The sequence below is a fragment of the Equus przewalskii genome, chromosome 4 (genome assembly GCF_037783145.1).
Source record: "Equus przewalskii isolate Varuska chromosome 4, EquPr2, whole genome shotgun sequence".
NCBI classification, from domain to species: Eukaryota; Metazoa; Chordata; class Mammalia; order Perissodactyla; family Equidae; genus Equus; species Equus przewalskii.
In genome coordinates this window covers 95,937,011-96,223,741 of record NC_091834.1, presented here as the reverse complement: position 1 = coordinate 96,223,741, position 286,731 = coordinate 95,937,011, and the positions used below count along the sequence as shown (strand labels likewise).

The 286,731-nt window shown below is 43.9% G+C and overlaps 13 protein-coding genes and 2 long non-coding RNA genes across 26 annotated transcripts in view; 3 read left to right on the top strand and 12 right to left on the bottom strand.

The window, feature by feature from the left end:
• LOC103566227 (taste receptor type 2 member 41) overlaps window positions 1-32 on the bottom strand; it is a 927-nt gene extending 895 nt beyond the window's left edge. Inside the window, exon 1 of the mRNA XM_008542557.2 lies at window positions 1-32. This exon is cut by the window's left edge and continues 895 nt beyond it. Coding sequence (XP_008540779.2) covers window positions 1-32 — 32 coding nt within the window.
• LOC139083129 (uncharacterized) overlaps window positions 1-13,552 on the bottom strand; it is a 17,199-nt gene extending 3,647 nt beyond the window's left edge. The window contains exons 1-2 of the long non-coding RNA XR_011539700.1: window positions 13,185-13,552; window positions 12,993-13,065 (exon numbers count right to left, since the gene is read on the bottom strand). This is a non-coding gene — a long non-coding RNA (uncharacterized lncRNA). The remainder of the gene's footprint in view (window positions 1-12,992; window positions 13,066-13,184) is intronic.
• Window positions 13,553-23,992: 10,440 nt separating this feature from the next.
• Window positions 23,993-24,950, bottom strand: TAS2R60 (taste 2 receptor member 60). The gene is given in 4 exon segments (XM_008542562.1): window positions 23,993-24,304; window positions 24,306-24,783; window positions 24,785-24,920; window positions 24,923-24,950. Coding segments are annotated over 4 exon segments (954 nt in total).
• Window positions 24,951-29,507: 4,557 nt separating this feature from the next.
• On the bottom strand, window positions 29,508-30,739 carry LOC103566235 (taste receptor type 2 member 143-like). The gene has a single exon (XM_008542563.2). The coding sequence runs from the start codon at window positions 30,647-30,649 to the stop codon at window positions 29,744-29,746; it is 906 nt and encodes a 301-aa protein (XP_008540785.2). The 5' UTR covers window positions 30,650-30,739; the 3' UTR covers window positions 29,508-29,743.
• Window positions 30,740-38,580: 7,841 nt separating this feature from the next.
• Window positions 38,581-39,537, bottom strand: LOC103566236 (taste receptor type 2 member 134-like). The gene has a single exon (XM_008542564.1). It carries the CDS (start codon window positions 39,535-39,537, stop codon window positions 38,581-38,583), a length of 957 nt encoding a protein of 318 aa, XP_008540786.1.
• Window positions 39,538-41,145: 1,608 nt separating this feature from the next.
• LOC103562814 (taste receptor type 2 member 143-like) lies at window positions 41,146-98,564 on the bottom strand. Of its 2 annotated transcripts, XR_011539295.1 has the most exons (4): window positions 98,244-98,553; window positions 91,660-91,795; window positions 64,153-65,240; window positions 41,146-42,291 (listed from the first exon to the last, which is right to left on the bottom strand). XR_011539295.1 is itself a non-coding variant. In XM_070616650.1 (2 exons), exon 2 carries the CDS (start codon window positions 89,303-89,305, stop codon window positions 88,373-88,375), a length of 933 nt encoding a protein of 310 aa, XP_070472751.1. In that variant the 5' UTR covers window positions 89,306-91,795; window positions 98,239-98,564; the 3' UTR covers window positions 87,520-88,372. The 2 variants fall into 2 exon arrangements, 1 of the variants encoding a protein (XP_070472751.1); XM_070616650.1 differs by lacking the exons at window positions 41,146-42,291; window positions 64,153-65,240 and having other exon boundaries at window positions 87,520-91,795; window positions 98,239-98,564.
• Window positions 98,565-113,292: 14,728 nt separating this feature from the next.
• EPHA1 (EPH receptor A1) lies at window positions 113,293-128,194 on the top strand. 5 transcript variants are annotated; one of them, XM_070616668.1, is made up of 18 exons: window positions 113,293-113,468; window positions 114,468-114,535; window positions 118,583-118,864; window positions 119,831-120,233; window positions 120,467-120,622; window positions 120,943-121,287; window positions 121,443-121,570; window positions 121,820-121,970; window positions 122,429-122,525; window positions 122,755-122,813; window positions 123,648-123,773; window positions 124,649-124,834; window positions 124,974-125,035; window positions 125,157-125,363; window positions 125,553-125,702; window positions 125,979-126,172; window positions 127,608-127,763; window positions 127,844-128,194. In XM_070616668.1, the coding sequence occupies exons 1-18, from the start codon at window positions 113,387-113,389 to the stop codon at window positions 127,920-127,922; spliced, it is 2,931 nt and encodes a 976-aa protein (XP_070472769.1). In that variant the 5' UTR covers window positions 113,293-113,386; the 3' UTR covers window positions 127,923-128,194. The 5 variants fall into 5 exon arrangements, with proteins under 5 accessions (XP_070472769.1, XP_070472770.1, XP_070472768.1 ...); XM_070616669.1 differs by lacking the exon at window positions 114,468-114,535 and having other exon boundaries at window positions 113,316-113,468; XM_070616665.1 differs by having other exon boundaries at window positions 113,319-113,468; window positions 125,553-126,172.
• Window positions 128,195-128,265: 71 nt separating this feature from the next.
• Window positions 128,266-137,712, bottom strand: ZYX (zyxin). Its single transcript, XM_070616675.1, has 10 exons — window positions 137,393-137,712; window positions 137,048-137,267; window positions 136,386-136,585; window positions 136,143-136,235; window positions 135,506-136,024; window positions 131,050-131,170; window positions 130,730-130,899; window positions 130,429-130,607; window positions 129,403-129,523; window positions 128,266-128,818 (listed from the first exon to the last, which is right to left on the bottom strand). The coding sequence occupies exons 2-10, from the start codon at window positions 137,253-137,255 to the stop codon at window positions 128,714-128,716; spliced, it is 1,716 nt and encodes a 571-aa protein (XP_070472776.1). The 5' UTR covers window positions 137,256-137,267; window positions 137,393-137,712; the 3' UTR covers window positions 128,266-128,713.
• On the top strand, window positions 136,474-154,913 carry LOC139082926 (uncharacterized). The gene is made up of 3 exons (XR_011539298.1): window positions 136,474-136,911; window positions 141,772-141,923; window positions 150,504-154,913. It is a non-coding gene; the product is annotated as an uncharacterized lncRNA (long non-coding RNA).
• Window positions 154,914-156,307: 1,394 nt separating this feature from the next.
• FAM131B (family with sequence similarity 131 member B) lies at window positions 156,308-165,943 on the top strand. The gene is made up of 7 exons (XM_070616676.1): window positions 156,308-156,526; window positions 159,107-159,216; window positions 159,558-159,593; window positions 159,905-159,998; window positions 160,288-160,485; window positions 161,981-162,124; window positions 162,310-165,943. Exons 1-7 carry the CDS (start codon window positions 156,499-156,501, stop codon window positions 162,780-162,782), a joined length of 1,083 nt encoding a protein of 360 aa, XP_070472777.1. The 5' UTR covers window positions 156,308-156,498; the 3' UTR covers window positions 162,783-165,943.
• CLCN1 (chloride voltage-gated channel 1) lies at window positions 165,486-196,038 on the bottom strand. Of its 4 annotated transcripts, none has more exons than XM_070616673.1 (23): window positions 195,764-196,038; window positions 192,878-193,040; window positions 192,391-192,522; window positions 191,684-191,812; window positions 191,311-191,444; window positions 189,822-189,899; window positions 188,658-188,736; window positions 183,789-183,914; window positions 183,385-183,469; window positions 183,062-183,163; window positions 182,679-182,763; window positions 182,283-182,432; window positions 177,444-177,513; window positions 177,150-177,260; window positions 175,281-175,494; window positions 174,901-175,034; window positions 172,764-173,008; window positions 172,368-172,479; window positions 171,955-172,034; window positions 171,663-171,701; window positions 168,356-168,460; window positions 168,180-168,266; window positions 165,486-167,681 (listed from the first exon to the last, which is right to left on the bottom strand). In XM_070616673.1, exons 3-23 carry the CDS (start codon window positions 192,440-192,442, stop codon window positions 167,310-167,312), a joined length of 2,589 nt encoding a protein of 862 aa, XP_070472774.1. In that variant the 5' UTR covers window positions 192,443-192,522; window positions 192,878-193,040; window positions 195,764-196,038; the 3' UTR covers window positions 165,486-167,309. The 4 variants fall into 4 exon arrangements, with proteins under 4 accessions (XP_070472774.1, XP_070472775.1, XP_070472773.1 ...); XM_070616674.1 differs by having other exon boundaries at window positions 191,912-192,522; window positions 192,920-193,040; XM_070616672.1 differs by lacking the exon at window positions 188,658-188,736 and adding an exon at window positions 189,306-189,384 and having other exon boundaries at window positions 192,920-193,040.
• Window positions 196,039-201,613: 5,575 nt separating this feature from the next.
• On the bottom strand, window positions 201,614-219,157 carry CASP2 (caspase 2). 3 transcript variants are annotated; one of them, XR_011539294.1, is made up of 12 exons: window positions 218,897-219,157; window positions 215,269-215,419; window positions 214,808-214,975; window positions 214,581-214,662; window positions 213,927-214,021; window positions 213,487-213,663; window positions 208,456-208,584; window positions 208,210-208,300; window positions 208,064-208,124; window positions 204,568-204,717; window positions 204,292-204,401; window positions 201,614-204,126 (listed from the first exon to the last, which is right to left on the bottom strand). XR_011539294.1 is itself a non-coding variant. In XM_008537948.2 (11 exons), the coding sequence occupies exons 1-11, from the start codon at window positions 218,968-218,970 to the stop codon at window positions 203,995-203,997; spliced, it is 1,389 nt and encodes a 462-aa protein (XP_008536170.2). In that variant the 5' UTR covers window positions 218,971-219,157; the 3' UTR covers window positions 201,614-203,994. The 3 variants fall into 3 exon arrangements, 2 of the variants coding, with proteins under 2 accessions (XP_008536170.2, XP_008536171.2); XM_008537948.2 differs by lacking the exon at window positions 208,064-208,124 and having other exon boundaries at window positions 214,778-214,975; XM_008537949.2 differs by lacking the exon at window positions 208,064-208,124.
• Window positions 219,158-219,383: 226 nt separating this feature from the next.
• TMEM139 (transmembrane protein 139) lies at window positions 219,384-222,486 on the bottom strand. The gene is made up of 4 exons (XM_070616648.1): window positions 222,467-222,486; window positions 222,009-222,104; window positions 221,218-221,467; window positions 219,384-220,995 (listed from the first exon to the last, which is right to left on the bottom strand). The coding sequence occupies exons 3-4, from the start codon at window positions 221,448-221,450 to the stop codon at window positions 220,596-220,598; spliced, it is 633 nt and encodes a 210-aa protein (XP_070472749.1). The 5' UTR covers window positions 221,451-221,467; window positions 222,009-222,104; window positions 222,467-222,486; the 3' UTR covers window positions 219,384-220,595.
• Window positions 222,487-235,389: 12,903 nt separating this feature from the next.
• GSTK1 (glutathione S-transferase kappa 1) lies at window positions 235,390-240,095 on the bottom strand. Of its 2 annotated transcripts, XM_008537945.2 has the most exons (8): window positions 239,776-240,095; window positions 239,132-239,213; window positions 238,835-238,963; window positions 238,423-238,523; window positions 238,211-238,246; window positions 236,423-236,539; window positions 235,970-236,063; window positions 235,390-235,686 (listed from the first exon to the last, which is right to left on the bottom strand). In XM_008537945.2, the coding sequence occupies exons 1-8, from the start codon at window positions 239,845-239,847 to the stop codon at window positions 235,637-235,639; spliced, it is 681 nt and encodes a 226-aa protein (XP_008536167.1). In that variant the 5' UTR covers window positions 239,848-240,095; the 3' UTR covers window positions 235,390-235,636. The 2 variants fall into 2 exon arrangements, with proteins under 2 accessions (XP_008536167.1, XP_008536168.1); XM_008537946.2 differs by lacking the exon at window positions 238,835-238,963 and having other exon boundaries at window positions 239,776-239,940.
• A 24,236-nt stretch (window positions 240,096-264,331) lies between these two features.
• On the bottom strand, window positions 264,332-265,270 carry TAS2R40 (taste 2 receptor member 40). The gene has a single exon (XM_008537947.2). The coding sequence runs from the start codon at window positions 265,268-265,270 to the stop codon at window positions 264,332-264,334; it is 939 nt and encodes a 312-aa protein (XP_008536169.2).
• Window positions 265,271-286,731: the final 21,461 nt, after the last annotated feature.

The following is a 286,731-nucleotide window of genomic DNA, read 5'->3' as shown; positions in this document are numbered from 1 at the left end:
AGTATAAAGAAGGCTGTGAGCCCTGGCTTCATGTTGACTTCTCCTCTGGTCACCACCCCGTGCCTTAGTCCCTGGCCTCCTCCTTACTCCCACTCACAGTCCCTCTTTTGATCTTTCCTGAGGGTGTGAGATGAATGCTCAGGCACTGCATCTGAGCCAGAGCTCACTTGGAGGGTGGTCAGGCTGTGGCGGAAAGGTGAGCTCAGCTCAGTGAGCATGCAAATTTCCCTGGGTTCAGTTCCCCCTAGGCCTACCAACTGCCCCTGATTTGCCTTCTCTGATTTTCCCTGCATGCTGCCATGGTTGGCATCAATGGAGAGGGTTTTTCAGGGTCTTTGTGACTGAGTTCCATTCTTCTTATTGCATCCTTGGGCCCTGTAAACACACCTCTCCCTATCAGATCACCCTCAAGACATTAAATGTATAGGCAATGAGTATAGGGAGACACTCATATGGCCAAGACCAAGTCAACATTGTGACACTAGAGAAGTCTGTCTCCAGCCGAGCTTCTCTTTTATACATCCACCCTCTCCTATGAGCAGCCTCCCCCTTCAAGGTCAGATACCTTGGTCCACCTTTCTACCAAACCTCTTCTTAGACCCTTCATGGCCCCTGAGGCGCAAATCATTGATAATGGCGTAGACTGGTTTCATGTTTCCAGTGAGAGAATTTATTTCCTTGTGGATGTGGGGCTGATCTGCTTCTTGGTGGGTGTCAGTTGGAGGCTTCCCTCAGGTTCTGGTGGCTGCCTGAAGTCTTTGCCCAGTGAGTTGTTTCAACATGGAGGCTCAAGCCAGCAAAGAGAGTCTCCAGAGAAGGTCTACAGAAAGATGCTATCTTAAATATCATCGTGTAATCAGGAGAGTGACAACCTATCACCTTTGCCATATTCTATTGGTTAGAAGCAAGTCACAGTCCCCACAGACGCTCAAAAGAAGAGGATTACACAAAGGTGCAGATATGAGGGGTGGGGGTTATGGCGGGGCCAATTTAGAGTCTATTCACCACACTGAGATATCATAGCTTACAAGATACATGTGAGTCCTGTCCTCCAAGATCAGCATTAAATAGAGATCCCTATGGGACCATGTTGAAAAGCAAAAATATTTTCTTGAAAAAATATGTTCAAGTTGATCCACAGTCAAGTGCTTTCTGTTTAGTACTTCAAATCTGTCCTTCCTCCGTATTTCTTTTAAAAAGTTTTTATGTTCCTGCATCCTTTTAGATTGTGACTTTGTCATGAAAGAGTTTACTGAGAAAATTAATCATACAAATAATGTGAAGCTTGTTACCACCACAGCATGAATGTATATTTGTATTAAAATTCTTAATCCACATTGAAAAGAGAGATCCCACTGCAGTTGGGTGAATGAGCATTTTTCTCACTCTCAGATCCATGTTCCTTATACAGTTTTTATTCATTTCTTCATTCATTCAACAAATATTTATTGAGCACTTATGTGCACAGGGTACCTATTCTAGTCATTGGGAATACAGCAGTGAACCAAAGAGGTGAGACTCCTGCTTTACGGAACCTGCAGTCCAATGGAAGGTAACTGACAGTAAGCAAACACATGAACAGGACTCCGGCACGTAGTAACCAGTGCTTGAAGAAAGCAGAAGAGTAAGATTGCTGGAGGATGGCTGGAGAGGGAAGAGTTGCTCCTTTAGACCTGTAGGTTGGGTAAGGCTTTCTCAGGAGGTGACGTGGGCTCAGGGGCCAGAGCAAGTAGAGCCTTTGCCACTTATAACTGGCTGTACTCATAACATTATCAAGTCATAATTGTATTCACTCTCTTCCACCATTCTTTGTAACTTTATTCAGCAAGAGAAACTTCTCCTGCCAGAGAATAAGAACTCCAGTAGGCCAGATGAATTTTCTTTTCACTCGTCAAATAGATTTTCTCAAGGTCTCTCCAAGCCACAAAACAGCCTCAAACTAGATATTGGACATTTCAGTTCAATATGTGAATACTAGATAACTAGATAAGCACAGCTTCAACCCCTCTGAGACTGGCTAATGTGGAGGGAGAATGGAAAAAGGGCAGGAAGGGCTTTACTTGGACTAGAACCAAAGTAATCTGACCTTGTGCTTCCCAGGACTGGCAGATGTTTAATGTTGACTCTCTCCGTCACGGGGAACTTTTAGGGCTCTGGAGGTTCCTTACTGGGCCCTCTCTCCTGCAGTCCCCTTCAAGGGGGAGAAAGTATCTCTATTTTGGGTGATCCCTTTGGATATCTTTTTCAGCCACTAGATATTTGCCTCCAAATTGTTGCTGCTGGAGTTTCCACACTCCACTAGGCAGCCTTATTAGTCAGATCTCAAGACACCTTTACACAAGTATACACAAATATATATTAAAAATATTTGTGGCACACAGCTGGTCCCCTAACCCTCCTGACACAGTTCTAATGTAGCCACAGTCTCCTGACTCTACCCTAAAGTTAGCCAGTTTGTCTTTCATTCTGTTATACTCCCAGGCAGACGCAAGACCCCAGTCCACTATGCTTCCCAACTGAAGATATAACACAGTAAGCTTCATGAGTAGCCCCATGGAAGCTCTCAACCACCACCAGGTTTAAGGTGAGGAAAGACATTGCTAGTCCTCCTTGGTAGAATATGGAACAGGACTAACAACATAGCTTTATCTAAATATTTATTTCTCACAAAATCCTCTCTTTTCTACTGTCTCAACCATTTTATTTTATTAAAGGATTTCTAGAGTTATGAAATTAGTTTATGTCCATTTCCTTTGAAAACCTGCATATCAGGAACTGGCAACTCACTCTGAAATCTCATATCATTAAATTTTTGCACCCGGTAGAAATGTCAAATTTTAGCATCCTGTTATTTAAAGAGCAAGATCAAGAAAGCCATATTGGTCATGGTAAGAAATGTGGATATTACCGTAATGTAATTGAAAGCCATTAGGATTTTTTTTAACAGAAGAGTAGCATGATCTAATTTATGTTTTTAAACAGATCCTCTGGGATATTATGTACAGAATGAAATTGGGGAGAGACAAGGTTGGAAGAGAGCAGTCAGAGGCTACTTCATTAGATCATGTGCAAGCAGATGGTGCTTGTCCTCAAGTGGAAGCAGTGGGGTAATGAGCAGTGATAAAATGCTGGCATATTTTGAAGGCAGAGCCAATAGAATTTTCATGATATGGAAGCAAAAGAGAGGAACCAAGGATATATCCTAAATATTTTACCTCAGTAACTGGAAAAATTTTATGGAGCCATTTACCGAGATGAGGAAGACTGAGAGAAGAATATGTTTGTGGGGGAAACTCTGCTTTGGTCATGTTAAGTTTGAGATGCCTATTAGATATCTAAAATGAGACATGAAGTGGACAATTGAAATATAAGTCTAGATCTCTGTGAAGAGTTAAGACTAGAGTAACAGGCTTGGGAGTCATTAATATTAACATGGTATTGAAAACCCATTAAACTAGATGAGATTTTGTGGGAAAAGAATGTAGACGGAGACTATTAGAGGGCTGAGAGTAAGCCTTTCACCTTCAATTTTTAGAGGTTTAAAGCAAAGGGATCCAGCTAAGAATACTTGTCTGAGACTGATAATAGAGAGGGATTCCATTCCCTGAGCTCGAGCTCAAGGACAAGGGGAGGAGAAAACAAACAGATGAGGAAGGAGACGTGGGAATGAAAAATATGCTGAAAAGATTCTAGTTCTCCAGGTGGTCTTCACCCAGGGGTTGTTATGCTATGCTTTCTGGAAAGATGCCCTAAGGCAGACACTGGTAACATGTTCTAACTTTGAGAGGTTCTTTGGTTGGGACTCAAATCTAGGACAGCAGAGTGCCAGTGTTGAAACTGGCATCTGTCCTGTGCTTTACCCACTGATTGCCTCAGCAGAGAAGCCCTATTTATCACTCACCCATTCAACAAAATCTATTCGGCATGTACTGTCTGTCAGGCACTAGACCAGGCAAGTAGGTACAAAGATTGTGATAGTCTTTTGAGGGAGAAAGATAAGTAGATATATAATGACAATTCAGTATAAATGATAAAATAATAATTAATATTTATTTAGTGCTGCTATGCATCGCCAAGTACTATTGTAAGTGTTTTACATATATTAATTTTTTGATACTCATAAAAACTCAATGAGTTTCAAAAATGGTGCTGGGACAATTAGATATCCACATACATAAGAATGAAATTGGATCCCTTCCTCATACCAAACACAAAAATTCACTCAAAGTGGACCATAGATCCAAATATAAGAGATAAAACTGTAAAATTCTCAGCGGAAAGCATGAGAGTAAATCTTCACGATCTTGGGTTAGACAAAGCTTTCCTAGATATGACATCAAATATAAAAGTGACTTGGGGCCGACCCTGTGGCCAAATGGTTAAGTTCACATGCTCCACTTTGGTGGCCCAGGGTTTCACCAATTCTGATCCTGGGCGTGGACATGGCACAACTCATCAAACCATACTGAGGCGGCATCCCAGATAGCACAACCAGAAAGACCTGCAACTGGAATATACAACTATGTACTGGGGGGCTTTGGGGAGAAGAAGAAGAAGAAGAAAAAAAAAACCAAGAAGATTGGCAACAGATGTTAGCTTAGGTGCCAATCTTTTAAAAAAAGAATATTAAAAAAAAGGCACAAATAGGGGCTTGCCTGATGGCACAGTAGTTAAGTTCTTATGTTCTGCTTCAGCGGCCCAGGGTTTGCCTGTTTGGATGCCAGGTGCAGGCATTTGCACCACTTGATAAGCCACACTGTGGTAGGCATCCCACGTGTAAAGTAGAGGAAGATAGGCACAGATGTTAGCTCAGGGCCAGTCATCCTCAAAAAAGAGAGGAGGACTGGTAGCAGATGTTAGCTCAGGTCTAATCTTCCTCAAAAAATAAAAATAAAAATAAAAAGCACAAGTGACTAAATAAAAAATAGATTAATTGGGCTTCATCAAAATTTAAAAACTTTTGTGAAAAGACACCATCAACAAAATAAAAAGACAACCACATAATTGGAGGAAACATTTTCAAATAATTCATCTGATAAAGAATTTGCATTCAGGATATATAAAGAACATTTATAATTCAATAATAAAGACAAGTAACCCAATTTAAAAATGAGCAGAGTATTTGATTAGATATTTCTCCAAAGATGATATATAAATGGCCAATAAGCACACCAAAAATACTTTCTACATTATTAGTCATTACAGAAATGAAAATCAAACCCACAAAATGCCACTTCCCATCAATTAGGCTTGCTAAAACCAGAAAGATAGACGATAACAAGTGTTGACGAGGATAAGGAAAAATTGAATCCCTCACACATTGTTGGTGGGATTGCAGAAAATGGTGCTGCTCCTTTGGAAACCTGCTTGGGTACAGCAGGTACCCAATGTTAAACATAGTTGCCATATGACCCAGAAATTCCATTCCTAGGTATATACTTCCTAAAAATGAAAATACATATCCTCACAGAAACTTCCACAAAATATTCATAGTACCAATATTCATAATCTCTCCAAAGTGGAAAAAAACAAATTTCCATCAAATGATGAATGGATAAACAAAATATAATACATCCATTCAATAGACTATTATACGGCAATAAAAATAAATTAATTACTGTTGGGTGAATTGTATTGTATGTGAATTAGACCTCAACAAAATTTTTTTTTGTAAAAGTTGATGGACATATCCAAAAACACAAGAAGCTTGCCTCAAGGGGATCTTATTGGTCAAATTTGGGAAAATTTGAGCATTGAAATTACAAATAATACAAATAAAAGAAATCCAGTGTTATAGGTACTATTGTTATCCTCATTTTACAGATAAGTAAATGCAGGTACATGAGAAGTAACTCCTCATAGTTACAGCTATAGTAAGATGGAGCTAGGATTTCAGTTCAGGCAGTCTAGATATGAAGCTTGTATTCTTCACCATTACAGTATCCTGTCTCTTTGATGAGCATAGATGCATAAATCCATTGATACAAAATATTAGCAAACCAAATTCTACAATACATTAAAAGGATCTTACACGATGATCAAGTGGGATTTATTCCTGGAATGCAAGGATGGTTCAACATATGCAGGTCAGTAAATGTGATACACCACATTAACAAAATGAAAGATAAAAACCATATGATCATCTCAATAGTTGCAGAAAAAGCATTTGACAAAATTCAATATCCTTCCATGATAAAACCTCTCAACAAATCAGGTATAGATGGAATGTTTGCTGTTAGTGCTGTTGAATTTTTTCTGACTGCTAGTGACCCTATGCTCAGCAGAGCAGAATCCTGTCCAGTATTTTTGCACCATCTTCTCACCTTCCAGCACTATATAAGACAATTCTCTGCTGCTATACATAGAGTTTTCTTGGCAGTTCTTTTGGAAGTGGGTGACTAGCTCCTGCTTCCTAGTCTGTGTTATTCTGGACGCTCTGCTAAAATCTGTCCACCAGGGGTGACTCTGCTGGTATTTGAAATACTGGTGTCATAGCTTTCTGCATCACAGAAAAATGCAGCCAACACTATATGACAAACTGATAGATGGGTGGTGGGTTCCCTGACCAAGAAAATGGACCCAGACCACGGCAGTGAGAGTACCAAATCTTAATGACTAGATTACTAGGGCTGACAAATAGAATGCACCACAACATAATAAAGGCCATATATGAAAAGCCCACAGCTAACATCATACCCAACAGTGAAACACTGAAACATTTCATTTAAGATCAGGAATAAGACAAGTATGCCCATTCTTACCAATTTTACTCAATATAGTACTGGAAGGCCTATCCATACCAATCAGGTAAGAAAAAGCAATAAAGGCCATCCAATTGGAAAGGAAGAACTAACATTGTCTCTGTTTGCAGATGACATAATATATATGGAAAACCTTAAAGATTCCACCAAAATGGTTAGAAGTAAAAACAAATTCAGTAAAGTTACAGGGTACAAAATCAATATATAAAAATCAGTTGTATTTCTGTACACTAATAAGAAAATATCTGAAAGAGAAACTAAGAAAATAATCCCATTTACAATAGCATCAAAAAGAATAAAATACTTAGGAATAAACTTAACCAAGGAAGTGAAAGATCTGTACACTGGAAACTATAAGACATTGACGGAAGAAATTGAAGACACAAATAAATGAAAAGATATTTTGTGTTTATGGATTGGAAGAATTAATACTGTTAAAATGTCCATACACAAAGTTATCTACAGACTCAATGCAATCCCTACCAAAATTCCAAGGGCATTTTTCACAGAGATAGGAAAAATGTCCTAAAATGTGTATGGATCCACAAAAGACCTCGAATAGCCAAAGCAATCTTGAGAAAGAACAAAGCTGGAGACATCACTTTTCCTGATTTCAAAGTATATTACAAAGCTATAATAATCAAAACAGTATGGAATTGACATTAAAACAGGCACATAGGTCAACAGAACAGAATAGAGAGCCCAGAAATAAACCCGTGCATATACGGCCAATTAATTTTTGACAAACATGCTGAAAATACACAATGGAGGAAGGATAGTCTCTTCAATAAATGGTGTTGTGAAAACTGGATATCCACACGTAAAAGTTTTAAACTGGATCCCTATCTTACGTCATACTCAAGGATCAACTCAAAACAGATTAACGACTTGGATGTAAGATCGGAAACTGTAAAATTTCTAGAAGAAAACTTAAGGGGGCTGGCTCAGTGGCATAGTAGCTAAGTTCATGTATTCTGCCTCATCTGACCCTGTTTGAGGGTTCAGATCCCGGGTGCAGACCTACACACCACTTGTCAAGCCATGCTGTGGCAGCATCCCACGTGCAGAAAACAGAGGAAGATTGGCCCAGATGTCAGCTCAGGGACAATCTTCCTTGCCAAAAAAAAAAAAAAAAAAAACCGAAAAAGTAATCTTAGGGAGTAAACTCCTTGACATTGGTCTTGGCAATAATTCTTTGGATTTAGATTTGACAGGAAAAGCAAAGGCAATAAAATTAAAAATAAAGAAGTGGGACTACATCAAACTCAAAAGTTTCTGCATAGCAAAGAAACCATGAACAAAATGAAAAGGCAGCCTATGGAATGGGCAAAAATATTTCCAAACCACATATGCCATAAGGAATTAATACCCACAATATGTAAGGAACTCATACAACTCAGTAGTAAAAATTTAAAAAAAAAGAAAAAAATCCAATTTAAAAATGGGTAAAGGACCTGAACAGACATTTTTCCAAAAAAGACATGTAAATGGCCAACAGGTGTATGCAAAGGTGCTCAATTTCTCTAATCCTCAGGAAAATGCAAATCAAAATCACAAAGAGATATCACTTCACACCTATTAGAATGGCTATTATCAAAAAGATAAGATGTAACACATGTTGGCGAGGATGTGGAAAAAAGGGAACCCTTAGACACAGTTGGTGGGAAGTGCCACAGCCACTATGGAAAACAGTATGAAGTTTCCTCAAGAATTTAAGAATAGGACTATTGTATGATCCAGCAATTCCACTTTTGGGCATATATCCAAAGGAAATCAAATTTTCTCAAAGAGATATCTGTACTCCCATGTTCATTGCACGCTATTAACAATAACTAAGGTATAGAAACAATCTGAGTGTCTGTTGATGGATGAATTGGTAAAGAAAATGTGGTGTATATATACACATATATATGTGTGTGTGTGTATATATATATACAATGCAATATACATACAGTGGAATATATATACAATGGAACATGATGATTCTGTATATGTATACATTGTGAAAGGATTCTTGCAATCAAGTTAATTAACACATTCATCACCTCACATATTTACCCTTTTTTGGTGAGACTACAACTTCTACTCTCTTAGCAAATTTCAATTATAAAACACAGTATTATCAGCCTTTAAATCAACTCAAAATAGATAAAATTATTGAGACTTTAAAAAAAAAGAAATCTTGCCATTTGTGACAACATAGACAGCAGTGGAGGGCACTATGCTGAGTGAAATAGGCCAAACAGAGAAAGACAAATACCAAATGCTACCGCTTATATATGGAATCTAAAAAAAAAAATAGTTGAATTCATAGAAACAGAGTAGAATGGTGGTTGCCAGAAACGGGAGGATGGGTTAATGGGGAGAGGTTGGTTACAGAGCACAAACTTTCAGTTATATGATTAACTAGGTCTGAAGATCTAACGTATAACATGGTGACTATAGTTGATAATACTGTATTGCATAATTGAAATTTGCTAAGAGAGTAGAACTTAAGTTATTCTCACCAAAAAATAAGGTAAATATGAGGTGACGGGTTTGTCTATTAACTTAATTGTGGGAATCCTTTCACAATGTATATGTACATCAAATCATCACATTGTACATTTGATATATGTTACAATTTTGCCAATTATTCCTCAATAAAGCTGAGAAAAGACTGAAGTCAATCAAACAATAACAATGAATGTTAAAAAATGTAGAACACAATATGACGTGTGTTAACTTTTATATTAGTATTCAAATGTATATGTTCATGACAGGATGGATGAAAACAAGGATAAATAAACACAAGATTTGTGATTATTAAAAAAAGAAAGAGAACTACAATACTTTTGATGCAAAATGGACTGGTCATAATAAATATCCCCCAAGTGGCAGAGAGTCAGCAAATATGGCCTCTGGAACAGTCTTAGATAATACAACATTTGTCTGTAGTGGTTAAAATAGTAAATGTAAAGTCAGCGAAGATGAAAGCATGCTCCTTGGGCCATAGTTATAAAGCAGAATAACATTGGCTGAGCATCCAGGGTAGGACTGGTCCATGATTCCCTCTTTGAAGAGAGGAAATGGAAGGTTTAAAATGAGAGTCATCACAATGTCAATTGCAAAACAAGGAGCAAAGATGTAAAAATACTGCCTGCAAGAAAATGTTCACAATCTGCCCCTTTCCAGACTCTCCTGCTGGGTTCTAGGAGGCGAAAGCACCACCGGGGCGGAATAATTCCAAAACGACATCACCAAGTTTATTGTGTCCTGGTTACACTTAAAATTACTGTAAAAGACTTACAGTAAAATCCTTTTTCAGCCAAGTTATTGAATCAAATATTTTTATTCCTAAGCTTTATGTCTTCTTCATTTTTTTTAAGATTGGCACCTGAGCTAACTGTTGCCAATCTTTTTTTTCTTTTTTTTGTCTCCCCAAAGCCCCCCAGTATATAGTTGTATATTCTAGTTGTGAGTGCCTCTGGTTATGCTATGTGGGATGCCACCTCAGGGTGGCCTGACGAGCGGTGCCACGTCCTCGCCCAGGGTCTGAACCGGCAAAACCCCGGGCTACTGAAGTGGAGCATGTGAACTTAACCACTCAGCCAAGGGGCCGGCCCCTTCTTCATGTTTTATGCCGTACTTTCCACAAAATATTTGTGTGTCCTAGAAAACTGCCATCTGTGAAAACAAACGATGATTCTTTATGAGAAATTAAGAATTTTAAATTTTTCTTGTTTTTACACTTACATATTTCAAAGTTTCTTTCAGTACTTATTGAAAGGCTTTCTTATGTCTGTCATTGCAGAAAAGGGAAATATTCATAATACATGAAAAAACAAATTTATTACTGTAATCTTGTAAAAAATTGTTTAAATGTCTGAGATATTAGCATTATTTATTTTTGCGTATGCATATATATAAATACAATTCTATGTGAGAAAAGATGTCTGGAAGGAACACTGAGTGGTAATGATGATTATCTTTGGATAAGGGAAGTTTGAGTGATTATTAAATTTCTTTATAAAATTATATATTTTTTACATTTCCTGCACTAATTATGTATAATCAAGGAAGAATATTAAAGTTTTAAAATTAACAAATCATTTGTGATATATTTAAGAGAGACTGAATAACTCTACTTTATCTCCAACACCAATCTTAGGCTGTAAGATGCCATGATTTGAGACTAGTAAGAACTGATCGATGTGGCATAGGACAGGGTGGAGCAGAGCAGGATAGAATTGGTAGCAGCAGTCAAGGTCTCACTCTACGCAGAGTTGTATATTAATCTTCCAAAGACTGACTTACCACTGCTTTCTTGTAACTTTTCTACATAAAAAGAAAACATAGGCAGTACCCTCTATGACATTGGTCTGAGCAGCATATTTTCAAGTCCCATGTCTGACCGGGCAAGGGAAACAAAAGAAAAAATGAACAAATGGGACTACATCAAACTAAAAAACTTCTGCACAGCAAAGGAAACCATCAACAAAATGAAAAGACAACCTAACAATTGGGAGAAGATATTTGCAAACCACATATCAGATAAGGGGTTAATATCCAAAATATACAAAGAACTCATACAGCTCAACAACAAAAAAACCAACAATCCAATCAGAAAATGGGCAAAAGATCTGAACAGAGATTTCTCCAAAGAAGATATACAGATGGCCAACAGGCATATGAAAAGATGCTCAACATAGTTAGCTATCAGGGAAATGCAAATCAAAACTACAATGAGGTATCACCTCACTCCAGTCAGAATGGCTATAATTAACAAGACAGGAAACAACAAATGTTGGAGAGGATGTGGAGAGAAGGGAACCCTTGTTCACTGCTGGTGGGTGTGCAAACTGGTGCAGCCACTATGGAAAGCAGTATGGAGTATCTTCAGAAAATTAAGGATAGATCTACCATATGATCCAGCTACTCCATTGCTAGGCATTTATCCAAAGAACTTGAAAACACAAAGGCATAAAGATACTTGCACCCCTATATTCATTGTGGCATTATACACAATAGCCAAGACTTGGAAGCAACCTAGGTGCCCATCAAGGGACGAACGGATAAAGAAGATGTGGTATTTATACACAATGGACTACTACTCAGCCATAAGAAATGACGAAATCCAGCCATTTGTGAGAACATGGATGGACCTTGAGGGTATTATGCTGAGTGAAATAAGTCAGAGGGAGAAAGTCAAATACCATATGATCTCACTCATAAGTAGAAGATAAAAACGACCAAACAAAGAAAAAAACACATAGCATTGGAGATTGGACTGGTGGTTACCATTGGGGAAGGGGGGATGGGGAGGGCAAAAGGGGTGATTAGGGTCACATGTGAGGGGATGCACTATAATTAGTGTTCGGGTGATGAGCATGATGTAATGTATCCAGAATTTGAAATATGATGTACATCCGAAAAAAATTAAAATTAAAAATAAATAAATAAATAAATAAATTGAGTATTTGACTGATCGGTTCAACTAAACCTCTCAGCACATCTGCCCCACCCCTTCCTGTGAACACACCAGCACCATATACACCCACACTACCATCTTACCACCGCCATCACAGCCTGAGGATTTCACCCTCCACTCCCACCCTACAGATAAGAAAACTGAGAACCCATGAGGATAATTGATTTTCCCAAGGCAGTAACATAGATATGAGGCAGAAAAGAATTAACTCTTAAGTTGACTCTGGGACACTGTGCCATGCTCTCCAAGAATCCTATGTCATTTGGTTTAGTTCTTGTCATTATCATCACCAGTTTCATGCCTTGGAGGCCCTTTGATTTACAAGATAGAGACAAAAATTGGAACCCTAATATCTTCCACTTCCCAAGTCTCTGCTAGGCTAAGAAACTGTCTATAGTAGAAAACAGTGTGGTGCAAGGACAAGGAATTAGTGTTTGATCTTCACTTGTATCTTGGGAATTAGTCATTAGGTGGACAACTGGTTGGGATTAGGACTCTTGACTAGCATATTCCAAATTCACAGGTTCTAATGAAAATGATTCACAAATTTCAAGTCAAAGCAAAAGAAAAGAACTTTCTTTGAGGCTTTGGCAATTTCCCTTCTCAGGGCTAAGTTTCTGGTTGCCATAGGACCAGGCTGACCAGGAGGAACTAAGATGGAAACCATGCTAGTCCACAAAGTATTATGCTGTCAACAACAAGCACAAGGCCAATGTAGACCAGTACTGCGAGTCAAAGAGAGAGTCAAAGGCAGCACTCACAGGGCCAGACCAAGCTGGAAGGAATAGGCCAGCAGAGCGCTCCTTGGGAAACCAACTCATCTTCCAGATGTCTCTGCAAGAGAGAAGAACCTAAGTAGAAGACAGAATCCAAAGTTTAAACTAATCAAAGAAATGTGAATAGAGAGCATAGTTAAACAGAGGAAAACATCTCAAGGTTTAATTTAGTTTTACCTGAGAGAGTGTGGTGTTGATTTTAGGACAGAGAATGACGGCTCCGATCTCTGTGGTCTTAAGGTCCTTCTTGATGTGAGAGAACTAGACTTTCTGGCATGCACCGCTCCTGAGGGGAGCAGGGCTGTGTGGGTGCCTGGCCTGCCGCTGCAGCAAGGCATATGGTGCTGCCTCTGGGGAGACTCCAGCTTTCTAAAATGTTCCACAAAGCAACTGCTAAGCTGCCCCCGTATCTGAAGGACTTCATGTTCTTTATAGACAAGATCTGCAGTCTGTCTCTCTTTCACTGCTCTGGTAAAAAAAAAAAAAAAAAAAAAAAGATATTATAAAGTTTTTGGTTCTTCCACCCATCAGTATCTGTAAATACTTTAATTCATTGGGCCTCGGTGATTCTTCCTCACAAAGTGTTCACCACCACTCATGTTCTGATTCTAAAATGGATTTTGTCAGTCTTGGACAGACACGTGCACATGTGTGTTCATAGCAGCATTACCCACAATAGGCAAAGGTGGAAACAACTCGAGTATCCATCAACAAATGAATGGATAAACAAAATGTTGCACAGACAGATAATGGAATCTTATCTCGCCTTAATAAGGAAGAAAATTCTGACACATGCTACAACTGATGGATGTACAAATGGATGACGCTGGAAGACATTATGCTAAATGAAGTAAGCCACACAAAAGGACAAACATTTTATGATTTTACCTATGTGAGGTATGTAAAGTAGTTAGATTCATAGAGAGAGAAAGTGGAATGGCAGTTGCCAGGGGGTAAGAGGGGAGGGGGGAAATGAGGAGTTGTTTAATGGGAACAAAGTTTCAGTTAGAGGATGGAAAAGTTCTGGAAGTGGATGGCGGTGATGGCTGCTTAACAATGTGATGCACTTAATGCCACAGAACTGAACACTTAAAAAAGGTTAAAATGGTAAATTTTATGTTATATGTATTTTACCAAACAAAAAAGTAATTTCTCCAAGAATATTTTCTGAACAAAATATAAGGTCTTAATCTTTTAAATATATGCTTCAATTTCAGACATTGCTCTTGGTCTAATAGAAAAATATGTTGTTCTTTTAGAGAACAAGGACTGTGTCTCCTTCAACCCCCGTGTCTCCCACATAGTGGGCACTCGGGGAATATTTGTTTACTGAGTGAGCTTAGTTGCTTTTCCTTTTTAAAATAATCTTTATGAGTCACCCTTCTACAAATTGTATTACTGACATATTTTGTTACAGATGCCTTCAATATTTGATTATTTGAGGAGACTGAGTTAGCAAGACTTTATACAAATGCTATGATAACAGAAGCAGAATGCTTGTGGTCTAGTCAGAAATGCTGAGAAGAAGAGTGCATGTTTTACGTACAAAGATGTTTTCAGTCTTACTTGTTGAAGCCCTGAAAGTCTGGTCTTGCTAATAAAAGTTGGTGATGATTTTCCCAAAAACCAACAGATCAGTACAAACTCAACTATGATAATATATGTAAGAAAAAATTTCAAACACAGATGAAGTAAAATGTAATGTTATTGACTCATGTAAATACAATCATTGGCTTTAACATGAGAAATTCACCTTTCCCCCAGCTTCCTTATAGATTTCTCTATTACAGACAGAGGGGTTAGAATCTACATGCTTTTCAATTCTAAATCTTTGGACCAGCTATTTTTCTTCTCCATTTGAAACTTTCCAGCAATAAGAACAATAGTCTTCTCGTAACTAATACCTACAGGATTGAATGGGTCCTACTTTTGGTGCTGACTCAAATCACAGTGCTCTCAAGGAGTTTGTCAGCAGGATAGGAGGCCATCAACCTTAAAAAGTAGTCCTTTATTTTATGAAAACTATACTGTCCCCTTAAGACAGAAATCCATGTCGCTCTCAAAAACTATTGCCCTTTAGTTCTGAAGTAAGAGGTATGATAATCTGATGATGCTGGATTAGTTTCACATTAAAAAAGAATCACTTTGAGCAAAATAGAGAAGGAATACTATTTTGTAAATATTGTATCAAATAATTTATTCAAATTCTTTGAAAAAAATGGTTTAATTTCACTGAAAGAAAAGTAAAAGTCCTCAAAAAAAATTGCCACCACCTGTAGTTCTCTACCACCCCAGCCTTGGGTTTCCATCAGTATAGTCCTGGACAGAGTATTATTTATAGTTAAAAGACATGCCAGTCAGCTTACTGAAGTTCAAAATGCATTCAGCAGCCCGCTGCTAAAGCCCATTTCAAAAGCTTTTATCTGTTACCAAGGCCAACCATCCAAACCATTGGAATTTAATTCATTTCAAGCCTAGGATGGAGGCCAGCCCCATGATCAGCCACCAGAAGCCACATCCCGGCTCACTCCCAGCTTCACAATTCTGATCTGATTTCAAAGGTTCAGTTCCCCTCACAACTCTTTTCCCACGCAAGCCCTTGTTCCTGTGACTTTTTTAAAGTCTCAAGATTACCCCGTCACCTGAGTGAATCACACAAGACTGTCCAAAGATAGAGGCCATAAGTCTATAGGAATTCAGAAAAGGAAGCCATTGGTGGCATTAAGAAATGTCAAAACCAATGCAAACTCCCCAGTATCATGTGTTTGAAATATATGCAATTTGCAGCAAAACATTATAAATAGATAGTGCTAGATAATTGTGTCTGATTAATTTCCTTTTCAGAATTCTCTCAGTACTAGGATCAAATATGAACTCTTAGTACTTGATAATGGTCACTTTAGCTCTTCACTGTCTTGTATTCCTCTAACTGGTTTGTGTATGTTACATGGTAGATTTCTTGAATGTTTAGATCCTACATTTATATCCCCATTAGACTTAGCAGAGAGATATATACCTAGACTCCTATGTCTAGATAGTCAATAAATTCTTGTTACAATGTAAAAGAAGCATGACAACAGTTACCTCTCTTTAATAACAACTATAGAAAATGTGAAGGGTGAGTGTTATATCAGAGAACCAGCAAAAGTCACCCAAGTGTCTGAATTTATAAGAGAATGTCAATTGTTGATCCAGTTTCGAGCAGCCATATTTTCCTCTACAAGCAAAAAAATAATGAATTTCTGCATTAATAAAGTAATCTAGCTAATTATAATAAAATAATGCATTCATATGTTCAACGAATATTTATCAAGGGTCTGCCATTTGCCACTAGGGAACAAAACAGACATAAAGCCTTGTCCTCACAGAGTTTACACTAGAGCAAGGGAAACAAACAATAAAAAATATGAGCAAGTAAAATAGATAATGCTGAGGAGAAAAAGCAGGGCAGGGAATAGTAGTATGGAGGATGGCAATTTAGAGTGGCCGTGACAATGCCTGCAAGAAGAGAGGCAGCGAGCTGTGCCTGTATCTGGGAACAGCGTTCTGAGCAGAGAGATGCCCACATGCGAAGGCTCCAAGGAGGAATGTGCCGGTGTAGTCAAGGAAAGTCGAGGAAGCCAAAGTGGCCAGAGCGGTATGAGAGGAGGGTAGAATAGCAGAAGATGACTTCACAGATTTGGGGTGGAGGACAAAATCTTAAAGGGCATTTTAGTTCGTTATGAAAACTTAATCTTTTACTCTAGGTTGGAAAGCAAATGGAGAATTATGAAAGAGATGTGACATGATATGACTTACATTTTTAAAAGATTTGCTAACTGCTGTGTTGGAAATAGACCAATGGCAAGTGGGTATAGAAGCTGCAAAACCAGTAAAGAGGCCGTTGCAATAATCCAAGCAAGAGAGAATATGGCTTCCACCAGAGTAGTAGCAATGGAGGTGGTGATAGGTGGTAGAATTACAACTTCATTTTGAAAATGGATTTAACAACTCTAACCCTAATTTTTCAAACCCTTGTGTCATGGGTTGACTTTCAATAGATTGCAGTCAAGGAGCTCTTTGCTACATGTGAAACCCCAACCCAGAAGCAAGTTATCTAAAAATGGCTTAGTACCAGTTAAATGATTTAGTATCAGAGTTACTGAGTGATTGGACGTGGAATGCAAAATGTTTTGTCCAGAGCAACTGGACGAATAGAGTTGTCACATAGTGAAACATAAAAACAGTGAGAGAAGCATGTTGGAGTGGGAAAATATCAGGAGCTCGGTTTTGGATATGGTAAGTTTGAAATGCCTGTCGGACATCCATGTGGACATTTCAAGAAGGGACATACAATGTAGATCAGAAAGATACAGTCTAAGATCAGACTACTTCGATCAAGCTCTCTAGAAACAGAGCTTGGTAAGAATGGCTCTAGATTCATTAAAAATGCTGTAGGTTTGGGGCTGAGATAGATATACTTCTTATGTTATTGAATTTTTATATATTGAGCAGCTTATTAAAAATTAGTATTAAATTTTTTCACTCACCTTTTAGCATTTTTGGAGATGATTATATGAATTTTCCTGTAGATTTACTAATTTGACAGGATATATTGACAGATTTTTTAATTTTAAATCATCCTTAAATTCCTAGATTAAACTCTACTTGGTAATGATATAACATTTAATGTGCTGCTGGACTTTGCTTTCTAATTTTTTTATGATTTTTATGCATAAGTGAGATTGACGTGTTTTATGCAATTTTTGTTAGCTCAGTTTTCATGACTATTCCATTGGTACTTGCAAAGAGGTTGTGTTTTTGGATGTGTACAGAGTTTAATATCTATCAGTGAAAGCTAACTTATTTGGTTACACTTATTTTTTCTCTGAATGAAAAATATAAAGTCTACTTTCCGGATTCTGTCTATATTTTCTTGTATTTTCCATAATTTCTACTTTATAAATATGGCTGCTATCCTATTTGTCATACAGATATTCATACCAATTCTATCTTAATTTTACATTTTACTTCTTAACACTAAAAATTTATCTTTTTATCTCATTTGATCATTTTAGGTATGAATTCCTTTTGTTTACATTTACCTGACATACTATATTTCATTCTTTTATATTCAAATATTCATTTTTTTATGGATCTTAGAAATATCGTAGAATTGTGTTTTGCTTTTTGAGACAATCTGAAGACCATTCCATTTTAGGTGTAAAGCCTATTTTTATTTAATTGTACATTCAATATGTTTCTTCTTAGTTCTGGCTCATTATTTTATGTTTTGTGTTTTGTTTTTAAAGGATTTTTTTAAAGGATTTTTATTGTATTTATATTTGTTGTATGTTTCTTCATTTTTTTGTGGTTCTATTAATTATAAGGGAAGTTTTTTTTTGTTCTAGTGCTCACCTTTATAATTATAATTTTACATAATTCTCTTAGTCCTCTGTTTCTTTCTACCTCATCTATGGGTTACCACTATGAGCAATAATGGAAAAATCATTGACTAGGTTACAAAAGCCTGTGACTTCTTCTTGCTGGCTCCCTGTCTTTTTCTGACTCCCTGTTGCCCTCTGATGTTGCCCATCTCTCTCTGATGAAGTCAGATGCTCTGAGGAGAGGGCCATGTGGCAAGGAACTGAAGGAGGCCTCCAGCCAATAGCTCACAAGGAACTGATGCCTCAGTCCACCAACCCATGAGGAACTGAATCTTGCCAACGCCAACACGGGTGAACTGGGAAGTGGATCCTTCCCAGTTGAGCTTGGAGATGACTGCAGCCTGTGAGAGACCCACAGCCAGAGAATACCGTTGAGACATGCCTGGATTTGTGGTCCACAGAAGCTGTGAGTTTACATAGTAAAGGTTGTTTTAAGCCGTTAAATGTCAGGGTAAGTTGTTGCACAGCAATAGATAATACATGCACACTAAAGGGACTTTTGCATTCCAAGGTGGGTCTCTTTTATGCAGAAGCGTATTTATGCTGGAATATTATCTCTGCCCCATTGAGCCCTCTAATTTCTCTCCATACTTCTTCTTTTTTACTTTCTTTCTTGACTCTACCTGATCTCATCTGTGATTGGTAGTGATGTCACATAATTTGAAATTTGTGGATTAGCTATCTCTTAGCTTCACTGAAAAAGGAAATTTTCAGAATCTTTTTCAACTTTCTGGTTGCTTTTATATGCTTTCCCAGGAAAATAGGGGGAAACGACTGACTATGCAGCTGTGTTTATAGCAGATTGTTTTAATTTGTTATAGCTGTTGTTTTAATTTGCATTTCCTTGACCAACAGTGATGATAACCTTCTTTCCACATGTTTATTTGGCAATCTGTATGATCTATTTTTATCATTTAACCAGCATTCTATTAGTTTGCTTGTATGTTTCTTATTGGTTTGTAGAAGCTCTTTGTATATTAGAGGTAGTAGCTTTTATCTTTATAAATATTTGTAAGTATTTTCTGGCAATCTGTTACTTGTCCTTTAAAATTAAAAAGAACTTCAATGATCTCTACATTTATAGGATCTTTTCATTAAAAAAAGTTTTAAATTTTTCTCTAGTCAAATTTACCAATTATTTCCATTATGACTTGATATTTCAAATTTTGTTTAACAAGGCCTAAGAAAACAGGGATTCTCTGGTTTGTGGGAGCTGAAGGGTATGTACATTCTCTACAATGACATCCAAAAAGCTGAGGAGAGAACAGTCAACATTTCTGTGAAATTTAAAGGCAATATTTTATGGAATAAAATATAGGAAAAATTCAATTACCAAAGAAGGAGGAGCTTTTAAAAAATTAAATAAAGATCATCTATTTGGAATTTAGAATAAAACGTTGGTTCTAATTTTAATTTTGTTCTTCCAATTGTAGTACCAATATGTTGCAACACCACTAAATGACCACCTTTTCCCCCATTGATTTTAAGTATTTTCCTTATCATGTATAATTTTCCATGTAACTCTTACCTAGACTGTCTGTTGTTGTATTTATCTATTCCTACATCAATGCCACACTGTTTCAAATACTACAGCTCTAAAGTTTCCCAGTTCTATCACTCACTGGCCTTGAGACCTCAGTAAACTTCTCTAAGCCTCAGTTTCCACTTTGCAGTGTTGTTTTAAGAATTAAGTATAGAAAAAATTTAAATAAAGAAATTTTGTAGCCCCATGCCTTACAAAAAATAGGCATTCATAAATGATTGTGTTTAACATCATCATAGTTCATGAAAAAATTACACTATAGGCAGAAATCAGTGATAATAATGTTACTGAGTATTTTAAAAATACAACAAACCCTACTTCTCTTTTATTTCTCCCTGTGTGTTCAAGCTCCAAGGAAACTTGTTCCCATGGGGAGTTCATTCAGATTCTGGTAGATATTCTCTTCTAGGCTAAGGATGTGAAATATAGAAGCAACAAAGAGTAGCTTATAGAGGGCGCTTTCAAAAGGGAGACTGGGTCAGGAACAAAGAAGAGGCACTTCACTTAGTTTCCAGTAGGAAGGAGCTAAGCTCCTTGTTCATAGTTGCTTAGCAATACGTATATGGACAGGAAAGAAAGATGGTGAAGGCTTCACAAGTCAGGCAAATTTTACTTTCTCAACTTACCTGTTTATTTTTTCTACATGTGCATAAGTCAAAGAGAAATGGAATGTGTTTGACCTGCAAAAATAAGCTGGGCAGACAGTGAAGAAAATACAGCTCAAACATAAGCAGACAAATGTAGTAGGTAGCCCAGAGAGAAATACACAGACAAACGTATATGTGCTTACAGCTGGGTTCCAGGTGCAAAAGAATCCTTCTGTTCAATGTAGCAAGTGTGTATAAGAGCTTCAGGGGACACAGGGAAGAGTATGAGGCAGCCCAAGCCTTATGAACTTTAAAATATGCTAGGGAGAATAAAATGTGCATGCAGATCATACCGCCACAAGGCAGAATTCATGTCACAACTGAGGAACATTCCATTTATATGTCCTCAGAAGTGAGAGAGATCAAAGCCAGGCATGTCAGGGTTGGAGATGGACAAGGGGCATCCAGAAAAGCTTCCCTGAAGAGGAGACATTTGAATTAACCTTTGAAAGTTAAATAGGAAAAACAATTAAATAAGAGTTTGACAGGTAGATGTGAGGTTAAGAGAACACATTTCAGCGTGTCAGGGAGAAAGCTCCAGATATGTCCAGAACAATGATAAGCCAATTTTGCTGCAAAATAGAATTCTACTAGAATGGAAGCAGTGAAAGATAAAAGTGTTGCCATGCTATGGAGGTCCTTAATTGCCAAATTTAGCAACCTGTGCTTCATTTGATAGGCACTGAGAGGCGACGAGAGTGTGGGTGAAACGATCAGGGTTATACCTTAAGGAGGTTGATCTGGTAATGGTAGTTTTGATGGGGGGGGGGAGGTGTAATGGAGCAAGTGGCGAAGAATAAATTTAGCAATCCAGGTGAGCGAGAAGGACGGTCTGATCTAAAATAGGATCCACAGGAACAGGAAGAAGGGGACAGATCATAGAGACATTCCAGAGGTAGCAATTGAAGACAAGCTGCCGATTAGACAGAAGGGCTCAGTGGAGAGCAGGGAGTGAAAATTAACTCAGAGATAGGAAACTTGATTTCCTGGATATGAATAATAGAAAAAATAGATTCAGCTGAGCAGTGGAGGAGGCTGGTGGAGGGAAAGGAAGAGGAAGAGGAGGAAAAGAAAAACAGCTATTTTGAACTTGCCAAGTTTGAAGTGCTCCTGTACTATCAGGTGGAAATGCCCAGCAAGCAGAAGAAAATGTAGGTTTAGAGTTTGGAGGTAGGCCAAGGCTTTAGTGATGATTTGCATGAAGGTCATAGCTGAAGCTATGTGAGTAGATGTAAACACGAAGGACAAAGGAGTAGATTAATCTCATTTTTGAATTGAAGTATAGTTGACACACAGTTATGCTAGTTTCAGGTGTACAACAGTGATTCGACATTTATGTACATTACAAAATGATCACCACGATAAGTCTAGTAACCGTCTGTCACTGTATAAAGTTATTACAATATTATCGAGTATATTCCCTTTGTTGTACCTTATATCCCTGACTTATTTATTTTATAACTGGAAGTTTGTACCTCTTAATTTATCCCCTTTACCTGTTTCACCCAGTGCTCTACCCACCAGGAGTAGATTAATCTCAAAGAAAGAAGAGGGCTGGCTAAGGGAAGAACCAGGGGCCAGAGGCTGAGCAGAGGCTGACCTAAAAGGAGTGGCAGAGCAGGGGAGGAAACCTTGTGCAGCATCATTGGAGGCAAGATAAAAAGGACTTTGAAGACATGTGATGGACAAGTAAGAGTGATGTTTATTTGCCTTTTTAAAAAATCTTCCACCAAGATCAGGTATTACTTTTGCAAAAATATTTTTATTCAGTCTTGTTTTGTTTTGTTTTTGCTGAAGAATATTTGCCCTCAGCTAATATCTAATTGCCAATCCTCCTCTTTTTTACGTGTGAGCTGCCGTGACAGCATGGGTACTGATAGATGAGTGGTGTAGGTCCATGTCCAGGAACCCAACCTGGGCCGCCGAAGTGAAGCATGCTAATTTTAATGTTATTTTTAAAGACACAATTTATTAGCAAAAGAGGTAAATACTAAAGAGACATAGGAGAATGAGGGCTGAAGATAATATCAATTTTAGGGATTAGGAACTCATGTGTGTCCCTTAGAAACACATTTCAACAGAATAGGGGAGCAGAAGAGGATTGTAAGGGGCCACAGAGGGACTCTCGGCAAGTGACTAATTAGCATGATGGTCACTTGAAGAGGTAAGACAGTTGAGGTGATTTGTTTAAGGAAAGAAGTTAAGTGCATTTGTTGAAGAAGATAAGGACAATAAAGAGGGAAAGCCTGAAGATCTGTGTAGAGGTGAGAATCCTTGACTAAACAAGGGATAGAAAAGAGGCAGGGGAGTGTGGGGTTAGGAGAGCACAAATGTTAGCCAAAAGCTAAAAGCCAAAAGCAGGGACTTGTCTTCTAATGCAGAGAGGAGAGGGTGAAAAATAGGAAATGAGGCTGAGAGATGGTAAAGCAAGCCGAAGGATGTTTAGGGATCTCGGTGTGAATGGTTCAAGAGGTAACCGAGCCTGAGGAAGGTTTGAGAAGACCTGTGAAAGGCACAGAAGCAGTCTACATTCTTCACCAAACCAAGCCAAGAGTCTTTTTCTTCTTCAAGCCTAAGTGTCAGATAGATATAGATGAACCTCTCCATGTCAACAGCTTCACTAGGTCCCAATAGCAACATAAAAGAAGTCACATCTGGTTTCATGGACCTTAACATTTACAAAACAGATTAACAGACTGGGCTATGGAGAGAACATCAACAATATATAAATCATAAACTCCTAGAATTTAGAAGAATCTCAAAAAGCTATCTGTGAATATACAAACCTCAGATAACACACACTGCCACACACACACATGAACTAAGCCATGCTTTGTGAAGAGAATTCAGATGCCAAGATCTCTTGCATGGAAGGAAAGAGAGCTTCACTGCAGGGAAACTTCATGACTGGGAAACAGTGAAGTGATGAAATGGGAAAGGTGGTTTACAGCACGGAGCCAGAAGAAAAGGGGAGGTCCCAAAATTCTCCTACAGTCTGATTCAACAGATAAAAATTGAATGATGTGTCATGATCCTTGCATCCAGTTTCCAGAAGGAAAATTGTAAACACCAAGAGACTGATCACAGGGAAAGTCAAAGTTTCCTGATTCTTTGGCCACATCAAGTCCCACCGGGAGCATAACTGTATCAGTTATATGCTTGCTGAGTATAAATCAGTGATGCTATCCCATATTTTAGCGCCTTCAATCTCATCTTGAAATCCTATTTCATTGAAGTTATTCTCTCCATCATTAAATGTGACAAAGAGGGGAAGATCATTAAATATGGCATAGAGATTTAAAGAAGCAATGTCCCATTGTTCCCATGCCTTCTGCATTAGAGTCTCTGAGGTTTTCCATCAATTGCAACTCAAGATGCCCCATGCCTTGAGGAGCAGCTCCTCTCCGGCACCACTCTCAGCCTGGTGTTGCTCAAGAGTAGACTGATGGGGTGGACTACTGTGCACCGATAAATCACTGTCTGCCACACCCAGTACCTAAATTCCTAAGATGGAAAAATAACTGCAGCACTGAGCACCAGTGACAGAAAATAGGAATTGAAGAAGATAGCAAAGGAGATGAGAGCCAGGAAAGTCCTGATGTGTGCCTGGGCACTAGGATGGCAAAAGCCCGAGACAGACAGAAAGGGCTTATTGGTGTGTCTTCCGAGAGACATGATGAGCTAAAATCCTACCAGTGAGGGAGACAACAGCAGGAACTGCCTAAGTAACGAATTTTAAACAAAAGAAGTAGAATTTCTCATGTGATCTCCTTATAGGATTCCTGATGATATTCCAATATTGCAGACCTCTCCTTAAAAAGTTCTGATATTGGCTCTGGTTGCCTGTGAAAAATAGGATGGTGCTCAAGCTAGAGAACCCCATGGAGCTGAGCAGCATCAAGGGAACCAACCCAGACACCTTCTGTTTTAGCCAGAGGAAGACAGGGTGAGTGAAGGTTGAAATTTTCCTGCAATAGAGGACACTGAGCCAGGTAGAGAACCAAAAGGTGGTAGTGTTCAAGAAGTCCCACTATAAGGCTAGAAACTATAGTACAGGGTTGTATGGAAGGGCCAGTGGACACACAATTCTAGCGTAAATGTTCTTACTCATCACCACCCACTGCACATAGAAGCAAGAGACTCCCAGGCTGACCAATAACATCACAAGGTGACAATGTTCTCCATAGTAACCACTCCATGCCCAGTGCCACAGTGATGAAGCCATTGCCCATCTCTGCCACCAGGCACAAAAGGAATAAAATGATAGCCAAGGTGATGGCTCTCCTATCAATCACCAACATCCTGAAACCATGTCATGTCCATTCATCCTCCTGTGGACAAGATGAGTCCCAAGACTTCAAGGGCTATTCCGGTAGATTTTCTCTGGAAGGTCTTGTATGCTGTTTGTCCCTCCAGCCGTCCCAAGTGTAGAGGATAGAGTAGAGGACTCAGGCTATCTGAGGATGGGGAAGAGGTTTCTTCTTCTCAGAATAGATGCAAATACTGTCGAGTTTCAATTTCAAAAGTCCACCTTCCTGCCCGAGAATTTGCCTGCCCTTTCTCTGCCTACCCTCTGCCCATGTCAATATCCATGTGGATAATATATCAGGCCCTTACATTAGCATCCCTTACACAGGAAGTTATACTTCTCTAAGCTGACACCCTAGGCATGACCACATACTTGGTAGCTCAGCAAGGAAATCCACAGGGTGCACTCCCTACAGACAGTCAGGGCTCACATCCATTGGTTGGTTTTTACATTCTGGGCATTGTTCTAAGTGTTCTCCATTGTCTTTAGTTCCCACAATGGCCAACCAAAGTATGTGCTTTTTAGAATACCCCCTTCACAGACAAAAATAAAACCAAGCAAAATCTCTGCTGAGAAACGTTAGTTCAAATCCTATAACTTGTGGAAACTATCACCATCAAATAAAATGTAGGAGGCCATTATGAATAATTATGCAGGTGAATTTTTTACAATATTTTATAATTAATGACTTTTAAATTGGCATTTCACAGAGGAACCCCCAAGCAGGATAGCTTTAGAATGGATGGGATATGGCAGAAAGAATCCTGGACTAGGAGTCAAGACAGGCCTTAGTCCAAGTTCAACCTCTCACTTTGAGTTAGTGGGTATGTCAGTTAGCCCCTTGTGCCTCAGTTTCTCCATCTGTAAGATGTGAAAAGTATCATCTGTTCTAATTTACAGGATTAGACTAGAATCTAAGACTACTACCTCAGTTTTTAGAGTGAAAGAAGACACTAAAATAATTTTATAGACGAAAGAAATGAAGCCTCAAATTATAGATTAAGACTCAGACCTAAAGTCACAGTGGAGGAAAGACCAAAACCCAAACTGATTTCAGGACCAGAGATCTTTGCCATAGTTAGCAACACATCTTTTACTCTTTTCTTCTTCATCTGTAGCTGAAGGCAGAAGACCAGGTTTTGAGTCTTGTCACAATCACTATCTATGGATCTTCAGGCCAGTCATTTAACCTGTCTGAACCCCTCTTTCTTCATCTATAAAATATTTGGATCACAAATAAATGTGATCATATATATATGAAAGTAATTTGGAAACTATAAATCTGCACATGCATAAGAAATAATTATGATGATTATGATGACTGTTATTTTAATGACCACCTTCCATTCTACCCATCCTGTGGAGTGGCAAACAGTCCAGGGAGAATTCAAGAGAATGCCAGGGATGCATCAGAGGTCCAGGGCACCAAATATTGGACCATCTACTTTAACCAGAGGAAGGTGGAGTAAGCAAAGGCCACATTTTCCATAGAAATTATGTTCGAAGAGTCAAAAAAAAAACCCAGCAATCAGGTGAGTGCTTATTTGCCCAGATGAGTGTAAGCAGGTTAATGTGTCACAGGGAAATAGGCAAGCAGAAATTTTTCTGGGTCATATATGGCAATATTGAAGGCTCATGATCAAGTAACATGAAAGTGAGGGAAGATTTTATATTATACTGACCTCCTGGCCAGCACCATAGCCTACCAGTTCCATGCATAGAACCCCACAAAGAGAGAATAGAATGCAGAACACTCAGCATCTCTTTCCAGTCCCCAGTCCACCTGGAATAAAGGTTCAGGCAGAACTGTTCTCCCAACACAGAGGTCCAGCTGTAGTGAATACTGCATTCATGAGGAGAAGAAAGGAAGTGAACTAAGATAACACTTTCACTCTGCCTTTCTGGGAAGATGCAGATTTCCAGGGAATAGAGTTCCCAGCTGCTTTCTTCCCTGCCCTTGCTCCTCTGGCTGACATTTTCCTGTTTCCTACTGGAACCTGGAGCAATAGGGCAAACTTTGGGCTCATAGCTCTGGAGTCTGGCCAGTCACAAACCTCCTAACATGGAAAACTCATGTCTTTTCCCACCTACCTTCTGCATCTTTGATGACTCATACAGTGGGGAAGATGTGCTTTTAACACTCAATTCACTGAACAACCACTTATTAAGCATCTCCTATATGTCATAACGACCCTGTGAACGGCACTGGGCCTACAACAATGAACTATTTGCCTTCAAAGTGCTTTCACACACTAATCATAAATTACAAACATTTACTGGGAATGTTCTATGTGCAGATTAAGTTAATCCAAAAGGGTGAATAATCATAGTACTTAAATATGCAATATGTTTTATGGTGACTCTTTGATTGTTTGTGCTTTTCATTTGTTGCATTTTTGTTTCCCATATTTGGATTTATCTTCTTAGATGGAAGCCAAGTCTGGGAATTTAAAGTTTTCACAGCTAGCCTTTATATGTGTTATCAAGAGGGTGGTAGAGGTAGGAATCCTGAGTAGGTTCTCCATATGGGAAACACTCAATTCAGTATCTCTCTCAGAGGTATAAAAATGCAGGAATCTCAGGCTGTGGTTTTAAATGTTATATGTCATCCTATTCCCAGTCCAAGGATTCTCAGAAGAGTTCAGTAGCAGCAGCAGCATCCCCTCCATTGTGGGACAGCAAAGATGCTGTCTTGCATGTTAGAAGAAAGGAGACATGAAATCAGTAAAGGAGGTGGAACTGTGATTATGTTTAGGGAATGATTAGATAAGTTTGGCTACAACAGAAGATTCACAAATGGAAATGGTGGCACGTCAAGCTGAAAAGGTAGGATGGGGAGAGATCACAGAAAGTCTTGAAAGGCAGGATCCGATACTGGGTTGTATCTTTGGTCAAGATGCAGCCACCCAACATTTCTGGGCTCTTTTATGAGCTAAAGTCTAGGAAAGGGAGGTTGAGAACATCAACCAATTGAGGAATTTTGAGATAAGCCCATTAGATCTGGCATAACTCAAACAGCTATGGAAATATTGCAGAACATGAGAGTCCCACCACCACCCTCCCCACTCAAGACATTCAGTAAAGTTCTGGAACTCTGTACAAGGGAAAGGCAAGTCTTCCAGATGACACCCCTGATGCTCCTGCCTTTGCTGAATCTACCCAACCTTCTTGGGACTTAAGCCTCAAGACTCACTCTCCACAATTTCTTATTGCCCTCCCTTTAAGAAGTCATCAGCTCACTCATGTGGCAGCAAAATAAAGAAAAGAAAAGAACAAAGAAAGACTCTTCTTGATAGTAGCACAGTTTCCTCTATCCAGTCTCACCTTCTCTCTACTCTCTGAGAAATCCCTTATGCTCCTCTTCAGCAATTTGGGGATCTCCTCCTTTAAAGCTTTAATCATCTTCTTCCAAGGAAACACTCTTGACCTTCTTCATTTCTCTCTGCTCCTCTCTCTCTCTCTCTCCTCTTGCTATAGCTCAGCCTCCAGCCAACACTGTAATGCAATTTTGGGGGGACTCACCTCCCCAAGATTGTTGGATAACTTACCATAAATGTAGTCATTTATTTGAAAATTTTGTAACCTCATTCTGTCCTGTTATTTATTAGTGCAATTTTGACTAGCTCAAACATATGAATCTCTATACCATGTCTGGTGCTATTCCCAATCTCTTTTACTCTTTTTGTCTCCGTACTTTTTTATGGTGAATTCCAAGAGGTAAAAAAAATTATGAACATGCATTCCACCATATGTATATTTATTTATTTTAATTATGTGCATATACTACTTTACTACATTATGTATATTATAAACACACATCAAAAAATAGGAATTAAAAGAATGAGATAAAAATAAATGGAAATTTAAGTTGCAACATTTTTCTTCCCAGATCCAAAGAATTACTTCACACACACTCTGGTACACAAACACCTCAGTTTGGAGAATATCATTCTAGGCACTGGCATCCAGGGTCCATTGCTGGCTGAGAAAACAGGAAGAGTAGCATTATCAAAATTAAGAACTGTAGAGAATTTCCTTTGTTTTCCTTCTTTATCTTCTGTTGGCCAAACCCAGAAGCATTTAAACATCAGACAATTCCTTTTAATTAAACATGGAGTAAACACACGAAATCATGGACAGGACATATAGTGGCAAAAATTCAAATCCGCCCTCAGCCTTCCATGGGATCAAACTGAAAAAGCTCCCCAGGTGGAATCAGTCTTAAGCAAGGTGGAAAGATTGGAATGGCAAAGATTGGCGATGAAAGGAAAGAAGGAAACTGCAGGTGGGCAAAACACCATGGGCTGGAGGGAGGAACATGAGGGGAAATGGAAAAACCTTTACCAGGCTGAAGTAGAGAGACTGAGCTGAGAGCAAGGATGAGGAGACTGGTTGATGTCACAAAGAGGATGGTGTGGGGCAATCTATGCTACCATTAAAAAAAAAAACACTTCGGATTCACTACAGAGAAAACTGACAACCATTACACGTTTCTGTAAAGGGAGTACAGACAACAATGATGCTTGGAGAATATTACTAAGGTTGCTCATGTACAGAGGGAGAGAGCCCTGTGAGGAAATGAGGCCACCATATGAAACTGAAGTGGTTTTGAACTCGACTACATACTAGGAGCAGTGGTGGGGATGGTAGGAGCACAGAGGGATGGAAAAATAATTGATGGGGAAGGGAAGGAGTGGGAAAGAGGGAAAGAAATAAAAAGAAAGAAGGACAGCACCCAAACCTGGTGTATTCTTGCCACTCATAGGCTGGTCCATTGATACTGGTTATTGATACTGATAAGTTGAAATGAATCACCTTTTGTCCAGGGCTTTCCAAAGCTTTGTCTTCAGGGTATTTCTCAGCTTAGGGCTGCTTAGCACCAGGATGCTGGAGTGCAGACAGATGCCTGCATAGGTCACCACTTCCCAGGCCCAGTGCCACTGACGCCGCAGGGCTGTGATTTTCATAAACGCAATAATCAGGGAGAGGAAATACGATGCGTAGGACACAAGAAAGAAGGTAAGTGACTTCAAGGCCATGATGTGAGCCTGGGTGCTGGGATCACATGAGCCGGGTCTGCGGGCCCTCATCTGTCCCAAGTGCTGGTGCAGTGAGAATATGAGCAAAAGAGTGGATACCAGGAACAGCAGGAAGGGAATCAACAATACAAGCACTAAATTAGACAGAGAAAAGTACCTATGGAAGGTCTGTGCTCTATCAGCCAGAGTGTGGTTTCCATGGGAACTCTGCGAGGCAATCATCTGTATAAGAATTACATTGCTAGCTGCTGCTGGAATGACTGTCACAACAGAGATGATCAGGGAGCCCAGCAGCAGCCTGGGCACTGACCGAGAAATCCTCCACTTCAGCCAGAAGAAGATGGGATGAGAGAAGGATGAGATCTTCACACAGTAGAAGACAGCAAGCCAGGCAGTAAGCCAGTAAGTGAGAATGTTGATAAAGTTCCAGAGGATGTTGAAATAGTAAACTTTGGAACAAAAGTTAAAGGAGTCAATGAGGTTGTTTAGGAGGGCCATCCCATGCAGGCAGAACCTAGAGGCAGCTAGACAGGCCACAATCATGTCACATGCAGGCAGTGTGCGGCATCTCACCCACTCCCTGCCCAGCACAGCAACCATGAAGCCATTCTGCAACATCGCAGCCAAGGTCTCCAGGAAAAAGATGACCACGAAGATCAACATGGGTGAGAAGGGCATCTTCTCCAGGGACGTTCTGCTCAGACTTGGCTCCTACTCTGAAGTACGAGGACACATCCACAGGGAAAAACAGCCTCTGTGGCCAAGCCACTCTGTTGAGACCAGAAAGGCAGGAAATATGGTACATGCAAAAGCCTAGCTACCATCATACAACTGTAATCTCCTAGGATTTGAAAACAGGATTCCTGTGATCTCACTTGCCATGCAAATCACTCCCGGCTCAGTGACACCCTGTCTCTATTTGCATTACCTGTATTTGCCTGTTCTTTATCAGAGCCAGATTCAGTGAAATTTTAACAAAATAGAGGCTCCAGGAGTGATTGAAATACCCATATTTTGCACTTTATTTCTTACTGTACTATTTCTTTACTACTTTCCCTCTAAAATGCCCTTATCCTTGTTTTCCAACTCTTGCCACAAACCTTCCCTGACCCTTCATGACCCGGGTTAATATTTTATTCAATATCCTGTACACCTTATATTGAGACCCACCTCCTGAATGGGCGGAGTAAAATGTCATTCATCTGCACGAGTCTTGGAAGAACTAGGGACAGGCTTCATTAACTCCTCCAGTGGCCTCTCATGCTCCTCAAAATTTCCCAGGCAGTCTCCATATCGGAGTTCAAGGAGTCTCCAGTTAAAATGTGAATTTCGCTGACATGTTAACATCAAAACTGTTAGTGATTAACACCTTAGCTTCAATGTGCGTGGCAAACCAAAATTAGTCCTTTCCTAAGAAGGCTTTGAAGAAATGCGAAAGAGTAGAGAGGCAGTAATGAGAAGAAGGGAAAAAGAGAGAAAGGAAACTGGGAGATCAGATCCAGAACAGACCTCACAGTAGGAGCCGAGGAAGCAAGAGTCAGTGGGATGAAAAGAGGAGCTCAGAACAAAGCTCAGCACAAGCCCACAGGGAGGAACTGCTGTGTACAGGATAAACTACATCCTATATCAATGCTTAATAGAGTAACAACCAACCCATTAGAACACCACTCCATTTATAAAGTGATTTCACACGTTGCATTTTGCCTCCACCCACAACCACACAATGTGATACTAGTTCAGATCAGCCACTCAGGCTCTGGGAGCCGTCAAGATTCAGTTAAGGCAAGTTTAAAAGGTAGGAATGACCATGAAAAAGAAAAAAAGAAAAGCAAAGGGAGAAAAAGAGAAGAGAGAGAAGGAAGATAAAGCGAAGCAGAGATATATGTGGAGAAGCAGAGGAGGGAGTTTCCTCTTCAGATAGCTAGGATCCTGGAGTCAGGGTCCTCCCTCATGGACTCTTACAAATCATGGCTTCACCACCCACATTACATGGTCATAATCAAGATTCCACAAGTGACAGGTCTATTTGTGAAACATCAAAGAGAAATAAAGACAGATGAAGATTTATAGCGGAAACCTCAGGAAAACAAGGTTCAACTCCTCTCAGATATGGCATTTGGTTGAAGAGCTGATCATTTCTCTAACAAGATTATCAAAGAGGAAAGAATTCAATCTGATCAATTGTTTGCAACTCAGCTCCAGTGACTTGGTTTAGTTCTTTGCATGTTCTCCTCTGTCTCCTTCTTGAAGACAGCAGCAATGAGTGTTATACAACATTTTGGCTCTTCTCTAAATCCTTTGGCATGAGGCCAGCTTCACCATGTCTTCAAGAAGCTGGTTGAGGCCACAGCACACACGCTCTGTTGCAGTCACATGTAACTGAGTATCCCTGTGTGCTCACAGGCAACCTTCATGTGACACCCACGGTCATCACAGCATACACTTCTCCAGAAACGGTCTTTCTCAGGACTTTTCCTTCTCTACAGTTGACAGCTCTAAAAAGTCAATATTTTCTCCTCTTTCAGTACTCTTCTATAAGACGTTGAAAGAGTACCCCTCCTCAGGCACCTGTTCATCCATCTCTCAATTCCCCAATAGATATGTCTTACAGAGGTCTCATGTCCCATTCATAACTGCCTCCAAAGAGGCCACAGTTGGACAGTGATGTCAGCTGTTTTCAGTCCTTCTATAAGCAACAGCAATCAAAATATTAGCTGTTTCACACAAGAGTTCTGCCATGTTTCTTTTCTCTAAATGTGTCCCTTTCCTGGCAAGTCCTTTTCTATAGCACAGTTGTCAATATATTTTTTAGAGTGATACCTAATTCTTCTAAGTGATGCTAGTGTCAAACAAGTAATAGCAGAAGGTCAGACTCCAAGTGGACGATTCTGAAGAAACCCACTTGTACTTCCTTCATTTTGGTTCTCTACAGTAGCAAAGGAATTTTTTGGTTTCACTTCATTAGTTTCTTTTTATTTTATGTTTTCTTATTACCTTCAAAAATGCATTGGGTCATCTTAGAGATGTGATAGCATACATTTAATTTGGCAGAATCTCTAAACCTTGGTGTCCATTTCCCCCTGGATTTTTGAGTGACCTACAGTGTGTGAATGACTTCACATTCTTCCATGGTTTCATCAGGTCACTGATGGTCTGTGCCACAGAAAGGTGGAGGAGGAAGGAAATAACAATGTTTTTAATCTGCACAGATATATTAGGTTAAATCATGCAAAAATTTAATAATGATTTCACACACAAATAAGTGCTAAATATTTTTCTCATGCTACAAACCTCTTCTTACTCATATAATCAGGTAAATAATTTTGGATAAAACAATGGATCTACTAGCAACAGAGTATAAAATAGAATTTTAACCATCTGAAAATAAATTTGGAGTCTCCAGCATTCTCAATTATCAAAATGTGTAAGCACAGTTAAATAATGTTTAATATTCAGGTAAATTTACACATTTTCATATCAAATTTAAAAATATCATTTTAAAGTTACGTTTAAGATTATAAGCTTAGCCGGGCATGAAGTGCATAGTCCAATTGTATCCCAATGCAAAAATCTTTAGAACCATTCTTTTCTCTGTCTTGCACTGTTTGCACAATTGGAAGCAATAAAATTAATCTCTTAAGGAATAAATCAAGGCTCCTTCCATAATGCTGTAAACTTCACTTGAATGTCTAACATCTACTGGAGAGATAAATCATATTCAGCTTCTAAATCAGTGGTTGACAAACCATGCCTTCCAGGAGGTTCTCATAGTAGGGAAGGAGCAAAAGGAGCACTGAGAACGTAGAACCACAGGCCTTCACCCTTTCTTGAAAAGAGCAGATCTGTTTACCTACTTTATAGACTGAGCATCTGGATAATATAGGACTAAACCACACAAAAAAATTTGAAACTGATGTCCTGGACCAAAAGTCATCAAGACAGAAAAGGATTGAATCAATGCATCTTCTTTGCTCCCTTCCCAAAAGTCTTCTAAGTTGACTGTAAAGGAATTTTTAGAAATAATTTTCAAGGCTCCAATCCACAATAACAAGGAGAAGGAGAAAACAAAAAAACATTTTGGAAACTGGAAAGTAGATGAAAGAGTGGTCAAAACATAGCAGATCTGAGAAAACTGAATCCTATACAAACAGAAGGCAAGTCAAGAACTAACCTGACTTTTACTCAGAATTTGCAATACCAGGTACTCCTGGAAAAAAATAGGTAAAAATTAGTTATAAGTCAGTTTAAGATTCAGATTTTGAGAGCACTTCTCCCCTTTGCATAAATGGGCAAACACTCCTGCTCACTCTAGGAAAAACTGGAGGTGTATTCTCTGGAGAGGATAAAACAGGATTCCTAAGCTGAGTTGTGTGTCAACTACATTTGAGGCAGGAAAAGTATACTGAAAATAGGAAAATTGAGTGAACAAATGATTTTCCCTCACTTTGCTTCCAGAACACTGGCACCCAGGCCTTCACCCTCTAGGCAGGGGAGGAGTATAGTTTTTTCCAAGAATCGGAACATTCCAAGAAGAAGATCTAAATATGCCGATATTTGAGATGCCTCAAATAATTGACACAGCCAATCCCTCTACAGTGAAGCCTGTGTTCAACAAGCTCTATTCACGAGTTCAGAGTTTTCAGTAAGCCTCTCTGTCCCTTACTCAACAAGAGCAGACAACAGGGAGTTTGGGACATCTGAGGAAAGATGAAGATAAGACCAAAACACAGAAAAAAATAGCTACTTGGAGGAAAAAACATTGCAAGGAGAGGAAACTTTTCATTAAAAAAAAGCATCAATATTCTCAGACAGTTAAGAGAATATAACAAAGCCATACAAAATAACAGGATTTTGTTAAAGAATACTTAAATTTTTAAAAGAGAAGTTCTTGGGAATTAAAAACATGGCATCTGAAATTAAACACTCAGCAGAAGAGTTGGAGGGTGAAATTTATGAAATGTCTCAGAAAGTAGAGAAAAAAACAGTGGGTGAAAAACAAGAGAATGCCAATCCCAGGTATGCAATATCCTAGTAATAGAGATTCTAAAAATAAAAATAATAATAATAAATGGAGGGCAGATAATTATTAACAAAATATGGAGAAAAATTCCCAGAACTAAAGGAAAAGGGTTTTCATATTAAAAGGGCCCTCCAAATACCTGACCCACTATCATAAAATTTTAGATTACTGAGCATAAAGAGATGATCCTACAAGCCTCTAGAGAGGGAAGCGGGAGGCGAGGATACCAAATTCAAAATATTAAAAATTAAAGTGGTCTCAGACTTTTTAAAGATAATTTTGGAAGCCAGAAGGCAATGAAAGCACTATCTCTAACATAGAATTCTCTATCTGGATATTCAAGGGCAAGGACAAAATTAAGACTTTCCAGAAAAGGCAAGCACAAAAAAGTTTACTTTCTATGTACTCTTTCTCTAGGAACTATACCTCCAGAGCTATAGACTGTATCATGATAAAGGAAGACACAGGGTACAGACAATGCAGATCCACAATGAAAGAAAGGCAAAGGATCGCCAGGACCATTGTAAAAGCCGATCTCAGGGTGAATGGTGGGACACTGAGCATGGGGACAAGTCCAGATTGTAGCAGGACAAGAGGCTCCAGGAAGGACTTTCTCACGCAGATAAAATCTTAGAATACCTGATGACTCCAAAATTGCTGAGAAAGACTTAGACCATTGATGAAGAGTTTGAGAACAATACCAAACAAAACAAGACACTTATTAATGCAACAGAAAACAACAATTTGTGCAGGAAAGAAAATGTTATGGTTTAATACATGGTTCCATCATGAATAGCATTTACATTTTCATTATGAGAAAACTTGTTTCTCTACTCACAACACTTCTGACACCAAATGTATGTGGAGTTTTCTCACACTGCGCAGTTCTCCAACTCTCTAGTCAACAACTGGGGGTCCTACAATTCAATTCTGACCCTCACTACTCGAAGTCAGTCCAGATTCATAGGTTAAGGGCTCAGTCCCACAAGACTGCCCCCACTTCAGATGGCAGTGGCAAGTCTCAGGTTGCCACCTGTACTCCTGACTCACTAGCTATATATTGACTGTTCCCACACTCCCTCCTTAGATTTAATAATTGGCTAAAGGGTTCACAGAACTCAGGAAAACAATTTACTTACATTTGCTAGTATATTATGAAGGATTCAGATGAACAACCAGATCAGGAGTTTCATAGGGTGAGCTCTGGAAGAGTTCTGATCACAGGAGCTTCTGTCTCTGTGGAATTGGGGTGTCCCACCCTCCCACCATGTGGATGTGTCACCAACTCAAAAGCTCTCTGAACCCCTTGTTTAGCATTTATATGGAGGCTCCATTATGTAGATATTATTGATGAAATCACAGGCCACTCATGACTAACTCAGTCTCCAGTCCCTGACCTCTCTTCAGAGGTTGGTGGTTGGGCTGAAATACGCACCTTCTCTTCATGCCTACTCTTTCTGGTAAACCACTCACTATCCTGAAGCTAGAACCCCCAACCACCAGTCATCTCATTAGCATACAAAAAATCATTCCCATCACCAGACATTCCAAGAGTCTTATAAGTTCTTGTGTCAGGAACTGGGGTCAAAGACCATATATTAGAGCAAAAGATTCTCCCAGCACACTTATCACACAAGAAATTACAAGGGCTTTCGGAGTCATCTCATTTAGAGCTTTAATCATCTTCTTCAGAGTGAAAAACTTCTCACCCTGTTAGCTCATCTCTGCTCCTCTCTCTCTCTTTCCTTTTGCCATTGCCCAAGCTCCTGCTAGCATTGTAACGTAATGCTTTGGGGCTTCAGCTTCCCATGACTGTTGCACTACTTACAATAAATGCAGGTGTTTATATGAAAATTCTATACAACCTCTATTCTCTCCTGTTATTTTTACACTGATTTTGACATGGTCAAACATATGAAACTGTAGGGGAACAGAATTTGCTACCCCAAAATCTGTCTCTTTGGCTTGATTATATTTAAGAACAAAAGACTCAGGAAGAAACGTTGAGCCTGCCCCAACTGCCTAAGAATTTAAGGGAGAAGGCATGTTTCAGGAAAGAGCTAATACCATAGATAACTATAGCATAATATGAACTAGCTGTGGTAGACAGGGAGGAATCTGGCAAGGCCCATTTGATCAAAGCCCTGTCCAGGTCTCATTGTCTCTGCAAGACATAGGAAATATTTGTTTACCAAACATCTATTTTTCCATCTCCATGTGAATAGCCTTCCCCCTCTTGGAAATCCCAAACCACTACCCCCAACCTGCTCCTTTGTCTTTAGCTGACAAGGGTATGTAAGGTGGTGGCCTCAGCCATTTTGGTCAGTTACTCAGTTTTCCTGGGATTTTCCCGCATATATATGTTGCTAAATTTGTTTAATTTTCTCCTCTTATTATGTCTTAATTGAATTCTCAGACCAGCTGGAAGAGTAGAGGAAATTTCTTTCTCGCCTACAAATCTCCTTTAACCATGTCTGCTGCTTTCCCCAATCTCTTCTAGTCTCTTGGTCTCCATACTCTTTTATGGTGAACCCCATCATAAAAAAAAAAATTATAAATATGCACCCCAATGTATGCATGTTATTTTCTTTAATTAACAGCATGTACTACCTTACTAATACATTATGTGCATCATAAAACATACACCAATAAATAGGAACTAAAAAGATATGATAAAAATAAATGGAAATTGAAGTTGCCACACTTTCTTCATATATCAAATGGATCATTTTGCCCACACTCTGGAATGGAAACAGTCCAATTTGGAGATTACCATCCTAAGCATTGGCCTTCAGGGTGCAATCCAGGCTCAGTGGACAGGAGGAGAAGACTTATCAAATTTAAGAACTATAGAAAGTTTTCTCTGTTCTCCTTCTCTTTCTTCTGTTGGCCCAAACCTTAGAAGCATTTCAACATTAGACAATTCCTTTTAATTCAAGATGTAACAAATGCACAATATCATGGACAAGACCTATAGGGACACAAAACTCATACCAACTCTCAGCCTTACATGAGATCAAACTGAAAAAGTCCCATGAGTGGATTTGACCTTAAGCAGGGCAGAAAAGCAGGGAATGACAAAGATTGGCAAAGAAAGGAAAAAACCAAGTTCCAGGTAGGCCTATTAACCACAGGCTGGAGGGAGGAACATGCAGGGAGATGGAAATAAGCTCTATTGGGCTGAAGTAGAGAGACTGAGCTGAAAGCAGAGTGAGAATGAGGAGCCAGTTGATGTCACAAAGTGGATGGTGTGGGGCAATCTATGCTACCATTAAAAACTAACACTTGAGGTTGACCACAGAAGAAACTGACAACCATTACCAGTCTCTGTAAAGGGAGTACAGACCACAGTGGTGCTTAGAGAATATAATTAGAGTCACTCATATAGAGGGTGATAGGGGCCTGTGAGGAAATGAGGCCGCCATCTTAGTCAAGGTAGTTTAGAGCCCAGATTAGGCACTAGGAGCAGTGCAATGAAGGGTAGGTGCAGAGATGGATAGAAAAAGAATAATGGGGCATGGAAGGAGTGGGAAAGGAAGGACATTAAAAGAGATAAGGTCAGCACCCAAACCTGGTGCATTCTTGCCACTCATGGGCTTGTCCATTGATACTGGTTATTGATACTGATAACTTGAGATGAAGCATCTTTTGTCAAGGGCTTTCCAAAGATTGTCTTCAGGGCCTTTCTCAGCTTGGGGCTGCTTAGCACCAGGATGCTGGAATGCAGACAAATGCCTGCATAGGTCACCACTTCCCAGGCCCAGTGCCACTGATGCTGCAGGGCTGTGATTTGCATAGAAACAATAATCAGGGACAGGAAATATGATGTGTAGAACACAAAGAAGAAGGAAAGTGACTTCAGGGCCGTGATGTGAACCTGGGTGCTGGGATCATGTGGGCTGGGTCTGTGGGCCCTCATCTGCTGCAGGTGCTGGTGCAGTGAGAACATGAGCAAGAGGGTGGACACCAGGAACAGGAGAAAAGGAAGCAACAACACAAGTAGCTCTTGACTCAGAAAAAAGTGCCGAAAGAAGGGGCTTATTCTATCAGCCAAAGTGTGGTTTCCAGGGGAACTCTGGGAGGTACTCCTCAGCACAGCGATGCTATTCCCAGTAGCTGATGAGATGACTGTCACACCAGATATGATCAGGGAGCCCAGCAGAAGCCTGGGCACTGACCGAGAAATCCTCCACTTCAGCCAGAGGAAGGTGGGATGAGAGAAGGTTGAGATCTTCACACAGTAGAAGACAGCAAGCCAGGCAGTCAGCCAGAAATTGAGAGTGTTGATAAAGTCCCAGGGGATGCTGAAATAGTAAATTTTGGAAGAAAACTTAAAGAAGCCCAGGAAGCTGTTCAGGAGGGCCAGCCCATGCAGGCAGAACCGGGACGCAGCCAGGCAGGCCACAATCACATCCCCCGAGGGGGGTGTGCAGCCTTGTACCCACTCCCTGCCCAGTACAGCAACAATGAAGCCATTCTGCAACATTGCAATCAACGTCTCCAGGGAAAAAGTGGCCATGAAGATCAACATGAGTGAAGAGGGCATCTTCTCCAGGGAAGTTCTGCTGAGAATCAGTTCCTACTTTGAAGTTCTGAGACACATCCACAAGGAAAAACAGCCTCTGTGGCCAAGCCACCCTTTTGAGATCAGAGATGCAGGAAATATGGATTCATGCAAAAGCCTAGCTACCAGCATAGAACCCTAATCTCCTAGGATTTGAAAACAGGATTCCTGTGATCTCCGTTGCCATGCAAATCACTCCCAGCTCAATGACACTTTGTCTCTATTTGCATTACCTTTATTTGCCTGTTCTTTTCAGAGCCAGATTCAGTGAAATTTTAACAAAATAGAGGCTCCAGGAGTGATTGAAATGCCCGTATTTTGCACTTTATTTCTTACTGTACTATTTCTTTACTACTTTCCCTTTAAAATGACCATATCCAGGGGCCAGCCCACAGCTGAGTGGTTAAGTTCACACGGCCCAGTGTTTCACAGGTTTGGATCCTGGGCATGGACCTAGCACCACTCATCAAGCCATGCTGAGGTGGTGTCCCACATAGCAGAAGTAGAAGAACCTACAACTAGACTATACAACTATCTACTGGAGGCTTTAGGGAGAAGATGAAAAAAAGATAAGATTGGCAATAGATGTTAGCTCAGGGTCAATCATTAAAAAAAATAAAATAAAATAAAATCCCCTTCTCCTTGCTTTCCACCTTTAACAACAAACTTTCCCTGACCTTTCATGACCTGGGTTAATATTCTATTCAAATAATATAATGCATACTATTTTGAGACCCACCTCCTGAATGGGTGGAGTAAAACGTCATTCATATGCACAAGTCTTGGAAGAACTAAGAACAGGCTTCATTAACTCCTCCACTGACCTCTCATGCTCCTCAGAATTTCCCTGGCAGTCTCCATATTGGAGTTCAAGGAGTCTCCAGTTAAAATATGAATTTTGCTGACATATTAACATCAAAACTGTTAGTGATTAACACCTTAGCTTCAATGTGCATGGCAAACCAAAATTAATCCTTTCCTAAGAAGGCTCTGAAGAGATGAAAAAGAGTAGAGAAGTCACAATAAGGAGAAGGGAAAGACAGAGAAAGGAAACTGGGAGATCAGATCCAGAACAGACCTCACAGTAGGAGCCAAGGAAGCAAGAGTCAGTGGGATGAAAAGAGGAGCTCAGAACAAAGCTCACAACAAACACACAGGGAGGGACTGCCGTATGCAGGGTGAGCCAGATCCTATAACAATGTTTTATAGGGTAACAACCAACTTTTTAGAACATCTCTCCATTTATAAAATGATTTCACACGTTGCATTTTGCCTCCACCAACAACCACACAATGTGATACTAGTTCAGATCAGCCAATACAGGCTCAGGGAGCCATGAAGATTCAGCTAAGGCAGGTTTAAAAGGTAGGATGACCATGAACATGAAAAAAAAGAAAAGCAAAAGGAGAAAGAGGGAAGAGAAAGAAGGAGGGTAACACAAAGCAGAGATGCAGGTGGAGAAGCAGGAGAGAGAGTCCGCTCTTCAGATGACGAGGATCCTGGAATCACAGTCCTCCCTTATGACCTTTGCCCCCCACATTACATGGTGGCACGTAAGATTCCACAAATGAAAAGTCTGCATGTGAAACATTAGAGAAATCAAAACATATAAACATTTATTGTGGAAACCTCAAGAAAATGAGGTTTGGTGCCTTCATAATATGCCATTTGGTTGAAGAGCTGCTTCATTTCTCTAAAAAGATTATCAAATAGCAGATAATGCAATCTGATCAAGGGTTTGAAACTCAGCTTCAGTGACTTGGTTTAGTTCTCTGAGTGTTTTCCTGTCTCCTTCTTGAAGATGGCAGCAATGAATGGCCTCTGCCTATTTCACATTCTGGCTAGTCTTGAAATCTTTTGGCAACACGCCAGCTTCATGATGTCTTCAAGAAGCTGGTTGAGGCTGTAGCACACATGCTCTGTTGCAGTCACACATAACTGAATATTCTTTTGTACCATAGATGACCTTGATGTGACTTACACAGTCATCACAGCATCACAAGACTGTTCCCCAGCAACACTCTTTCTCAGGAATTTTCTTCTCTATGGTTGACAGGTCTATAAAGTCAATGTTTTCTGCTCTTTCAGTACTCTTCTGTAGGAGGTTGAAAGAGTACCCCTCCTCAGGCACATGCTCATCCGTCTCTCAGTGCTCCAATAGATATGTCGTACAGAGGTCTCATGTCCCATTCATAGTCTGCATCCAAAAGAGGCCATAGGTGGACAGTGATGTCAGCTGTTTTCGGAGTCCTTCCACATGCAACAGCAATCAAAATACTAGCTGTTTCTCACAAGAGTTCCACCATGTTTCTTTTTTCTAAAGGTGTCCCATGCCTGCGAATGAAGCTGATAAATCTTTCTCTAGCACAATTGGCAATATATTTTTTAGGGTGGTGTCTGATTCCTCCATGAAATGATGCTAGTGTCAAACAAGTAACAGCAGAAGGTCAGACTCCAAGTGGATGATTCTGAAGAGACCTACGAGAACTTCCTTCATTTTGGTTCTCTACAGTAGCAAAGGAATTTTTTGGTTTCTGTTCATTAGTTTCTTTTTATTTTATTTTTTCTCATTACCTTCAAAAGTGCATTGAGTCATGTTAGAGATGTGATGACATACATTTTATTTGGCAGAATCTCTAAATCTTAGTGTCCGTTTCCCCCCCGGACCTTTGAGTGACCTAAAGTGTACGAATACTTCCACATTCTTCCATGGTTTCATCAGGTCACTGATGGTCTCTGCCACGGAAAAGTAGAGGAGGAATAAAATAAATTTTTAATAGCTAGACTGCACATATATATTAGGTTAAACCATGCAAAAATTTACTAATGATTTCACACAGAATAAGCTCTAGATACTTTTGTAACTCTACAAATAGCATCTTACTCATATAATCAGGTAAATAATTTTGGATAAAGCAATGCATCTAATAGTAAGAGTGTATAAAATAGAATTATAACTATCTAAAAATAAATTTGGAGTCTCCAGCATCCTCAATTATCAAAATGTGTAAGCATAGTTAAATATTGTTTAATATTCAGGTAAATTTACACACTTTCATATCAAATTTTAAAAATAGCATTTTAAAGTTGTTTTTAAGATTATAACATTAGCCTGCCATGAGGTGCATAGTCCAATTGTATCCCAATGCAAAAATCTTTAGAACCGTTCTTTTCTCTGTCTTGCACTATTTGTGCAGTGGAAACAATAAAGTTAATCTCTTAAGGAATAAATCAATGCTCCTTGCATAAAGCCATAAACTTTCTTGAATGTCTAAAAACATCTACTGGAGAGATAAATCACGTTCGGCTTCTAAATCAGTGGATGACAAACCATGCCATCCAGGAGGTTCTCATAGTAGGGAAGGAACAGAAGGAGAACTGAGAAAGTAGAACCACAGTCCTTCATCCCCTCTTCAAAAGAGCAGATCTATCTATCTACTTTATAGACTGAGCTTCTGCACAAGATTCCAGTTAAAGACAGGACGCCACCATAAAAAACAAAATTGAAACTGCTTTCCCACATCAAAAGTCATCAAGAGGGAAAAGGATTAAATCAATGCATCTTCCTTTATTCCTTTCTCAAAGGTCTTCTAAATTTACTGTAAAGGAAGTCTTAGAAATTATTTTCAAGGCTCCAATCCACGATAACAAAGAGAAAGAGAAAACAAAAGCATTTCGGAAGCTGAAAAGTAGATGAAACAGTGGTCAAAACATAGCAGATCTGAGAAAATTAAATCCTACGCAAACAGAAAGAAAATCAAGAACTAACCTGACTTTTACTCAGGATTTGCAATACCTGGTACCTCTGGAGAAAAATAGGTAAAAATTGGTTATAAGTCAGTTTAAGATTCAGATTTTGAGATCACTTCTTCCCTTTTGAGTAACTGGGCAGACACTCCTGCCCACCCCAGGAAAAACTGGAGGTGTATTCTCTGGAGAGAACAAAACAGGATCCCTAAGCTGTGTGTATCTCAACCACATTTGTGGCAGAAAGAGTATACTGAAAACAGGAAAATTAGGTGAACAAATCTTTTTCCCTCACTTCAGTTCCGGGACACCAGCATGCAAGCCTTCAGCCTCCAAGCAGGAAATGAGTATAGTCTTTGCTAAGAATATAAACTTTCCAAGAGGAAGATCTAAAGACACCAATATCAGAGATGCCTCAAATAATTGGCCAGGCCAATCCCTCTACAGTGAAGCTTGTGATCAACAAGACCCATTCATGAGGTCAGAGTTTCCAATCAGCCTTTGCATCCCTTACTCAACATCAGCAAACAGGGAGTTTGGGACATCTGAGAAAAGATGAAGATAAGACCAAAAGACAGACAAATTAGCTACTTGGAGCAAACAACAATGCAAGGAGAAGAAACCTTTCATTAACAAAAGCATTGATAATTTCAGACAGTTACGAGAGTATAAGAAAGCCATATAGTGTAACACAATGTTGTTAAGGAATACTCAAATTTTTAAAAGAGGAGTTCTTGGGAATTGAAAACATGATATCTGAAATTAAACACTCAGAAGCATTGGAAGATGAAATTTTCATGATCGTTGGACTACTTACCATAATTGGAGGGGTTTATTTGGAAATTCTATGGACCTCTATTCTCTCTTGTTTTCTTTTTTCACTCCTATTTGACAAACACATGAAACTGTAGGGGAACAGAATTTGCTACCCCAAAATCTGTCTCTTTGGCTTGATTATATTTAAGAACAAAAGACTCAGGAAGAAACGTTGAGCCTCCCCCAACTGCCTAAGAATTTAAGGGAGAAGGCATGTTTCAAGAAAGAGCTAATACCATAGATAACTATAGTATAATATGAACTAGCTGTGGTAGACAGGGAGGAATCTGGCAAGGCCCATTTGATCAAAGCCCTGTCCAGGTCTCATTGCCTTTGCAAGACATAGCAAAGATCTGTTTGCCAAACATCTATTTTTCCATCTCCATGTGAATAGTCTTCTTCCTCTTGGAAATCCCAAACCACTACCCTCAACGTGCTCCTTTGTCTTTAGCTGACAAGGGTATGTAAGGTGGTGGCCTCAGCCATTTTGGTCAGTTACTCAGTTTTCCTGGGATGTTCCCACATATATATGTTATTAAATTTGTTTAATTTTCCCCTCTTATTATGTCTCATGTGAATTTAATTCTTAGACCTGCCAGAAAAGCCTAGAAAAGTAGAGGAAATTTCTTTCTCACCTATGAATCTCCTTTAACCATGTCTGCTGATTTCCCCAATCTCTTCTAGTCTCTTGGTCTCCATACTCTTTTATGGTGAACTCCATTGGGAAAAAATATATATAAATATGCATCCCAATGTATGCATATTATTTTCTTTAATTAACAGCATGTACTACCTTACTAATACATTATGTGCATCATAAAACATACACCAACAAATAGGAACTAAAAACATGTGATAAAAATAAATAGAAATTGAAGTTGCCACACTTTCTTCATACATCAAATGGATGATTTTGCCCATACTCTGAGATGGAAACAGTCCAATTTGGAGACTACCATCCTAGGCATTGGCCTTCAGGGTGCATTCCAGGCTCAGTGGACAGGAGGAGAAGACTTATCAAATTTAAGAACTATAGAAAATTTTCTCTGTTCTCCTTCTCTTTCTTCTGTTGGCCAAAACCTAGAAGCATTTCAACATTAGACAATTCCTTTTAATTCAAGATGTAACAAATGCACAAAATCATGGACAAGACCTATAGGGACACAAAACTCATACTGACCCTCAGCCTTCCATGAGATCAAACTGAAAAAGTCCCATGGGTGGAATCTTCCTTAAGCAGGGCAAAAAAGGAGGGAATGGCAATGATTGATCGAGAAAGGACAAAAGGAAGTCCCAGGTAGGCCTATTGACCACAGGCTGGAGGGAGGAACATGCAGGGAGGTGGAAATAAGCTTTATTGGGCTGAAATAGAGAGGCTGAGCTGAGAGCAGAGCAAGAATAAGGAGACCAGTTGATGTCACAAAGTGAATGGTATGGGGCAATCCATGCTACTCTTAAAAAAAAAATTACTTGAGATTGACTACAGAGAAATCTGACAACTGTTACTAGTCTCTGTAAAGGGATTAAAGACCACAATGATGCCTAGAGGATATAATTAGAGTTGCTTACACAAAGGCTGAGAGAGCCTGTGAGGAAATGAGGACAACATCCTAGTCAAGGTAGTTTGGGACACAGATTAGGGACTGGGAGCAATGGAAGGATGCAGGAACAGAGACAAATGGAAAAAGAATTAATGGGTCAGGGAAGGGGTGGGAAAGAAGAGGAAATGAAGAAAGAACAGGGCCCAAACCTTGCAGATTTTTGCCACTCAGGGCTTATCTATTGATACTGATTATTGATATTGATACTTGTGATGAACCATCTTTTGTCCAGGGACTTGCAAAGGATTCTCTTCAGGGCCTTTCTCAGCTTTGGGCTGCTTAGCACCAGGATGCTAGAATGCAGACAGATGCCTGCATAGGTCACCACTTCCCAGGCCCCATGGCTCTGATTCTTCAGTGTTGTGATTTTCATAAAAGCAATAATCAGGGAGAGGAAATATGATGTGTAGAAGACAAGGAAGACAGTAAATGACTTCGGGGCCATGGTGTGAGACTGGGTGCTGGGATCACATGGGCCGGATCTGTGGTCCCTCATTTTCCCCAAGTGCCTGTACAGTGAGAATATGAGCAAGAGGGTGGACACAAGGAACAGGAGAAAGGGAATCAACAACATAAGCACTGTAGGCAAAAAAGAGTAGAGAGAGATGGTCTGTATTCTTTCACATAGGGTGCCGTTTCCATGGGAACTCTGGGAGGCACTCAGCTGCACAAGAATGCTATTCCAAGTGGCTAATGGAATGACTGGCACGATAGATATAATCATGGAGCCCAGCAGCAGCCTGGGCACTGACCGAGAAATCCTCCACTTTAGCCAGAGGAAGACAGGATGAAAGAAGGATGAGATCTTCACACAGTAGAAGGCAGCAAGCTAGGCAGTAAGCCAGAAAGTAAGAGCGTTGATAAAGCCCCAGGAAGTGTTGAAATAGTAAACTTTGGAACAAAAGTTAAAGGAGTCAATGAGATTGTTTAGGAGGGCCATCCCATGCAGGCAGAATAAGGAGGCAGCCAGGCAGGATACCATCATGTCACCTGAAGGCAGTGTGCAGCATCTCACCCACTCCCTGCCCAGTACAGCAACAATGAAGCCATTCTGCAACATTGTAGCCAAGGTCTCCATGAAAAAGATGACCATGAAGATCAACATGGATGAGGAGGGCATCTCCTCCGGGGAAGTTCTGCTCAGACTCAGTTCTTACTCTGAAGTGCTAGGACACATCCACAGGGAAAAACAGCCTCTGTGACCAAGCCACCCTGCTGAGACCAGAGATGCAGGAATATGGATTCATACAAAATCGTAGCTACCAGCATACAACCCTAGTCTCCCAGGATTTGAAAACAGGATTCCTGTGATCTCCTTTGCCATGCAAATCACTCCCAGCTCAATGACACACTGTCTTTATTTGCATAAACGTATTTGCCTGGTCTTTATCAGAGCCAGATGCAGTGAAATTTTAACAAAATAGAGGCTCCAGGGTTGACTGAAAATAACTAAACTTTATACTTTATTTCTAACTGTACTATTTCTTTCCTACTTTAACTTTAAAAATGACCTTATCCTTAATACCAGCACAGTTCTAAAAGAACAGCCTAATTCTAAAGGAGTCAGACTGAAGTCTAAACAGCACAGTTCCAATGGAACAGCCTAATGTTGAAGGAGTTAGGCAAAAGGCTGAAACCACAGTTCCACTAGAACAGCACCATTCCAAAGGAGTTAGGCCAAAGGTTAAACAGCGCAGTTCCAATAGAATAGCCTGATCCAAAGGACTTGGGCCAAAGGCTGAATAGCACAGTTCCAATGAAACTGTCTGATTTGGCATCAGATCTAAGACGGAGCAACAAGTTCCAATGAATGCCTGATTCAGAAGAGTGAGGCTGAAGAGCCAACTGATAATTGCAGAAAAAACAAGGCCTTAACCAGAAAAGGATGAAGCCTTAAAATAGATCCTGAATAAAGGCAAGAGAGCCTTAAAGGCACAAAGGGTGAAAAGTCCAGTAGAAAGACTTACCCTCAAACCCCAGAGTTAGAGAGAAACGGAGTAAGGTCAATGGATTCTTTTGTGGGTACCACATTTGTTTGCTCCCTAGCTTTGGAATCATCAAGAGTCTTCTCTGAATCCCTGGTAGAGCCACCAAAATGTTGACCTTAAACGAATAGACAGCCACCTATTTCTCCAGCAAAAAAAAAAAAAATGGATTTGTTCAGGATCAGCAAAGAACTGCAAATTTGGGGTCTACAACCATGGTGACCACATTCAAGTCTAGCACAACAAGGGGAGGAGAAACTCTTATAAAGAGGAACAGAAGTTGGGAGAACTATTGTAAACAGAGTCCATTGGAGGAGACTGGGAGTTCAAAGTGTAGTAGATTGTCATTGGCTGGATTGGGAGTGTCTCTCATCAACTGAGCTGTTGCTAGGCAGGAAGAGGAAGTCTTTCTCTTTCCTATTGGGCTCTTCTATAGACATTGGGCATGAGAGTCCCCCATTCTGGCCTCCTGACTCCAATTTAAGGAGGTTTCTGTTGATTAGTTTTCACAAGTTTGAAGGTAAGTTTTCTCCTGGATCTCGAGCCCCACTCTTCTTGAGTTTCAACCTCTTCAGCCTTTATTCACAACCTGTCCTTTCTGTTAAAGGGTTTTGTCCTTTTTGCAATTACTCACTTTGTCTTTAGCCTGATTCCTTTTGGAACAGGACTGTTCCTGCTGGACTGTGCTTTTCAACCTTTGGCCTGACTTTTTTAGAACCAGACTGTTCCTATGGGAATGGTGCTATCAGACCTGTGCTGGCCTGTGGTTTAATTCCTCTTAGAACCAGGCTCCTCTTTTGGAGCTGTGCTGGTATTTGGCCTGCACATCTTTAGACATTTTTCTTTTGCTCTAGATTAAGATCTCTGAGAAACAGGATCCCAGTCATCTAAATGTTTAAGGATGCACTTCCCAATTCAGAGACTTTGGCTGATTTTATGTTTAAAAATCATGGTCCCTAATCATGCACCTTCCTGACTAAATGAACCAACTAACCAAAAGTAATTTAGAACACCAATGGCCACAATGGGGAACTTTTGAACTCCTGAAACTTAATTTTATTAAAACCAAATTGGACTGCCATAGCTCTGAAATTGCCAAAACTGAATGGAACGCCTATTTGGGTTGGCATTTTGGGGCTTCCAAACTAGGAAGGAGTCTAAAATTCCTCTCTGTAAAATAAAATTTTAAGATGAACTGAGGCATACAAACAATTAAAGAAAGACAAAATGGTTTCCCAAGCCTCTCTTTCCCCTCCCCCATCTCCTTTGTCTCTGGACCTGCATCAGTTACCTTGAGCTTAGGTCCTGACTCTAGCGCCACCTTCTTCCTTCCCTTCTATACTGCCTACACCTCCTCCATACCCTCAGCTTCCCCATTCTAATTCTCTCACCAAACTTCCCATTTTCCCCTAAGCTTCTCCCTGCTCCCTCCTCCACCAAATCAATCAGAACCTATTAAGTCTTCTGAGGATCCAAACAAACTTCAAATCTCTTATATTCCCTAGCTGCATTACCAGCTATAGTTAGAGAGTTTTTTAAAGTAACTGAACATCCCCGTAGGTTTACTAAAGAATTTAATATAGTTGTACAAACATACTAATCTGGGTTTTCAGACCTATATCAGTTAGTCCACCCCACAGTGAGGGTCAAGCCACACATTGGATGAAACTTGCCCAATGGGAAAATCCTGAAAGGGATTTAGAAAAACAAACCCCTAACTTTAGGCAAGAGGCTAAACCACCTGTGGGAAAATGCCACCAAACAATTACAGTAGTTTTTCCTAAGCCTATTGATTGGGACAAAATTCAAGCTTATGCACAAAAGTCTGAGGAACCTGTTCATGACTATTATAATTGCCTTCAGATTGTTTTCAAAAAATTCTGGTCTTGCTTCAGATGTTACATCCACCTGGGTAGGTTTTAACTCTGTGTTTATTAACCAGCTGAACCAGGACCTTTCTCTTTTAGTTAAAAGCACCAGGGAGGAATGGGAAACTCTATCCACTCCAGATTTAGTTAATTTGGCAAATCAACTCACTCTCACCCTAGATGAGTTACCTAAAAAAAAAAAAAAAAAAAAAAAAAAAACACCAAAATTCTTAACCTTCAATACTAAATACAAAAGCAAAAACCTCCTAGTTTCTGCTATTATTGCAAAGAATCAGGACTTTGGAAAATAGACTATTACAAACTTAAGTTCTTCAGGTGCCATCGTGCCATCTATCCTCTAACTAGCCTTTCCAATGTCCTCCTAATTCCCAATGATGTGGCTTCAAGGAACTACAGGGGCTCTTCCCATTCCTTCCTCTGAATCGGCTCAGAGAATCAACTCTCCAGATTGTGAATGAATCTTTCTCTATCCTTATTGCCACTGGAGGCAACACTTGGTGTTCAACCCCAATCTTATAAAGCAGCCCCTGCCTCGGAGTACTACAACAGTTCTAATAGTGAAGGTTTATAATAAACCTCAAAAGGTGTCTGTTTCTGAACCTATTCCCTTTTGTTTAAGCCCTTTGCGAGATACCCACCCTTTTTTCCTTAGCTCCTCTGACCCTATTCGTTTATTAGGTTGAGACTTCTTAGAAAGATATCATGCTGGTATCTTTCCCAAATGCAGGAAATAATTCTAGAATTTGACAGTAACAATCAAAATAGCCAACCAAGTAAATTAAATGACCCTTCAGCATCCTGTATTTTGCTCCATTTCTGAAGGAAATAGAGCTGATTCTGAAGACATTGATCATTTCCCCCTAGTGAATCAACTACCACCCTACTTACGGGCAAAATTCCAACTGATATTGGCAAAATACACAGTGTACCTCCCATCAAGATTCAAATAGGTCCCTCAAAACATCTCCCCAGAATTAATCAATATCCCCAAGTAAGGAAGCCCATGCAAAGCCATCTGATAACCTGAAGGAAATGATTTCTCAGAACTGAAGCAGATTACCTCCAATGACACAGCTTTTCCAAGAAGTCCAGACCAGGTCTTTTAGAAATACAGAGATTTAATTGGGAAATACCTGAGAGCTCTCCCTCCTACCCATCCTTGTCACTCAAATGTGACTTCAACACATTTCCAATCTGTTCACTTTCCCTCTGATGGGGGACATGACACACAGGAAAGTTCTCTCCCGGCTGAGGGACAAAAGACCACTGAATCTGGAAAAAAACTGACTCTTGATCAGTGATGCTTTCAGAGAAAGATCTTGATCAAAAGGGGAAAATATGAAAATTCATAAATGGAAATCACATTTAAAATTGAATTGGGGGGGCAGCCTGGTGGCATAGTGGTTAAGTTTGTGCACTCTGCTTCAGCAGCCCATGGTTCACAGGTCTGGATCCTAGGCATGGATCCATACACCACTCATCAAGCCATACTGTGGTGGCATCTCACATAAAAAATAGAGGAAGATTGGCACAGATGTTAGCACAGGGACAATCTTCCTCAAGCAAAAAGAGGAAGATTGGCAATGGATATTATCTCAGGGCCAATCTTCCTCACCAAATAAATAAATAAGATGGAGTTGGGAGGCCAGCAAGGGCTCAGCCAATGAGATATTGCTGTAACTTAGCCAAAGAAAAGTCACTACACTTTGAACTCCCAGTGTCCCCCAATGGACCCTATGTTTACAGCAGCCTCTCCTAACTTCATAAACAAAAAAAAACGTTTCTCGAGATCTCATCAAGATGGCAGTGTGAGCAGAGTTTGAACTCATCTCCTCCCACAAACACAACCAGGTGACAACTATTTTTGGAAAAATTACCCAGGATTGAAAACTGAAAACTGGATAAAAAGAACCCCCACAACAAGGGACAGTCCTGACGAAGGCCTAAGAGGCAGAAATTCCTGCTGTAGAGGAAAAAAGCCACCTTTGGTAGCAACGGAGCTTCTCAGCTGGCCAGGCGGGAGACACCCTAAGGTACACAGCCCTCCCTAGAGGAGTGAGTTCCAGAGGAGGGGCAATACTGCTATAAGCATACTTCAGACTCAGCCCAACTGAGACGGTGGTCTTACTATCCGGCTTTGCTGGCTATTAACTGCAGCAAGGATACCCCCAGAAAAGCTATTGGCCAAAAGCCGAAAAGACCTTGGTCTTAAAGGGCCCATGCATAAACTCACTCATTGCAGCAACCTAAAATCATGAGAGAGAAGGCTGACAGTCCTTTGGTGAAACAAGACTCATCTGGTGGGCTCTGGGGGCATCTTGGTGAGAGGAGGGACCTCTGTGGAGACTGAGACATTGGTGGGGGCCATTGTTCTAAGCTGGTCCAGGCATGCTGACACGGACCCCGGTGGGCGCCATTGAGGTTCATCCTTTGGCCTGTTAGTCCAGGGGTCTGCAACGCCCACTAGAGAACAGATTTAATCCAGTTCAGCCAGCACAGGCAACCTGCCATAGGGACTGGCCCCACCTAACAGCAAGCCCTCAGGCTACTTTTCAGCCTACATTGACTGGGTGCCTTGATCCTCTACAGGCAGGCAAGGGTGTCTGCCTCTGTGGGGCAAGACCTGTGTGAGGATCAGATGAACTGTGGGGGTCATTGGTGGAGAGATGGGGGCCTATGCAGTGGGGCATTGGGGTATGCTCCAGGGGGTTGAGAAGTGTGCACAGACCAGGACTGTGTTGATGGTGTATGTGGTCCTGTGGGGGATGAGGCTTATCAGCGGCAGAAGACCTGTGCTTCACAAATAGCCATAAAAAGGATCAGCCCCACCTCCCAAAGCCTGAAACAATTGAGTTCCCCCATGCCAAGGGACAGCCCCACTCAGCTGCACTCTTAAGAGAACTGACAACAGCCTTGTAAGCCTGAGGCCTATCATACTGTAAGCCCCTGAGCCTAGCAACCAGCTACACTAGATACCAACCCAATTAAGAGGAAAACTGCAATAGGAATGTGCTGACAGACTTTGTAGCCACCAGTGCTGAGGCTCCCCAAACAAGATTTACAAACAGCTGGCCAGGGAAGGAAAGACTAGACTCCCTGGGTACCTGCAGTGGGAACAACCCTGCCACAGCACAAGGACACAAGTAGCTCACAAAAGGGTCACTCCTGGTTCTTATGGACTGGTGATGAGAGGGAAGCACACTGCTGGGTCTCATAAGGCATCTCATACATAAGACCACTTCTCCAAGATCAGGAGACATAGCTGACTCATCTAATACATAGAAATAAGCACAGAGAAAGAGGCATAATGAGGAGACAAAAGAATACTTTCCAAGCAAGGGAACAGGACAAAACCCCAGAAAAAGAACTAAATGAAACAGAAACAAGCAACCTACTCGACAAAGAGTTCAAACATATCATGAGGATGCTCACAGATATGGGGAGAAGAATGGATGAACACAGTGAACACATCCACAAAGAATTGGAAGATATAAAAAAAAAATCAGAAATGAAGAATACAATACTCAAAATGAGAAATTCACTAGAGGGACTCAATAGCAGAGTAGAGGATGCAGAAGAATGGATCAGCGAGTTAGATGAAAGACTGGAGGAAATCACCCAAGTAGAATAGAAAAGAGAAAAAAGAATTAGACAGAATGAGAACAGTGTAGGGGAACTCTGGGACAATATCAAGCATGCTAATGTTCAGATTATAGGTGTCCCAGAAGGAGAAGAGAAAGACAAAGGGACATAAAATTTATTTGTAGAAATAATAGATGAAAATTTTCCTAACCTGAAAAAGGAAACAGACACCCAAGTTCAGGAAGCACAGAGAGCTCCAAGCAAGATAAGCCCAAAGAGGCCCACACCAAGACATATTATAATTAAAATGTCCAAAATTAAAGACAAAGAGAGAATCCTAAAAGCAGCAAGAGAAAGGCCACAAGTGACATATAAAGGGAAGCCCATTGGGCTATCAGCGGACTTCTCAGCTGAGACTCTACGGCAAGAAGAGAATGGCATGATGTATTTAAAGTGCTAAATGGAAAAATCCTACAGCCAAGAATACTCTATCCATCAAGGTTGTCATTCAGAATGGAAGGAGACATAAAGAGCTTCCTAGACAAGCAAAAATTAAAGGAGTTTATCACCAAGAAACCAGTTCTGCAAGAAATGCTGAAGGGAGTTATTTAAGTGGGAAAGCAATGACCACAAACACAGATAAAAAAATATATATCAAAAAAACAAAACAACAATGAAAAATCAGGCAATAAAATCACTTGTAAAGATAAAAATATAGTAAAGGTAGCAGATCAACTACCTGTGAAGATAATATGAAGGTTAAAAGACAAATGTACTAAAATCACCTATTTCAATGATAAGAGGGTAATGGATGGACGCACTAAACAAGAGACTATGTATGATTTGAAAAACATAATGTTGGAGAAGGGGAGTGAAAAAGTAGAGTTTTTAGAAAGTGGTCAAGCTAAAGAGTCTTTCAACTCAATATAGACTGTTGTATGCATAGAATATTAAATAGGATCCTCATGGTAATCACAAATCAGAAACCTATAACAAGCGAAAGAAAAGTAGGACAAAAGAAATCAAACATATTACTAAAGAAAGCCATCAAACCACAAGGGAAGAGAGCAAGAGACAAAGAAAGGAACAGAGAAAAACCATTAAAACACCCAGAAAAAAAAGTAACAAAATGGCAATATATACACATTTATCAATAGCTACTTTAAATGTCAGTGGACTAAATGCTCCAATCAAATGCCATAGGGTGACAATTGGATAAAAAAAAAACAAGACCCATGTACATGCTGCATACAAGAAACACACTTCAGACCTAAAGACACTCACAAACTGAAAGTGAAAGGATAGAAAAAGATATTCCATGCAAACGACAAAGAAAAGAAAGCAGGGGTAGCAATACTTATATCAGACAAAATATAGTTTAAAACAAAAACTGTAACAAGAGACAAAGACGGGCACTACATAACAATAAAGGGAACAATCCAACAAGAAAATATAACACTTGTTAATATCTATGCACCCAACGTAGGAGCACCTAAATATATAAAGCAATTGTTAACAGACATAAGAGGAGTAATAGACAGTAACACAATAATAGTAGGGGACTTTAACACTCCACTTACACGAATGGATAGATCATCCAAACAGAAGATCAATAGGGAAACACTGGCCTTAAAGGACACTTTAGACCAGATGGACTTAGTAGATATATACAGAACATTCCATCCAAAAACCACAGAATACACATTCTTTTCAAATGCCCATGGAACATTCTCCAGGATTGATCACATATTAGACCACAAAACAAGTCTCAATAAATTTAAGAAGATAGAAATAATACCATGCATCTTCTCTGACCACAAAGGTATGAAACTAGAAATCAACTACAGGAAGAAAACCAGAAAAGCCACAAAAATGTGGAGATTAAACAAAATTCTACTGAGCAACGAATGGGTCAATGAAGAAATCAAAGAAGAAATCAAAAAATTCCTGGAGACAAATGAAAATGAAAACACGACATGCCAAATCTGTGGGATACAGCAAAAGCACTTCTAAGAGGGAAGTTTATAGCAATTCAGGCCTACCTCAACAAAGAAGAAAAATCCCAAATAGACAATCTAAAAGCACATCTAAAGGTACTGGAAAAAGAACAACAAACAAAGCCCAAAATCAGCAGAAGGAAGGAAATAACAAAAATCAAGCAGAAATAAACAAAATAGAGACTAAAAAAACAGCAGAAAAAATTAATGAAACCAAGAGATGGTTCCTTTGCAAAGATAAACAGAATTGACAAACCCTTAGCTAGACTCACCAAGAAAAAAAGAGAGAAGGTTCAAATAAATAAAATCAGAAATGAAAGAGGAGAGATTAAAACGGACACCTCAGAAATACAAAAGATAACAAGAATACTATGAAAAGCTATACATCAACAAATTGGATAATCTAGAAGAAATGGATAAATTCTTAGAAACATAAAACCTTCCAAAACTGGACCAAGAAGAGGTAGAAAATTTGAGTAGACCGATTATCAGTAAGGAGATTGAAACAGTAATCAAAAACCTCCCAAAAAATATAAGTCCAGGACCAAATGGCTTCCCTGGTGAATTCTACCAAACATTCAAAGAAGAATTAATACCCATCCTTCTCAAACTCTTCCAAAAAGTTGAAGAAGAAGGGAGGCTTCCTAACTCATTCTACGAAGTCAACATTATCCTGACACCAAAACCAGACAAGGACAACACAAAAAAGGAAAATTATAGGCCAATATCACTGATGAACATCGATGCAAAAGTCCTCAAGAAAATACTAGCAAATCGATTACAACAATACGTTAAAAAGATCATACGTCATGATCAAGTGGGTTTCATTCCAGGGATGCAGGAATGGTTCAACATCTGCAGATCTATCTACGTGATACACCACATTAACAAAATGAAGAATAAAAATCACATGATCATCTCAATTGATGCAGAGAAAGCATTTGACAAGTTACAGCATCAATTTATGATAAAGACTCTAAATAAAATGGGTATAGAAGGAAAATACCTCGACATAATAAAGGCCATACATGACAAACCCACAGCTAATATTCTAAATGGAGAAAAACTGAAAGCTATCCGTCTAAGAACAGGGACCAGACAAGGATGCCCATTGTCACCACTCTTATTTAACATAGTATTGGAAGTCCTAGCCAGAGCAATCAGGCAAGAAAAAGAAATAAAAGGGATCCACATTGGAAAAGAAGAAGTGAAACTGTCACTCTTTGAAGATGACATGATTTTATATCTAGAAAACCCTAAAGATTCCATTAAAAAACTTTTAGAAACAATAAAGGAATACAGTCAAGTCACGGGATACAAAATCAATGTACAAAAATCGGTTGTGTTTCTATACACTAACAACAAAGTAGCAGAAAGAGAAATTAAGAATGCAATCCCATTTACAATTGCAACAAAAGAATAAAATACCTAGGAATAAACTTAACCAAAGAGGTGAAAAATCTGTACACCGAAAACTATAAAACATTGTTGAAAGAAATCAAAGAAGACACAAAGAAATGGAAAGATATTCCGTGCTCTTGGATTGGAAGAATTAACATCATTAAACTGTCCGTACTTCCTAAAGCAATCTATAGATTCAACACAATCCCCGTCAAAGTTCCAGCAACATTTTTCACAGAAATAGAACAAAGAATCCTAAAATTTATATCAAACAACAAAAGACCCCAAATAGCCAAATGATTCCTGAGAAAAAAAAGAACAAAGCTGAGGGGTCACACTCCGATGTCAAAATATACTACAAAGCCATAGTAACCGAAACAGCACGGTACTGGCACAAAAACAGACACACAGATCAATGGAACAGAATCCAGAGCCCAGAAGTAAACCCACACATTTATGGACAGCTAATATTCAACAAGGGAGCCAAGAGCATATGATGGAGAAAGGAGAGTCTCTTCAATAAATGCTGTCGGGAAGACTGGACAGCCACATGCAAAAGAATGAAAGTAGACCATTCCCTTACACCATGCACAAAAATCAACTCAAAATGGATTAAAGACTTGAATGTAAGACCCAAAACCATGAAACTTCTAGAAGAAAACATAGGCAGTACACTATTTGAGATCCACCTGAGCAGCATATTTTCAAGTGCCATGTCTGACCGGGCAAGGGAAACAAAAGAAAAAAATGAACAAATGGGACTACATCAAACTAAAAAGCTTCTGCACAGCAAAGGAAACCATCAACAAAGTGAAAAGACAACCTAACAATTTGGAGAAGATATTTTCAAACCATATATCAGATAAGGGGTTAACATCCAAACTATACAAAGAACTAATACAGCTCAACAACAAAAAAACCAACAATCCAATTAAAAAATGGGCAAGGGATCTGAACAGACATTTCTCCAAAGAAGATATACGGATGGCCAACAGGCATATGAAAAGATGCTCAACATCATTAGCTCTCAGGGAAATGCAAATCAAAACTACAACGAGGTATCATCTCACTCCAGTCAGAATGGCTATAATTAACAAGACAGGAAACAACAAATGTTGGAGAGGATGTGGAGAGAAGGGAACCCTCGTTCACTGCTGGTGGGTGTGCAAACTGGTGCAGCCACTGTGGAAAGCAGTATGGAGTATCTTCAGAAAATTAAGGATAGATCTACCATATGATCCAGCTATCCCACTGCTGGGTGTTTATCCAAAGAACTTGAAAACACAAAGGCATAAAGATACTTGCACCCCTATGTTCATTGCAGCATTATACACAATAGCCAAGACTTGGAAGCAACCTAGGTGCCCATGAAGGGACGAACGGATAAAGAAGATGTGATATTTATACATGATGTACTGCTACTCGGCCATAAGAAATGATGAAATCTGGCCATTTGTGACAACACGGATGGACCTTGAGGGCATTATGCCGAGTGAAATAAGTCAGAGGGAGAAAGTCAAATACCATATGATCTCACTCATAAGTAGAAGATAAAAACAACGACAAACAAACACATAGCATTGTAGATTGGATTGGTGGTTACCATAGAGGGAGGGGGGTCGGGGGAGGGCAAAAGGAGTGATTAGGCTCACATGTGAGGGGATGGACTATAATTAGTTTTTGGGTGGTGAACATGATGCAATCTACACAGAATTCAAATATATTATGATGTACATCCAAAAATAACTAAATAAATAATTTTTTTAAAAAAATTCTCTCCTTCATTTTCTCTGAATTGTATGTGATTTGCCATAGACTGTATGCTCCAAACCGCAATTCTTTGCCATTCCTGAATAAACTCATTCTGTGGTAAAATAACTGGTTGCTTATTTGTTTTAGGTCAACACTATGAACTCCTTTTCTGGGAGCTAGTGGAGAATATATTCCTCCAGAGCTAGGGAGAATAATATTATGAAAGAAAACATGAGGACAGACAATAGCAGATCCAAAATTAAAGAGAGGCAAAGGATCACAAGGACCAGTGTAAAGGCAGATCTCAGGTTGAAAAGAGGGGCACTAAGCATGGCAACAAGTCAAGATTGGAGCAGGACAAGATGATCCAGGAGAGATTTTGTCAGGCAAACAAAATCTTAGAATATCAGAAGTGTCCAAAATTATCAAGAATGTTTTAGACCATTGATGAAGAGTTTGAGAGGAAAAGCAAACAAAAGAAGGAAATTATTTCTTTTTGACTACATTTTTTTTTCTTTTTTTGGTGAAGAACATTGGCCCTGAGCTTACGTCTGTGCCAACCTCCCTCTATTTTGTCTGTGGGATGCCACCACAGCATGGCTTGATGAGCAGTGTGTAGGTCCGCACACAGGATCTGAGCCCTTGGACCCCAGGCAGCCAAAGCAGAATGCTTAAACTTAAGCACTACACCGCCAGGCCAGCCCCTAAACAAGGTAATTATTAAGGCAACAGAAAACAAAAATTTGTGCGAGAAAGAAAATATAAGTGTTTAATACATGAATCCATCATGAATAGTATTTACATTGTCATTATAAAAAAGAACTCGTTTCGCTACTCACAACACTTCTGACACCAAACGTGTGTGGAGTTTTCTCACACTACCCAATTCTCCAACTCTCCAGACAACAACTGGGTGTGCTACACTTCAATTCTGACCCTCACTACTCGAAGTTAGTGCAGATCCACAGGTTAAGGGCTCAGTCCCACAAGACTGCCCCCATTTCAGATGACAGTGGCAAGTTCCAGGTTGTCACCTGTTCTTCTGACCAGCCAGCTATATATTGGAGGTTCCCACACTCCCTCCTCAGGCTCACTAACTTGCTATAACAGCTCAGAGAACTCAGGGAAACAATTTACTTAGGCTGACTGGTTTATTATGAAGGATTCAGTTGGACAGCCAGATGAAGAGGTTCATAGGGAAAGATCCAGAAGCGTTCCAATTGCCAGAGCTTCTGTCCCTGTGGAATTGGGTTCCACTTCTGCCATGTGGATGTGTCACTAACCCAGAAGCTCTCTGAACTTGTTTAGGTTTTTATGGAGACTTCATTACGTAGGTATGATTGATAAAATCATTGACCACTGGTCTTTAACTCGGTCCCCAGCCCCTCTCCCCTCTTCAGAGGTTGGTGGTTGCGCTGAAAGTTGCAGCCTTCAAATCACGCCTGGCCTTTCTAGTGGAGTAGCCCTCATACTGAAGCTAGGGACCCCAGCCACCAGTCATCTCATTAGCATACAAAAAGACATGCTTGTCCCCAGAGATTCTAAGTACTTCAGAAACTCTTCTGTCAGGAACTGGGGTCAAACACCATATAGTAGAACAAAAAATGCTCCTTGCACCCCAATCACTCAGGAAATTACAAGCACTTTAGGAGTTCTCTTCATTTAATGCTTTAGTCATGTTCTTGCAAGTGAAAAACTCCTCACCCTGTTAGCTCATCTGTGCTCTTCTCTTCCTCACTCCTCTTACCATAGCTCAGCCTCCAGCCAGCATTGTAACACAGCTTTTTAGGCCTCAGCTTCCCAGATTGTTGGATAACTTACCATAAATGCAGTTATTTATTCAATTCTATGTAATCTCTGTTTGTTCTGTTATTTATTACTCCAATTTTGACTAGCTCAAGTGTATAAATCTCTCTTAACCATTCTGATGCTTTTCCCAATCTCTCCCAGTCTCTTGGTCTCCATACATTTTTATGGAAAAAGTCATCAGTAAAAAAGATTATGAACATGCACCCAACCATATGCATATTTATTTATTTTAATTATATGTACATACTACTTTGTTAATACATTATGTACATCATAAATATACACCAAAAAATAGGAGATAAAATGATGAAATAAAAATAAATGGAAGCTGAAGTTGCCAATTTTTCTGACTACTTCCGATAGATCATTTTGCACACATTCTAGAATGTAAACATCTCAATTTGGAGACTATCATCCAAAGCATCAGCATCCAGGGTCCACTGACTGAGTAGACAAGAAGAGTAGAATTGTTAAATTTAAGAACTGTAACAAATTTCATTTGTTTTTTTCTCTGCCTTCTGTTGGCCAAAACTTAGAAGCATTTCAATATCAGACGATTCCTGTAAACTCATGAAATCATGGATAGGATCTATAAATGCATGAAACTCATATCTGCCTTCAGCTTTCTATGGGATCAAACTGAAAAAGCTCCATGCATGGTATCAGTCTTAAGCAAGGTAGAGAAGAAGGGAATGGCAAAGATGGGCAGAGAAAAGAAAGAAGGAAGTTCCAAGTGAGCCAAATAACAACAGCCTGGAGGGAGGAACATGAGGGGAGATGGAAGGAAGCCTTACTAGGCCAAAGCAGAAAGAGTGAGCAGAGAGCAGAGCAGTGAGAGGAGTTGATGTCACAAAGTGGATGGTGTGGGACAATCTATGCTACTGTTACAAAAAAACAGTTGAGATTGACCACAGAGAAAACAGACAACCATTACATATCTCTGGAAAAGGAGTACAGAGCACAATTATGCTTGAAGAATATTATTAGTGTTGCTCATATAGAGAGTAAGAGAAGCCTGTGAGGAAACACAGCCACTATCCCAGCCCAAGGTGGTTTGGATCCAGACTAGGGACTAGGAGCAGTGGAGGGAATGCTAGTGTGGAGGATCAGAATTAGCCACACCAAAATGTGTTTCTTCGGCATGAGGATTATTTTGGGCCAGTTACTTTTAAGAAACTGCAGACAGGGAAGAAGCACTGAAAAGTAGAAGTTACCCTTTGTAAGAGACATTTACATTTGTAGGGGAAGTCTCCACTTGTAAAGGGGCCTCCCTCTCTGTGCCAGGAAGAATGAGGGATGACCTTATCTCTAGAAATTCTTATCAAAGTGGACGACAAGGACTTAAATTGTCATAATAACCTTACTCTTGTTTACTGTCCTTTTCTGGGAATCTCTCATAACTGACTCCCAGCCCCAACATGAAGATGGTATTTAAGATGATAACCTCAGCCATTCTGGGAGTTACCCAGGTTTCCTGGGTTTCTCCCATGTATACATGTTATTAAACTTGTTTGATTTTGCTCCTGTTATTCTGTCTCATGTCAATTTAATTCATAGTCAAGCCAGAAGGAACTAGAGAGGAAGGAACTCCCCTACATTTGGAAAAGAGGGGGCTGGAAAAAGAATTAATGGGGAAGGGATGGAGTGAGAAAGGAGAGCAAAACAAAAGAGAGAAGAACAGCACCCAAATCTTGTGCATTCTTCACACTTAAGGGCTTGTCTGTTGATACTGATTATTGATATTGATACTTGCGATGAACCACCTTTTCTCCGGGGCTTTCCAAAGTCTCATCTTCAGGGCCTTTCTCAGCTTGGGGCTGCTTAGCACAAGAATGCTGGAGTGCAAACAGATGCCTGCATAGGTCACCACTTCCCAGGCCCAGTGCCACTGATCCTGCAGAGTTGTGATTTCCATAACAGTAATAATCAGGGACAGGAAATATGATGTGTAGAACACGAGGAAGAAGGTAAGTGACTTAAGGGCCATGGTGTGAGCCTGGGTGCTGGGATCATGTGGGCCGGGTCTATGGGCCCTCATCTGCCGCAAGTGCCGGCGCAGTGAGAACATGAGCAAGAGAGTGGATACCAGGAACAGGAGGAAGGGAATTGACATTGCAAGCACATCTTGAGGTAGAAAAAAGTGCCAAGAGAAGGTCCTTATTCTATCAGCCAGAGTGCAGTTTCCATGGGACCTCAGGGAGGCAATCATCTGCATAAGAATTATATTCCCACTGACTGATGAGATGCCTGTCACAACAGATATGATCAGGGAGCCCAGCAGCAGCCTGGGCACTGACCGAGAAAGTCTCCACTTCAGCCAGAAGAAGATGGGATGAGAGAAGGATGAGATCTTCACACAGTAGAAGGCAGCAAGCCAGGCAGTAAGCCAGAAAGTGAGACTGTTGATAAACTCCCAAAGAGCGCCCAAATAGGAAACTTGGGAACAAAAATTAAATAACGACATAAAGTTGCTTAGGAGAGCCATCCCAAGCAGGCAGAACTGGGAGGCAGCCAGGCAGGACACAATCATGTCACCTGAGGGCAGTGTGCGGCATCGCACCCACTCCCTGCCTAGCACAACAACAATGAAGCCATTCTGCGACATTGCAGCCAAGGACTCTAGAAGAAAGATGACCATGAAAATCAATGTGAGTGAGGAAGGCATCTTCTCCCAGGAGGTTCTGCTCAGACTCAGCTCCTGTTCACACATGCTGGGAGAAATCCACAGATGAGACTATAAATGTAGTAAACTCTCACTCTAGATTCATGCAAAAACCTAGCTACCTAGCAAACACCTCCAGTACCCAAAATTTGAAAACAGGATTCCTGTGATCTCCCTTGCCATTCAAATCACTCCAAGCTCAACGAGACCCTGTCTCTATTTGCATAACCTGCATTTGCCTGCATTTTTATCACAGCCAGATGCAGTGAAGTTTTAACAAAACAGAGGCCCCAGGAGTGATTGAAATACCCATATTTTGCACTTTATTTCTTACTATACTACGTCTTTCACCCACCTCTAACCACGAACTTCCCTGACCCTTCATGACCTGGGTTAATACTTTATTTAATAGCATGTATACATTATTAAGACCCCCTCCCGAAAGTGTGGAGTAAGAAGTCATTCATATGGACAAGTTGTGGAAGAACTAAGCTCCCTTTTATCCTCCACTGATCTCTCACCATCCTAAAATTTCACTGTCAGGCTTCATATTGATGTTCCAGGAGTCTCCAGTTAAGTATAAGTTTCCCTGATAAGGTAACATCAAAGCTCTAAGCCATCAACACCTTAGCTTCAATGTGCTTAGCAAACCAAAATTAATCCTTTCCTAAGAAAGCTCTGAAGAAATGAGAAAAGAGTTGAGAAGTCATAATGAGAAGAAGGGAAAGACAGAGAAGGTGAAACTGGTAGATCAGATACAGAACAGACTTCACAATAGGAGCCAAGAAAGCAAGAGTTAGTGGGATGAAAGGAGGAACTCAGAACAAAGCTCACAATGAGCACACAGGTAAGGACTGCTTTATGCAGGAGGAGCCACATCCTACAACAATGCTTAAGAGAATAACAACCAACCTGTTAGAGCACCTCTCCATTTATAAAGGATTTAACACATTACATTTTGCGTCCACCAACAACCATACAACGTGACACTCCTTCAGATCAGCCACCCAGGCTCAGGGAGTCATGATGAAAGATCCAGCTAAGGTGAGTTTAAAAGCCTGGAATGCCTATGAACATGAAAAACAGAAAAGAAAAGAGAGAAAGAGGGAAGAGAGAGAAGGAGGGTAGAAAAAAGAGAGGTAAAGAAGCAGTGGATAGAGTCCACTTTTCAGATGGTGAAGATGCTAGAGTCACGGTCCTCCCCCATGACCTCTTAGGGATCAGGGCCCTGCCTCTCAACTTACCTGGTCTCACTCAAGATTCCAGGTGAGAGGACTATGTGTGAAACATTAAAGAGAAATAAAAACTAGGATTAACATTTATAGAGGAGACCACAGGAAAAAGAAAATCAGCTACCTTTCAAATATGGCATTTGCTTAAGAACTGTTTCATTTTTCTCAGAAGCTTATCAAAGAGGATATAATGAAAGCTGATCAACAGTCTTCCAACACAGCTTCAGTGACTTGGTTTAGTTCTCTGCATGTTTTCCTCTGGCTAGTTCCTGAAGACAGCAGCAATGAGTGGCTTCTGTCTGTTTCACAACATTTTGGCTCTTCTCAGAATCCTTTGGCCAAAGGCCAGCTTCATGATGCCACCAAGAAGCTCATTGAGGCAATGGTACACACACCCTGGTGCTGTCATACGTAACCGAGTATCCCTGTGTGCTCACAGGCAATTTTCATGTGACTTACACATTCATCACAGCATACACTTCCCCAGAAACAGTCTTTCCTGAGACTTTTCCTTTTCTACAATTAACAGCTCGACAAAGTCAATATTTTCTCCTCTTTCAGTACTCTTCCATAAGAAGGAAGAAAGAATATTCCTCCTGAGGCACAAGTTCATCCATCTCTCAGGGTTCCGCTAGATATGTCTTATAGAAGTCTCACGTCCCATTCATAGTCTGTCTCCAAAAGAGGATGCAAGCAGGACAATGCTGTTAGGTGTTTTTCAGAGTCTTCCAATATGCACCAGCAATCAAAATACTACATGTTTCTCACAAAAGCTACATCATGTTTCTCTTTTCTAAAGGTGTCCCATGCTTGCAAATGAAGTTGATGAATCCTTTTCTGTAGCACCATTGGCAATATATGTTTTAGATGATGCCTGGGCCCTCTGTGAAATGGTGCTAGTGTCAAACAAGTAAGAGCAGAAGGTCAGATTCCAAGTGAATGATTCTGAAGAGACCACTTCAGAGCACTTCCTTCATTTTGCTCCTCTACAGTAGCAAAGGAGTTTTTGGGTTCTGTCCACTACTTTGTTTTTTATGTTATTTTTTCCTATTACATTCAAAAATGCCTTGAGTCATCTTAAGGATGTGAAAATACACAATTTATTTGGTAGAATTTGTAAATCTTGGTTCCATTCTTCACTGAGCCTTTGAAGGATAAGCACTGTGGGGTTATCTCCACGTTCTTCCATGGTTTCATCAGGTAACTGATGGTCTGTGACAGAAAGGTGGAGGAGGAAGGAAATAACAATGTTTTTAATGGCTAGACTGCTCATAAATATTAAATTAAATCATGCAGAAATTAAATCACAATTTCACACAAAATAAGCTCTAAGTATTTTCCTGACACTACAGACCTCCTCTTATTCATATATTCAGGTAAATAATTTTGGATAAAACATTGGATCTAACAGCAATCCAACATAAAATAGAATTGAGCTTTCTGAAAGTAAATTTGGAAGTTTTAAACATCGTTAATTATCAAAATGTGCAAACACAGTTAAGTATTCTTTAATATTCAGGTAAATTTACACACTTTCCTTTCAAATGAAAAATAGCATTTTAAAGTTATTTTTACAATAATGAAGTTAGCCTGCAGGGAGGTCCAGATTGCAATTTCATACCAACTCAAAATCCTTTTGAATAGTTCTCTTCTCTGTCTTGCACCATTCCAGCAGTTGGAAGCAATAAAATTAATCTCTTAAGGAATAAATCAATGCTGCTTGCATAAGGCCATAAACTTCATTTGAATACGTAACATCTACTGGAGAGATAAATCATGTCTAGCTTCTAACTCAGTGGATGACAAGCCATACCTTCCGGGAGGTTCTCATAGTAGGGAAGGAGCAAAAGGAGAACTGAGAAAGTAGAACCACAGGCCCACATCCTCTCTTCAAACTGAACCTCTATGTTTATATCTACTTTATAGACTGAGTTTCTAGATAAGATTTCAGTTAAACACCGGACTCCACCACAAAAAACAAAATTGAAACTGATGTCCTAGACCAAAAGTCATCAGAGAGGAAAAGATTTAATCAACGCATCTTCTTTCACTCCCTCCACAAAATTTATCTAAATTGTCTCTCAAGGAATTTTTAGAAATTATTTTCAAGGCTCCAATCCACAATGACAGAGAGAAAGGGAAAATAGAAAACATTTTGGAAGCTGGAAAGTAGATGAAAGAGTGATCAAAACATAGAATTAAGAAAATTGAATCCTATGCAAGCAGAAAGAAAAGTTGAGAACTAATCTGACTTTTACTCAGGATTTGCAGTGCCGGGTACTTCTGAAGAAAAACAGGTAAAACTTGGTTATAAATCAGTTTAAGATTCAGATTTTGAGATCATTTCTCCCCTTTGCATAACTGGGAAAACACTCCTGCCCTCCCTGGGAAAAGACTGTAATTGTATTCTCTGGAGAGAATAAAACAGGATCTCCCAGCTGGGTGTATCTCAACCACGTTTGAGGCAAGGGCATCCTGAAAAGAGGAAAATTGGCTGAACAAATGCTTTTCCCTCACCTGGCTTCCCATGCCAATGGTGAACATTGGCCCCCAGGCCTTCACCCTCTAGGCAGGAGATGAGTGTATTTTTTTCTAAGAATCTAAATTTTCCAAGAGTAAGATCTAAAGACTGAATGCCTCAAATAATTTGCTCAGTCTATCACTCCACAGTGAAGCTTGTGGTCAACAAGTCCGAATCATGAGTTCAGAATTTCCAATCAGCCTTTCCATTCCTTACTCAAGATGAGCAAACAACAGGGAGTTTGGGACAGCAGAGAAAAGGTGGAAGATAAGACCAAAACAAAGAAATCAAATAGCTACTTGGAAGAAAAAAAATGCAAGAAGAAACCTTTCCCCCAAAAAACCAATATTCTCAGGGGGTCAAGAGAATATAACAAAGCCATATAAAATAAGAGAGTGTAGTTTAAAAATACACAAAATTTTTAAAAGGGGAGTGCTTGGGATTAAAAACATGAGATCTGAAACTAATCACCCAGTAGAAGAGGTCGAAGATAAAATATATGAAATATCTTAGAAAGTAGAGAAAAAAAATTAGGTGAGAAACAAGAGAATGACAATCCAGGATATCAAATATCCAAGTAATAGGGATTCTAAAAAGAGAGAAATAATAAATGGAGGGCAGAAAACCATCAACAAAATAGTTGAAGAAAAATTCTCAGAACTAAAAGACATGGGTTATCATATTAAAAGGGCTCTCCAATATCTGGTCCATGGTCATAAAATTTCAGAGTAATGAGCATAAAGAGAAGATCCTACAATCTTTTAGAGAGAGAAAGGAGAGGGGAGGATAGGAGTTCAAAATATTTTAAAAATTAAATTGGTCTCACACTTTTTAAAAGTAACTTTGGAAGCTAGAAAGCCATGAAACCATTATCTCTAACCTAGAATTCTCTATCTGAATACTCAAGTGCAAGGGAAAAATCAAGACTTGACTTGGGAACAAGCCAAGTCCAAAAAAGGTTTACTTTCTATGCACTCTTTCTCTTGGAACTACTCTTCTAAAGCTATGGAGTATGCCATGATAAAGGAAGACATGGGGTATAGACAATACAGATCCACGATGAGAGAGAGGCAAAGGATCGCCAGGACCATCATAAAGGCAGATCTCAGGATGAATGGAAGGACTCTAAGCATGGGGACAAGTCCAGACTGGAGCAGGACAAGAGGCTCCAGGAGAGACTTTCTCAGGCAAATAAAATGTTAGAATACATCATGACTCTAAAATGTTGAGAAATATTTAGACTTTTGATGAAGAGTTTGAGAGGAAAAGCAAACACAGCAAAATAATTGTTAATACAACAGAAAACAAAAGTTTACACAAGAAAGAACATGTAATTGTTTAATACGTAGTTCCATTATGAATAGCATTTCCACTTTCAATATAGGAAAACTTTTTTCTCTACTTGCAACACTTCTGACTTCTGACAAGATATGTGTGTGGGATTTTCTCACTCTAACCAATTCTCCAACTCTCCAGACAATAACTGGGTGTCCTATAATTCAGTTCTGACTCACACTACTTGAAGTTAGTGCAGACCCACAGGTTAAAGGCTCAGTCCAGCAAGATTGCCTCCCACTTCAGATGACAGTTGTCACCTGTATTTCTGACCAACCAGCTATATATTAAGGGTTCCTGCACTCCCTTCTCAGGTTCAACATTTTGCTAAAACAACTCAGAGATCTCAGGGAAACAATTTACTTACATTTACTGGCTTATTATGAAAGATTCATATGAATAGCCAGATAAGGTGAGATCTGGAAGAGTTCTGAGTGCAGGAACTTCTGTCTCCATGGAATTGGGGTTCCTCAACCTCTCATCAGGTGAATGTATCACCAACCCAGAAGCTCTCTGAACACCCATCTTTAGGGTTTTTATGGAGGCTCCATTATGTAGGTATGATTGATTAAATCATTGGCCTCTGGTAATTAACTCAATCTCCAGCCACTCTTTCCTCTTCAGAGATTGGTGGTTGGGCTGAGAGTTGCAGCCTCCTACTCATGCCTTGGTCTTTCTGGTGGACCAGCCCTCATCCTGAAGCTAGAATGCTCAACCACCAGTCATCTGATTAGCATACAAAATGTCACTCCCATCAGCAGAGATTCCAAGGGTCTTAGAAGCTATCGTGTCAAGAACTGAGGTCAAAGACCATATATTAGAACAAAAGATGCTCCCAACACGCCTATCACTCAGGAAATTACAAGAATTTTAGGAATTCTCCTCTTCTAAAGCCTTAACCATATTCTTCCAAGTGAAAACTCATGACTCTGTTAGCTCATCTGTGCTCTTCTGTTCCTCTCTCCTCTTACCATAGCTCAATCTCCAGCTAGCCTTGCAACATAACGTTTTGGGGCCTCAGCTTCGCAGATTTTTTGACAACTTACCATAAATTCAGTTATTTATTTGAAAATTCTATGTAACCTCTATTCTGTCTTGTTATTTTTATCCTATTTTGACTGGCTCAAACATATGAATCTGTATGGGAGCAGAATTTGCTACCCCAAAATATGTCTCTTTGACTTGATTGTATTTAAAAACAAAAGACTCAGGAGGAAACTTTGACCTTCCCCCAACTGCCTAAGAATTTAAGAGAGAAGGCATGTTTCAGGTAGGAGCCAATATCATAGGTAACTATATATGATGTGAACTAGGTGTAATAGACAGGGAGGAATCTAGGGAGGCCCTTTTGCTTAAAGTTCTCTCCATGTCTCATCATCTTTGCAAGGCATGGCAAACATTTGTTTACCAAATTTGCTCCTCCATCTCCGTGTGAATTGCCATCTTCCCCTTTGATGTTTCAAACCACTAGCCTCAACATTCTTTTATGTCTTTAGCTGAAGATGATATTTAAGGTGGTAGCTTAAGTCATGTTGGTTAGTTACTCAGTTTTCCTGGATTTCTCCCATGTATTCATACTATTAAACTTGTTTGATTTTCTCCTGTTATTCTGCCATGTCAATTTAATTCTTAGACCAGCCAAAAGAAGCTAAATGTGTAGAGAAATATTTCTTACTTCCCTACAGGTAGTGATTAGCATGAGATAAAACTTAACTGGCTGGACATTCCTTGCTCTGCCACCACTGAAGCTGAGAAATCCTGGACCTCTGACAAGAGCTGGGAGAAAGTAAGAGTTCTTGCTACATCAGTATCCTACATCAGTCCCTGAAGGAGAGTGGAACCTACACTGGTAAGTTTTTTCCTTTTCTAAATTTGGATTAGCTAGAGAAAATATTTGTGAAGCTAGTTTTTTGGATCCAGTGACTCTGGGAAATTTACTAGCATACTCTTTGGTTTATTGATCCTTCTCTTCCCAGAGATGGTCATTGTCTTTCCTTGTCTCTGTCTTTTCAATTGTTTGCCACAAAAAGAAGAAAAACTTAGGGCAGGATGTAAGCATAGGCTGACTCAGCTGATTATTTAAAAGTTGGATGAATAAAATGGGCTTTAATGGAGGTAAATAAAGGTTTTAATATTGTACTACCTAAGGATGATAGGCCAAAGAGATCCCCTACCAGCAGCACTAACATTAAAGAGCCCTAAATGAATCCACTCTATTTATCCCAGTTTGGAGAAATTTAAAAAGCCAGAAGGAGAGATCACAATGAGAAATCTGACCAACAATCCCATGGGGCAACATTTAGGACAGTTAGTCAAGGTAAAGATAAGAAAAGGGCTAGGAACCCTTGATTCAACCTCTCACTGAGGACTCAAAGCCTTTTGCACAGAAAAATTTTAAATGACCAGAAGACAGAGAGGAGAAATTTCTAACACTTCATGATCCAGGAACCTGAGCTGTGGTAACAAAACCCGTTGGTGGGACCCTGATTCAGCCTACAATTAAATTGATAAAACGAAAAAGAATGTCTTAATAGGATTATAAAAGTTAGAATGCTTGAACTAATATTATATGAAGAGGTTATGTTAACTTTGCCTGAGTGTTTTTGGGGAATGGGTGTTATGTCTGGGTGGGAATGCTTCCACTACTCAGAATTATAAGACTGAGATTTGTTGATGGGGTCCTAATGGAAGCTACAGTTAGAGGTAAAAGATTTGAAGGATTTAAGGTGAAAGATGATAGGAAAATTGGTGAATTTGAACAGGTTTTATACAGAGTTATTTCATCTCTTTTGCCTGAAAGTGTTATGGGTTGTATTATGGAGATGGACATTGTGTCTCACTGGGGACTCTTTCCCCTCCCTGATATTGTAAGACAGAGGGCATAAAAGTCTGCCCTTCAGACAATGTTAATTAAACATGCTCAAGGGAGTTGATAGGACTAATAAGAAAGACAATGGAAGCCCCTCGAGGTGCATTGGTCTAGCTTTGAATTGTGCACTGGAAAAGAGAACCTTTGTTGAATGCTTTGTGCAGACTTTTTAAAGGTATGGCACATGGTCCTGAAGTTTTAGAACATAAAAATCTTTTGATTTACCTCTTAGTTAAAAATCTCCCTGATATAAAGGAGCAAATTAAAGAAAATATAGTTGGATGAGTGGATCAGCCTTTTGAGACTATTCAGGCTACAACTCCAGTATTTAAGAAATTAAAAACAACAATCTTTATCTTGCAAAAGAGGAAAGGAAATATTTTAAAATTTGGCAAAAAAAAATCACCTTAAATGTCCTCTCCACAAATATTAGTAAAAAGATTTAATAGATGAACTTAACTCTGTCCAACTGCTAAAACAAAATTTGGATCCAGCTCTTCTTTTATAAACTAGTGAGTTTTATATTGCACCTGGTTCATAGCAAAACTCTAATGAAAGATATAGGGTATCTGTGTCTGTCTGTGTTTTCATGTACGTCTATATGAATATGTTGTAAATGTGAGATATTTTTCTGCCTACAGATGGTATAGCCAAAATTAAGAGCTCCATTTAATTAGCTTAAAGTAAGCACTTATATAAGTCATTTCTAAATGTAATAGAAACTAATTCAAATGGTTTTGAAATTAACTTAATACATAACAATCTTTGGTAAATAAAAGCTCATTTAAGTTTGTTGGTTTCATTGAAATAGGCACATCCTTAGAGTTATCAGCATAGGAGATGATGCAGACATGCAGCCTGGGTTTACTAGTCAAATAAACTCATGTTATCTCTGTTGCAAATTTGTCAGAAAAAAATAACTTAGAATGATAGCTAATTTTGTCTAATGTCTCATAAACTTTTCATGGGTAATCTAAACATAACTGTTGGGAGCATATGATTTAGATAGATGCAAGTGAGATGAGTTTATAGATAAGCAATAATTATATTCTATAGCATGTGTATTTAAAATAACTTCCAAAATCTCTTTGGTGACTTGAAACTTTAAAGTTTTGCTAGGTTTGATTAAATGATGGAAAATTTATTGAATATCTAGATCATTTTCAAATAGGATAAAATAGTGAAACATTAATTGCTAAACAAGTCTAAGTTTACCTACTTTTGGCTTTTATTATAGAGAAACTAAAATATATTGGAGTCTATTAGTAAACATATGTCATGCTTTACTGAAAATTGTACTATGAAGTAGCATATGTTTCTAGAAATTATGAAAATTATTTATAAATTTGCCAAGCTGACAAATGTTAATGTAAAAGATAGTTCATAATTGCTTACTTCTTGGTTTTCACTAAAAATTAAGGTTTCTATACATTAAGAATTCTAATTAACATATGTGATTAAAGCAATTAAAATAAGGAAAACATTTCTGGATACAAAAAGTAAGATGCATGTTTTCAGAAAAGAAAGTATAAGGAATGGAGATATTTTTGTTTCTTTTGTTAAGAAAATGAATTTGCCCTAAACTAAATGTGGTTATGAGAAAGAGGAAAGTAAATTTTGTCCTAAGGATATGCTAAGAAGGAGGAAAGGCAAGGGACAGACAAATTCTGAATATAAAAAGAAAGTTATAGATGGTGTGTGAAAGAGGAACCCTCAGAAAAGAGTTCTCTGCATTGTCAATTTGGCTATGACTGGACTGAATTTAATTAGGTAAATGACTTTTAATATCAAAAGTAAGCAGGTGCAAAATTAGAATTTGGTTTTCTCTCTCTCTCTTAAAAGAATAGTTTTCTTGGACTTCTCACCTGCTCCTGATAGAGAAGTTATGAAAGATTTTTCTTTATTTTTGAGTAAGTCTATATGGATGGCAAAAATTCCTATGTTGTGTCAAAATAATTTCCTATGTTCAAAAACGTAAAGACTCTCTATTAAAGGAGCTACTTTTTCTCCACCTGTTTAGCTCTCTATGTTTCCCTTTAACATCTTCTGTTGTCACTTTGGTTAAATGGATAGCTAAAAATTGTTTCACAGTGACCTGTGATCATATTTAACCAAGCATTTTAAAGCTTTTTGGTATTTTTGACAAATTTTCCCAAAATTCAAATCCTAAATAATATCTTTCCTTTGACCTGAATGTAACTTTGAGAATTTCCAGCAGAACTCTGGGACTTCTCAAAGAATTTGTTCTTTTTTCCTATAAAGAAGGCGATATTAAACTAATTAGAGTCATTTGGTATGTTAAATGGCTTGGAAAGCATTGTCAATAAGTGATGCTAAACTTCCCTTATTGATATCCTTGAATGCATATATTATTTATATAAATATTCTAGAAGTTGTATGAATTTTTTCTGGTAAGTCCTGTAATAATGTTATCAGTCTAATTACTATGTTAAAATGTGTCTTACAGGAAAAAATAAGTTTCTTTGGCAATTACATTGTAATCACATCTTTAACCATGACATTATAAGTCTTTCGTGATTTACTGACAGTTACGGTCTTACTCTGATGTTTATGCAAATATGTGTCATCTTCAGAGAGATTCATGGAACGGACTCTGACACATACTCTAGAATGCAGGTTTTTGATAAATTCTCAGATCATAAAACTGAACTGGGTAAGAAATTACAGAACTCCAATGGAGAAACTGATTGCTTCATAAAACTGAGAACAAAAGATCAAGATCAAGAATTGATTACATGGGAGTGAGTGGACTGATGAGGATGATTATAATTTATGACTTTTTGTTTAAAATATTGTTTATTTTTTTAATGTTTTGTTTTTCCAGATTTAAAGAAAGCTTTTTCTCTTTTCTCTTAAGCCAATTATGACTTATGCAATTTGGTAAATTATATCTTTTAAGCAGAAGAGAAACATTTATCTAGTCCTCCTCTGTACCTGATCCCTCCAGAATTTGTAAACTCTTCATGAGTGAGCATTCTTATTTTCATGGCAATAGAGTGATTTGCATAAGCTCAATGAAAACCTGTACTCCTTATAACAGGACACAGTTGGAAATACTGGTTAAATTACCAAGGTTTTGACTGGAATGTAATATTTGAGAGAGACATGCATAGCCTCAGATATGACCAGATAGCTTTCACGAACAAAGTTTGACTTTATGGAACAAATAAAGCCCCTTAGAATTATTAGCCTGCTACATTACTCACAGGGTTCCCAGCAACCTTACCAGGTGAGTAAAGAAGGTCACTTCCTGGTAGGTGCTAGAAACTCAAGATATTTGGGGGACCATTAGAAGACAGGAATTCACCCAAATCTATTGCTATTGAGGGCAGAGTCTGATGACAAGTCCTTGGATTGGCTGTCCTGGTCTTGAGGCACCTTTAAAAGTTCCATCTTAGATACCTTACAAAAAGTTCCAGCAAAGCAGATTTAAGAGACCTAATGATCAATCACTATTCTTGCTGTACTTTTATAAATAGTGGGCCAAGTTTATTGAAATTAAACATATTTTACAAATCAATGAGTCTTAATTTGGCTACCTTTGGTAAAAATGGGGGTTATTTTAGAGAGAAAAATTATGTTTCATTAGAACTATAATCCACATTAGTGGGTATTAGATTCTAGTTCTGTTAATTGTCTCTGAAGCTTTGTTTTCTACCTGTAAACTGGACTGGATCCTAAATTCTAGTTTCCTTAATTACCTGGTTACAAGTATCCAAATTAACATTTTCCATTTTCTTCATCTTTTTGATTTGGAATAATTGAGAACTGAAACTCCCTTTTTCCTGAAGCCCTGCAAACTAAAGCTGGACAATTTAATATAAAATTAACATTGATCACCATGACAGCTCATATTTAGATCATCTTCATGCCTGTTGCTGTGTAAGCCATTCAGAAAGATAAATGAACACCCAATGACATCATCAGAGATGTTTCAAACTGCAAAAGATGCTTCAACCCTGACATCTACAAATCTTCTTGACAGGGTATACCCTGGGCTCAGAAACTGGTTTAAAATTTGCTTAAAGCATTAATCTTGTTTTTCTTTTTGTTTCCATAGAAATGTCTCTTATTAAATACCTGATTGTTTGCTTACACAAGATAGGCCTAACTTTGGAAATCCACCTGCATCACCACCTCCTGAAGTGAATTTAACTGGACTGACATATTGCCAGGACTAAGAGACTTGATCAATGACATGGAACAACCTGCCAACTCAGCCTCTAGAATGGGAAACTTCTTAAAGTTTCGACAGTGGAAATGTAGGGGAACATAATTAGTTACCCAAAAATGTGTCTCTTTTGCTTGATTATTTTTAAGAACAACAGCCTCAGTAAGAAACTTTGACCTTCTCCCTAAATGTCTAAAAGAATATAAGATATAAGGCCTGCTTCAGGAAGGAGCTAATACCGTAGACAAGTACAGTATAATATGAAATAGCTGTAGTAGACAAGGAGGACATAGCAAGGCCCATTTGATCAAAGTCCTCTCCATGTCTCATGGTATTTTCAAGGCATGGCAAACATTTGTTTACCAAATATGCTTTTCCACCTCCATGTGAATTGCCATCCTCCCCTTTGAAGTCCCAAACCACTATACCCAATATCCTCCTTTGCCTTTAGCTGGAGATGGTATGTAAGTTGGTACCTTCAGCCATTTTGGCGAGTTACTCAGTTTTCCTGGGTTTCTTCCATGTATACATGCTATTAAATTTATTTGATTTTCTCCTGTTATTCTGTACCACATTAATTTAATTCTTAGACCAGCCAGAAGAACCTAGAAGGATAGAGAAATATTTCTTCTTCCCCAACAAATCTCTCTTAACTGTGTCTCATGCTTTTGCAAATTGCTTCTAGCCTCTTGATATCAATATATTTTTATAGTGGACACCATTGGGAAAAATATATATATAAATATGAATCCGAACATATGCATACTTATTTACTTTAATTATAGGCATGTACTACTTTAGTAATACATTATGCACATCATAAAGCATACAACAAAAATAGGAATTTAAAGGATGAGATAAAAATAAATGGAAATTGGGGCCAGCCCCATGGCCGAGGGGTTAAGTTCGCATGCTCCGCTGCAGGCTGACCAGTGTTTGATCAGCTCGAATCCTGGGCACGGACATGGCACTGCTCATCCAGCCACACCGAGGTGGTGTCCCACATGCCACAACTAGAAGGACCCACAACTAAGAATATACAACTATGTACTGGGGGGCTTTGGGGAGAAAAAGGAAAAAATAAAATCTTTACAAAAATAAATAAATGGAAATTGAAGTTGCCACACTGTCTTTACACCTCAAATGGATCATTTTGCACACACTCTGAGGTGTAAACATCTCAATTTGGAGACTACAACCCTAGGTATCAGCATCCAGGGTCCACTCCTGGCTGAGGGCCAAGAAGAATAGGATTATCAATTTTAAGAATTGTAGTAAATTTCCATTGTATTGCTTCTCTGTCTTTGTTGGCCAAAACCTAAGAGCACTTCAACATTAGACTATTCTTTTCAATTCAACCTGGAGCAATTGCTGTAACACCTGAACAGGACATACAGTGGTACAAAACTCATATCTTCCCTCAGACTTTCACTGGATCAAGCTGATAAAGCTCCATGTGTGAATTTGGTCTTAAGCAGGGCAGAAAAGAAGGGAATGGCAAAGATTGGCAGATAAAGGAAAGCAAGAAGTTGCAGGTGGGCCAAACACCACTGACTGGAGGGAGGAACACAAGAGGAGATCGAAATAAGCTTTACTGGGCTGGAGTAGAGAAACTGAATGAGAACAGAGCAGTGAGAGTGGGGAAGTTGATGTCACAAAGTGGGTGAGGTGGGACAATCTATGATAACATTAAAAATAAAAACACTTTAGATTGACCACAGAAAAAACTGACAACCATTACATGTCTCTATAAAGGGAGCACAAACCACAAAGACATTTAGAGAATCTAATTAGTGTTACTCGAATAGAGAATGAGAGAGACCTGTAAGGAAATGAGGTCAGAATGCTAGACAAGGTAGTTTTGTACCCAAACTAGGGACTAGGAGCAGTGGGGAGGGTGATAGAAACAGAGAGGGATGGAAAGAGAATTAATGGAGCATGGAAGAAGTGGGTAAAAAGAAGGAAATTAAAAGAGAGGACAGGGCCCAAATCTTGTGCATTCTTCCCACTCATGGCTTTGTCTTCGGATACTGGTTATTGACACTGATAACTTGAGATGAATCACCTTTTGTCCAGGGATTTCCACAACATCATCTTCAGGGCCTTTCTCAGCTTGAGGCTGCTTTGTACCAGGATGCTGGAGCATAGACAGATGCCTGCATAGATCACCACATCCTAGACCCAGTTCCAGTGATTATGAAGTGTTGTGATATGCATAGAAACAATAATGAGGGACAAGAAATATTATGTGTAGAAGACGAGAGAGACAGCAAGTGACTTCGGGGCCATAGTGTGAGCCTGGGTGCTGGGATCGTGTGGGCCAGGTCTATGATCCCTCATCTGCCTCAAGGACCGGTGAAGTGAGAACATGAGCAAGAGAGTGAACACCAGGAACAGGAGGAAGGAAATCAATAACACAAGCAGTATCTTAGCCAGAAAAATGTACAAAGAGATGTGCTCTGTTATATCAGCCACAGTGCTGTTTCCATAGGAAATATGGCAGGCAACCATCTACACAAGAATGCTATGCCCAGTGGCTAATGAGATGACTGTCACACCAGATATTATCAGGGAACCCAGCAGCAGCCTTGGCAGTGACTGAGAAATCCTCCACTTCAGCAAGAAGAAGACTGGATGAGAGAAGGACGAGATCTTCACACAGTAGAAGACAGCACGCCAGGCAGGGAGGCAGAAAGTGTGTTGATGAAGCTCCAAGGGATGTTGAAATAGTGAATTTTGGAGCAAAAATCAAAGGAGGCTAGGAGTTTATTCAGGGGAATCATCCAATGCAGGAAGAACCTGGAGGCAGCTAAGCAGGCCACAGTCATGTCATCTGTGAGCAATGTGTGGCACTGCATCCAATCCCTGCCCAGTACAGCAACCATGAAGCCATTCTGCAAATTTGCAGCCAAGGACTCCAAGAAAAAGATGACCATGAAGATCAACATGGGTGAGGAGGACATCTTCTCCAGGGAGGTTCTGCTTAGACTCAGATCCTACTCTGAAGTGCTAGGACACATCCACAGGGAAAAACAGCTTCTCTGGCCAAGCTACCCTGTTGAGACCAGAGATGTAGAAAACTCTCTCCTTGGATTCACACAAAAGCCTAGTTACCAGACTACACCCTTAGCATCCCAGGATTTGCAAACAGGATTTCTGTGATCTTCCTTGCCATCCAAATCACCCTCAGCTCAATTATGCCCGATCTTTATTTGCATAACCTGTATTGGCCTGTTCTTCACAAAAGCCAGATGCAGTAAAATTTTAACAAAATAGAGGCTCTGGGGGTGACTTAAAATACCTATACTTTAACTTTATTTCTTACTGCATTATCTCTTTACTACTTTTCTTTTAAAAATGACCTTATTGTTGGGGCTGGCCCCGTGGCCCAGTGGTTAAGTTTGCGTGCTCTGCTTTAGCAGCCCAGGGTTTCACCGGTTCGGATCCTGGGCACAGACATGGCACCGCTCATCAGGCCACACTGAGGTGGCATCCCACATGGCACAACTAGGAGGACCTACAAATAAAATATACAACTATGTACCAGGGGACTTTGGGGAGAAAAAGGAAAAACAAAATCTTTAAGAGAAAAAAAAAAACAAAGTAAAAAGCTAAAGATAAATTTTATTTAAAAAAATGACCTTGTTAATGCCATCACAGTTCTAAAAGAACAGCCTAATTCTAAAGGAGTCAGGCCAAAACCTAAACACCACAGTTAAATGGAATAGCCTAATCCTAAAGGAGTTAGGCTGAAGACTGAAAGTACAGTTCCACTAGAATAGATTAATTCCAAATGAGTTGGGTTGAAAGTTAAACAGCACAGTTCCAATAGAACAGCCAAATTCCTTCGGAGTCAGGCTGGAGGCTGAATGCCACAGTTCCAATTAAACAGTCTAATTCCAGAGGAATTGGGCTAATGGCTGAACAGCCCATTCAAATAGAACAGCCTGATTCAGAAAAGTCAGGCCAAAGAGTCAACTGAGTTTTCACAGACAAAACAAGGCCTTAACCAGAAAAGGATGAAACCTTAAAATAGATCTTGAATAAAGCTTGTAGAATCTCAAATGCAATGACAGTGGAGGCTTGAATCGAAGAGAGAGACTGACCCTCAAACTCCAGGGTCGATGAGAAAAGCAGCAAGTTCGATGGGCTCTAATGAGTACTGCACTTGTTTGCTCACCAGCCGTGGAGTCGTTGGGGGTCTTCTCTGGATCCTCATATAAGCCACCAAAATGCTCACCTTAAACAAATAGATAGCCACTTATTTCTCCAGCAAAATAGATGTATTTAGGATCAGTAAAGAATTTCAAATTTGGGGTCTACAACTGTGATGACCATGTGCAAGTCTGGAGTAACAAGAGGGGAGAAATTCTTTTATAGAAGGAAGAAGAAGTTTTAAGTTTAGTACTGTAAACAGAGTCCATTGGAGGAGACTAGGAGTTTGAAATGTACTGGCTTATCATTCGCTAGGTTGTGACAGTCTCTCATTGGCTGAGCTGTTGCCGGGAAGCAAGAGTAAGACCTTCTCTTTCCTGTTGGGCTCTCGTATAGACATAGGGCATGAGAGCTCCCCATTCTGGCCTCTTGACTCCAATTTAAGGAGGTTTCTGTTGATTAGTTGTCACAAGTTTGAGGGTAGCCTTTCTCCTGGATCTTGAGGTCCGCTCTCCTTGTGTTTGAAGCTCTTCAGGCTTTATTCAGAACTTGTCCTTTTGTTAATAAAGGCTTTTGCCCTTTCTTCCACTACTCCTTTGGACTTTGGTCTGATTCCTTTTGGAACAGGAGAGTTCCTACTGGAATTATGCCATTCAACCTGTGGTCTGACTTCTTTGGAATCAGAATGTTCCTGTGGGAATGGTGCTAGACTTTAGTTTGATTCCTTTGGAATTGGACTGTTCTTACCAGAACTGTGTTGGCCTTTGGTTCAATTCCTCTTGGAACTAGGCTCTTCTATTGGAGTTGTGAAGGCATTTGTCCTGAAGGCTGTTTAGAAATTTTTCTTTTGTTTTAGAGAAAGACCTCTGAGAAGTTGGATCCCAGTCATCTAAATGTTTTTAGGGCACACCCCCCTTCAGAGATTCTGGCTGGTTTTATGTTTAAAAATCACGATCTCTGCTGATGCGCCTTTCTGAATAAAATGAGCTGACTTAACCAAAAGCAATTTAGAACACCAGTGGTCATTATGGGGAACTTTTGAACTCCCCAAACTTACTGTTCTTAAAACCAAATTGGATAACCATAGCTCTGAAATTGCCAAAATTGAATGGAATGGATATTTCAATTGGAATTTTGAGGTTTCCATATGTTACCAGGAGTCTTCAAATTGCTTCTCTGAAAAATAAAATGTTAAGATTAACTGAGGCAAATAAACAATTAAAGAAATGAAAAGTGGCTTCAAACCCTCTCTTTCTCCTCTCTCACCTCCTTTGTCTCCGGACCTGCATCAGCTTAGGCCCCAACTCCAGTGCCATATTCCTCCTTCCCTTCTATACTGCCTACACCTCTTCTACATCCTTAGTTTCCCCATTCTAATTCTCTCACCAAACTTCCTCTTTTCTCTAAGCATCTCCCTGCTCCCTCCTTCTCTGAACCTATGAGAACCTGTTAAATCTTTTGAGGATCCAAAGAAAAGTCAAATCTTGTATGTTCCCTGGATATTCAATTATGAGCCACAGTTGAAGAGTTTTCTAAAGTACCTGAGTATCCCTGTAGGTTGCTGAAGTATCTAACATAGTTATTCACTTATCAACCTGGTTTTTCAGACCTATATCAGTTAGTCCACATGCTTGTTGGTGAGGGTCAAGTCAAACATTGGATAAAATGTGCCCAATGGGAAAATCCTGAAAGGGATTTAGAAAAAATTTAGACCTAACTTTTGACTAAAGGCTATATCACTTGCTGGGAAAATCCACCAAGCAATTACAGTAGTTTTTCCTAAGCCTATTGATTGGGACAAAATTCAGGCTTATGCACAAAAATCTGGTAAACCTCTTCATGACTATTATAATTGCCTTCAGATTGTCTCCAGACAAAAGTCTGATCTTCCTTCAGATGTGGCATCCACGTGGGTAGCTTTTAACTTTATGTGTATTAACGGACTGAACTGGGGCCTTTCCCTTTTAGTAAAAAGGACCAGGGTGGAATGGGAAACTGTGCGCTCTATAAATTTAGTTGATTTGGCAAATCAGCTCACTCACACCCTACATGAGTTGCCTAAAAGAAAGACTGCCAAAATTCTTAATCTTCAAATCTGACAAGTGAATATCCCTACACAAAACCAAAAACCTCCTAGTTTCTGCTATTATTGCAAAGAGCCAGGACGTTGGAAAAGAGATTCTTACAAACCTAGATGCTTCAGGAACTTTCAGCCCTCTAACTAACCTTTCCAGTGTCCTTCTAAATCCCAAAGATGGAGCTCTGAGGAACTCCAGGGGCCTTATCCATTCCTCCCATTTAATTGGCTCAGAGAAACAGTTTTCCAGGTTGAGAATGAATCTCTGTCTGTCCTTATTGGCACCAGAGCCACACTCACAATGCTCAACCCCACTACTATAAGGTGGCCCCTGCTTCACTACAACAGTTCAGATAATGGGGGTTTCTAATAAACCTGAAGATGTTTCTGTCTCTGAACCTGCTCTCTTTTGTTTAGGCCCTTTCGGAAATATCCAACCTTTTTTTCCTTAGCTCCTCTGCCCCTATTCACTTATTAGATTGAAGCTTCTTAGAAAAGTATCATGCTTGTATCTCTTTCTCCCAAAAAGAAGAAATAATTCTACAATTTTGTATTAACAATCAAAATAGCCAACCAAGTAAACTAAGTGACCCTTCAACATCTTTTGTTTGTGCCATTTCTGATGGAACTAGAGCTGACTCTGTAGACACTGATCATTTTCCCCTAGTGAATCAACTACCACCCTCTTTATGGGCAAAATCTCCCACTGATATTGGCAAAATCCATAGTGCACCTCCCATCAAGATTCAAATATAATCCTAAAACCTCTCCCCAGAATTAATCAATACTCTATAAGTAAAAGAGCCCTTTAAGGTGAAAAGCCCATAATAGAAGATTACAAGAGTCGGGATCTCATTATCCCTTGTACCAGTCCCTGTAAAACTCTTATTTTACTTATGAGAAAACTCAAAGGCCCGTGGTGGCCATTTGTCCAGGAGCTCCAAGAAATATGCAACATTGTTATCTCTCGACACATTCTTCTTACTAATCCTCATACGCTATTAACATCCATTCCCAACTGAAAGCAAATTCCTTACTGTAAATGATTTATGCAGTGCATTTTTTAGTATTTCAGTTGACGAAGCTAGCCAATAACTTTTTGCCTTCACTTGGGAAGGAAAACAATTCACCTGGACATTAATGCCTCAGGGTTTTGCTGAGAATCCTGCTTATTTCTCACAAATCCTGAAAGCTGATCTGGATGATATAAAGTTTCCTAGGAGATTTACGTTGTTAAAATATGTAGATGATTTACTTCTTTGCTCTCCCTCCCAAGCCTCCTCACAAGAAGACAGCATCCACTTGCTAAAGCTTTTAGCTTTAAAGGGTCACAAAGTCACCACGGAAAAATTGCATTTTTTCCAAACCCAGATCTGATATTTAGGACATGTCATACGAAAACAAGGGCTACACATATATCCAGATAGGCTTCATGGTGTCCTAAGTTTCTCCAAACCAAAAACTAAGCATCAACTGTGAGATTTTCTCAGGCTAGCTGGTTATTGCTAAAATTGGATTCCAAATTTCTCTCTTATGGACAAACCTCCATATATTTTACTAAAGACAAAACCCTGACCCAGTCCTATGAAAAGAACAGGACAACATAAGCTTTAAAGCCTTAAAGGAGAGTAGGGGAACCACCTGCTCTTGAGTATCCCAATTCTCAGCTTCCCTATTTCTTTTTTGTATATGAAAAGGAAGCGAATAACCAAAAACATGGGGACCACCATTGACTCAGAAGGTATTATAACCCAAAAGTGGACCCTGTGATATGGGAATACCCTCTTGCGTTAGAGCCATTACTGCTACTGCCGTTTTGGTTAAGGTCATCAGAAAATAGTTGTGGGATCTCCTTTAACCATTTTAGTATCTCACGCAGTAGAAGTTCTCCTGAATTCTCATCACACTCAACGTTTTTCTGCCAGCTGCCTCACCTCCTCTGAAATCCTTTTGCTAACTCCTCTTCACGTAATTCTTTCACATTATAACAACCTTAACCCTGTTACTCTTCTCAATTCAATTACTGATGAAGTCCTTCACACCTGCTTAACGCTGATGGATTGCCTCCTGACTCCTCGTGATGATCTCCAGGAAACTCCTTTGAGTAACACTGACTTCTCATGGTTCACTGATGATTCTTATTTAAAAGATGACGTTGGCAAATATTGTGCTAGATTTGCAATATCAACACCTTTGATGGAATTGAAGTGGCACCTTTGCCTTTGGCTACTACAGCCCAACAAACCAAATTATACACACTCAAATGGACCTAAACCCTAGCCAATGGGAAAACTGCTAACATTTTGTTGATAGTAGATACATTTTTGAAGTGGCTTATGATTTTGGAATGCTGTGGAAGCAACATGGCTTCCTTACTTCCAGCAGAGAGAAAACTAAAAATGACTCTTACATTCACAAATTATTGGATGCTACAATTTTATCTGCTACTTTAGCTGTTATTAAGATCCCAGGGAATTCTAAACTTGACTCTCTTGATGCTAAGGGAAATCATCTTGTTGACACTTCCACAAGAAATGCTACACTTAAAGGAACCAACAGCAGCCAAATCTCTGTTGTGGTCCAAAGAGATATTTCCCCAAATGTTAACTTAGAAAAACTAACAAGAGATGTCCAACAATTGGCCTTAAAAAAGGAAAAACAAAGTTGGAAATTCAGCAATTGTTGCTTTAATAAAAATAGAAAGCTCTGGTTTGGACCAAATAACAACTCAGTCCTACCACGGACTCTAAAATTTCCACTTTTAACCACTGTACCTGCATTAAACCATCGGTCCACTGGCAAAATGATATAATTCATAAATCAATATTGATGGGGAACTATTCATAAGGCCTTATTAATACCTTATTAATACACCTTATTAATAATTCACTTGTCCCACCTCTCCAAAGCACAATCCAGGGCAGCCTGTTTGCACTGCTCCTGGACATTTTAAATTGCCTAATGGGCCATTTGAGCCCCAACCAATGGATTTCTACAGTCACACCTATCTCATGGATATAAATGCGTTTTAGTTACAGTCTATATTATTTTCTCACTTGACTGAAGCCTTCCCTTTTAGACAGGCTACTGCCTCTTCTGTGGCTAAAGTTCTTTTGGAAAAGATTATGCCTACTTGGGGAACCTGTCTTGAAATTCACAGTGATCAAAGAACCCATTTTACCAGCCAGGTGCTCTGACAAATCTTTGCTCTTTGGCCATTTTTACAACATTTTCACTGTGCTTACCACCCCCAATCCTCTGATTAGTTGAATGCACTAACAGTGATATTAAGACTCAATTGGCAAAACTTGCAGAGAGCTTCTAAATACCTTGGCCAAAAATATTTTGATTGGTCCTTCTAAATGTCAGACCTATGCCTTTTGGAACTCATAAACTCTCACCCTTTGGGATAGTCACAGGATGCCCAATGCACCTTGCCCCTGCGTCTTTTGATCTGCAGCTGATAAAAGGAGATGTACTTTAATATTGTTAATGCCTAAGTGTTTCTATCAAAACTAACCATGTTCTGGTAGATAAATCTTTCCATGGTGTGCTCCAGGAAGACAAAGACATTAAGCATCACACCTTCCAATCTAGGGATTTCATCTATTGGAAAAGATATCTTCAGAAAGACTCTCTTTAGCTTCACTGGAAATGCCCTTATCAAGTGCTGCTAACTAGTCCTTGAGCTGCCAAACTCCAAGGAATAGACCCTTGTAATTGTGTGACACATCTAAAAAAAGCACCAAATATTGACTAGACCTGCACACCATCTCGTAACCTGAAAAGGTAAAGGTTTTCCAGAATTGGAGCAGACAACATCCAATGAGACAGCTTTCTCAAGATGGACATCCAGACCAGGCCTATCAGAAGAACACAGACTTAGATGGGAAATGCCTAAGAGATCTCCCTCCTAACCCTCCTTGTTACTCTAATGTGACCTCAACAGGTTTCCAATCTGTTAACTCCCAGGGAAGTGGGACACAACACCCAGCAAAGGTCCTTCCTGGCGTGGAGGGAAAAAAGCCCACTAAATCTGGAAAAACTTGACTCTCAGTCAGCAATGGTGTCAGAGAAAGATCTTGATCAAAATGGGAAAATGTGAAAATTAATATATTAAACTACATTTAAAATGGAGTTGGAAGCCCAGAAGAGAGAACTCTCATCCACATACCACTCAAAAGACACTACTGACACCAATAAGAACAAACATACCTTGCATTCCCTACAAGAAGCAATACTACCTACCACCCCAGCAGAAGGGCTTGCCCAGCAAGGGCTCAGCCAATGAGAGACTGTCATAACTTAGCCAAAGAAAAGTTGCTACACTTTGAATTCTCACTCTCCTCCAATGGACTATTTGTTTATGACAGCCTCTCCCAACTTCATAGAAGAACACTTGTCTCCTTTGTCTTCTCCAGACTTGTGTGTGTTTCACCATAGACTGCATCTCCCAAATTGCAATTCTTCGCCATTCCTGAAAAAAACTTACACTGCTGGTAAAATAACTGGCTGCCTATTTGTTTTAGGTCAATACTATATATTGACCTTTTCTGGGAGCTACTGGAGAATAAACTCCTCCACAGCTAGAGAGAATACCACGATAAAGGAAGACATGGGGACAGACAATACAAGATCCATGATGAGAGAGAGGCAAAGGGTCACCAGGATGGATTATAACGGTGGCTCTCAGGATGAAGGGAGATGTATCATGCATAGGGACAAGTCCAGATTGGAAGGGGACGAGAGGCTCCAGGAGAGACTTCCTCACACAAATAAAAGTTTAGAATACTTGATGACTCCAAAATTGCTGAGAAAGATTTAGAGCATTGATGAAGAGTTTGAGAGCAAAGGCAAACAAAACAAGGCAATTATTAAGGCAACAGGAAGCAAAAATTTGTACAGAAAAGAAAATGTAACTGCTTAACACATGGTTGCATCATGAATAGCATTTACATTGTTATTATAATAAAATTTGTTTCTCTGCTCACAACACTTCTGACACCTTGTGTGTGTGGAGATTTCTCACACCAACCAATTCTCCAACACTGCAGACAACAACTTTGTGTCCTACCGTTCAATTTTGACCCTCACCACTCAAAGGTAGTGCAGACCCACAGGTTAAAGGCACAGTCCCACAAGACTGCTCCCCACTTCAGGCACCAATGGCAAGTCCCAGGTTGTCACCTGTACTTCTGACCAACCAGCTACATATTGAGGCTTTAACTCCCTCCTCAGGTTCAACAATTTGCTAAAACAACTCAGAGAACTCCTTACATTTTCAGTTATTATAAATGATTCAGATGAACAGCCAGATGAGAGATACATAGGGTGAGACCTGAAGGATTCCAAGCACAGGGCCTTCTACCTCTGTGGAGTTGGTGTTCCCCTCCTGGAATGTGGATGTGTTCACCAATGCAGAAGCTCCCTGAACACCTTTATTTAGGATTTTTATGGAGGCTTCATTATGTAGGTATGATTGATTAAATCATTGACTACTGGTTATTGACTCAATCTCCACCCCCTTGAAATTGGAGGCGGTGTTGAAAGTTTCAACATTATAATCACGCCTTGGTCTTTCTTGTGGATCAGCTCCCATGCTGAAGCTAGGGCCCCCAGCCACCAGCCATTGTATTAGCATACAAAAAAATGCTCCTATCATTCAAGAGATTCTAAGGAGTTTAGAAGATCTTGTGTCAAGAACTGAGGTCAAAGACCATATATTAGAACAAAAGATACTCGTTGCACCTCTATCATCCAGAAAATTACAAGAGTTTTAGTTCTGCTCTTTTAAAATCTTAATCATATTCTTCCAATCTAAAACTCCTGACCCTGTTAGCTCATCCATGCTTCTCTCTTCCTCTCTCCTCTTGCCACAATTCAGCCTCCAGCTAGCATTATAACATAAGGTTTTGGGGCCTCAGCTTCCCAAGGCTGTTGGGCAACTTACCATAAATGCAACTCTTATCTGAAATTCTAAGTAATGTCTACTCTGTCCTGTTATTTTTACTCCTATTTAGACTAGCTCAAACACATGAATCTCTCTTAACCATGTCTGGTGTTTTTCCCAATTTCTTCTAGTCTCTTAGTTTCCATACTTATTTTATGGTGAAATCTGTCAGTTAAAAAAAGCCACTTATGAACATGAATCCCACAATATGTATACTTATTTATTTTAATTATATGCATCTACTACTTTACTAATACATTAGGTACTTCATAAATATATATCAAAAAATAGGAATTAAAGGGATGAGATAAAAATAAATTGAAGTTGCCACACTTTTCTTCCTACATCCAAAGGATCAGTTTGTTCACACTCTTGTATGTAAACACACCAATTTGGGGAAGATTACCCTAGGCATCAGCATCAAAGGTCCACCTCTTGGCTGAGTGGACAGAAAGAGAAAGATTGTCAAAATTAAGAACTGTAGTGAATTTCCTTTCTTTTCCTTCTCTATCTTCTGTTGGCCCAAACCTACAAGTATTATAACATCAGACAATCTTTTTAATTCAACATGCAGTAAACACACAAAATCATGGCCAGGATTTATAGTGGCAAAGACTCCTATCTGCCCTCAGCCTCCCATGGGATCAAATTGAAAAAGTTCCTTGTGGGGAATTAGCCTTAAGCAGGTCACAAAAGAAGGGCATGGCAAAGATTGGCAGAGAAAGGAAAGAAGGGAGTTTCAGGTGGTCCAAATGACCACAGGCTGGAGGGAGGAACATGAGGAGAGATGAAAAGAAGCTTTACTGGGCTGAAGCAGAGAGACTGAGCTGAGAGCAAAGCAGTGAGGGGTGGTAGTTGTCATCACAAAGTGGACAGCGTGGGAAGATCTATTCTACAATTTTTTTAAAAAAACCTTCATGTTGACCACAGAGAAAACTGACAACTGTTACACATCTCTAAAGGAGGTACAGACCACAATGGTGCTTGGAGAATATTATTAGGCTTTCTTATATAGAGAGTGAGAGAGGCCTGTGAGGAAATTAGGTCACCATCCTAGTCAAGGTGGTTTGGAACCCAGACTATGGACTAAGAGCAGTGGTGGGGATAGTAGGAACAGAGAAGGATGGAAAAAGAGTTAATAAGGCATGGAAGGAATGGAAAAGGAAGACGGAAATGCAAAGAAAGAAAGATGGGGCCAAAACCTTGCACATTCTTCCCACCCATGGGCTTGTCTGTTGATATTTGTTATTGATACTGATAACTCAAAATAAACTGCTTTTTGTCCAGGGCTTTCCAAAGCCTCATCTTCAGGGCCTTTCTCAACTTGGGGCTGCTTAGCACCAGGATGCTGGAGTGCAAACAGATGCCTGCATAGGTCACCACTTCCCAGGCCCAGTGCCACTGATCCTGCAGGGTTGTGATTTTCATAAAAGCAATAATCAGGGACAGGAAATATGATGTGTAGAACACGAGGAAGAAGGTAAGTGACTTCAGGGCCATGGTGTGAGCCTGGGTGCTGGGATCACGTGGGCTGGATCTGTGGGCCCTCATCTGCCGCAAGTGCCAGTGCAGTGAGAACATGAGCAAAAGGGTGGACACCAGGAACAGGAGGAAGGGAATCGACAATACCAGAACTATAATAGGCATCAAAAAATACCTATGGAAGGTCCTTATTCTATCAGCCAGAGTGCAGTTTCCATGGGAACTCTGGGAGGCAATCATCTGTATAAGAATTATATCTCTGGTGACTGCTGGGATGACTGTCACACCAGATATGATCAGGGAACCCAGCAGCAGCCTGAGCACTGACCGAGAAATCCTCCACTTCAGCCAGCAGAAGATGGGATGAGAGAAGGATGAGATCTTCACACAGTAGAAGACAGCAAGCCAGGCAGTCAGCCAGTAAGTGAGAGTGTTGATAAAGTTCCAAGGGATGTTGAAATAGGAAACGATGGAACGAAAATTAAAGGAGTCCAGGAGGTTGTTCAGGAGGGCCATCCCATGCAGGCAGAACCTGGAGGCAGCCAGGCAGGCCACAATCATGTCACCTGCAGGCAGTGTGCAGCATCGCATCCACTCCCTGCCCAGCACAGCAACCATGAAGCCGTTCTGCAACATTGCAGCCAAGGTCTCCAGAAAAAAGATAACCACGAAGATCAGGGTGGATGAGGAGGGCATCTTCTCCAGGGAAGTTCTGCTCACACTTGGCTCCTACTCTGAAGTTCTGTGACACAGCCACAGGGAAAAAGAGCCTCTGTGACCAAGCCACCCTGCTGAGACCAGAGATGCAGAAAGCTCTGTCTCTGGACTCATGCAAAAGCCTAGATACCAGCAGACAACCCCAATCCCCCAGGATTTGAAAACAGGATTCCTGTGATCTCCCTTGCCATGCAAATCACTCCCAGCTCAATGACACCCTGTCTCTATTTGCATTACCTGTATTTGCCTGGTCTTTATCAGAGCCAGATGCAGCAAAATTTTAACAAAATAGAGGCCCCAGGAGTGACTGAAATACCCATATTTTGCACTTTGTTTCTTACTGTACTATTTCTTACCTACTTTTCCTTAAAAGATGCCTTTATCTCTTTTCCCCCCTCTAACCACAAACCTTCCCTGATCCATCATGACCCGGGTTAATATTTTATTTAATAGCCAGTATACTTTATATTAAAACTCACCTCCTGAACGGGTAGAGTAAGAAATCATTCATATGCACAAGTCTTGGAAGAACAAAGAAGAGCCTTCTCTTTCTCCTTCACTGAGCTCTCATGCTGCCAAAAATTTCACTGGCAAGCTCCATCTTGAAGTTCCAGGAGTCTCTAGTTAAAATGTAAATTTCCCTGACATGTTAACATCAAAGCTCTTAGCCATTAACACCTTAGATTCAATATGCTTGACAAACCAAAATTAATCCTTTCATAAGAAGGCTCTGAAGAAATGAGAAAGAGTAGAGAAGTAATAATGAAAAGAAGAGAAAGACGAAGAAAGGCAACTGGGTGATCAGATACAGAACAGACCTCACAATAGGAGCCACGGAAGCAAGAGTAAATGGCATGACAAGAGGAGCTCCGAACAAAGCTCACAGCGAGCACTCAGGGGAGGACTACCGTACGCAGGATGAGCTGCATCCTAGAACAATGCTGAAGAGAATAACAACCAACCTGCTAGAGCACCACTCCATTTATCAAGTGATTTCACACATGTTACATTTTGCCTCCACCAACAACGACATGATGTGACACCAGTACAGATCAGCCCCCCAGGCTCAAGGAGCCATGGGGAAAGACCCAACTAAGGTGGATTTAAGGAGCAAGAATGCCTACGAACTTGAAAAATAGAAAAGAAAAAGGAGAAAGAGGGAAGAGAGAGAAGGAGGGATGCAGGTGGAGAAGCAGGGAAAGGACACCTCTCTTCAGATGGCCAAGATCCTGGAGTCTCCATCCTGCCCCATGACCTCTCACAGATCATGGGCTTGCCTCCCACTTTACATGGTCTCCCTCAAGAGCCAACAGGTGAGAAGTCTATGTCTGAAACATTAAAGGGAACTAAAAACTAAGATTAGCATTTATAGTGGAGACCTCAGGAAAAAGAAGTTCAACTACCTCTCAAATACAGCATTGGCTTAAGAGCTGCTGCATTTTTCTCGAAAGATTATCAAAGAGTAGATAATGCAATCTGATCAACAGTTTTGAAAGACAGCTTTAGTGATTTGGTTTAGTTCTTTGCATGTTTTCCTCTGGTTTCTTCTTGAAGAAGCAGCAATGAGTGGCTTCCACGTGTTTCACAACATTTTGGTGAAAGGCCAGCTTCATGATGTCATCAAGAAGCTGGTTGAGGCCTTGGCACACATGCCCTGTTGCAGTCACATGTAACTGAGTATCCCTGTGTGCTCACAGGCAATTTCATGTGACTTCCACAGTCATCACAGCATCCACTTCTCCAGAAATACTCTTTCTCAGGACTTTTCCTTCTCTACAGTTGACGGCTCTGTGAAACCAATGTTTTCTCCTCTTTCAGTACTCTTCTGTAAGAAGGCTGAAAGAGTACCCCTCCTCAGGCACCTGTTCATCCATCTCTCAGTGCTCCACTAGATATGTCTTACAGAGGTCTCATGTCCCAATCATAGCCTGCCTCCAAAAGAGGCCGCAAGCAGGACAATACTGTTAGTTGTTTTTGAGATTCCTTCCAATATGCAACAGCAGTCGAAATACTGGGTGTTTCTCACAAGACTTCTGTCATGTTTCTCTTTTCTAAAGGTGTCTCATGCCTGCAAGAGAAGCTGATGAATCCTTTTCTGTAGCACCACTGACAATATATTTTTTAGAGTGATGCCTGAGTCCCCTGTGAAATAATGCTAGTGTCAAACAAGTAACAGCAGAATGTCAGACTCCAAGTGGACAATTCTGAAGAGACCTACTTGCACTTCCTTCATTTTCGTTCTCTACAGCAGCAAAGGAGTTTTTTGGTTTCTGTTCACTAGTTTATTTTTTATGTTACATTTTCTTATTACATTAAAAGGTGCATGGGGTTACCTTAGAGACGTGAAAATACACAATTTACTTGGCAGAATTTGTAAATCTTGTTTCCATTCTTCACCGAGCCCTTAAGGGATCAGCACCGTGGGATTACTTCCACATTCTTCCACGGTTTCATCAGGTAACTGATGGTCTGTGCCAGAAAGGTGGAGGAGGAAGGAAATAACAATGTTTTTAATGGCTAGACTGCTCATAAATATTAAGTTAAATCAGGCATAAGTTAAATAATGATTTCACACAGAATAAGCTCTAAATATTTTCCTGACGCTACAGACCTTCTCTTACTCATATATTCAGGTAACTAATTTTGGACAAAACATTAGATCTAATAGCAATCCGATATAAAATAGAATTGAGCTTTCTGAAAGCAGATTTGGAAGTTTTAAACATCCTCAACTACCAAAATGTATAAGCACAGTTAATTACTGTGTAATATTCAGGTAAATTTACACACTCTCCTTTCAAATGAAAAATAACATTTTAAAGTTGTTTTTACAATTACGAGGTTAGCCTGCCAGGAGGTCCAGATTCCAATTTCATACCCACTCAAAACTCTTTCAAACAGTTCTTTTCTGTCTTGCCTCATTTGAGCAGTATGAAGCAATAAAATTAATCTCTTAAGGAACAAATCAATGCTCCTTGCATAAAGCCATAAACATCACTTGAATGTCTAACATCTATTGGAAAGATAAATCATGTTCAGCTTCTTAATCAGTGGATGACAAGCCATGCCTTCCAGGAGGTTCTCATAGTAGGGAAGGAACAGAAGGAGAACCGAGAAAGTAGTACCACAGGCCTTCATCCTCTCTTCAAAAGAGCAGATCTGTTTATATCTACTTTATAGACTGAGTTTCCATTTAAGATTTCAGTTAAACACAGGATTCCACCACAAAAAACAAAATTTAAACTGCTGTCCTAGATCAAAAGTCATCAGGAGAGAAAAGGATTAAATCAATGCATCTTCCTTCACTCCCTCCCCAAAAGTCTTCTAAGTTGACTATCAAGGAATTTTTAGAAATGATTTTTCAAGGCTTCAATCCACAATAACAGAGGGAAAGAGAAAACAAAAAACATTTCAGAAGCTAGAAAGTAGATAAAAGAGTGGTTAAAACATAGCAGATCTGAGAAAATTGAATTCTATGCAAGCAGAACGAAAAGTTAAGAACTAACCTGACTTTTACTCAGGATTTGCAGTACCAGTACTATTTTTCTGAAGAAAAATAGGTAAAAATTGGTTATAAGTCAATTTAAGATCCAGATTCCCAGATCACCTTTCTCTTTTTGCATAATTGGGCAACCACTCCTCCCCGACCCTAGGAAAAGACTGGAGCTGTATTCTTTGGAGAGGATAAAACAAGATCTCTGAGCTGGGTGTATATCAATCACATTTGAGGCAAGAGTATACTGAAATCAGGGAAAGCAGGTGAACAAATGCTTTTCCCTCCCTTGGCTTCCAGAACACTGGCACCTGGGCCTTCACCCTCCAGGCAGGATGTGAGTATTATCTTTTCTTAGAATCTAAACTTTCCAAGCAGAAGATCTAAAGACACTAATATCAGAGATGCCTCAACTAATTGGCCCAACCAATCCATCTACAGTGAAGTTTGTGCTCAACAAGTCCCATCCATGAGTTCAGAGTTTCCAGTCAACCTTTCTGTCCCTTACGCAACATAAGCAGGCAATGAGGAGTTTGGAAAACTCCTGAGAAAGGATGGAAGATAAGACCAAAACAAAGAACTAAAGTAGCCACTAGGAGGAAAAAACAATGCAAGGAAAGGAAACCTTTCTCAAAAAAGCCTTAATATTCTAGAGAGTTAAGAGAATATAGCAAGCCATATAAAATAACGGGATGTTGTTAAAAAAAAAAATAGTCCAAATTTTTAAAAGGGGGGCTCTTGGGAATTAAAAATATGATACCTGAAATTAAAAACTCAGTGAAGAGCTGGAAAACAAAATTTATGAAATATATCAAAAAGTAGAGCAAAAAAATGTAAGTGAAAAACAAAAGAATGCCAATCCAGGAAATCCAATATCCAAGAAACAGGGATTCTAAAAAGAAAGAAATAATAAACGGAGGGCAGAAAACCATCCACAAGATAATTGAAGAAAAATTTCCAGAACTAAAGGACATAGGTTGTCATATTAATATGGTCCTCCAAGTACCTGGTCCATTTTCATAAAATTTCAGAGTACTGAGCGTAAAGAGATGACCCTACAAGCTTCTAGAGAGGGAAGGAGGGAGGCGAGAATATCAAATTCAAATTACTAAAAATTAAACTGGTCTCAGACTTTTTAAAGGTAATTTTGGAAGCTAGAAGGCAATGAAATCTTGTCTCTAACCTAGAATTCTCTATCTGGATAAGTAAGTGCAAGGGCAAAATTAAGACTTTCAGACAAGCCAAGTCCAAAAAAATTTACTTTCTATGGACTCTTTCTCTGGGAACTACTCCTCCAGAGCTACAGAGTAAAGGAAGACAGGGTACAGACAATACAGATCCATGATGAGAGAGAGGTAAAGGATCACCAGGACCATTGTTAAGGCAGATCTCAGGGTGAATGGTGGGACACTGAGCATGAGGACAAGTCCAGTTTGGAGCAGGACAAGAGGCTCTAGGAGAGACTTTTCATGCAGATAAAATCTTAGAATACCAGATGTGCATTATTGAGAAATTATTCAGAAAGTTTCAGACCATTGATGAAGAGTTTGAGAGCAAAAAGCAAACAAAACAAGGCAATTATTAGTGCAACAGAAAACAAAAAAAAAATGTGTGCAGGAAAGAAAATGCAACTATTAACACACGGTTCCATCATGAATAGCATTTACATTGTCATTAAAAAAAACTTGCTTCTCTACTCACAACACTTCTGACACCAAATGTGTGGAAGGATTTCTCACGCTAAATGGTTCTTCAGCTCTCCGGACAACAACTGGGTGTACTACGGTTCAGTTCTGACTCACTACTCAAAGTTAGTGCTCAGTCCCACAAGACCGCCCCCACTTCAGATGACAGTAGCAAGTCCTAGGTTGCCACCAGTACTTCTGACCAACCAGCTATCTATCGGGTATTCCCACACTCACTTCTCAGTGTCAATAATTTGCTAAAACTGCTCAGAGAACTCAGGGAAACAACTTACTTATGTTTACTGGTTTATTATGAAGGATTAGATGAACAGCCAGATCAAGAGGTTCATAGGGCAAGATCTGGTAGGTTCTGAGATCAGTAGTTTTTGCCCCCATGGAGTTAGGGTGGCCCACCCTCCTGGATGTGGGTATGTCACCAACCCAGAATACCTCTGAACCCCTTTGTTTAGGGTTTTTATGGAGGCTCCATTATGTATGTATGAGGGATTAAATCACTGACCACTGGTGATTAACTCAATCTCCAACCCCTCTCCCCTCTTCAGAGGTTGGGAGTGGAGCTACAAGTTGCAGCCTTCTAATCATACCTTGGTCTCTCTGGAGGACCAGCCCCCATGTTGAAGCTAGAGCCCCAGCCACCAGTGATCTCAATAGCATACAAAAAGACACTCCCATCACCAGAGATTCCAAGGGTCTTAGAAGCTCTTATGTCAAAGGCCATATATTAGAACAAAAGATGCTCCTAGCACCCCTATTATGCAGAAAATTACAAGGGTTTTAGGAGCTCTCTGTCAGGAACCAGAGTCAGAGATCAAGTATATATTTCTTATCATATCACAGTCATAATATTTTGAACACTGAATATTGATTTAGCCAACATTACAATAAAACTATATTGACAAGTGGGATGGGGGCTGGCCCCATGGTGTAGTGGCTAAGTTTAGAGCACTCTGCTTTGGTGGCGTGGGCTCATGGGTTCAGATCCCAGGTGCAGACCTACGCTACTCATCAAGCTATGTTGTTGTGGCAACCCACAAACAAAATAGGGAAAGATTGGCACAGATGTTAGCTCAGGGACAATCTTCCTCGAGCGAAAAAAGAGGAAGATTGGCAATGGATGTTAGCTCAGAGCCAATCTTCCTCACCAAAAAACAAACAAAAAGAAGAGGGATGGAAATCAGGTGAGAAGGAAGAACTAAGTTTTCATACTCCAGAGCGGAAAGTATGCCCAAGACTAAAAATTGAAAAGCAGCAATACAAGCATATAATGTCAAGACAAAGACGTAAACACACACACACACACACCAGCTAAAGAGTGAAAGCAATTGCCTTGGGAAAGAAGGGGATGTAAGAGGACGGGAGCAGGAACTACTGTTGTTCAAAACCAACTGGTAGAAATACCTGGCTCTTTAAACCTGATGTATATATACCTGTGACAAAACTTAAGAAGAAATGAGAAAAGGCAGCACAGAGAGGGCTACAAGCAACAATAGCCAAATTATTCTTCCTTGGTTTTTATAACTGGCAGTGTCCCCTAGACATGGATTCATTTTCCTCTTGCAATTAAGTATTGGACTGCTGTCCTCCATAAACAGGAACTAAAATGTTCTAGTATTACTCATAATTTTACTAAAATCTTCCAAGTATGTGTTTTTCATAATCATTGGAGGAAGGAAGGGCAGAAGTCAATATATGAGTCATGTTTCTAAAATAGCTTAATCATCTTGATTAAAAAAAAATCATAATCCAAGATTTCCATTTTTCAGATGATGACTTTTCTCCTGATTTTTTCTCTCCACCCTTCTCCACCTTGTTCCTCTTCAGATCCTGGAACAGCTCCCACCAGCATTCATCATCATACACCTTCCCAGAGGCACAGGGGGTGAGGGGAGTGTTGGCGGTAGCAGATCAGGAACATTTCTTAGGATGAGGCCAAAATGTGCTGACCTGTGTACCACCATTAGTGGTTTGATGATGCTGGGAACTGGGGGATAAAATGAAGAACCTAGCACAGCATCCCTTATGTTCCCAAAACCATGTGGAAGCTCACACATTTCCTCTTAAACTCAATGGAGAAGAGAAGGAGTTTAAAAAAGCATTCCCCTCATCTAGCTCCTCCTGACATTCCCTGCGGAAAACTCCCCTCATTCTGTCTGCATGCACAGAAATGCAGGAAAAAGAGGGATTTCAGTGTGGCCACCTAGGTAGGGTTTCCAGCTGGGGTAAACCCAGGGGAGGACTTTGCAGAATGGCGCAGGAACCTGAGTGAGTGAGGACTCAGTAGGGATGGGCACTGGGCTCCCAGTTGGGTCGGTGGATGGATTAGTTAGTTTTTCTCCATCAGATCATGGTAATAAAAGTAAGAGGAGAAAAATATTTTTTTCAAGTCACAATGTTTTAAGTAGGGAGTTCTAGGAAAGACACACAATCTCAAATTGAACTAATATTTATTGAAAAGCTAATTTGTGGCTGGCATTTTGCTAAACACATTTGCCTACATCATTTTCTCATTTAATCTTATTTAAGGTTGCCATATGCGATCCAGATTTTTCTCTTTATTATTAAATACACTGCCCACGTCTTTGCTTTTTCCGTCAGGAAAATAGAGTGAAGCTGTTGCAAGTCTGCCTTTGCCCTGAATGGAAGATCACAACGCCACGGCGCTTCACAGTGTGTTCCATTGCCTGCTGGCGCCAAAGGAAACCAGCTTTATCTGCTTGCCACTTTTCAGTGACTGAATCTCAAATTTCTGAACCAAGATTGCTCTTTGGAGTAACTAACAAGTGTTTTCGCATCTCCCCGTTTCTCCTCTTCCCCATAACATTTCTTATCTACCACGAGGTGGCAACGAGTAAATATGGCCAAGCAGGCAAACATTTGAGAGAATCCAAAAAATATGATATTCCAAAGAAAGTTACAAACATAAAATGCCCATCTTAACATTCTACAAGTTTAAACTAACTTAGAGCTCGTTTGTTGAAAAGGGCACAGAACTTAGATTCAGAGGACCTGGGCTTGAGTTTTATTTCTGTCACTTTCTCAAAGTGTAACCTAAGATTAAGTCTCTCCCTCTTTTTCAACCTCTTTGTGTACAACTGTGATGATAAACACTTGGCAAGTTTAAGTTTTTTGTTTGTTTGTTTGTTTTTGAGGAAGATTAGCCCTGAGCTAACTACTGCCAGTCCTCCTCTTTTTGCTGAGGAAGCCTGGCCCTGAGCTAACATCCGTGCCCATCTTCCTCTACTTTATATGTGGGACGCCTACCACAGCACGGCGGGCTAAGAGGTGCCATGTCCGCACCCGGGAATCGAACCGGCAAAGCCCGGGCTGCCAAGAAGCAGAACATGCGAACTTAACCGCTGCACCACCGGGCTGGCCCTTTGGCAAGTTTGTGAATGTTAGATGAGGCAATATACATAAAGGCTCCATTGTTGAGCCCCATATATAGTAGCTATTTAGTAAAACAGACACAACTCAGAAAAGATAACGTAGACAAAGCGAAGGAAACAAAACTCAAACTCCTTATCTGTCTACTGTTCTATTTTTCTGAAGGGAAACCTATTCCCACAACATTCCTGCTCCAAAGTCTTTCCTCGTTTAAAAAAAAAAACAAAGGCCTTCTATTTCTACTAATGAACAGATCTCAAATCTTTGAACAGCTTCTTTGTAATGTTTTAGAATCCTGCTTCTCTCTCAGAACGTTCAGTGGCACCTACCTCACCTGGGGCTTCCTGAGGGGGTCTCTCTCTCGGAATGGGCATCAAAGACCTTGGACCAAATGTCCTCAGAGTTGCCTGCTAGCCTGAGAGTCCAGTTTCTGACTCTCTCTTTTCTCGTCACTGTCAGAGAACTTTTACCTCTTTCTTCTTCATCAGTCTTTCTGGGAAAAAGTCCAACTTCACCACCTCTCCAAGAAACGCCCTCAAGCTACTCGGAATTTTCAATATGCACAACTAAGATACCTCATCAATCAAAGTCAATCTAATAATAATAGCTTCTGATACTTTGCTCCTATTCTGAACCTGACATTTGGTCCAGTAGTGACCTCCCCACCAAGGGGGTGTCCCACCAGAGATTACACCTCACAGTAGAAATTGTGAGTCAGAGTGGCAGAGGAGGACCTCCTTGGAAGAGCAGGGTGAGCTCTTTGAAATCATGAATGCGCCCCTTCCCTCAGAAGGGCAGGTAAGAGGAAGGCTGCGTTCCTGGAGATGAAAGGGAGGCCATGGCTCTGGCTTTTCCGAGTGAACGGGAATGCGCTGTGACTCAGGTCTGGGAGCCACCCGGAAAAGTGAAAAGAAGTGAAACAGAAAGAGCCATCCTCTAGAGAAGTCACACTTCATGCCCTGGCCTACGTGTGAGGAAACCTTAGTTGAAATGACTTGGCAATTCATCTTTCCCTGATGAATTTTTCCAATGTGTGCATAAAAAGATGGATGCAAGGATGCTCCTTGCTGCTTTGTCTATAGTAGTAAAAGTCTAGAGGAAAAAAGTATAAATGCCATCATTAGATTATTGGTTCTTAATGAGGACAGTGTCAGTCCTCTAAGAAATACTTAGGAAATTTATGTTGGTGTTTTTGATTGTCACCATCTTTGGGGTTATGACTGGCACTTACTGGTTGGGGGCCACGATGTATCTCACACAACGAAGAATCTGCCCCATCCAGCAAGGACTTAGGCTGTCTTCCCAGACACCTGTGTACGTGAAAAACATTTACACCAAGAATTTAACTCTGCTGTGTACAAAGTCATTTTTGCACAATTTTAATATACGATCATTTTTCTAAGACTGGAGCCACCAAATAAACTGAGACACACTGGAATTTTGTCTAGTGAATCTTTGCCATGAGTTGTTCATCGTCTCAGAAAAATCATGAAATGGATGGCAACATGACACCAGGACTTAAATCAGCAACGAAATACGCCTCAGTCTGTCTGCATCTGGGGCACTGAGCCTATGCATAGGCGCAAGCATTGTCTACTTTATGATGTCATCTGCTGCAGTGTGCCCAAGCCATTTATATACCAAAACAGATTAATTTTTATAAATTCCTTTCCTTTATATCCTTATATTATAGCTAGAAATTACATTGATTTTTAATCATATTTTAAGTAATTTTTTTTTATTTACAAATTTCATTTCTGGATAGCATGTGGGGTATTCCCCAATGTTTTTATAAAAAGGGGGCACTGGTCCACACAGAGTATTTTTAATTAAATAAAATATAACACACGATATTATGGAAGATTTTGCAACAGTTAAAAGGATTGGCTAAATATATATATACTGATATGCAAAAATCTCTAAGACAGACAGTTGAGTGAAGAAAGCTGTTTCAGAGAAATTTATACAGCTGATGCCAATCACATGAAAATACATACACAAAAAACCACACTATGTATGTGAATGTATATAGAGAGAAAATGCATGGAGGAAACATCTGAAAGTTTTCAAAATGGACAAATAACAGGGAGACGGAATCAGGAATGGTTGTCCAGGTGAGTTTCTGCTTTATTTGTAGTGCTTGAACGTGTACAGAGAGAATGCCTGCAGGTGTCCATTACATAATTAAAAAGTGCTAAAATAAAAATTTTGAAAAGAATTGCAGAACAGGCACATGAAAAGATGTTCAACATCACTAATTATTAAGGAAATGTAAATGAAAACTACAATGAGAAGTCACCTCACCCCCATCAGAATGGGTATCATTAAAACGACAAAATAAGTGTTCAAGAGGACGTGAGAAAAGGGAACTCTCATACACGGCTGGTGGGATTGTAAACTGGTGCAGCCACTATGGAAAACAGTATGGAGATTCCTCAAAAAATTAAAAATAGAATTACCATATAATCCAGTTATTCTACTACTGGGTATTTATCCAAAGAACACTAATTTGAAAAGGTGTTTGCATGCCATGTTCATTGCAGTATTATTCACAATAGCCAAGACTTGGAAGCAACCTGAGTGCCCATCCATGGGTGAATGGATAAACAAGATATGGTATATATACATAAAATGGAATACTATTCAGCCATAAAAAACAACGAAATCGTGCCATTTGTGACAACATGGATGGACTGAGGGTACTACACTAAACGAAGTATGTCAGATAGAGAAAGACAAACACCGTACGATCTCACTCATATGTGCAAGATAAACACACAAACACATAGATACAGAAACCAGATTGGTGGTTACCAGACGGGAAGGGGGTGGGCAGAGGGCAAAAAGGGTAAAGGGGCACATGTGTACAGTGAAGGATGGCAACGAGAATTTTAGTGAACATGATGCAGTGTATACAGAACTTGAAATGTCATGATATACACTTGAAATTTATATAATGTTATCAAGCGATGTTACCTCAATAAAAGAAAGAAAGAAAAAGCTATGTCGAGTTCCCACTCTGTGATTCCCATGTTCCTGGTCTGAACTTCACGGTGGCCTTCTGCAGAAGCTGCCTCAGCACAGTCAGGCCACCTCCCCTAGAGCCAGCCTCTCCTACTGGAGGGACTTCACAGGTGCCGCACAGTCCCAAGGCTCTTTGAGCCCTGCCGGCAGCGCCCTGAGGTCCCTCAACACCGGCTGGCCACGCCTGGATTCCTGCATATTTCTGCTCTGGAGACAGGAATAGAAGGCACTTTGACTTAGGGTCCCCCAGTTCAGGTGGAGCCCTCCACTGAGTGTGGCATCTGTGGGAAGAGGGCATTCCAATCAAAGGATTGCCACTCCAGGGAACAGCACAGCATTGTCACATCAGCCCTAAAGGAAGCCCTAACCCTTCACCCAGTGCAGAAGGCCAATTTCGTGCAGCCATCAAGGCAGGACTGAGCCAAACTGGGCTCCCGCCCTCTGTTCCAGACCAAGCCTATTAAGCATTTGGAGACCCGAGACACATAACAGGAAGGGGGTGGGAGCATCAGAGAATCTAGGGGGACTCCTGGGCCTTCTGCCATCACTGTAGGGTGGAGGGCTCGATGCACTCTGAAGAAGCAAGCACCTCATCCCACGATCCCGTGTGACCAAACTATAGTGATCTCACGGGTGATGGTCAGCAAAAAGTGCCTCGTCTCAGAAGCAAACTGGGCTTACTGTCAATATTAAGCACAACAGACAACTTGCAACTTACCCTTTGGTAAGGCAGCTACAGCAGTAGAAGAGTACATTGATATAAGCCCAATTTGGAGGAAGATGTTCCAAATATAAAAGATCCACTTGGAGGCCGGCCCTGTCGCCGAGTAGTTGGGTTCATGCACTCTGCTTAGGCAGCCTGGGGTTCACCAGTTCAGATCCGGAGCACAGACCTACGCACCACTTGTCAGGCCATGCTGTGGTGGCATCCCACATAAAAGAACTAGGATGAGCTACAACTAGAATATCCAACTATGGACTGGGGCTTTGGGGAGAAAAAATAAAAGGAAAAAGAGGAAGATTGGCAACAGGGCCAATCTTCCTCAAAAAAAAAATTTTCACTTGTATGCAGTAGTAACAGTTATTTCCCCAAGACCCATTAGTCTAGGGGACTAATGACGCAAAATGATGGCACTAGGCTCTGTGTGCCCCGCCAGCCTGGTCTGTGGATCTCCACTCCCAGCTCCCCGACAGACCTCCAGCCCCCGCACAGCTGTGCAGGGTTCTGCTCCCACAGCTGTCAGCCTCCCTGTTGTTGCTGTCCATTCATGTCATCATGTCACCACCCAAGTTCTGAGGCTCCGAGACTTAAAGGAGTGGTCTTACCTACAAGGAATATCCTGTTTCCATCAGCCTTAGAAAGTCAAGCTTTTAAGTGATCACACGGGCCTTTCTCCCATCAGGAGACACACTTGAGACAGGTAGCTCAGGACCAGGACCCCTGAGAAGTCTTCCTTAATGACAAGATCAGTGTCCCATGACAGCTCACACACCTTCACTCACTCCAGACCTGGATTCAAGTTCCCTGCCTTCCAGGTGTCCAGTTAGGTAACAGCCTTTCTGCTCCTTTATTTTTAACACAATGTAAACCCCAGAGTCCCCAGAACCAGCCATCACTAACAAACTCTTCACATAAATAAGATTCCTGGTGTCTACACAGATAGATGAGCATAAATACAGTGATTGAGAGGCAAGTGCTGGTGTCAGATCATCTGGGTCTGAAGGCCACCTTTACCATTTCCAGCTAATAATCTTGAGCTAGTTACTCAGCTGCCCTGGATTTCAGCTCCATCTATACAATGAACATACCACATGCAGTTTTTATAACGATTAAATGACAGTGTACACGAAGTACATAGCACAGTTCGGGCTCATACGAGAACTCCAAAAGCTACCAATATTCTGTCCCAGAGCCACCTGGAGAGCTATGCAGGTGAAGCTCCATTACAACTTTCCTATGCAGCAAAGTACATTTTAAAGACCCGTATTCTGACTTATATACTGTCTCATTTCTTTGGTATCACCTTATTAGAACGCTTCTGTGAGAGAGTAGGAAATTATGCTCAAATGACTATGACTTTGTTTCTGGAAACTTGAAGTAAATAGATTCATTGAATTGCAGCTCTTAATATTGCAACTTTAGGAGATTATGTGGTCCTGCTTCTGAATTTATTATTCCCACTCAAAGCCAAGAGAGCTCAAAAGATTTGCCAAGGGTCTCACAGCTAGTGAAGGATGGGGGATCAAAGGCTACAGGAAGTTAGAATTTACCCCAAAACATTAGGATATTTGGTCACTTCCGCGGTATGTGAGTGTCCATGGTTCTAGTATCAAACTCTCAACTCCCTAAGGACCCAGAGAGTTTCTGTACAATAATTATGCTTACCCACTGCTGTCCCCACAGGCCAGTTACAATTAGATGCTTCCTCAAGACTTAGCAATAAAGGTAACGATAATTACGAGGATGACAAAGTAAATGCCATTTTTCTGTTATCCTATTGGTTTTCTTTTTAGTTCTGAGAATTGCAAAATGACAGCAGAGGATGTAGCTGGAAAGGTGATGAAGAAGGAACAAAAACAAACCCTCGCCAGGAAAGAAAAGACAAGTAAAGAACTAAGTAAACCTCAGCGCCTCTTCTAGACAAATACCACCTTTTGGCAGAAGGCCAGCCCCACAGGGAGGACTGCCGAACATCCGGGTGCTGAGCCGGCGGGCTGGAGAGCAAAGCAGCAGTAGGTAGTGACCTTTCTTTTCAATCCAGCTAGACTGTTGGGAGATACAAAGTAAATCCTACGTCACAGAGCAGGAGCAAAACATGGGGCTTAAAAGAGCAGACAGCAGGAATAGAACACATTAAACAGAGAAAAAGAGAGAAAAATATCCAAGTGGAGTTGAAATTTTCATTGGTTTCTTTCTCCTACCAGGTGACAAGCAGCAGAGCAAAACAAAAAGACTGACCTCGTCCTGGGGAACTGTCCTTGGCATCCTATGCTTCCAAGAAAAACCAAGAATCTGAATGCAAAAGCCCCATATAATGACTCAGTTTCTACAGAAGGCTCTATAGGAGACAGAGATGGGGGCTACCTCACATGCTAATCTGACCTCATTGCAACTCTTCATAAATGTCCCCTTGAAATCGCTTTCCCATTTCTAACCAATGTTCTACTCTGAAAGGTACCTGCCACATCTCGACTTATCCTCTTGTCCTCTCTCAAACTACCCTCTTCCAGGCTTCTCTGGTTCCCCACTTCTTAGTCTCCCCAGCCAAACAAAACCCTGATTGACGATTCTGATTCCAACTATAATTCTGCACCCAATTTTGCTGTATGGATTTTTTCCCCAACACCCACCAAGCAATTCTGTGACACCAGCTGGGTGTCTGTCTACTATTCAGCTCAATTCTGACACTATCTACCTGGAGACAGCATCAGATCCCACAAGTTGAGGGCTCAGTTCCACAAGACTGCCCTCCACTTCATACGCCAATCGCCAAGTCCAGGTTGTCACCTGTGCTTCTGACCCACTGCCTCTAAATCAGAGGTTCCCACGACCCCCTCCTCAGATTGGATTAATTTGCTAGAGCAGCTCACAGAACTCAGGAAAACAGTCCACTTGCTAGATTACTGTTTGTTATAAAAGGCTGTAACTCCAGAATAGCCAGATGGAAGAGATGCATATGGCAAGGCATGGGCAATGGGCGCAGAGCTTCCATACTGTCTCTGAGCCCACCATTTTCCCCAAATCTCCACATGTTCACCATTGATTACATCATGGGCCACTGGCTACTGAATCCACCTCCAACCCCTCTCCCTTCCCCAGAGATGGGGAGTCCTAACCCTCCAATCACGTGGTTGGGTCCCCTGACAACTAGCCCCCATCCTTAAGTGACACAGGAGCTTTCCAGTAGTCGCCTTATTAACATAATAAAAGACACCTTTATCCTCTCATCTCGAGAAATTCCAATGGTTTTAGGAGCTCTGTGCTAGAAATGGGGACTAACACCAAATACATTTCTTACTATAAGTGACAATATTGCATTGATTCATCATCATTATCTCTAAAGCATTTACCGGGGGCAGAAATTCATTTCAACACACCTACTTTCACACTGAGATATGGTTTTTTTCAAATCAAAAATACGACTCTATCAGTATGCTTACTATGTGTGAGCTGGTTAAGTTCCCGCACCTCCCTGTCTAACCGGCCAACACACCCTGTTATTCTACCAGTGAAATGTTACTCATAATCCTTTCTACTCACTGCCCGTTTGAGCCCTCATTGTTTCTTACCAGGACCATTGTGTCTTTGATTCTCTCCTCCCCCTGCAGTCTTTCCTCTATTGGCCACGAGGGCTCAAAACCCTGGACTGCTCATATGGTTCCCACGTTCAAAACTTTTGCTTCCTGCAGATTACGTAGAAAAGAAAATTCAAACTGTAAACTGGTCACCAAGGCCAACTCCAGCCTGCCTTCCTGAGCTGATCTCCCGTTTCTCCCTCCTCACTCCAGCCCAGCCCATCACACCATCCGCAGCCATTTCCTGGACAGACCGCCATTTTCCCGCGCTGTATCAAGCTTTTGCCTGCCTAGGCTTGAAATAACCTTTGCTGCACAACTGACTCTCACCCGACCCTGCACAGTCCACTGACACCCTTCCTGAAACCCTCTCAGCTCCCATTTAGACTAAGACTAAGCCTCCTAAGTTGTCCCTGCCCTGCGGGGACGCCTGCACCTTACCCCACCCCCACCGAATCGCTGCACACTAGCCAGAGTGACTCCCTGAAAGGTAAGTCAGAACGTCCATCTCCTTCCACTGACTTCCCTCTAAGGGTCCTCATCTCAGTGAAAGGAAAAGCCAAAGTCTTTAAAATGGCCTGGAGGGCCCCGTATGTTCCCCTCTCGACACCTCTCTCTGACCACTTCCCCTCTTGCTCACTGGACCTAAAACCCGGGCCTCCTGCCCTTCCATGAACTTCTGCACCAACCTGCCGGGCCTGGGGCAGTGTCCTGCGCTGGGGTTGCTCCCTCTCTTTCAATTCTCTGCCCCAAATTCACCTCATCTGTCTGAAATAAAGGCCCCCTCATACAATCCCTACGCCATTCCCCTGTTTTAGTTGTTCTTGCAGGATTTCTCACCATCTGGAAAACACATTTTGTTATTTATTTGTGTACTGTCGGGCTCCTCCCTCTAGAAAATAAACTCAGTGAGGGCAGGGTTTATTTTTTTCTATTTCCTTGTTTACCTCTCTATGCCCAGCACCAAGAACAGTGCCTAGCTCATAATAGGGATCAACAAATGTTTGTTGAATGAATTGCCCTATTGACGTCGTACTGCCAGGCCTAATGCAAAGGTCACTCTTTTGTCGTATTGTTCCTGTCAAAATCAGCCTCCCGTGTTCCATGGCTGTTTGCTTCTGCCTCTGTCTCAGGGCTTCCCAGAGCTGCCTTCCACTGGGAGGCACCCGCCACACACACACAGAAGTGCTCCTAGAAGGTAAATGAACTGTTTGCATGTGAGGAAGTTGAGTCTCAGAGAAGAAAAATGCCCAAAGTCTTACATCCGGGAGGCAGGAAGCCGGAATTCAACTCAAAGTCGGTGTGAATCCAAAGGCTACCAAACATCCTTTGCACTAACCCTCGCTGCCCCTCAAAAACTTCCTATGTATCTTAAGCACCCAGGACAATGAGGACAGGTCTTAATTTTGGTCTAATAAATAGCACTTGCTAAGAATTATTTTAAAAAGAAAAAAAAAAGGAGGGAGGAAGAAAGCAAAAGAAAAGCAACACTTCTGACACTTTTCTTAATCAGTGCTCTGCTCTGATGATAAGGCATCTTCAGCATAAGAAGGCTTAATTAGAGTGGAAGCATTGCTCTCCAGCTTGTACCTAACAGACACATTGCAAATGATGATGGCCCTTTCCTCCCAGCCAGTGCCTTCTAGACAACTTGGTTTCTGCTTTTTTTGTGTATCCAGAACTAAAGCCTGAAAGTAGGACAAGGCCCTCATCACATCATTGCAGACTCTTTCCTCTCTTCCTTTCCCACCTGGACCTTACCTTCCCTCCTGTCAGAGGCTACCATTACTGGGATGACACGGCAAGCTAAGAAAGCTACTTTATAGCCTAAAGCCTACCCATTTTCGTAATAATGAGAATATATGAAAATATCTATCACTTTCACATCATGTTGATAAATATTACCGTGCTATTTTAAGATTTTATAAACAATAATTATCTGTTGATAGCGTACCTGGAGTTTGAAGATACAGGTGCAGTTACCTACTTGTCTCACCAGGTGGCGCTCATATTTTAGGACCCACTGCCTGGATCCCTTCCATACTCAGGGATGTCTTTGGAGAACTGTTCATTAATTTCTTAAGAGAGGTGGCTGGCATCTGTAGGTGCAGACGTGTACGTTTCTGTGTGTATACTTCTATAACACTCACTTTCTAACTAGAACTTTTTAGGAGAAATTATAGATTTCCCTATTAGAATCCTTTATAAAAAACTTTTCAATGCAAAATTTAAAATTCTATGCCCAATTAATAGTGCCCATACTTAACAAATACTTCTTTTAGAAGACAGTGATGTAATATTACCTCTGGAGCATAGGACCAGTAACTTAACACTGTAAGAGTAGGGTTATGTCCATTTACATCCCAGCCCTCACTCCCAGCCTAGACTAGCAATACAACTGCACGTGTTCCAAATAAACTGTGTTAGCCTAATCTGGAAGACAAAACTGATGGCTTATTTCCACCCTCTCCTCTCTCATACCAGCTAAACTAAAATTGACTTTAAAACGTGGCTGGTTTACCACTTTCTCTTTTCTCTTCCTGTGGTCTAACCAGTAAACATTTTGACAAGGACCAAGCTATCGCTCTTCCTCCTGGGGGATTGTGGTGTTTAGCACTTGTCTCAACTTGTTCTTATTAAATTTCTGATGTTCCCGTGTTCTCTGAGACACATTTGTTCTCTTCCTTTCTCTCCCTCCCTCTACCTGCCGAAGCATTAAGGCAGCGTATTAACTTCTCAGGTTAGCAATACAATCTTCTCAGGCAGCCAAGCAGTCACGTTAAGGTAGAAATGCAAAAGTTTCTCATGAGACACACACAAATATCAGTAGAATGAATTTAGAGGTCACAGCCTCCTCGTGTAACTGACCCCTCCACGATTTCACGTCACCGCTCTAGAAATCAAATGAACAAATAGGACAATTTTGAATTGGTTTTACTTTTATTTTGGAGTGAGATCAGTTCAGAACGGGGTGAGGAAGGTGTTGAGGTAAAGCTTACCTAAATGCACAGTTGGCTGTAAGGCATAGCCACAAGCGAATTCCCACTTCACCCGCTTTGTCTCTCCCATCAGTGCCAGAAACAATCCTACCCCTTCTTAGTGACTGCTACCATCCATCCTTCGACTTGAGTTTCCTCTTCTCTGTGGCTCATGCTAGAATGCAAGGCAGGCTCACAGCTTCTCCATTGCCTTCTTGCCTCTAAAACAAATGGAATGCTTTGGAGGGTTTTAATATTGCAAAGAGAGACAGGATTAAAAAACAAACAAACAAAAACAGGTGCAGTAAGAATCGCGATATGTCCTGAAAGTTTAGAATGGTATTTATTCCCATAATGCCTCAAAATTGAAATGAATCAAGAGTGATTTCTCTTAGGTCTTTCTTTATTCTTCTCTTGCCTTTTCTCAAAATACGAGTTTCGAGTAAACACCTCTTTTAATTCAGGGGCTGATGCTACTCAGTCTTCGCCTTCCTTCAGCAGACTTTTCCCTTCACTCTCCCAAGTCTGTCTTGCAAATAACCCTGAGTAGGAGGACACAGAAATGAAAAGGATGTGTCTGTGAGTTATACAGCGTTACCAGGAGCCTCTGCTTCATAGTTTATCATGCCTGTACTCGCCTTGTATACTGGGAGGTAGGTGTTCAGGACGAACGTCATTATCAACATTTCCACCACCTTGTAGACAGGAGGCTGAGGCTCAAGGATGCTGGATGATTTGCCCGAGATTGCACAGCTGTTAAGTGACAGTATGAGAACTTCCTAGTAGATACCTTTGCTCCTGACATTTCAGAGAAAACTTCAAATGGCTTCTATCTCAAAACAGCCCTCTTTCTGGTATGAAAACTTGCAGCTACTTAAACAATATCAGGTGTTTTTCTCTTGGCAAAGTCACAGAAGAAGGGAGGGACATGCAAAGGGGGGTTGGGAGTGGGGGATAATTGGGCCGGGAGCATTGCTCACAGACCACCTCCTCATATCTTTAATTAACTAAGGAGCCACAGGATTAGCAGAAAGGTCTCCTTTAAAAACAGAAGTACCTTCTGGGAAGATTAAGACTCTTTCAGAGACACCCAGATGAGCCGGATAAACTACGGGAGTGGCCCAGTGTAGCAATTCAAGTGTGGAACATTTAAACAACCGCAAGTCAAGAGGTCTTTAAAATAAGGAGTTCTTTATACAATGGAATACCAGACAGCAATAAGAATGAATCAGCACGCAACCACACGAGTAAATCTCACACACATGAATAAATGAATACATGTCAGATGATTCCATTTTTTGAAAACAGGTGAGCTTAATCCATGCTGTTTTAAGAAGGGATACTGGTCACTCTCGGGTGGGGTAGGGGCTGGGGTAGAGGGTAGTTAGTAAAGCAAACTTTAGGCGTTCCTTACCTTCCTTGCTCCTGGAAACCCTGAGTAGGGGCCACAGTCCTCAGAGTCAGACGGACCTGGATTCAAATCCTGATTCTACACCTGAGTGACTGTGAACAAGTAACTTAAGTTCCCTGCGCCTCAGGTTTTCCCATCTATAAAATGGGACTAATAATACCTTCCTCCAAGAGTTGGTGTGAGAAGTCAATGAACTCATGGATGTGCCACGCCCCGGCAGTGTGTGTGGGTGCTGCAATAAATGTAACTGTGATTATCCCGCCCCTGCCTGATGGTAAACCAGGCTCAGAGAACAGATAGGAGAGAGCGCAGAGGAGCAGGAAGGGGAAGGACCAAACAGCCTTGTGATCAAAGAAGCGCAGAATCCACTCACATGCCATACGGAGAGGGCTGTTTCTCCCCTTCCCGCTGCCCACACAGTCTCCCAGGTCCTGCTGCTTACAAGCGCAGGCCAGCCCAACACAGACAAAACAAAGCTGTTTTGGTGCCATCCACACAGGCCCCACTAGGGACCTGATACTAATCTGATAAACCCATTTGTACTGATGCTCTCGCAGTGGTTGCTGGCAGCTTTACTGGGTTACCCTCCTGGTTAAGCTGCATTTTAACCAGAGACTTATGGAACATATGAGTCTTTGCCCCAGGCCGGGTGGAATTTCACCTTATCCCAGGTCAGCAAAGAGCCAGGTGGGGTGGGTCGGGGGGGCAACATAAACAGGGTAGTGTCAAGGCCCGGGCTGCAGGAGTAAGCAGAGCCCAGGAGGTCCGAGGTGGAGGGACATGCAGGCTTTCCCTCCTGACTGAGAGTGAGAACAGGGCCGGGTGACTTGGGGTCTCTCCACCTACGCGAGAAGACAGCTGTGCCTCTGGGAAGCCCTGTCAGCTAAGAGGCCCACAGCTCCTGGGAGAGCAGAGCGGAGGAAGACTTTTTGGTCTTGATTTTTGTATTGTTAGATGAGCTCTTAGGGCATCCATACAGGGAATACTAGTCAGCAACCAGAAGGGGCAAACTGCTGACCCCCACAACATGGGTGGGCCTTGGGGGTGTCATGCTGAAGTGAAAAGCCAGACTCAGGAGACTACATGAAATAATGGACGGGGCAAAATTTATGTATACTGACAGCAAGCCTGGGGCCCAGCAGTGGGACTGACCACAAAGGGCACTGAAGGACATTTTTTGGGTGATGGAAGGATGCTGTAACTTCACTGAGCCGCTGGTTATGAGGGCGTATGCATTTGTCAGAACCCATTGAACTGTGCACTTGGAATGGGTGCAATTTATTTTATGCAAATTATCTTGCAATAAAGTTGCTTTTAAAGAAAAAAAAAATGATGTCTTAGTCACAGAGGTTGTTCACTCTGGGAGTGACCTGGAGGCCTGTTGGAGAACCTCAGTCAGTCAGAGCCTCTGTCATTCTCCCAGCACGTTAACGCTGGTTCCGTACCTTACAGTTAGTGAAGCGCTTTCTCCTCTTTTGACCATCACACCCACTCCATGAGGTGGGCACGATTAACCCCATTTTATAGCTAAGGAAACGGAGGCACAGAACGGCTAAAAGAGCTGACCTAAATCTCCCCGCTCTGAATACCGCCATCTTTCCTGGAAAAGGCCTCAGAGATCATGGGGATCTGAAGAAACCAAGGTCTAGAGAGTAGAAATCACTTGAGGAAAGCCACCCTGCTAGTCAGAGAGGCCACAATCAAAGCTGTACCCCTCCCACAACGAACGGAGTGAGCAATTGTTAACTCAGGGTCTTCCAGAATAGAGATGGAAGTGGGCTTTCATTCCCCTCCTGCGCAGCTTCCAGACCTGGACAGAGACGCAATCCTACACCAGGAGCAAGCCTCTTCTGCAGCCCTCTCCACTCCCCGCTCACTCAGGGCCAGCCCCACCCCAGCCCCTGGAGTCCCAGGGGTCTGGTACTAACAAACTACAGCACCGAGCACATGCATTACCTCACCACAGTCTGGCTGATTTCCTAGCAGCAATTGTCCAAAGCTTGCTCGGCTCCCCCCACCCCCCACCCCCCTTGGTTGGCTGTGCCATTCACCCATTCCTCCCTGCTGAAATCACAAATCTCTGGCCCCAGCGAGCCTGCAGGAGCCTCTGCCTCCTCCCCAAAGTCCTTACCATTAGAAAGAGACCCCTGGTGCAGAGCAGTGTGCGTCCTATGGCCCCTCTGTGTGTGTATATTCCAAAGCATGTATATGTAGGGGAGAAACATATGATGGTGTGTACACAGGGAAAAAAACCAGGAATCACAAGAAACAGTTGATGGTGGTTAACTTTGGGGACAGGATTTGGAGGACGGGAGGAGGGAGGATTCTACTTTCCATTTTGTTTTTTCTGTTCAATGTGAGTTTTCCAACCAAAGTACATGGATTACATTTATTTATGCCAGTGAGGATAGTCTAGGCCAGGAAATTATGAGCCATTTTCTTCTTACTCCTATCTGCATAAAAAAGATGAAAAATTGAGAAGTATTAACTTTTGGAAAAAAAATAAGCACCTATAATGTACCGCCTCCCTTCCTCCACAATGACTGAAACATGCAACAGCTTAAGTCATAGAAAAACCATGGATGATTCACCCAAAAGAGACGGAGCCAGGGAGGGGCGCAGGGAGGAGAGGCCCCAGGAACGGAGCCTACAGCCAGCTCCTCAGTGGTACATCACTCCCCTTTGAGCCACTGTGTCCCCCTTCATGCACCACTCTTGCCTGTCACTGGAGTCAGGTGTGCTTGCTGCACGCACTAGCCTCCAACACTCCTCAGACTAATAGTTTGTTTAGGGCAGGGACTGTCTTACTCTTGCTTGATGCTTTCAGAGCTTAATGCATGCAGAGTAGAAACTGAATAAACATTTATTAAATATAATGTAAGGCAGCCTCCGAGAGGGTGGGAGGGCCGTGGGTGGATACCACTACAGGGCTGTTGCAGGCTGGATCTGCTCCTTCTTTACCACTTGTGCTCAGAACCTCACAGATTCCTCATGTTTGCTCTGTAAAGGGCATGGTAAGGTTCAAACTCCTTAACGTGTTTATCAAGACTTTCCCTGCTCTGGCCCACATCCGCCTTTCTACCTCCCTCCCAAGACAAATCCTGTGCCCCAGCAGTCAGACGGGTCCATTCACCACTCCCAGAGCACACCTTGAGGCTCCCCGTCCTCAGGCCCTTGCTCATGCCTTTCCCAATCTCTGCCACTGAAAAACTAGTTCCCATGTCTTCTTGAAGACTCAGCCGATGTGCCCCGCCAGCTGGGCCTACTTCCTCTTTCAGCCTTCCAGGTGCTTCTCTAAGGGTTGTGCCCCGCCATGCATTGCCTTATGGTCATCCAAGCTTCCCCGACTGGAGCATAAACTTCTGTCTTGCCCGGGGTCTATTACAGTGCTTGGCCCTGAAGAGAGGGAGAAAGAGAAATACAAGGATGTAGTTCAAATCCGAGGTAGGATTAGGCTAAAGGCTGGCTCAAGACTGGGTTGGGTCTAGAACTGGAATGAGAACTGGGTTAGTCATTCCTAATCCCACCCACTAGGCGGCACCCGCAGTCCCATTCCGGACAAGACTCCTCCGGTTCTTGAAGTTTACTACCTGCCTGACAAGTTTCCTTCCTGCCCTACTGTCCCTTTAAGAAGGTGATCCAGGTGAGGCCGGGGCTCCGCCCCCGGAGCTGGCCCCGCCCCCCGCCCCCCGCCCCCGCCCGGCTAGTCCAGTCCGCGGGACCGGGCGCAGCGGAGCGGGCCGCGGTCCCAGGTCCCGGCCCGGCGCCATGGAGCGGCGCTGGCCCCTGGGGCTCGGGCTGCTGCTGCTGCTCTGCGCCACGCTGACCCCGGGGGCGCGCGCCAAGGAAGGTACCGACCCCCACCCCCGCCCCCCGGGCCCGGCAGGCCCCCTCCTTCCGGAGCCGGCATTCCTGAGGAGGCCTCTCCTCGCGCCCCGCTCCTGCGCTATTTCCCCGCCCGCCAGGAGATCGACCGCCTAGGCCAATCTTTGATCTTTAACCCCAAACAACTACCTTTCCCGGGTCAGTCACCCCTGGCCCTGCTGGCCAGCAGTTTGCGCCTGGGGGTGGGGAGTGAGCGCCTGACAGCTGCGAGGCAGCAGCGTCCAGACCCGCACCCCAGCAATCGTGGGGACCCCACATTCCCAAGCAGTCTTAGCCTTAGGTGCCCAATCCAGAGATCTGAACCCTCTGAAGTCAGAGGTTGGAAGTCGCCTTCTGCCAGCGTCTGGGGGCAAAGCTAGGGTGCAGGGGTTCCCAGTGGTAGAGGTCAAGCCTTAATGTGAAGGCTTACACAACCTCTCCAGCCCTATTACCCCCACTTCGCACACTCAGAGCCGAGCCTTGTACCCCACTGCAAACTCGTAATCACAGGCAGAACACGAGGGAGCCTCCCCACCCAGGAACCCCCTCTAAAGTCCCCTGTCCACAGCCTACCCACTCCAGACCTCCAGAGGCTGAGCGCCTCTCGTCAAAGGCACCCTTTCGGTTCTACAGCTGATGGGTCCCCCCCAGGCTGCACCAGCCCCCGCTGGGTGACAGGGTGCACGTCTTCTATGGGGCTGCTCTTCTTAAGGCTTCCTGCGTTGACTTTGGTCGAAGATCCAGCCCTCACCCCTTGCCCCCCTCTGCCTTCCTCCCTTCCCACTCTGGAGGAAGACAGACTAATCCCTGGAGCTCTTCACTCCTCCTTCCGGGGCTGTTTTTCTCCCCTAAGCCTCAGGAAGGCACGGCTGTTAGGAACAGGATGTTGAGGTCTTGGCCTGGGGGCCCAGAAGGAGGAAGGTGGGTTGCACATGTGGGGCCTCCTCCCCCAGAGGTGACAGGCCCCTTTTCTCCCCACCTTCAGTCACCCTGATGGACACAAGCACGGCACAGGGAGAGTTGGGCTGGCTGCTGGATCCCCCAGAGGATGGGGTAAGTGTCAGGGGAGGGAAGGACCTAGGATGGCTCAAGTCTGAAGGCCAGTGGGAAATTGGGCGGAGAGGTGGGTGGAGGAACAGAGAAAAGAGCTGGAAAAACTGGAAGTGTCTCCTCAGGGAGGGGGAGGGGAAGTGAGTCAGAGCCTCCTGAATGGGACATGGGGGGGGTCAGTCTGCACCCCATGGGGAAGCTTCAATGCCTAGCTCCTCCCCTCCCTGCCCCAGTGAGGGAGGGCTGAATACTTGTGAGGTCCTGCCAGGGATGAGCCCACCTCCTCCTGGGAGAGAATGGACCATCCTGGGGTTGAAGGCTGAGGCCAAAACACAGGAAAAGTGTCTTCAATCCCAATAGAGTTGCACAGATAGGTTTCAGGGGGTCAGAGAACCCCATAAAAGTGTATTCAAAATTGTGTATATGTATGTGGACATTTTTTGCTGGAGAGGAGAGCCAAAGTTTTCATCAAATTCTTCAAAGGGTCTTTGACTCCCCCAAAGTGAAAAGCTGCCCCAGTAGAAGTCCCTGAGCCCTCGGCACGCCCTCCATCCTCCCCAGTCAGGCACACCATGCATTCCAGCTGTTTGAGCCTGCTCCAAGTCCCTGCCCTCCTTGGACATTCCAAATACCCAGTGAGCAGAGGTCGCATCTTGTGAGTCCCAGCGAGTACCTTTCTGAGTACCTTTCCGCTGCTCAGCAGAGCTGGCCGCAGAACCACGGGAGGCTGCCCCATTTCCCTCAGCCTCCAGGACTCTGGCCTCAGCCCTCTCTCCTCTCTGGTCCCAGACTCAGTTCTCTAGGTTTTCCTTTTCCTACTCCAGTAGGAATCTGGCCTTTATTTCTGGGATTGGGGTTCCTTGCTTTCTTTCCCTCTGGGTCCTGGCTCCACTCTCGGCTCTCCCACAGAGTAGCCTGTAATTAGAATTAATAGACTGAACCATAATGTATCCTACAGGACGGGCTGCTTGGAAAATCCTGGATTAGGCCAATCCTAATAGGCGCCTCATCTCATAAACCAGCTAATCACTCCACAGCAAGGGTTGCAGGTCCATCTGCTGGCTCCCACCAGCCTTCACTGTGCCCCTGCCACCCTCACCCAAATAACTCTTCCCTAATTGGGCTGGAGTGGAAGTAAGGCCCCTTTCACAGCTCAGACTAAGCGGTACTAGGAGGGCAAGGAGACAGCAGCAGTCACACAGTCCAACTGTCTGCCTTGTCCGTTCTCCCCATCTTTTCAAAACATACACACATACACACACACACACACACACACACACACACACACGCATATTGGTTCAGGTTCCCCAGAATGTATCCATGTGGCAGCCAGAAACCCGACTGATAAGTGAAAGGATCCTTGTTGCTGATCCTGGGCAGCTGGTCCTCTCCCATCTGTCACTGCTGGAACTGAGAGAGGCGAGTTACAGCTGGGCACATCTGCTTCTCCTGGCTCCAGCTGCAGCTGTGGCAGTCTAGCTAATGAGCTACACATTAACCACCCACCACCCTTCCACCTGACCTCCACCCCATGCCTTCCACTCTGGCATCCCCATCACAGCTGCCTCTTAAGAACAGCCCTGGGTGCCTTCCATCATTGCAGCTTCATTGCCTCGACACCCGTTGCCCGGTCCCTGAACTCCCTAACATGATGCAAAATATGTGCTCACAGTAGCTTATATTTCTGCCCCTGCCCCACCCTACCCCAAATTCTTTGTTATTGGTGCTTTTTCTTGCCTTTTCCCAGAGCTAAGAGTAGCAATAAAAGCCTGTGCCTGATAGGGAGTAAAAGCCCTTGGGAAAGTGAACTCTCTAAGGGCCTCACAGTGACTTCTCTATAAAATCAAGGGATTGCAACCAAAATGTCAATGGAATATTTTGTAGAATTTAAGAGCTTCTTCCTTAAATTCATCTGACAGAGAAAATACTTAAGAATGGCTGGTAATTTTTTTTGAAAAACAAGAATAATGAAATGGGAGACTTGTCCTACCAGATATCAAAACATACTATGCATCATCTACAATTAACACATGTGGCATTGCACAAGAAGCCTCAGTCAGTGGAGCAGAATAGAAAGTCCAAAAACAAACCCACGTTAGGTGAGATTTTAGTGTGTGGTAACATTAGAATTGCAAATTCATATGGAAAGTATAGCCTAGTCAATAAACTGACAATTAGATGTCCATAGCTAAAAAAGAGAAGGTAAAGTTGCATTTCCAGTTTACACTCTACACAAAAAATTCTAGGGAGATCAAAATCTAAATCTAAAAACCAAAGCTACAAACATATTACGAGAAAATATAGGAGACCTTTATAAGGTTGTGATGGGAGAGGTTCCCAAGCAAAATACACAACCCAAAAAATAACAAAGCAAAGACTATAGATGTCATCATTTAAAAATTTTAAATCGTCATCATTGGCAAAGTTAAGTGGCATGACAGACAGGGAGAAAATATTTGAAACAGACGTTTCAAGCCAATGATTAATGTCTATAATATTAAGAAGAAAGCTCATCCAAACAAGCAATCAAAAGGTAACAATAGAATATCAAAGATTACAAACAGATAATTGCATAAAGCTACAAATAGCCAGTGAACAAGAGAAACATGCAACCTCCTCCTCAAAGAAAAGTAAGTTAAAATGGCAAGAAGCTGTGTTTTGTCCGTAAGATTGGCGAAAACTAAAAAGATCATCAATATCGAGTGTTGAGCTTTTGAGAAGATGAGCCCTCATGCATTATTGGTGGAAGTGTAAACTGATAAAGCCTTTCCGGAGGACAATTGGCACCATCTTATCAAACGTATATGTTTGCCCTTTGATATAGCAGTTCTACAGAAATCTGTACATTTTCCTTAAAATAAAAACAAAAAAGCTAGAAGCTACCTAATTGTCCAACAATAGGTGAATGATTAAGTAGGTTATAGTATATCCATTCAATGGAATACTATTTTATGGATTGCTAAAAAGAATTATGTAGATCCATATAGACTCATGTGGGCATCTTTCACAGGCATTTTTCAAAACAAAAAGTAGCTTACAGAATAACATTTGTTATTCTAATACTTGTTAGGAAAAAAAATTATGTTAAAAACACACACACACAGAAAAACATTCAAACATTTCTCTAGAGGCACCGAAAATGATCTGGAAAGTTTTACTCCAAATTTGTAAGAGTGGCTCCTTCTGGGAATGGGGTGCACAGAGGGGAGAACTTTTACTTTTTATTATATGTGAGTTTTTATTCTTTGACTTTTTATAATGAGTAGATAGAAGCATAATGATTAAGAGCATGAACCGGATCCATGAGTGCCTGGGTGCACGTCCCAGCTCTGCCTCTTAATAGCTGAGTGCCTTGGGCACATCATTTGACCTCGCTGTGACTCAGTTTCCTCATGGAAAATGCTTTCAACAGTGACTGGCCCATGCTAAGCACTATATTAGTAGTGGTCATTACTAACTAAGCTTAAAAACTTTTTTTAACATAAAAGAAATTAAGTGGCGTGGACTGGATTGTGTCTAGGAGTCCAGCCAACTCTGTCAGTTGTTGATTTTGACAGTGGCCGTAACTGGAAAGAATATTGGAGAAGGTGAAATTCCCTTATACAGACTTCTATGCTCGTTGTTGCCCTCCAGAAGTTTCAGGGCCTCAATATTAAACACAGCCTCTCTTCTCTGAACAAATTAGAAGAAAGGTTTTGTGCATGAGTTTTTGCTATGAAAGTCTGCCTCTGGGGTACCTGACAGCTCTGCTGATCAACTAGGTAAAAATGGGTGCTCCCACTCCTGCAATTCGAGCGGGCTAGTTGAAGGGACCAGGGCTGCTGGCTAGGGATGTTAAGGGGGTGATGTGCTGCCCATCCTATATCCAAATAAATTCCCTACCCTAAATATTTAACCTACTCTCCTGAGGCTGAGGGGTGGGGAGAGGGCAGGACAAGTAACATGGACCTGAGGGCCTCTGACACCCGCCTCCTCTCCGTCAGCTCTAGAAAACCTGAGTTTGGGCTGCAGGTGATGACTTGGAGCCTGACTCTGGTTTTCCTTTCACAGTGGAGTGAGGTGCAGCAGATGCTGAATGGGACACCCCTGTACATGTACCAGGACTGCCCAGTGCAAGAAGGCGGAGACACTGACCACTGGCTTCGCTCCAATTGGATCTACCGGGGGGAGGAGGCGTCACGTGTCCACGTGGAGCTGCAGTTCACCGTGCGGGATTGCAAGAGCTTCCCCGGGGGAGCCAGGCCCCTGGGCTGCAAGGAGACCTTCAACCTCCTGTACATGGAGAGTGACCAGGACGTGGGCATTCAGCTCCGACGGCCCTTGTTCCAGAAGGTGCTCCTACCCCTCAGTGCCATTTCAATCCTGACATTGATCCCTGCCTCACTCCTTTCCATGACCCCACTTAGCTAAGAAAAAGAAAAGGTGGCAGAAACAGAAAGAGAGTGTAGGTGTAGAATAATGGGAAGAATGTGGGACTAGAAATCAGAAGAGCTGGATCTGAGTACCTTTTCTGCTGTGTCCTGACTTTGGGCGCATCACTTAGCCTCTCTGAGCTTTGGTTTCTTTATCTTAAAATAGTGATGATAACAGTGCCAGCCTCATCTGTTTTAGAGGCTTCTGCATGCATCCACTGAGATAGCGGTATGCCCTGGTGGGGGCAGGGAACACGTATTTTGACTTTTTCCATCAGTGCCCACGACATTCACGTGTGACACATCCGCATGAGTATAGCTAGAGTTGTGTAGGAAGATGGTTCTGTGCAGGCTTTCTCTCTAATACCATCCCTTTATCCTATTCAAGAAAACAGACTGGAATGCAGAAGAGTAAGGAGCGTGTTATTACAGGGTGTGCTCTCTTTTTTTCCAAAGAGAAGATGCTGTAAAGTTTCTTATTAGTAATAAATTAATGATGACACATTTTATAACTGATCACTCCATTGGCAGTGAGGCTGGAAACACCTTCAAATAGTGGAAATTATATGGGCTGTAGAGTCCCATGCCTGGGTTCCACTTCTAGCCCCGTCGTGAAGTTAATTGTGTGATCTCAGACAGGGTCTTTAACCTCTCTCAGCCTTGGTTCCCTCATCTGTTAAATGGGGATGGTAATCCATCCTACCTCATAGGATGATTGCATGGAGTCAACAGCACGTAAAATGCTTAGCTCAGTAGCTCACACATAATAAGCCCTCGGTTTATGGTTGTATAAATTGTAAAGTATTAAGCAAACAATCATTTCTGTTATGTGGGAATGAAACATGACTTTGCTGTTGCTCCCCTCTTCCCCCCACCTTCTTCTCAGGTAACCACGGTGGCCGCAGACCAGAGCTTCACCATCCGAGACCTTGCATCCGGCTCAGTGAAACTGAACGTGGAGCACTGCTCCTTGGGCCTCCTGACCCGCCGTGGACTCTACCTTGCTTTCCACAACCCGGGTGCCTGTGTGGCCCTGGTGTCCGTACGGGTGTTCTACCAGCGCTGTCCCGAGGCTGTGCATGGCTTGGCCCAATTTCCTGACACTCTCCCCAGACTGGGCGGGTTGGTGGAAGTGGCAGGGACCTGCTTGCCCCATGCCCAGGCCAGCCCTGGCCCCTCAGGTGCCGCCCGCATGCACTGCAGCCCCGACGGCGAGTGGTTGGTACCGGTGGGGCGGTGCCACTGTGAGCCTGGCTATGAGGAAGGTGGCGATGGCGAGGGATGCCTTGGTAAGGAGACTTGAGGAGGTGGTGAGAACCTGTAGGGACGACTCAAGGGAGGGTCTCTGGGGTGTCAAGGAAAAGAAGGAAACCAACGCTCCACCTCAGCGATTTTTAAACTGAGTGTCCCAGGGCCCCAGGGAGACACATGCAGGGGTGTTTCTGATACATGGGGTGGGGATGAGTGTGATTCTGCCTGTAAGACGCTGGATAACTACGGCTCTACTGCCTTCTCTCTCCAGCCTGCCCTGGCGGCTCCTACCGGGCTGACATGGGTGCACCCCATTGTCTCCAGTGCCCCCAGCACAGCACAGCTGAGACTGAGGGGGCCACCATCTGTACCTGTGAGGACGGCCATTACCGAGCCCCTGGGGAGGGCCCCCAGGCAGCATGTACACGTGAGTCGAGGGGGAGGGGCTAGGCCATCTGTGAGGAGGTGCAGGACCTTTTTTGAGCCTTTGTTAGCGTTGGAATTTTCCAGAGTTTATCACATATTGGGGGCCATGCAGGGTGCTAGACTCTTAAAGCCCCTCCTCTGCCCCCTGCTCTCTCTGGAAGAACGCAGAGATACGCTTAAGCTTCTTTTTCCTCAGTAGGAATCAAATCTCTCAGCAAAGCTTTCATAGGACTTCAAGAATTGTGATGAAAGAAGGCAAGATGTCAGCAGCTTGAGTGAGAACAAAGCAGGCTCCTACTGATGGCCCTTCTTCTCCCACAGGTCCCCCCTCAGCCCCCCAAAACCTGAGCTTCTCTGTTTTGGGGACCAAGCTCTCCCTGAGTTGGCAACCCCCAGCGGATACGGGGGGTCGCCAGGACGTCAGATACAGTGTGGGGTGTTCTCAGTGTCGGGGAGCAGCGCTGGATGGAGGGCCCTGCCAGCCCTGTGGGGGAAGTGTGCGCTTCTCCCCCTCGGCCGACGGGCTCGCTGCTCCTGCTGTGCGTGTTGACGGCCTTGAACCCTACGCCAACTACACCTTTAACATCGCAGCCCAAAATGGAGTGTCAGGGCTGGACACCTCCAAGCCAGCCAGCGCCTTGCTCAGCATCAGCATGGGGCATGCAGGTGAGGGACCTGGAGAGGGGCCGGCACAGGACTGGGAGGAAACCAGAAGGCCGTAAGGCCACAGGGACAAATTGATGGGCAGGATGCAATTGAACAGCTGCTTAAGTTATTTCCTGTCTCCTTCCAAATCCAACTGGAACCCTCGGTTCTCTCAGAGTCACTGTCAGGCCTGTCCCTGAGGCTGGTAAAGAAGGAACCGCGACAGCTGGAGCTGACCTGGGCGGGATCCTGGCCTCGCAGCCCTGGGGGGAACCTAAGCTATGAGCTGCACGTGCTGAACCAGGTGAGGATGCGGCTGAGAGACAGTCTCCAGTGTCTGTGCCTGGGCACACCCCAACATGCTAGCCTGGGGTGCAGGATGGGGAGAAAACTGCCCAAAGTGAACTGTGTGGCTTTCTCAGGATAAAAGTCTGCAGACAGCCTGTTCCCTTAACATTCCCCAACCCGTTTGCCCCCACATGCTCCCGACTGCCCATCATCTCCACCAGGTCTGGCTCTGCATAGCCCAGTTAACATGAGTCCCCATCCTCAGGACGAAGAACGGCATCAGATGGTTCTAGAACCCAGGGTCTTGCTGACTGAACTGCAGCCAGACACCACGTACATCGTCAGAGTCCGAATGCTGACCCCACTGGGCCCTGGCCCTTTCTCCCCTGATCAGGAGTTTCGGACCAGCCCACCAGGTGGGTAGCTTACCCTGTGTTCTGCCCCAAACACATATGCTTCTGTCCTCCACTGAGACTTGGACCACGTTCTAGTCGGTGGCCCTTTCTCTTCCTCTACACACACACACACACACACACACACACGCATGCTGCCTCTTCGGGGAGAACCCCACACGGACTCACGCTGACTCCCCTCCCTGTAGTGGTCTCCTCAGACACACCTACTGGTACTGGACACTGTCAGCCAGTGTCTTATCAAATCCCTGACCCCTCGGCTTTGTGCTCTGCCGCCGGCAGCCCCCAGCTAGTGGTCCCTGTGTGAGGCACTTCCCACATGCTTTCTCTCACCCATCTCCCCGGTTAGGGGACGCACACCCGAGGCCCACTGAGGGACCTGGCCCAGGTGGTCCCTTGTAGCCTCCATCATCCCTCTGGACTCTGAGCCCCCCCAGACTTCCTCACCTTGTGTGCCACAGTTTCCAGGAGCCTGACTGGAGGCGAGATCGTGGCCGTCATCTTTGGGCTGCTGCTGGGTGTAGGTCTGCTGCTCGGGATACTTGTCTTCCGCTCAAGGTGCTGCTCTTGCCCTTCCCCACCCACCATCCTGGTCCCTTTGCCTGGTCAGAAGCCCCTGAATGCAGCCCCAACGACCCTCCCACCCCCTAGTACCAAAGCTCCAGTGTGTCCCTCCACCCACCCTGTGCCCCACCCCCTTTTGTTTCTGGGGAAAACTCAGCCAGTGCCCACTGGGCCCCTGAGGTGGTCCGGGGACCCTGAAGAAGCTGCCCCCTAACCCCCACAGGAAATCTAAGCGGCGACGGCAGCAGAGGCCGCGTGATCATGTCACCAGCGTGAACCGAGGTGAGCCAGGAGTGCCTGTGTGTGTGCGCACACATGTGCGTATGTGTTGGGAGGTGCCGCTGGGATGGGACCAAGGGACCCACATTTGCTAGGCCAACTCTGGGAGCACAAGTGAAGTTGTTGTCTCCAGGGCTCTTGTGTTTTGCTGCCTAATTAACTTTGGTTAATTAACTGTGTCCTGAAAGCCCCCCAGAGGCTCTGTGCCATTGCCTGTTAGCTGCTGGTGCCCCTGTACCTGCACCAGGCTCTGGGCGGCCTTCCCTCTCCTAGCTGGGCAGGTCTGCGGGCTGAGGCTGGGCGGGAGAGGATTGCCAGCAGGCTCCCTAAAGTCCTCTGAGGCATGTGGGCTTCCTGCTGGTCACCTCATTAGTGCCCACAAAAGGGGGAGTCAGTGGTCCATCCAAGTAATGAGGCGGGTGTGAGGCTTGTCTTGGAATGTGAACGAGGTGTGAGTGACTGGAGGAATATGGTGAGCAGCTGTGAGGAGGAAGGGCAAGGAATTCGAAGCGTGGGTCATCGAGCCACGGGAACGTTGGGTAACTTGAGGCCGTGAACACACTTTTGGGCCTGGGTCCTGGCCCACTGCTCTGGCCCTTGGAGGTGGAGGACACCGGAGCTTTGCGTTTAGACAGGAGAAAGGACAGTGGGCTATGGACGCTTTGTTGCCAAGGATGGAGACTTTCTCCCACTTCAGCCACAAAACAGCACTCCTCAGGGAACAGAAGAATGAGAAGTCTGGGGTCTGGAGCTGGCCCCTCTCTGCCTCCCCCACCCAATACTCCTGAGCCCCAATGTGGGAGCTCTTGTGGCCGAGCTCTGCCGTTCTCCCCACAGAGGACAAGCTGTGGCTGAAGCCGTATGTGGACCTCCAGGCATATGAGGACCCTGCCCAGGGAGCCCTGGACTTCACCCAGGAGCTCGATCCAACCTGGCTGATTGTAGACACCGTCATAGGGGAAGGTGAGCCCTGCAGGTTCCCCGCCGTGGCAGCACAGAGCTCCTAGCCAGCCCCTTCCTTCTGGCCCTTCCCTGAGGAGGATCCCAGCTGGCCTTTCCTCTGGCACAAGAGCTCCCCCAGATGAGTTCCCTCCCTGCTCTACCCTGTATCCCCCTTGAACTGCTGTGTTCATGTTATAACCCCCTTATCAGGTGTCCTGGATACGCGCCTCCTACGAGGTCTGCTTCCGTGGTTATGGAGTTTCTGATAAAGAGTGTTAAACACATCCTCTTTGTCAGGAGAGGGATCGCTGTGCCCAGGCTCAGGTTATTCTCAGATGGTTCCCAAACGTGGGAGAAATTCAGAGCCTCCCTCGCCCTGCATTCCACCCCACGAGGGCCCAGTGTCCTTGGGCTGCCCTGATTCCTTGGGTCACCGGGGGAAATGGATCTGAGCAGAGAACAAAGCTTGGCAGTGTCCTTGCTGATTGTGCGGCCAGGTCGGCCAAGCTGTGACCAGAGGAGCTCGCGGAAGAGAGGCGGCAGTGGTCAGCCTCCCGCTCACTTATGCACTGGCCCTGGACCAGCCTGCCCTTCATGAACACACTCCAGGACCACTGCACAATGTGTATTCGCCCAGCATTTACTGATGATCTACCGTTAGCCAAGATCTCTGCTAACCCAGGAGACAGCTGAACAGGTCACAGAGCTGCACTCCTGTCCCAGAGTCCTGTCCCCTTCCCTGGAAAGTACACCCCAAGCCCTTGCCCCAGAAAGGGCATGCTAGGTTTTGGATCCAGAAAGGAAAAGAGAACTGAAGGACTGGAGGATATCGCTGCCTATCCCCCGGGGGAGGCTGACAGTGCATCAGGCCATGGCCCTGTTTTTCTTCTACCCAGGAGAGTTTGGGGAAGTGTATCGAGGGACCCTGAGAATCCCCAGCCAGGACTGCAAGACTGTGGCCATTAAGACGTTGAAAGATACATCTCCAGATGGTCAGTGGTGGAACTTCCTTCGAGAGGCAACTATCATGGGCCAGTTCAACCACCCACACATTCTGCACCTGGAAGGCGTCATCACAAAGAGTATGAGGAGTGGTCTCCGGAAGCCTGGGAGGGATGGGACCACGGAAGCGCAGGGAAGATGTGCTGCCAGGGGCAGAAGTCTGGTTCTGGGTGAAGACAGGGTGGAGGCTGCCGTAGTGACATGTGCTTTGTGTCTCAGGAAAGCCCATCATGATCATCACAGAGTTTATGGAGAACGGAGCCCTGGATGCCTTCTTGAGGGTGAGGCAGGCCGAGGACCAGCTGGGAAAGGGGATGCGCCACGGGTCCCTGGGTATTGGCTCCTGGCCTGGGAAGAAGAGACCCTGCTCATCCCTTAACTCACCCAACTTACCTGCCGCAGGAGCGGGAGGACCAGCTGATCCCTGGACAGCTAGTGGCCATGCTGCAGGGCATTGCATCTGGTATGAACTACCTCAGTGACCACAATTATGTCCACCGGGACCTGGCTGCCAGGAACATCTTAGTGAGTCAGAACCTATGTTGCAAGGTGTCTGACTTCGGCCTGACCCGCTTCCTAGACAACTCTGATGGCACCTATGAAACCCAGGTCAGAGCCCTGTACTCGCCGCATGCATGTTCACACACAATTACATGCCACTCGTGCAGTCACACATATGAGCACGAGATGCATGCTCATTTGGACACAATAACTTCCCATCCCCTTCACACAGCTGTTTTTTCCACCCCCCTTCATGCCCTGAAACACATCAGCTTTCTGTTCCACATGCCCTATTAGGGAGGAAAGATCCCCATCCGTTGGACAGCCCCTGAAGCCATTGCCCATCGGATCTTTACCACGGCCAGCGATGTATGGAGCTTTGGGATCGTGATGTGGGAGGTGCTGAGCTTTGGGGATAAGCCCTATGGGGAGATGAGCAATCAGGAGGTAAGCCCAGGGCAATCCTCCCCACATCATCCCTCAGTCGCTTCTCATCCCTTCCCAAAATCCTCCTGCAAATACCTTTATTTCTTCTTCCTGATCCACAGTTTTTCTGTACTCCTATCTGTTCTGGTCACCTTGGCTCACACCCTCTGTACTACCCCCACCCTGGTCAGGGGGCTTAGAGGCTCCATTGCCATGCTCTTAGGTGAACAGAGGTTTCTCACGGGCCGCCAGGTTAGTTTCCTACCTCAGGCCTCCTTCCCCTCTCTGCTGCTCCAGGTAATGAAGAGTATTGAGGATGGGTACCGGTTGCCCCCTCCCGTGGACTGCCCTGCCCCTCTCTACGAGCTCATGAAGAACTGCTGGGCCTACGACCGGGCCCGCCGGCCCCACTTCCACCAGCTGAAGGCACACCTGGATCATTTGCTTGCCAACCCCCACTCCCTGCGGACCATCGCTAACTTTGATCCCAGGTCACACTGGGGAGGGCAGATCTGGGAGAATGGAAATGGGCCACATTCCCAGTTCAGCCACATTCACCAAGTGCTGGGCCTGGGTGCCAGCATATGAGGCAAGACCACGCCTGCACCCTCAGGGAGAGTCCACCTTGATGTGAGGAGATGTGGTCTTACCCTTGATAGCTCTTGTCTGATAGAAGATAGGAAGCAAACACACTGAGATGGAAGGCACGTGGGAGCAGTGCTTGCAAGCTGATAACCTGCTCCAGGGGGCTGGGTCAGCTCGATTGGGGTGGGGAAGACAGAGAACCCAGCAAGTGCCAGACAGTGGGATGCGAGTCCTGACTTGGGAGGGGCAACCTTGTGGGGTCTGGGAAGGCTCCCAGACTGCGTGGCTAGCATGGGTTGAGGAGCCGAGGGCAGGTGAATCACAATGCAAATAGTGCAGGGTGACAGCAGCGTTCAGGGACAGTGGCCAGAGTTGAAGCTGGAGAGGGGTCAGTGCAAGGAGGACCAGGTCTGCTGAGAAGTTCTGACTTTATGCTGAGCACAGGTTTTTAAATTTTTGATAACTGTCCATGGGAGGGACATGGTCAGAATTGCATTTTACTAAAAACATTGCCAGAATGTGGAGAATGAACTGGTGGAGGGGGTAAGGTGGGGGAGATGAGCAAGGCCAGACTTCAAATGCTTTATCAGGTCAACTAGCCCTGGTGTGCTGGCCTTTGTATCAAACCACCATATATAACCTTGTTTCTGGGAGAAAATGTGCTCCAAGTTCCAACTTTTGAAACTATCTTTTGGAGCACAACTCCCTTGTACACTGGAGACTGCATGTGCTAATCTTTCTGGAATGTTGGATATTTTTCCCCCAGCAGATTTACTTTGCTAATGGTTTTTGGCTCTGGCTGGCTCTAGTAGAGGAACACTCATTGTATTGTGGGTGTCAGAGTGCAAGAATAACAGCAGAGGTTGGAGGTGGCAAGCAGGGGCTGCTCCCAGAACACAAGGGGCCACCCTGAAAAAAGGCAGGACCACACCCGCCTTCCAAGGCCTCGGCTTTCCTGCCTTCTGCTTCCTCTCAGCCGGGTAGTTGAGACTTTCATTTCTTAACCAGCCTCCAGTCGGTTGTCCAGAGCTGGCCACTCCAGTGGAGGTTCGCTTCTGCTCGAGACTTCTAGGGCTGCTGCTTCACCTCGGTCTGTCAGTGTAGCAGGACTGTCAGCCTGTCTGTTGCTGTGAGCACACCAGGAAACAGGCCAGGAAGTGGGTTTGCAGACAATGGCTGAGTTAATCCACAAAATCTAGATAATCTCTGTGCTCAGACACCCAACTTGAATGCTGGCTGCAGATGCTTGTAGGCTGAGCCCCGATTTCAGGAAAGCTGGGGACGGGAGGCTGAGGACAGCCTCAGCATCTCCCTGAGACTGAGGTAGCCCGTGTCCCACAGGGTGACTCTTCGCCTGCCCAGCTTGAGTGGCTCAGATGGGATCCCCTATCGAAGCGTCCCTGAGTGGCTGGAGTCCATACGAATGAAACGCTACATCCTGCACTTCCACTCAGCCGGGCTGGACACCATGGAGTGTGTGCTGGAGCTGACGGCTGAGTGAGGACCCTGGGGCCCGGGTAGGCCGACGCAGCTGGGGTTTGAGCCACACACTCACAACTGGCCTTCCTTGCCCACAGGGACCTGGTGCAGATGGGGATCACACTGCCGGGACACCAGAAGCGCATTCTTTGCAGTATTCAAGGATTCAAGGACTGAGCCCTCACCTCAGCTGACCCTGTCCTCACGGAGCAAGGATGGGGCTGTGGTCACTCATCATGTCCCTCCCCTCAACCTACGAGGGGCATTTGGTGCTGCTCCTGCCCACCTCTCCCTGAGGAACTTGCCTCTAGAGCCTCTTTGTTTTAAAAAGGGAGGTGGGGGTAGAAGTAAAAAGATAATTGTGGGAGGGGTCTGGGGGAGGGTTTAATATATATAAACATATACATATATATTTTTGTAAATAAACAGGAACTGAGTTTTCACCTTTACCCTGGTTTTTTATCCCTCTCTCCTCCATCCCACCAGTGAGGGCTGTAGGCACAGAAGAGTTGACTAAGAATTCTGGAAAACAAGGTTTTTATTTGTAGCTGTAGCCACAACCTGGCAGCAAGGGGGCAGGTGGGAATGTCCAGGCAGGTGAGCCCGGCCCAGTCCAGCCTCCCAGAGGGTCAGGGTGTCTCCAGCCCTCAGCAAGCAGAGGACGAGGAGGCCTCTCAGGGGCCAGCCGAGGGCATCGGTGCAGCAGTGAAAGCAGCAGCGCTCAACCTGGCGCCCCCTCAGGTGGGGGAGCTGGGGGGTGGGGGTGGTCCCTGCAGGATAGGGGAGGACTCTGCAGCCTGAGGCCACGTCAGGGCCCTACATCAGGGCACTTGGGACACTGGGGTGGGGTCTGAATGGAGGGAGGGGCTGGACATCAAAAAATAACTGAGGAGGGCGGAGCAGGTGGAGGGGTGGGATGGTCTCAGTGTGGGTGGTCCGCTGATGGGGAATGGGGTTGCAGTCCTCACTCAGGTCTGGGCTCTGGCAGTGTGGCACTTCCGGCAGAGCACGTGGCCGTCGAGGGGGAAGCAGCCGTTATCGTCCGCCTCAATGGACAGCAGCTTCCCACAGTCCTGGGAGGAAGGAAGAGGAGGAGCACAGTGGCGGGAGGCCATTGTGCACCCCCCAGCCCCATCTTTAAGTTAGGAAGACAAATGCTTCCTGCTCAGCTGCTGCCCTCATCATCTGTGTCCCCCTACCACACCCGCCCCCCACTCCTACCCCTCCTTCTGCTATTACCCACTTTCACTTTTTTGTCCCTTGGCCTCTCCTGCACGAGGATGGGCAGTGGGTGAAGCTGCTTCCAAGGCATCCACCCCAGTAAGGGAAATGGGGGCTCTCCCACCTGTCTCAACTCCATTCTGACCTCTTTCTTAACCTCAGAGACCCCAACCCAGACCATAACAAAACGCAATACCCTTCCCTCCCATTGGTCGGACCCCTTTCTTGGTTTATCTGCAACTCAAAGTAACCCTCCAAAACCCCCACACTCTCTTTCCTGCAGCAATGGAGGCATCTGAGCCCGTGGGCATGGGCACTGCCACTGGCCACCCTCAAAATTGCAGCACCCATTCCCACCAGGCTGGCGCCATCCACCACATGGTTGGTGAGCAGTGTCCCACCATTCCAGCCCTGAGGGGCCGCAGGGACAGCTGACCTCACACTTGTAGCACTTCATGTGGAAGTTCTTGTCCAGGGCGACCACTCGCACAGTCTCCTCACGGCCAGGCTCGGGCATGATGGGCTCCGCGCAGACAGAGCACCGCGGGGCATACTGCCTGGAGGGCAGAGAGCAGGTGGGAGTCCAAATGGGGCAAGGCGGCTTGCGCCACCCGTGAGAGCAGAGGAAATGAGATGGCAGTTGCATGCCCACAGGGCAGACTTCTTTGCCCATCTTGCCCCACATCTCTAGGTGGAGGAAGCTCCACAGAAGGGCCTAAGACTGGCTGCCATGACTGGCCCTTATCAAGGGGATTTCCCACCCCTCCGGTCACTCCCCCCAAAGCTTCATCTGCCTGGGAAGCTCTGTCACCAGGTCCTTGCCCCTGTCACATCCACACTGCAGCTCCTGCAGAAAGAACACCCAGAGGCGCCCCTCTCCGGTCTCATCCCTGGACCCCTGACCCTGGCCTACACAGGGCTGAGGCACACAGAGGGATGTGAAGTTCTGGCAGCCCAAGCTGGAATCCCAAAAACGTACGCCTCAAACACCCTGTCGGAATGGGAGCCAGACTCTGCCGTTTTCCCACACCACCCTTTAGCTCCAATACGGGATTTTGCCGCTGGCTTGAGAAAGTAACCACCCTGTAAACATTGTTTCTAGGGGGAAACCAGAGTTCCAAACAGCTGATCTCCAAAGGAGCTTTGGGAAACCAGCCTGTGTGAAATGAAGTCACTGCCGCATACACTGCTGAACACAAGACCACACCCAAAAAGAGCCTCACCGAGCCAAGGCCCCGGGGCAGCGAGGGGGGGTAGGGGACGGGACTTGCTACCCAGGTCCAAGGCCCCTGGACAGCTAAATCCAGATGAACCGGTCTCTGCCCTCGACAGACAGGATGTGCGGCCAGAAAGCAATACCAGGGGTTTGGAGCTGCCTTGGGGTCAGGGGGCAGCCTGGCTCCTAGACAAACCATGGTTGGAACCCAGAGAGGAGCCTAGAAGGTGGGGGGTGGGTCCTCACTTGTGGTAGTCAGGGACGCAGTGGGGCCGGTTGTTCTGGTCCACAATGAAGGAGGTGCCCTCCAGAGGACAGGCGCAGACCACACAGGTGAAACACTGCGGGTGGTAGGCTTTGCCCGTGGCCCTCAGCATGCGGTCAGTGATAGGCTGCCCACAGGTGTTGCACTTCTCGAGGGTGTCCTGAGGAGGCAGCAGTAGAAGGTTGGCAGGGAGCTGGCACCCAACAGCCAGCTGCCAAGGCACGTCCACCCTTGGCCCCTGGCTGAGCCAGGGGTGCCCCCTCAGCCCCAACCCTGACTCACAGTATAGCAGCCCTCACAGTATGGTGCACCCTCCAGGCTGTAGAACTGCTGTCCTTGCAGCTGCTGCTCACACTGGTGGCAGGTAAAGCAGGTGATGTGGAACAGCTGCCCCAGAGCACGAACTGCGGGCTGTGCACGTGCCAGGGGCTGGTGACACCGGCCACAGAACTCTGAGAAGACCAGAGAAGACAGAAATAAATAGGAGGACAGGGGTAAGTTTGCAAGGGATCAGCTGGCTCGGAGAGGGAGTGGAGCCATAGGCACCGGCCAGCACAGTAATGGAGGGGGCAGATGTCCCAGCAGGTGGGTGGCGGCCTCACCATTGACGGCAACATTCTGCCTCTGAGGATGCTCCATGTCCTGCATCAGCTGCTGGGTCAGCTGCTCCAGCTCCTCCACCTCCTTCAGAGTCAGAGGTCCTGGGGCCCCAGGGGAGCGCACCTGAAACCCCAACACTTTCTTCATACTCTCTCAAGGGTCACCCCCTCCAAGAACCCTCCCAAGCCAGCTAACCCACTTTCTTCCAGTAAGGACTATCTCTCCTCCCATTTCCCAGACACTCAGGTTTGACCCTGAAAGCTCCTCAGTCTCCGCCACCCCCAACCCCCAGCACCACGCAAATACAAGGAAGGAGATGACCCTTCCACCCACTTTGCCCAAACCCCCCTGGGCAGTCACAGACAGGCCAGAATGACTGAGCGGACGGAGGCCACATACACAGCAGCTCAGGTCACTGAAGCACCGAACACACTAGGCCACGCATCAACTCCACAGAGCATGCTTGGACATGGCCCCCCACAGAAGAGGCTGGCACGCGACGGCGTGCGCACCCACGCACACACACACCTACCCGTCCCGCCTGCTGCTGAGCAGCCCCTGTCAGCGTGAGGATACAACACAGGCGGGAATCACAGGTTAAACCCCCAGAGCTGTCTGCAGGTGCCCAGCCCCCAGCTCCCCATGCAGAGGTCCTGCAGTCCCTCCCAAGACAGGGGTTCCTGGACTGCCTGACCCCACTCCCTCCCTAATAGGCCTCAGAGAAGGGCCACTCCCCAGGCCCACCCACCCCTATTTAGGGGATCCTGAGAGATGTGGAGACTGGGGGTAGGGATGGGGTTAGGGGGGTACTCCCAGGAACCCCGAGAAGTCCCAAGAGGAGGTGCCACAAGGCCTGTCTGACCTGCACCAGCATTTCCAAGAGACGCTACAATGGGAACGCTAGTTGGTCTTCTCTATTACTACGTTAAGTCGACCCAGGACTGTGGCCTCCATCACTAAAAGTTCTACATGCCAAAGCCTTCATTCCTGTCACTTGGAACTTCAAAGCCTCCAGCTACCTCTTCCTATGGCCTTCCCCTCTGCCCTGGCTCTACCACCCTCACACCTCAGTCTGCATCCAGAGCTGCATCCGCCCAGGGAAACACAGATCCATAGATGCCCCAGCTCTTAGCCATTTTCCCTGCAGACTCCTGCCACCTCCTGCCCTTAATTGACTGCATCCCGTGAAATCCCCCTCCACAATGTAAGCTTCACCCTTTCCTCTCACAATCTTCCTTTCCTGGCATCTTGGGGACAGAGGAAACGGACTCAGCCAGCCCTTGCTCTCTGGTGCCAGTTGAAATGCCTGTTCCAATCTTTGGAAGTATGAACTACTCATAGACATCAGCTCTCGTGGATAACCATGCTCCTTCAGAACACACTCAATCCAGCCAGTTTTCCCTGTCTGCCTGCCAGCCAGCATCGATGTCACAGTTTGAACACCCATGGCACTCAGACCTCTGGCTCTTCAACTCCAGTGGCTCCAAATTTCCCTCCATCTCAGGCATCTTCCACCATGGGACACCTTGAACCTGAGATTTACTGGTTCCTTTACCTCCAGGACGTTGGGCTTGACCTCCCAACCACTCCCTTCCTCCCCCTTCCCCCATTCATACCTACAGAATGAACCTACTCAGAAAGGCTTCAGTTCCTTTACTGACTCCCAACCTCCCCAGTGAGCCTGTGCATCAAGCCCTTCTGGCTTGCCTCCTCCCAGCCTAGCCCCTTGACCATCTATTTCTACAAGGCTTTCATGGCCACTCTGCTACCCTCAGCCACCAGATAAGGCCTACTCTCAACCCTGGGTCACACCACTGCCTGCTTCCTGTTTCTGCCTCCAAGCTGCAGAAAGTAGGTGGAGAGATCACTGAACACTGCAGAGGGAGTTCCCAGAACACTGCAGCACCCTCCGTGCCCTCCAGTCTCAGCGCGGCTGTCTGGTATTTGCTCATGCGGATTCCCAGTCAAATACTGCGGATTCCCAGTTGTCTTCCCCACAGCAGCTGTTCCAAACCTTTCCATCTCCTGAGCCCCCAACTGCTTCGCCCCCTTGCTCTCCCCGATGACCTCACCTCCTACACGACTTAGAAAATGGAAGCCAGCCAGCTCAAGCTCCCTCCTCGTTCCCCCTCTCCACAGAAAACACTGTGGTGACACTGTCCTTGCTCCCTGACAATGCCTCTGGGGGGTGTCACCACGCTCTCCTCCAGGATTCCAGCCCAGAAGGAGCCCGGCTCTCGGGCATCATTAACCCTCGTCCTTGGGCTTCTTCCTCCTGGTTGACACTCACACCTGAGCGCTCCTCCCCTAACTTGAAGAAATCTCTCTCTCTCACACACACTCTCACACACACACACACACACACACACACACACGAACACGAACACAGAGTCCCTCCCCTAGTCATTTCATCTCCCTGCCAACCTCCAAGAGCAGGCTACGCTGGCAACTCCATTTTCTCACCACCCACTCACTCCTCAACTCCTTTCACTATGTCCCCACTACAGGGCACAAACAGGCCACTCCACGGCATCTACGACTCCTGCATAGTCAAATCTCTGGCTTTCTCTTGGTCCTCAAACTCCCCACTGAAGAGCTCTTCAGCCATCACGTTCTCTTCTCTGAGATCCCACCCTGACTTGAGACTGTCCTCCTCCTTCCACCATTCTTCCATCCTTTCTGCGGGCTCTGCTTCCCCTTCCCACCTGGTCAACATGAGCATCACCCACGGTTCTTCCGAGGCTCTCAGCTCCTCCTGTGTTTGCATCCTCGGGCTGCCTCGTCAGGCCCTGCTGCTTTACTATCACTGCACACAACGACCACGCATACGCACATGCCCAGTCCAGGGCCCTCTCCTAAAACCCGGTCCTCCATTTCTAACTGAATTGACAGTTCCAGCTGAAATCTGGAACCTGTTGCTCAACATGTTGACAGCTGGACCCCTCTTCTTCCTGTCGAAACTATTTCCCCTTCTGAACTTCTCTATTTTGTCAGCAATATGGTCATTCTCCAACAAACCCAGGCCTTTCCAACTGCTTATCGGTTACCACGTCCTGGAGGCTCTTCCTTTGCAACAGCTCCTATCTGGGCCTTATTTTTCACTTCGACTAATGTTGTGGACGCCGAGGAGGGAACCCCCACACATCACTGGCCTCCTACCTCTAATCCACACCTCTGCTGGAAAAACTTTCCCCAAAACTTCCAAAAGCATGGCTGTCACCAGCCCTTCCGTCCCGACCACACACCTACTCAGAAACCATTAACAACTCTGCAGTACCCACAGGCTCCCTTGGTGTGCTATTTCATTTCCTCCTCCCTCGAGTCCCCACCTACCTCTCCAAGTATAGCTCGATAATTTTCCCACAGGAACTTTCTACTTTCTATTCTCCAAACACCCTGGCTATACGTATGCCCTTGAGTTTTGCTCATGCTATTCCCACCCGAATGCCCTTCTCTCTCCTCTCCGGATTCTTAGGTCCCACCCATCCTTCAAGGCACACCAGCGCCATGATGCCTGTCCTCACTTGCCAACCCCCGTGGTGACTCCCTGTTTGGAGTTCCTGTAACACAGGATTCTGCAAAACTCATTGGCACTTGGCATCTCTTCCTACACTGTGCCTGCACACACACAGACATTCACGCTACAGTTACTCTATGGCCATCAGGGTCCCTTCAACTCGGGAGATCTCGTCTCCTGAACTGGAAGGCAGGAATGACCAGGTAGGAATGATAGATAACCTTTCTATTTTGAGCATTCATGTGCTAGATACAGACTCCAGCACTTTCTATGCATTAGCTCACTTAATCTTCACAACCATCATATAGGGTCGATGGTGTTATTTTAAAGAACGGGAAACTGAGGCTCAAAGTTCACCTAGCCTGCCTGGGGTCTCATGAGTTGCGAGTGAGAATTCTACCCCAGGTCCACCGACTCCCTCAGGCCTAAGCTCTTTGAGAGATCTCTTCCCTCTCGAGCACAGAGCACAGTGCCTGGCACTCAGCAGAGGCTGGCTCCAGAGTTTACTAATGTGGCGACTCAGCACCAGCTAGGGCCTGGGGCACTGAGCACCTCAGAGGAGCAGAGATATTAACTCAAGAATCCTAGAAGGGAGAAGAACTGAGGTTGGACTGGTTATGATCTCATCTCTCCCCTTTAACACTCTGGGGCAGGGTGCAAAGGAAGGGCAACCAGAGCCACCTCCTAATTCAGAGTCTGTGCTGCTCTCCCCTCCCCGCCCCGCCCCCAGTCTGGCCCCACCCAGCCCCAGACCCTGCAGGCCCTGCTCCAGAAGAGCTTTCTCTCACCGTTGTCTCACCAGTCCACCCCTAGAGGTGGAAAACTCCTATCCCACCACCCGCACACCCACCCTACTCTCCCTGTCAACCTCCTTCTCTGGCTCCTGACTTAGGCGCCCCCCCAACCCCCTGTCTCAGCCTAGTCCTCCCCCACTCCCTCACCTGGTTTTGATTTTGAGCCGGTGGGGGCACTGGGTGCTGTTTCTCCTGCACGCGGGGCTTCTCCCTCTGTTGAGCATAGGTGAAGCTGGGGGGCTGAGGGGAGCCTGGACCAGTAGAAGAGGGAACTTCAGGGGGTCCCAATTTTTGATTGGGCTGTGACCCGGGTCCACCTGGGGCTCCAGGGCTGAACTTGGAAGCCACAGGAGTAAACTTGGGAGTCACTGGAGAAAACTTAGGGGCTGGAGATGGGGCTGGAGGCCCTCGAGGCTGGGTGTTAGCCAAAGGCACAGACTGGGGCTGGGGCTGAACATGGAGCTGGACCTGAGGCTTGGCCTGGGGCTGGGGCTGCACATGGAACTGTGTCTGGCTGGGAGACTGAGCCTGAGCCTGGGGCAGAGACTGAGAGCTAGAAGGGGACTTCCAAGGAGGCAGGGGTGCTGTGCCCCCAGTTGCAGGCTTAGTACTGGACTTGGAAATGAATGGAGTGGCGACTGCTGGGGGTGTATATCCAGATGACACCTGCAAGGGCAGGCAGAGGGGAGAGAAGTGTGGTTAGAGGAGGGTGCTGCCTTGCCTCCCTAGTTCCATCCCCAGACTTTCCTCCCAGCTCTGCCTCTCCTCCTCTGCTGTCCCTTACCCGGGCTTTGAAGGGATCATTCTTGGTCATGTCATCCAGCAGGGAGGACAGAGAGTCGATCTCCAGATCAATACTGCTCACCTTCTCCCTGGGCTAGAGGGTCAGGGGTCAGAGCACCCATTCCAGTCCTCCATTCCCACCCCACCCCATCAGGGTAGAGGTGCAGGGGAGGTCAGAAGAAAGGACCCTCCTCTCCCCCTTCGGGGGTGTCCCAGTGTAGCTGCCTCTCGGGGGCCTCCATACCTGTGGGGGGAGCGGTATGGGGGCCTCAGGCCCTCCCTCCTCCACCACCGGAGGGGGCGGCGAAGGGAAGATCTCTTCCTCCAGAGGTGCAGGGGGAAATGGTTCCTCGATCGGGGGAGGCGGCGGTGGGAAGGCACCTCCCAGGGAGCCCTCCGTGTCGTCGCCATCCCCAAGGAGGGGTGGGGGCGGTAAGGGCAAGTCTGGGGTAGGAAGGAGTGTGAGCAGTCAGCAGAGAACCCTCTACCCTTCTCCAAGTTCCCTTCCTTCTCCACTTCCAACTCCTAACCCAGAACTTTCTCGGGGGTCCCGGAGCGTTTGGGAAGGAAAGGGGGGTGCAGGACGCCCTGGGAACACGGGGTCAGGAAAGGTCGGGGCTCGGCCAAGGAGCGGTGTAGCTCCCGTTACACTTCGGAAAACGGACCCAGAGGGGAAGATTCGCGCCCCACATCCCCGCCTCCCACCCCCAGGCGGGGGACTTGGAACCGTCCCAGGAGCCCTGGCTCCCCGCCATGAGCTCCACGATGAGGTAAGAACATCTGCTCGGGACAGGGTGGCTGCGCCCAGCCCCCTCTGCTGCAGCCTTTCCAGACACCCCCAAATTCCCGAAACGACTGCCCCCAGCCCGGCGCCCGCCCGGGTCCCCCCCAAGCCCAGCCGCATACCTTCCGGGGGAGGCGGGGGAATCTCGCCCACCCGGCCCATCTGTGCGCGCTGAGCCCCGGCAGCCGAGGGAGCCTCGCTGTCCCCGGGCCGGAAAGGATTCACTTTGGGCTTTGGGGCCACGACCGGGCCGAACTTCTTCTGCGGGGCGTAAAAAGCTGGAGCCGAAACCGAGACGGAGATCGCGGGAGGCGGGCGCGGGGCAGCCATGGCCAGGCCGAGCTGTGGACGGTGGGGGGCCGGGTTACGCGGCGCGGAGCCGGCAGAAGACCCCCGTGCCGCCCGGCTCCCCTCGGCGCCTCCCGCCCCTCCCGGTGGCCGGCCGCGGGCGGCTCCCCGCGCCTCACCGCGGGCCGGAGCGTGCACGACGGATCTCGGTGGCCGCCTCGGCGCCGGGTCCGCGGACTCTGCGTCCCGGTCCCGAGCAGCCTTCAGCCAGCCGGGGAGGGACGCAGCGAAGAGGGAGGGCGGGAGGGGGCGGGGAGAGAGCGGCAGCGAGACCATACAAGGAGCGGCCCGGAGAGGGGGCGGGGAGAGGCGGGGAGGGTGGACGAGGCAGGAAACTCCCCCAGGAAGGGGCCCCGATCCTGCCCCGGGGCCGGAGGCTCCACCAAGGTCCTCCCGCCCCCGCCCCCAACCCCCTCCCTCCTGCCCCCGCTGCCGCCCCGGCCAGGCCCAGACCACCCCTCCCCAAGCACAGGCCTCTGATGTCATTTCCTGACTTGCCCCGCCGTCCCCGCTCGACTCGCGGGTGCCCGGGATCTGACTCACTGTCCCCGCTCCGGGCTAAGCCGCCGGAGGTCCGGCGGGTGCCCCAGAGGTACCGAAACAGACGAGTTGCACCTCCGCTGCGGCCCACCCCCCTTCCTCTGCAGGCCTGCTGTTACCCACCCTCGCCACCTCCATCCAGCTTCTCCTCCACCTCCCCACCCAAATCCCCTCCGGGTCAGCCCGGACTGGGCTCCAGGGTGGGCGGGGATGTTGAGCGGGGCGTTCGATTCTGCCCACGCCCCCCTAGGCCCTTCTGTGACCCGGGAGATGGGGGCGTGGGATGCGAGCAGGAACCTTAAGGGTCCTTGGGGGATCCTAACTTCAAATCCTGGGCAGCCTCTTAAGGCTTCTAGGAATTCGCATCACCCGCGCCCCCGCCTGCGGCTCGGTTAAACCTTGCGGGAGGGAGAGACCGGGCCCGCCAGGGTGGGAGTGGAGGTGGGAGGGCGGGGCGGAGGCGAGGGCAGCTGGCGCACTTGGGGCCAGGAAGGACGGGCGTGGACGCGGGCGACACGTCTTCGACAGTTCACCAGCGCCCACCCGTCATGGAACCTTTGGGCGGCGGTGCGGCTATCGGGGGATTCGGAGAGGCACTCGGTGGAGCCCCACACTGGTCTGACCGGATTCCTCAGCGTAGGACTCTGTGCCCCAGGATATGCGAAAGGGACAGACCTACGTTCTTTTCTTTCCTTTTTTTCAATTGAACATGGAAACTTACCCAATTGCCTCCTGAATTCTTCCACCCTCACTACCTACCAACTGTGGAGTCATATGGCCTTTAAGTCCAATACACCACCCTCAGGAGCTTCTTTTCTCTCCTTCTGTGCTGCCCGCCCTCACTGCCATCTAAGGCAATCCTCTCGTGCACACTCTACTCAGTATTTTCAGTCCCCAGCCCTCCAAATGGGCTACACCCCACTGTCAACGAGCATCTGGACTATGCTCTGGAGATCGTCCAGACTCACCCCTTACATTTGCCATGCATGAGGAAACAGGCTGGGAGCTTGAGAGATGGGTCCAGGGTCAAGCCCAGTTAGCCGCAGGGTCTAGGCTAGAACCCGGTGTTTTGACCTCTCTGATGTCAGAGCTCATTCCCCTACAACCTGGCGTCAGGTGAAGCAATCCTGGATACAACAGAGCAGAGTGAGGTGAGCGTGCAGAGATTCAGCTTGAGTGCCCAAACTAATTGACGAGTCTCTTCATTCTCTCCACTTCATTTTCTCTCTATGTAAGAGTAATGATATTTAATCCACCTACCTTATTGCATTATATGGAGAAATAAATGAAATTCCGTATCTGAAAGCGCTATATAATACTCAGTATTGTTTAAGTCCGAGTTCTGCCCAGAATGGAAATTGCAACGGTTAACCTAAGGCAGTTTTCCCCATATGTCCCCTTCTGGATTGCCAAGAAGATCTCTGATGGGCTTGGTGTATGCAATGCCTTCTCCTTCCTTCAACCTTATCAATACTTAATTATACCTAAGAGTACATCTTCATCTCCCCCTCAGACCCCACTGATCTGTCTTTCCTCTGGCTTCTTACTGTGTTTGTCACCAGCATTTCTCACAACCACCAGCATGTGTGGCCATGTCTGATGTAAAGCATGCAGCACAGACCTTCTTTGACACGTATGAGCTGATCCTGGGCCTGTCCCTATGCGTATCTGCTAGAAATGTGATACTGGATTTCCTGAGCATTTTGGAAATTGTGTCTTGGGCTTAACAGACCAAAAGTGTCATCACCCACTTGGAAAAAATATACCCACTTGGGGAAAAAAGCTAGGAAGATGATTTCCAGATAGTGTCACCAAAGTAAAAGCCATTTATCCTCTAAATGTCTCCTTAAGGAATGTGCATGTGCAAAATATAGTGTGTTTAATTGTTAGGCAGCTGAACCTATTTATAAATCAAGAATAGAAGAGTGCGTAGGCAGGCTTAGTGTTTCTGACAACTAAGAGCATTCGGGATGCAGAATATTAAAGCTGTGAGTTTTAAGCCAGCCATTCTAAATACAAGCAGAAACACAGAGTGTCCCAGAAGGACAGACCCACTAGGCCAAGATGTCTCAAGTGGAATTGCTGGGGCAATGCTATGAAGATGCACACAATGAACAGGAGCAGCCCTAATGATTCTTAGGTCTTTTTCTTAACTAAGCAATTCTGATTGCTCCCCTCAGGTAGCATGTGTGCAGTGTAGCAGGTAAGTAGATGTTCCCATCTAATCATTTCCAACAGCTTGGGGACAGGCAAGGGAGAGGAAGCAAGAAAATGGGCAGGGACCTTTGGAACCTAAAACATCTCTACACACCTCCAAGGATTTATATCCAGCAGGTACCAGAAAGTTTTCTTGAAGGGCACACAACATAAAGTAAAAACTTAGAAGCAGTCAAGAAAAAAAAAAGGGAGGAACAAGAGCTGTGGCAAAAAAGGGAATCTGAAATGAATTCGGGTGCTATCACGAAGGTCTTTCCCGATGCTGGCTGCAGATGGACAGAGGGTAGTTATGCAAGGGGCACTCGAGCAACAGCAGGAACACAACCACCATAACAACAACAACGATAACAGCACACATTTACGTAAAGCTTAGGATATAGCACTAGGAACAATACTAAGCATTTTAAACATCTTTTTTTTGTTCGTGCCATAGAGTGAATTCCAGCTCTTAGCAGTCCTGTGTACAGCAGAGCTAAACGGGCCTGGTCTTTTTGTACTATCCTCTCACCTTCCAGCGCTATATCAGACAATGCTCTGCTGCTATCCATAAGATTTTCATGGCTAATTTTTTTGGAAGTGGGTGGCCAGGTCCTTCTTCCTAGTCTGTCTTACTCTGGAAGCTTCACTGAAACCTGACAACTGATGGTGGGGTGATGTTGTTCCCTGACCCGGAAAGGAACCTGGGCCATGGTGTGACAGCACTGAATCTTAACCACTAGACCACCAGGATAGCTTTTAAACATATTACCCCCATTTAATCCTCACAATAAACTCATGAGGAATGTACATTATTATCCCATTTTTCAGTTAAGAAAACACCAAGGCCGGTTAGATGTTGGATTTTTCACTTCCTAATCTGCAAAAACTTTTTGCAATGTGAATATTATTTGAAGACACCTCTGCCCCCCATTTACATCCTTGCAGTCCATCATTTCTTCCCTTCAGGTGCTTCAGCCTGGTGAATCAACAACCTCTTCGGGTCAGCCTCCAACTCCATCCCCCACTTTAAGACCTTGAGCCACCATTTTCTTTTTCCATCACATGGGGCCATCAAATTCTATCTGGCCATTTGCGTATGTAGATATACAGACACATGTTTTGTATATGTAACTTTTATAGATATTTTTATATTATATATATTTTATATTTAAATATATTAAATATATATGCTATATATTAAATATAATTATATTATATATAATACATATACATTATATATATATATATGCTTTTGTATAGTAGAACACTTCCAGAAGGTTTCTCAAAGAATTGTTAGCAGTGGTTGGTGTACAGTATAGAATTAGGGGAAAGCAGAAGACTTTTATAACTGTTGTTTTTTTCTCCATGAACATGTGTTACTTTATAATTTTTTAAAAAGGAACAGAAAGTAGAGAAATGATGGAAGCATCATCTCTTTTTCCGTATATCAGAGTGTTTTCTTGCACCGAGTACTGCGTGCACACGGTCTGTAGCTTTCCCACTTCCTCCCAAATTTACCCCTCTCCTAGTCCCACTTGCATTTGCTTGTCACTGCAAAAGAATCTCTCGGTGGTGGGACTGCAGACACAATGGAGGAGGTGGGTGGGAATGGGGGTGGGGGCCGGTATAGCGCTTAGAAAGACCCAGGGAATTTTGTGGCAAAACCAAGGAAGAGCAGGTTCCTGCCCTGCTCTGATGCCACCCCCAAAGGAAGGGATGGACTGACAACCACAAATGCCCTCTTTTTCTTCCTTTCTTCTAGGATCAGCCCAGTAGGCTGACATCAGAACATCACGCTTTGGGGCCGGCCCGGTGGCGCAGCGGTTAAGTTCGACGTTCCGCTTCTCGGCGGCCCGGGGTTCGCTGGTTTGGATCCTGGGTGCGGACATGGCACTGCTTGGCAGCCATGCTGTGGTAGGCGTCCCACGTATAAACTAGAGGAAGATGGACACGGATGTTAGCTCAGAGCCAGGCTTCCTCAGCAAAAAGAGGAGGACTGGCAGTAGTTAGCTGAGGGCTAATCTTCCTCCAAAAAAAAACAAAAAAAAAAGAACATCACGCTTTGTGCACTTTTCTCTTCCATTCCCCAACCTCAGTTCAACCAATATTTACCAATATCTTCTATATTCCAGGTACTCTGGATATAAACATAAATAAACCCAATTCTTGTCTTCAAGAAACTCTCCAGCTAGAGAAAAAAACAATTAAGTAGATATTTTAGTATAATAAGGTAAAGTCTTAATATTAGAAAAATGTCTTCACCCACCCAATAGTGCTTGCCTGGTGTGGCTACCCTAATTACAGTAGCTGGGTGGCCTTCTCGCCATTTAAACCTCATGATTATTATCCCACCAGGTCCAAAGCAGCAGTGAGCAGAGCCTGCATTGGGCATCTAGGGAGCAGAGAGGAGCAGAAGGCAGGGGTCCGTACATCCCAAGGTTTGAACCAGATGGGCACCCAAAGGCACTGCAGGTGTCAGCAAGGTAGAAATGTGTGCTGGTTGTGGGGGCAGAGCAAGGCAGATGGTCAGATGGCAAAGAGTCAGCAGCCGAGGGAGCTGGGAAGGGCAGACAGGAAAAGAGACCCAGGGCACCAACAGCAGCACAGGCAGGTTGCTGGCACCAAGGCAGCCGCTAGTGGAGCATCTGCTGCCTTCCTTCTCCCTGAACCCAGAGGAAGCCATATCTGAGAGCACTTAGCCTAGAAGTTGAGTGTTTGTCGCTGCAAATAGCCAACTAAGTCACTATAGTGAGTAAACATTTTGGGCAGTGGGGGGTTAAATATAGACAGATAACCTAGCTTGCTTGAAGTGAGAGGTACTTAGGTTTCTCTAGTGACTCCTGCCACCTCCACTCCCTTTAATAAGGTGCATCTAATATGATGAAGCCCACCAGGCTAACCTGACTCAGGAAGAGGGTGATCCTGAGCAAACCCTCAGAGCTTGCTCATGCTTCCTCAGGCTGCCCTTCCTGCCACCTGTGTTGTTGTTCTTTACCTGCCATCCAGAGATACCATGAATGTGGCAAATGGACGCTCAGTCTCAGAAAGAGGGAAGGGGATCCACCCAGAACAGGAGACGTTTTCCCACATAGACTTCTCAACGTGCTCGAGCAAGCTGGGAGATAGGCCTTTGCACCCAAGTGTGAGATGCTACCAGAGGCCACTTATGCCACAGAGTAATCTGCCCAGTTCCAGCAAGTTATCAGTGTATGCTCAGCAGTAGCCTAGCATAGGAGGCCCAGCTCAGTGCCTGCCACCAAGCCACGGCCTTATATACATTTACTGACTGAAATTGAGTTCCAGAACCATGGAAATCTCAGATCAAGGGAGGCCCTATGTTTCGTAAAGCTTAAGGACTTTTGAATCATCTTGAATCATTCATTTGTTTATTTAACAATTATTTATTGAGCACTGACTATGGGCAGGACACTTTGTTAGGTGCTGGGGATATTATATTCAGCAAAAACAGACATGATCCCACCCCTCCTGGAGGGCCTATACCTTTGAGGAGTCTACTAGGGGAGATAAATATTAATCAAGTAATCACAAACAAATGTAAAACTGCAACTGGTACAAGGAGCTCCAGAGAAAGCTATAGGATGCATGTGATAGAGCATGTAATTGGATGGGACCTGGTTGGGGAGCTCAAGAAAAGGATGGATGCCCATGCTGAGATCTGAAAGATAAGGAGGAGTTGACTAGGCAAAGTGGGAGGGGAAAGCATTCCATGCAGAGGGAGCAGCAGGCGCAAAGCCCTGCAATGGCTGTGACACAGCCATGTGAGCACCGAGGGAAGGCAGGCTTGGCCTGGGTATCTGAGAGTGAGGTGCCGGCGTGGGCTGTGCAGACATGCAGACTGTGGTAAAGAGTTTCCACTTTGTCCTGAGAGCAGTGGGGAGCCACTGCAGAATTTTAGGTTGAAAAGAATGGCATGAAAAGACTCGGGAATTTTGAAAATGTCACCATCAGGGCAATGCTGAGCATAACAGGAGGGTCCAGTACGGACACGGACAGACCAGTTAGGAGGCTATTGTAGGGTTCTAGGTCCAAAGAGGGGTTTGTGGTGATGGACACAAGTGGATAGATTAGAGAGCTATTTAGGACATGAAATCATCCACAGAACCTAATGATGGACTGAATTTGAGGTGGGGGTGTTGGGCGGCGGGGGAGAAAGAGACAGCGTCGACCCAGCCCAGCTTCTGGCTGGTACCTCCCAGGAGTGCTGTGCCCTCTGCAGAGAGGTGCAGGTCTGGGAGTAAGACTGTGTGTTTCATTCTGGACATGCAGAGAAGGAGACGGTGTATGGTAAGCGGTGGGATATCCAGGTCCAGAGCAGAGCAGAGAGAACCATGCTGAAGACACACATTTATGAGGCATCTGCTTCCAAGTAGTAATTTTAAGCTGTTATTGGCTAAAAAAAATCCCCTAGTGAGTATTGCATGAGAAGTTGAGAGGGCCTAGGATGGGCTTTGATGATTACAGCATTGGATGGACAGGTGAAAGAGGGAGGCGTGACTCTCCCCACCAGGAGTGAAGAAAGGACACCTCCTCCCCTGAATCCACCTGCACTCACCACCTCGCCTCCATCTGCTTTGCCTGGAGACCACCAGAACTAATTGCATTAAGTCCCTTAACCCCAATATGTCAGTCACCATAAGAAGCCCCAGATTCCCAGCTCACCCCACATCTCGCTCTCCTGCCCAACTCTTAAAACCAGTCGGGGTGGGCGGGTGGGGCGGGCCCCATGGCCGAGTGGTTAAGTTCGCACGCTCCGCTTCAGTGGCCCAGGGTTTCGCCGGTTCGGATCCTGGGTGAGGACATGGCACCGCTCATCAAGCCATATTGAGGCTGCATCCCACATGCCACAGCTAGAAGGACCCACAACTAAAAATACACAACTATGTACCCCGGGGCTTTGGGGAGAAAAAGGAAAAGTAAAATCTTTAAAAAAAAAAAAAGACAAAACAAAAAAAACAGTCAGGGGTGCCCTCTGGAGTTCATACACCTACTGCCCGTCCTTGTACAGACATCTACTGCCCTGGGTCACTCATCCTCATTTCTCGAACATTGTTATGTCCTAGCCCCATGGCACTCTCCCCAAAATGACTTTGCTATTAATATTAATGTGATTTCAATACCACATTGATGATCCTTCCCCCTGCCTCTCTGTTCCTTGAACTTCTCTCCTCCCATGACTTTATTCTACCCCAACCACTATCTCCCTGGTAACACCCTAAACCAACACTGACCAGTAGAGATATGATGTGAGCCACATATGTAACTTAAAAAGAAACTAAAAAAGAAACAGGTGACAGTAATTTTAATAATATACTTTAACCTACTGTATCCAAAATATTACCATCTCAACATGTAATCAATATTTTTTAAATTATTAGTGAAATATATTCTTTTTTGGTTTTGGTACTAAGTTTTGGGAATTGGTTTGTATTTTATCCTTATAGCACATCTCTGTTCAGACTAGTCTCATTTCTGGTGCTCAGTGGTCACAGATTGCTAGCGGCTACTGCACTGGACCATCCAGCTCTAGAGAGACCTCGTGCCACTCCTTCGCAGTCTCAATTTTAAGTGACCCTCTCTCCAACCAGCTCCTTCTATCTTTCCAGCTAACTCCTTTCTTTTACTTTAACTCTCACAATCCTTGGACCCACTGGGACCTACAATTCGTGTTGGCTTTTCTCTCTGCCTTCCCCCCCATCATGCCCTCCTTACCCAGTTTAAATGCCTTGGGCAATCATGAGAGTCGCTCCCTTGTAGGTGCTCTCAGCTCCCTTCTGCCTCTCTCTCACTCTGTGCTACTCATTGGGCAAAACCCACACCTGGGTTCAGTCCAATTCTACCAACCCCACACCTGTACCCAGGCAGCTCAGGGGGCTGGAGGAAAACAGTCCTTCTGTTTGTTTCTGTCCTTCTGATCTGTTGCGTTTTATAATTCATGACAAGGAGCTTCAAGTGCCAGCCAGCAATTCTACTTCCTGGTAAGCATGCCAATGCCTCCTGCCTCTTCACTCTCCCACTCTTTTGGAAGACTTCTAGACCTTTTCCTCTCTCTTCAACTTCTCCTTCCTCATCCTCACATGCAGCCAATGACCTTGCTTCCTCTTGCACTGAGAAAATTGAAGAAACTGAAAACACCTTGCCTGGGCTCCCCCTACACCCACCCTCCCACCTGAGTCTGCATTCCTGCCCGCTCCCTTCCTTCCTCTTACTATAATGAACTACCCATGGTCCTATTTAAAACCATCTCCACCACTCTTGCACTAGATTCTGTTCTCACCTACTCCAGGATGTTACTCCAGCATTTAATGCACTCTCTTGAATTTCAGTTTTTCCCTCTCTACTAGATCATTCTCATCAGTATACAGATATGCTAGTGTTTGCCTCAACTTAAAAAGGATAATTAGAGCCAGCCCTGATGGCCTAGTGGTTAAAGTTCAGTGTGCTCCACTTTGGCAGCCTGAGCCCAGTTCCCACGTGCCGAACCACCGCAGTCGTCTGTCAGTAGCCATGCTGTGGCAGCAGCTCACACAGAAGAACCAGAAGGACTTACAAGCAGAATATACAACTATGTACTGGGGCTTTCAGGAGGGGACAAACAAAGGAGAGAGAGAAAGGAAGATTGGCAACAGATGTTAGCTTAGGGTGAATCTTTCCCAGCAAAAAAAAAAATAATTAACCCCGTTTTCCCCTTCAGCTACCATTCCATTTCTCTGCTCAATTCTGCAGCAAAGCTCCCTAAGTTTTCTTTACTTGCTATCTCTAATTTCTCTTCTCCTGTTTTCTCTTAACTTGCTCCAATCATCTTTTACCCTCACTGCTTCACCAAAATAACTCCCCTCAAGATGAGCAATGACCTCCATATTGCTAAGTTCAATGGACAACTTTCAGTTCCCACTTTTCTTGACATATCAGCTATATTTGATTCAGTTGTTTACTCTCTTCTTTGTGAAACATTTGTTACTTCACTCTCCACACACCACATTTTCCTACTTTCCCTCCAACCTCACTGGGTCATACATCTCAGTCTCTTTGTTTGGCTTCAGCTTATCTGCTCAGCCTCTAAATGTTCAGGTGCTCCAGGATTGAGTCCTTTGACCTCTTCGCCTCTGTCTATACTCTCTTCCTGATGACCATACCCAGTTTCAAGCCTTTATATGCCATCTATATGTTAATGATCCCTAAATTTATATCTCTATCTTGGACCTTTCCTCTGACCTAACAACATATATATCCAACCTCTTACTCATAATTCCCACTTGATTATCTAATAGACATTTCAAATTGAATATCTCCAAAATTTAATTCCACTCTTTCACCCCAAAACATGTTTTACCCATAATCATCTTCATATCAACTAGTAGAAACTCCATTATTTGGCTCAGGCAAAAAATTTTGGAGTCGTCTGACATTTCTCTTTCTTTGGCACTCCAAATCCATCAAATCCTGGTGATTGTTGTCAAAACATTTCCAGAATCTCTGCCACTACCTTCTTGGTCAGAACCTCCATCATCTCTCCTGACTTACTGCAATATCCTTCCACTCTACAATCTACTCTCAATATAGCAGCCAATGTTATCCTTTCATCTTATTTCAGATCATGTTATTCTGAACAAAATTCTCCTTTCCCATTTCACTGCTAATGAAAACCAAAGTTCTGACAGCAGAGTATACGGCTCTGCCCCAATGAGTCCCACACACTCCCTGGGTTCATCTGCTATGGCTCATTCTGCTCCATCCACACTGGCCTCCTGGCTGTCCCTCCAATGTGCAAGGCACATTCCTATCTCAGAACTTGCATTTGCTGTTTCTCTGCCTGAGGGGCTCTTCCCTAGACTTCTGCATGGATCACTCTATTGTGTCTTTCATATCTTTCCTCAAACACTGCCTTCTTAGTGAGGCCATCCCTGACCATCCTATTTAAAACTACATATACCAACACCCTTTATTTATTATCTTCTTTTCCTTCATTTTTCTTCATAGCATTTATCACTTTAAATATATTACATAATTTGGTCCTGGGTTTTGACACCAAAAAAATTATATCACTTACTTAAATTAATTATTGCTGTCTCCTCCCTACTACTTCTCACTAGACTGTAAAACTCATGAAGGCGTGAGTTTCAGCCCCTAGCACCTAGAACACACTGACATAGAGTAGGTACTCAGTAAATACTGGTAACATGGAATGAATGAATGAAATGAACTAGCAAAGAAGGTAGAGAAGGAGCAGCCAGAAAGGCAGGAGGAAAACCAGGAAAGAGTGTTCAGGGGCAAGGGAGTGGTCAACAGTGTGGAATGCTCCTGATGTGTCAGGCTAAGATTAGAAACCAACAAAACCTACTGACGTGAAGGATATGGGAGATCCCTGTGTGAGCTGTTTCAGTAAAGTGAAGATGCCAGATTGGAGTGGGATGAGGACTAAATGGAGGTGAGGAAATGAAGATGAATGTTGGCAGCTCTTTCAAGAACTTTGGCTGTGAAGGAAACTAGAGAGATACAGGGAGAGAAAGATCAAGTGGCAAATTCCAGCTCCCACCTTAGAATGCAGAAATTGCTTCCACTCCCTCCCTCAACACAATTTTCCACCATCAGTAATAGAACTCAACTATCCTACCATTAGCCACCTCATCACATGTACATGTACAAAGAAGTTTGAAAGGAAATGTGTAAAATGTTAATAGTGTAAGAAATAGGGTGACGACTGATTTTCTTCTTTTTGCTTGTCTGCATTTTTAAATTTTTCTAAAATGGGTACATATTACTTGAGAGAAACACATACCCACGACCTGGAGTTCAAAGTTTCCAGTCTCTTTTGGACTTTCCCGTCTGGGTGGGTCCACTGCCCATTGTCAGGACAATCATAACTGACTCAGTGAATGAACAGCCCTCAAGTGGATGCCCACCCTCACCACCACTCAGGAGAGTAAAATCTTTTCCCCTCTCAGCTTATCACCATGAAAAAACCTTAGCCAAACAATGACCTGAACATACACTCAAGGATCACACACCCATTCTTAAACACAAAGAACAAGAGAACACTTAGCTCTGGAACACCCAAGTTAAGACAATATGTTCTTTTCTTTTCTGTTTAATTTTATTGCAGTAAGAACCCTTAAGATGGAATCTACCCTCTTAGAACAATGTTTTCACCTCATTTTATCCAAAAGGAGTTGATCCATCTACATGAATGAAAGGAGCATGAGGACTGAGCATGTTTCAGGAGTGTTTAGTGTTGCAATAAAAATCAGAAAAGTAATCTAACCTAGATTTAGGGAGGCCTCATAGGATAGGGAAGAGATTGCTAGAAAAGACTTAGAGGATCTGAATTTTGGTCACAGTTCAGCCACTTACTAGTTGTACGACTGTAAAAATCGGAGAGACCAATCTTCCCTTGTCTTTGAAAGTACAGCAACAGACTTGATTTCTAAGGTCTCATCCAGTTGTAACCTCAAGGATCTGTACTTAATGCCCTGCATATCCACTGCTCCTTCACTGTCAGGAAAATGCCTCCGCTGTCCTCTCTGGACCTGGGCAGCTTGCTTAGAGAAGGAGGTGGCAGACTGGAAGGGGCTGAGACCTGGTGCTACACCGACCCATTATGTATTAAACATACCATTTAGAATCAGGACCAGGGGACCCACCCCATGGCCAAGTGGTTGGGTTTGCACACTGCACTTCGGTGGCCCAGGGTTTTGCTGATTTGGATCCTGGGTGTGGACCTAGCACCACTCATCAAGCCATGCTGAGGTGGCGTCCCACATAGCAGAACTAGAAGGACCGACAACTAGAATATACAACTGTGTACTGGGGGGCTTTGGGGAGAATAATAATAATAATAATAATAAAAAGATTGACAACAGATGTTAGCTCAGGGCCAATCTTAAAAAAAAGAATTAGGATCAGTTGCAGGAAAGAACAAAAGGTTCCAGGCAAAAGGTTCAAAGTCAGACTTTGCAGCAAAAACAGATCCTCATTCAAGAAAGCACTTGCAGGAGGAATCCAAGCTGAGGTTGCAGGATATCCCAAAAGCTAGGGAAGGCATGGGGTTGGGGAACCCAGAATGAGGGTATATTCAGGAATCCGAGAGGTGGGCTGTCAGCTGTCAGCTGGTGACAGAGAAGTCTGGAAGTAAGGAAGCATCAGCCACCAGGGTGTGATTCAGAGGCAGGACTAGGGGATGATGCCTTGTAAGCATACGCACAGTATCTTTCCTGGACGAGCTGGGCAAAAGGGTGGGGGCTCAGGGATGCCAACAGGGGAGACAGGAAGGCTCCAGAGGCATGATGTGACACCAGCTGCTCCTCTCCCCTGAGTTCATAAATATTAGCCAGGCAGCTGTCCATGCTCAGGGACAAGCCTTCCAATTCCAGGTTCTCACTGGCCCTCCTGGAGGGAGGAGTATGACGTTGGCAGGTAGGGTCATTGAGGCTGGGAGAAGTAACTGCCCGGTGATTAATTCTTTCCTTTCCCTGTCAGTGGCTCTGAGATTTGTGAATGCCGAGGACTTGCTTGGCCTCTGAAGATTCCATCTGGTCCAGTTCCCTGGGATTGATGAACTCTATCTTTTATTGCTCACCTGGCTTCTGACTCATGGCTGCCCAGACTCCGGGCCTGCCTCCTTGGTCCCGGCATCCTGCCAGGTCTGCAGCTGCCTGTGACCTGGACATGATGATGGTACCCCAAGGCCCTGACTATGATTTGGGGCCTGACTGGGAAGCTGCAGTAAAGCACTGACATTGTTCCAGGCCCTCTGGACCAAACACTCCCCTTCTCTGAGAGGGATGTAGGATCCCATTAACCCAAAACCCCTGGCCTGGTCTTTCTCATCAGAATGTTTGGATGGAACCCCCAAATCTGAAGTGATTCTCTTCTAGGCTTTGCCGCAGGGCTGCTTCTCAAAGAAAGGACAGGATAAATGCATACCCCTGATAATCTAAAGAATAAACTCTATTCGGGTCACCAGGGAAACATTTGTGTGAGCACTCTCCTCTGCTGAATGGAGCCACAGGATCCTGCTAATGTGGATTCAGTGATGCTGACCTGCATGCAGGTGGGTCTCTGGGGATTGCACCATGATGGGAGGGAGGGGCAGAGTGGGAGGGGATTGCCACCACGCTGCCAAGCTTCCTTATCTCACTACACATTGGAATGAGCTCACCTTAGATCCCTACTATTTTGCAAAGGTTTCAAACTTCATCTAAAAGTCAAATGAGCAATGACCCATGCTAGTCTAAAAGGTTTTACCTTTCTCAGGGTCCAACAGATCAGATATTGGTCATATGAGGCCTTTTTGTCCCCACCACCAACACTGAAACCAGAGAACTTCTGCTATGGGAAGTGTCATCATGTATAACCAGCTTCCTGGAGATGTCTTTCCTTCCTCAAGAAACTTGCCCTGCCCGGAAACACCCTGCAGAGCACAAAGGCCAGGATCCTCACTATTGATTACTCTGGAATCCACCTGGAGGCAGGGTGGGGTGGGGAAGAGAACTCCACAGACCACCAGCACAGATTCCATGGCCACTTCCTACTTTGTGGAAATAAAATTTACACACTATCAACATCCCCACCCATCCATGACTTAGCTCTGAGTGTCCCCTATGTGTCAGCAACCTAACCCCCAAACCCCGTTCCTTGTCTTCCTTTTCACTGAGTATTAAGGAAATTATTCCTGTTTAAAGGAGTACAGACCTCCATCACCACTCATTCTTAGACTCTTCTGATTTCCACCCAGCCGGCCATGCCATTCCAGGTATGCCATTGCCAAACAATCTGCTCCAGCCCTTTACCAAGTTCTCCAGTATCAGCACACCCACTTCTGGGGTCTCCTGTGAGCTACTAAGAGCTGCCCCAAAGCTGATGAAACTTGGGGGAGGCCTGAGTCACCTCCTTGTCTCCATGAGACACAGAGACTCTGATACAATACATAGACTTTGACAGTAGGAACTGAGATGCTCCTGTCATCAGTGCTTTGTGACAGCACCAAAGACCTATAGCAGGGCTGCTAGTCACCCTGAGGAAAGATCGTTGCTTTTCCACTTCAAAATTTTCAAATAAAATTTCCTGAACCAAGTAACTCTAATTATTTAAAAAGCAAATGAACAAACACATACATAAAACATTTCCTACAGCATCCAGGATGAATTTCCACCTGACGGGCTGAGTTTAAGCTCCAGCTCCTTCTCTTTCCAGCTGAGTAATCGGGGAAATGAAAGTGAATTGGCCTCTACTCCTGGTTTTCTCAGCTGCAATGCAAAGATAACAACCTCCTTAGTGGGTTGTTGTAAGAAGAGACTGCAAACTCTGTCAATTTTAAAGTGATATTTGTGTATTATTTATTATTATTTTATTCTCTATCTCCCCCACTCCCAGGCTCTTAGTAGATGATCTCACCTCCTACTCCTCAGAGAAAATAGATGCCATCAGACAGGAATCCCTCGTCTTCCCGACACCAAACATGCAATATGCTGGCATCTGCCCCATCTTTCCTTCTGCTAGAATAGAGGAGCTGGGGCCTCCATTTCAGCTCCATTAATCCCTCTCCCTGAGCTTTGCTCCCATCCCTTGGGGCTGCCATAGGAATTTACACTCAGTGTCCATTGATCTTCCTCTCTCCTATACTTTGAATCTCTCCCTCTCAGTTGGATCTTTTCATAGGCCCTTAACTGTGATCTAATGTCTCCCATTAAAACAAAAGAAATACTTTAGTAAGCCCTTGTGCTTTAGGGCTGCATCTCCATTTGTTGGGGGCAGGCGTGAAGCTTTGGTGCGGCTTTTTCAGTTCTGCAGATAAAAGGGAAATATCTTTGTTCTTGGGGACTCAGGCTTCCAAATGGAATGTTAACTGTCTTGCTTGGTCATTCAAGTTGCTACTATTAACAGGATTATTAAGCTCCTGAATAATTAGAGAACTCTCACTGACCACCAAATATGTATTTAGAGTCTAGGGGTTCTTAAACTTTTTTGTGCCCTGGACCCTTGTCAATCTGGAAAATCCATGGTTTCCCTGTCAGAATTACACTAAATGCATAAAATAAAATACATAGGATTGCAAAGGGAACTAATTATATAAAAGCACCATTATTATGAAATTGTGATATAGTAATATATCTGCTTCTTTATAAAAGCATTAAATAAGAAAATGTAGAGTCAAGTTCACTACTACTATTATTTCAAAGTGGTGATGAACATAACGGATGCTGTAAGAAATCTACATCATCTGTTGTATAATAGAAACATCTACGATTTTTATGGGTGATAAAGACACAGCACAACTCCTCTAATACTACTGTGGTTTGCTGCCTACGTGCGTAACTGAAGTACGTGGGGAATTTCAGTTACAAGTTAGTGAAGTTAAAGATGTAAGCTTTCCCATCCAAGGTTATGGACTTTGGATTCCTTCCATGGATCTTGGGACAAGAGTCCCTGTTTTAGACAGTACTGTCTCTGAACTTGGCTTGTTCCTTCCGTCCATGAGTTATCCACAGGAGAGTAGGAACATGAAGCAGCAACCACAGAGAGGATGGAAGCATAATTTCACCTTGGGGTTGTGTCCCAAAGGGGGCCAGTTAGGAAGTGTGAGCACCATCCTGGGGCATTCTGCCAAAGTCCTATATTTTTAGACTTTGGAAATGGACTGGTTAATATTATGATTTCACTGAGGGCCAAAGTGTAACCAATGAGTGGGGTTGGACATTTCTAAAACATAGGCTTTCCTCAAGGAATCCCATAAATTACTTGGGGTGGTAAGCATGACAAAAGGCAGGAGAAGAATGTGTATGTGTGATTTTTAAACAAAAAAATGATAATCTGTAATTCTTATATTATAGCCTGCTTTTTTATAATGTCACAATATATCATGAATAATTTCCTGTCAACAAATACAGTTATAAAATATTACTGATGGCTGCATAGTATTGTATTATAAGCATATACCATAATTTATTTAATTAATCCCCAGGTTTGAACATGTGCATTGTGTACAATCTTTCATGATTATGTAAATAGTGCTCTGATGAATGCTGTAGACCAAATCTTTGTCCACATTCTATTTTTATTTCCTTAGAATATTTCTATAAATGGAATAGCTGTGTCACAATTTAGTAACAACAACAACAGCAATGCATATTTTAAAGATCTTTTGATCAGTGCTGTCAGATTGTCCTCCAGAAAGGTTGCTCCCGTTCATACCAGAACTGGAGTCTTTGACCTTGTCTCAGAAGATGGCAAAGAGACTGAGAGAATGCCTCTAACTAGTAAGAAGTAAGAGGATCCTGTATAAGAGCCAGGAAGGAAGCAGGCCAGCATTGTGCTATGATATTCTACTTTTCTCAAGTGCAGGAAATACCTTGAAAAGAGAATGTGGGATGGGACTGAGTCTTCAAGACCTGGAACCCCTTGTCTTGACTTAAATCATTTGGATAAATCCAGCCTTATACAGCTGTGTCAAGGGGACCGAGGGAGAGGTTTATAGCCACATTTGGACCAGAGTAACAGTGGGAGCTGTGGAATCAGAGAGCACCCGGAGGGAAGAGCTGTTGCAGGTGGGAAGATGTGGGCAGAGCTGGCCACTTGGCCCATTTTCTCCTGACCTGGAGATTCCTGTCAATGATTTCTCTTCTCAAACGCTAGGAGTTTAGGTGGCACTGCTATAGTAATGGAGGTTGTTTCTTCTTCTCTTTTTCTTTTTTACCATCTTTCCATTTTCTTTCCTTTGCAGCCAGACAATATACTCCAGGAGGGCAGAAACCATTTGATACTTCTTTTGTATAACTAACAATTGTAGATATGGGAAAAAAATACTTTGTAATTCTCTGCACTGTCAAAAGAAGGTATCAGATCCTGCCACCAATTTATGGGGCAATTAAATTCTAAGCAGACCTACAACTGACTGTTCTCTCTTCTCTCTCATGGTTTTATAGACGTAGATTTGGTTTATTTCTTCATGCACAGAAACCAAAAATCAGTTCTCTCTCCATAATCCAATCTCCCAGATCTGCAATTAGATTATTAGCATCTTCTCCCATTTCTCGCCTCTGGGATTCCATAGAATGTAGCATTTATCACCATAAAGTGTGGCTCCCCATTCGTAAGCTAAAGGTTAAAAAATTGCATCCATAAGATTTGGTCTGTCTCCCTGTTACATGCCCACATCAGGGCCCCCTGGACCACTGCCCTGCTCCCTGTCCAACCTCAAGAGGAACATAAAAGCAGGTGGGGAGCAAACAGACCCTGGATTAGCATTTGCTAATCTGTTCAGTGGCGTTAAGGGGTCTGCTTGCTGACACTCTGGGTTTCCTGGGTGCTGCGTGAACAAAAGTCTCCTTGAGTTTTCTCATGGGACTTTTCTGGATTCTACTTCTTGCCTGCTGTAACTATAATGCCCACTTGACCCTTGCAACTTTGATCTCTCTCTCTCACTCTTTTACCCAGGAGGCCCTTGGTACCTACCAGACACGGTCCCATTAGCCAGAGGGCAATCCTCCCCTCTCTTGACTGCTTTGTGACATCCATGCTTTCATTTGTCAGAGAAGACCAAGGCTCAGAAAAGTCAAATTGGATTTAAAACTGTGTCTTCTAGACAGCCCCCAGTTCCTGACATTTTTATTTCACTCTAGGTGGGATTAAATTCCCTTCATTCTGCTCCGCTATCCCCAATCAGGCTTGGAGTTAGATTATCTGCACCATCCCCACACCCACCCCCGAATTTCCAGGGAGCGCCGAGCACAGGGAAGTCTAATATACGATCCACTTGCAAAGACTTCGCGATCTGTTTGGTGGACAAGACAGCGCGCAGGAAGCGCAGAGCAGCCGAAGCTGCACCCAATCACGCTCCCGCTGTGTCCCAGATGCAGCCCCGGGAAGAAAACAAGTGTTTGCGGGATTTGGCAGCCAAAGCCCTTCATCCTGGCGTTATTCTCACCCCTACCCCACTTTCTCTTTGGGCGTCCCCAACCCTGACCCTCAAAATCAATCACCCAGAACCGAACGGTGGGCCCTAGGTTCTTTACCAGGCTCCTGAGACCCAAGGCGGGCATTCTCCAGGTCTCCACAGCCCCCGGGCGCGAGCCCAGCGGGGACGCGGCCAGGAGCCCCCGCGTGGGGCTGGGGATGGGCAGGAGGAGGCGAGCCGCGAGGCCCCGCCGCCAGCCCGGCCCCCGGGGGAGCGCCGCGCGGTGCTCCGGGAGCGGGGCGGCCGGATCGGGGGCAGGGGCGGGGAGGTGCCGGGCGCAGCCAATCCCCGGGCCGCCCCCTCCCCGGCCGCGAGCCGAGCCGGGGCGGGGGAGCCAGGCGGCGGCGGCGGCGGCGACGGAGGCTGCCGTGGGGAGGGATGGAGAGAGGAGGGGGGAGCGGAGCCGAGCGGAGACAGCCGCGGCGCTGCAGAGCGGTTGGGGCGGCGGCGCGGCTCCTGGTGCTCCCCCCAGCGCCCGCCCCACGGCGCTGAGGGCCCGGCTCCGGAGGCCCCGGAGCCATGGGCTGCATCGGCTCCCGGACCGTGGGTGGGTACCGCGGCGGGCGGGGGCGGGCAAGGGCAGGCTCGTCCCGGTCGGGTCCTCCGACCCCCTCCCCCATCTCTCTCCGCGTCCCTCTGGGGACCTCTCTCGGCGCCCGCCCTGACCCGCTTCGCTCCCTCACTTTCCCTCCTTGCCCTCGCGGTCCTTACATTCCTCTCTTCTCCCCGCTCTCCCCTCGCTCCTCCAGGGCTTGCATCCCTCTGGCTCGATTCGTTCTCTCCATCTCCCTCCAGCTTCCTTCCATCGCCCTCCCGCAGGCGCGGTCCCTCTCTCCATCATCTCTCCATCAACCTCCTCTTTTCTCCTCCGTCGCTCTCCTCTACTCTCCAGTCCCCTCACCCTCCGCCTCCAGGCCATCCTCCTCACTCTGCCTTCCCCAGCGCCTCCTCGCCCCCGTCCATTTCTGGAGCAGCCCCCCTTCTAAGAACCCCCAGCCTCAATCTCAGTCCCAACTATCTTTCGCATGTACCCCAATCTGCAGCCCCCACCCCCCCGCCAGGCTCCATCTGGCTTGGGTGCTTTGCCCCCATCTCTTTCCCTCTCTGTTGCCTTTTTCTGTCATTCTTGCCTCCCCCGATTTGCTTTGTTCACGTGCATTTTCCCTTCGGGGCGGGGGCGGGCTGAGCCTAGTGCCTGGGGAGGGGAACGGGTTCCACGCCCGGAGGGAATGGGGCCGGGCTGAGCTGGGGTGGAGGGGAAAAGCGGTGGAGCGGGGAGGAGGGAAGGGTTTAGAGGGACGAGAAGGGTCGGGAACCCGCTCTCAGGAGGGTGGAGCGGCCCGGGAAAGGAACCCCAGGACCTGACTGCACCTGTCAGCGGGGGCTGGCGGGGCGGGGCCGGCTCTTTATTTACCTTTGACTGGGGAAGGGCGCAGAGGCGCCTCCTAATTCGTCTTCTCCCTTCAGCCTTGCCTTGCTACCACCCCCTTACCCCCACCCCAAGCAGTCACTCCACTCTCACAGCTCAACAAATTAATCCAGCCCTCTCCCCAACCCCCCAATTTTTCCCATTCCAACTCCCAATTTCTCCCGCCTACACGCCCCAGTGACCTCAGGCTGAGAGAATAATTCGTATTATTATTACAAACAAACTCACTCTCCGGAAGCCTGATTTCTCTGAGACCCGATTTATTTCCATGGATACCCCCCTCCTCTTCTGCTTTCACCTCTTCTCGGGGTTGTCTCTCTCCCCCTCCCTGCCCCCCACGGCTCTGACTCAGCTGTCCCTCCTCTACAAAGGCCACGTCCCCCCTCCCCTCTCACCCACTCTGCCCTCCCCATCTCTCCTCTCTTCAGAGATTGTTCTCTGGCTGCCCCATTGCCGCTGCTCTCTATGCCCAGATGTTCATCTTTCCGCTACCCGCCCAGCCACAGCCTCTGGTCTGATCCATGTCGCCACTCCCTTGTAGCCCCAAAGGAGAGCAGGCCCACTTTGGAGGGGTCCTGCCTCCCTCAGACCTGTTAACCACAATCCCTTCCTTTTGCACAAGCCAGGCTGTTGCATGCTGAATGCCTCCTCATGCCCCAGACTCCACTCAGTTCTCCCCTTCTCAAGAATGGGCCTCTAACCCTAGATTCAGAATCATAAAACTTCACGTGTAGAAAGGATCTATAAGGTCAGATGGTTCAGCAGCCATCTGATGCTTGAATCCCTCTGTAACTACCCAGCGGGTTCTTCCCCAAGCCTCCCAGTAGATACCCCCTGCCTCATCCCAGCAATCTCCCTTCACAACCAGCTCTGGCCTCGCCTTCACAGTTATCATCCTCCTTGGCCCTCCGGTTTCCCAGTCAGCCCTCAAACTTTGTCCACCCCCTCCCATTGTCTTTTGTCTTCTCTTTGACTTGAATTCCAATTCTCTTAGTTCCCATTTTAAATAGTCCCCTGCTCTCCTCCCTCTGTCCCACTCTGCTCCCCTTTAATACATCACTTGTCTCCCAGCAGTCTATCTCACTCTGCTTTCACCGCTTCTGGGCGGACACACCCAACTCCCACACCCAACTCCTGCCTCTATTCCCACCAAACATCCTTCCTGTTAGACAAATTGACCAACTCGCGTGGAGGGTCCACCAGGGAAGATGCATTCCTTCCACCTCACACATAAGAAAGCCCGCACACAGAGCAGCTCACCTGGAGAAGCTCTGCCCTGATTTGTAGTAACATAGTAAGTGAAAAGCACAGCTCCCACGTCCTTCCATGTAGAAACCCTCCGAGATTCCTCAGGACAGAATGAAGAACTGTTTTCCTCTAAAACCACCCACTGACCACCCCTCCATTCAAACAACAACAAATAAGGCCATATAACACGTTTTCTGAGTGTGCTATTCTTATTTGAGCTCAAACTGAATATTTTGGCTCAGCATTATGATTTCTCCTACCAAATATTTGGGGAGAGTAGGGATGTAAAAGGAAATGGGCAATCAGCGGACAGAGTGGTAGCTGGAGGGAAGGGAGGGTCTGGAGGGGATGCCCCAGTGTGTGGTCTCAGTGTTCTGAGACCAATGAGGGGCCTTTTGGGTGGGGCATTTGGAGGTGAAGGTGGAGCGACTAACCCTGTGGCCACTTCAGGGAATGAGGTGATTGCTGTGGATTGGAAGGGCCTGAAGGATGTCGACCAAATCAACATGGACAGCACCAGCTCACTGCATGGAAGCAGCCTCCACCGGCCATCCACAGAGGTGAGGCCTCCTGCTCAGCTGCCCCCTCACCAAAGGACCTCTCAAAGACGCCAGGAACTGTCATAAACAAAGCTTCCTAGCTGCCTGTTCCTTTCATGATCTTCCTAAATTCTGAGACAGCATTCCAAACACTCCTTCAGACTGACACTTTTATACAACATGTCTCCACTTCCCTCAAAATACAAGCCAAATGTTCCACGCTGAGATCCTATTTCCCTATGTTAATCTCAGGAAAGCCTTCCCTACTTCACACATTTCTGGAAGTCCCTCTGAGGAAGGAGGGGTTACTTGCATTCCTGGAAGTGCCTGAGATACCCACTCCTTTTCCTCTCTCCTCACAGCAAACCCGAACTGATTTCTCCTGGGACGGCATCAACGTGAGTACAGTTGCCCCCAGACCTCCCCAAAGCACCCGAACTTCTCTTCCTTGTATTCTCCCATAGGCCATCTACAGAACACAGTGCTCCCTGACTCCAACAGGCACTGTGAGCCCACACATTCTCTGCCTGCCCCCTAAACTTTCACGGGTGTTTGGGGGATATGCCTCCTTGGGACTCCTGGATATAATGGTTTCCTTATCACCTGCCCTAGCTCTGATCCTTCCTTGTGGAAACCATGAGCCCGCCACATATAAAGCACCCCATACCCTCTTCTTCCTCTGCTCCTCTTCCCACATTCCCTCTCCCAGCTCTCCATGGAGGACACCACTTCCATTCTTCCGAAGCTTAAGCGAAACTCTAACGCCTATGGCATTGGGGCCCTGGCCAAGTCATCTTTCTCAGGTGAGACTCCCGACCTGGGGATGCATCCAGACAGGGGAATGCTTATAGGCTCCTGATCTCCTTCTCCCTACTCCTTCAGGCCTGAAGATGACCTTCATCACCCTTCCCCTGACCTATTTGCTCTTTCTGTGAAACTTTTTCCAGTCTGCCCCTTGTATACAGAGTCCTAGGGGGTGCCCACCCCACGATGGGATGGAGTCCCATGGGACTTGGGTGTGGATAATGGGAAGGATTTGGAATGGATATTGTGTGATATTCTGGAGGATGTGGGGAATGTCTGGCCCCTCAGGGATTTCGAGAAGCATGAAGGACCATGTGACAAAGCCCACAGCCATGGGGCAAGGCCGGGTGGCCCACATGATTGAGTGGCAAGGCTGGGGGAAGGCACCAGCCATTCAGCCCCAACACAGCCACGAGGCGGTGCGCAGGGATACAGATGCCTACTCCGACCTCAGCGATGGCGAGAAGGAGGCACGTTTCCTGGCAGGTACTTGTTCCCTGGACCCTTAGGAGACACATTTTCGGATGCCCAGAGACTGACCCTCCATCCTGATCCCCTATGACAGGATTGACTCTAACCATATGATGACCATAAGACTTAATTTCCCAATCAGTTCTAATTTCAAGTACTTTGACTTATTAATTCTCATAAATGCCTTCTAACATTTTTATTATCATCTGAGAAATTGAGGGGAATCACATGGGATTGTGGGTCCACATGTCCCAGATGCCCTCTCTCCTACATGGTGGGACTATCTAACCCTGGACCCCCTCAGTACAAGAAAGAAAGGCAGGGACCTTGGACTCTGAAAGGCTCTGCTTCTACTTATGTTTCTTGAGGAAAAAGAAAGGAAGGCTTTGGGAGTCTTTTTGAGCCTTTGCCCACCAGCACATTGCAGTTATGGATTCACTTACTGGACTCATTACTTGTGACAGCTTCTAGAATATGAAGGGGCCGGGGTGAGGACAGGGTGGTGTAGAGAAGAGGGTCCATTCCAGGAAAGAAGTATAGGTACAAGATAGGCATATAGTGAACTTACAATGGCGGCCAAGCCCTGGTGGCAGGTCTCTATAAGATACCTAGGAAGAATGATAGATCTGGGAGAGATGGAAGGTATCTTTGTGTTGGTGATAGAAGAAATATCAGTGGGAAGAGGAGACAAATATACAGCGAGTGGGAGGGTAGTAGAGGGCAGCTAGCAATGTAAGCTTCAACTTACTCATGGCTTGGAGTAGAACGAGGACTCCCAACTCTACCCATTCCCACTATTCTATCCTCCCTCTCTTCTTCCAATCCCTTGAACTTTCAACTTGATACCACTGTGGACCTACAATCCCATGGTGCTCCCTTGGGAATTCTCTGTTGATCTTGAGCCCTTCCATCTAGATTCCTCTGTCCTCAACTACCTAATACTAACTGCCGTTCCTAAAGACTTCCAAAGATAAACTTCTGGAAATCCCTAATTTCAATCCCTTAGGATATCTCACCAGAAGACCCCCAACTCTTTCCCCTAGGAAGCCTAAATCTGACCTTCTGGGAAGTCCCCCACGATTTTGCCTTGTTTCGGGGCATATACAAAGGCTGTGCTGTCCAATACAGTAGCCACTGGCCACATGTGGCTATTGAGAACTTGAAATGTGGCCAGTCCGAATGGAGATGTGCTGTAAGTGTAAAATATCAACTGGGTTTAAAAGACTTCACGTGAATAAAAGAATGTAAAATATCTCATTAATAATTTTATATGGATTATATATTGAAATGATAATTTTTTCTATATATTGAGTTAAATAAGATACATTATTAAAATTAATTTCACCTGTTTCTTTTTAATTTTAATATGGCTACTAGAAAATTTAAAATTGCGTTAAGGGGCTTGCATTATATTTCTATTGAACAGCGCTGCACTGATGTACCCCTACCCCATGCATGTGTCTAAGGGTTCCTGGAAGATATTTTGTACTAACTACATTTCTTCTCCCAGGCGTCATGGAACAGTTTGCCATCTCTGAAGCCACACTCATGGCCTGGTCTTCCATGGACGGTGAGGACGTGAGTGTCAATTCCACTCAGGAGCCATTGGGCTGCAACTACAGTGACAACTACCAGGAGTTGATGGAGAGTCAGGGTGAGGGATGGTTCCAGAATCCAACCCCATCTAGGCTAACTCCATTCATCTCTGTTCACCTCAGCTTTCCTACACTCCTCCCTCCTCCATGCTTTACCCTCAGTTCTCTGTACAGAATATTAAGGGCAATTGTCGCTGCCCTTGATATTCTGTGACCCGACTGACTTCCATGATTCTCTTTCCAGATGCCCTCGCTCAAGCCCCCATGGATGGATGGCCTCACTCCTATGTGTCCCAGGGCATGTACTGTCTGGGGTCATCGGATGCCTGGGAAGCAAGCGACCAGTCCCTCATTGCCTCTCCAGCTACAGGATCCTATCTTGGCCCTGCATTTGATGACTCACAGCCTAGCTTGCATGAAATGGGGCCTTCCCAACTTGCTTCAGGATACTCTGCTCAGGAGCCTCCACCTTTGCTGGGGGGAGACACTGACTGGGCTCCAGGGGTGGGCGGGGTGGACCTGGCAAGGGGCCCTGCGGAGGAGGAGAAGAGGCCATTGGCCCCAGAGGAGGAAGAGGATGCAGGATGCCGGGACCTGGAGTCACTTTCCCCACGAGAAGACCCCGAGATGTCCACTGCTCTGAGCCGGAAGGTGTCTGATGTCACATCCTCAGGTGTGCAGTCCTTTGATGAGGAGGAAGGCGAGGCCAACAACTAGCTTCCTCCCACTCCACGCCCTGCCTTCCATGCCCACTTGAGGGGCATGGCTGCAACACTACCCTCCCTTCCCCCAGCGGTACGGCTGAAACCTGGGCAGAAGACCTCGAGGAACCCGGGAGCTGCCAGTCCTCGCCAGGAAACTAGAGGGCCAGGATGGGATTTTATCCAGGTTTACGCTATAGAAACTACAGGTCCAGCGACTGAGCGACTAGATGGCTGTGAACTTTGCTTGCCTGTGGGCTTCTGGGTCTGTGATGATGAAGCTCCAGTGTGTATCAGAGGACAGGAGGACAGAGCGGCCCGTGGCCATCAGCTGGATCTCAGTTTTTCACTCCCTGATTTCGTCTTCCAGGAGCCTGACTGTGGCTGTCTGAAGGCCTCCTTTCTTCATGTCACTCTTGCTTTTTCTGACTCTGTTTTCTCTGGTTGTGGCCCCAGCTCATCCCTACTAAGAGGAACAGACCTCAGGGGCTGTTGAATGTGGCTCAACGGCACAGGGGAAGCAATGTAAAGGCCATGCCTCCTTAGTGGGTGGAGTGCCTGCCTCAGTGGGTGACGTGGCTTCTGAGACCAGGAGTCACAGAGGAGGTAGGCATGGCCGCTGGGATGCACTGGGGCACAAACATGATTCTTTCTATCAAGGCCTGCCCAGAGACCGCAGAGTCACTGATGAGACCAAAACAAACATGGCCACTTGTTCTGGGACCTTGACTATCCCATGACTGAAAGGAGGATCCCAAGGATCTGGGAAGGACCCAGCGGGGCTGGCTGCTCCAGCTCTTGTGTCCCTTTTCTGCCTTCTTCCATCCTCTGCTCTGGGAGCCCTGACCCTGAGGGGGCGACACAGAATGCAGGTGTCCTGGCCAGGTGGGGAAGCATGAGGGCTGTGTCTCCCTCCATCTACCCCCCTAATTCTCTGGAGCTGTTTACACTTTTCTCTTTGCCTTTTCTACATTTTTATAACTTCTTGGGGACTCAGGGTTGAGTGGGCTGGAGGGAGGAGTTTGGTGCTGTGAGGCACCAGCCTGGGTGGGTTGTTTGCTGAGGAGCATTGTGGGCACTCGGCTCCTTTTGCCCCTTTGTCAGCTCCTCCCAGGACTCCAGGAGGGCCTCCCAGGCATCCTCCCTCCCTTTTCCTTTGCAGGCCTCTTGCAGAAGGAGAGAGGAGGATCAGAGTAGTCTTCCTTCCAGGATGGGTTTGCAGTGAGGTGTAGGCCCCTGAAACTGCTTGCCCTCTCAGACCCAGTTTCCATTGCGGTGGGGGCTTCTGCACAGTACGCGAAGCCCCAACACTTCTATAGATCCTGACGGCAGGGGACTGGTGCAGAGGGAAGAGGCAGCAGTGTGGAGCTGGCCAGCATGCTGCCCCGCACGGCTGCAGTGGTCCTCCATCCCTAGCCCTTGGCATAGGGAGAACCTGGGTTGGAGAAGGAAGCTGAGAGGGTCATCGTCCTACCTGCCCTCTTCCCTCATGCCCGTCTAAGGCTCCAGCTCTGAGGCCTTGTGTCCTACCCAAACTCTGTCAGGGGTCCTACTACTTTACACAATGCTGGGAAGGGAGTGCTGTCACCCTCTCCCAGACCCTGGCCACAAACTACTCCCCACCCCCAGGCCCAGACTTCTATTTCTTTGGAATGAGGAAGTTGAGAGTTGGGGTGTTTCTGTCCATCTGTTCCTGCCCTCTCCTTGAGTCCACACTTTCATATACACATGCTCCTGAAATGCAGCCGAGGCTGGGGTCCCATATCTTCCAGGGGAGGGGGAGAATGGCTAGCCTGGGCTTGGTTCTTGGAGGAAACAGGAGTAGACATGGTGGGCACGGTGGGTGCAGAGTCACTGACCTAATCTGAAGCTCTCTGGAGAGAACACCACCTGTGTTTAATCATGTGACTCAGGAGGCACTAGGACCCCATGTCTAGGAGCTCTGGGAAGTGGCCTACCATGCCCTGGCTGGCTGCTGGCTCTGGCCCTAGACTCCTGCTACAGGTCCTTGGGGTTCTGCATGCTCACGGTTCCCTCCTCCCACAGGGTCCCTGTTTCCGCGCCTTGTGCCACCTACTCTCTCAATGCATCATCTTTTCCTCTTGGTTTCATCCCCTTCATGTCCCTTATTCTGCCCCCAGACCACAGCAGACATCCACTCCAGTGAGTGGGTTCATTCATTACAGTTCCTTTTGCTCAGGGCCCTGTGGAGTTAGGAAAAGTAGATTAAAGTAGCATTGTCTCCTCCCTCCCTTCCCCGAGGAAGGCAACCAGTCCCTGCTGAAAGGTGGCTAAAACCATGAAGGAATCTAGCAGGGTTCATACATGAGTGGGGGCTAGGCATCCCTGGGTGCCGGCACATCACCACAGACCAGAGGTCAGGTGGGGGGGTCTGCAGTTTTCAAGGAGCTCCCCTTCCGCTCTGGAGGGAGAAGACCCAAGGAGCTGGCCTGGGACCCTCTTAAGACTCTTGTAGAGGGAGGAACTGCCTCTCTGGTGCTGGGGGCAGGGTGCATGGGGTTTGCTTACAGCCTATTTTAGGGGGAGGGGAGGGGCATGTGCAGGAAGAGGCTGGTGGGGGGTGGGGGAGGGTTGCTTTTCCTTTGGGGTTAAAGGCTGTGCAGCACGTTTTACAGCAGTCCCGGAACAGGGCTGTTTTTATATTATTGTGAATGAAAATGCTCTTGCTAAATGATTTTCTTTGGGTGGGGGGGTGCACTTTCATTCTCAATTCACTTTATTAAAGGAAAATCCAAATCTTCCATTCCTCCCCTCCAGTGCCCCACCTACCCCCCCCCCCACCCACACACACACCTTCCTGTCTTTGTGTTAAGGAGGGGATCTTGGTGAAAGGGTTTATTGCCTTCTCCTTGCTCCCACCTGTACATCCCATCCTCCGTCCTCCAGGTCTGGGGAATATCCATTCTTATGGCCAGTCTTAGCATGTTATCTTAATGTGACATTCCCACTCCAGGCCCAAGAGAGATTCTATGACATATATTACAGAAAGAATTATATATAAATATCTATATATAAATATTATAGATTATATACACATGGGCACAGGCTCCCTCCCCGGGCTGCAGCCTCTCTCTCTTGGCCTGGGGAGGGGGAAAGGATGTATGTTGGAGAGGGCTACAGGCTGTGTTCAATGGCACTAAACAGAATGTGGTGGCACCTTTGACTATGAGTGTCTTATTTGGGGGTGATGGAGACTGGGCACAAGGAAGGGGAAGGAGGAGAATGTCCAAGAGGGGATACAACTGCAGAACGGAAGAAGGCATGAAAGGAGGGAGGAAGAAAGGCCTTGGGTGTGGAAGCGAGGATTTGGGGATGTTCAGAGCACCTGGGACCACTTTATAGGAAAGGCAGGCTAATGGCAGGCTCCCTGTTGCTGATTCGGGGAGGATAAGGATCTGAATTCCCAAGTGTGGGAAGCATGAGAGATGCCTGTCATCTTGACAGTGAACCCCCAGCTGTCCCCCCCAGAGGAGAAACATAGAGAACTCATCTAAGAAGGGCTGGTGTGTCTGAGTGACCCAGTGGCCTGGCTGCCCTGAGCCTTAGTTCTTGGCAGGAGAAGCCCCAGCCAGAGCAGCTTGAGGGCAGAGCTGACCGTGGGCAGAACAGATCAATGGCTACAGTGGGGAGGGGGAGGTATTCTCTAGGGAGTGACCTGGAAACTGGAGGATGATGTGATGTGAGATAGGACAGACTTCTGCTGGAGCGAGTTAAAATCATTGGGGCAACATGAGTGTTTGGCAACAAGGCCCTTGCCCTTTCCATATGGAGCCTTCCACAAAGAGACCTTCTCTCTTCCAGCCTGCTCCCCCTCACAGTCTCTTTATCCACATTTTGCTGCTTAAATCGGGGACAAAGGAGGGGCAAGTGGAACTGGCCTTTCAGTGCCCTAGTAATGGCCCTTGCCTGGGGACAGATAGTGGGAGCCAGGAGGGAGTCTGGAGGCAAATTTTAGGGAGTGGATATGAGCAAGTGGGAGCACAGGAGAGGAGAGGCGCTTTGAGAGGATGAGCTGTAGGCAGCTTGAGAGTGTATCCTGGGGCCATCAGTCCACGAGGCCATGAACTGGTCCCTCCTCCACAGGGCCACAGTCATTCCGGGCCTCCCTTGACCCAACCCCTGTGGAAACTGACAGACAGGTAGGCAAGGCCAGGAAGGCACTGGGATGAGAACTCTGGGGCATCATGGGGGAGTGAGGGGAGGCAGAGATAGGCAGGGTATTCCCTACCCACACTCCAGGAATACTCAGGAAGCCCCACAGAGTATCAGGGGCCCTTCACTGGGGTTAGAACCACCTGCGCGTCCTGGGGATGGGAGGACATGGCCTAAATAATTGACCGAGGCTACTCTCTGCCCAAATTCTGACTCCTCTTCTAAGACTGTCACTATCACATTTTAAAATGCCCAGGAGGCACCAGGATATTGTTGTGATCTCTCCAACATCAGGACATACCCTCTCCCACACAAATCTGTCCTCTGGCCCAGGCCTCTTGACAGTCTGCATGAAGAGGTCCGGGGGTGGTCAAAGGATCACTTCATCCTCATCTTCCTCATCTGTGGACCGAAGACTTGGGCCCTGCAAGATGTCAGCCAGCTCCTCTTCTGGCCCCGGACTCTCCACCAGCTCCAGCTCCTCCAGGTCACTCTCCACCTTGGCTGGAGCCAGGGAGAGGGGGTGCTCTTGGGAGGGGGGTGGCACAGGGGTCTCTGGGGAGGCAGGAGGCACATCATCTGCCTCAGTGGCCCTAGTTCCATCCTCAGGCAGGCTCCACGCCTCTGTGGGAGGGGGCGGGCCCCCAGGATTCTTTCGAATTGAAGTTGTATTCCTGAAGCTGGCAAGAGGAGGGCGGAGTTGCACCCCAGACTTGGTGTGCCCCTCAATGGCCTTCTGCAGCTGGAGAGTAGAGGAAAAGGGAAAGTGGGTATGGAATTGAGAAGAGAAAGAAGATGGGGCAGTGTGAGACCTAGCTACAGGGCAGTGAATCTCAATGCCCCTTCCGGGTCCTCCTTCGGCCCCTTCCTATTGACCTTTAAGGCCTCCTCACACACATCCCATTTCTTCCCTCTTCCCATGGCCCTCCCCAGAGTATACCCTATGATACCCTGACTCATGCTCAGAACCCCCACCCAAACCCATGCCATCCATGGCAGACCACGGGCCACATCTGGGGTGGAGAGCTATGTCCCCTCCAGGACTGTGGCCATAATAGACTTTGCAGTCCTCTCTACCTCCCACTTGCTGCACCCGCCCCCTCTCCGTTCTCTGCATGAGAAATAGAGAGGGAAATCTGGGGGACCTCCCAGATATTAAAACCATCCCCTCCCTGTCCCCATCCCCTTGTCCTGAGCCAACCCCTCCCTCCTGCAGCTCAAATGGGACACATCCTATTACCTCCTCCAGGGCCAGCACACCCCTGAGCTTCCCCATACTGGTCACATAAGCAAGGTGGAGGCCAAGGAGCGAGAACAGCGTGTGAGTCTGCACGGAAAGAGCTGCAGGTCAGCGCAGGTCTGGCCCCACACCGCCCCTGCCCTCCCAGCTGCCCTGAGCGGTCAGCAAGGACTTGCTTTGTGCAGGGACGTCTGCTCCACCAGCTGGAAGGGAGACTGGTCAATACAGCAGCAGTCAAAACAGACAGGCTGGCTCAGCTGCTCCTGCTCCCAGGCTTCAATCTGTCAGGCAGAGTAGGGGAATCACCCAATGTCAGGGAACCCCCTTCAACCTCAGATCCGCGGCTTTGGCCTCAAAAGTTGTCCCAGCCCCAGCCCAGAACCCTGAAATGCACAATGAACTATCACAGATCCTGCAAATATTTAGACCTCCTCCCTTCTCCTCAGGGGACAGCACCCTCGCTTCTCCTCCCTCTTCAGGCCCCAAATCAACCTTCACCCTTGGGCACTTTGTACAGGGCTCCTTCTTGTTCCTCAATTCTCCCACCCCCTGGTGCCCCAAACACTTGTTATTTCCATCCATCTTTCCAGTCTTATTTTCCACCGCTCCAGTGAAACCAGACTGCTTTTGGTTCCTCAGATGTGCTTCCCTCTTCTGCATCTGTGGCTCTCATCACGTGGATTTCCCTTACCTGCCCCACGCTGCCCCTATACTGTGTTCCTGACCCCTTGCCCTTTTTTCAGTTCCCATAGTCCTTTGCTGGCCTCTCTTCAGAACTGGCATGGCTCTTGTGTTGGCATTTGTCTCACCGCTGCCCACTAGACGTCAACTCCTTGAGAGTGTTACATGGTGGCCATTGCTACATCTAGTGAAGAAATGAGCACGTCTGCCTTTTACACAGTAGATCCTACAAATATTTGCTGGATTTGAAGGGCTGTACTGCATCACATGACACTGAGTTGACTTGAGTAAAACCATCCTTTGCGTTTGTCTTGTTTTGTCTATGATGGAAGCATTAAGGCACAAAGGCCAACTCTCTTCTTGATTTTAGATCCACACGCCAGAATCCCCAAGATTCCAAATAATCCAGTTTAGCTCTGGCTTTCATAAATGAGTCTACAATTTTCTGAAATCTCTTTTCAGCCAGTGCCCTCTGAATGCTCTACTACTTTATTTCTTTTTCTATTTGTCCAAATTTAGCAGAACCAGCTTCAGAGAACATCCCCGAAGTCCATCATCCCCGAGTTCTCATGTCATGTTTAGTCCACGGTGGTGCTCTCTCCATCTGTTCCTTCCTGACCTTTCTGGACTGCAATCACACCTCCTCTAAACTCTCACCTTCCCTGACTAAAGGTTCACACAGAGTTTGGCTGGCTCTCACAGCACAGGCTGGATGATCACTTAGCAGGTATGTTGCAGAGATGATTTATTTATAGGACTGAGAGCTGGACCCTCACCCACCCTGGTTTGGTTGGTCCTGTCCTCCTGGACATTTCTATGATCATGTCCTGCCTTCTCTAGTTCCATTTTGCCTCCCCTTAAGGAACAACAATAACAACCATTTCCACCACACACATACCAAGCACTTCCTCTGTGCCAAGCACTGTTTGATTTGCTTTGCACGTCTTCACTCATTTAATCCTCCCCAACCACAGTATCATTATCTTCAGTTTACAGATGAGGAGACAGAGGCACAGTGTGTGCAAGGCGTTTGTCCAAGATTACCCAGAGGTGGAGCTGGTCTTCTGGCCCTGACTGCTGACCGTGGTCCAGGACCCCCAGCTTCTGTCCAAGAAGAGGGAGATGTCTGCTCTGGGGTCGGATGTGTTCCGCTACCTGAAAAAGCTCAGCCCCAGTTCCAAACCAGAGCTCTACCTGTGTGTGTACTCCTAACAGAGTAGCAGAATTAAACAAGTCCTAGCAAGGACTTCTGGCGACCTATAATTGAATTCTTTCACTATCCCCAAAGGTATCATCTTGATATTGTCAAGGGTGTCATCTTGATCTAATCTGAAGACCATGTTCAGAATGTCCTGAATTTTGGCTCCTTTTGGATCTTATCCCTCCAAAACATCTCAATGGGTCACATGGGAGTTGGTAGCTGCTTAACGTCTTTCTTGGAAAGACATAAGCTAAAAATGTATGATTTGTCTTCTTTTTACCCCTGGTTGCACTTTATTTCCAAAGGTCATTAAATAGCCTCACTGATCAACTAGGTGGCTTTCTCTCTTTGGTGTATTAAAAAAAGGTATTATTATTGGTTTTCGCAGCCCAGCAAGGTGCTCCGTGATTGCAGTTAGGACGCACCTGATTCCTGCTTGTAGGCAGAAGCAAGTTTTTCTTTCTCCTCTGTGCTCACCCATTTGATTTTCCCATAAGTCATTTATCAGAAGTGTGTGTTTTTTTGGTTTTTGGGTTTTTTTTTTTTTTTGAGGAAGATTAGCCCTGAGCTAACATCTGCTGTCAATCCTCCTCTTTTTGCTGAGGAAGACTGGCCCTGAGCTAACATCTGTGCCCATCTTCCTCTACTTTCTATGTGGGACGCCTGCCACAGCATGGTTTGCCGAGCGGTGCCATGTCTGCACCCGGGATCCGAACCGGGGAAACCAGGGCCACCAAAGCAGAATGTGCAAACTTAACCAGTGCGCCACTGGGCCAGCCCCAGAAGTGTGTGTTTTGAGGGCTGGCTGGGGGAGAGAAGGAAGACTTCCTTTCTCTCTTGTCACTCCCCACCCCCTCCTCCAACCCTGGGTTGCAGTAGATTTTGTTGTTTCTCCACAACTGATCAGTACTGCTCAGCTGCCCGCTCCCAGTCACGGCTCCACATTCTGTTCATGCCTCACAACCAAGCCCACTCAGTGTGCTTGATTTTCTCTTGCCTGGACTTGATAACTACCTCTTTTGGGAAACAGGCGTTTGTCCTGACGAGGCACCACTGTCAATATTTGCCTTCAATGTGGCGCTCTTCTCAGTCTTACTTCCTGGCATTTTCCAGTTGTCCACTGTGTCAGGGCCTGGTCGATCAGCATAGTAACCCGCACCAGGCGCTGATTTCCCCATTTTAGTCTCGACGCTGTTCTTCCACATTGGTCCATGCGAGTGCTGGCCACCTGGTGCCATTTTACTGCAGGTAAAGCTCCTCCTTCCTGCATATCCTCTGCCTGGTCCAGAACATTCCTAATGTCTAAAAGATCTAAGGTTCATCTTAGCACCATGGTCCCCTCTACGCATGGAGGCTCAAAACTTTCCTTTTCTGAAATGACCGTGGTCCCCTCAGACAACACCCTCGTGTTTCCCCCACCTCTGAGCAATGTGCCCATCACTCTCTCCGTAGTCATACCTCATTTCCAATCTCTCAAAATGCTTTCCTGCCTAGACTCGCGTCTTAGTCTTAAAACAACGCAATGAAGAAGGTAGAAAAAAATGAGCAATGTCTTCATTTGACAGAACAATCCACCCCCAGTTGCTGTTTCTCTCACTTACCTCTTCAGGTGACATGTTATCCACTAAATCCGTTGAATCCTAGAGAAGAAAGACATAGGTCCAAGTTCTTTCCCTTTTCTTCCTATGGAAGCTATGGTGCCATTAGCCATTAACCATCTACCCCTGGTCAGGGCCACAGATGCCTCCTTTCCAGCTCATCATCCCTTCCATATGGTAAAACTTCTCCTTGACAGGAACTCCTCCCTCTTGATGTAAGGACCATGGGTTTCTCACTCCTCCAAGACAAGCTCCCTTTCCCCCACACCACCCCTTCCAACACATCTCCTCTCACCTGGGTTGTTTTCTTCTTTTTGGGGCGAGCTCTGCCCAGCAAACAGTGCAGCAGAGATTGAAAGATGGAGGGTCTTGGACCTGAGAGGATTGGTGAGCAGATGGAAATGGAAAGAAAGCCATATCTGTCCTGGAGGGAAATGACCAGGGACTCCCAAGTGGTCCTGGACACTTTGCTGCACAAGGACTCTACTTCCTAGGTGCCTCACCTCCATGGACACCCTCTCTTCTACCCTCCTAAATCAGCCCTTGCCTTCACTTCTTGGGACAGTAATATGGAGACTAAACAAATAGGAACCCCCTCCCACCATCCCCTGGCCTCACCCCTCCTTATAGTAGTAGCCCTTAGGTTGACGAGAGCCCAGAGATAACCCACAAGTCATGAGTGAGGGTGCATGATGGGAGAATCTTCACCTGCAGGCTCTGGCGCTTCTGGCTGCTGTCTGTGGCTGGGCAGGGGCCCATTGGGCTCTTCCGAGGCCAACGGAGCAGTAGGAAAGGGGTGAGGAGGAGGAAGAGGAGGCACCTGTAAGGAATAGTAAAAATTCTCAGTCCTGGATAAGAGGCTGCCTAGTGCTTCCCTGCCTTTACCAGCTAGCGTCCTCGGAAATCTATCTAATTCTATTCTTCCTCCCCAGTTCAGAATTCCTGTAAGCTTTTCAATTCTCATCGGCACCATCATCCACAACCTTATTTCCTTCAGTCCCTGGACCCAGGGACTTGCTCAGTGATCAGCATCTCCCCTCCCTCTTCCGACTTTCTCCTTGCCCCTATCTATCCCATTCCCCCAGCCCTTCCCAGCCCCGTCACCTCGGGCTTCCCAGAGAGGTCCTCATCTTCATCCTCATCCACAAAGGCAAAGGACTCAGGTCGGCCCTGGGATGAGATGCTGCGATGCCCACCCCGGGTCTGCCGCGCCTTCCCATCATAAGGCAGCTCCGACAGCTTCCTTGCCATGTCCTGGGCTGCCCGCAACCTCCGCTCAGGACACAGGTGGCGCTGCAGGAGGGACTGCAGTTCTGACCGCTCCACAGAGCCCAGCAGGATCATTGAATCTGGGGGAGAGCCAAGCTCAGCCTGCGGGTCTGCTCAATCCCCACCCCTCTGGCCAACTCAGCAGGATGGAGTCAGAGACAGAAGCCCAGTGCCCCCATTTCTTTTCTCAGCTGTTATCCTCTCTTCCTAAAAACTCATTTCAAAAACCTTCCAGGATTGACCTCACTCAATCCCTTTTATTTCACCCATTTGCAAATAGGTGAACTTGGTATTAAAGTAGGCTAATCAACACTGTCCCCCCAAAAAAGAAAATTAAAAGCCATTTAAATAGGCTGAGATGTGAACATACTTTGAAAGAAGTCTACAAGGACACCTGATGTTTAATCACTTAAAGAATCTGGGTCCTTTTAGGATATAAATAAAATGTCTGCTTTTTCTGGGAAGGTCTTTTATGTGTTTGCCAAAATTCTGCTACTATAGTGAACATTTTCTTAAGTTTTAAGGCCATAAAATTGCAGCAGTGTTATTGAGATAAATCTAATCACCAGGGCTTGGTCATTATTATGAAAACCCTGCACCTCATTGGCTCTACCCCTGTTCCACTGAAGAGCCACTGCTTTAGAGGCCACTTGGAAGGTATTTGGGATTTGGGAAAATATTAGGACTAATCTTACTTGAGCCATTTGGATGCTCTGATTATCTGAAATCAGAACTAACAATTTTAACTGCTCCAAATGGCCCTATATGCTTCTTCTCTATTGCAGTAATTCAAACATTGGGCAAGTATTCATATTTATTTAATATCTAGTAAATACCTATAAGGAGGCAGTCTGAGGGAGATAGAAGTTATAGTCTCTACCCTCAAGGAATATCCAATTTAGTGAGGAAGATAAGACATGGATATATATAAACCACAATAAGAAATAATGCAAAGCAGGATTAAGTGCCAAAGGTGGGTAGACAGATAGTGAAGGAAGTGAAATGCGAAGTCAATGCTTACTAAAACCATTCACTCCTTCATAAAACTGTCCATCTCCTCCTTAAGTTGGGCATTAAAGAACAGGTAGGATCTTGCTGCGTAGCAGAGAAAACCACGTACAGCATTATAAGATTTACAGCTGAGTCTCATTATTCGCGAATTCCCTATTTTCGAATCCACCTATTGGCTAAAATATGTTTGTAACCCAAAATCAATAGTACTTGCGGTGCTTTCACTGTCATTCACAGACATGCGCAGAGCAGCAAAAAATTTGAGTGGCCCCATGCACGCATTCTCAACTGAGGTTGAACAAGACAATGATCTGCCTTCTTGTTTCACCTCTGATATCGTAAACAAGTGTTCTTTTCATGGTCCATTTAATGTCATGTTTTTTGAATTTTTGTGTTTTGTGTTGGTGATTTTGCTGTTAAAATTGCCCCCAAGCAAAAAGGCTGTGACGTGCCTTATGGAGAAAATACGTGTACTAGATAAAATCGGTTCAGGTGTGAGTTATAGTGCTGTTGGCCATGAGTTCACTGTTAGTGAATCAAAAATATATATTAAATAAGGTGTCTTTAATGAGAAACACAAATAAAACAAGGTTATGCAATGATTAGTTGAAGAAAATATTGTGACCAGAGGAACCTAACTGTTTTTCCCCTAGGAGCAACAGTTCAGTACAGTATCCTTAATTCAGTGTTTGTGGCAACTTTATAGAACATAACTATGACGAATAATTAGGATTGACTGTGTTTCTTTAGTTGGATTTTAACTGTCTTCTTGTGCTTGTATTATAGGTGTATTTTCCCTTCCTCAAGGATGATCCCGTTCCCTAAGGAGCACAGGCTGGGGCTCCTGTAGCAGACTGGATACCCCCTAGAGATGAACCCACACCACAGTGCCTCCTCCACCTCTATGGAACTCTTGTTCAGGTCACTAGGTCAGGAGTCTGCTTCCTTCCTTCTCACTGACCTTTTGAATCAACCAGTGGTAAAGTCTTGACTGTGGTGGTCTGGAGCAGAGTTTTCAACTCCCCATATGTGCAAGAAGCTGAAACGAACTTCACATCACGTACCATGATGTCCTCAACAAAGATTGTAAATTTGCTATGGAGGAAGAAAGCATGATGGGTTAGCCCCATCATATATGCCTGTCCCTTTGCTGTCCCTTCCCTTCCTCCCATGAGGTTTGCCATGCATTTGATCACTCCAAGTATTTATTAAGTACATAGGAATATAAAAGTAAATAAAAAGCAGTTGCTTCCAAACATTGACCCTAACCTCAATCTCAATCTCAGAACTTCCAACCTCCACCCCATCAAGTTTCAACTAATCCCAGCTGGTGCCCCTGACCTGAGCTGGTTCCAACCAAGGTCAGGCAAGTAGGGTAGCTTCTTGACCTGGATGATGCTGTCATAGAGGGAGGGCTGCAAGCTCTGAGCCACCATATTGGCCAAGATAACAGCCACCATCATGGGTAGGATGTGAGCAATCTGACCAGTTAATTCGAAGCAAATCACAGCGGTGGAGACTGTGTGGGACACTGCGCCAGTCAGCGCTGCTGCTCCTAGAATGAAACACAGGAATGTACTGGTGGGTTAGGCCTACCATTCTTGGCATGGAGGGCACGTGGGGATGTGACAGGAGTGACATTGAATGGGGAGTCATGATCCTGGTTAGTGCCAACACTCCTGAGATAACCATTCATCAAAAGTAGGGGCTAGAATCCTGAACTGTTAGAAAATCATTTTGATCTCATCTATGACCTTTGGTTAAGTCACAAAATCTTTGTGTGTGCCAAAATTTTCATTTATAAAACAAAGATAGTGATGTCCTATCTATTCCTTGCTTTTGAAAGTTTGGATCATTCTTAACTGAGCATTTGGAAATCCAGTTATGGCATTTTACTTTGGACCTTAGGTTTTGATGCCAATAATTTATGAGTGAATGGTGTGAAAACCCAAAAATAATGCTGTGTTCTTGGAGCAATGAGACCTGCATCAGATCCTGAATCTACTATTTCTCAACTTTTTGAGTTGAACTTAATTCTTTTGGAATCCCATGCTCTCATCTGTAAGGTGAAAGGGGTCATTAAATGAGTTCTAAGGCCCTTGCAGATCTAAAACATTATGATTATATAAGCTCTTTGAAGATAGACTGTATCTTACTTGTTTTTGGTTATGTTTTCCCATCAGCCAAAGTAGTCCCTTGTCCATTAACTATACTTCATATTTAAATATGGGAGAGATATTCTATGAGAAAAGATGCTGGGAAGGCGTACAGGAAAATTGAAGAAGAAAAGGTCACAAAAGGGAAGTGTGGGGAGGGATGGTTCTACTGGATGGTGCACACAATATACCTCAGGACATAAACTATCACAGGCGATATGTATATCTCCATCAGGGAGGATGAAGGGATACCCAAGAGGCATGAAGATGGAGAATATGAGCAGACTCCTACTAAAGAAAGAACCTCTTCTAAAGGACTATGATGGGGGAGTAAGGTCACCATATGTGCTATGAGGCTGGTTAGTGCTTCTATATCCAAGGAAGCACGGCCTTAGATGTTATGGATTTTGGTGAAGAAGGGAGGAGGGGAAGAGGCATAATAATTCTGGGGATTATGTTGGTCACTGTGTTAGACACAGTTTTTAGTCAGATGGGAAAATAGATTTAAGGCAAAAAAGATTATCATAGACTTTCAGAAAGTGAGAGCTGTAAGATATCTCAGAAGTCATTTTAGAATGGCTCAGAAAGGCAGCTAACTTGCTCCATGGTCATCCAGGTGACAAGTGGCAGGGATGAGTCCAGAGCCCATGTTTCTTAGCTCTTAGTCATGTGCTCTTAAGGCTCATCAATATTAGCACACCTGAAGGTTGGGAGTATTCAAGCCAGTCACCTGCAGTGTTGTTTCCATGATTCTTTGAAAGGAAAGAAAAAGCCCTTAACAAACATCCAGACACAATCCTAGGTGTTTTCATCCTTATTATCTCACTTAATTCCCATAATCCTTTTACTACATGAAGAAATTAAGGCTCAAAGAAGTTCATAAGAGCTAACGAGAGTCAGAGCCCAGGGTTGATCATTTGAATAAAAGTTGAATTAAATAACATTAAATTAAAACCATACTGTGTAGGCTGGAATGAAGATGTCATGGGAGAGTCTGACTGTGGAGATTTGAGGTGCTCAATATTTGGTTACAGGAGCATAGAATGTGTCTCACCAATTACTGCATAGCCCCCAGGTAGGATCTTGTAGATGATGCCATCAAACAAGATGCCATCAGGGAATAGCATGGCCATGATCTCTCCTACCAGCCTTCCAAATGCAGCTCCTAGAGGAAAAAAAGAAGGAATTGAGAGATCCAAGTTCTTTATCCTCCATATTTTCAAAGCCAATCTCTCCTTGGGTACTAAGACCAAATACAAGTCCCCAGCATCCCCAGCCCTTCCCTTATTTTCCCAGTACCCTAGATTGCAGCTGTCAGTAAGATCCCAGGCTTCCCATAAGAACTTACCTAGCACAAACACAGGCATGAAGCCTCCGCAGGGTATGGGCATAGTGGTGGCCACGATGGACATCCAGAACTGGGGTAAAAAGAGGTATCAGGACACCTACTCAACACACACACACACACGCTCAACCTCCTTCCCACTGTTCTCGTCCTTCTTGCTTCAAGAGTCCCAGAAATCCTGGGCTAGTTAATCCTTCTGCAAGCCATATTGTCTGTCACCCTTCCTCCAGATCCAAAAACCATGGAGCTCTCAAGCTAAGAGATCACCAAAGACAACACTACAAGAAAGCTCCTCCAAAACCCTCTTACTTGGAGTCACTCTATTTGCCCTTAGGCAATCCAGAACAAGGAGAGGAGCCTAGAGGATCCCTATGTCACTGCCCCAAAAGGGCCCTAGACCACTGTACCCTCTTCACCCAAAGAGTTCACCTCAGCAGAGCAGCCTGAAACTCTTGAAGCTGGAGGATACCTTTCCCTGGTCAAACTATGCTTCTGAAAAAGAGCCCTTGTTCTCCGTGGCAGCCATCTTAAAGTCTTAGTGACTTACTGTGACTAATTTAGCTTCAATATGGTCATTTACAAAGCCACTGTATGGCGAGCCTCACAAGGGAACCCAGAGTGAAGACTGTCCTGTCTGAACCATTTCATTTGACATCAAATCACCTTAAACGAAGGACTGAAAAATCAGATCTGTCCTGGTCATATTGCAAGGGCAAACTGAGAATGCCAGATAAGTCAGCCAATGAATAGAAAGGATCTCCAAGGCCAACTTTATCAGGCAGTATACCTACAGAAATTGGGACAATTTTAGGCAAAAGCAGTATGTATATTCTGTGACAAAGAATGCAGAAGAGGGGCCGGCCCCGTGGCCCAGTGGTTAAGTTTGCACCCTCTGCTTCAGCGGCTCAGTGTTTGGCTGGTTCGGATCCTGGGCGCGGACATGGCACTGCTTGTCAGACCATGCCGAGGCAGCGTCCCACATGCCACAACTAGAAGGACCCACAACTAAAAATACACAACTATGTACCGGGGGGCTTTGGGGAGAAGGAAAAATAAAATCTTTTAAAAAAAAAAGAATGCAGAAGAATTAAGAAATAGAATGGAAAAAGGAGTAGTGGTTGAACTTTTGAAATGTCTGTAAAAGAAACAAAAATAGAAGACATAATATATAAATTAAGTAACATATTTACACATCACTTCCAAAATAAGTAAGCCAATCCTAGAAAAGGATCTCAAATTAATTTGGTGAAGGATGGCAGCAGCTAAAGTTCAGAACAAATTGCCAGGATCACAATATGTGCAATTAAAAAACTGTAACAATTGCATCATAAACTAATCAGAAATAAATTTCTTAATTTCCTGAGCCTTAGAAAGAATTCCTTTGAGCTAGGGCTGACCTCAAGAGGCAGTGGCAGGGGCTGTGAGAAGGCTTCATGCCACAAGAACACATACTTCTGCATGTCAGAATATGACCGTTTAAACTGGTTGAGAACCACAAAGCTAAATGTACCAATGAAAAGAATATAGACTGAGAATTCCTTGAATGTATAACAAGAGTGTATCTTGTTATTTCTGCCTTCTCTCTGCACCAGCACAATGCCCAGTAAATGTAGGCAGGATGTAGGAAGGAAGGAAGGAAAGAAGAGAGCTTGGTCAAATAGTATTCATGCAAAGCAGAAAAAGCTTCTCAGAGCTAATATTTGCTAAAACACCTAACAGTAATGCTCACGGGGGACTCGTATAAACTGCAGATGACCAGATATAGGAGGCTACCACACCAGACTGTCTGGAGACAGAGTTCTAGGCTCTTGTACTTTGAGCTTCTTAAGTGATTCTGACATACAACAGTTTGAGACCTCTTGAACTATTCTGTACCATCTCTTTGGAATAAGTACACGAAAGCCATAAGGGATTTTGTAGGCTCAGGTTAATCTGAAAGCTCTGGTAATACAGATAATAGGTGACCTTAGGTCTGATTTCAGAGGATGAACTTTAGATTATTCTCTAAGATACATGGAAGAACAGATCACGATCAGAGGGCATTCAAGTTATCCAGTCCTATAGCACAAAGAATGACACATGAGATTAGGAAATTTTTTTTTTTTTTCCTGAGGAAGATTCACCCTGAGCTAACATCTGTTGCCAATCTTCCTCAATTTTGTATGTGAGATGCCACCACAGCATGGCTACTGACAGATGACTGGTGTAGGTCCACGCCTGGGAACTCAACCTGGGCCGCCGAAGTGGAGCGCCCTGAACTTAACCACCTGGCTCCCAGGGCTGGTCCTAGCAAACTTTTTGAGCTGTTAGCACACGAAAGGAAAGATCCAGAAGTAATGTAAGTGATGTGGGACACAAATAACTCCAAGATTTTAAACACCCAACTCTAGAAAACTGGGAAACTAGGGACCCATTATCACAGATTCCATTTTTGTTAGACTCTTTACCAGAAAGAGCGATATGAAGATGAGGGAAAAAGAATTCTACAGACCCTCAGGCTGTGCGGAGAACTCATTGATAGTAGGTAATGACAGACCTACTAAAAGGGAAACTGAGAAGTTGGGATTATATTCACACTCATTGTAAAAGCTCCTGACTTACAACATGATGATATTTTCCATGTCTTAAGATTGAGGAAGAAGGAAGTTCCCTTTATGAATATTATAAAAAAGCTGAACTGAGAATCTTATTTGCCTGTACTGAAACTTCCAGAAGACCACATACGCTAAATTCCAAGACAGACTGTGGAAAAATAGTTGTAGTCACTTTTATATTTTGATTTGGTTATGTGACCTATTGCCCACACTTTGGAAATAATAAGGGTATGCTTATGTGTCCAGCGATAGGAGAGCAAAAATGCTGGAAGCAGCAATAACTAAGTAATACCATGGATTTATAGCAGTGAATGGTTGTATGTTTATAAATTTATAGGCCTGCTGCAAACTCCTGGGCTTGAACTATAGCCCAGGAAGTGGGTGAGTTCCTTTTCCTGATTTGCTTACGATGTAAACATTATCAAAGATGTAATTCAGCAAGAAATTAATAACAGTGACAAGCAGCTGAGTCCTTCTATATAACCCAGGCAGGCTTCTCAGAATAAACTTTAATCTGTGAAGTGGAACCCAGATATATACTTGAGAAGCCAGGGAGGTGAGGTGAGGTATGGGGGAAATGTTGAAAAATATACAGTGTTTTGTTTCTCCAAAAATTTTCAAAAGCTTGATATGTTAAAGCATATATGAGCTCAAAATTACCATATAGCTCAGCCTAGAGGAATATCAGAAAAACACAGTTATTATCACTGAAGAATAAATTCTGAGATGCCATCAGAACTTGGGCTCGGTTACTACAGATGGGTTTGTACACTCAACAACCAGTTACAAGCAGTTGGGATTTATGAATCAGAGAAGATCAACTCTATAATGAAAGTTCAAACAATCAAATCTCTAACAAGACAACGACAACTTCCTTATGATAAAAATATCAAATATTTTGAAGGAAGAAATAAAAAAGGATCTAATTAACAAAGTGAGTGTGCAAAATACGGAAGCTATAGACCCACTGAAGCCACCTGGAGTGGAATGGGAAAGAACATACAGATATACAACTTCCAGAAACCCACAGCAAATCTCGAGAATATAACTTACAGGGTTGGAACCTGGTGTGTCAAACACCTGGTATCTCTAATCCTAAGATCATTGACAAGTACATTAAATGAGTAGCAAAAAACAAAGAAGGAAATTTCACAATAATTTTTTTCAACATAAGCATACAATTAGCCAAAGATCAGCAATCAAGTATATTATATATTTGATGCATAGTAAGTGCATAATAACATTTCCTGAATAAATGAATAAATGAACCCACTTCAGCTATTACAAAATAAATATAACTTAGTGACTCATATCCTGGGGAAATACAGATTCTTACAAAGTATCATGAATAAGTTAATAGTAAGATATTCAGAAGCGTGAAAGTTCAGTGTGGACAGACTTTTAAATGAAAGCCCTAATATTCAGAGGAAAATGTTGGACTATTCAGGTGAGGCATACTATTAGTGATAAGGCAATCATCAAAAAAGAAAAAAAAAGCAATCAGTAACTGTAATAGATGTCATAACCAGGGGTGGAAGTTAAAATATCTTTGTACAAGGCAGTAATTGAGAAGTCTATAAATACACGATTCTTGACAGGCGGATATGAAAAAGAACTGACGTAAGAAAGATCAGCTTTTGTTTCCTAATTGCAGTTAGAAAAAAGTGGTTTGCGAATGGCAAAATCCTCCCAGCCTCACCACCTAAACGGAGAATAATAACATTTATAAAAATTACTTATAGTCGCTAATAAAATTGATTTAAATATTTTATCTCTTTTGCAAGTCTAGAAAAGAGATTACCCACTAGGCTGGAAAAGAAATGGATATGCAAATCATCTAAAAATGGATAATCAGATACATGGAGAAGGAAGTACCTAATTATCTAATATATGGGGGGATTTGGTTAATTTCTCGGAGGTTTTTACGCAGTTATCTATATTGATAAACTCTATCTTATTCCTGTTTACTTGGCTGCTATGATGTCTCAATAATTTAGCAAGTGGAACCATTAGATGGGATATAATAATTACGGCAACATCACTAAGTCGACATGAATGGAACAATTAGCCTAGATATTGGTTCATTTCTATAGAGGAGCAACTTATCTAGGCTGTGGTCTCCAAGCTATTTCTTTTTAGGTTGGATGAAGATTAGATAAAGTTACACCCTTTCCTACCCTAGGCAAACCCTGAGTTCCTGGGTTGAAAATAGATAGACGCTTAGGGGTCAAGAGTGTAGAGTAGGTACCTTCATGACAAAGAAGAGGAAGATGATGATGACAACGTTGACCCGTGGGTGGATCCACACAGCTGACTGGCCCAGGCTTTCAGGGTCACCTACATGTTTTACCCACGTATTGTTGTCAAACAGGGTACTGATGGCTTCACGAGGCATCAACTGTGAGAAGAGGAAGCGAAAGGCGGCAGTTCTCCAGGGATGTTCAGTACTTCCTTTTTATAGAGAACTGATTCCCCATCTCATTTTTCAAGGGTCCCTTTTGCTCTTTTCTGAGAGAGATTCTACCCTTGGGCAAGAGTACACTTGTTCAGAAGCCTGAAGGACAACTGTGCTGTTTCCTCTTTTCCATGTGGCCCAGTCCTGGCTCAGTGACCTGACCCACCCTCTGACTCCCTTGGAGCTGACCTCTCCAGCCATGAATTGACCCATTCCTGGTGGAAAGGTGAATGAGGCGATGACAAAGGTAACGATTCCAGGATACAGCAGGAGGCTGAAAAAGAAAAGAATTAATCCTCCCCCTAAGTTAGCCAAACCCCAGTGGACACCACACTGAACTCCTGCAAACTTAAGTTTCCTGTAGTCTCAGTTCTTCAAATACAGAGCATTCTGTCCACCAAAAAGCAATCTTTGAAGGGGAAACCACACTGCTCACCTCCTACATATAGTATCAGGGCTTCTATATTTTATCACAGGCTACCTAAAGGCATTCAATGCCTTCCACAAAGATTAAAAGGGAGGAACTCTTGAAAAAAGTGAATGGGTAGGGCAAAGGAAGGTCGGTGACTCACTGCTTTGCAAGAAACTGGCTGAGGGCCTTGTGCTTTCGGACACCGAGCATGACTTGGCGATGCACATACACAAATGCAGCTCCCAGGAACCCACAGCAAATCCTGAGGGTACAAGTTATAAAGAAATGAAATCCTCATCCCTTGGATCTAGCCACTGAGGGAAACAAATACCAGGCATCTACTCTCCCTCTCTACCCACCTCCCCACAACAGTTTACACTTTGTCTAGGCCCGCCACACCTTCTGCCCAGCTTGGGTCCCTTCCAAGCCAAAGCCACACCCCAGCCCCAGCTCACCACTCCCAGAGCAGGTGACCCTACTGACCCGATGATGGCAAAGGCTGGAAGTTCCTGCAGGTCAAAGGGGAAATCCATTCGGAAATTGGTTCTGAAGAGAGCAGTGATGGTGACTATAGGATGGAAAGGTCAAAGATCATGGTGGGAGCATCACAGAGACCCACAGAGAGGGAACCAGAAGTCATCAGTTTTAAGGATTAATTCCTTCCTTGCTCCAACCCCAATGTCTCCTATTTAATTTCCTTTTTCTAAGCACAACCATTACTCGTCTGCTCCACGACCTTATTTTTATCCTATACCCTTGGGCCTTGGTTCCACTTCCCAAATAATGCCATCCATTCCTTTTCTGCACTGCCCCACAGAGCTTCCCTCCATGCCCCATTATCAGCCTCCCTATTTCACACTGCCTCCAGCCCAAGGCTCCCCTGTTACCAGCATCCTTGTTCCACACCGCTAGCACGCGGAAAACAAAGGCACTGAATGTGGCTGCAAAGAAGCCTCGCCAGTAGTTCCGCACGGCAAAGTAGGTGGAGGTGACCTCGATGCTAAATAGCACTCCTATGGGGACATGGAAGACAGGTCAGGTGCAGACAGAGTGAAAGGCTCTCTCCCACACTCCCACCCTGCGGACCTCTTCCTGAAACTTGAATCGTGAGGGGAAGCAGTAGTGGGAAGCAAAGATCTCTTGGAGTCTCAAGCTCTAAACGATATACCTGCTCACGCTGGGATGCGGTTCAACAAGATACAGAGAGGATGGGAAACGAGGGACCTCAACCCACAGAACGTCAGGATCAGGCAGTTCTGCCCTCTCCACCCACTCCCCCTTAGAAAACAGGGTTGGGCAGGATTCACATCTATCGGATATGAGCAGGTATTTAAAGGTCATTGAAAAATTTCTGCAGAAAAGTTCTGAGAGAGAAAGCTTCCAGAGCAGGTGCTCAACAGAGCTGCCAAGCAGAGCCCAGGATTTACAGGGACCCTCCTTAACACCCCTCCAATCTTCCCTCCCTTCTCCCATGCACCGTGTACCCTAGGGCAACTTGATGAGGAAGAAATAAGCAAAAGGAACAGGAAAGGACTTTGGATTTGTAAGGTGAAAGAGTAAAAAAAGAGCTGACACTACTCAATATTCCAAGAAAAGAAAATAGAGGATTCATCCAAACTTTTAAAAAATTGCTATTAAAAATGTCACTTAAAAGGACCAAAGCAAGGGGAAAACCAAGAGACTGGAAGAAGTTAAAGACAATTATTCTTCAGAAAGGCAGGTGAGGTCGAAGGAAAGCTAATTAATTGTCCCAAGTAGCACTGTTTCTGAGAGTAGATGCTGGAGCAGAAAATGAGGAGGCAGACATCCAGAAAAACAGCAAGGGTTGGTGGGGATGCTAATGAGGGCACAGAAGAGAGTTGAGATTAGACGAAAAAATCTTTGAACATATTTAGAGCAAGGGAGTGGACTTTGATTAGATGCAAAGTAAAAAATTGATGACAAGATTACCCAAACCTAGCTAAGCTAAAGAGAATGGGAAACCAGGGAAATACAGCCCATAATTAGATGAATGGAGAAGGGGTGCGGCCCCAAGAAAGACCAGGAACTAGTAAAGTTCGTCTTCTCCTTGCTCTGCACAGCGAACGGCTGCTGGCCTGGCGAAGAACTCCCACCTGCTTCCCTCTTCAGGTGGCAAATACTAAGCATTTTCTCTTCCCTATTCTATATTCAAAATCACATCTCTTGAATCCCTTGGGACTCCCACCCTCTCTTCCACAGGTGACAGGCAATAGTTACACTAAGTCATTTGAGTCAAGGGGAGGGTGACCTCCAGGTTACTCCCTAATGGAGTAGCTGTAGCATTTTGGCAGAGGATTCCTAGTGGTCAGCTCAAGTGTCACCATTCCTGGGAAGCCATCCCCAATCCCCCTCCTCAGGTAGAAACAGTACCTCCCTCACCTTGTTCTCTCAGAATTTGGGACTATCAGAGCACTTAGCACTTTCAGCTGTAGTTATTAGTTTACATCTGAGCTCCCCCTAGGATTGAAAATTCCTTGGAACCCAACACCTAATACAGTGCCTTGTACATGATCAGCGCCCAATGCCTGTTCTAAGGATGAACAGGAGAGGAGAGGGAAGGGAAGAAAGAGAACAGAAGAGAATAGAATGGGTGGAATTTCAGAAAACGGAACGAGGGAATGGGGAATCTGGGGCAGACAGAGCTTTACCAACCACCCCTTCGCCCCTGCTCCTCAAATCACATCAGGTAAGGAAGCTGCCTCCTTGCCTAAAAGGAGGATTTGACACAGTGGGGAATCAGGTAGAGCAAGTCTCTCTCCTTTTCTTTACCAGTAACAAGACCAAAGTTGGCTTTGATTTGTTAGGGTGTAAACTATCCAACTTATGAATATTTCACAACCATTTTTTGAAATCCTAGGCTAGATTTTCTTTCCCACGATGTGGTTCTGAGACACTTTCCCTAACAGTCTGTCACTGTATACTCAGGAAGGAGAACTAATTTTAATATTAGCCTGAGCCAAACAGAAAGTGTGCTGCTAAAAGGAAACAAAGCATTAAGAACACAAACAGCTTTTGGAAACCCTCTTTTCTCTCAGATTCTGTAATGTTCCTCTCCTGTCATTCCTGAACGTTCTCATCTTCTCCTCAGGCCCCTGCCCCACCCAGGTCCCTGACCTTGGTCTCCTACTCTAGCCACTCACAGACACACTTTCTCTCTCCATTTCATTCACGCCCATGGCTTCAACTGGCTTCAACTACCACTACAAGCTACTGGTTAGCAAAGCTATGTTCTCAACTCAGTTCCTGAACTTCAGACTCACCAGCCTAGCTGCCTATCACTTGGATGTGCCACAGGAACCCCAAACTCAACATATTCAAAGTGAAATGTATCTACTCCCCTAGACTTGTTTCACTTCCTGTATTCCCTATCTTGCTTACTAGCATCATTATCCACCCAATTTTCCTTGTTATAAACTTGGGAGTTGACCTAGATTCCTTCTTTTCTCTTATCCTTCACATCCTCATATAAAATCAGCCATTAGCTTGCATCAATTTTACTTTCTATTGCTCATATGTATCATCCTCTTTTCTATCTCTCCTGCCTCTGCCTAGTTCGGTCTCTCATCATCTAGCAGCAGGCCTATGACAATAGTCTTCTTGTGAATCTTGGATTAATCTGTTAATCCACGGGCCAGATCTATCCTGCAGACATCTGCCAAAGCTGGCCACGTCATTCCTTTGCTCAAAATTCTTCCAGAGCTCCCCTTCACCCACGACAGCATTTCCCGAAGTTAGGCCTATAGGAATGTGTGTGCAAAATGAATTCTGTGGGAAAGGCTGCATTTGAGCCACATTTTGGATATTCACAATGCATGTCAGCATATCAAACATTCTGACAACTTTTCCAGTTTAAAAAACTATCTGTTCAGCACAACATTTTCCAACTTATTTGAGCTGGAACCCTTTTTACCTTACATCTAGTAATGCCATGAAGAACAGTACTCTGTAAAACACATTTGGGCAAATTCTAGCCTAGAGAATCAAATCTACATTCTTGTACATGGCCTACGAGGTCCTTCATGATTCAGCCCCCATTTACCTGTCCAGACTCACTTCCTATCATTCCTTCCCCTGGATCCTCCAGCAGTTCTGATCTGCTGTAATTATAATCCCACAGCATGGAGGGCACATCACAGAAGCAAAAAGATGTTTGTCATTTTAGTAGAATGTTGAAGGAAACTTCTTTTATTGATGTAGGGAAATAAGAGCTGACTATCTAGTGAATAAGTTATCTTAATACTTATTTTTTCTTCCAGAATTATTCTATGTTCATTAAAACATCAAGTAATGCTACCTATCAGGACATTTATTATTTGCCACTTAATACAGACATCCTGAAAATGGCATCTTAACTTTTCCAGGGTTAATGTTTTCTTGTGTCAAGAGCCATGTTTTATTTGTAACTTGCCTATGGTCTTTCCCATACTCTACACAGGACCAAGAAAGAACCTTCCTCATTCATCCCAGAAATTCCAGCTTTATGCTGGAAATGCAGATTCTCTTCGCTTTAGACGGATCTAGCTGATTAAAAACAAAAGCAAAAAAATTCTACCTGCTGAAAAATATTCTTCAGACCTTCTGGATTTGTAAGGTGAAAGAGTAAATAAAGGCGAAAGTGGGTATAAATGTAAGTGTGAACATTTAATGTGTGCAGAAGTTGAAACACACTACCCTTCTCTGATGAGGACTAATGACTTTAATGACAAGAGCTGACAGCAGAAGTGCACACAGGCTGCGAGCTGACACGTCTGCTCATCTGATCTCCACATGCTGAGGCATTGGCACAGCGTTGGTACAAGGAGCATGATACCTTTTCATGAACTCTAAACGCTCATCCATGTATCATTCCTGAGTCAGGCCATCTTAGCTACCTGAAGACTCCTCTACGAAAGAACTGATTACACTTTCATAATTGAAAAGATACATCTAACAGCTGGTGCATTTAAGAAGCATATGTTTTTTCTGAAATTTTGTTTCTCTAATTGTCAACTTGGTGTCCTTTTTATCACCGTGAATGATCCATACAGCCCCTGCTCTGTTAACCCCCTTTACTCGTCAACTAATATCAATGAGTGAATAAACAGATGCAATTGCTTTCCCTGACCATGCCCATTTGTTAGTCACCCAGGACAAGGAAAATAATTGGAAAGGTCACTCTATGCCTTACATGTGTAGAAAGAGCCAAACTCAACTTTAAATTGCTGTCCAGGAACAATGATCCTTTCACTTCCACCAGTGGTCCTTGTTTAAAACTGACCACTAATCTGAATAAGGTCCACCCAAACCCCCGTGTCCTTAATACCATACAACAAAATGTAGGTTTTCCCTTGGAGAAAAAAGTGCAGAGTCCCATGTTAGAAGATACAAGTGGAAGGCAAAAAAAACCAACAACACAAAAAGATTTTAACATAAGTAGGGGAACTATAGAGGCTGCCTCAGTTTTCATTCCTGGCTCTATACTTGATAACAGAATGACCTTGCTCAGGTCACTTGTCCTCTCTGTCACCAGTTTCCTTCTCTCTCTCCTCTACCATATCAGTCTCATACAGTTTTTGGTGGGAATGAATGTAAAGTGCTTAGAACATTGCCTACACATAGTAAATGCTCACTAAACTTTAGTTATTCTCGTAATGCTCATTTTAACTGGTAATGCTTGCATTTGGGGATGCTGACAAAAACTGTTTTGGGAACAAGATCAGGCAAGTGGATTAATGTAGGAGGGGGGAATCACTTGCCTCCAAGTGGTGTCCCAAAACAACAGCCAACTCCTACAGCACAGCCCACCGTCAGCATATCAGTGTAATAGTACGGCTGCTACTAGGGGAGAGACAGACAAGGACAGAGGCGGGAGGGGTGGGGAAGGGGGCAGAGAGAGGAAAGGAGGACAAGCAAGGGTAGGAAGTAAGGCAGGAGAGGCTTAAGTCCCTGGGAATCATAGTGGTCCCGTCTCCCCCAGCGATTCCCAGGCCAAGAGAAACTCAGTGAGTTTGGCAAACAGGAAGTGACCTTATAGCGCAAGTGCAAACATAGAAAACGAAATAAAAGTTAGGCAAATATATGGAAGGCAGGTAAGCCAGTAAATGGTCACCAGAGAGGGGCTGGAGATGGGGATAATCAGGGCAAGAGAGACAGGAAACGACTTTAGACAAATGGTACCAATAAAGCCTGCGTCAAACAGCCGCCAGCCTCGAAAGAACACACAGCCCTTTTCGTAGAACAGTGTGGGTGCCTGGAGACGGCTGCGATCCAGGGTCACTCCCTGAATGCTCACCCACCAGCTTCTTCAGCGAGCATCCCTCTCCACCCCAAAGCTGTGGCGGCCACCCAAACTCCCCTTCCAAGTCATGCTCAGGCAACCGGGGTAGGGAGGAAGTGGGACTTGCCTCCGATAGGGGCCGCAAAGCAGCATCCCACGCCCACTGCGCAGGCCGACACCAGGAGATCAAGCCGCCCAGGCACTGTCTGCAACAGAGAAGCACGCGCAACGAGGAGGGCGGGGGTGGGGCAGGGGGCAGTGCTTACGTAAGAGAGATGGGGGGCGGGGGCGGGGGCGGGGGAGGGGTAGGAGGAGCAGGAACGACAAAAGGACAGGGGTAGCACAAGAAGGCAATGTGGAGGGGAACTGAGACAAGGGGCATATGGAAGAGCCGGGGCAGCGCAGGAGCGGACCATGGTGGGTGCACAGACCAGGAAGGGCAGTGTGTCCTGGGACGGCACAGGCTAAACAGCGGCATCGTGTGGCTAGGCTAGGCGGGTGGTAGGGGTATGTGTGTGGAGGATGAGGGAGCGTGGAGCAGCGCAATGCCCCATTTCAGCATCACGGCCAGCCCCGAGCAAAGGCAGCCCTCCGACACCCTGGACACACACAGCCCTACCTCATTTTACTTTCTCAACCTTACCTCATATACCCCACAGAACACCGACATAAACTTGCTGAGGACGGCAGCGCAAATGCTGGCGATGTGGACAAAAGGGCCCTGCGAGAGAGAAAGAGGGCGAGGGGTCAGGAGTAGGGGGCCCACATGGGAGGCTTTGAGGCATTCGATGGAGGAACATTGATTGCTCCAGGCACTGTACTAGGTACCAGGAGTACAGAAGTGAGTGAGAGAGAGGTTCTGCCCTTAGGAAACTTCATCCCAGGGAGGAAGAGGTGATGCACCAGCATATTATCACTTCAGAAGATGCTAAGGGCTGTGAAGAGAGTGAGGGAGGGTAAGGGGAGAGAGAGAGTCAGGACAGACGAGGGTGGGGTGGGGGTGTGTCTAGGAAAGGTGCTCAGTGAAGGTCACAACTGTGTGGTGCCTTGAATGAAGTGAGGGAGTGAGCCATGTGGGTGTCAGGAGGAAGAATTTTCCAGGTTGAGGGAACAGCAAGTGCTGGAGCCCTGAGAGGGGGACAAGCTTGCATGGTTGAGGGACAGGAAGAAGGCCTTGTCACCCAAAGTGACAGTGAATGAGGGGCAGCCTGGGAGGACAGAAGACTGGACAGAGAGGAGCCAGATCACCACAGGCCTTCTAGACCCCAGTGAGAAACTTGGATTTCACTTTAAGAAGAATGGAAAGCCATTAGAAGCTCTTGTCCAGAGGTCAGACATTACTGATTCCATTTTGAAAAGATGCCTCTGGCTGCTGTGTGGAGTATGGACTGCAGCAACTGTAGCGGGGCAAGAATGGGCATGAGTATAGCCTTGAACAGAGCACAGCTTCTTTCTAGGTCTCAGTTCTCCCATATTAAAACAAGGGAATTGGGCCAGCCCCAGTGGCCTAGTGGTTAAGTTCGGCACACTCCACTTGGGCAGCCTGGGTTTGATTTCCGGGTGCGGACATACATCTCTTGTCTGTCAGTGGCCATGCTTTGACGGTGGCTCACATACAAAAAGAGCAAGAGTGGCAGTGGCTATTAGCTCAGGGCAAATCTTCCTTGGCAAAAAAAAAACACCCAAAAAACAAAAAACAAGGGAATTGGTCGAAGGTAGGGTCCTCAGCTGGGGGAGAATTTGCCCTCCAGGGGACATTTGGCAATGTCTGGTGACACTCTGGTTGTCACAACTGGGGGTGCTACCAGCAGCTAAGTGGTAGAGGCCAGGGATGCTGCTAATCATCCTACAGTACACAGGATGGTCCCCCGTTACTAAGAATTATTCAGCCCAAAATGTCAGCAGTGGCCAGGTTGGGAGACTCTGCACTAAGGCACTCCCAGCTCTGATGTTTTTGTCATTCTGCCTCAGGATGAGGACCTTCCCAGGTATTTCCCCTCCTTAATGCCCCTTGGCCCTGGCTCTGTCCCTGTGCCTGTGGTCCACGTCTGCTCCTAGAGCTCCCTCTAGACTCGGTGCTGCCCTCTGCTGGACGGCCTGTCTAGCTCACACCTCAGTAACGGTGCACCTACCTCCTTCCCCACAGGAATGCCACTGCCCAGCCCCGCAGTCAGGGCAACAACCTTGGCTACGAAGGCCTTGAGGGTGAGGTATTCCTTCAGGACAACCCCACGAAGAATTGTCTTCATTTCAGGGATTCCAGAGCCTAAAGGGGTTAAAAAATGATTATGTGCAAGTTCAAGTTAGAGGTTCAAAGGGAGATGAACATCCAGACAGTGGACATGAAGATGGGGGCATGAAGAGGGCTGTGGTCAGAGGACCATGACAAGGCAGGTGGAAGAGGTGTCAGGGCTGCTGAGGGAGGATGTGGGGTGGAAAGGTCTTCAGGCCAATGAGATCATGCTGATGACAGGACATGGGTAGGATACATGGGGAAGTTCTCACCAACAGCCTGGGGGGAGATGAGGTGGCAAAAGAGGGCGCTGAAGAGGATGAGAATAAGTGGGAAGGTGACCCAGGCCAGGAACTGGAGAGGCAGGCTGGGCTGCATCTGGTAGTAGGTCCACTTGTAGGCTGCAGAGACACGCACCTGAGCTCAATTCCAGTGTGGATGGAATCTCGCCACCGCCCCCACGCCCATAGCACAGGACAGCGTGCAAGGAGTGTGCTCACTGTTTCACCTCACAAGATGCCACTATTCGCATTTGACACGTGGGGAACCTGAGTTGCGGGAGGTGACACGCCCCGTTCAAGTTCCCATCACTTGTAGGAGGTAGAGACGGTGGCAGTGCTGCAAACCACAATCGAGTGCTGGCGCTGCGGGTGGGGCGTCAAAGGCTGTGGGGTCACCAACCACCCCGGTTTGCCCAGAACCGGGGCTCCTGGGACTCAGGATGTACATTGCCAAAACTGGTAAAGTCTTGGGAGAACTGGGATGAATTGGTCACCCTATTAGAGGTCACCCACACCATGGCTGGAAGAAAGTGGGAAAAGTAGGAGAAGTGGATCTGGTCTTGTCCTGGACCAGATTCACACCTGACCTCTGTGCAACATCCCCCTCCCCAAACACACCTGGCTTAGCCTGCGAAGAAACTCCAGAAACAGCCGCAGCATGGGGAGAGGCTGAGGGTAAAGGGCCAGGTTAAACCTACCCTGAAGACTTTTGGCACTGACGTAATCCATGCTCCAGCTAACCAGAGCCATAAGTAGTCCCAGAAGCACCAAAAAGATCCAGTCTTCCCCTAATTTTCTTCTCACCACGAGTTCCAGGCGGTGGATACAATCTAGGAAGAGAATAGGGTGGAAAGAAGCAGCTAGCTGGGCACTACTCTGGGGAAATGACTCGGGACTGCGGGGAGGTGCTGGCCCTTAGGGCCTTGTCTACATGTCTCATTCACTGAGTTTCTCTTCACCTCTCTGTCCTTCCAAATTCCAACTCCCCACTGGATACCCGATTCCTTTCTAAAACTCTTGTTTCTGGGTGCTGGGTGGGAGGGATCTAGGGAACAAGGCAACGTGAGAAGATGAGGGGAGAGATGCCTTTCCTCAGTACTTGGAGGAGAGCTTAGGTGTGCATGTGGAGAGGGAGGGCAGGATATATGCAAGGGGACATCTAGGTTAGTCTTCTAATCCCTGTACCTCCTTCTAGTCCAGATTCCTTTATTCCTCAGGCCCCATCACCTTGACATTTGGAAGAGTGATCCTCATCCTTGCTGTCCATGGTAGCACTGGAGTCTGTCTTCTTGGGCATCCCCATGTCCTGCTTCTTGTCTGAGAATTGCTCTTTGTGATGGCCATAAATCTGGGCAGAGGGAGAATAGGAAATGTCTGTCCTGTTGAAGATCAAAAGGAATAGACCCACAGAAAAAACAAACTGGTTTTTAAAATCCTGGAGGTTGAGGGCCTGATGGAGAGTCACTTTGCGGTCATCCCTGCCCTCCACTGCCTGTTCTCTATCTGCTCTTCATCCCTGTCTGTCCATCCTCATCCTCTCTATATCTGTACTCATCTTGGTCAATGACAACCTTCATCAAGGACGCCAAGTTCTATTCTGAAGTAGAGATACGAGAACTGTGCTAAGACTGGGCATCTGTGTCAATTAGATGTTTTATGTGTCACTCTGCTTATCGTATCTCAGCTTCTCTTATTTCCCCAGACCCTCTGCACTGACTTCCCTCCTAGGAATCCTGACGTGGACAGGGTGAGGACAGACCAGCAGGTGACTCTTGGTTGCACTGTGCCTTGGGTGTGTCTAGCCTTAACTTGAGGCGGCTCGGATGCTCTGCGAAGCTTAGAGAAAGCCCATCCACCTCACCTCCCTGTGCTTGTATGCATACAGGAACCAGTCCTGATAAGGCAAGTCAATCTACTTCTTCCCAGAGCAAGATAATTAGATGCTCACCTAAAGGAGAAGAGGGTGGAACAGCGCCCTCAGACCTAGTAGTCCTCTACTCTCATCCTGACTTAGAGCATGTGTGTTTGTGGGTGAGGGGGTAGTGCAAGGTCTCTAACTGCTTTTAGCCTACCCACCCCCACTGCACTGACTCTGTCCTCTGGGGCCAGGGTCAGGCCAGGCCACGTTGCTGGTTCTGGGAGAGCCTGGGTAGAAGAGATCTAATTTCACAATACGAGCAGCAGAGTTTATGCCTGAGTCCGGGACAAGCACACACTAATACCCTGCTCACACTGTTTCATCTTCTGGGATGAGATTAGTGATGAAGGGGGGCAGTGTTTCCCTCCACACCCTACCTGGGACCCAGAGAGAAGACACTACCAATGGAGGTCAGTGCACGTCCACAGGTTATCTCAGCTCCCTTGGGTCTAGACTGATGGACCCAAGGAAGGGGCAGGGGTGCTTCATACCAAACCTGTGCTGGGAAACACTAAAAAAGCCAAATCTGTGTTGGCTGTTGGCTGGCTGGATCAGGGCTTACCGCCACACCAGAGCAGGGCTAAGGGAGAGGAGGGAGACGTCAAAACTCACGTCCAAAAGGGATGCTTTGTCTAGGATTTGTTAACAAAAACACCAGTGTGTGTAGGGGTGAGGCCAGGAATGGGAAGGATAGATGAGACGATGTCAACAAATTATTGACAATTGTTGAAGCTAGCTAAGGGGTACTTGGGGATTCATTATACTATTCTCTTTATTTTTGTGTAAGTTTGAAATTTTCCATTGAAAAAAATTAAACACAGAAAAACTTATATTGAAGCTCTTCTTTGCTTTCAAGGCCCCCTGGAAACCAGCCCAATCCTACTTCCCAAATTAATTTGCCATTCCTTTCCAACATGAAACGTCACACTAGTTTGCCTGCCTTCCTCACTGTCACTAGAAAGTACCACCACTGAGCTTTTACTCAAGCTGTCCTCCCATCTAGATGTGAACATTTGTGTGGGTGAGAGTGTGCACAGGGCCACAAGGAGGGGTCTTTCTGTCCAATCCCACACAGGGCTCCAAGGCCAGGCCCTACCTTCTCGAGAAAGCTCCCTCTGACTCGAGCCCCCCCTAACTTTTGTGTCCCCACTCACCAAATGATTGCCCAAGGCTGCCTTTAGCAACCAGCCCCAGGGACTGATCAGGACTGAGACATGGATCCTCTTGACCCCCAGTGCTGAGACCACGGGCACAGCGCCCCCCTCAGGTTCCCAGCTCTGCACAGATCCCCTAAACTAAAGGAAGCGCAAGCTCCCCCTCCCCCTCAGTTAGCTAAAATACTTTTCAATTCTGGTTTCCTACTTCTCCTGACAGGTTCCATCCTGTCGCACTCTGTGTGCCCTCATCATCATGCACTCACTCATCACAACCTTTGTCTGTGACAGTCTCCCAACCTTTCCTTTAGTTGTGTCCACCCCATTCCCCGCTCCTATATCCCCACTCCTGGAGGATAATTATCCCTGGACACCCCGAGTCAGTTTGCAAGCCCCTCTCGCTAGGCTCATATGTCCGTGCCTTTCCAGGTGGCTACCACTTATCAGGTTCTCACTGGAGAAATCTTCCCACCTGAACGTTTGATTGGATTTTTTCTGCTCATTTTGATGGTAGTATACCTTTGATCACTGATATGCAATTCAGTCTCTTTTCTCCACTTATCCCAACTCTCCTGCCTTCTGCACAAGTGTTTATTTGTGTGTGTTCTGCGGAGGGGAGGGGAGGGAGAAATCTGGTTGGTGCCTGCATGTGGGTGAGGGTATAAGACTCAGCTCGCACACGCAGAGGTGTGGGCTCCCACGCCAGCCACTCCATGTGGGTTATGTAAGCACGAGCTTCTCATGCATGTGCGGCTCCGCTGGTCCCCATAGGATTCTGTTAGTAAAGGTTATATAAAAGTACAAGTGTCGTCTCTCCAAGTGCACACTCAGCTGAGACCAGCCCCTTGAAGGACTTTCATATTTTGAACACATTATCATGTACTTTTTTAAGTTAGAAAAGATAACACTGCTCCCTTTTTTTGCCTAATTCCTCCTTTACCCCAATCCATCACACCTCTGTCTCCTCAAATTCACCGCCCCCTCCCCTTAGGACTTTACCTGTGTGGGGTGGGCGTTAGGATGGTGGCCTGCATCCCTCCAGAGCCTGTGCTGAAGGCCCCCATTCTCAGAGGGCAGTCCGTAGCTGGTGCAGTGTTCAAAGGGCATATACTGGTACTGGGGGGCACTACCCCACCAGCTTTGTTCGCCCCTACGCCTCTGGGACTCAGATGGCTCCATGCTCCCTCCCCTGGCCAGGCCTTGGCCTGCTTGCCCCAGTCCTCCCCACAATACAGCTCCTTAAGCCTGTCCTCTCGCCTGTCCCCAAGGCGTCTGGGGCAGCATGCCCACCCCCAGCTATTTATAGCCATCTCTCCGTCACATGACCCCCCCACTGCCACATCTGATCTGCCTGGGGTCGAAGCAGGTGTGAGAGCAGTGCGGGGGAGGGGTTGGATGAGAACCTGAGGAACAGCCCCACAGGGAACTCCCTCAGCAGGGCCAGCAGCACTGCCCCCCTCCTTAGTTACCAGGAGGTTTCCAGCCTCAAGCCACTGGTTCCTCTATAAATATTGCCCGGACCAGGATGGAAAACTGCTTAGCATGCTCTCAAACCTGTGTGCTCCTGGAGAGAGCGGAATCTGCACCCTCTGTGTCCCGCCTCTTTTCAAATCAGTCTGTGGAAAGGTGAGGGGCGGGGTGCTAGACGGAGGGGTTTGAAGGCCTGCAAGCACTGGAGAGTAACCCACCTGGGAGAGTAGCCGGCGCCTCTCTGCCATCTTTCCCTGTGGGGTTGTTCCCAGCTCTGTATCTTCCCGAGGCACAGTCCTCATCAGTCAGACCAGCTCTCCCACCCCATCCAAGTTTCAGTTTTCTCCTCCAGCTCTGCCTTTTCTGTCTGCCACAGGCTGCTAATAATGCCTTGTGCCATCCCCTGACCCCACCCTTATCACTCACTGGGTGTGGGGTGCTTGTGGGAAGCAGGGGTGATAGCCTTGGGTTCTAGCATTTCTCCCACTTCCCAGGTGATATGTCAGCCACGCTAGCAACCTGGATTTACAGCGAGGGACTGCACTTCCATTTAGACTGTCGAGCACCCATCTTAGGTCCATCGGGGCCAGTCAGATAACAGGGGAGAAGGGGAAGTGGGCCAGGGGCATGGGGAGGTGGAGGGGAAAGGGAGTGAGTGTGATGATGATGAGCCTGACAACATGACAGATGACAGGGAAGTACTCTGCTATCCTTCCCTTTTCAGGCCAATAAATAATTTTTGGCCAAGGCCAAACTACCCTATCTTGCATCACTTTTACTTATTTATCTATTAATTTACCAATTTTCCTAGGACATTCCTTCTCCTATGAACTCCTCTCTGTAGAAGAAAAGTTATAAACAGGAGGTAATGTGTAGATTAGGATCCATCACCAAGCAGGGTCTGTTGCAGGGACAGTCTGAGTTCAGGGATACAGGGTAGGGACACCAAATATCTAGTCTAAAATTAATTTTGCTCTAGGCTAAATGGAATTGTCCAAAGCAGGTGGGAAGATGGATACTAATGAAGGCACTTTTCTAACAATCCTGCATGCCCAAAGGCCTATAATCCACTCACAAGGATCACAAACCTGTGATGATGACTCGAGGAACTGAAGGCTCTGTGATATCTGCCTTCTCCACAGGCAGAAAATAGGAAAGAGATCTAAGGGTTGGGTGTGGGATGAAAGGCATGCTTTTGTAAATAAAGAAAATAGAGTGCCAAAATGAAATTATATTCTTTGGGGGGCTTCAGAAATAGAAAAGCCTATCAAGTGCTGGTCGAGCTTGGCTCTCCTGAAGGTAGCCAGTTTCTGTGGGGACTTGATAACCCCAAGAAACAGGTATCTAATGCAATTTCTGTTTCTTCACTATTCCTGAGAAAGTCTGGTCCTGGTTATGGACTCTGAGACTTGAAGGCAGGGATCAGCATGACTGCGAAAACCCTCACACTTGACCAAGCCAAGTCGAAGCACCAGCTGCAATTCTAAAAACCAGATTCTGAAATTAGGAGGGTCAAGAAAATCTGCAGCTGCTGGTGCTGGAGGGCAAGGATTTGAGAGTAATTCTCCCATGTTTGAGATTAGAAATAGTTAAAATCTCATAGGTTTTCATCCTGCAAGAGAACAAGAAAATAAAATTAAATTATGCCCAGCCCCTCACCGCAACACTCCACGGGTACAGTGCTTAGGTTCTCATTTGCAAGGTCAAAGCTGAATTTCTAGGAGGTTCTGTGAAAAGCTCCTAAATTTGGAAACAAATTCATAAGCACCCATGTATTCTATAAAATATGCATACTGCGTAAGATATTTATTCTTCTGGGGTTTTAAATAGATTTTCTTGAGGTCCATGATACTAAAAGGTTAACAGGCTTAAGGAATTGCAATTTGAAGAAAGGTTGGCAAAAATGACCATGGTGTGTGTTGGGGTACTGGTTTCCCTGGTCATCCAAAAGTTCACTTTATGCCACTTCTCTTTTATGAAAGATCTACATTATCTGTTTTTGCTAAGTGAAAGAAATCCGAAGAGGATTTTCACTTTTACGAAAAAGGCAAAAAACAAAAATAGCTTTCACGGGGCCACCTGGTGGCACAGCAGTTAAGTGTGCACATTCTGCTTCAGTGGCCCGGGGTTCACCGGTTCAGATCCCGGGTGTGGACATGGCACTGCCTGGCAAGCCATGCTGTGGTAGGCGTCCCAGGTATAAAGCAGAGGAAGATGGGCACAGATGTTAGCTCAGGGCCAGTCTTCGTCAGCAAAAAGAGGAGGATTGGCAGCAGATGTTAGCTCACGGCTAATCTTCCTCAAAAAAAAAAAAAAAAAGCATTCATTGTGTTTTGCAGCGACCAAACAGTCAAACACGCTGTCGTATTTCAAGGTTTCACATCAGCCACAGCAGACAATGAACCTCAACATCCAGGCAGGCAGACATAGGTGTAGCTGTTAGTGACCTGCCTGCCCTCACGGATTCAGTCAATGAGATGTTAATAGGTGGCTCTCTTCCTCTCTCTCCTACACCCATCTCCTGGACCTCCCGCCACCTCAGCCTCTGATGATTCAGCCTAACCCCACCATCATCACCACTACCACCTCTCAGCTTTCCAGTGTGCCCAGGCCCCCCCATTCTGGTACATGAAACTACATTACTGTACATACATTATTTCTACTTTATATAAGCTGTGTATTTCTCACAGTATTCCTGCTTTAAAGTGTTTTTTTAGGTTTTATGTGGTATTTGGCATGATTTGGTAGGTTATTTTTTGGATCCAGGGAACGCTCAAAAAATTTCCCCATATAAATAAATGGTAATTGCTTCTTTGCTTTATGCCATTTCAGCTTACAAAAGGCTTCATAGGAACGCTCTGCTTTCAGATATTGGGGGAAACCTGTGTAGGTGGATGAGAGGAGCCAGCCCCTTGGCATCCCCAAATCAATTTTGAAGTATGAACTTTCTCTCTGTTACACATTTGTTTTCAGACTCCCACCTCTTGAAGTCTGGCCTCCCCAACCTGCTGGACAATACACCACTATACTCTTTAAGGAGGTCCTCAGTCACCACCGTCCCTCACACATCCAACCTAGCTTGGAACCACGAGCACCCACCTTTCTGAAATTTCACTTACGTAACCGCAACTTCCTCCTGAAAATGCTTTCTCTTTGTACACGTACTCACTGGTAGTCATTTCTCTTCACTCCTTATTGGACCTTGCCTTCCAGATCCTTTACAAATCCTTGGTCCCGTCCTATGCCCTGCATGTGAGGCCTTCCTGATAGCGCTGGACAGGTCTCTTTCTCCCTCTTCTGGTTTTTCAGATATGATACATTTTTTCCCTACTCTCTACCCAACCAGGCTATGAAGGAATAAAGTCTTTGGTTTCAGGCTCATTTTCCCAGCTCAGTGGGAAGCATCTATAGCCCATAAAAGTGAGGAAGGAGATCTCATGATAGGAAAAGTCACAGAAGCAATATTGTTAGTTAAGAGTGCACACTTGGGTTGGCCCCGTGGTGTAGTGGTTAAGTTTGCGCGCTCTGCTTCAGTGGACCAGGGTTCACGGATTCAGATCCCGGGTGCAGACGCCCACTTCATCAAGCCATACTGTGGTGGCATCCCACATAAAATAGAGGAAGACTGGCAAAGATGTTAGTTCAGGGCCAATCTTCCTCACCAAAAGAAAAAAGAGTGTACACTCAAGCCGACAGATTTCGGTTCACATCCTGGCCTGTTTCTTCAGAAAGGCAGTAATCTAGAGGGTTATACAGATATAAGGATGCATGCAAAAAAGTTACATAGTGTTTGCTTCATAGTAGGCACTGAATGTTAACTTGTATTACTAAACTGAAGCTCCTTCTGTAAGATAGTTCACAATCGCTAAGTATCTGTAATGTGTTAACACAGCATGATTCACCATGCATTATCACGTCATCTCATAGGTACCTTTTAAGGTAGAAACAACTTTCCTTATTTTCAGATGAGGGAGACTGATGTTCAGTAGGGTTAGGTTCCTTAGCCCATGTATCTTAAAAGGCTGAGCCCGCATTCAAAATCTATTTAATTCCAGAGGCCATGCCCTTAAAGCTACACTTCTTCCTTTTTTGTATAATTCAAGTCTCCAAGCCTCATTTTCCTTTTCTGATAAAAATGAAAAAATGACTACCTTGTTGGCCTGCGGGGAGGACGTACTGTAGAGCCCAAGCATAGTATCTGTGACACACAAGCACTCAGTCGACTATTAATGTCTTCCCCCTTCCAATTAGATACTTTCCGCCTTGGCTCTGATATCTCATTTGTTTCATCTCTTCCTTTTTTCCTCTTCCCCATTAGAGGAAACAGGATGGGGAAGGGCAGCAGAGAAGGGCAGCCCCCAGCTCAGGGAGGGGGATAATTTTAGCAGAGAATCCCCTGGCAAAGGCAAGCAGGGGGAAGGGAATAGGGCTGTGAAATTCAACCTGATACCCTTATTCAAGGGCGGGGCTGGCAAGGACATGGAACCCAGCTCAGAGACAGATGCTGCTCTGTAATCCCCAAACATATCACACCTCCCAAAAGCCCTCCTATCCTGAACATGGGCACTTACCTTACTCCCACTATTCCAGTACGTCCCTAACCTCTCCTAGACTTTGTATTCCTTCCTCCCTTGAGATATCCCACTGTTTTTCTCACAGTACAGCCAGCCAGTTTCAGTCTACTATTCATGCCTTTTGCCTGTGTTCTTCCTCAGCCAATTCCTCTCCCTCCACCTGGTGAGAGGCTTCAGCTCAACTTAATCCCTTTTTGTTCTTCCCCTGTGTATTTCTCAACAACTATCACCAAGGGTCCACAGCTGCTTCCTACCAAAATGCTTCTATAGAATTTCCCATCCCCTGCTAAACCTCCATAGCCCATTTGCCTCTCCAAGAACACACTTTAGATACATTGCACCCCGAGAATCCCCAACTCACACGCAGCCCATTGATTAGAGCTCTTCTATGCTGCCCTAGAGTCCTCTCTTACAATCTATGCCCATCAACTCCAAATTGGACCATATGAGAAATGGAACTGTACAATCCCCATCATCCTCCTATTCCAGCCCAATCTGTTTTTCCAGCCTCCATCTCATAATCTAAATAATCCAGAAGCAACACTGCTTGCTAATGACTCTGCCATCTTCTGACCATGAGAAATCCCAGCGCTAACTACATTTTCAGCAGTTGCCTGTGGCCGTGACAACTAAGATGGGCTCATCTCAGGTGTGGACCTGCACATATAAAGAAGGTCTAGCAGCAAAATAATAAGGGGTGTTCAGCCCTGAGTATGCCTTGTGACATGGTGAGGAATGCTGTCAGGGGCTACGGAAGGAAAATATGTGGGATTCATAAGACTGAGTATCTAGACACACACAGACATCAGTAATAAATACGAGCATTTATTTGGCACCTGATGGCAATACAAAATCCTGGCAGTGGGAAGTGGAAAGGTTCTATCACCCAAATACTTCCATATGATACTGACCCAAGGGCAGGACTTGGCAACAAGTCTCTGAACCACCTGGCTCACAGAACAAGTATTGACTAAGCACCTGAACTTCTGTAGGCCGAGCACTGTGCCAGGCACTATGGGGGAAGTGGAGGACGTTGTCTCACACGTGACATCTGTCTCACACATGACATCTGTCTTCAGGAGCTAATTAATACCAGTGGATAAAACAAAACACATGGAAAAATAGAGTACAAACGCTCAACTGTGTATATTATCAAAGGGAAATTTTGTCAAAAAGGAGGATTCTAGCTAGGATTGCTTTCTTCCTTCTTTCATTCAACAAACATTTATTGAAGACCTACCATGTGCCAGGCACTGGGTACATACTGGTGAACAAGAGAGACAAGGGTTCTGCTCTCATGGAACTTACGACCTAGTAGGGGAGACAGAAATGAACAGGTGAAGCAAGTAAATATATGATTATAGATTGTGATATGTGCAACAAAGGAATTAAACAGGATGCAGTAAGAGAGAAGCACAGGAGAAGACTGTTTACAGATAGAAGGGCCTGGGAAGGCCTCCGGAGGGGGGCTTTAAGCTGAGACTTGAAGAATGAAGAAGCCACTCAAGCCAAGGACGGGAGACCCCAGAAAAGTGAGATGGTCCAGGACAGGAAAGAGCTCAGAATTATGAAACTGAAGAAGCCACTGTGGCTGTCATTTAGAGGGAAATTAGTACTTAATGAGGTTCAAGGGGGAAGGCAGGGGCCTTGTAGGCCAAGGTAAGAAGTTGGATTTTATTTGAGGTATAGAAGGAAACCAAAGCGTTCCAAACACGGGAGTGACATGATCAGACTTCTATTTAAAAATCAAAACCAAAATCTGTCACATAGAGGTTAGATTAGAAGGGGCAAGAATAGAAGTAGAAAAGAAGGGCTTAAAGAACAGGAGAGTTTCATAGAAGCAAAGATAAAGAAGGCTTCTAGGGTAACCTAATAACATATGGAAGTGCCCTCCTTGAAATGGAGAGACGTAATGGGAAGGGGAAACAGGCCATATAAAATCAAAAGGGGATTTAACACTGAAGCAGAAAGCAGGAACAAGGTACTGCATTATATCCTTGAGCAGCCAATGATCCAATTAAGTACTATCTAAGCAATTTGGGGGCAGCAATAAACAGGATGAAATGAAGGTAAAGAGGAGAGGAAACAGGAAGCAGGGAGATAACAACTAGGAAGCTTTTACAGAAAGGGACATTTCATAGGAAGAAAAGAGAAGATAAGGTGACAGGTTGTAGAGTACAAGCTACTCTTATCTGCCTCTGCTGACACTCTGCAAGGCTTATTTCAGTAACAAAGTTCAGAGAGAGAACCACCAATTAAAAGATCTTTGCAACTTCCGTGGGCAAAGATCAACGAGCTGACACTCTCTGCAAGGCTCATTTCAGTAACAAAGTTCAGAGAGAGAACAACAATTAAAAGATCTTTGGAACTTCTGTGGGCAAAGATCACCAAGTTACAGACACAAGGCATCCAAACCCTAAGCTCTGCTGAACAGTTGAATTCCTTGAGCTGAGAAGACTGTCCTTCCACTGTGTGGCCTTGCGGTTCCGAAGGGAATGCACAGGTCATTTCCACATATAGCAACAGAGTGTGTCTCTAGTTCTGTTTGTCTTTTTGAAGACAAATGAAAAATGCCTACATTAAATCACCCTTGATCTCATGACATTCCTCTTGTGTCACGTGTTTATTCTCAGGGAAATAGAAGCCCATTAAGCAGTTAGCTCAGTAGCCGCTTTCCCTTTATGAAGAAGAAGTCAAACAACCTATTTCCTATGCACCCGAGGTCCCAGCAACTCACTCTGGGACAAATGGGGTTGGGACATGAAAGAAAAGATAGGAGATGATCTCTGAGACGTCTTAACTAACATAACGAAAGCAATTACCAAAGTGCTACCTACAAAACCCTGGGGGCAGGAACTCAACACAAACATCGAGGAAACCCATATGCACTCTCCCCATAAAGACACTGTGTTCACAACATCATTTACCAGGCTCCTCTACTGCAGCCAAACACTTGGCAATAAGTCCAGCCAGAGCCAGCTCTACAGGGAAAGAGCTTCACATAGGAGAAGATGGCCTGTAGTCCCACACTCAAAGGCGGAGATGATGAGTGTGTGAAACAAGCCTGGGAGATTCCCAATCCCTGAGAGGGGAGAACAGAAACCGTGCATCTTGAAGAGAAAAGGCTGTCTCATGCTTCCTGTGGTCCAGCAGCCTCTATCCAGCATGGATGATGGAGAGGTGGCATCACGTGGGAGGGTGTCCTGGGAATAGATAGAGGTGACGGCACAGAGTGCTACAGTACTCAGACATCTCCTTGCATCGGTGGAACTCTGTGCCAGGGGCATATCCTTCACGCTCCTTGATAAGTGCATTCACCTGGAAGGGCAGAAAGCAACGGTCCAAAGTCTGAGAATGTGGTGTTTGCACAATACCAGCACAACCAGAAGGGGAGAGACACTATGAAAAATAGTGCATGGGAGGAGGAAGGTAGAACACTGTGGAGATGCAAAAGCTTCATGGAGCCAAACTGAGCCAACGTACCTTAACAAGCATGTCGGCCACGTGCATGTCACAAGCTCTCTCAGAGAACACTTGGGTGAGGGCCTCAATGTACCAGGAACCCCTTTTGGTGTTACGCATGGCAGCAGTCCCTGCAAACAGGACAGTATTAACCACAGTGTGAAAGTTACAGAATACCCTCACACAGCTGGACATCCCAAACTAGACTTCCACGGCACCTTGTACCTTCCCCAGTCAGAGAGCCAGTATGAAAAACTACATGTCTAAGAGAGTGTCAACTTTTAGAACTCAAAATACCTTTGAGGCAGGCATAGCCACATATCATGTCTGAGCGAGTGGGCAGTCGCATCTTCAGCAACTCCTCTTTACCAGCATCACTCTCCTCGCACTCAGGGGATTTTGCATGGTTCTTTCCATCTTGCTGGTCAACCCCACGATCTGTTTCATCTGTAAAAAGGCAGACAGAATGGACAAAGACATTAGTTCCTCCCATCTCTCTTGGGCCCATCATAGGCAAGCCCAAGTTCCCTACAATCTTGACTAGGAAGAGCCATTTCCAGCTGTTACCTCCAACCTATGTCTGTTAAAACAAAAGCAAAAATCGTTACTCATTCCTCTCTCAGCATGCCTCCATTCCTCAGGGAGTGCCCATTACAGGCCAGGCACGGTGCTCAAGCATGTGCACTTAGATATGGTCTAAGCTTTGTCCATTCTGTGTAAGACAGGAAAAGTGCTGAATCCCACACTCCTTGTAAACACAACTAAAAGTCATCCATGTCCATGATTTCCTTGTTCAATTAGCAATATACCTGGGAGTCACAGTGCTTTTTATTGCAATACACAACAAAATACGGATACATTTAGTTTTATTATATAAAAAAGAAAAAGTTAATAAACTAAAAATGATTACTATATGCATGCTATATAAAATCACAACTTCAAACCTATGTATCAATAAAACACTATGAAACTAAGCATAATCAGCTTTTGGTATTTTTAAATCACTTACTACTTGTTTATTAATTTCATAAGACAAATTGTAGGGGGCATCCAAGATTCAAGAGAAATTTAAAAGAGGAAAAACTTAGGATAATTTGACTATTTTCTTCTATATAATTGAAAAAGAACACTATTGTTCAATTTTGGCAGCCATTTCTCAACATACCCTGAGTACACGCCCAATGTCTTGACCCAGGCCTTATCTATCCCTACACATATTCTTATCTTGATGCTGTTTTATTTTGGGGGTGCTGTAGGGAGGAAAGACAGGGAGGACACACAGCTCAACAAACGAAAGATAAGAGTATGCTCTTTTACAGTATTTCCTGCTCCATGCAACATTCAAGAGAGCCTAAAAGGGGAGTGAAGCTTGAAGAATTATGGGGAAAACGACCAAGATTCACTGATCCAATAAAAATTTACTGAGCAACTGCCATATGCCAGGCACTGTTTCTGCTTTGAGCCCTAGGGATACAGGGAAGAAAAGGCTGCTGCTCTGATGGAGCTTACTCTTCAGTTTAGGAGCGGGGTGCGGGGCGGGGACAATAGGACAGAGGACGGGACTTCTTACAGACATCAATTACGTTAACTAAATAGGACAGATGACAGGTGACCTCAAATTTTCAAAGGAGCACTGGTCATTCCCTGAAGGATTTAATTTTAGAGAAAAGATCCAAATGACCCCAGAAAAGAGCAATTTCTCCCAATCCAGATCTACACTGTACATATCTCTGAATATAGGAGAAAATGATCATGAATGTCTTTATTTCATTTTACTTTGCTTGGTGATACCTTGTAAAAAGGAAACAGGCCAAGCTGAATGTGTCCCTCAAGAGAAAGGAAAATTCTCTCTTGCCTTCACATCTCACATCTATTAATCAATAAATGTTATCGATTCTTTCTTCACAATACCCCCACATCTGTTTTCTACATTACTGCTACAATTTTTTAGGCAAATTAGTTTTCATCCGTTCGTTCAATGTTTATTAAGGGCTACCATGTATCAGGCAATGCTCTGGGCCTAGGGATACAGCAGGTGAAAAATAAGTTCCTGCTCTCACACACTCTTCTTAGTGCAGCACCCCGCCATGGAAATTGTCCTGGAAAAAAATTTGTCACATTATTTCTTACTTAAGCTCACAATAGCTCCATACTATTATCTGTTAAAGTCCAAAACCTCAGCTGTGACTAAAGGTTTATAATCAGCTTATCTAGCTCATGTGGCCAGCCACATCTCACTACACACTTACACAGATGCTCAACTTTTAATTAGATACGGGCATACTTCTGGTTCAACACACCATTCTTTTTTGGTGAGGGGGGGGCAGCCTTTTAATCTTGGCATGCTTCTCATATTGTATTCCCTCTTTTCCTCTGAAAGGTTCTACCTGCTACTCCACATCTATGTAAAGCTTATCATTCTGGGTCCAAATTAAAGCCTTACCCTATCCACAAAATCTCTTCAAACTAAGCTCACTTAAAATGTTCACACCTCATTAATTTCACTCTTGTTTACTTGAGGCTTTTGAACCATTCTCAAGCTACTTTGCTTTATTTTCTGAGAAACAGTATGCTCTTTAGAGAGAGAAAACACTTTCTTCTTTTTTTTTTTTTTGAGGAAGATTAGCCCTGAGCTAACTACTGCCAGTCCTCCACTTTTTGCTGAGGAAGCCTGGCCCTGAGCTAACATCGTGCCCATCTTCCTCTACTTTATATGTGGGACGGCTACTACAGCATGGCGTGCCAAGCGGTGCCATGTCCGCACCCAGGATCCAAACTGGTGAACCCCGGGCAGCCGAGAAGCGGAACGTGCAAACTTAACCGCTGCGCCACCGGACCGGCCTGGAGAAAACATTTTCTTTTCCTTTTGTATAGTCCTCGTCATGTTACAGGACCTTAACAAACCATATTCTTTGGTGACATTAGGAGCATAATAACAATATTAACCATTTACATCTGTTGAACACGCAATAGATAAAAAAAATTATTTGAATGTTTGGACAAAGTGACCTTTAAACCAAACAACGAGCCCCTTGATCATGTTATAACAGTCACAGTTACATTTTCTGTGGATTTACTATGAGCCTTTCATTCGTATGATTTCATTTAACCATCACAACAACTTTAAGTACGTCTGATAATTATCTACATTTTTGATGGAGGAAACTAAGGTGGAGGGACATCAAGTAACTTCTCTGACTTGACATAACCAGTCAGTGGTAGAGGTAGAATCTGACTCCAAGGATAGAGCTTTTAATTATTACTGTTTTCCTCCAGGATGAGCAGCATGCTCGCATGTCTTCTGAGCCTAGTCACGGAGTCCTGGCACTTAAAGAGGTAAAACAGGCTGCATGCAAGAAAGAAGAGGGACGGAAGCAGCTCATGGAAGAGTAAGAGCCACAGGCTGACATGGGGCTTCCGCACTGCTATCCTGCAGGGTACAGGAATGACAAAGGGAAGGAAGGAGGCAAGAATGGCAGTATAGGTGAAAAGAGAAGTAAAGGAGAAAGTGGAAAGGGGGGGAGAGATGGAGACAGGAAAAGAGGAAGGGGATGAAGTGGGAGGGACAGGAAGAAGAGACAGACAGAAAATCCTTAACTGGAATGAGTAACCAAAAAAAAGTGCATCAGTGTTAATAAGCACAGAAAAAAGTAAGGGTTCTCAGGAAAGAAGGCAAAGACACAGATAAAGAGAGTCTTGAGATCAGGATATGACGGTGCACAGAGAGCTGACCAACCTGAGAGCCATGGGCTGCCCAAGTCCCAGCACACCCCATGCATTGGGAGACACTTACAGAGCAAGAGAGGCGGTGGCAGCAGTGAACAGAAGGAGGTGCCCAAGGGATCCAATAGCACCTGAGAGGAGCAAACAGGAAAGTGAGAGCTGGTGGGAGGCTGCCCAGGAGCCACCACCCAGGTGCTGGTCTGCTAGGGCACTCACCTCCACGGCAGGCCTGGATGAAGAACATTTTCGGCTTGTTCTGTAGGCTCGGGCAGTTGGCATTGTCAAAGAGCCGAAAAACCTCTTGCAGCTGCCAGAAAGAAATAAGGGAGAAGGGAGGTTAAGCAGTCAGTAGGACCTCCTGAGTTCTATACATACAATAGCAGCCATCACTGGGAAGACAGGCAGGCAGGGGAGGCGAAGCCACCTGGCTTCAAGAGCTATCATCCACAAGACTGCACGTACCTGAAGCAGTTTGCCATCCACACCATAGATGCCACCCTCCACGCCATGAGAGAGGAGTGCCACTATGCAGGAGTCAGTGACACGGTGAGCAGGTAACTGGGCAAAATTCTGGAGTTTCTCTTGCATTTCCTAGAAGAAAGATAACTTTTAGTGTTGTTCACTGTAGACAGCACCAACATAAGCTTTACTTTGGTGTCTGACACTCTAAGCTATTAGAAGATTAAAATGTTTTCTGAACGTTCCTGTGGTCAATAACTGAAGTCAGAGACCCTTTGAGAAGCTGAAGAAAGCTGTGGACTCACCAGAAGAATGCATGACTTCAGATACAGAATTCTCAACATAATTTCACAAAATTCACAGACTCACTGAGATATGTTAAGAACTCCCGGATTAAAGCAAGTTACTAATGAAGCTAATCATGAGTGAATTAACTTTATCCATTCCCCAGTCATCAACCAGATCCTTCTGTAGAGCAATACCCTTGCAAATATATGGCACAAGGGGGACCACCAGGTGAGCTGTGAATGAATAAGTAACCTACCTCTCCAACTACAGGAAAATAACCTGCTCTGTGACAAAGGGCTAACAGCATCATAACAATAGAGAACAGCAGTAGTACTTCTAGGCTATATTCTGTCTGAGATTTTAAGTTCCCAGAGACAGTGACAACGTCTGTATAATAGATGCTTTGTTCAGGGAAGAGCACACTCTATGGAGGATTCTGTACAGGGCTACGACTTCATACACAGGTTACGGAATCAGACAAACCTAGGTTTGACCCCTGGGTTCATAAACAGGAACCAGTTACTTAGCCCCTCAAGGCTCTAATACCTATTTTTTAAGAAGATAATTAAGAGTAAATTTTCTCCAAGTTTGTGAAGATTAAATAAGATATTAAATAGAAAGGACTTATTACTATGTCTGGCATATATTGCAAAGATCTGCCACTATTATAATATGCTTGTCTAACAAAGAGTAACAAGGATACCATTTTTTCGAAGAGACCTATTATTGGTCAATCTTGTAGTCCAATTTAAGAATCTTGTTTATCTTGCACTAAGTTGCCCTACATGAATACCATTCTACCTTAAGCATTTGGCCCATCCAATGGAAAAATAGACTATATCTAATAGTATAACAATCTGATGCAAATGGTTAAACCTATGTCTCCCTCTGCAGCTCAAGATTTTTGGGTTGTCTCTCCTATCTGAGATAAGCAAAGAGAAAACAAGTTCATTTTATTATGAATGAACTACAATGATGAATATGCTACCTATGCAGAACAGTTACAGTACACGTATATCTAACAGTTACCATATACAGCCCCCAGTGAAAAGCACACTTGTATACTACATTGCAGTGGATCTCAGAGTGTGGTCCCTAAAACAGCAGCATCACCTGAGAACTTGTAAGAAATGCAAAGTCTTGGGACCCAGCAACTGTAGTTTAACAAAGCCTCCAGTTGATTCTGAAATGCAAAAGTTTGAGAACTACTGATCTCTTTGTTTGGAATACTTCTGTTTGCAGATAACTGAGACTTAATGACATAAAATAACTTGAAAGTCTGCAACTTAACTGGAAATGGAGAAATTGGCTCTGTTGAAAAAGTATGTATATTTTCTGGCCAAACTGAAACCAACCATAAGATTGTAAATCTTAAGGTAATAAGATATATCCAAAATTCATTTATTTCAAGAACATATAATCTCAAGAGAATACATAAGTATGATGCTCCCTGGAGTTGACCATGATAGAATTTAACATATAGTAGTTAAGGTTAATTTTGCTCAAAGAAGAGAATAAAAATATATGCTTGGCACTTACGAGTATTAAACTTAAGTGAGATTATTAGGTCAGTAAATAGAGAACAACAAAGCCCAAAGTGAGAACACACACTTTGTAACTGAATTTAATAAGACTAAACCATTCAATAAATGGGGATTAGTCATTGGAGGAATTTTTCCAAAAGAAGCATAGCTTAAAATAGGATCCGTAGATTTATTTCTGATAAAATTACAGTACTTCTATAAATAGCAGAGTCTTAACTCTTGTGTGTGTTTTTGGCTGGGGGTATGGGGGACAGAAGAGAAAATAATAACCTGTGAACCTGTGAAATTATATGCAAAATTTTCTGGGTAGCTCCATTTTCCTGGAATGACCCTTAGCTTGTCCCTACATTCTCAAAGCAGTCTGTGACCCAAATGCAAGTTAAAAACCAATACTTATGGTAAAAGGAAATTTGCCAGTTTAAAATGTGTCTCATTTCCTAATATTATATGAGAAACTATTATTCTAGAACTAGCAACCTCATGAGGGAGACTCAATGAGGAAAGACTTTGATGATGAAGAGAAAAACTGAAAACCCACGTGAGCAGTGAGAATATCAGCATGCTCTTTAGCACTGTCAAGGGAAGAGGATTCGCTAAGCCGAAACTACTTCCAATCTTTAAACGGAATTATCTCTAAAATCAAAAAGGTATAATAGGGGTAAAAAAGAGAGGATCTTAATTTTTTTGGTTCTGATTCTTTGCTCATAAAATAATGACCTGATAAAAGAGCTGAGTCTCATGAGAGGTCCTACCAGGAGGAAAGTATTTTGTGCAGATGCCCAGTGTATCAATTTATCATACCCATTGTAATTACCTGATTTTAACTGTATCTGAGAGTTTGGGCGCTGTCAATTTTGATTCTGCATGTCCTCACATTTCTGAATCTTGACAGCTGAGGATTAAGCTACATGGAGGGCTAGAGTCCAAAGTTCAGTCCTAAGCCTTTTGTACCTGTTACTCTAATCTCTTCCTCAAAGATCTCATACTCTTTCACTACTTAAAGCATTTTTCCCACACAAGTCATTCCCAAATTCCTCTTTGGTCCTGACTTCCTTTGAGGCCCTCAATTCCTTACTTAATTTTCCCATCATTCTCCATATACAATCAATCACCAAGCGCTGATAGTACAAGCACGCCATTAGACTATTTTTCACAGAAATTCTTTCCTGTTTGGTCTACTTTCCTGCCCAGGCCCTCAACATCTCATACGGGCATTACAATATTAACTCCAAACTGGATTCCCTGCCACTAGTCTGTACTTCATCCTTTACAATAGTGCTGTATTAATCTTCCTGAATCATTACTATGAATGCACCACCTTTCTGTTCAAAAATTATTAATGATATTCTAATGTCAAAATAAAGAAGTTCAATTCCTTCGGGAAGTAAGGCTCTGTGCATTCTGGTCCCTTTATTTTCATTCTTATTTTTGGCAGTCCTTTGCCCTAGGCATTTATTTGGTTTATCCACTAGGTCCCTAACATCACACGCACATTTCTGTTCTATATGCTATTCTCCCTGCCTAGGATCCCTTCACCACTCCTCTCTGCTTTAGTAGCTTCTATCCTTCAAGACCAGCTCAAGTCTCATATCCTCCAGTTCTCCTTCTGAGCATACGGAATCAGGTGATTGTTTCTTCCTCTTAACTACTATAGAAGACACTGTCTCTAATCTTGTTTAGTCCTTAGGAACATAAGGGATACACTTCCTTTTTGGCTGATGTCAAGACTCCCTTATCTAAATGAGGTACCTTAAACTCAAGGTCCACATTTTAAAAATCTAACATAGTTAGATAGCTAACATAGTTCCCCCCCATTTTAAGGAACTCAAAGTTTAACTCAACTGCAATTCTACTTATAGAACAATGTAACCAGAGAATTAGGACCCAATAGGTTTTTGGATCTGCATCAGGTTTGGCATAAGTGGGAATGGTATTTGTGAAGTGGGCTCATGGGCTCATTAAATCTACTGAACGTTTCTGAAAAACAGTAGTATATAGCCAACTTGGCGACTCAGGATTGTATTTTTAACCAAGTATAGAACATCCCTTATCAATTGCATAAAATTTGGAAAACCATAACATGAATTCCTAGTAAAAGGAACAGCTAGACCAAAACATATGAAACATAAACAGCACTCATTTTATTAAGTGAGCTTCTTATAGGATTCCCTCTAGGAATTATGGCTGGTGTCCTACACTTATGACTTCATGACCAGCAGCCTTCTCAGGAAAGCACATAGTTTACCTAAATACTTGATAACTGAAGCAATTGTTCCAGACATAACTTTGAAACAAAGGTGGGTTTACTTCTTTGCATGGGCTGTCATTAGGAAGCTGGCAAAAACAGCATGTCAAGAAGAACACTCAAGTACCTACTGATGAAACTGGCCTTACCAAAAGTAGAGCAAATGCTTAATTATTCTCACAGAAGCAAGAGTGCTGAGAAACAGAAACAAAGACCACAGATAATGCTGAAGACGAAACAAAGATCCCCTATCTCAACAGATCAAAGTCAATCTCCTGGAAACTTTAATGTTACCACTGACATTCTGAAAGGCAAATTTAGGAAAGTACTAGTATTCTGGAATCAAAATGAATAATTAATATCGATTTACCAACAGGCTATTATCAATTTCAAAACAGAAATACCTAAAGGTAACAATGTCAGTAGTGCAGCTCAGTAATTGAGGTCAACAGGGAACAAGCCACAATGAAAATGCTAATGATCTACAGGAATCTAGTCCAGAAGTAATCTACCCTAAGATCTGTCTTGTGGCCATACAACTGTTCAGAATGAGCAATTTCCCCATATGCTAATTCATTAAACTGTCAAAAAAATGGTATTTATAAGGACAATTTTAGCAAACTTTCATTTACAAGAATTTTATCTGCCAAAGTAATCTTCTGAACAATAACTGGACTTGTAAGTAGCATTATCAATCAAGAAGTAAATGTCCTGCACTGTCCTGGCCTATAAATATCTTTTCTGAGTTGGTTGGGTGAATCTCAGTACTTCCTCACCTCCCGAGTACTGGGAATCAAGTTCCCTAACATGTAAAAATGAGAATTCAACCCTGAACTATTTATTACTCTTCAGGAGAGCACAGCTATCCTAGGAAGTCAATACTGAAGCAGTTGGCTGACCCTAATTTGCACCGCCCAGCTCTCTAATTTACATGGCAGTGTTTCCTGCCTTGGGTACCTTTGCAGTCTGGTCAAGAAGAACATGGACGTTGTAGCCCAAGAGCTTGAAGAGGGTGACTAGAGTGCTGTGGTCCACATCACCTCCAGAGCGAAACTCCAGGTCCTTCTCTCCAGTGAAGTGCACATTGCTCAGCACCAGTGCCAGGCCACGAGGCCGAGACTGCAACCTATAGGCCTGGCGGGGGAAGGCCAATTAGACCATGAGTTTCTTGAGGACAGAAACTGTGTTTCCTGACTAGATAAGACACTTCAAGAAAACAAAGACATCATACTCTTCTTAACCCCACCAGATAAAAATAGAGAAATGCACACCTAAGACATTCAATCAGCAATGACTTTCTGACAAATAAAGCAGGAAGGAAATGTATATGCAAACTAAGCTCAGACGCCCAGGAAGGATATCTCATTCCTCAACTCTTGCCATTCTGAAAGACTCACCAGCTGGTAGTGTGCTTGATAAAACTCAGGAGTGCAAGGCTTCACCTGAAGGCAGGGAGGACCATCTCTGTTGTCTAGGGAGTGTTCCACAGTATCTGTGCCACAGAGAGCCAAAAAACTAGCACACAATCTATGCATCAATCTTGGTACTTCAGTATAACTTCAGGCACCCTTCTGAACTGGGGTTTTGCTAATTTGTAAGATCCATGAGGGCAGAGACCCTGTCTGCTTTTGCTCATCACTGGGTCCTCTGTACTTAGCCTGCGTATAGAAGGTACTCAACTCACTGAACGACTGAATGGGATAGCTGATAAAAAGCCTTGTTCTAATCACTGGGCTACGCAATCAGCAGGGCAGTCTCAAATGTAGTCTTTTCTGATTCTAAAATAACTCAGCTTTATAGAGGCGATAGGCCAATCATATGTACGAATTTCCTACCTGTACAGGCTGCTCCAAGGGCCAATTACCATAAAAAATATCATCTGTGATGGAAGGGAAATGGGCCCAACTAAACTGTCCTGTTAGTCCCTAAAAAATTCACTGAGGGAACTCTTCCCAATATAAATGAAAATAGGTATTGTGCTAGGGCAAAGTCCGATACAAGTCAAGAAAAAAGACAACCTGCAGGACCCTTTTTATCCCATCAATTCTCACCTGTAGACAGGCGGAGCTGCTTGTGAGGAGGACAGGACTCACACACCGGGAAAGGGAGACTCAAGTCGTAGTCACAGCTCAACTGTAAGAAATCAGGACCCACCATGCCAAGCCTTAAGGAGATGGTCTAGTCCAAAAAAAACAAAAACCTAGTCTCCTCCACCCTGTCTCAAAAAATCCTTTCCCGCCAAACTAACCCTTCTCAACATATTTCTAGGGCTCCATACCGGTGGGAGTACGTGCTGAAGACCAGAAAGGGTTGTGAGTAACAGATCCTCCAGGTGGCCCTGCTTGGTCTCCCTCAGGGCTACACAGAAAGCCTCAAAAGCCTGAGGACCCCTCTTGGGCAGCAAGTTGAGGAGTTCCACATTCTGGCCGAAACTTGTAACTTTGGCCTAAGATAGAAGAATAAAACATAAAAATCATATTTACTTATCTAGCTATAATTCTACGTCTCCAGATGAGCTTCCTAGTAATGTCATGTTTGCTCTTACAGGAAAAATATGTGTTGAGTGAAGTTCTTCCCATTACTCTTGCATTATCCATCTTTTGTGTTAAACACTGCAGTGTGGAAGGGCATTTTCATTTCCTTAGTAAGGTTCTACATCCTTGCCACACTTAATCATGCTCTGTTCCTACTTCTACAACCAATTTATTTTCCTGGCTTTTCTCTTTTGCCTCCAGATACCTGAATGAGCTCCCGCATTTCTAAGGTGATGATGTCCTTCTCCAAGAGGTGTTCTAACAGTTCACTCAGCAACAGCTGTTTGGCCAGCACCACTCGGTTCTTTTTTAGAGCTTCCTGATGGTCAGGATGCATGCCACATACTCCCAATATCCTACAGATAAAGGTGGACGAAAGGTAGTCAAGCACAAGTCTTGGCACAGAAAAGTGGAGTGGAAGAGGTGTGGACAGGAAGAACAAAAAGAACAGGACATATGATCACCAAGATTAGAGACATTTTATTGAATCTGGTTAAAATTAAATAAGTATTAAGCAGTAACACATTGGTCATAAGGAAGTGATGTATAATTCTTTATGGAGAATGTTCAACCGAGACCATCTTCTGAGATGAATGGTCTAAGTAGGGGAAATATCTTTCTTGACAAAAACAACACACACAAGCACACATATTCATGAGAAAGAATACTCTTCTATCTGACAGACAAATTTTAATTAGGGATTATTCCAGAAATCATTTCACATTATTTATCCAGGCTGCTGAAAGTGCTGTAGTTTAAAATGATTCTGGGTGAGGAATAAAATAATTTAATACAATGGCAAAAACTCAAGCCAATGACCAGCTTTAATACAAAAAAAATGAGACAGATAGACACACATACACACTCACTCTCTAGCCTACTTATTCCAATTACAACTATGGTTTTTATGAGCAGAATCCTGTAAGAACTGAGTAAGTAGAAAGATGACAGAAAGTCACAGTAGGTAAATGCCAATGATGAACACAATCAACATAACTCTAAATCACTTAAAAAGTTAAAGTATGTAAAGGCTAAATTATTTTGGTAGTTGAATTTACTAGGGATATCTTTATTTCAAAGATATCTTACTTTTGCTACAGGTTTGGTAGATCAGCTTGTTTATGAACTAAAAGAATCCCATGTACAATATATAACATCTGTGTGTCTAGTTTATATGAACCCAGAGCTTGCCAGCCTAGTCAGTTTCCAAATACATGATTATAAGGGCCTCATGGCAGTGAGAAAGAATACGGTAATAGCTTCAGTTTATAACTTAAAAACTTATGTAAAAATGCATCTTGATTCCAAAGATGTTAAAATGTGGGGGAATAAATGTGCATCTTAGAATCAGTGAGATAGCATGCAGTTTAGGATGTTCTTGGCTTAACTCTGGTTAGAGATTCATAGTTAGAGGAAAAAGCACTGTCTTGGAAGAGCTGAGGGAGATCCAAGAAGACAGCACATGGAATCCAAAGGCAGATGAAATGGTCAGTAAACATTCCCAGGTTTGGAAGCAGCCAACTTTGATTAAATTTTGGGTTTGGGAAAGTGATGTTTGAAACTTTTTTTTTTTTTTTGGTGAGGAAGATTGTCCCTGAGCTAACATCTGTGTCAATCTTCCTCTATTTTACATGTGGGATGCCACCACAGCATGGCTTGATGAGTGATGTGTAGGTCTGCACCTGGGATCTGAACCTGTGAACCCCCAGCGGCCAAAGTGGCACCAGCAGACTTAACCACTACACCACCAGGCCAGCCCTTTGAAACTCCATTTCAACTTCTTGTTTCTGTTCTAATAGTCCTGTTACCCTAAACCTTCAGTAAAAACGTGCTACAACACCGTCTAGAGAAAGGAAAAACCCCATTTAAGAATCACCTTAGAAGACACCAAAGCAGTCACAACGATGACATATATGTACTCTAGTAAAAATAAGTGTTAGGAGGCCAATGACAAGATAACATCACAGCTGGATGCTGAGTATTTCCTTAGGATTGATAACGATAGTGGAGAAGGCTCACTCAGGTTTCTTCCCTTAGTTTACCAGAGCAGTTTCCCCTTAACTTTCTCCTCCCTTGGCTTCCATGACACCATTCTCTCCAGGTCCTTTCTCTGCCTAATGTTCCTGTTTCCTTCAGAGGAACTTTGGCTTGCCCTTAAATGCTGATATTCCATTAGCACCCTCCTCTCAAAGAGCCTCTCCCTATTCAGTCTCATCTACACTCACAATTCACTAATTGACTCCCAGTTCTTACCTCTTTCAAGTTCTAGACTTAAATTTTCAATCAATAGCTCATTAGGCTTAATCTGAAGCATTACCCATTCTTCACACACCTGCTCCTTCCTGTATTCCATATTATGTAGAGTCTCAAATGGGGACGTTCCAAAGGTAACTGCAATCACCTAGAAATTTAGGACACGTCTGCAATGGGAGTGATGTGGGGTCAGCAACCCGAAGAGTCGAAAGAAAGACGTCTTGGACTCTCAAGGTCTGGCAGTAGTGCTCTTTTATTTAGAGAATAGTGTGGAACAGCATGGGGACAGGACCCATGGGCAGTAAACAGCTGCTGCTGAATGGGGACAGGACCCATGGGCAGTCAGAGCTGCTGTGTGGGGACAGGACCCACGGGCAGGAAGAGCTGCTGCTGCCTCTGCCAACATGGGTTGAGAATAGGGCTAAATTTAAGGCATATGTATGTGAGTTATTTCTTTACAAGACAAAGGAAAGAATATGTAAAAAAGTCGTTAAAATGGTATTAGTGCAGGTGGGGTCTGGTTATTGGGTGGTTTTATAACTTTTAGATAAGAATCAAACTGGGTTAAGTAAATGGCAGAAGCCACCATCTTAAATATTATCTTCAGCTAAAGACAAAGGAGGATGTTGGTGGTGGGGAGGGGGGGTCAGTTACATGAGGTTACCTGACAAGCACAATAAACAAGACTTAAGTCCTTGCTTTTGGCATTGATTTAAGATTTTCTAGAGATAAAGTCATCCCCTCTTCTTCCTGGTACAGAGAGGGAGACACCTGTACGGATGGAGATTTCCTTTACAATGTAAATGTCTCTTAACAAAGGGTAAGTAAATTCTACTCCTCAGAGCCTCCTTCCCCTCTGCAGTTTTCAAAAGTAACCAGCCTAAAATAATCAGGAGGACGGGGTGGAGAAAAGGACACAAAGGGAGCTCTTGATTCTCTGTCCTGCAAGTTCCAGCTCTGAAGTCCTAAATTAATCTTCTGGGTCCGGACCAGGAGGCATTAAAACATGTTATCCTGGGTGGTGTCTGCCATGAAATGATATAACTGGGGCAGAGCAGAGACACATTCGCAGCCTCGGGAACCTCCCTGTCCTTTCAAAGTACTCAAACCCCAAAGCCTGTGCTGACTGCTTTGAAAATCTGCTCACTATATCCAAAACAATACGGGTCATAATACGTTCAATCCAATCAAATGCACATCAGGCAGAATTCTGAGGTCTGCAGGTCTCACCTGATTTTCAGGCGGCAGAGTATAGTTTCTCATAAAGCAACCACGGGAAATAAAAGATGGAGAATCTTTAAGAGAAGCCGAGAGTTGGGAGGACTGGAAAGAGCTCCCCTTGTGTGCCTCCCCTCGGGTTGGACGAAGGGAGGCTGGGCAGTCTCTGCTGACAAGGGACAAGGCTGAGAAGAGGCCTGCCGCCCGCGCGCCCCTCAGGGGCTCAGCCCGGCCTCCCACCCTTGGTAGAAAGCTGCTTCCAGGGGCTCCGAGGGGAGGGGGCGCCAAGGCCTTACGCCTGACACCCGCGTTCCCCTGCCCTGGGCCCCCATGAAGGACCCCTGGGACCCTCCCCCACTCACCTGCGCCCCCTGTCCGCGGCCATTAGCCCCTTTTGCTGGAGCGCGGGCAGGGAGGGCGCGCTCGGCGCCGCCATTTCCCGCTTTTCCCGGGCTGTGCACGCACCGCCCACAATCCAAACAAACCAAAAGCCGTCGCATCCTCCGCAGCCCCCGCCCCGGCCGCCGGCGCACAACGCGCCTGCGCGCCTCTCGCCTAGCTCCGCCCCTGTACGAGGCCGGCCGCGCCGCCAACGCTTCCGCCTGGGCGCGCGCAGGCGCAGAGCCCGCGCGGTGGAAGCGCCGTCCAATGGAGTGAGAGAGCGCGCTCGGCGGAAGGGGAAGGGGTGGGGGGAGAGCGAGGAGCCGCCCAAAACCTGCGTGGGAATCCGACTGGTCACCGGTTCCCGCGGAAATCACGGTGCCCTCCCAGGCGCCTCCCCCTTCCCCTCCCCTCCCCCCCCGCCCCCCCCCCCCCCCCCCCGTTGAAAGAACTTCATGCAGACGGGTGTGGCCGGCCTTTTCACTTTATTGAAGTTGAACTGTTGGGGCCAGGGTAAGAAGGCCGTGGAGAGCACTAGAAGGCGCTAGACAGATCCCCTCGCGATGATGAAGGCCAGAGTGGGGAGTGCATCCCAAGGAGGGTGGGTCAGCGATGGTTGAGCAGCTCCCAGTGGCTAAAACCTACATCACAGCTGCAGCACGTGATTCCAGAAAATCTGGTGTTCTGTTGGGATCTGAGGAAGTAGGGCAGGGGTCCAGGTAAAAACCCCAGCCATCCGAGCGCAGGGGTGAGGCTGAAGCCATTCGAGGCACAGTGCAAGTGGCTCCAGTGCTTCGTAATAGGTGATTCAAGAGGGATCTTTAGATACTCCACCACCCCTCACCAAGAAGCTCACGTCTTATCTTTTTGACCCTCCTATCCACCCATTCTCAAAATCCCCCGGGGCAGTTTACACCTCTGCTTCCCAGTAGGATGAGATGCTGCCCTGGGGACTCCTCCCCACATGGAGCAGGGGTCCTCACAACTCGGATTAGCTTTGCACCTCTACGAGGTTAGGTATGTTCCTGGTCACACTCAGCCCACCCTCTCTGTGGACACAACTGGTCCCCTATTCTGTCTACATGAACGGGGTAACCCCTCACCAGCAGTTGTCCAAGACAGACTGAGAGATGCGCGGATGGCCCAGCTTCTGTTACGTTGTATTGAAAACACAATGGGCTTTGGGATCAGAAGAGGAGAGTTCAAGTCACTTATATGCTATTTACCAACATTATGTGCCTGTGCAAATTATCAAACTTCTTTGACCCCTGGAATCCTCATTTTTCCACTGAGGCTAATAATACATCATAAGGCTGGGAAGCCTAAGTGATCAAATAGAGGCAAAGCACCCAGGACGGAAGTGACATCGCTTTCCCTCAGACGTTGTTTTTCTTCTTCCTTCTCTAGGTTCTCTGGATCAGCTCTTCACCACACCCTCAGTCTAACTCTGGAAATAGTGAACAAGGGATAGGTGACCGAATGTTGCCTGAAGACTCAAATTGTGCCACCTACATCTCAACTGGGAAGGGATTACGATAGCCTGACTCCTTTCAGGGTTAAAGTCACCATTTGTGATGTCCAGGCAGAAATACAGTCCCTGACACATTGCAGGCACTGGGAAATATTGGTCAAATGAATCAGTGGGTCTGGTGCAGAGTTGGTATATCCTGGGAAAGTCTTTTAGGGGGGTGTCCAGTTGTTTTCATAGAAAACATTATCATCATCAGGGTGATCAAAGCTGACATCATAGGCAGGGGGTGGAGTAAGAGGCTCCAATGTGGGGATCCTCTGTAGGGTCACCAAGCTCTGCAGATCAGGAACAGTGGATGCAAATCGTGGTCCCCGAAGCCGAAGGCTGACTCTTCCAGGGCTTCCTGTGATTATAGACCCCTCTGAGCCCACTCGCCTTTCCAGTCTGGCTCTCATAGGCCCCTCTGGATGGCTAGGCTGTCCCTCCTCCAGTGCTGGGGCGATTACAACACTGTTGTAGGGGGGTGGTTGATCCAACTCTTGGGGGCAGCGCTGTGATTCTAACACCACGGCCTCTAAATAGGTCGGCACCTCAAAGGCTTCATTGTCCCTGAGGGAGGAGAAATAAGGTCATTGGTAGCTTCCTGAACAGAGCCCTTTCCCCTTTTCCTATCTTCTACCAACAGAAGACCCCTCTACTAGCCCCTGATCCCACCTCTCACTGATACCAGTGACAGAAGAAAGCAGAGACTGTATGCCTGAGAGACTAGAGGGACACAGGGAGAATGGGTCCACGGTATATGCCTCCAATCCTGCCCGCCCCTTAACTCACCGTGCATTGCCTGAGGCCCCCGGGCTCTGGGTCTGCATTGATGGTAACCCACAGTCCACAAAACAGACCAGGAGGCAGGCAAACAAGAAGAAGCCACCCAAGGTCAGAAAGAAATAAGCAATAGGGGCGGTGTCCGGCTGCATGCCCAGCAAAGCCAGCCCCAGGAGGAGGGAGGCGCAGCACAGGAAGACAAGCAGCTTCTTCAGTCTCCCCGAGAACTGGCTTGGCACCATGGCCCCTCCCCAGACTCCTGCAAAAAGACACACAGCTGTTGTGTCTAAACTAGCTCTTGGCATCGTGGCTGGGTCAGATTCCCAAGTAACCATATTAGACAGCTTTGTTTGGGTTTCAGGTTCTTCAATCTCAAATCAAATAAATGGCCAAAATAAATAACCTGCAGGGTCCCCGCCAGCTCTGTCATTCTCTCTAGGATCACACTGTTGTCCCAGGGTATCAGTGTGTGTGCGACAGCCAGGAAACTAGCCCAGGAATTCTGACTCCCAGCCCTCATGTGAATTTACTGCGTCGTGGCCCTGCCACCCTTCTTTTTCCTTCTCCCCTGCGGTCTTCCTTCTAGCTCTATCTTTCTACACCATCTAGGACCCAGTCCTGGGCGGGCCCTGCCTGGGGCCTCGGTGCTCACTGGCATCTCTGGAATCCAGGTGCTGGGCAGGTCCTGCCTTTTTTCCCCTGCTCCATTGCTCGCACTGGACCTCCACCCCCCACCTCCCCAGTCACAGGCCCTCAGTCTGACCCTGTTAGGGAGAGAAGGGGGAGGGAGCACCACTTACCCAGTCTGACCCCGTCTTCCCATTTCCTCCAGTCAGCCCATGCTTCAGTTGGTGGCAGAAAGTGCACAGAGATACAACAAAGCCACAGGAACACAACTACGTGGGAGAGAATCTTACAGACAATGGCCCAGGTAATTCCTGACCTCTCTACACCCCATATCTGCCAGGGTCCCCCACCTTCTAGCGGCTCTAACTCGGTAAACTCAGATTTCAAGTTTCCTGCCTGGAGTTACCACAGGGTCTGGGAGGCTGGTGGGGAGAAGCCTTGTTTTTCCTCTGCAACCAGCAGCAATGCCTAGGCAGCCCACACCCCAAAACCAGCCTGTCAGGAGTTCTCTGTACTCTGCATAGCAAGAAGTGGCGGACTCCAAAAAGGGGCCAGACCCCCTCCTTCCACCCTGGCCCCAATCCCATGACCCTCTGGCCCCTCTCACCAGCCTGAGGAGTTCCTCCCTCACCTGTCTCTGCCGGACTGGTCACAAGTAGGTTGGGGGGGGGAGCAGGAGACTGGGGGGGGGGGAGGAGGCGGAGCCCACTGGCCCCACCCTCTCTTCTGCCCGAATCCCTCAGTTCCTGCCCAGACTTCCTCCTCCCCTCTTCTGCTGCAGGCTGACCTCCTAGACTGCCCCACCTTGATTTTCCTGGGTTTTACTCACCCTACCCACCCCATGTAGAGCCTTAATGAGAGTGCTCCCCACCCTCATCCCCAGTGCTCTTTGTACTTAGGACCTGAGTTAAATTCACCTTTCCTTCTCCCTTCCTCTCAGTGCGCATTGTATTCTGAGTAGTTTGCCTCATATTGAGGTAATATATTTTGCGCCTGGGAGCAGAGACCAGGCTTATTTAATCTCTGTAGATCACGTGGTGTTTTGCACACTGAAAACACTGCTGTGGGCATGGAGTGATGTATCCTGCTTCCACTGCCAAAGTATGTTTTCTATGAATTCCTTGTTTTCTGCAGACCGGTAAGACGTGTTTGTGTGCCCGGTTAACTCTTGATTCTTCAAAATCCACCCCCGAGGTGCTGCCTGCTGCGGAGGCTGTCTCCACGTGGATCCACAGCATTCCTTCCTACCCTGTCCCAGCCTTTATCTGTTCTGTTTACTTATCTTTTTTCCACTGTGAGCTTCTCAAGGTGAGCGATTACTTTCAATCATCTCTGAATCCCTGAAACTAACACATATGTGTCCTGACACATAGCAGGTGCTCACTCAGAGTTGAATGCTTTTATAAGAAGGCTCCCATTTTCCTGGCCTCACCACACACTGGAGGGCCAGCACCCACTCTTTTCAACTGAGTCAGGCAGTAGGTCTGGGTGAGGCAGGTGCCAGGAGATGCAGAGTGGCTGGAGGCATACTTTGTCCTTGAGACCTAAAGAAAGCTGGACAAGACTGGGCTCTATGCCTTCAGAGTGTGTCACCAGTGGACAAACCCAATCCCAGGGACAGTTGAGGGGCACACCCAGGGCTGCTGCCACGGAGTATGTGCTGTGGAGCATGTATGTGGGGGGACATTTGGTGGGAGGGAAGGAAGGAGGATGAGTATGCCCGGCGTGGTGTGTGTGTGTGTGTGCAGTGGTGGGATGTCAGTGATGATTGTCTGACCCAGACTACTAGAGAGGAGAGAGAGATGTGTAAATGAGGTGTGTCTCGACTGGAAGTGGGAATGGAGAGGGAGGAGGGCTGGTTGTTATTTTCTTTCCACCAAATTCCTTCCTGTTCAGCTCATATGGGGAAAGTACACCTGGGATCAGAAGGATTTTGATCTACAGTTAATATATTAATAGAAGGAAATTGGCTAAGAGTTGTTGGTATGTCTGATAAGTAAGAGGGCTTTGTTAAAGAGTGAGTTCTAGATTGCAGGGGGAGGGTATAGGCTGAGAAGCAGGGGGGTCAAAGGCTGCGGGCCTGGAAGTCTGCAGTGTGAGAGGTTGTGCAGTCTGGGAGAGGTGGCACCTTTCTTGCGTAAGGCTCTTGGTTGCCAGGAGTGTGCACGAGAGAGACCTGCTAATTGAGAAAAGAGCTGGATCCAAGTCAGAGAGCTTGGGCTGCTGGCTAGCTGTGACCTTCAAAATATTCTCTATTCTAATAACTTTAAATAGATCTTCTAAACATTCCGTTTGTTAAAAAAAAATAAAACGTTACAAAATATTTAGAAGCTAAAGAAAAAATCATCCACAGTCTCATTTATCCTAACATGGCCATTTAAAATTTCTACATATTTCCTCCAGTCTGTCCACATACAAACCAGAACATACTTTGGTTAAGATCAGAGTGTATTCACCATTTCATATCTTTAAAAAATTTTAAACATTGTGTTGCATATAGTTCTTTTTTTTCCTCTTTTTTGTGAGGACGATTGGCCCTGAGCTAATATCTGTTGCCAATTGTCCTCTTTTTGCTTGAGGAAGATGGTCCCTGAGCTAACATTCAGGCCAGTCTTCCTCTACTTTCTGTATGGGACGCCACCACAGCATGGCTTGATGAGTGGTGTGTAGGTCTGCTCCCAGGATCTGAACCTGTGAACCCTGGGCCGCCAAAGTGGAGCGCGTGAACTTGACCACTATGCCACCAGGCTGGCCCCAGTTCACCTTTTGATATAGTCTTTGTTGTAGTGATATCTAACAGCCACATCATATTTTATTGAATGGATATACCATATTTGATTAACATACCTTTATGCTATGTTACTTAATAAGATTGAGTTTATTTTATTCAAATTTGTTTTGGTCATCAAAAATAATGCCTCAAGAGACAGAAAGTAGACTAATGGTCGCTAAGGGCCAGAGAGAGGGAGGAACAGGGAGTAACTGCTAATAAATTTCTTTTAGGGGTAATGAAAATGTTTTGAAAGTAGGTATTGGTGATGCTTGCATAACTCTGTGAATATACTAAAAATGAAGCCAACTCATTTGTATACGTTAAGAAGTTGAATTATACCTCTAGAAAGCTGTTTAAAAAATAATGCTACAGTGAACATATGTGTAGTTTTTCCTCTTTTTTAATTATTTCCTCCAGTTAAATTCTAAGAAATGTCATTATTGAGACAAGCAATGTGATGGTTTTTATTGCTTTGAAATATATTGCCAAACTGCTTCTCAAAGGTTTTACTGTCTCTTTTTCTTCATCAATTTAGTATCCTTAGCAAAATATGAATACACCACTTAATTCGGTTGTCACTCCACTTTCTACTTGCTTGCCTTCGACAAACCTTGCTCGAGGTTGGATCACCCCTCTCTGCCCACTATTCCCAGCTCAATTTGGGGGATCGTGGTGAAGGGAAGTGGGAGGTCAAGGGGAAAAGGGAGAAACAGAGATAGTTGACAGACTTCTGGTGAAGGGTGATGGATGTCTCCCACCATTTCCTTCTCTATGTCTCTGTATTTCTGTGATTTCGTGCTTCTGAATCTAGGTCTGCTTTATAGTTGACCTAGCAATAGGCATGGAGGTTTTTATGTGTACTGTTCACTGTGCTAAATACTTTACACAAATTAAGGAATTTAAAATACATATAGTGTAGTAAGAGATTGTTACTATTATTATGTGCATTTTATACGTGAAGTCAGAAACTTGAGGAAAATGTAGGGCTAATCAAGGGTAGGGTCAAGATTTGAACCTGCAGTTCCAGTACAGAAACCTGGCTCTTAACCACTCAATCACCCCACTCTCAAGACTCTTTTGGCTGTCAGAGTAATGATAAGTTAACAAAACACTTGTGACAGGCGAAGATCATTACTCTGGGCTTCCCTGGAGCACTGGTTACGTGCTATTTTCCCCCACTGTTTGGCATTTTAAGAAAAGGCTGCTTTTTAGATAGCAGAGGCAGCAAAAGAGAATATGAGAAGATAAAAAAAGGTTATTGACCTATAAGGCAAGATTGGGAAATTACGACTGCAGGCTCTGTAACAGGATGCTTATCTTTTATGAGCTAAATAAGACTGATTATAAAAGGTAATATCTTTAACGGAACATCTCTAGAATCCCGATGTGCCGTGACTACTTCTAAAAGGGTGTTGGTAGTAATATATATATATGTGCGTAGGAACAATTTGCCCACATCCACGATCTCATTTGTTCCTTAATAACAATCACATGGGGTAAGTCTGATTCTCATTTTTATGTTAAAGAGGAGGAAACCAGCTCAGAGAAATTACATGATTTATTTAGCCAGAACCAAACTCAGAACCTTGACCTTTTAACTCAGTTAAGAGTGTTTACCTCTGTGTTGGTTGCCTCACTCACGGCTCCTCCAAATGTGTAAGGAAGGTGGATACATGATTTGACATGAAGTAGGTCAGCAACGTTGGTATTTCTGGGATGGAAATGCTCCCAAAGAATCATAAATCCTCAAGTACGTAAGGATAAACATAAAGTATGTAAGGACACCTTATCATCACACCAACTAGCTGTAACTTGTACAAAGCTCACCGGTAACGTACTGAGTGAACAGAGGGGTTCAGGCTGTCACTCTTGTTCACATATTCAGCACTAGGCCACAGAAAGTGATTCTGGAATTTGAGAAATTGAGTGCACTTGTTGCCAAATGAAAAAAGAGCATTGTGTTTATTAGAAATACCTACAGATTGTGGCAGCAGGGTCCCACATGAATATGAGACCTAAATATGAGAAAACAGGGAGGCATTGTGGTTAATCACGTATCTTTTGGAGATGGCCAAACCAGGTTTCAAGTCTCAGTTCTACCACTTACCTTGGGTAAACACTTAACCTTCTGAGCTTCAGTTCCTAATTTATAAGTTGGTTAAAATAAGCCCAAGTTTATCACCCCTTTCTCCCCATGCTCCTCCAACCTGGTTATGATCTGTGAGCTGCAGCCAAAGCCAGAGTCGAGGTCTGAATGTAAAGGGCACACCTGTGTGGGACCAGCAGGGCCACCATCCTGTCACTGGGACTTGATTTCACTGTGGAGCATTTGTAACTTACAGTAGTCCCCTCTTATTTGCAGGGGATATGTTCCAAGACCCCCAGTGGATGCCTGAAGCTGCACATACTATCGAACCCTATTTATACTATGTTTTTTCCTATACATACAAACCTATGATAAAGTTTAATTTATAAATTAGGCATAGTAAGAGATTAACAATAATAACTAAGAATAAAATAGAAGAATTATAACAATATACTATAATAAAACTACCATAGATATTAGCAACCTCAGCGTGATTTTCTTTTATTTCCTTATTAAGTTGAGAACTTTCACCTTTTCACTTAAAGGAAGCACTTTACGGCTTCACTTTGGCATATCTGAATTGCCAGCATCACTACTCTGGTGCTTTGGGGCTATTACTAACTAAAATAAGGGTTACTTGAACACAAGCACTGCAATACCGCGAGAGTCAACAGTCGATCTGATAACAGAGATGGCTTCTAAGTGACTAACGGGCAGCTAGTGTAAATAGCGTGGTTACACTGGACAGAGGGATAATTCACGACCTGGGTGGGACAGAGCTTTACAGCATGAGCTTTCATCATGCTACTCAGAATGGCACGCAGTTGAAAACTTATTAATTGTTTATTTCTGGAATTTTCCATTTAATATTTTCAGATCAAAATTGACCACAGCTAACTGAAACCTCAGAAAGCGAAATTACAGATAAGGGGGGACTACTGTACATTGTACATAGCCCTGTGCTAATCTATAAGATTATCTACCCAGGAAATGTAACACTTTTGATTTTGGTCTCCACGATTTTCTGAGGTGGATGGAGAGATGATACCGATAGGAAGGAGTTAAATAATGATTAAGGACAGGATCCGGGCAAGTATCAACGTGTGGATATTAACAAATTTTTAAAAACAGAAAAATTAAAGATATAGATTACTAAAAATAATTATTTTAGTTAATTAAAAAATAATCGATACTCGTGGTGTAAATTTCTACAGTTAAAAAAGATTATAGTAAAAAGTAAGTCTTCTTTATACCCCAAAGCCTCGGTCTCTTAGTTCCCTTTCCTAGAGACAACTACAATTTCCCAACTTTTTCTGGGTAGCCCCCAGAGAGAACTTGACTATGCAAATGTAATACAATCAGTCTCCTTTCTTTATACACATGGGAGCATGCCATAGATACTGTTTTATATTTTGCTTTTTCTATTTAACAACATGTGTTGAAGATTATTCTTATCAATATGTATGGGTCAGCACATATAGACCATTTTATTATGAATTCTTAAAAACATACAGAAAAGAAATTTACAGTGAACACCCAGGTACACACCACCTATGTTCTACAATTAATATTTGACCATATTTGCTTTTTTACATATCTATCCATCTATCGATCGCTTTACCCATCCATCAATGTATATCTTATTTTTTGATAGATTTCAAAGCAAGCTGCAGGCATCAGCACACTTCTACCTAACTACTTCGGCATGAATAAAAGTAACTAGAGTTAAATATTAGTTTACAGTTAACATTTTTCTTTTGAAGCAAAATTTTTGCACAGTGAAACACACAGATTTTAAATGGACCATTCCGTGAATTTGGATAAAAACTTACACTGGTATAACCCAAACTCCAATCAAGATACGAAACATTACTATCACCCAGAAAGTTCCATCATGCTCCTCCCCAGTCAACCCCATAGGCCACTATTGTTTTGATTTCTTTCCATCTATTATACTCTTTTTAAAAAATAGTTTCTATTTTATGGAACAACCATTAATTTATTTAATGACTCTCCAACTGATAACCATTTAGATTGTTTCCAGGATTTTGCAATTAACGTATTTCTATATATGTCTTTATTCACATGTATCAATCGGAAAAATTCATAAAAGTGAAGTTTCTGGTAGATATCATCAAATTGCTCTTGACAGGAGTTATAAAAATTCACACTCGCACCCACATTCAGGAGTACTTGTTTCCTCACACCCTGATCAACAGCAGGTTATCAAACTCGGATTCAATAAATTTTTTATCGTTCGCTTGCTATGTGGGACCCTCTCGGGTATGTAGAGTAGATTGGATAGGAATCTCACTCTCAAGGAGCTTGCTGCCCAAAGAGGAAAGACATGTCCATAACTGACTGTGAGACAAGGTACAAAGTGCTGCTGGGGTTCAGAGGAGAGACTTCGTGCTGAGAAGGGTGGAGACCAGGAATGCATCGTGGATAAGAGTGGGGTTTGTTTACACTGCTTTGACATCCCTCTCATTATTAGGCATAGAGTAGACAATAAATACTTGTGTCATTTCCTGTTAGTGAATACCTGGTGATTTAATGATTCATGATCTTTTGACTCCTTGATCCTCTGTCAGTTGCCTACCCCTGCCCACACATGCCCTTTTCCCGTCTTTTTCAGTCTGGCATCAGTTTGAGCCAGCCATGGCCTTGAACATGGGCTTGGTGGAAGAGGGAATTGGTCTGATCCAAGCCAGGTTTTAATTTTCTCCACTCCCCAGTGAAGACCTTGAAGGAACTCTCTAGGCCGGGATTAAGGGCCTGGAGAAGCCAGGAGTGGACGGTCCAGTTGGCCTCCCAGCTTCCAGTCCTCTCTTACCCTGGGGTCCAAGTGGCTACCTCTTGCTGCTTCCACTTTTGCCTATACCTGGGAATTGTACTCAGAGGAAGGGCTGTGATTACTCTGAGAAGGAGAATGATGACTAATGGGCCCAAACTCCTCCACCTGGACTCCTACTGTCTCTCTCAACCTCCCTGTCTCCCCAGCAGCATCATTTCTTCCAGTCTCCATTCAACTTTTCTACTTTGTAACTTTATCCATCTCTCATTTGACCTTGTTATCTCTTTCTTCTTTTTGCTACTCTTGGGGCCCAGGGCATGCCACCCCAAAATATCCCACAAGGGAATACTGAGTACTTTGAATTAAAATTACTTGAGAAGAAAAACGGGCATTCTGCCCCTCCTGTCTCTGTTCCCCTTGAGAGCAGGAAATAAATCTCCATGTGAAACGTGCTCTCCCTGCATCCTGATCCCCAGAGCTGGTGGACTCAGGGCTGAGAATCTGCATAAACAAACCGAATTTACTGCTTCAAGCCTAAACTCTGCTTCAGTTCCCCACTTATTATAGACGTTGTCTAAGTTTCTTTGTCCTGTCATTCCTCACAAATGTGTTATTTCTTTGTGTAAAAGATATATATACTGCCTGCTTTGTTCACTCTCTGAGCATCATTTCTCTATGATCTCCAGTGTGTATGTATTAAACTTGGTTTTTCTGCTGTTAATCTGTCTTGTGTCAATTTTATCATTAGTCCAGCATCAGAACACAGGAAGGGTCGAAGGGGGGTATTTCTCCCTCCCTGACACCACCTCTGTCTCCTTTTTCCCTTCTACCACTCGCTTTCTTCTCTTTTCTTTGTCCCATTTATTTGATAAGCATTTACCTAGCATGTATTATGTGGTTACAGGATCAGCAATGACTACATAATTTGTGGGGTCCAGTGCAAAATGAATATGCAGGACCCCTTGTTCAAAATTATTAAGAATTTCAAGACAGAGACAGCAAAGCATTAAACCAGGTGTGAGACCCCGTGTTAGAACTTGGGTTGCATGGGGCCCGCCCAATGGCGCAGCAGTTAAGTTCGCACGTTCCACTTTGGTGGCTTGCGGTTCGCCAGTTCAGATCCTGGGTGCAGACCTACGCACCACTTGTCAAGCCGTGCTGTGGCAGGTGTCCCACATATGAAGTAGAGGAAGATGGGCACAGATGTTATCTCAGGGCCAGTCTTCCTTAGCAAAAAGAGGAGGATTGGCGGCAGATGTTAGCTCAGGGCTAATCTTCCACAAAAAAAAAGAAAAGAACCTATGTTGCAAATCCATGAAGGTAACCTTGTGTGCAGAGTACTGTGGGGATATGGTGAAAATATGTAATATCACAGAGTCACAATCTCATTGTATTCTCTTTTAAAAACATTTCTATCATGGAAATATCCCAACACATGTAAAAAGAAGGATAATATAATGAACTCTCCTTGTACCCATCACATTGCTTCAACAACTATCAATATTTTGCCACTCTTGTTTCATCAATTCCGTCCACCTCTCCTGCCTCTTAAAAGGCATTGTGCCACTTCTGCCCTAAATATTTCAGGATGCAATTCCAACTCATAAGAACTTTTTTATTCACAGCCACCCTGCCATTATCACACTTAGTGAACTTAACATTAATTCCTTAATATCACCTAATACCTAGTCTATGTTATTATCCACCAATTGTCTCAAAAATGTGTTCTTACAGTTTGTACTTTTTTTTTTTTTGCTGAGGAAGATTGGCCCTGAGCTAACATCTGTTGCCAATCCTCTTTTTTTTTTTTTTTTTTTGCTTGAGGAAGATTACTCCTGAGCTAACATCTGTGCCAATCTTCCTCCACTTTCAATGTGGGTTGCCACCACAGCATGGCTGATGAGTGGTGTAGGTCTGCACCCAGGATCCGAACCCCGAATCAGGACCTGCAAACTCAGGCCACTGAAGCAGAGTGTGCTGAACTTAACCACTACTCCATCAGGCCAGGCCCTGTGTACATTCTTTCAAAATCTGTTATTAAAAATGATATGGAAACTTCTCAAAACAATCCAATTAGGAAATGAGCAAAAGAAATGAACAGATACTTCACTGAAGAGGATGTACAAATGGTAAATAAGCAAACAAAAAGATGTTCAACATCATTAGCCCTTAGGGAAATGCAAATTAAAATCACAATAAGACATCACTATACTCCTATCAGAAAGGCCAAAATAAAAAATAGTAATAAAACCAAATGCTGGCGAGGATGTGGAGAAACTGGATTACTCATGCATTACTAGTGGGAAGGTAAAATGGCATGGCCACTCTGGAAAAATACTGCAGTTTCTCACAAAACTAAAGAGGCACTTACCATATAACTGAGCAATTGCACTCCTGGGCATTTACTCCAGGGAAGTGAAAACTTGTATGCACATAAAAAGCTAGACATGAATGTTCATAGCAGCTTTTTTTTTTTCCTGAGAAGGTTGGTCCTGAGCTAACATCTGTCGCCAATCTTCCTCTTTTTGTTTGAGGAAGATTGTTGCTGAGCCAACATCTGTGCCAATCTCCCTCTATTTTGTGTGGGATGCTGCCACAGCATTACTTGATGAGCGGTGCTAGGTCAGTGCCAGGGATTCGAACCTGTGAACCCTGGGCCACTGAAGTGGAGCACAAGAACACAACCACTACACCATGGGGCCAGCCCTTCATAGCAGCTTTATTTGGAATAGCCCAAAGTGGAAACAACCTAAATGTCCTTCGACAGGTTAACCAAACTGTGGCACCTCCATGCCATGAAACACTACTTAGCAATAAAAAGAACAAAGGACCGATATATGAAGCACCTTGGGTGGATCTCAAGGGAATTATGCCGAGTTACGCCCATCTGATTCCATTTATACGGTATTTTTGAAATAACCAACTATATGAAGAGCAGATTAGTGGTTGCCAGGGGTTAGGGAAGTGGGGAGAGAAGGAACTGGCTGTAGCTACAAAAGGGTGGAATGAGGGATTCTTATGCTAGAAATGTTCTGTCTTGACTGTGGTGGCGGTCACAGGAGTCTACAGGTGATAAAATTATATGGAACTAAATACAGACACACAAATGAGTGCACATAAAACTAGTGAGGTCTGAATAAGTTTGATGGGCGGTATCAATGTCACTTTCCTGGTGGTGGTACTGCACCAGTTATGCAAGATGTCACCACTGGGGAAACTGGTTGAAGGGCGTACGGCATCTCTGTGTATTATGTCTGACATCTGTGTGTTAAAAAATACAGACGTTTCCGGGAGCACACAAAAAACTGGAGAGTAGGAATGCGAGTGTGAAAGGGGACACTTGAATTTTCACTTGACAGCTTGCTCTGTTTTTTTGCTTTTGTTTTGTTTGTTTGACCACGTGCATGCATTACTTTTTTGTTGTTGTTGCCAATTACCACTGGTGTTTTGGCTCTGTAAAAAAATATCACTTGTCGAAATTTTACCTAAGAAGCTTGTATTTTGGAAGCATAATGTTATTTGGTAAGCTTGGAATTTGAACTAGAGTGTAAGAAAGTGGTTCAGGATTCAATTCTGAATACAGATGTAATTGCTAATTTTATATCACATTACAACTGTTGATCAGAAGGGGAAGAGAGGAAGAAACTAATAAGTATGAAACTCTCTTTGGATTAGAAGAAAAGAGTGTTCCTTTATTTTAAAAAACACGGCTGCATTTGGGGGCTTATTCCTTTCTTGATGTGATGCTTAATTTTATGTGTCATCTTCACTGAGCTAAGGGATACCCAGATAGCTGATAAAACATCATGTCTGGATGGTCTGTGAGGGTGTTTCCAGAAGATTAGCATTTGAAGGGTAAACTGTGTGGGTTGGCATCATCTAATCCATTGAGGGCTGGGATAGAAAAAGGCAGAGGAAGGGCGAATTTGCTCTCTCTGCTTTAACTGAGACATCCATATTCCGCCCTCAGCCATTGGAGCTCCTGGTTCTCAGGCCTCTGGACTCAGCTTGGACCAACACCACCAGCTTTCCTGGGCCCCCAGCTTGCAGAGGGCAGATCGTGGGACGTCTCAACCTCCATGATCATGTAAGCAATCCCTTATAATCTCTTTCTGATTTCATGATATATCTATAAATGTCCTGTTTGTTCTGTTTCTTTGGAAAACCCTGACTAATACACTCATTTTTGGATTCTATTTGGCAGACGGAGTTCAGAGATTATACTCTAGATCATGTGTGTAAGGATTAGTCTAGAAATTGTCTCATTCCTCCAAAGAAGATTAAATTCTGCTATTGGATTAGGAAAATAGGATGCTAGAGTCTTTGAAGAAGACAGGGCAGAGCTGGGAAATATGCATCCATGATAAGAGATTATCTGACATTAGCCTGGGATAAGATTTAGGATTAAGTTAGACAGTTGATACGTTTAGAAAACAACAGGAAGGATGCACAATTGTTCCTAAATGTGAATCTACAAATCCTTGTATTTTTTTATCTACATATATATCTTTTTGTTTATCAGAATGATCATTTAATAAATTATATAAATAAAATGGAGACATTTTGAGATATTTTATTCCAGGGTTAATATAATAATGTCCTCTGTAATGTAATAAATTTTTATAGATCAAGACATAATTAAGATCATACTATATATAGCTTCATCTTTTTTTCCAATCAATATTATATCCTAAGAATTTCCAATGTTCTTTAAAATTCTTCACTAATACAATTTTTGATGGCCATGAAACATTGCATCCTGGATGTACCATAATTTATTCAAGCATCCTCCTACTGTTAGATATTTAAGTTATCTGATGTTACAAATAATGCTGAGGCAAGCATCTTTATTCATAAAACTTTGTCCCCACTCACCACATTCTAGGCGGCTTTGATACATGAGAAGTTACAATTTGTTTTAATTTGCACTTATGTTTCTTAAGACTGGAGATACTCCTATATTTTTATTTTATATTAGCTGTAAATGTCACGAAATCTCCTTTGAAGGAGAGAGTGTTTATTTGGAGAAGTACTTCTGGCATTACATCACAGATAAGGCAAGTCAGGATGATTTGAAATCCTAGAGTACACTGGAATAATGGAACAGAGGAGGAAGACAGGAAGTAATGGGGGACAACAGGGGAAAGTGGGATATGAGTAGAGAAAGAGCCAGAGGGAGGGAGCAAAGGGAAGATGGCATCCCCTCCTAAAGCGCCTCAGCCACTGAAGGCTCCACACCTGGTTCCCAGCAAGTGTCCAATGGTGCTTTCAGCTTCTGAACAAAGAGTATTCTTAAAGAGGTCCAAACACTATTGAAACACAATGTATTCTGATTATTGCAGTGGGTGCAGATGGAGGCAGGACTTTGGATAAATAATTGGGGGAGTGGGAAAGCTATAGGTCTGTGTGAGAGGAACAGGAGTTACACTAGGCCAGGGAGAGGCCTGGGGCTTTCTCAGGATCTGCACCGTGGGTGGGAGGTGAGCCGCTCCCCGAGGCCATGGCAATTCCAGCTGGTCCCCCTGCACCATCCCTGGTTCTGCCAGTCAGCATAGCTGGACCTGGTTTAAATACCTGGGCGCAAGCTCAGTCTTGCTCTGGTTCCCTCCAGTCTTCACTCCCACAGGGCCTCTGGTCCCAGCGCCTTCTCAGGCACTGTGGCCCGTTCAGAAGACAGTAAAAGCCAAATTGGTTAGCTGCAAGATCCACTTGGCTTAGTCATCTGTCCGTGACAGAGGCACCTGGGGAGTTTCTGTAGAAGAGAGAGAGGGACTGTTTCCTGTTCCTTCCACGCAAGCTGCCTGCAGCTGCTGCTGCTTCTCAAACATCTAGAGTGGATAGGATATGACTGCAGGACAGAACAAGAACGCACAAACACCAGTGAAGACACAGACCCAGGAATATTATGCCTAATGGCATTAGGTTTATTTTGTGGGAAAGCAGAGCTTGAGGCTCTTGAAAGGCACTAGTGAGACACAGAAGTAAGAGCAGCCATGAAAGTTGCACCGCTCAGCCCTCCCTGCCTCCCCCAGGGCCACACAGGCACCTCTATTACACAGGGAAACTGTCCCAGTACCCCACAGTGGAGGAGGAGTTGGCAGATGGTCTGCTTTTTTATACCAATAGTTTTGCTTCCTCTGGGCATCCTTTAAAGTCTGGCATTTATGGCTGGAGGCACTGGGCCCATCCACTTCTCTCCTGGATGGAGAAAATCACTCAGGTCAGAGGCTGGCCCCACCAGCCCCCAGTGGTTTTCCAGGATGAGCTCTGCCTGGTTTTAAGGTACAGAAGGTTTCCTTCTCTCCTATGGGGATGAAGGTGACCCCTCCCCATTCAATCTCAAGCACCCCTTTGTCTGTATGAGGCTTGATTGTTGGAAATGCCTAGAACATTATTTGCCTTGAATCTGTCCTTCTGGTCAACTGATATAGTGCAGGTAGGGTTGCGGTCAGGGGCAGCACACTGTGAACCTGTAACTTACCCAGCAAGTATGCCAGCAACTCCATCCGGTCAGAGCCAAACAGCATGTGGGTTTGGCCATCCAGGTGGACCACAGTGATGGGCAGACCAAAGGCCTGGAGAAAGCAGTTACAGTGCAGGGAGGAAGGTGACGGAGCAGCTGTTTATTAGGCTGGGGTTGAAGGCTGCGAGTCAATACTTGTCTAAGGTCATATCAAAGCAGCCAGAGGTGTTTGATAAGAGGTTCCATGGCTCTAAGGAGAGTTTTCTGTTTCTAACTCTCAGATGCTCTGTCTCTGCTCTCACCATCTGTCTCCTTCCTTTCCTTTCCTTGGGATCAGGGACAGGAAGGGAGAGGATGATGGTTGTCTGGAGAGCTCGGGGAGCAGCCTTTGGACAGGAGTGTGGGGACACAGCAGAGATTCTCAGACTGTCTTAGCACTGGGATTGGGGATACATAGAAAAATTTGCTCACCCCATATTTGCAGGCTGCCTCAGTGGTCTCCTTGAGCTGGTTCTTCACCTGTGGTGTTGAGATCTTTCCCAGAAGTCCTTGGGCTTGTGCCATGGACATGCCAGCCTTCTCTGCAGCCTGAGGGGATGTGGGAGGGAACACAACTGTCTGCATTAGCAAGGGCGGGGGGGGGGGGGGGGACCCAGGAGAAAACTCTGGTCTTTTTATTTTCTGTCCCCAAGTGTTCCTGGCAATGCCTTTATCAAGCATGAGTGGGGGTCTATCCTTGCTCAGAGAGGCTATTTTCTTCCTTTAAAATCTTGAGATTGGTAGAAAGAGCAGGTGGCAAAGAGTCATAGTTACAGAAACTTAACGCCAGAGGGCATCTTAGAGACCAGCTTTGTGACATCTTCATGAACCAATGAGACTGAAGTCCAGAGGCGGTACATGACTTGGTCAGCATTAAAGAGCTTGTTAGTAGCAGAGCCAGTGCTGGAATCCAAGTCCCCCGAAGTGAACGCCTTGATTCTTGCCTTCCTACTTCTCAGAATCCCTGATTATCTTCTGCTTTTCTGAATCAGGGGCTGGGCTCTAATTCCCATGGAATTTCCTGAGGACTTTTGAGCAGGGCACACAGCTAATGGCCACCTGCCTGGCTTCAAGAGGACGAGAAAGGCTTCAGTTTGGGGATGGTTGGTATAGTTTGGGATCAGTGGTTCTCAACTTTGGCTGAACATTAGAATCTCCTGGGGGAGCTTTAAAAATCCCAATTCGCAGGCCATCCCCTAGAACAATTACTTTGGAATGTCTGGAGGACAGCGCTCACGTGCTCCAGGTGTTTTTAATATACAGCCAAGGTTGAGAACCCATGGTCAGCCAAGGCTGACCCCCTCAATCTGGAGGGGAAACCTAGAGTTACGCAGTGCATTCGGATGACACAATATCTTTCATTTGGCTAAATGAGAGGACTGTGTCCCAGACCAAATGTTCAACAACATGGGAATGGTTAAGTAAACAAAAATAGGTCCACTGAATGGAATGCTATGTAGAAACCAAGAATTATACTTTCAAAGAGCTTAAAATGGCATGGAAAATGACTGTTAATACTGAAGAGAAAAGGCAAGCCTATGCATATACTTTGCAGGGATAAAAGCACTGGAGGATATACTGGCCCTTCTTTGTACGTTTAACTTTTTTTCTGATTTGCCATTTTATATATTAAATTTGAATATGCCTCAACTGTCTTTGGTAAACTGAAGGGAAAATATGTTTTGAATTTCCTGACTTAATCCTGAAGAAAAATCTACTTTTTATACCCTCTGTTTATGGCTGGCATACATTTCAATGTTTTGAACTATTTCCATTTGTTCTCACTCAGACTTCTCCATAATTCTGGCTTGAGTCCGTTCTCTTTTTGTCTTCTTCAAGCCTATGTTTAAGGTCTCCAGCTGTCTACTTGGATGTGTTGGTGAGGTTTGTGTTGGAGTCTTTGGGGCCAAGACTTGCCAATACTTCAACTCTCCACATCTGGAGGTGCCAACATTTATCATCTCTCTCCCACCGACTTCTTTCGTCAAATAAATTCTACCCATGTAGAATTTTGCACTCTCCCTTTCAACCATGAGATATTCTTTTGAGAGTCCTCTTGGTTCCAACCTTTCGGTAATTTGGCTCCTCAAACACATCCTTTCTCCCCAAATAACTCTGACCTCTTCCACCCAATAAGAAAACTATGTCCTCTCCACCCTCAAATGCCAACTGTTCTCAGATTCCCTATGAGAATAGTGGGGGCAGAGCCAGGACACTCACAGCCAGGATGCTCTGAGGCTCCGTGATGTCTTCATCCTGGGAAGAAGAGGACACTCAGCAGGAAGCGGGTGGTGAGGTGAGGGGTGTGATGGAGGACAGGAGGTCTGTGAACACTAGGGGAGGGGAGAACCAGGGCTCTGGAAAAGGGCCTAGAAGAGGGTCACCAAGTCATCCAGAGTCTCCCAAGTGGGTTCCTAGAGCCCTGCCCTCACCCGAGACCAGACGCGCATCCACAGTTCCCTGGACACTTTCTCCAGCACCTCAGGGTGCTCCAAGTTCACAGCAGTGAGGAATCGCATAGCTGACAAACTTCCTGTGGGGCAGAGGCATTCAGAGGTAGGGCTCCTCTAGCTGGACTCCCATGGAGGACGGGCTCTTCCTTACTGCTTCTGAAACGCCCCAGAGCTCCAGCCCTCAGCCTCCCACCCAAGTTTGTTATAGCTGATTTGTCCTGCTCTTTCTCCCCTTCTGTCCCCACAACCTTCTGCTCACTCAACTCAGATCCTCCATTTTCCCAAGGTTTGTTTCATTTAATGTAGTCGTGCAGCCCCTCCTTCCTGGGCCTACACTCTCCAACTTCCCTGCCTTCCACTTGATACGACATCTGTATCCCACTCTCTTCACCTTTTTCAAGGATAACAGAGAAGAAATCCTTGGGGAACTGGATGGGAACCTGGATATGTTGTCTCAGGAGCCTAATGTCTCTTGCCAAATACTTGGCTTTGCGGGGAAGCAAAGCTGGCGGCTTGTTTCCTGGAAGTGGAAAGGTGGGCACAGTGCTGAGATGACCTAAGGGTCCCAGGCTTGGGGGACCCTACCTGGGTTTTGGGCAGAGGGCAAATTACTAGCTGCTGGTGCCAACGTAAAGACCCAGTTGAGGGTACCCCCCCATCCCTGCCCCAAACGCTGCTGCCTTTATACCACTGTCTTTCATGATCCCTGAAATGAGGCTGGGGCGCAGGTGCAGGTTGATGTTCCAGATGTTCTTGTACCGGCACAGGATCTGCAGGAGCAGAGGTGAAGATCCAGAGCCATTGTATAAGGAGGAAAGAGAGAAAATGCCTGAGGGAACAGAAGGGTGTCTCACAGCCCACCGCTGATTAGCCAGAGGCTCTAAACGCAGAGCAGGGGTTATGCGGGCACCCTAAGTTGTTTGGTTTGAAATGGCGAAACTCTTCACTCCTAGAAATCGATCCTTGGATCTTTGCTCTGTGGACGGTTTCCATCTGTTCTGCACTCCACCCTCCAAACTGACATGGGAGGGCCGAGAGGTGTCAGCGCCAGGGATTTTTCTGTGATTCGTTGGAGCAACCCCTCTTCTTCCAAACGCTGTAAGAAACCACTGCCTAAGGATATAACGGCTCGACCGAGAGCCAGCGACTGTACCCCGTTTATAAACCACAAAGTGACCTTTAGCCCTGGCCCTCCATCTGCTTGTCCTAAACGCCATCGGGCAGCTCCAGGAATTTCACGAGACCGCAGTCCCTGCGCCCTGTGCCCTGCGCTCGCTCTTCCCACTGCCCTCGCCCTCCAAGCCCCGGCCGATGCGGCTCCCCCGGCGTCACCTCGAAGCCCAGCCAGGAGTAGGGGGACAGCACATCATAGAAGAGCTCCACGGTCCGCGGTAAGGCCTCCATGCTGCAGCCGGGGGAGGCGAAGCGAGCGGCTAGCGGAAGGGCGGCTGCGCGCGCTTGCTTTTTCTGGAGCGCGGCGGTCCCGCCCCCGCCTTCGCCGCGCAGCCTAGCGGGGGAGAGCCGCCCCGCAGGCTCCGGCGGGCGGGGGGGCCCCGAGCGCGGCTGCCGGCTGCCGGGCTGCGTCGGGGTCTCTTGGGGAGCGCGGTGGTGTGATCACCCGCGCATCTCGCAGTGACTGCCCGCCCTGGGGTGGCGTCGGGGGCAAAAGAGGGTGGTTTGAGACGCATGCTGCGCCTTTGGTAAGCCCCTCCACCTCTCTGAACCTCAGTTTCCTCATCCCTGATAAAAATGAGGGATACGTAATGACACCCCTTACCTCATGTAGAGTTGTGAGGAGTGAAAGGACTCTGATACACGTTAGTTATTAGTGTTACTTGGCAGTTGCGTGAACTTCCTGGGACTGGGGCAGAGTAAGAAGTGCCCAAATTGTGCACTTTTTGTATTTCTCAGAGTTTAGCACAATGCTGGACCATATTTGATAATCAATACATATTTTGTGAGTGAGTGAAGGAGAGAGCGAGGCTTCGCTGGAACCGATAATTGGAGGGATAATGGCGAATGGTCTGCCCTACTTATATTTGCAAATATGCCTTATTGTCTTATATTGAGATTACATTTACTGCTAATAAACAAAACTTTAAATTCCACTTAATTTTATTAAAATTATTTTTAATATTACCAATTTTATGAATGGAAAACCATAGCTATAAAGATTCCACTTCGCATTTGTATTCATTGAAAAACAACCCTAGGCCCTCAGAACACAAAGACACAATGCAAACTTTTACATAGAGTACAACATGTAAAATGGAATGAGAAATAATGTTATCTTCACCAACTTGTAAATTAAACTAATTGCTCGACCATCACTGAAACTGAAAAATTATACTTTGTTTTTTCCAGTAATATTAGTTTAAAAGTATCCAAGAGCTAATTTAGCCCAGTAATGTAAGATTTTATTTTAAAAGTAGATCACTTATTTTTAAAAGCCTTTATATTTGGAAATAATTTTAGACTTACAGAAGAGTTGTAAAGACAGTACAGAGTTTCTGCATACCCCTCATCCAACTTCCCTTAATGTGAACATCTTACATAACCATGGTATAGTGATCAAAACTAAGAAATGAATGTTGGTGCATTACTATTAAATAGATTACAGGCTTCTTTCAGATTTCACCAGCTTTTCTACTAATGTCCTTTTTCTGTTCCATGATCCAGTCCAGGAAACCACATAACATTTAGTTGTCATGTCTCTTTAGTCTCCTCCTGTCTATGAACGTTTCTTGACCTTTTTTTGTATTTCATGCCCTTGACAGTATTGAAGAGTATTGGTCAGGTATTTTGTAGAATGTCCCTCAATTTTGGTTTGATGTTTTCTCATGACTAGGCTGGGGTTATGGGTTTTTGGGAAATGTACTATACAGGTGACATGCCAGGATTTTCCTGTTATCAACACAACATGTTACCAGTGATGTTAACGACCACTTGGTTAAGATGGAGAAACCGTCAAGCTTCTTGACTGTAAAATCACTCCTTCCTCCTTTCCATACTCTGTTCTTTGGAAGGGAGTCACTAAGTGCAGCCCGCTCTGGGGGTGGTGATAGGGGTTAGGTAGATTAAATCCACATCCTGGAGGAAGGAATAGCAAAGAATTTGTAGAGCATATGTTAAAACCACCGTGGTAGTTAAGAAGTATTTTCGGGGAGATACTTTGAGGCTATGCGATATTCTGTTCCCCCTTAAACTTTCTCTCACCAGTGTTGTCATTCATCAGTGGATCTTACCTGCAGCACTTATCTCTGTGGTGTTCCAATGGTGATTTCCTATTTCCTTTGCTTTTTCTATATTTGTTACTTGGAATTCTTCTGAAAGGAGAATTGTCCCATGTATGTTTATTTATTCATTCATTCAGTCATTTATTTGTATCAGTATGGACTCATGGATACTTATTTTAAGAATCATAGAATGGTAAAACATTGATCTGCATCCCTACATCCTGCCTCCATACACTATTATTATTGTTATTATTATATTGGGCCCTGTTGTGGATAACATGGAGTGGGAACAACAACAAAAAATGTGTAAACATCTATACACAGTTGTCTTCATATTGCTGAGAGGAGGGTCTGGATACTGATTAGAGTTGTTGGAACAAGAAATAGTGGTGTAAGTCAATTATTTAAGGTGCAAAAGTAACTAATAGAGGAACTAAACGTGAGGTGATTATCAGACTTTGGAGGAGGGAGGGAAGGGGCGGTGTGTGTAAACCGAATCCTCATCTCTCATAGATGAGTCAATGATATTGTCTCCATTTGAAACATCACTAGAGCGTTAATCCTGTAATTTGGAATTAAATATTTGAAACCTGAAATGCTTTAAATAAGTTATCTTTTCAAAACAGTAAAAGATGGATTATTCAATAAATGGTATTGGGACAACTGGGAGGTTTAAACAAAATGTAGTTGGACCCGTACCCCAAACCTTACACAAAAAACGTGTCTAGAAGGATCAAATATTTAAATGTTAAAGAAAGAAACCAAGAAAGTACCTGAGGAACTTGTGGAAAAACCTTTTCAGAAAAATATCTGGGAGTAGAGGCAGCCTTGCTAACCGAATACAGAAACCTTAAAAGAAAATATTTTACACAGTCAATTACATAAAATTCAAAAAAATCTGTTTGGCTAAAATCCAATAAGTCAAAAAGTAACTGGGAAAAATATTTGGGTTCATTTCCCAATTAAAAAGCTATTTATCCTAATGTGGAAAGAGCTAAAAATCAATCAAGTAAAAGAACAGAAGCCCAATGGAAAAATGGGCAAATGAAGTGAACAGAACATTCACAGAAATGGACACATAGATGACTCTCATAAAAATAACTGCCTGTGCATGTTTATTTAAATTGTGAGTTAAACATTACACTCTCATATGTTTTCATGTATCAAGTTGGCAAAGATCAAAGTGTGATGACTCAGGGTGTTGGCAGGGATTAGTGGAAAGTCATTGTTTTATGTAACTCATGGGAGTAAATCAGAACAACCTCCAAGGAGAGCAGGTTGGCAGTATCTTTCTGTTTTGCAAACATACGCACCCCTTTGACCTAGCTATTCCATTTGTAAGAATTTATACTATAAACAAGCTTGCTTACATGCAATATGATGTGCTATGAGGTTATTTATTACAGCACTGTTATAGTGAAGGAAACTACCTAAATGTGCATCAGTATGGGACTAATTCAATACACCAATATTTATATATTTTCAAATGTAAAAAAGAATTTGGAAGCTCTATATATTAGTGTTGGCTAATATATTGATAAGCAAAAAACAAGATGTAAAACAGTGTATTTTATTTGCTATCTTTTTTTAAGCGTTGAAATATTCTCTAAGTGTGTGGGTGTACACATACACATATGTGCTTGTTGACACTGCTGGATGGAGAGATAAAATGATTGCTTTTGAGTAGGGAAGCTAGGTAACTGAGGGTAGGGTAGGAGTGGGAGTTTTCTTTGTATATAATATTTAATATTTTTATATTTTTGACCCTTGTGAATTTATTATCTACCCAGAAAGAAAGGAAGAAAGGAGGGATAGAGGCAGGAACGCAGAGAAATTAAGGGAGAAAGTTACCTTTAGAAATTAGTACTGGCAGAAGGGGGAGGCAACTGCAAGGAGACTTATTTATGAGTTATTATCATTTGTATATTTTTCTTGGATTTAAGGAAAATGTCAATCACGAAGGCCATGTAGCCATACATGTGACATAGTTTTAAGATATAACGTTTGCCAAGATACAACTTAGTATTTACATCACTGATCCTCAATGCCTGACATTTTCCTAAGGATTCACAAAGGGTTGTGTGGAATTCTGTGTGCCAGCTTTCTCACTTAAGAAACCATAGCGAGATGCATGAGGGTGAAGTTGGCATTATTGTGGTTCTAAATTTGGAAACGCTATGCTATACTAAAAGAGATAAGCCTTGGCAAACTGGAGTACTTTAAATATGACTAATAACAAATTTAGTTGGAGCATCTCACAGTTGATCACGTCATACCAGTGTGACAACATCGCGGCTGAGAACAGCTAATATATGCTGCCATTATACCTTATGAAATATGTATGTATGTAGACAAAGACAAAAGAAAATGGAAAAAAATGAAAATAGCTGTCTTAGGGATTATGCCCAAATTTTCTTACTTTCTCAGACTCCCTTTAGGGCTTGGATAATATCTTGTTTTTCTTTTCCTTTTTATACAACACCTTTATTGAACTATGACATACAATAAACTGCACATATTTAATGTGTACACGTTAATAAGTTTTGACATATGTATACATCTTCAAAACCACAATCAAAAGAGTGAACATATCCACCATCCCAGAAAGTGTCCTGGTGTCCCTTGGCATCCCTCCTGCCACCGCTCCCTGCCCTCCATCCCCAAGCAACCACTGATCTGCTGTCGGTCTCTATAGATTAGTTTGCACTAATCTTTTTGTCACTATTAGACTAGATTTTTAAAAATATATTAAAAGTCTTCATTTTCCAAAATAAATGTTCAAAGCCAGAGCTGTTGTTTCCTGGTGTCACAGTAGAAGGCAGACTCCTGAGATTAGAGGGGAGGAGTTTTATTAGGGATTGATTTTTTTTTCTTTTGAAGTAAGAATATGGCTGTTTTGTAGTCTTCCCTTGACTTTTTTTTTTATTGAGTTAATGATAGGTTACAATCTTGTGAAATTTCAGTTGTACATTAATGTTTGTCATTCGTGTTGTAGGTGCACCACTTCACCCTTTGTGCCCACCCCCCACCCCAACTTTCCCCTGGTATCCACTAAACTGTTCTTAGTCCACATTTTTAAATTCCTCATATGAGTGGAGTCATACACAGATTATCCTTCTCTAGCTGGCTTATTTTACGTAGCATAATTCCCTCAAGGTCCATCGATGTTATTGCAAATGGAATGATTTTGTTCTGTTTTGCAGCTGAGTAGTATTCCATTGTATATATGTACCACAACTTCTCTGTCCATTCATCTGTTGATGGGCACTTAGGTTGCTTCTATGTCTTGGCTGTTGTAAATAATGCTGCAATGAACATTGGGGTACATAGGACTTTTGGGATTGCTGACTTCAAGCTCTTTGGATAAATACCCAGTAGTGGGATGGCTGGATCGTATGGTAGTTCTATTTTTAATTTTTTGAGGAATCTCCATACTGTTTTCCATAGTGGCTGCACCAGTTTGCATTCCCACCAGCAGTGTATGAGGGTTCCTTTTTCTCCACAACCTCTCCAACATTTGTTAGTATTAGTTTTAGATATTTTTGTCGTTCTAATGGGTGTAAGGTGATATCTTAGTGTAGTTTTGATTTACATTTCCCTGATGATCAGCGATGATGAGCATCTTTTCATGTGCCTATTGGCCATCCGTATATCTTCTTTGGAGAAATGTCTGTTCATGTCTCCAGCCCATTCTTTGATCGGGTTGTTTGATTTTTTGTTGTTGAGTTGTGAGAGTTCTTTATATATTATGGATATTAAGCCTTTGTCAGATATATGACTTGCAAATATTTTTTCCCAGTTAGTAGGTTGTTTTTTTGTTTCAATCCTGTTTTCATTTGCCTTGAAGAAGCTCTTTAGTCTGATGAAGTCCCATTTGTTTATTCTTTCTATTGTTTCCCTTCTCTGAGAAGGCATGGTGTCCGAAAAGATCCTTTTAATACTGATGTCAAAGAGGGTACTGCCTACGTTTTCTTCTAGAAGCCTTACGGTTTCAGGTCTCACCTTTAGGTCTTTGATCCATTTTGAGTTTATTTTGGTGAATGGTGAAAAATAGTGGTCAGTTTTCATTCTTTTACATGTGGCTTTCCAGTTTTCCCAGCACCGTTTGTTGAAAAGACTTTCTTTTCTCCATTGTATGCCCTCAGCTCATTTGTCGAAGATAAGCTGTCCATAGATGTGTGGTTTTATTTCTGGGCTTTCAATTCTGTTCCATTGATCTGTGCACCTCTTTTTGTACCAGTACCATGCTGTTTTGATTACTGTAACTTTGTAGTATGTTTTGAAGTCAGGGATTGTGATGCCTCCCGTTTTGTTCTTTTTTCTCAGGATTGCTTTAGAAATTCGGGGTCTTTTGTTGCTCCATATGAATTTTAGGATTCTTTGTTCTAATTCTGTAAAGAATGTCATTGGGATTCTGATTGGGATGGCGTTGGATCTGTAGATTGCTTTAGGTAGAATGGACATTTTAACTATGTTTATTCTTCCAATCCGTGTACATGGAATGTCTTTCCATCTCCTTATGTCATCATCCAATTCTCTCAGAAAGGCCTTGTAATTTTCATTATATAGAGCCTTCACTTCCTTAGTTAAATTTACCCAAAGGTATTTTATTCTTTTTGTTGCAATTGTGAATGGTATTGTGTTCTTGAGTTCTTTTCTGTTAGTTCATTATTAGAGTGTAGAAATGCTACTGATTTAGGCAAATTGATTTTGTACCTGCAACTTTGCTGTAGTTGTTGATTATTTCTAAGAGTTTTCCAATGGATTCTTTGGGGTTTTCTGTATATAAGATCGTGTCGTCTGCAAACAGTGAGAGTTTCACTTCTTCCCTCCCTATTTGGATTCCTTTTATTCCTTTTTCTTGCCTGATTGCTCTGGCCAGGACCTCCAGTACTATGTTAAATAAGAGTGGTGATGGAAGGCATCCTTGTCTCGTTCCTGTTTTCAGGGGGTTGGCGTTCAGTTTTTGCCCATTGAGTATGATGTTGGCTATGGGTTTGTCGTATATGACCTTTATTATGTTGAGGTAGTTTCCTTCTATGCCCATTTTGTTCAGAGTTTTTATCATAAATGGCTGTTTGATCTTGTCAAATGCCTTCTCTGCATCTATTGAGATGATCATGTGGCTTTTATTCCTCAGTTTGTTGATGTGGTGTATCATGTTGATTGATTTGCGGATATTGAACCATCCCTGCGTCCCTGGTATGAATCCCACCTGATCATGATGTATGATCCTTTTGATGAATTGCTGAATTCTGGTTGCCAAAATTTTGTTTAGAATTTTTGCATCTATGTTCATCAATGATATTGTCCTGTAGTTTTATTTTTTCGTGGTGTCCTTGTCAGGTTTTGGTATCAGCGTGATGTTGGCCTCATAGAATGTGTTAGGAAGTGTTCCATCTTCATTAGGGATTGATTTTTATGATAACCACCTGTGGAGGAGTAGGGAGGGGAGGGAAGGAAATGGCATGGGGCTGAGGGAGACATTGGCCTGTGGTGCTGTCTTAACAAAGGCCTCAGCCAACCCCATGGAAATTCTTCAGAGTTGCCCCGCGTTGGGTGATTTGGCTGGTCCTTTCCACTCCTTTATAAGCCAGTCACAGGATGTGGGCTGTCCTGGGAAGACTGCCTGACCTTGGTTGGGGTGACTCTTCATCTTCAGGCTGTCTGCTGGCAGCACCCCACCAGCTCGGGGTCATGTCTGAAGGGGGATCTGTACAGAACATCACAGTGTTTCTGAAATAATAATTCTGATATTTCTCCCATCCTAGAGGGTTCTTTGAAAATAATATCATTAGAGAAACAAAGTTCAAATTGTAGAAAGGGAAGGGATATTGAAGTATTTTTAGAGACGTTTTTAGAATTTGAAAGGACAGTAAGAACAATCCTTAAATTCAAGTCTAAGACCTGATCCATTTGTCACTTCGTGCTTTCATTCCATGAGTGCAGAATTTCTCAGTACTAGTGACATATTGGACTGGATGATTTTGTTGTGGGTGACTGTCCTGTGCATTGTAGGATGTTTAGCAGCATCCCTGGCCTCTACCCACTAGATACCAGTAGTACCTCAAACCCCAGTTGTGACAACAAAATATTATGCTAAGTGAAAGTAAACAGATGCAAAGGACTCCATATTGTATGATTCAACTTACATGAAATTTCCATAGAAAACAGAAAGTGGATCAGTGGTTTCTCCTGAGGCTGGGAGTGGGAGTGGGGATTGACTGAAAATTGGCATGAGAATTTTTTGAAGGATGGCATTGCTAGATGTTGCCTAGGACAAGGAGTCAGAGTCGCCCCTGGAGGAGTGAGAACCACAGCACTAGTGTTTATTGAGGGTCCCTTATGCCCCATGTACTCTTCTGAGTGCACAGGAATATGAGCACTCACTGTATCCTTTGATGTGAGAATCAAAAGGCCAAAAGTTGGCTGACAAGGTCAGTATAAAGTTTGTGTATGTGTGTGTGTGTGGGAGGGTGTTGGGGCAGTGAGAAAGAATCAGACAAAGCTTCCCAGAGACAGTGACCCTAAACGAAGACTTGAAGGGTAGGTAGGAGTTTGATGATGGAGAGGGAGAACGGGTGGATTCGCACCCAGAGCCAGCAACAGGTGCAGAAGCACAGTTGTTCAGAGTCTCGAGGAGCTAAGAGAAGTTCTCCTTGGCTGAAAGATTTGGGAGAGGGCAATGGCAAGAGATGAGGCTGAAGAGAAGACAGGGAGAGGCCAGGTCACAGGACAAGTTTCCGTCTACTTGAATGACCTCAAGCTTAGTATGATTTTTAAAAAGTATTTTATAGAAGAGAAGTAATTCCATTGCTTAAGTGGTGTAGAAAAACATGCAAGAACTGTTACTGATTTACCTGTGTGATGAATCACATAGCCATCAAATAGCAAATACACGCAGAGCACAGAGCGCTTACTACCTGTCGGACAATGTCCTAGGTACTTTATAACAATTAACTCATTTAATCGTCGTCGTAACAACCCTACAAGGTGGGTACTATTTTTAGCAGCTTTATTGAGGTTTAATTTATGTATCATAAAATTCACCTATTGTAAGTGTACCATTAAATGATTTTTATTAAATTTATAGAGTTGTGCAACCGTCACCACAATCCAGTCTTGGAACATTTCCATTTTGGGCTTGTTACTTTTAAAAACTGCAGACATGAGAGAAGCTCTAAAAAGTAGAATTTACCCTTTGTACAAGACATTTACTCTTGTACGGGAAATCTCAATCTGAAAAGGTATCTCCAGTCTCTGTACCAGGAAGAAGAGGGGATGACCTTATCACTAGAAACTCTTACTAATGTGGAAGGCAAGGACTTAAATCTGCATAATAACCTTACACTTGTTTACTATGCTTTTCTTTTTTTTTTTAATTGGGATTATAATGGTTTATAACATTGTGTAATTTTGGGTGCACATTATTGTTTATCAATTCCTGAATACCCTTCATTGTGCTCACTCCCAGTAGTCTAATTTTTATCCATCACCATACATATGTGCCCCTTTGTCCCTTTCGCCCATCCTCCAACCTCCTTCCTCTCTGGTAACCACTAATCTGTTCTCTTTATCCATGTATTTGTTATCTTCCACATATAAGTGAAATCATGCAGTATTTGTCTTTGCCTGGCTTATTTTGCTTAACATCACACTCTCCAGGTCCATCCATGTTGTTGCAAATGGGGCCATTTTGTTGTTTTTTATGGCTGAGTAATATTCTATTGTATATATGTGCCACATCTTCTTTCTCCATTCACCTGTAGAAGGGCACTTAGGTTGTTTCCACATCCTGGCTGTTGTGAATTGTGCTGCAATGAACTTAGGGGTGTATAAATCTCTTTGGATCATTGACTTCAAGTTTTTTGGATAAATACCCAGTAGTGGGATAGCTGTATCATATGGTATTTCTATTTTTAATTTTTTGAGAAATCTCCATACTGTTCTCCATAATGGCTGCACCAGTTAGCATTCTCACCAGTAGTGTATGTTCCAAGGAAGATGCACAGATGGCCAACAGACACGTGAAAAGATGCTCAACATCACTAGTTGTTAGGGAAATGCAAATCAAAACTACCATGAGACGTCACCTTACACTGGTCAGAGTGGCTATAATTACCAAGACAAAAAACAACAAATGTTGGTGAGGATGTGGAGAAAAGAGAACTCTCATACTATGCTTTTCTGGTAATCTCCCATAACTGACTCCCCCCACCCCCAACATCCTCCTTTGTCTTTAGCTGAAGATGGTATTTAAGATGAGAGTCTCCATCATTTTGGCGAGTTGTTCAGTTTTCCTGAGGGTCTCCGATGTATGCTTGTTATAAAGCTTTGTTTGATTTTCCCGTTATCCTGTCTCATGTCAATTTAATTCGTAGCCCAGCCAGAAGGACCCAGAGGGTAGAGGATTTGTCTTCCTCCCTACAATGGGCATTTGGATTATTTCCAGTTGTTGGCCATGCTGAACAATGCTGCTATGAATATTTGCATATGAGTCTTGGTGTGGACGTACATTTTCATTTCTCTTGAGTAGTTATCTGAGAGTGGAATTACTGGCTTTAATGGTAAGTTTATGCTTAATTTTTTAAGAAACTGACAAACCGTTCACCAAAGTGGCTGTTCAGATAGGTACTGTTATCACTGTGGTCCCCATTTTATTGATGGGGAAACTGAGGCGTGGAGAGGTTCAGAAACTTGCACAAGGTCATAAAGCCTGTAAGTGGTGGAGGTGGGAATTGAACTTGTGCAATCTGGAGCTGGCCTCTGTGAACTTGACATTAAACTTTAGTGACCGCTTTTTGGGTTGGAAATTGTTCTCAATTTCAAAGGATGAGCCTTGCTTTCTTTCCCTTACCTGATCTTGGTTTCAAAACTGCTAGAGAAAATATTATTCAGCTCTGTCTGTGGGAATTATGTCTGAAGGAATGTTTGTGATATCCTTTTCCTTTTTTACTTCCAAGGTCATTCCCTAAGCAAATTTCAGGCCACTCAAGTATTTTTATTTTTCTGTTCATATCGTGAGAAAAATGAACAAACCTAGTGAGTGTTTTGCAACTGGGATTTATAAACTCTCCAGTGACCAAGTCTCCTTCCTTGGACCAAGAACCAGCTTCTTAGAACAAAATAACATTCAAGCTACGGATTCAACGTGTGTGCCTGTGGATTTCTCTTTAATGCAGCAGCTGATCGCCCACAGTACACATGCTGATGATGGCACGTGGGCCAACCTTCCAGCACTCAGGGGCCAATTGCTCAAAAGCCCTTTGCCTCTGACTCGTTATTGCTTCCTCCTGATTTTAAAGGCCAGCACAGTCATCGCTTCCTTCTGCTTCCAAGATTTGATGTGATCGCCACCCTCTGCACCCGTACTTTGCTAAGAATTACAAAAAAAGAGACATGCTCTACACGAACCAATGAGGAGATGCATTGTTAGGCCTTTACGTTAACTTATACATGATCGATAATATGTAATTTTGGGGCTTGTTCTTCAGGAGATATGAACTACTTTGAGAGAGGCTTAATCATAGTTGAGGTTATGGTGAGGTTCTGCTAAGGGCTTTGAGTTCTAGTAATATGTTCTTAGGACATGGTCGTTTTCTAGGTCGTTACTCTGGGAATGTAACTTGTCAAAAATCATACAGACTAGTAAGAGGCACAACTGTGATCCAAACTCAGATCCCACATCTTAAGCCGTAAACCATCCTGGCCCCCAAGACTCCTATCCTCCTGACTTCCTTTGTGAGCTTGCAGGCTAAGCTAAGTGTGCCTCTCTGGATTCTTGTCTCTCACTCCATGCATTCTCTTATCATGGCCCTTACCATAGTATACTGAAATTTTCAGTCTCTCCCACTGTACTGTAAGCTGCTGCAGGGAAGAAGACTGTGTGTGTGCTTTAACCTCAAGTACAGAGAGAGTTGAGTTAATCATTCCCTTCAATTCACGGCTCCCTATTATCATACATACAAGACCTCGCCCTTGTTTTTTTTAATTTTATTTTTCTTTTCCACTTTTGATCCCCTGCTCATATTATTATGCATAACAACAACAACAACACCTAGTGAGCACTTACTGACAGATGTTGTTGAAGTACTTTATATTAACTCAGCTAATCCTTACAACAACCCCATAGAGTTGTTACTATTATCTCCCATTTTTCGGATGAAGAAACTGATTAAACAGAGAGGTTAAGAGACTTGCTGAAGGTGACACAGCAAGTAAGTAGCAAAGTCAGGATTTGAACCCAAGCGGTCTGACTGCAGAAGCTGAGCTCTTAACTACTGTGCTATATGCTCTCCCAGACAGATGTGCTGTTGTGGTTGGTGATGTCCCTGGACATGAATATCACCTCTTAAAATGTACAGTGCTGTTCTGTGTGTGAGGTGTTTTTCATATACATAAGTGCTGTTGGGCTACAGAGCTTGTTCTGCTTCTTATATTTTCTCTTGATGCCTCTCCACAGTGCTGTTCGTATTTCTAGTTCACTGCTGCTGACTGCTGTGTGGTATTCTACACCGGGCGTCCACCACACTCTACTGACCCATTCTCCTCGTTTGGGGTGACTTCAACTCATCACTTCCACAAGCAGTGCTGCAAGAAACATCCTTACCTATGTCCCCTCATGAGCCTATGCTAGGGTTTCTCTTGGGGATGTCCCCAGGAGCGGATCTCTGTGTCAAAGCATACATAAATAATTTATTTCATCCAGTACTGACAGATTGCTCTCCAGAATAATGGTACAATTTCACATTCTGGCCAGCAGCACCAACATCCTCACTGACACTTGGTAATTTTGGGTTATTCTGATGAATGTGAAATAGTATTTTATTGTTTTAATTTAGTTTCTGGTTACAGGTGAAGATGAACACTTCTGTTTGTTGGCCATTTGAGTTTCCTCTGCCTATTTGTGTTTGTGTGTGTATGTGTGTGTGTGGCAGTCTTCCTTGTGTAGTCTAGCTAGTGGTCTCTTGTAGCTTTTAGATGTTGTAAATGTCTTCTCCCTGACTCTCATCTGTGCCTTTCATTGAGTGGAACGCCAATCAATTTTTGAGCTTTTGAGGTCTTGTTTAATAATCCATTCCCTACCTTTTAGTCACAAAGTTATTCTATATTGTTTCTGTTAATTTTGTAAACTTATCTTCCACATTTAGGTTTTTTATCAATTTGGATTTACCTTTGTATAAAGTAAAAGGAAGGGATCCAACTTTTTCTCCAAACAGTGAGCCCCATTCCCAGTACCATTTAATAAGTGATCTATCCTTTGCCCACTTAGATATGGTTCACTTTTATCATATCTTAAGTTCCCATGGATAAATGAGTCTATTTTTGGGGGGGTAGGGGGAAAGATTAGCCCTGAGCTAACATCCACCACCAATCCTCCTTTTGCTGAGGAAGACCGGCCCTGAGTTAACATCTGCACCCATCCTCCTCTACTTTATATGTGGACACCTGCCACAGCATGGCTTGACAAGCAGTGCGTAGGTCTGCATCTGGGATCCGAACCGGCGAACCCTGGACCACTGAAGTGGAACGTGCGAACTTAACCACTGCACCACCGGGCCGGCCCCAATAAGTCTATTTTTATTGTCCTGTTCTATTGGTCTAACTATAACTCAGTAGAATGCCTTAATGTCTGGTAGAGATATTAGCTATTCAAGGACCTCTATTCTTCTATGTTGGAGTAAGTTGTTGGGCTCATCAAAAAATTCATATTTTATTTCTGGAAAGATCTACTAGATTTATTGATAAGCAAATTCCTTGCTTCTATATGATTCTTATTTACCTCCATATCCTTTTTAACTGGCATGGTATCTCGCATATACAGTAGCTCAATAAATATTTATAGAACTGATCCATTGATAAACTGATTTATGCTCTCCTTTCGGTGACTGTCCAGGGAAACAAGTCATGTGATAATGGAGGTCACATTTGGAGCCATTGTGTCTTCTTTTGAGCAAGAGGAGAGATGAGGAGAGCAAAGATCAGGGAGTTGATCTCTTCTGTAACAGGGACAACTTGACTTCTGTTTTAATTCTTATAATTACTGAATAAGATTAGCAACTTTTGATTGAGATTAGCCTCTACATAGAGCTTTAGAAGTGATGGGGGTCAAAAGCTGGGTTCCTAAGGGAGTTTCAAAGGGAAATATGGAGCCTAAACTGAGAGATGAAAGAAGGAGAAAAAATGTCTGTTAATTCTCTTGATGAAAATAATCCATAACCAATCTATAAATCAAAATTGGGATGAGTTTATTATGAGCCAGATCTGAGGACCATGTAACCCAGGAGAGTCCTTTCAAAAAGGAATGGAGCACTCCAAAGTGGGGGTGTATGGAGAGGTTATATATTGTCAAAGAGCGTGTATCGCATATGATTGGCATGTCCCTTTTACAACAGTCACGAGACTGCCTAGCTGGCACAGTGATTCACACAGTAATTAATGAACACAGCAGGTAGCAGGTCTGTGGTCTTGAGCTGAGTGGTCGGCAGGTCAGCAGTCAATCCCTAGCCTAGGAAGAGATGCATATCCTTAAGGAAAGGGGAGGTGGGGGAAGTTACATCTTTCATTATCTTAAAGGGCATTGTTCTTGTCTTTGGAACATGGTAAATAACTTAAGCAAATATACAAAGCATGCTCAATGGCCAAGTCAGACCCTTTTGGAAAAACAAGGACAGGCCAATTTAGTTTTACACCAAATGGTTTCCTCATATACCCCAATATATTCTATTGCTTGCCATTTATTTATCAATTCATATACTCAAATTAGTGATTTGTTGAGTATTGAGTTGCAAATACCTCTGCAGAAAAGGTTTGTGCTACAGAAATGAGGAGGATGCCATCTAGCGGCAATAAATGCAGACACCACCATTTGATCTTCAGTCCTAAATAACGCTAGGCAACACTTTATAGGGCTTACAATAAGTTAGGCACTATTCCAAGAATTTTGCACATTATAGCAATAACCTCATGAGACAGAGATATTTATTACCTCAATTTTACATATGAAGAAATTAAATTGAGGCTCAGAGGAGTTAAGCAACTTGCCCAAGGTCACAGAGCTAATACTCCATTGAAATCTAGAGTATATGACTCTAGAATCGATAGGTTCAAAATTTTTGCTATTTTGCCTGAGAAGAAGAGGGAGTGGTATGCTGGAGTTGACTCCTGCCAGCTAGATAGTGTGAATGGTGTGCATCTCTTCCCAAATTCCATTCAGTGACATCATATTGGTAGTTCAAATCCCATCATGGTGGGAGTATTTACACAACAGAAATCAAAAATTCTACGCATCAGGGCTTTTTTCTTTCTTTCTCTCTTTTTTCTTTTTTCCCAGAGAGCTGGTTTGCCGACACACCCTGGGTAAGAAAGACTGAGAATTCAGAGACACAACTCTAAGCTTTCTTAGTGAAGTTGGAAAAGAGATTTAGAAAGTAATTAAAGCCTAGTTTTTGAAAAAAAAAACAGGATAAAGAGATCTTAAGACTTTTCTTTTTGATTTTTTGTATTAGAACAGAAACAGGTCGTTTATGACTAATGTAGAACCTAAAATGAACAAAGACTTATCGAAGAATAGTGTGACGTTGCTCAACTCTTTCTGAGGAAAGAAAGCAAAAGAGGTGCAGGGTATGTTGCAAAGCACATGTTAAAAATGGCCAAAGAGACAGATGAGTCAGGAAAAACAAACAGAACCATTTTTAGAGGAATCATGTAAGCTAAATACAGCAGGACCTACTTGACGATTGTTGGAATGAGCAAAGGAGAATTTGAAGAGTTAAAATTCAGAGAACTAACACGTGTACGCCAGTTTGAAGGGAATCAATCAGAAACAGAACAGCCATGGCGTTTAGGGGAAATGACGCAAAGCTGCTACAACTTCCTAAATCCTTTTGCGTGTGCACCTGCACACACACATGCACACTCACATATACACACGTAATTGGGAGAAGACCTTTATTCTTGTTGACTTTATTCAGGAAACAACCGCTTAGAGAGATATTATTACTACAAGCATAATCACCATCAACCTGCATTTATGTTACAATGTGTAAGAAGAACACACCTGAGGTTTATTCCTCACAGAATTTATGGGAGGAAAGATATGTTTGGAGTTCTAGCCCGTGTGTCCTCCCCCACTTTTTTGGGAAATGCCTCCATCGTCCCTTAGGCAGGAATAGATGCAAAAATTTTATCGTCTGATCCCCTAGCTATAATTCTTTAGAGCAGAGGTCAACCCCTAACTCAAGCTGTGCTAGATTATCCCCTGGGAATTTGAACTAAAAGTCACAGAAAACATAGTATTCAATACGGGGCTATAAGTTCGTTTAGATTTGGAGCCATGGCAATATCAAACTACAGGCAAGCTGGAATTATAAGGGGTAAGGAATCTCCTTCCAGTGGAAGGTGATGAAGAGAGGAGCCTGGAACAGATGTGCAGAGAGACATAGAAGTATGAGCTGTTTAGTGACAGCTGGATAGAGAGGGAGAGAGGAGTGGGGAGGAGGGAAGGGAAATTCCCTGCTGGTTTTCTAGTTGTCATGAAGTCCAGCCATATTTCCTAAAAATGCCTGAATGGGGTTCCATGAGAGCCCCTGAATCATTTTAATAATTCCACATTTTACTTTAGCCTCTTTGAGTTGATTTCTATCTCGTGCATCCAAATGATCCATAACTAAGAAATCATCAAAGTTGAATTAGGGGAAAATATAGAGATCTTTACCAGAATGATGTATATTTTGGTGTACTTCAGATATTGTGTGTTTCAGAGGTGTATATTGGCACCTAGTCAGTCTTACCAGGAACTAAAACTTTAGCTTGAATCAGAAGAACCCACAAAATCTTTTGGGCTAAAGCTACCAGAAATATTTGAAACATAATCATCCTCCTCAAAAGCCTTCAATAGACAGTACTAGCAAAATGTTGATGGTTGTTGAGGCTGAGATACATAGGGGATCATTGTACTATTTTCTCTACTTTTGTGTTATGTTTGAAATTTTCCATAATTAAAATTTAAAAAGGGAACCAGGCCATTAGGTCCTTTAAATGATTATATTCAGTAGAGTGAATAAAATAAAGCATCAAGATCTGTCAGAAAAGATAGACTTGAGATGCAGCGTGGAGGGCTTTGCATGCCCATCTGAAGGTCTCCGGGTAACGGAAGCTATTGGGGGATTTTAAGCAGGTCATGTGTGTGTACGTATGTGTATATGTATGTGAAGTTCAAGTGTGTGTATGTCTGCTCATACAGGAATGGAACTAGAGTGAATATTATGGCTCTGGATGAAAGTAATACTTGAAATATGAATGTAGCCTTAGTTATGTGGGTGGTGCTGGGGTGACCAGCTCTTCCGGTTTGCCCAGGACCCAGGGTTTTTCTGAGATGCGGAACTTTCAGTTTTAAAACCTGGATGGTTGGTCACCTTAGCGATGGCAACAGATACAGTGTACAAATTGCGAGTAAGTTATATGTTTGAAGGGGTCTTGATGGATAAGGAAACAAGAGAAAAACTAGGCAGCTGAACAGATACAGAAGCCAAAGGTGGAGAGAAAGGAGGGGGTAGTCAACATCGCCCCATGCCCCGGGGGACCAGAGAGGATGGAGATTCAGGCCATAGGTCTGACTTTTGAGAATGATTTCTTCAGATTGGGACTTGCCAGACATCTTCTTCAGTTATGTACGTAGCCTTGGAAACAAAGACTTCTGCCATCAGGTACAAGTAATATAAGCAGGGCCAAACATGTAAATCATACTTTTAGATATTAGAATACGGATGCATGAATTAATTAGTTAAATAATTCATGAGAAGGTAAATTGCAAAGACAAAGGCATTTTCATCATTTAGCAAGTTGATTTAGTCACAAGAAGGTTAAAGCAATCTGTTTCAATATTTGGAGATATTTAATTTTTATTATATTAAAATAAATCTCTCTCTTCCCCAGAAAGAAGTAAAGTTGAAGAAATCGTAGTCAAAAGTATAAATATAAACATATAGCTAATATAGTGTACTCCACAGCACGTAATTTCACCCTACTTGCTCATCTTACTAATCTTAATTAATTGATCTATGTGGTCCACTTGGCCTTTGTTATGCTGCACTGTGAATGAGGTCCTGGGCCAGGGGTTTTGGGGAATAGAAGGATGAGTTAGAGTCTTCTGCTGTGATAGTGGGTGCTTTTCTTTTGTCAGAAGGCTGCATCAGACAGTGTGGAGAGCAGATCCTGGGCTGTATATTCTCTGTTTGCAGCTTGGATAATGGGGTTTACTCACCAAGGTTGTCTGGGTGCTGACTCACTGGAGCGTTGCTCTGTCCTCTCAGATACAGCTCAACCAGAGACCCACAAAGTCACGTAGCCTTTCCTTTCTTGTACCTCAGTCACTTTATGGCCAGAGCTTACCTTTGACTTTATTTATTCCCTATTGCTATCTCCACCCATCTCCCTGCTCAAGTGGGGTGGGGCATCTGGATGGGTCTGCTGTGAGAGAGGGAATTGGGGCAGCGGGGCAGGAAGTAAGGGGTAGAGGTAGGAGGTAAGCCATGGTTCCTCCTATCTCTAACTTCATTGTAGGATACAAAATCCAGTTTCTCTCAACCATGCTCCCATAGAATCCTCCTGGCAGATACACCATTGTTCCTGGGGGAGACTGGTCGTGGCTGTGAGGAAATGGTGGAGAGTGGCTGCAGGGCCCTGTATAGACACAACCTCCAAAGGGCTGGTCTGAGTTTTCCAAGACATTTTTCTCCAAGTCGAGTTGCTACCCTCTCCCTGCTAAGCATATCTATCACTCCTGGTCCCAGCTGCACTCAGGGCCACCAGCCATAATTTATTATCCAGCATCTGGTTTGAATAAGCCACAGATTTATTTGCAGTCTCTGAGGGCTCTAGGCAGGAGATGCAAACAGCTGCTTTCCCTAGGGAGGGCTGGATGTAATGGGACCCTTTTCTCTTTTGCATGCTCAGGCTCTGATAGGGATCTCTAAGGATGCTCAGTGGAACAATTCTTCTGGCCCTAATCTTTCCTGATTGGTCCAGTGGATACTGAGAGAAAAGGGTTCTGTCCTAAGTTCCCCTCTCTCTGCCTCAGAAGGAAATAAAACAGAAAGATTAGGATTTAAATTTTTTTGGAGAGAAGTTTTAATTGTGAATATTTGAGGTTTGAGGTACATCTCTGACCACAGAGTACATAGACCTCCACTGAAGTATTTTCCACATTGTAATTTAATGAGTTGTTCTTTCCCAGCCTTTGAGCTCTTGGAGCACGAAATTTTTCTCGAGTTAACGTTTGCGTTCTCAGCATCTAGTTCAGTGCATAGCCAACAGCCTCAGTACACTTTTGCTGAATGAACAAACACACTCATCTTTGTGTAGTGGTTTATTGTTTATTATGCACATATATATTATTTCCTTTGAACCTCAGAACAACCCTGTGAAGTGGATATGATGATCATCTCTGTTTTCCAGATGGAGAAACTGAGGCTACGAGAGGTTTAGTGACTTTCCAAAGATCACCCAGAGTGCGGACTCAAATCTAGATCTTTGACAACAAAGTCTAGGTTCTTCTCATGTGCTACAGTGACTCTAGGCATTTCCCATCATCGTGTAATAAACCAGCCAGTTACTTAGCCATCTGAAAAGAATACGAAAATAGAAACATCACCCCACTGGATCAGATCTGTGAAGAGAGCCGCAGCTTCGTGTCCAGTCTGACAGCGGGAGTTTGTGGGAGCGTGATCATTTCAGAGCTAGAAACTTCACCTTCAAAACCTTCCCAAGGACCCTGTAGGAACCTCGTTACCAATTTTTACTCCTTGTTGTCTACTGAATAGCTTCAGGTGGTATCTTTTAAAGCTTCAGATAAAAATACATTTAGGGCCCTGTGTCAGTCCTTAACAGCATCGTGGTGGTGAGAGAGAGGGGACTAAGGCATCAGTTGTTTTTTACTAAGAACTAAAGGACTGTGTTTTAGGGATTGCAAATGGGTAGATGAAAGCTGGAGAAATTGAAAGTGGCAAAATTATTCAAGAAGTTGCAATGTTCAAACAAGGCAAAAATTGTCATGATAAGTGTCTCTGGTTTACAGTGAAGGTAACTGGAGTTTGGTGGCGGGTTTCAGTGCCTCTGCGGGCTGGAGAAAGTACCCAGTGCAGGGTCAGCAAACTGCGGCTTGGGGGTCAGATCCGAGCTACCGCCTGTTTTTGTAGAGCCCATGAGTTAAGAATGCTTTTCGAATGTTTAAATGGTTGAAAAATAAATCAAAAGAATATTTTATGACATGTGAAAGTTATATGAAGTTCACATTTCAGTGTCCATAAATAAAATTTTGTTGGAACACAACCACGTCCATTCATTTACATGTTGTCTCTGGTGGCTTTTGTGCTACAACAGAAGAGTTGAGTACCTGTGACAAGGACTACACGCGACCCACAAAGCTTAAAATATTTACTCTGTGGCCCTTGACAGAAAGTTTGTTGACCTCTGACCTACTGCCCTGCTTTGTTCAAAATAGGCACTTGAATAATCTCCAGGGGGTTAAACCCTAGCATACTAGATGTCTTTCTGACGTTGCTAGAAGAGGGTACAGGAGTTGAATACTTCAGGGCACCCCCTACTCACACCCCTCCCTCCCTAAGATGATTGAGCGGCTATGGATTGAGCCATGTTCTGCCCTCTAGTCTACAGTGGGGGCCCAGCTCGCTGCATCCGGCGCAGTCTGGGCTGAGGCCTTTTCACATCTGGCCTGCTTTGAATATCCTCATTCTAGACACCCTGCCTCTCAGCCTCACATCCCTTACCTTTAGAATATTAACAGCTAACATTTACTGAGAGCTGACTCTGGGTCAGATAGTGTGTTTTGTCTCACTCATTTCTTAGGATGAGATAGATAATCCTAGAAGGAAGGTATTATTATTACTATTGTCATTCCCATTTTACAGATACAGAAACTGAAGTTCAGAGAGATGCAATAACATGCCTATGTCACACATGAGTAAGTAGCAGAGCCAGGACCCACACTTAAATCATCTTGACTCCAGAGACTGCATGGCAGGAGGGAGGAGGTAAGGTGGGGCAGGTGGGCACAGCTACCTGAGATGAGATTTTTCCCTTAACATCCACCTCGGAATTCTTTCCTTGGATCCCATCTTGCTGCTGCTGCCACAGTCAAACCAAACCAGACCCAGGGGATTGTTGATTCTTTTTCTTTTTGGACTGTCTTCAAAACCCCTTTTCTCTTATGTTCTCCTGACACAACTGAGAAAGGGCAGAACATTCAAAAGACACTTGACTAAAGACATAAGGAAAACCAAATGAGAGACAAAACAGAAACTTAAAACAAATCCACTTTTCCCCCAGCGAGGCTGGTTGATAGGCTAACTTCGCAGACACAGAGCTCCTTTGCCGTACCGCACCCTGAACTGTGAAGGGTCCCACCCAGAAATGGTCCTCTGGAGAGCTCTTGGGAGACTTTCTGTTTTGTTGCTTGCAGGGATAATCCCCAAAGGCTCAGGCAGGAGCTATAAATTGAGTGCTTCTCCCAACTGGGACTGGCCAAGTTTGTCTTCAGCACTCAACACCTTCACACCTTCCGCGTCCTGCTTCCTTCTGCCCTGGCCTTCCACTCCCCCCCTCCCCACCCCCCACCAACCGCTTGTGCTGTCTGCTGCTGCTTTGTGCCCAGGCCTGCCCCTCCAGGCCATGTCCCGGGCTCCAAAATGTTTCCATCCTCCTGCTACCAACAGAAACTTCTAACTGCATAACATGGTACCTCCTCCCAGAGGACACGGAGATGAGCATCTCCCTCCAACTTTCACCTCTCCCATATTAGAGTCTGCGTCAACTCCTAGAAAGCTCCCTCAGACTTCACACATTGAGGACTGGCTCCCAGCTTGTTTATCCTCCCTCCTTCTCCTACAAACCAATCTTTCTGAGTAGGTAAGAAATTTCCATTCCTCCCACCTCTCCTCTAAGGATCCCATTTCTCTCCAGAGGGAAGTAGGAAACAGCAGTGGGATGGGAGGGCTCCCTCTCACTCGATGTCTCTTCCTTCCCTTCCTGCCATGATTGCTTCTGATGTCTGTGCTTGGTTTCTGCTCCCCTCCCCCAACTCAAAACTCCTTGCTGGTTGATTGAACTTGTAGTTTCTTTTCCCTCATTCAACAGCTGTTTCTGTCCTAGGAGCCCAAAGTAAAGAACTCCTGAGAGAATAATAAAAGAAAATTCTTACAGACCAAGCTCAAAGCAAAACAGGGACCACGGCTGAATATAGCAGACAAGGAGGTAGTTGGAAGGGAAGATCATGCTGGACTGTGGGATAATCTGGTTCCCCTCAAATCCCAGCCCTTAGATTGGCCCTGGCTGCTAGTCTAGTATTCCTTTGTAAGGACTTGACCAGCTTTGAGACACCTGCCCTGAACTGGGCCTTCCAGACTGGAGTCCCTTGGCAACCAAAATCACCTTAGCTGCTCCACATAGAGGGTGAGTGTCCAGTGTGACTTTGTAGGTAAAGGAATCCTTCACACCATAACTTTCAGTCTCTCTCAGGGACAGGGGTGTCACATAGAGTTTGCAAAATGGATTCTTTAGGACTTCTGATTTCTGTCTAGAGACAACCAGTTTGAAGACAAGGTATTCTGGCCCATTCTGGAAGTTTAGGTGGGTTTCAAAGCAAGAAACAAAAAGGAAGGAAGGGAGAGCGGGAAGGAGGAAGGGAGAGCTGGAGAGAACTTTGTCTGGTTGAAGGTAGGGCAGCGTACATTATTGATAAGCGTGTCCTCATCCTTGTTAGCTTTCTGCTGTCTTCGGCTCTTGCAAACAATGAGATAATATTTCTTTGTAATAAGCACAGAGAGGGTTTATCCAGTTATCTTGGCATGGTTCACATTAATGAAATGATGACTTTAAATCAATTGTCTGTTTTTATTTGTGACGTATTAGAGTACGCTCAGTGAGTGTGTTTGCATATATTATTTGGAAAAAAATGTGTTTCTCTATTCTTTAGGAATTAGAATGAAACCTCAAAATCTAATTTATCTTACTTTAACAACTATATCAACCTTAAATATTCATATGAATAAATATCTTTTAGGAAAACTATCAAAGTAGGGTGTTTTCATAAACATTTTCCTTTCTGGTTAAATAAGCCCCAAGCTGTCTGAACTATAAAGGGATGTCTGTGGGTGAGTGTGTGTGCACATGTGTGTGATTTTTCGCAGTTTATGGATGTAAGGGACTCTCTCTGAAATATGTGCTCAAGAGCTAGGAGCTCAGAGTTTAGTCTGTGCTGCTGATCTTACATTTTCGTTTGGGAGCTCCTTAAGCTTGGTATGATCAGTATCATTCTTTTCATATTTTCCTCAGTAATTTTGATTTTAAAAATACCAAATACAAGGAAACCTCAAATTCCTAACTTTCCAGTTCCAAGGTATCTGGGGGGTGGGGTCTCCTATTTGGTGAACAGCCCTTTGAGGCAGTGCTGACAGTATCATTCTGAAGAGTGACAATGAAGTGACAATGTTTCCTTCTTCTCAAAGAGCCACTCCAAAGTAGGCTGCCCTTGAGGTGACCCAAAACGGGTATAGCCAGAGGCACAGGTGCCACTTGCATTGTCACAGAGTCAGGAGAAAAACAAAATAGATGATCCTTTACTCTGGCCTCTTTCTATCCTTTCTGCTTCTGGCACAGGTCACTTTTTTTCCTTCATTCTTCCCTTCCTCTCTTCTCACTTTCTCCACTCTCATTTGGAAAAATAAAGCATCAATCGACCATCCGCTTATCCACCTGCCACCCTGTATTTCATCTTTATCTCCAAACAACCTCCCGAAATTATTGGCCTTTACAAACTCCCTCACTGTCTTCATTACCTTCCCTGGAAACTCCTGTAATCTGAATGCCACCCCATCACTCCACTAATAGGGCACGTGGCCTCCATTTAGTCAAGCCCATAGCCTTTTTCTTCACTTTTCATTTTCCTGAAACCTCTGCAACACTTGGTAATTTTGGTGAGCCTTTCTGTCCTGAATCCCTTTCCTCTGTAGGATTCATCACTAGCCCTCTTTTTTCTTAACTGTGGGATAGTAGGGTGCCTTAAGAAGGGTGTGTATAAATATCGAGTATCAAATCACTATGATGTACACCTGAAGCTAATGAGGATATTGTATGTCAACTATTCTTCAATTAAAAAATAAATAAAATAATTTAAAAACTTGTCATATTACCTAAAAGCCAAAAGAAAAAACAAAGTGACCATATAATTTTTCATCCAGACCAAGATATCCTTGAGAATTAAAGGTTGCTCAGTGACAATAGGAACAAACAGAGATCATCCTAGGCAAACGGAGATGTCCAGTCACCCTCTCCTTTAGGCTCCGGGGAGGACAAAGTGGAGAGGAGCTCAGGGTAGGATATGAATGAGCATAGATCAAGGAGCTTTCATCAATCTGTCTTAGAGTTGCTTAGCTACTTCTGCCTAAGATCTCAAGTTAAAAATTCAGCTTCACATTCATGAAAGGATCCAGTTACCTGAGGAGAAGTGTCAGAGCAAGATTAGGGGAGAAAAGATGGGTGAGGAGAGAAGTCTAGGGAGGAAAAGGCAGAGCTGGCTGGACCTGTAGTACTCTGTGGGTTCCTTATAGAGTCTGCCCTTATAGGTAAAGATGAACTCAGTTCTGAAACCTCTTCCAGGCCCTTCTCAGCCCAGGATTTCCCAAGATCAGTAGCACTGAGTGGCCAGCTGGGTAGGCAGCCATGATGATTTTGCACAAAATATTCCAGGAACTGTCGGCATTAAAGATGTTGGACATAGAAAGAAATAGAGCAACTGCATTGAAAGTGTAGAGAATGAGAAAGTAGCTGATAGCTTTGATGGCCCCCATGTGAGCTTCCATGCTGGGGTCCCTGAAGCCAGTGGCATTGCTTTCCATGTGTAGGGTGTGTCTCTTGAGAGAGATGATCAGCAGGGTGGCTGCAAGGATGAACATGATCAGAGGAATGAGGATCCCCAGATAATAAAGAAGAATCAGATTGAAGACATTGGTCTCAGTGAAGTATTTTTTCTCAGTGGAGTTGGAGGAGGGGATAGGAATGGAACTATTCACATACACAGTGAAGATATCTTTAAAGAAGGGAAAGCTGAAGCATAAAGAGATGAGGAGTGACAGCCTTAGAAGCCAAGGCATCAGCACCATGATTTTCCTCTTCATCATGGAGAACAAAGGATGAGTAAAGCTTGCAATTCTAAGACAATAGAAGACATTGAGCCAGGCAGCAAGCCAGAGGTTGGAATAGTTCAGAAACATGATGATGACTTTGAAAAGTTTATACACTGTGTTTTGGGTATAAATGACCCGCAATAGTAGACTGTAAGTATTCTCCAGCATCATCCAGATCTGTAGCAAGAGCCTGGAAAAGCTCAGCATCAAAAGGATGCGGTCACCAATGGGTAGTCTTTTGCCTCTGGCCCACTCCGCCCCGTAGATAGCTGTGATGAAGCCATTCCCAACGATGCCAATGGTGCACTCTATTCCGGAGACCAGCAAGGTAAAGATGATTTTAAACCTGGACGTGTCTTTATCCATGGCATCTGTGTTCACTGTCGCCATTCTCTTTGGTCCTGACTTTCAGGTGTCCACGCCAAGAAATGTTAGTATATGCTCTGCAATCTTCTGACCCTCACTCAATGTTATTATAATTCCCCCCCTCACCCCCAGTTAATGGTTATTTCCAATTTGTCTTCATTTGCTTGTCACATGACTACAAGTTAGAGGCTTGAAATACAAATGATGAGAGGATCTGGTTACTGGCTGTCTCTATTTTTCATACTCATTTGTCTTGGGCCTTCACAAGCCCATTGGAAAAAATGTGAGACAGCCTCCTATCCCAGCACCTTCTTACCATATTTACTTTAAGTCCACATTCACCTGACAGAGCAAGAATCCCAGGCTAGGGATCTTACCTCCCTCGAGTCCTACAGTCTCACAAGACCTGTTATCTGCTAAATTATCTGTAAAAATGCATACAGCTTCTTTGAACTGCCTTCTCCTCCTTCCTTTATTATCTCTCTTATTTTGGGAGAGTTTTCATTCCTTCGGTTGGTGTGTTTGTGAATAAGAAATTCCTATCAGCTCATACATGAATGTCTTTGACTTAGAATCAGTTTCTTCCACCAAGGACAGATATTATAATGTCCTCAAATAGTACACAAAAAGCCAAAATTGGATGCCATTTCAGGGAATTAGAGACAAGAAAGACTCGACAGTCACATTTTCATTGTTTCTGTCTTTATCACCAATTATAATTTACTGATATCCCCATCACTACTTGAGCTCAGAATCAGGTAGAGTTAGTCTGGGAAGGCTTCAGAGTGTTTGAAACACGATGTTGAAGTTGGAAAATGTGGCCAAACACTGTGATTTGAAATTTAATTTCCTACTTCTTAACCCTGGCTGTGAAACAGAATGAGCTCTGGCACTTTAAAAAAATATATAGATGCCCAGGACTCATTCTTCACCCAGTGAATCAGAATCTGAGATAGATGCCCAGGACTCATTGCTGATCTAGTAAAGGAGAATCTGAGATAAACCAGGTATGCTGTATTTTTAAAAAGCTGAAAGGTCATATTGCTCATAGCCAGGATTGAGAACCAAAGCCTTAGCTAGAAACCAATGTCTTAGGCCAAATCTGGCCTGCAGTTGTATTTTATCTTGTAATGTCTAATATTGGACAGCATTAGTCCACTAGTGCTTAATTTTTTTTATTGCCCAACATTTAAATTTAGGAGATTGCATAGATGCACACAAAAAAATCTGTCTTCTCTTGGAAAATTAGTAGACATGGCAATATTGTATCTGCATGGTGAATTGGTTGAAGTGGAATAGTGGCTGCCCATTTAAAACAAGGTAAGTATGCACTTTTCAATTTGTTATAGTATCCACCGATTCCTAGTGTCTTCTTGACCCTGAGGCCTCGTGCCAGTGTGCTTGCCTTATTATAATTTTTATAATATAAATGGAGGGATGATAAAAATAGATTTCTCCACCCACAAATTAATTTATTTCAAGTAATCAAAGATTTATTTTTATTATAAAATTGTCTTATTAAATCATATTTGTATAGAAATAGCACCAAAGCAATATATTGCAAAATTAAGAAAGCGTTGTTTAGAGAAATGAAAAGTCCTGGTCAACACATAGACTTGTACAAGAATGTCCATAATAGCTTTATTTGTAATAGGCAGAAACGGGAAACAAGAAGATTCGTTGACAAGTTCTGCATCTTTGGTAAGAGAGTCACTAATTTCTGTTACTTCTGCTAATAGAGGAGAGTAGTATATTTGTCAGCAGCTTTCACATATTTAAAAGAGCCAAACTCATTTTTTTGTTTATTTTGTCCCAACTTATGCAAGTTTGTAGCAAATAATATCTCTCCAAATTTCTTGCACATAATTGTTAATTTCTACTGTTCGGGTACCATCTTCTGTTGATGTTCATTTCCATTTTTCTCTAATTTTAAGAGACAAGAGCAGTGGGGTCTGGTGAGCATGTGGCATATTTATAGGGATGTGGGGTCAATTCATTTCTTATTCTGTATTCCTTCCTCACTGGGGGAGCTAGAATGAGCCACCTTTATTTTAGGGAAATTCTCGTGGGGGGACGCAACACCAAAGTTTACAAATTCTTGGTTTTTAAGTTCAAAAGCTTTGGTCTAGGGGTAGGATAGAACAGATTGGAAGAATATATGATTATGGGAACCATTTTCCTTTCACTTCTCTCTCAAGCACCACCATGCAGACTAGCAAATGCTTTTCCAAGTTGGGGAAGAGTGAGGAAAGAGTTAGAGAAGGGAAGCATTTCTGAAAGGGGCCCCACATATTGGCCCACCACTCATGGCTGCATGGGGGTGTCAAAGGCAGAGGTGGGCTGCAAGATTGCTCCTGAGCCCGCAGCCCATCCACACTTGGGAGAGCTACTAAAGCTTCCTTGTGCTCACAAAAGGGGTCTGGAAATGTGCTGAGGGAGTTAATGGATTCCAAAGGAGTCTGGTGGTCGTATCAAGGAGGCTTTGTGAGCTTGGGCTCAGATGAAGCCAATGCAAGGTCAGAGCAATGGCCATGGAATAGACTCCCCCCTGCCTCCCTCCAAGGCTCTGTTTGATCCCAGGGATCACAGATGTTCCCTCAGAGAGGTCGGAAGGAGAAACCCTGAGAAAATCTTGTAATTATAGTGTTTAAGTCTGGTATGACTGAGAAAACACTAAAGTATAATTGGTTTGTGGAGCAATGTCAACTCAGTGAGTGGGATAAACATGAACAAGATTTTCCCCTTCAATCATAGTGCTCAGCTCTGTGCTGTTGCATCTCCCTTCCCCATCCCATAGTGATATCTTGGGCAAGTTTAATCTTTTCTAGTCTTTTTTGGTACTTAACAGTCCAATTTAGTTTCTTATTTGGTTTAAACCTTACCTGTTCCCTTTTCCCCAAGCACAGTTTGAGCTGAGACCTCATCTGCTCGAATTGGACGGGGACAGCGTGGGCTCTGGGACGTCCGTCCCTCCCTCTTCAGCCCTGGCTCTCCAGGGCACTGGCGTGGGAGAGAGGGCATAGATGACAGTCTCTTTATTTGACTGGCTGCTGTGGTAAATGTGCTACCTTGTGGTTGCTGCTGCTTCCCTGGCCAATGCCATCTGGTTATGGGTGACTCTGGGGGCCAGGCATCGTATGCTGGCTGTGCCGTGAAAGGGCTCTGTGGCAGCTCTCCAGTGTACTGCACATAACTCTAGTCACTCCTCACCCTCTCTCCCTCTGCTTGTCTTTTTGTGTGTGTGTGTGTGAGGAAGATTGGCCCTGAGCTAACATCTGTTGCCAATCTTCCTCTTTTCGCTTGAGGAAGACTGTCCCTGAGCTAACATGAATGCCATTCTTCCTCTATTTTATGTGGGATGCTGCCACAGAGTGGCTTGACAAGCGGTGCTAGGCTGGCAGCCAGGATTGGAACCTGTGAACCCCAGGCCACTGAAGCGGAGAGCATGAACTTAACCACTGTGCCACTGGGCTGGCCCCTCTGCTCATCTTTTTATCGGTATAGACTTAGGTGGAGGGTTGCTGTTGGGACCATGGGTGGTGTTGGTAGGGCTGGTATTGCCACCTCTTGGTAAGCTTTGCAGGTAGGTATCTAGCCTCAGTTCTTCGCTGCTTTCTTTAGATCTGTCCTTCTCAACCCTCTCTACATACTAGAATTGCCTGAATTACCTGAAGGGCTTTAAAAAAATCAATACCTATATTCCACCCTCAAAGATTCTGAGTAATTGTTCTGGAGAAAAGTGAGGCATTGGCATTCCCAAAGCTTCCCATTACAATTCTAATAGGGAGTGTGGGGGTGTTGAGAACCACTGCCCTTTAGGGATACTTCCTTCATGGTTTAGAGTATGGGCTTTAGGGTCAATTCTGGGCCAGCAGGAACAGTGCCACTCAGCATCCTTGTAGAAGTGACTGAATGACTTCCTGAAGACTAAAAGGACATTTTCTTCCATCAGGTAGAAGGGGACCAGATCGAGAGGTTGAATTATATAAAATAATCATAGTATTTTGCAAAACTGAGTTTCTGGCTTGTGAAAGTCACATCCACTGTATAGTGTTAGAAAAGCAAAATATTTCTCCTATCTGTCTGAGAAGAAAGGAGAAGACGACGGACCTAGAAGATCATATGTTCCACTTTGTAAATTAAAGACCATTCCTATGTGCTTATTTGGCAAAGGATATGATTAAAGAAAATGGCCTAGATGCCCTTATGAAACAAATCACTGTAAGAACAAAGACCAGGGATGTGGAAAAGATGTGTGATGAAAATCTAATGAACTGCAAAGAGAATTGAAATGTCAACAAGGTTTGTTTTGGTTGCTTATAAAATAAGCAGTTTTGTATAAGTGAAAAATCTGTCTAGGACATCAATTTCTTCACAGATAGCAATTTGTAAAAGAGTGTCTATTGCATGTAGTAGAAATTGTGTGTCCTGAAAAAATATAAGCACGTGTGAATGTAAGTGTAACCAGAAATACTGTTGTTCAGTGTACTGGAAATATGTCTAGGAAATTAAAGATAAATTGTGTGACAATTTTTAAACATCGTGACATTCGCTATTGCAGCTGATGGATACATATTTAGTAATACTTAGATGTAATAATTAGCTCTATTTATTCACTGAGTTTGAGAATTTTTATATGCCTAAAAATATTTTGGACAGTGTGCCCATGACAGGCACCACACTAGGAAGTAACTAAGAAATTAATTTTTGTAATAGAGGAAACTTTCGAACAATTTAATATAGATGATGTTCCTGGGATAGATGGTGTTAATATTGGACTTGCAATAAAACTGAAGTTCCATGTGGCAGGTTATGTAAGGACACAGACTTTACATCCACTCATTTGTTTCCTTCAGCAGGAATTGCTTTCTGCTAGAAGTTAAAAATGGAACATGTCATGGACACAGAGCTCACCACCTGCAAGCTGGATCTCCTCCTGGGACTTGGGCCATAGAGCGTTCCGGGTGCTGTTTGATGAATTGGACACGTAAGACAGGAGTCTGCTCACTGCACGTAGGTTGGGAGGCCTACTCATGGCAGAACACTAAGGAGAGGTGTTGAACTGTTGGAATAAACTCATTCACATCTTCTGAGGAAAAAAATATCTTTGCTTATGCTAAGCTGCAAAGGCCGTTGTCACGTAAGTGGCCTTCCGGGTTGACAAACGCTTTGGATATTTCCCTGCAAAGACATCCACAGTAGCTATAAGACATTATGGAGAAAGTTATCTGGTGTAGTTATTCAGTTCTCTTTTCTATGCTAAAATTAGCTTCTGGAACTGTAACTGATGGCCTGAACCCAGTGATGGAAATTGTGATACACTGGAAACTGACTTCCCAGATTTGATTTCAAACTCTGAAGGTAACCTCCCACTGCTCGGTGCTCCTTTACCAGTCCTTACCTATCATGTAAAAGATGATGTGCGGTGTAATACAGGATGGAACATTTAGTGCAGTGACACCAGAACGCCAAGCTCCTGTAGATATCTTAACAATTGTGCAAAGATTTTTGAAAATCATGTTTGAAAATGCCTAGGTTTTTAAACAGCTCTTTTCCGTAAACTAAGTAAAACTAAATATCACTCCTAGTCAGGGCTACCTGGCAAGGCCAAATTCTGTGTTCACATAGAACTTGATCCAAGATTTAACAACGACATGTTGGTGCTGAAGAAAAAGTTGCAGATTCCTGGTTCCAAAACAAAAGTCAACAAATTGTGAAAGAAAATGTTAAAAGTAAAATATTTCTATTTTTGTTTTATATTTTTTTCAATTTTGAATTTAAGATACAACTGCCAGTGTTATACATGTGTGCATTATGTGGTATGGTTGCAATCATAATTAAGAAAAATAAAGTTTTGATTATTTTCCTGGCACTTGGTTTGTTTTTCTTACCTCTGCCATGTTCACTCGTAGATCTTTATGTCCCTGGCTTCTGTAGACTCTGGAGTTTTGAATGATTGTGTGGGCAATGAATTATGTAATGGCTCTAAAGCTTAGCTAACAGTTTTCACCACAAGATGGAGCTCATAAATGGAGCTTCTTGGAAAATGGAGCAGTTGCTTAATTCCTCCACTAGTGGGAGGGCATGCTCTTTCCTTCTAAATAGGAGCGGGGGAAGAGGGGAACCTTTGAAAACCTTTTCTGTTTTAGGCAGTTGGCTAAGAGTTTTATCTACTTACTTTTAGGGAGAGCACTGAATCTTTATATTCATGGTCACAGTTATTTCAGACAGTTTTCATGAGAAAACTCATATTGTCTTTTAATGAAGTATCTTTTTTGTTAACAGAGTGGTTAATATTTATCTTTGAAAGGTAAGTTGCAAGTAAAAACAATATTCCTTGAATAGACTAACTTTAGTTGACTACAGAACCTGTTTCTAAAGAATCCAAAACATTGGAACACTAGAATACTAGTACTGCACGCACCCCGACAGCTGGTGTGGTACATCGAGCTCCCTGTTCAGAGATGAGTGAACTAAGAAGGCTTTAAGAAGTGAAGGCAACTGCCTAAGGCTATATCCCAGTTGAAGTCATTACTGGAACATCAAGAGTGCATCTTGGAGAGTCCCTTTACTCTTGCCTTCAGATTTCTGTCACAGTTCTCTGCAGGCTCTCTTTACCAATGGGTAGTTAACTTGCCTAATTAGGCTCTAACTCATCCAATCCAGGAAATGGTTCTGAAGTATCATTTAGGCACAACAATCATTTGTGCTCAACAATCTTTTTTCGCCCTAAATTAAATGATTTCCTGCACTGAGGAGGGATAGATACATAAAATGGTCATTGCTTCTAAGCAAAACTTCAGTGTCATTTATTCATTCATTCAACAAATATTTATTAAGTGCTGACTATGTCTCAGGCACTGGAGATAAACAGTGAATGAGGAAGTTTCTGTCTTCTTGAAACTCAGTTTAGTTTGTATGTGTGGGGTGAGGGGAGAGCAAGTATAGGGGGAAGGTGAGTGAGGGAGTTTGGGAATAATAAACAAGTAACTAGATGATGTAATTTCAGATGGTAGTAAGCGCCGTAAAGAAAGTATTGATTTTCAACAAGGGTGCCAAGACAATTTAATGAGGGAAAATAAGTCTTTTCAAAAACAGTGGAAAAACTGAGTATCTACATGCAAAAGAATGAAGTTAGACTTCTATTTCATACCATATAAAAAATTAACTCAAAATGGATCAAAGACTTAAATTCAGGAGCCAAAACTATAAAACTTATTAGGAAAACATGGGTATAAATCTTTGCGACCTTGGATTATGCCATGGTTTCCTAAATATGACACTTAAAGCACAAGAAAAATAAAGAAATGAGACCTCACCAAAATTTAAAACTTTGTGCTTCAAAAGGCACCATCAAGAAAGTGAAAAGATAATCCACATAATTAGAGAAAATATTTGCAAATCATATATCTGACAAGAGTCTAGTATCCAGAATACATAAAGAACTCTTGTGACTCAACAAGAAAACAGCCGAATTAAAAAATGGGCAAAGTATTTAAATATATATTTTTTCAGAGAAGATATACAAATAGCCAATAAGCACACTCAGCATCATTAGTCATTAGGGAAATGCAAATCAAAACCACAATGAGATTCCACTTTACACCCACTAGGATCACAAAAATACAAAAAACGATTACAAGTGTTAACAAGGATGTGGAGAAATTGGAACCCCCATACACTGCTGAGGTGAATATAGAATAGTGCAGCCTCTTTGGAAAACAGTTCATCAATTCCTCAAAAAGTTAAACATAAGAGTTACCATATGATCTAGTAATTCTACTCCTAGGTAGGAGAAGGCAATTGAAAACATATGTCCACATCAAAACTTGAAAATGGATGTTCATAGCAGCATTATTCATGATAGTCAAAAAGAGGAAACAACCCAAATGCCTGATGAACAGATTTAAAAACTGTGGTATATCCTTTCAATGGAATATTATTCAGCCACGAAAAGGAATGAAGTACTGATATACACTACAACAAGGATAAACCTTTAAAATATTATGCTAAGTCAAAGCAGCGAACACAAAAGGCCACATATTACAAGATTCCAAATTCATATGAAATGTCCAGAATAGGCCACTTCATAGAGACAGAAAGTAGATTGGTGCTTGACAGGGGCCGGGGAGGTGGAAAATGGGGAATAACTGCTAAAGAAACAAGGTTTCCTTTTAAGGTGATGAAAATGTTCCAGAAGTAGGTAGCGGTGATGGTTGCACAAATCTCGTAAATATGCTAAAACCCACTGAATTATACACTAAGAGAGTGAATTTTATGGCATAGGAATACATCTCAAAAAAGAAAAAGTAGGGTGAGAGGATAGAGAGAAAATGGGCCTAGGTGAGCAGTGTGTTATTTTAAACACTGTGGTCAGGGAAAGTTTCACGGGGATGGTAGCATCTGAGTAGAGTATTTGTTGATTTAATGAATACCTGGATGAAGCCCACATGATACCGGCTCAACACAAGGTTGACATAAGGGAAGCTATATTGTAGAAAAGAAACCATATTGTAACTTTAAATGACCTCTGATTAACTAACCCAGACATACTCTGTAGATTTTATAGCCCCTCTCAGCTGTGATAAGATGATAACTTTGTTCTTTAGAGTTCTCTAGGAATGTGAGGAGCCCCGGCAGAGAGCCTATGCTGATAGCCATCGTCAATGACAACTGAAAGGTCATTGCTCCATTCTCTGATACATATCCAGTAAAATAAAGGACTATCAGGAACTGGGACCAAATGTCTGCTCCCACCCAGAGATCAGCCACCTCCCCAACCTGGAGACCAGCCCTGTATATAACTGGCCTGTAGTCTTTGTTCTGGGAGATGGTTCTTTTGGATGTGAGTTGGCCATCTTCCCTCTTCCTAGCAAGCTGTAATAAAGTCCCTTCTCTCCTACCACCTTGCCTCCTGACTATTAGCATATATTGTGGCAAGCAGATGACCCCCACCTTGGGCAGTAACATACACACCCTGTTGTGCTCCCTGTTCTCTCCTCCTTTGTTTGTATATACCCTTTCTCTGATAGATACACTATTAGAATGTGCGTCTACCCACTCTAATGCTACAATCTTGTGTGAGAGACACATTCAGGGAATGAAAGCCATCATGGTTCTATGGGAATGCTTACCTGCCATGCTTCCCTGCAGACTTAGTTAACGGGGAATTCTCTAAGCCCTAACAATGCCTTAAACATCTTAAGAAAGGTGTGTAACAGGATGTTAAATGAGGCTCTTGAGTATTTGCTAAACCCTTCAAGTGGGATACAATTGGTGATAAGTGGCCACATAATCTGGAGACGGAATCCTTCATTCATTCCCACATCCAACTTACACAGGAGAGAATCCTTCAAAGGGAATTTATGTCAGAGGAGAGCATGCAGCTTTTCCTATCCTTTTCCCTAGAATGCTGTCCTCCCCTTCCCCCCAAAGACAAGTGAGATCAGAGCTTCCAGAGCATCACTAGTAGAGTCAACACACATGGGAGAAAGGGACACCAGCCTCTTACTCATCCACCTGCCCTTGTTGCCGTCAGAGCAGACAGCAAGGGCATTCTTGAAGGAACATAACCTGGATCTCTAGAGCCAAACTTCTCAACCTCAGCACCATTGACATTTTGGGCAGAGAAATCTTTGCTGTGAGGGGCCATCCTGTCCACTGTAGGATGTTTAGCAGCATCCCTGGCCTCCACCCACTAGATGCAGGTAGCATCCCCCACCTCCCATAATTGTGATGACCAAAAATATCTTCAGACATTGCCAAATGTCCCTTGGGGGGCAAAATTACCCTGGTTGAGAACCAGTGCTCGAGTTTTTGGGGACACTAGCAATATAGAGATGGATACTCGACTTTTGCTTGGTGAAACCAGAAGAGTCTGCCTACAGCTGCCACTAATGGCAGAGCAAAGAGGACGGGTGGCGTAGGGGCTGCCTGAACTGCGAGTGTTTGGTGGAGCAAAGAAGGGTCCTCAGGCACATGCTGTACAGGTGAATCAGGCTCAAGTTATTTTGAAGGGACCTTCTTGAAGGGGAGCCATCTGTTGGACAAGAGAGAGATCTCAAGAGACCAAAGAGTTCATTGCTTGCTTTAGATCAGGGTTTTTCAACCTTGACACTGCTGATATTTTGGACCTGATCATTCTTGGTTGTAGGAGCCTGTCCTGTGCATTGTAGGATGGTTAGCAGCATCTCTGGCCTCTACCCACTAGATGCCATTGGCATTCCCCCAAGTCATGATGATTTAAAATGTCTCCAGACATTGTCAAATGCCCCCTTGGGGGTAAAAATTACCCCTGGTTGAGAAGCACTGCTTTTGAGAAAGGTGCATTCCAAGAATCCCACCGTGGAGGTCTGGAAGCCCCACACACTGCCCCATGATTCAGCGTTTTAGTTTCCTATGGCTGCTGTAACAGATTACCAAAAACATAGTGGTTTAAAAAACACACACACTTATGACCTTACAGTTCTGGAGGCCAGAAGTTCAACATGGCAGGCCTATGTCCCTCTGGGAGCTTGAGTGGAGACTTCCTTGCCCTTTCCAGCTTTTTGAGGCTGCCCTTTCCTTGGCTCCCAGCTCCCAGCCGGCAGTGGCATCACTCTGACCTCTGCTTCTGTCATCACATCTCCTTCTCCGCCTCTGACCCTCCTGCCTCCCTCTTGTAAAGACCCTTGTGATTACATTGGGTCCATCTGGATCATCCAGGATAATCTTCCCAACTGAAGGTCCTAAACTTCACGTGTCTACAAAGTCCCTTTTACCATGGGAGTTAACATATTCACAGGTGTCACAGATTAGGATGTGGACATCTTTGGGGCAGGCATTATTCTGCCTACCACAATCAGTATTTGGGCACATGCCAACCAGAGAGCACTGAGTAGCCAGACTGCACCAGCACTAGTAAGTAATACCCTGTGCTTTCTAATTCCTTCTTCCACCTTCCTCCTCCCTGGATCTGGAAGCAGCTGAGCAAGTGAGAAATCCGGAGAGTGAGAAAAAGAGATCTCACCCCACCCTTCCCCATCGTTGGAACCGATGGAGCTGTGTGACTCAGGCCTAGCTGGAGCTGGGAGAGAGCTTTAAATTAGATGAGAGACAATGGTTTTGATGACAATAGGGCTGAAATCTTTCTGTTAACTGAAAATTATGCTGTTTTAATTCCCAACATGTCTGCAAGACCATGGGGTCTACCTGGATGGTTGCTGATGTCTGGAAAAGGAGGTCTTCAACAGTAAAATTGAAGACAATGATGGGAAGAGAAAGTCGCTGTTCAGGGTCCCTTGGAGAATTCACCTCATTGAATAAACCTGGTAGAAGATGATTTTAGGGGAAGAGGGGGTTTCAAAATTCTGTTGATTCACCACACAAACTGAAAAGACCCTCTTCCTAGAGAGAAAGAAGTGGCTGTGTGTTGAGCCTGTCTGCACAGGAGGCAGAGGATGAGGGGGCCTCGGGACGCCCGTGCTTTTCTCTACTTACCCAGGAACACTGGATGATTTTTCTCTCACCTAGAAGTTTGGGGAAAGAAGTCAAGAAGAGCGAGAAGAGAAAAGAGTGGGGAAAGGGGGAAAAACCTGGGCTGATAACTACTCATGGGGAACAACAAGTAGACAGTATTTCAAATCTGTGCTGGCAGGAAACCTGGGGCATATGGCCACTCCAGGGAGAGAGGTGCGGCGTGCAGCTCTGAATCAAACTTTAAAATGCTTCCCAACGTGTGAATGTATGGCCTGCCTAAACCCTAAACTATAGCTAGAAAACTTTCCTGGGTTTCTTAAGGACACCAAGGGGATATCTAAACTCAATTTTCTGCTTCCTTCGCTCCTGGGACCCAGGGCACAGTAGAGCAGGCCACGCACAAAGGCTAAAACCTGTGAGGGGCAATCGTTAGGCTAAAACCCAAATTATCTGTGGTTCTTTATTGTATGTGATATATTTATACATAACTTTAATGACCATTTTAAGCATTCAAAAATGACAAGTGTATTCTACCAAAAGTTGCTCCAAAAAGAGAGATACAATGATCTGGGGTGAGGGAAAATTTTTGGGGGGCGGGATTATGGAGCACCAAAAATGGACGTGTGTTTTGTGCAGGAAAAGAGGCATTGGAAAGTCTGTTTGAATGGAGTAGAGTAGTCAAGATAAAGTGCAGCAGGTAATGAGGAGAATGCAATAAAACAAACGAATGTTTTGTACACTCCACATCAGTATAGGGCCTGGGGAACTACAAAGCAAGAGAAGAGAGTACAATCCTCTACCAAGCTCCGGGTTCCCAGAGCAGAGCCATGCTTGAGAGTGACATGGGGAGAGGCAGGGAGCAGTGAGGGGTGTTAAGGAGAATTCACCTTTCTCTAGGTTCTAAATGGGAATGAATTTCTAAAACTCTCCTCCAGGAGCACTGCAGATGTTGGAAGCAGGATGTTGTTGATGTGCTCATTACCTCTGTGGGTGTGCGCTGTCTTCATGCCCAAAATCTTAACCACGATTATCTGGCAGAGAAAAGAACCTGGATGTTTTTCTTTTCCTCAGGCCGGTGGGTAGAAGTATCTAACTGAGGCTGGATTCTGTCCCTCTCCATGTATTTGTAGCTGTCTACTGGGGGACAGATGCCTTTTACTTTTAAATTGTTTGTAGTAAACTCTTATTTTCGAAATTAAGGAGATTGTGCCTGTCCACATGTTAGGCTCTCAATAAGTAATTTGCTGAAGGAAGGAGAGAGGGAAAGAAGGAGGACAGCTAGAAGGGAAAGAGGGAAGGAAGGAAGAAGGAAAAGAAAGGAGAGAAAGAAGGAAAGAGAGAAAAAGTGAAGGAAGGAGGGAAGGGAAGGAAAGAAATAAGGAAGGAAGGAGGGAGGGAGAGAAGAAATACAGACCTTTATGTGTGTGCTTGTGTGCTCCAGCACATGAATTTGCTACAAGGAGTGGCACAGGAGATTATGGAGGAGGTTGGCTCTGTGAAGGGAACTCCCAGGGCTTGGGTTGTGACAGAGAAAGCAAGGAGGTGACTTTGGTGGCAGATCTTCCAGGTTTGTGGTGGGAGGAATTGAACTGTCCTGACTCTCTTAACGAGGGTAAGAAATGTTGCCATGAAGATGGAATAGGTCACCAGTGAGCTCATGGACCCTTGTAATGCAGATTCTCCGCAAAGACCTGTCAAATTGTCTCTCTCTGGCTGCACTAATACAGTAAAACCCAAGTAGCCCTTTGCTCTCCTCATTTGCTGCCTTGCCTTAAGATCTTTCTTTATCCTCCCCCTGGAGGCTGGTTCTCCTCTGTCTGTCCGCGTGTTTGGTACTGTTAGCCTTGGACTCTGCACTTGTTTTTCGTTGTTGTTGTTGGGGTGGTGGGGAGTTCTCCATATTCTGTGATTCCCAGAAGGGATTGCTCTTGCTCTCACTTCACAAATGCCTTTGTGTTGTATTGTGACTTTCTTCTTCATTTTTTTGTCTTCTTCTCTCCAAAGCCCCCCAGTACATAGTTGTAGATTCTAGTTATGAGTGCCTCTGGTTCTGCTATGTAGGATGCTGCCTCAGCGTGGCCTGTTCAGTGGTGCCATGTCTGCACCCAGGACCTGAATTGGCAAAACCCAGGGCCGCTGAAGTGGAACATGAGAACTTAACCACTCTGCCACCTGCTGGCCCCAGTATTGTGACTTTGAAATGTGTCTGTTCTAAGATGGGTGGAACTTGGATGGATGTAAACAGAGATGTTTTGAATATTAAATGTTAAGAATCTAGGTGCAGAGTGGGCGCTGATCAATATTTGTGGAATTTGAGAAGGCTTATTCTTTACTCTTTGCCTTTCTTTGTTCTCAGTGCTGTCTTCATTTGTTCTCTAGTCAAGCCCCCAAGTCTGTGATCAAGAGGGTTGTCTTCTGTTTTGACAAGTGTAAGCCACTATGTTTCTGAGGAGGGGTGACATAATCTGGATCATCCCTAAAGAAGGCAATGCCACCTGCTCTATTTGACCGGGGTAAGGTAGGGAGTCTAAGTTGGAGCATTGGGAAGCTGATTAGAAGAGAAATAAGGGAATAAAGTAAGACAGGTACTTTTCTTCTTCTTTGCCTTCTCCATGTTCCTTGAGAAAGAGAAAGCATTTTTACTTCAGCAGAAAATGGGAACTCCAGGAGAGAGCGGAGCAGAGAGAGGATGCTCCACAAATATGGCATGGAATTCCCTGGAGTTCTCCCTCCCCGCCCCTTACAGTTGAGTGGGGCTTTGTCACTAGCTTTGGCCAATGCGCTGTGAGTGGGAGATTTGTGACATCCTTGCCAGTGCACTGAAAAGCAAGTGTGACCGCTCCACAGACTCCCTTCTGCTAAGCAGACCCCTGGGGCCTCTGGAGATGGTGGAGTGTTAGCGCTAAGCAGCCAGGATCCCTGAGACGCTGTGTGGAGAACAGCTACGCTTGGAGTGCTTCCGCCTGCAGAGGGCTTCGAATGAGCAAGAAATGAACACGTGTTTTCTTAAGCCATTGAAACTTTAGGATTTTTTTCTTTTTCGGGGAAAATAAATTAAATTGGTTACTTTATATATCATAATTTTTAGTTTAAAAACATTTACACAGCACTTTATAATTTATAGAGCATTTTTTCATACATATTATTTCCTCTAAATCTCCCCACGCTCCTAAGGTAATTTTTCTTTCCTTTAACTTTTATTTTGACATAATTTCAGACTTCTAGAAAAGTTACAAGAAGAGCACAAAGTTTCCTGTGTACCTTCATCCAGATTGCCCAGATCTTACCATTTCACCGCGATGCTTCTTTTCTCTCTCTCTCAATATGTATATACATTACTTTTTCCCTCAACTGTTTGAGAAGAAGCTGCAGATATGATGGCCCTTCACCCCGAAATGCTTCAGTGTGCTCCCTAAAAACAAGAACAAGAGATAATGTGTTTTGCAGGGTAGCCTAGTCTGTTCTGGAGCAATCCAGACCACTGTGGCATTGCTAAATGGGGAAGTTTTAGTATAGACGAAGTTGAAGCTGCAGAACAGAGGTCAAACACTGTCCATTAGGGGAAGCCAGGTCAGAATTTGGAATTAGAATCTCAAAGGAAACAAGTTTTTACTTATTTAATTGATGTTTTATGATATAATACGATTTGGTGTTTAGGGAGCCAGATAAGGATTGATGGGAAGGGAATTACTGTGTTCTGGTGTGAGGAGAGAAGTGGTTTCAGGAAAATCTATTTCCTAAACAAGATAAGGCTGGACTTTGTTTCCACTTTGTGGCCATAGTGCGCTGTTACTATCACAGTATGTCAACGTGTTTTCAGTAAAATCACTTCTGTTTTGCTCCAGGCCTGAAAATGTGCCACTGGCAAGGATGACATTATTAAAAAAGATGTAGTTACTAAAAGTATAGAAAGGTGTCTTTGAATGGGGCGGGAAGGCTAGCAGTTGAAAACAACACTCATTAAACTAAAGGAATGCTGTCCATAAAATTCAAAGTCAGCTGAGGGCTAGACATGTGGGAATGTACTGCCCGCCCTTCTGTTTTGGCAGTGACATGGACTCATAAGTCCCAATTTCCAGAGCTGTGTCCTTTTCACTCCTTCCAAATCCACCTCCACTTGAGCTTCAATCTGTGCCCAGGTTCTGGTTTGAATGAGCCACTGATTTATTTGCAGCCAGCCAGGATCTGGAGTGCAGATGCAAATGGCAGTTCTATCTGGTAAGTGTTGGTGGCAATTGGATCATTTTCTGATTTGCATTCCCAGGGCCTGCAGGTTCTCAGGAAACCACATCTTACAGGCAGTCTGCTGGGGGTTATTTTTAATCTCAGCTATAAATGCCAGTCCATAATAGTTCTTAAAACTGAAAGAGCTTTCATTTGCAAGGCAGAAGATAGTTAGAGACAGAGTCATTCACTTAGCAAAAGTCTTGGGACCAAAAAAGAGATAAGGAGAAGGGACTCAGAATAGAGAGGGCATGGAGATCAGGAGTGAGATAGGGACAGACACAAATGTGGAAGCCATTGGCTGGCTGGCAGACTTCAGCAATGAGAATGCAGGAGTTTGCTCAGGGAGAGCATGCAAGGAGAGAGAGAAAAGTGCGTCATGGAGCTACCTTGGCATTTTAAGCATTCTGCAGTTCTCTTGCAAAGTCAGTTTCATTATAATTCATCCCTATTTCTGATATCAGCAGTGACTTTTAAGGGGCCATCTCTTCTGTTCTTGTCCCTTCTCAGTCTCTTGTTTCCTGTCTCTTGCTGGCCCTAGGCCTTGCCTGGAGATGATTTTACTCCAAATTCTAGTCCAGGGTTAGAATTGGTTTATGTGCAGATGTATGCTCAGTGAGGGCATTTCAAAATCCCAGATGAGCTCCCACATAAAGTAGGAATGAATTTTCAAATTTTCAAATCAAGAATGGGAGAAAGCAACTTACATTTTAAAAGTAATTCGTTCAATATCTACCTAGGCCTCACCCCCACCCCAATCCACCTGGGGCGTAAAAACATAATTCTCAGTAAACTCACTCATTTCATGTTACAATCATCCCTCTCAAGATTTTCTCCCATGCTTTGAGCCTTGCTCTTAGTTAAAGGTAGAAGGAAAGTGGTTGGGGCTGGTCTCTAAGCCAAATATCCAGTCACCAGCCATATCTTTCCCATCTGCAGAGTCAGTGCCCGCAACCCCCTTTCCTCTGACTGTGACACCTGTGTTCAATACGGCACCTCTTCCTCTCCCTTAGACTGCCCCTTCTCTTCCTCAATCTCCTGGAACTAGAGCTCCATTGTTATGTTCAGCTATGCTTGTGCACAGAATCCCATTACTTGATTGTTGGAGCAGTGTCTCCATGGTGATACAGGCACAAGTCTTCCCAGGGAATCAGCCATTCTGTCTTCTTATCTACTTGGCAGGCAAGTTAGAGTTGGCTGGGGTGTCCTAAATTCTGCTTTTATCTTTTCTGTGTTTGTTCTTATGGAAAAATTCCCAAGATAATGGTGAGGGACAAGCGCATAGCTGTGTAGAGTGCATTCTGAGATGTCGCATATGGATGTTTTCCTTTATTTTAAATATCTTAGCCACTTAGCTTATTGATGAAAACCTCTCATTTTCAGCCCAACAATCAGTTGTCACCAATTTAAGCTTTCTGGAAATTTTCTATAAGAATTGGGAGCTGCCCCTGCCTAATCAATTTGAGGGGTTGATAAATTTTTCAAGGGGTCACATAAGGGAATTAGCAGGTCTGTTAAAAATTGAGAAAAACACTGGCATAAAACCAAAACAAGATAAGCATGTTATCAATAGAGTTAATGTTCCAGTTCAAAAATTTCCTTAAAAACTTCCTGTAGAAAACCAGTTTGGGGGATTTTTATGACCCCAAATTAAGATTTGGACAATACAAAACTGTCCATAACAAAATATTGTTGGCACCAAAGATTAAGCTTCTGAAAAGGCTCAGAGGTTCTTATGTAGTTAAACAAATATTATGTATAAGGTTTTTGATTTTAAATGTTAGACCAAACAAAATTCATTTGCCTCCCCTTTCTTCAGAGACTTCATTGAGAAAAAATAATCTTATAATATTGGAGAGAGAGGAGTGGGGATGGCCAGGGTGGACTAGAGATTTCTTCCAGTTTCTTGGATATGGACCATCTATGAAAGCATATTGTTGATGAAGTGGAGTAGAGGATGCTCAGAATATGCACATGGTGGACCTCTGGGAATGTGGTGGCTGATCAGCTTGCTGAAAGCCTTGAGGGCCTTGGATGTAGGGTTCCTAGCTTTGAATAGTAAGAATGAGACAGGGTGCAAAATTAGAGGCAGTATTAAAATTTTGTCTGCCAGATAGCTGCGTCAGTGATCCCTTCCAACCCTTTCCCCACCGATGCACACAGAACCATTGACATATTGACAATTCTTTTCTAGGGAAATTGAACACATTTCCCAGGAAGAACGAGAGCTTCTGTGTGGGTGTTTGCACATGGATTAAATTCTTTCTTATTAGACATTTTAGATTTCCAGGCTATTGTCAGATTCCTCATCCACATACCTGAGAAAAGCCGGTTGTCAGAAGTCAGTCTTGAGGAACTGCCTGGCCTAGTTACAAAACAAAGCTCGCAGTCAGTCTTTCCATTTAGAGAATGTCCTGCTGGGGAATAATGCTTACGTAAAGCAGCCTTTCTTTTTCCTTCATGAATTAATAATCAAGGATTATCAGAAATAGGAGCAAAACACACAGCGTGAAAGAGAAAGACCAAGATAAACATTCAGAATAAATGATCCCTGAAGAAACAAAGATCAAAGATAACACTTAAAAAATTTAAACTTACATCTTTCGAGAAGGCAGAAAAGGTATTGCATCCATCAAATAAGAAAAAGATGCTATGAAAAATAAACAAGGAACAAGAAGACACTTTTGGAAATTAAAAATATGATTTAAAATTACATTCACTTAATATATGATTTCAGTAAAAATAAGATGAAGTTAAGGTAATTTCTCTGAATGCAGAGCAAAAATCAATGATTCAGATAACAAATAACAGAAAAGATAAGAGACACAGATGTTTAACTCAGGAGGTCTAAAGTCTGACTGAAAGGAATTTCAGGTAACAAGATTAGAGAAAATGAAAAGAAATAAATTATTTTTTAAAAATAGAAGAAAATTTCTCAGTGCTAATAAAAGATATGGTCTTTTGATTGATAAATCCTGAGTTGGGCTTATACAATTTCCACCAAATGGAGCATTCAATACTAGTTGCCTAAAGCCATGATCATGCATCTCTCTTACTCATTATAAGTGCCCTGGTTTTGTTTAGAGTGAAAGTGTACACAATCAAAAATTAAAAATAATTTCTTCTACAGATTTCCAAGCAGGGGCATCCATACACACAGTTCTGCCTGAAATATAGAGGTGATGCCTCAGTGTGGAGCAGCCATCCTGTGATGAACAAGAGGGTTGGCAACATGGTAAGGGTGGTAGGACAGGAAGCTAGAATGTTCCTGGGTCCTTAACGACTTCCTGGAGCATTTTCTCCAGTCTGTAGACTTCATTTATGTTAAAAAATATTGGGCATTATATGGTCATTGTAGTCAGATTTCCTGTTCTATGCAGTTGTGGTGCAATCCTAGTGAATCACTAAGGATAAAAAGATCTTAAAATCTTCTAGAGGAAGAAAACACAAAAACTTATACAGGAAAAAGGCACAGGTTGCTTTCTACTTCCAATTAGTAACAAAATATGCCAAAAGATAACGAAACTTCTTCTAAGTACTTAAGGGAAGTGATTTTAGGCCTGGAACTATATACTCACCAAACTACCAATCAAGAGTGAGAGCAAAATAAAAACATTTCCAGACATTCAAGGACTGAGAGAGTTTACCATCTTACAGTAACCTTTCTGAGGAAGTTACTTGAGGATATGTTCCAGTAAATAAGAGGAAATAATAAATGAAAGAATAAAAACAGAGAGTAAAATGGTGGTTACCAGGGGATGGGGGGTAGGGGAATAGAGTAGATGTTGTTTAAGGGTACAAAGTTATAACGAGTAGTAAATAAGCCCTAGAGATCTAATGCACAGTATAGTGAATATAGACAACAATATTGTATTATAATCATCAAACTTGCTAAGAGGCTAGAACTTAACTATTCCAACCAGTAAAAAAAGGATAATTATGTAACATGATAGAGTACTAATTATTGATACAATGGCTATCATATTACAATATATAAATGTATCAAGTTAATATATTATACACCTTAAATTTACCCAATGTTATGTGTCAAATATATCTCAATTAAAGAAAGAAAAGAAAGAGTAAGATGAGATCTAAAGAATAGTTGATAGATATAACCCAGACAATCAGTGAAGAAATTTTCAATGATGACAAATGTGAGTCAGGGTTAGGAGCCAGTTGTTCAGAATGAAATAACAGGATAAAGGGCTTTGAGAAAGTTGCTTCTGGGAAAAAACAAGTGGATTGCATCCAGCTGATAGTAGCATGATTACAAACCTGAATTGCTTAGAGGAGATGGTAAAGCATATACTTATCTTTTTTGGGGGTTGGGGTCTAAACAACATAAAGGAAGACAATTAAGCAGAATTCTCACAAACTCAAACTAAACTCTTGTGTGTTATTGAGTAAGTGATGGAGTGTAAGAAAATAAAATGCATTTGATTTTTATGCTGGAAATAGTCTCCTTCTATCTGGGTCTATTGATTGTGTCATTGAACTTAATGGAAAGCACTTTTTGGTCCTGAGTCCAATAATACTTTTAGTAACAATATTAGGAATGCTACTTGTTGGTTCTCCACATTTAAAATAGATTCATAGATAAAGAATAGAAAACTGAACTATAGTTCAGAACAGCATATAACAATATAAAAGTGGTATGTTGCTTTCAGAAGTTAGAAGGTGGAAAAGGGGAGAAGAAGTAGAAGGAAGGATAGCAGAGCTAATGTCCTCTTTTTATATAATTTGGAGTTGGTGGACATTAGTATAAATAGTGGAAGAAGAAATTGAAACTTAAAATGATCCTTCAATAATATAAAGGCAACAAGAGTGAGAGCTAAAAGTAGTGTAACTCTTGAAATTTGGGAGGAGGACAAGGGAAAATTTGAGGGCGATGTAAGTGACACTTAAGTCCTTATCTTTTACGGTGACAAGTCAGCGGATGTTCTTTACAGATAGATAGAATAATGTGTGTATATAAGTATGCGCATATGTGTATATGTATATGCATTTGGACGTGTGAGAGTAATCACCATAAAAACCAAAGCTGGAAAGCTACAGAAATGTGGCTTCCAGGGAGTGAATATTGGAGTGAGGCAGGTGACTGTTGCTTTTCACAAAACGCTTTTTCAGCATTTGATTTTCTTTTTTGGCCAAAAACTGGTATTACTTTGATAATAATAATTAAAAAAATAAGCTTGAGGACAGCTAATCTTCAACAAAACTGCCAAGAACATACAATGGAGAAAAGATCATTTCTTCAATAAATGGTGTTGGGAAATCTGGACAACCACTTGCAAAATGTTGAAAGTAGACCATTATCTCACACCATACACAAAAATAAACCCAAAATGGATCAAAGACTTGAAGATAAGTCCTGAAAGCTAGTACACTCTTTGACATCAAACTTAAAAGGATCTTTTTGAATACCATATCTGCTCAGACAAGGGAAACAAAAGAAAAAATAAACAAGTGGGTCTTCATCAGACTAAAGAGCTTCTGCAAGGCAAAAGAAACTAGGATCAAAACAAAGAGACAGCCCACCAATTGGGAGAAAATATTTGCAAATCATATCCGACAAGGGGTTAATCTCCATAATATATAAGGAACTCACACAACTGAACAACAAAAAAACAAACAGCCCAAACAAAAGATGGTCAGTGGATATGAACAGACATTTTTCCAAAGAAGATAAACAGATGGCCAATAAACACATGAAAAGATGTTCAGCATCACTAATCATCAGGGAAATGCAAATCAAAACTACACTAAGATACCACCTAACATCTGTTAAAATGGCTATAATC

Bases quoted from the DNA above. Each gene is read 5' to 3' on its own strand.
- GSTK1 (XM_008537945.2), bottom strand. From the start codon at position 239,847: ATGGAGGCCTTACCGCGGACCGTGGAGCTCTTCTATGATGTGCTGTCC. The intron at 236,540-238,210 runs GTGAGTGTCCTG...ACATCCCCTCAG, and splicing joins AGCCTCAGAGCATCCTGGCT to GCTGCAGAGAAGGCTGGCAT. The intron at 235,687-235,969 runs GTAAGTTACAGG...TTCTCCATCCAG, and splicing joins GTTGCTGGCATACTTGCTGG to GAGAGAAGTGGATGGGCCCA.
- LOC103566236 (XM_008542564.1), bottom strand. From the start codon at position 39,537: ATGCCCTCTTCACTCATGTTGATCTTCATGGCCACTTTTTCCCTGGAG.
- LOC103566235 (XM_008542563.2), bottom strand. From the start codon at position 30,649: ATGCCCTTCTCACCCATGTTGATCTTCGTGGTCATCTTTTTCCTGGAG.
- CASP2 (XM_008537948.2), bottom strand. From the start codon at position 218,970: ATGGCGGCGCCGAGCGCGCCCTCCCTGCCCGCGCTCCAGCAAAAGGGG. The intron at 215,420-218,896 runs GTGAGTGGGGGA...CTTTATCTGTAG, and splicing joins GCCGCGGACAGGGGGCGCAG to GATATTGGGAGTATGTGGCA. The intron at 204,402-204,567 runs GTATTTTGAGTT...TCCTGTTTGCAG, and splicing joins TGGCTATGCCTGCCTCAAAG to GGACTGCTGCCATGCGTAAC.
- ZYX (XM_070616675.1), bottom strand. From the start codon at position 137,255: ATGGCTGCCCCGCGCCCGCCTCCCGCGATCTCCGTCTCGGTTTCGGCT. The intron at 136,586-137,047 runs GTATGCGGCTGG...TTCCTACCCCAG, and splicing joins TCCCCCGCCTCCCCCGGAAG to ACTTGCCCTTACCGCCCCCA. The intron at 131,171-135,505 runs GTGAGGGAGTGG...TTGGGGTTTCAG, and splicing joins CGGCTCAAAATCAAAACCAG to GTGCGCTCCCCTGGGGCCCC.
- TAS2R40 (XM_008537947.2), bottom strand. From the start codon at position 265,270: ATGGCGACAGTGAACACAGATGCCATGGATAAAGACACGTCCAGGTTT.
- EPHA1 (XM_070616665.1), top strand. From the start codon at position 113,387: ATGGAGCGGCGCTGGCCCCTGGGGCTCGGGCTGCTGCTGCTGCTCTGC. The intron at 125,036-125,156 runs GTGAGGCAGGCC...TACCTGCCGCAG, and splicing joins CCCTGGATGCCTTCTTGAGG to GAGCGGGAGGACCAGCTGAT. The intron at 125,364-125,552 runs GTCAGAGCCCTG...ATGCCCTATTAG, and splicing joins ATGGCACCTATGAAACCCAG to GGAGGAAAGATCCCCATCCG.
- TMEM139 (XM_070616648.1), bottom strand. From the start codon at position 221,450: ATGGTGCCAAGCCAGTTCTCGGGGAGACTGAAGAAGCTGCTTGTCTTC. The intron at 220,996-221,217 runs GTGAGTTAAGGG...CTCCTCCCTCAG, and splicing joins GGGGCCTCAGGCAATGCACG to GGACAATGAAGCCTTTGAGG.
- CLCN1 (XM_070616672.1), bottom strand. From the start codon at position 195,943: ATGGAGCCATCTGAGTCCCAGAGGCGTAGGGGCGAACAAAGCTGGTGG. The intron at 175,495-177,149 runs GTGAGACACATT...GTTTCATTCTAG, and splicing joins TGGGGGCTATGCAGTAATTG to GAGCAGCAGCGCTGACTGGC. The intron at 173,009-174,900 runs GTCAGTGAGAAG...GCTCTCCCCCAG, and splicing joins ACCACTGGTTGATTCAAAAG to ATTCAATGATCCTGCTGGGC.
- FAM131B (XM_070616676.1), top strand. From the start codon at position 156,499: ATGGGCTGCATCGGCTCCCGGACCGTGG. The intron at 159,217-159,557 runs GTGAGGCCTCCT...CTCTCCTCACAG, and splicing joins TCCACCGGCCATCCACAGAG to CAAACCCGAACTGATTTCTC. The intron at 160,486-161,980 runs GTACTTGTTCCC...TTCTTCTCCCAG, and splicing joins GGAGGCACGTTTCCTGGCAG to GCGTCATGGAACAGTTTGCC.
- LOC103562814 (XM_070616650.1), bottom strand. From the start codon at position 89,305: ATGCCCTCCTCATCCACCCTGATCTTCGTGGTTATCTTTTTTCTGGAG.